The 288,358-nt window shown below is 50.9% G+C and overlaps 9 protein-coding genes and 1 non-coding gene across 13 annotated transcripts in view; 7 read left to right on the forward strand and 3 right to left on the reverse strand.

Moving 5' to 3' along the window:
* Positions 1–50,494: 50,494 nt before the first annotated feature.
* LOC144721145 (uncharacterized) lies at positions 50,495–51,952 on the reverse strand. Its single transcript, XM_078598540.1, has one exon. The coding sequence runs from the start codon at positions 51,950–51,952 to the stop codon at positions 50,495–50,497; it is 1,458 nt and encodes a 485-aa protein (XP_078454666.1).
* Positions 51,953–98,921: 46,969 nt separating this feature from the next.
* LOC144721009 (uncharacterized) lies at positions 98,922–125,890 on the forward strand. 2 transcript variants are annotated; one of them, XM_078598285.1, is made up of 7 exons: positions 98,967–99,007; positions 102,801–102,927; positions 113,197–113,745; positions 116,551–116,831; positions 120,119–120,415; positions 121,601–121,839; positions 122,918–125,890. In XM_078598285.1, the coding sequence occupies exons 3-7, from the start codon at positions 113,598–113,600 to the stop codon at positions 123,987–123,989; spliced, it is 2,037 nt and encodes a 678-aa protein (XP_078454411.1). In that variant the 5' UTR covers positions 98,967–99,007; positions 102,801–102,927; positions 113,197–113,597; the 3' UTR covers positions 123,990–125,890. The 2 variants fall into 2 exon arrangements, with proteins under 2 accessions (XP_078454409.1, XP_078454411.1); XM_078598283.1 differs by lacking the exon at positions 102,801–102,927 and having other exon boundaries at positions 98,922–99,007.
* A 1,466-nt stretch (positions 125,891–127,356) lies between these two features.
* Positions 127,357–137,851, reverse strand: DNAAF19 (dynein axonemal assembly factor 19). The gene is made up of 4 exons (XM_078598286.1): positions 137,660–137,851; positions 131,779–131,932; positions 130,214–130,358; positions 127,357–128,336 (listed from the first exon to the last, which is right to left on the reverse strand). The coding sequence occupies exons 2-4, from the start codon at positions 131,916–131,918 to the stop codon at positions 127,767–127,769; spliced, it is 855 nt and encodes a 284-aa protein (XP_078454412.1). The 5' UTR covers positions 131,919–131,932; positions 137,660–137,851; the 3' UTR covers positions 127,357–127,766.
* Positions 137,852–137,965: 114 nt separating this feature from the next.
* On the forward strand, positions 137,966–199,420 carry LOC144721146 (uncharacterized). The gene is made up of 11 exons (XM_078598541.1): positions 137,966–138,173; positions 138,682–138,727; positions 176,746–176,935; positions 179,532–179,612; positions 180,661–180,771; positions 182,554–182,626; positions 183,218–183,303; positions 184,307–184,393; positions 184,643–193,685; positions 196,706–196,839; positions 197,490–199,420. The coding sequence occupies exons 1-10, from the start codon at positions 138,158–138,160 to the stop codon at positions 196,798–196,800; spliced, it is 9,828 nt and encodes a 3,275-aa protein (XP_078454667.1). The 5' UTR covers positions 137,966–138,157; the 3' UTR covers positions 196,801–196,839; positions 197,490–199,420.
* A 2,965-nt stretch (positions 199,421–202,385) lies between these two features.
* On the reverse strand, positions 202,386–214,297 carry LOC144721011 (solute carrier family 22 member 13-like). Its single transcript, XM_078598287.1, has 10 exons — positions 213,531–214,297; positions 213,010–213,110; positions 211,756–211,910; positions 209,790–209,961; positions 208,444–208,564; positions 205,855–205,949; positions 204,385–204,599; positions 203,913–204,021; positions 203,078–203,290; positions 202,386–202,676 (listed from the first exon to the last, which is right to left on the reverse strand). The coding sequence occupies exons 1-10, from the start codon at positions 214,005–214,007 to the stop codon at positions 202,598–202,600; spliced, it is 1,737 nt and encodes a 578-aa protein (XP_078454413.1). The 5' UTR covers positions 214,008–214,297; the 3' UTR covers positions 202,386–202,597.
* A 4,403-nt stretch (positions 214,298–218,700) lies between these two features.
* On the forward strand, positions 218,701–239,405 carry LOC144721014 (sterol 26-hydroxylase, mitochondrial-like). Of its 2 annotated transcripts, XM_078598293.1 has the most exons (8): positions 218,701–219,441; positions 230,019–230,209; positions 231,043–231,248; positions 233,280–233,477; positions 234,048–234,549; positions 235,625–235,706; positions 236,989–237,255; positions 237,593–239,405. In XM_078598293.1, exons 1-7 carry the CDS (start codon positions 219,112–219,114, stop codon positions 237,031–237,033), a joined length of 1,554 nt encoding a protein of 517 aa, XP_078454419.1. In that variant the 5' UTR covers positions 218,701–219,111; the 3' UTR covers positions 237,034–237,255; positions 237,593–239,405. The 2 variants fall into 2 exon arrangements, with proteins under 2 accessions (XP_078454419.1, XP_078454417.1); XM_078598291.1 differs by having other exon boundaries at positions 235,625–237,255.
* A 1,231-nt stretch (positions 239,406–240,636) lies between these two features.
* Positions 240,637–254,293, forward strand: LOC144721013 (sterol 26-hydroxylase, mitochondrial-like). The gene is made up of 9 exons (XM_078598290.1): positions 240,637–241,278; positions 242,336–242,526; positions 244,005–244,210; positions 247,051–247,248; positions 247,819–247,982; positions 248,155–248,321; positions 248,906–248,987; positions 249,917–250,180; positions 252,453–254,293. Exons 1-9 carry the CDS (start codon positions 240,949–240,951, stop codon positions 252,567–252,569), a joined length of 1,719 nt encoding a protein of 572 aa, XP_078454416.1. The 5' UTR covers positions 240,637–240,948; the 3' UTR covers positions 252,570–254,293.
* A 1,220-nt stretch (positions 254,294–255,513) lies between these two features.
* LOC144721012 (sterol 26-hydroxylase, mitochondrial-like) lies at positions 255,514–266,824 on the forward strand. 2 transcript variants are annotated; one of them, XM_078598288.1, is made up of 9 exons: positions 255,519–256,195; positions 257,248–257,438; positions 258,676–258,881; positions 259,352–259,549; positions 260,119–260,282; positions 260,455–260,621; positions 263,673–263,754; positions 265,236–265,502; positions 265,844–266,824. In XM_078598288.1, the coding sequence occupies exons 1-9, from the start codon at positions 255,869–255,871 to the stop codon at positions 265,958–265,960; spliced, it is 1,719 nt and encodes a 572-aa protein (XP_078454414.1). In that variant the 5' UTR covers positions 255,519–255,868; the 3' UTR covers positions 265,961–266,824. The 2 variants fall into 2 exon arrangements, with proteins under 2 accessions (XP_078454415.1, XP_078454414.1); XM_078598289.1 differs by lacking the exon at positions 263,673–263,754 and having other exon boundaries at positions 255,514–256,195.
* Positions 266,825–282,528: 15,704 nt separating this feature from the next.
* Positions 282,529–282,635, forward strand: LOC144721165 (U6 spliceosomal RNA). The gene has a single exon (XR_013585848.1). It is a non-coding gene; the product is annotated as a U6 spliceosomal RNA (small nuclear RNA).
* A 5,072-nt stretch (positions 282,636–287,707) lies between these two features.
* Positions 287,708–288,358, forward strand: part of LOC144721015 (sterol 26-hydroxylase, mitochondrial-like) — an 8,000-nt gene continuing 7,349 nt past the window's right edge. The window contains exon 1 of the mRNA XM_078598294.1: positions 287,708–288,222. Coding sequence (XP_078454420.1) covers positions 288,054–288,222 — 169 coding nt within the window. The 5' untranslated portion in view covers positions 287,708–288,053. The remainder of the gene's footprint in view (positions 288,223–288,358) is intronic.

Raw genomic sequence — 288,358 nt, forward strand, 5'->3', positions numbered from 1 at the left:
TCAATTTGTAGACTCCAGGATACTGTAAGTCAGGAACGACATCCTTCACAGATGGAATCAGATCAAGGATTTTATGCACTGTACTGAATCGGACTTGGATCTTATGTTTGTTTAGAATTTTGGAGATCTTTTTGGTCACGCCTGCTATGTATGGTAGCGTGATAGTTTTGGTTGGAGTTTCATGTGGCTGTTTCTGTATGGTGGGAGAGACAGCTTGGCGGATAGTACGGTCAGAGTATCCGTTCATCCTGAGGGCCCGATGTACATGTCTTAATTCATCAGTCAGGTGGTGTTGGTCAGAAATGCCATGGGCTCTGTGGTATAGCGTTTTGATGAGAGAATTCTTTTGAGATGGGTGGTGGTGGGAATCCGGTACAGATTCCTACTTGAAACCGGATTCCCACCACCACCCATCTCAAAAGAATTCTCTCATGAAAACGCTATACCACAGAGCCCATGGCATTTCTGACCAACACCACCTGACTGATGAATTAAGACATGTACATCGGGCCCTCAGGATGAACGGATACTCTGACCGTACTATCCGCCAAGCTGTCTCTCCCACCACACAGAAACAACCACATGAAACTCCGACCAAAACTATCACGTTACCATACATAGCAGGCGTGACCAAAAAGATCTCCAAAATTCTAAACAAACATAAGATCCAAGTCCGATTCAGTACAGTGCATAAAATCCGTGATCTGATTCCATCTGTGAAGGATGTCGTTCCTGACTTACAGTATCCTGGAGTCTACAAATTGAGTTGCATTTGTGGTGATTGCTACATTGGAGAAATGAAACGTCATGCTTCTGATCGTGTCCGCGAGCACAAGTCAGATCTGAAACACGGCAGAACTGATTCTTTGGCCGTTGCCGATCATTGCTACAACTCTGTGGGCTCTCATGAAATTGTCTTTTCCGATACCAAGGTTCTCTGCAAACCTACTGGCTACCATCAAAGGTTTGTACACGAAGCCATACAAATATACAAACACAGACATAATTTCAACCGTGATGATGGGTACAAACTTAGTAATCACTGGAAAGATGTTATTAACCACGCAAAAAAGACTTAATTACACTTTTTGGACCATCTTATCTGACAGGCACTATTTTAATTTACTTCACCGAGTGTTAACATCCCCAGTGTTTAACAGTAATCTCTTCATTGTTCTTTGATCACCGCTCACCCTCCGTCCCGACACGTCTCCATTCATTGTGTTTAGCACTACGTGCAGTCTTTGATCACCGCTCACCCTCCGTCCCGACACGTCTCATTCATTGTGTTGAGCACTACGTGATGTCTTTGATCACCGCTCACCCTCCGTCCCGACACGTCTCCATTCATTGTGTTGAGCACTACGTGCAGTCTTTGATCACCGCTCACCCTCCGTCCCGACACGTCTCCATTCATTGTGTTGAACACTACGTGCAGTCTTTGATCACCGCTCCTCCTCCCTCCCGACACGTGTCCATTCATTGTGTTGAGCACTACGTGCAGTCTTTGATCACCGCTCCTCCTCCCTCCCGATACGTTTCCATTCATTGGCTACCACAGTCTGATAAGCTCTCCAAACCCCCCCCCCTCTCCACCTCCCTTCAACTTGCTTATAAGGGATTACATCTTGAATCATTGATTCATTTGATGCAGCTAATTCGGCTGTGACGGTCCCACCTGATGACGGAGACTTGTGTTGCCTCCGAAACGTCGTGATTTTTATTATTATTTTGTTTTATTTTACTTTCATTAATTTTAATGTTTTATCCACGTGACTTTACCGAAAAAACCTAAGAATATGAATCATTGCAGTCACGAAAGCTTCAAATCTAGAATTTGCTTTACAAGTGAGCCAATTGAATTCTCGCTCAAATCAGCGTTGCGGCGTCAGTGCTCAACTTCCGTTTAACAGCACTTAGCCACCGATGGAAATTCGTCACAAAGTGGTAGTAATTTTATCGACCGAACCCATCCAACCAAAGTGGTACGTACGTCATTTTTTCTGGCGCTTCTTTGCTCGCGCTTTACGTTGCCACTGTTTATTCGATTCGCGAGTGTTTCGTTTGGCGACCGTTAAATACCTCGTGTGCTGGTTTGCGCAATACACCTGCAAGACCCTGTGCCCTCTCGTTTCTTTGCAATGTTGATGGGCTTTTCTATTTTGTTTTCTGTTGTTGTGGTTGATGATGATGCTGTACTCACACAGCACCACGGCTCTCCGGTGTAGAATAGCAGGGCAACTGGCTATGCGCGGTAACAAAGAGAAATAAACTAAAACTAAACCAGGATCGAACTCAGGGGGCCGAATGAGAAGTGCAATGCGATAACCACGTCGACACTGTAAGCAAAAAAAGGTCCCCCGTGTAGCCTCAACAGACTGTAAGGGCAAGTGCTGTTTAGCGAGCACCTATGAAGGCTGGCACGGCACACGAGGGGTGGGTGGCCAGTACCACACCCGGCCGCCTTTGTCTCCCCAGTGGCGATGTTTACTACACACCACACCATGCACTCATTTGAGTACTGAGTCAACCTAGCAGGTTTCCACTGCACATTTCGTCATTTGTTTCCACTTTCCTCTCTGTCTTGCGCCAATCTGCTCAAAGCAGTGGCCACGTCTCTCTGGCACCGACCTCTGATGTCGTCCTCAAGCCACTCTCTGCGAGGTCTTCCTCTCTCTCCGGTTCCTTCCATTTCCTCCCCAACAACAACAACACTTTTAATTGTGCTGTTATTGCCCAAACCTACATATGGTGTCCTAACAGTGCCAAGTTTCCTTCCCATTACTGCCTGCATCAGGTCGTCTTCTCATTCTATGCGAAACTATTTTATTTCATCATTACGATTGCGATTAAACGTGAAGAATGTTAGTCCCGAGGAACCAACTGGTGTCTAGCGTTTTACTGCCACGAACGCCTCTATAGCTGGGCATGCAACAGGGCGCAGCGTCACCCGGTGTGGAAAAAAGGGGGGGGAGGGAAACGATCAAAAGGCACTCAGCAGTGGTTCTGTGAAGTCATCTTCCGATGCGTTTCTTCGGCTTAAGGTTAAGGGTGCAAAAGTTCACGAGTCGAATTGTGAATTATTGTTATTTTAAATATTTTTTACGTGATATTGATGCCGACGGCGAAATTTAAAACACGGTCGTGGTGGTTATTGGGGTCGATCACGCGCTCTCGCCACGTGCTCGTGGTGTGCGTGTTTGCTAAAATGACATTGTTTAGTAAAACATAAAACAAGAAACAAAAACACGCAGAGAGAGCGAATCCAAGACTGTCCTGCAGAGGGCGGAGGAGACAAGGTTGATGCGGACACTCAAAACACGTGCTTGAACTCTTGACCACGGAATGTCCCTCCGTCCTACACACACAGTCCCTCCTACACAAAGACAAAGATCCCCCGTATAGCCTTAACAGATTGTAGGGGCAAGTGCTGTTAGCGAGCACCTATGAAGGCCAGAACGGTACAGTGGCGATGTTTACACACCGCACCAGGTACTCATTTGAGGCTGAGTGGACCTAGGGGAGGTGCAGGACCGGTTCAGATAATCGTCACTGGGTGTTGGCAGTGAGCGGGAATCGAACTCGGGTCGCCGGGTTCGTAGCGCAGCGCACTAACCGCTACACTACCGCTCCCCTCCTACACACGCACACACACAGCCCCTCCCTACTACACACACAGCCTCCCTACTACACACACACAGCCCCTCCTACACACACACACAGCCCCTCCCTCCTACTACACACACACAGCCCCTCCTACACACACACACAGCCCCTCCTACACACACACAGCCACTCCTACTACACACACACAGCCACTCCTACTACACACACACAACCCCTCCTACTACACACACATGGCCCCTCCTACTACACACACACAGCCCCTCCTACTACACACACACAGCCACTCCTACTACACACACAGCCCCTCCTACACACACAGCCCCTCCCTACTACACACACACAGCCCCTCCTACTACACACACACAGCCCCTCCTACTACACACACAGCCCCTCCTACTACACACACACAGCCCCTCCTACTACACACACACAGCCCCTCCTACTACACACACACAGCCCCTCCCTACTACACACACACAGCCCCTCCCTACTACACACACACAGCCCCTCCTACACACACACAGCCCCTCCCTACTACACACACACAGCCCCTCCCTACTAAACACACACACAGCCCCTCCTACTACACACACACAGCCACCCCCTCCTACTACACACACACAGCCCCTCCTACTACACACACACAGCCCCTACTACACAAACAGCCCCTCCTACACACACAGCCCCTCCTACTACACACACACAGGCCCTCCTACTACACACACAGCCTCTCCCTACTACACACACACACAGCCCCTCCTACTACACACACACAGCCCCTCCCTACTACGCACACACAGCCCCTCCCTACACACACAGTCTCTCCCTACTATATATACTTGCTGTGATTTGTAAACAACATCAGCACTGGGGAGACAAAGGCGGCCGGGCGTGGTGCTGGCCACCCACACCCCTCGTGGGCCCTCTTGGCCTTCACAGGTGCTTGCTAACAGGACTTGCCCCATGCGTCTTAATGCTACAGAGGGAACCTTTGTCTTTGTGCGGTGTATGTATATATGTGTGTGTGGGTGTGTGAGTATTAAGTTAATTCCTGCACAGCTATTTCACATCAAATTGCCCCTTTTTTATATTTTTTGTTGCTCAAGCCTCCGACCCACCTGTCCGCTCCCCCTCCCCCCGGCTCCCTCCATCCCCCCTCCCCACCATCCCCCCTCCCCTCCATCCCCCCCCCCCACCAACCCCCAATCCCTCCCCAGCTGAGGACGTCCTTGGAATTTCTTGGCTGTCCTCACATCCGTGACTGCTCTCTCCGCCATCGAGGCCCTCCCGCCCGCCTGCCCGTCGCTGCTGCTGCCGCATTCTGGCAGAAAACAATTAAGTTAATTAACGAAGCATCATGAATATTCATAAGTATGCAAATGACAGCCATTACGGCTCGCAGTGGGCACGGGAGCGCTGCACTAGAGGATGGGAGGCGCGGCGCAGGGGGAGGAAGGGAGGGGTGGGGTGGTGGTGGGGGGGTAGTGTGTGTGTGTGGGGGGGGCGAGTGGGCAGGGATTATCACGAATGCAGCAAGCAGGGGGAGGGGGAGGAGTGGGATATTAAAGTAAGACGGGGGGTGGGTGGGGGGTAAATGGGACAGGATACGGGGGGGGGGTATGGATTCATTATGAGGATGTGCGGGGGAGAGGGGGGGGTGAGAGGGCGGGAGGAGGGGGCAGAGAGACGACGTTCCAGGCGACGTGCGTGGAACGTGGTGAAGTTTGTGGGCGGCCCTGGCTCTTCTGCTCGACTCTCCGTCGCCCTCAGAGTAATGGGCCACCGGGGCCGAAAGCCACAGAGGCCGTGCCGTGGCCATCGACAAAGAACGCGGGTGGCGTTGAGGTCGGGCGTGAGGCTGTGGCGTTGCAACCATTTGTGTCAAAGTTCACGGGCACCGCAGTCAAAAACCACGACATTCATGCGCAGTGAAAGACCGAGGCATGGAACCCCCCCAAAGAAATAGCGCGTGGGCTCTTCCTCATCAGAGGGACTCGGACTGGCGGCATCCCGAGTGCCACCACCGCCGCCCTCACTGCTCCATTCAAGCCGGCCGCCGACGTCCGGCCGCACGCGCGGGCACACCCAGCACCAGTCACGGCCAACGCCCTCAAACATTTTTTTTCAATGTAGAGCCACCGCTGGCTAATTGATGTGCCGGGGCTGTTCCGCATCGCCCGCGCGCTGTTCTTTATGCGAGCGTTGCGACGAAATCGACGCAAAAAATACACGAACGAACAAGATGAACGAATCGACGGATGAACGTATGGGGCAATAAATGAGTTGAGAAGTAGGGGAACGAGTGATGGGACACGCACGCGCTCTTAGACGGCGCTCCCCGCACGTGCGCGCGCGCGCGCCGGAACGCGCTACAAACCTCGACCGTGCGCACGAAAAAAAAAAGTACACGCGCACACGTCTCCTTACACGAGCATTGTTAGTTTTGTTGTTGTTTTTTATCAGTGGCGTAGCTACTGGCAGTTGTGCAGGCGGTGCAACTGCGCGTCGTGGGCCACGAGCCGGAGGGGCCCAGGTGCCGGACTGGTAATTAAATTGAGCCTCCCCCCCCCAACCTCGCCACCCCGCCCCCCGCGGTCCAATTCGCTCCTCTTCATAGTCGGGCGCGTGGGCACCTGGGAGCATCTGTGCAGTTGCACGGCCTGCACACTAGATCTAGGGCTACGCCACTGGACGGAAGCGCAGATTTAGATCCGCCCGCGCAACCGCGCCAACTCGTGCCCCCCACCCCAGGGATGGGGTGGGGGGGAGGCTTTGGCCAGGTAGCGCCGTGCGTGTGTTTCTGTGCCAGTACAAACAAATGCTGCTTGACAATATTGGCCTGCGACGCCAATAGGCCGATGGACCGATGCAATGTTTGCTGTGTGTGCACGTGGCAAGACGAACACATACGTCGTGGAGTTGTGCTCGTACGCATTTGCCCGTGCCAGTACAGTGTGGGCGCGTGCGCAGAGACGGCCTCCGATTGCACACAGTTTACCTGTCCCCAGTGCCAGCCTTGAGCAATGCCACAAGGCAGAGGCAGAGAGGGAGGGAGGGTAGATGCAGGAGAGGGAGGGAAGCAGAGAGAGAGAGAGCAGGAAAGAGAGAGGGGGGGAAGAGAGAGAGAGAGATGTTTTTGTTCTCGCCTGTGTTGAGTTTCCGTTGCGTTGCTTTGAAAGTTGTGCTGCTCAGCGCACCGGCACCCCGAGCGTGCTGATGCCATACTGGGCAGACCAGTCGCGTAGGAGAGCCTCGGCGTGTTTGAGCCTCAAGTGAAGTTGCTCTGAGAGACGGGATGAGAGAGAGAGAGAGCGGAGAAAGGGAGAACGAGGATCGCGGGAGATCAAGATAACAAACGCAAATTGCGACATCTTCAATATTGGCTGTTAAGTATCGTTGGTGTTAATGAAGGCTGATGAGATTGATTAAAGTAGTGGATGGGGGGGGCGCGTGGCTGGAAGGGACTATGGGCCCATGGACGAGACTGGTGACGGAATAGCAGCCAAAGAAACGCAGAGAACGCGTCCGGGAGAGAGAGCATGGCCACCATGGAGAGGTAGCGTGGATACCAACTCACGTGCAGCTTCACAGCGCCGGCTTGGGTAGTAGGCCTTCATTCAACAGAGGATAGAGCGTAGCAGATGTCGATGATTAATTGAGTGCAAACGGCCGCTATTGAATGTCAAGATCATTTTAATGATCCCCTTAATTACATCTCTTGCCGCTCGTGCAGTTTGGGTGCAGTGGAAATCCCAGAGTAGGTGTGTGGGTCTGCTACACCCTCGCAGATTAGTAATAATAATATAATTATCATAATGTCAACTTCTAACTTGCCGCAGTGTTCACTCACTCTCGAAGAGAGAGAGAGAGAGATCGACTCACGGGCGCGAGGACGAACGACAGACGAGCAGGAAGGCCACCGCGCCGTGAGTCAAAGCCAACAATTGCCCAACCTCTGCGGGCCTCTATATATCAAGGTGTGATCGGCCAATGAATGAGTGTTTACACATGTGGGAGAAAACCGGAGCGCTCGGAGAAACACTCTATCGCATTCGGACGGAACGAGCTGAGTCCACAGCTTTGCGTGTTACAGCCTTCCCCTGGCGAGCCGTGGAACAAGCTCCTCCTCGACTCCCACGGGAAGGGAGCTCCGCAAAACATGCGTGCCGTGATCCACCAACTCTCGCTGCCGCCTCCACAGCGCTGGCTGATTACCGGCCACGTGACAGCCGAGCCAGCACCGCCCGTCCACTCGAGCAGTCACTGCAGTGAGCGGTAGCGCGCTCTCCTGCCCGCCTGCTGGAGGGGGGTATCGTCGCACTCGGCGGGGAAAAGCGAATGACGAAGGGGGTCTCGACTCCTTGCGAGCGTTTCGCACGGGAGTTAAAGCAATGTGGAAGCTTAGGCTCGGCCCTCTCCCGGCCAGGTTCAAGTTCAAGTTCATTTATTAGGTATAGCCCTGTGAGCCATTCGGCTCTTGAATCGGGTGCAATCGCAACAAACGAAAACAAAAACATGAACAAGAATACATCTTATAGTGACTATGTGCAAACAGAAAATCCAAGAAAAGACAGCAAAATATTGCAGAAAAATCACCGTTACACCAACACTGTGTGCAAAATCCCAGGTGAAAGCAATCAACCGATGTGGGCCCAATTTTGTGGCGGCCCACACTGGGAAGCTGTGGTTTTCGGATTTTGCCGTGAGTAGTTCAAACGCGACTATATTCTAATATTCTAGAATATCTTCTTGGTTCTTTCGGTAAAGTCACGTAGAATAGAAATAATAAGATAATAAAAATAAAACATAATAAAATAATTCTCACGACGTTTCGACCACAATTATTTCCATTCTACGTGACTTTATTATTTCCATTCTACGTGACTTTACCGAAAGAACCAAGAAGATGAATCCCTGCAGTCACGAAAGCTTTAAATCGAAATTCTAGAATATCGGTAGGGGTCGTGTTACTCAGTTATGCCTGTCAAGTACAGAAACACACACTCATGCAGAGGTGGCTATTCAATGTGTCAGCCACTTAGACACTTACCTTTATAAATAGTTTACCAACTAATGAAATGTTAACTTAAAAAGTAACGATATTGTTCAACCTCTTGTCGACCCACCGCCGGACGAAGATCTTCGCACGCCGTGCCAGTCACGAGTGCTTGTTTGACCATACTTCACCACGCCGGTAGGTTCGGGTTGGTGAAGGTGGTTGGGGACCCAGGACCGTGTTCAAGACATCACTCGCATACTGACACGAGCCGTGGTCGGGGAATCGAACTCAGGTTGCCTGGTTCGTAGCGCGGCGTGGCAAACCCCTGTAAGCGAAGTCTTGGACTCGTTCGACTCGTAGAGCCGCGATGGAATTCGAGACAATTTGAGTTCTAGATTTGAAGCTTTTGTGACTGCAAGGATTCATACTCTTTGGTTTTTTCGGTAAAGTCACGTAGGTAAAAATAAATCAATAAAATACATAATAAAAATATGTAAATAATAATAGAAATAAAATAATAAATCACGACGTTTCGGAGGCAACACAAGTCTCCGTCATCAGGTGGGACCGTCACAGCAAAAATTTACTGTGTGTTGCCTCCGAAACGTCGTGATTTATTATTTTATTTTTATTATTATTTATATTATTTATTTTTACCTACGTGATTTTACCGAAAAAACCTAAGAGTACAATTTGAGTTGCCGTTCGCGAATCTGCCCTAACCAGTCGCGTTACAACCAACCTTCATTGGAATGTTTTGTCACTGTTATCCGGGCATAGTAACGTGGAGTTTACTCAATGTACGCTAAGGGTAGGGTGAACGCGTATGTTTTGTTTGAAACGCAATCGTTTGCTCTGAAGAGCCGGGTGTTTGGGTAGCAACGATTTGGAGGCGAGGGTTGGTGGACCACGTAGAGGTTTGTGACACTCTCACACACGATGGGCTGCGACGTGGTGGGCAGATTCATAACGAGCACAGCGGGTGGGATCGTGCGATTCTAAGAATATTACGTGCACCTGGGCAGGGCACATCGCGAGCAGAGAGACGACGCGAGGCGGTCGAGACTACGGACGGAGTGTCGGCAGAATCAGAGTGAACTCGCCCGAAAGGATTCCCAGCAGGGGGAGATGCGAGCGATGGTAACGCATCTCGCAGTGTGCGCGAGCCCGATGGAATCGCTGCGTCGAAGAAGGCTGTATTCAGCAGTGGATATATCGTGGGTGATGGTGGTGGTGGTGATGATGATGATGGTGTGTTTTCTCAGGGTTCTCAGTCGTTAAACAAACATTTTAAACGGCCACACATCCCAATGCAGTGCCCTCCTGAAAACGCGTCTTGAGACTCATGGTGCACGAAACACGCACGCCGCTGCATATGACGTACGCCGCGATTCACGTGTATGCAGCTTCGCCGGTGTACATGCACAGCACTGCACTCGCACGCAACAGCCCCACGCGTAAGATCTACGCACGGCGCGTACACGTGCACAACTACGCGCAGATGAAGTACACGTGGCGCGCCTTTGCACTTGCATGGCAGTGGGCTTGCATGTCTCATCATCATCATTATTATTATTATTAACTACCGCTACTCCGCGCGTGCAATGTGCGTAGCTGGGCACGCACGGGGCCACGCTAACAGCTCCAGCTGCCGCCGTTCGCAGCTGCACGAGGCCCGGTCCCGGAGCGGACCGGGCCCCGGGTTTGGCACCGAGAGCGCGGAGCGAGGAGCCCTCCCGACGGCTGCTAATTCACATCCCCGGGGGCTCGTTAAAGCACGCACCGCATTCACTCACTCACACGCACGCACGCACGGATGCATGCATGCATACAATGCATAACACGTACACGCATCGATATGCATACGGACAATATACATGCACACAAAATACAAAGATCCACACCCACCCACCCATCCACCCATCCACCCATCCACCAACCACCCCGTATGGTCTTCAACAGACCATGTGGAGGGAGGGGAGAGGGGGCAGAGTGCTGTTAGTGAGCACCTGTGAATAGCCAACAAGGCACACGAAAGGTGGTGGTGTGGACAGCACCACGCCCGGCCGTCTTTGTCCCCCCATTGGTGATGTTTGATAAATCACACCAGGTTCTAATTTAAGGCTGAGTCGACCTGGGGGGGGGGAGACGTTTAAACCGGTTCAGATATTTGCCATTGATATTATCCGTGAGCGAGAATTGAACTCGGGTCGCCGGGTTGGTAGTGCAGTGCGCTAACCACTGCTTTACCGCTCCCCACAGACAAAATAAGGCAAATATATAAGCACACATACACGTTTACATACACACACGCACAGCTGCATACATACGAGTACGCGTACACAGACACGTGCAGCTATGCATACAACAGTCGTCATCGCCACTTTTTAGGCTATCACGTGAAGTGTGGAAGATTCGTTAACAGGAGGTCACGGAACAGACCAAGGTGCCATGGGTTGCCTGACTGAGATGACTCGCAGATGCATCACCTGTGCTCCTCACTGTGCCAACTTGCTGCGTTTTATTCGCCCGGCGCTCTGCTCGCTGTTGTGAGCGTCGCTCCCCTGCCCTCCGTTGTTGCTGAAGGGCGACTGCCGCCAATTACCCAGTAGCCTCCTTCACGAGCCTCCCCAACAGAGGCCGATCTTGACACCTTTGGTACTGGTCATCGTCAAGTCCAATGAGCTCCACATCCTCTTGCACCACGTCAACCCATCTCTTCTCAGACACGGACGCAGTCCGAACTAAGATGAGTATGCAACGATTATTCCGCTAACATGAATTGCTATGCTCACGGTCCATCCATAGAATCGCCCGTGCGAGAACGGATTAAACTATGATTTATGCTAATTACGTGTAAATGATAATATTTAAGGCATACGACGACCGAGACAGAGACAGTTTAGGGTATACACAAAACAACGATCGATTATTGCTTCGAATTGTGACCTTGTGGTTCTGACAACGCAACGAACTTCGCGTGGCACCACCGCCCTCACCTGCTCAAGTACATTCGCTCGGCAGTGTCTGCGTCGTTTGTTTCTAGTTCATTTTTTTCTTCCTGCGAATGTGAACATATTACCTGCCATCTGTGTATACCGAGCAGCACGGCTGGCTAGGTACGGTGCGAAAGAAGGTCAACACGCCTGCTATATGTCTATCAGCTGCTATTTATACCTGCTGTGAGTCTGTAACTGCTATGTGTATATTAGCTGCTAAGTGTATATTAGCTGCTAGGGACACCTGCTATGATTATAGTAGCTGCTGTGTATAACTGCTATGTGTATATTCGCTGCTATGTGAACCTATTGTGAGTATATCACGATATTTGTATACAACTGCTATGTGAACATCACCTGCTGTGTGTACATCACCCGCTATGTGTACCTGCTATGTGTGTACATCACCTGCTGTGTGTACCTGCTATGTGTACCTGCTATGTGTACCTGCTATGTGTACATCACCTGCTATGTGTACATCACCTGCTATGTGTACCTGCTATGTGTACCTGCTGTGTGTACATCACCTGCTATGCGTCAGCAGGACGACGCGGCCGCGCTCGCCTGGAAGTGGCGGCGGGGTCGGAAGCCCCTCGCTGGACCGAGAGGCCCCCTCGACGCGTTCGCTCGAGGGGCCCATCTGGGTGGTCCCAGTGGCCGCGACTAACGACGGAGTGAGGAGGCGAGGCGGCCGACGCAGGGGGGGGGGGGGTAACCCCCCCGCTCACCCTCTCACGGGGTCGACGGGGGTCAACTCGCGTCGGAGCAACAAGTCGCGTGGTGAAGGGGTTTCGTTTTTTTCTTTGCGCCGCCGCGAGACCGTGAGAGCCGGCGACGGATTTGGAGGGAGGCCTACATCCAGCAGCGGATATGTCATGGTGATTGGTGGTGTTGGCGAATAAAATTGCCACGACCTCATGGGCCTCTCGCGCTCGCGATTTCTCCCAGCCACTCCGCCGTGATCGTGGCACGTCAAACCCAGGGGGTTATGCGGTTCCCTATTAAATTTGTTCATCGTTTTAATGGAAACGAAGAAGACCCGGGCACGGATATTCCCCCGTCGAACGATCGCACGTGCAGATGCCACCTCGACATTGCGTGTGCACGCGTCTACGCTGCGCGCGCGAGCGCTAAATGGTGGCAGTGTCGCTTTGTAGAGAGAGGAGGTGGGGGGGGTGTTGGGGGAGGCTCGCAATTGTGAGCAGTCGAGTTCAGATCCAGGCCAGGGTCAAGTAATTTCCAGCAGCAGCATCGAACTGTCACCAAATAGAAAGAATATATCCCCCGTATGGCATTGACAGACTGTTGAAGCAAGCGCTGTTCGCGAGCACCTATGAAGGCCGGCACGGCACGCGAGGGGGTGGGTGGCGGGCACCACGGCCGGACGCCTTTGTCTCCCCAGTGGCGATGTTTACTACACACCGCACCAGGTACTCAAGGAGGCCTAGGACCGATCCAGATAATCGTCACTGGTGGTGGCCGTGATCCAGAATCGAACTCGGGTGGCCGGATCTGTAGCGCAGCGTTTTAAACACTACGCCATAGTAATAGTATCGCGTAGTAATAGTATCACAAAGTAATAGTATCACATAGTAATAGTATCACATAGTAATAGTTTCGCATAGTAATAGTATTGCATGGTAATATTATCGCATAGTAATAGTATCGCATAGTAATAAGATTGCATAGTAATAGTATCACATAGTAATAGTATCACATAGTAATAGTATCGCATAGTAATAGTATCACATAGTAATAGTATCACATAGTAATAGGATTGCATGGTAACAGTATCACATAGTAATAGTATCGCATAGTAATAGTATCGCATAGTAATAGTATCACATAGTTATAGTATCGCATAGTAATAGTATCACATAGTAATAGTATCGCATAGTAATAGTATCACATAGTAATAGTATTGCAATAGTATCGCCAACCCCAGGCAATCCCCGCCCGCGTTCCGCAGGAGTCGCGTGGCGGAGCCGAACGAATCGAGGATCCCGTGCGGTGGCGGTGTCGGTGGGGTCGCATCTGTCGAGGTTGTGTTCAATAATCGAGCGCGACCGCCAGCACGGTTGGCACAGGGAGAGGGGGAGGGGGGAGAAGGGGGGAGGGGGGCAGAGGGGGGGGGCAGAGGGGGGGGGGCTTGCTTTGCGTTGGGGCTCTCTTTGGGACCAAAACAAAATTTCACTGGCACGGCCGATCAAGGTTTTTACTTGAGACCTGAATTCTTGAGCTGCTCTGCAAGTAAGTTCACATCTCGGTAGCAAAGCAGCGGCTTTGAGCCTGGGGACGGCGTTCGGATGGGGCGACCATTACGACCGCTGTGCACAACAGGTGTTATAGGCTTGGGAGTCACGTGTTGCGCAATTTAGGACAGTGCAGAACAACAACAACAAATGCATCTATTGTTGTACTTTAATTCTGTGCGCCTGCGTCTTTGTTCCGCGCATTCATCAAGTCCGGGAACCCCCCCCCCACCAACGATCCGCACGGCGTGGGGAGCGGCTCTCATCCAGCAGTGGATTGACAGAAGGGGGTCCGTGCAGGTACGCGAGAGTTCAAGGTGAAGGTCAATCGTTGCCCTCGTTCCAGGCCTTCTGGTCGAGGCTGCTGCAGTCCTTGCGGTGTCGACGGCGGTTACGGCAACGGCGGCTCTCAGCGGCGTCTCATCGCCCGCCGCCATCCCCGGCTCCGAGTTTCTGCCCCACGAGTCGCCCCCCTCCTGCCTGGGTGCCACTGCCCGCCCCCCTCCCCCCCCGGCTTCGCTAACCTCCCTCCATCCTCGTGCACACGCGGACAGCAGCCGTCACATCAACAGCCTCATCCTCCTCCTCTTGCCGGTGACAACTACGCATGCTTCTCTGCACGCGTTTCGGTACGCGTGGTGAAGAATGGTCAAACGGCCCCACCACCCACCCCCCCTGCCCCACACCACCACGATCCGTAGTGTCTAGGTTCAGGGGTCGGCAAACCTGCGTCTCCGGAGCCGCGTGCGGCTCTTTAAGGAACTGCTTCGTGACGTTTGTTTGTGAAGGAGCCACTGTCTCCTCGCATTCACCACCACAGTGCATTGCGGCTCTAGAAATGTCGATTTTATTTGTTTCCAAATTCGACGAAAAATTGTCTCTTCTTGTTATTTTGTTTGCCGAACCCTGGCTTAGGCAGACCTTGAGCCAGCACAAGATGTACGCGTGGCATAATATTATACAGGAGCCGCTTATCGAAGAAACGGATTACCGAGAGCACGCGTCTTACGCCACAATTCTAATGCCCATAGGAAGACTGAACGCGTGCGTTAATGTGTGCAAATTGCGGGATATTGCATAACAGGTAAAGGTTAATTGAGGGTGTTTGAATTATTGCGCTTTACGTTTATAGCCTAAGGTTACCCCCGAGTTGAATCGTATTGTGACACACGTCAATGGCATTATAATAGAGGCTGCGTGCGTGTGAAAGTGATTTCAGTCCATGTTCGTTGTCAATGGCCGTGTTTCTGATCCACGTGTCACAGTCGGTAATTTGGGCTGATTAAATACAAATCAAGCACTTAATTATACAGACATATTGGCATGCACAAGCTGAAGAGTGTTCAAAGAAGCATGGGTAGGTAGGTAGGTGCCTGATAGGAATTACGCTGAGATAAGGCGAGATTAGAGAACACGCGCCAAGTCAGGGACATCGCATTGACGGTTCGGCAGGACGCGTTGTGTCAGCTGTAGCGAGTGATCGGGAGAGATGCCAATGGCGTGTGCCTTCATCCAGCAGTGAATTAATCATGGCTGCTGGTGCATCTGTTGCCACGTGTTGCGTGTGACAACTTGTCTCTACCTCTCACATATGCAGACGAAAGTGAATGAATTAATGATGGGAACTCGAGCGATGTTCTGGAAGGGCTATAAATGCCGAAACTTGGCACAAATATATTCGAGACTATGATTACTTTGCTATGCTGAATGACCCCAATTGTCTCGTTCGATACACACTGTGATTCCAATAATAATAACGGTAACAAGAATAAAAGGGCAATGGCAAAGGCGCAGAACTGCAATTTCTTCTTCTCGCCACTGCTAAGGGAATTGACTCATTTAGATGGAGTCCTACAGAGTCCCTAAATCCTGCACTGGTGGATCAAGCCCTCCTCGGAGGGGAATTCAGATTTGATTATGTACAAAAACGCACATATACTTGAAATATCTGAGCATAGTTTAATCCGTGAACTCTTCCGCCCGTATGGCCAGCCACGGCATTTTCAAGAAGCTTCTGTTTGACCGCATTAAAGGGGCTAAACGGGCACGGCGAGGGATAGAGAATAGATGGGCTAACGTGGTGCAAGAGGATGTGGAGCTCATTGGACTTGACGATGACCGGTACCAAAGGTGTCAAGATCGGCCTCTGTTGGGGAGGCTCGTGAAGGAGGCTAGTGGGTAATTGGAGGCAATCGCCCTTCAGCAACAACGGAGGGCAGGGGAGCGACGCTCACAACAGCGAAGGGAGGGCCGGGCGAATAAAACGCAGCAAGTTGGCACAGTGGGGAGCACAGGTGGTGCATCTGCGAGTCATCTCAGTCAGACAACCCGTAGCACCAGCTGGGTCCGTCCCGTGACCTCCTGCCAGCGGGCGTTCTACACTTCACGGGGCCTTAACGTGCACCTAGCCTGGCACAAGCGCCGTGGTGATGTCACCGCCACTTAGTGGCGAATGCCGGTTGTTGTGTGTATTTGTGCTCGCTAACAGCACTTGCCCCAACAGTCTTTTGAGGCTATAGGGTTGGACCTTTGTCTTTATCTTGCTATGTCTTTGTGCTAGTTTTCAGCCCCTTTGTAAACCCATTTCTGGATGAAGACCTTCCCACGCCTTGTCGGCCACAGGGGTTGTTTGACCATACTTCACCAGGCTGGTCAATGCGGGTTAGTGAAGAATGGAGGAGGTGGGGGGGGGGCAATAACCTGTTGAGGTGTCACTCGCCGCTGATGAACGCGGCCACACCGACGTCGATTCTTTCCCACGGCTGACGTCAGTGGCGAGTGGTACCAGAACGTTTTCCTGGGTCCCTGTGGGCCGACGCAGCCTCCACTGAGTACCGTTGTGTGATGTCAACACCAGCACTGGGGAGACAAAAGCGGCCGGGTGTGGGACTGCTCACGGAACTTAGTGCGCTGTCTTCGTCGCAATCGCTGCTTTCCGCTCACAGCCAACATCGGCCACGGATGTCTGAACCGGTCTTGCGCCTCCCCTAGATCGACTCAGCCTAAAATCAGTACCTCGTGCAGTGTGAAAACATCAGCACTGTGGAGACAAAGGCGACCGGGCGTGGTGCTGGCCACCTTCCCCGTCGTCGTGTGCCATTCCGGCCTTGATAGGTGCTCGCTAACAGCACTTGCCCCAACAGTCTGTTAAGGTTCCACGGGGGGATCTTTGTCTTTGTGTCTCCGTGTACAGCAGCAGCAGCAGCAGCATCAGTCGCAACGGTATCGCAATGAACTCTCTCGCCGTGTCCACGTGCGCGCGTGGCCAGATGCGCTGGCCCGGTCGGGGTCGCCTTGAGCAGGGACGACAGATGCGCGTGTGCGTTGTGTACGTGGGGAGCGGTGGCGCAGCGGTTAGCGCACTGCGCCACGACACCCGGCAACCCGAGTTCGATTCGAATATCGGTGACCAGCATCCGAACGGGTCCCGGGGCGTCCGACTTCAATGAGTACCGCGTGCTTTGTGCAAAACGTCAGCATTGGGGAGACGAAGGCGGTCGGTCGTGGTGCCTTCGGGGCAAGTGCTGTTAGTGAACACCGATGAAAGCCGGGCACGGCACACGAGGGGGTGGGTGGCCAGCACCACGCCCGACCGCCTCTCGTGTCCCCAGTGGCGATGTTAACACACCACACCATGTACTCATTTGAGGCCGAGTCGACCTAGGAGGAGGCCCAGGACCGGTTCGGATAATCATCCCCGGTGTTGGCCGTGAGCAGGGAATCGACCCGGGGTCTAATTTGAGGCCGAGTCGCCGTGCGTGCGCTGGATTCAGCGCCAAGTGCGCGCTGCGTGTCGCGGACCGACGCCGAGCGCTTGGGTCTCGCCGCCGTCGAAGGCGACGCCCGCGGGGCCACGACCTCCCACGTCAATCCGACGGGACCGGTCTCAATGAGAAGAGGGCGAAGGGTACGGGGTTAGAACGAAGTGAACCCCCACGCTGGGAAGTGAGCGAACGCTGCCGAGCGAGCGGCGCACGCGGCGCGAGTTTTCCGCTGTTCCATCCCCACGCTTCGGCCGTTCCGCGTTGGCGACGTGGCGGGGAATTACCGAAGCGCGCGCGCCGCCGTCGTTTTCTATGGGGGGGGGGGGGACGTTAAAGACACCGCGGACGTAAATCCGCACCGTGCGTTGGGGGGGGGGGGGGCAGCGTTGGGTTGCTGGGAAGATTGAGACGAGGGCGGAGGGAGATGGACGTGGTGATTTGAATGGATACGCGCTCTCAGACGTGCGCGTCTTTAGATAAAGCAGCTGAGATGAATGCTATATACATGACAAGACTTATTATATATATAGAGTCGGGTTCTGCTTGGTAATGTTTGGATTCGTATCCATACAGACAAAGGCCGCCCATATAGCCTTGAGCACATTGTTGGGGCAAGTGCCGTTTGCGAACACACTGACAACCAACACGGCGCACGAGTGGGTGCTGTGACTAGCAACACGCCCGGCCGTCTTTGTCTCCCCCAGCGGTAATATTTACTCGCTGTAACCACGGGAGTCCGTCCGCCCCCGCCCCCCCCCCCCCGCATGTCCACCCATCCATCCAGCAGTGGATTGACGTCAAGTGTCGTCCGCGCAACGGCTGATGATGTTCACGTCGACGTGGCGAGGCGCACCCGAGTTGGGACTGATTTTGTTTAACTCCGCTCCGATCTCGGCTCCGTCTCCACGGCGTCCAACCTCGCGCGGCGCCTTCCACGTCGCCCGCAATTTGTCCACCCCCCTCGGCGCGTCTCGCGGCGCACTCGAAGCCCCGACGGTTGCATAGAGGAGTCGTTTCGTTAACGGCATTAAAATCGCGAACTGCTCGGAATATCGCCGTACAAAGAGTGATGTTAATACTCTGAATGTTATGTTCGTGTATGGCGGCGCGCAGAGAAGACTCGTTGGTGCGCTCGCTCGCTCGCTCGTTTATGTATTCATCTGTGTACTTTGGGGTTGAGGCTCGCAGCCAGGGCCGGATAGAGATTTTGGAGGCCCCTGGGCTTCAGGTACTGTGAGCCCTCCCCCCCCCCCCCCCGAGTAATATTTTCAAAAGGAAAACAAAGTTCAAGAAAAATAAAATTGGTATTTTTACAAGGCTACCAACGAATAAAATGCATCATTCGCACAAACGAAAAGCAACTTTTCACTTCATCTCTGGAGGCTCCTCCAGCTGGCCGTGGCCTCTGCACTGCTCCCCTAAAGCCCCTAAAGCCTTAATCCGGCCCTGCTCGCAGCACGCAACGGGGCAGGGGGGGGGGTCCACTCCACACGCCGTATGGATCGGCGGGGGGGGGGGGTTATTTAACCATACTTCACCACGCCTGGTCATCAATGTGCACCGACACGACTCTGTTTGTGTATCCGCGAGCTCATGTCGGCGAAGAGTAGAATTTCAAGATTATATCGTTCATAGCAGCGGCGGCGGCAGCTATTGAGTTGTGGTGCAGGCGGTGCAACTGCGTCGGGCAACCCACACGGGCCGGCTGCCGAGCTATGAAGAGGGGGGGCGGGGTGGTGGATGCATTGTACCAGGGCCCATGCCAAGCACGCGACGCCACCGATTCACAGATTCACAGATGTAGCGGCGGCGCCAGTGTGTGTGAGTCGAACATCTGTGATTCCGTTGTGTCGCTGAATGCTTTTTTTAAGCGCGTGATTCCGGAATACGAGGCTTCTCCTTCTATACTCTTAGGCTTTTTCGGTAAAGTCACGTCGGAAAAAATTAAAATAAAATGAATAGAAGTAATAATAGAAATAAAATAAGAAATCACGACGTTTCGAAGGCAACACAAGTCTCCGTCATCAGGTGGGACCGTCACAGCTAAAATTACTGTATCAAGATTTTTAGCTGTGATGGTCCCACCTGATGACGGAGACTTGTGTTGCCTCCGAAACGTCGTGATTTCTTATTTTATTTCTATTATTACTTATATTAATTTTATATTTTATTTTTTTACCTACGTGACTTTACCGAAAAAACCTAAGAGTATGAATCCTTGCAGTCACGAAAGCTTCAAATCTTCTCCTTCTCTTGAAGATGATAAACAGCACAAGTTATCATTGTTCCGCACAGTATCATGTGCGTGTGTGTACAATATTTACATCACTTTTGGGGAGGGGGGAGCGGTGGCATAGTGGTTAGCGCATCGCGCTACGAACCCGGCGACGCGAGATCCATTCCCGTTCACGGTCAACATCACCGACGAATATCTAAAAAGAGTCCTCTGCTAGGTCGACTAAACCTCAATCGAGTAGCTATACAGCGTGCGAACATCATCGCTGGTGATACAAAGGCGGCCGGGCTTGCCGTATACCGCCTTTCATAGGCGCTCGCCAATAGCACTTGCCCCAACAGGCTGTTCTCAAGGCTACACTGGGAGTCTTTGTCTTTATATGAACATGCATACCGAAGCAAGGCTCGACTGAAAATGAGTCTTGAGACTCGGCGAGTCTCTGTCGCAGTTATTCAACCCGTGCGTCTATTTATCTGGCTGTCTGATTGTTTATTTATTTAATTACCCCGCCCCCCCCCCTCCCCCCCTTTCATCCAACCCTCCTACGCCGCCGCTCCCCTCCCCCCGCCCCCTGAGTGCACCGCTAACAGGTGGCGAGACGCGCGTGGGCGCCCTTCACTCAGCCACTCTCTCTCTCTCTCTCGCGCGCGCGCGTGCCGGAGACAGCCAGCGCGCAAAGACAAAGATCCCCCGTATGGCCTTTGACAGACTGTTGGGGCAAGTGCTGTTAGCGAGCACCCATCAAGGCCGGCAACGGCACACGAGGCGATGGGTGGTGATGTTTGCTCATTGGAGGCTGAGTCGACCTAGGGGTGGCCCATGACCGGTTAAGATAATTGTCACTGATGTTGGCCGTGAGCGGGAATCGGGTTCGTAGCGCAACGCGCTTACTGCTGCACTAAACACGCATACACAAAGACAAAAATACCCTGTATAGTCTTTGCCAGATTGTTGGTGCAAGTGTTGTTAGCGAGCACCTATGAAGGCCGGCAACGGTACACGAGGTAGTGGGTGGCCAGCACCACGCCCGGCCACCTTTGTCTCCCCAGTGGCAACGTTTAACACACCGCACCAGGTGCAGTTCTCATTTGAGGCTGAGTCAATCCAGAGGAGGCCCACAACTAGTTCAGATAATCGTCGCTGGTGCTGACCTGAGTGGGAATCGAACTCGGGTCGTCGGGTTCGTAGCGCAGCACGTGAACTACTAAACTACCAATCCTTGCAAAACAAACAAAAAATATCCCCCGGATAGCCTTAACAGACTGTTGGGGCAAGTGCTGTAAGCGAATAGCACCTATGAAGGCCGGCACGGCACACGAGGGGGTGGGTGGTCAGCCTTACGCCCGGCCGTCTTTGTCTCCCTAGTGGCGATATTTACACACCGCACCAGATACTCATTTGAGGCTGAGTCGACCTAGAGAGACAGCCAGCACACACACACTGACACGCATGATGCGCGATCACATTTGACCAGGTCGCCTACGCAAAAGAGCTCATAGCTCAGTGGGCTTTAGCTGGAAAAATAAAATAGTTTAGTTCCCAACAGCGGACGTTACATCAAATCACAAAATATATGTCCAAGGAAAGGAGAGATATGAACATGAATGCAAATGCCAAATAAGGCGTGCAATGCACACATCCCTATAGAGCCATTACAGAATATAGATACGAGGAGAGAAGCGAGAGAGCAACACAAACAAACGACGAAGCTGTCATCGCGAGCAATAGCAGCATTAATGTCGTGAAATGGAACCAAATGGACCACAATACCTTAGCGATCTCGTCGAGGAGCATGAACCATCACGTGAACTGCGGTCATCCTCGCAGCGGCGTTTGGCTCAGCCATCGAGCAAAGACGGCGGTCACCGCATCGCGTGGCGCTTTCAGATGCGCTTCTGCGGCCGTCTGGAACGCTCTTGCTTTCCGATATCAGGAAGCCACTGGAGCGATGCACTTTTACATCGTCTAGATTTAAATCTCAATTCTTTAGAACTGATTTTTTTCTATTAAGTTTGTCGTCCTTCTCCCGCACCTCCGATTAGCACGGTTAGCTACGTACGGTGCGAAAGAAGTTCAACACACCGTACATATATACGAGAGAGACAGAGTCGTAGAACACGGGTGTAGGAGCTCTGTGCGGATCTCGAGAGCAATGCAATAACGCACAGCACCCCAGGAGACAGCATTGTTCAGGTGAGGAGTAGAAGATGTTCCATGCGCCACGGTCGAATCGGCAACGGCTTCCCTTAATCGCGTGACAACAAAAAAACGTCCCAGATCAGATCCGAATAACTGGATTTGATCAAAGGAGCAAGACCAGCTGTTCGATCAACAATAAGCCCCATTTTGCAAATGTTGAACACAGAAATGAAACACTTCAACCGTGGAATGTTTTGACGAATGACAAACCCATTAACCTGTTATCACGGCTAAATAAGAATTAATGTCGTGTACTTCTTTCAAGATAGCGGCCATGAAGTGTGTATTAGTCAGGCAAGGCTGCTGTAATGTGTCTGGATATATATGTAAAAGATTATCCTCGATGGTGTCGGTTGTGTTGCGCATTATTTAACAATCTGTGGTGAAACGAATAAGAAACGATGCATATTCATGTGCCCCAAATGGCGTTAAGTGCTCCATATAAAATATGGAAGCGAGGAAGGTGTACTTCTCAAGTAGCGACGCAAGTTCTTATGAGTTAATGTGCTCACGGTGGGGGGGGGGGGGGGTAGGAGGTCGACACCGATCGAACCCTGGGCAGCTGCGCGGCTGCAGTCAGGGGTCCAGGGTGCTGGCGTGAGCCGGTGGCTCTGGCAGTTTCACGAGGTCACGGGTGGACGCGCGGGTTATTGGGCGAGCGTGGGTGCGTATATGGGTGTTCTTCAGTGTCCATGGGTGTTCGCGGGTGGTGTTCTTCGGTGTCCATGGGTGTTCGCGGGTGGTGTTCTTCGGTGTCCATGGGTGTTCGCGGGTGGTGTTCTTCGGTATCCATGGGTGTTCGCGGGTGGTGTTCTTCGGTGTCCATGGGTGTTCGCGGGTGGACACGCGTTTTATTGCTTTTACGTGGGTGTTCACGAGTGTGCATGTGTATTATGTGATGTAGATGGGCGTCCTTAAGTGTACATGGGTGTTCATGGGTATTATCGGGTATAACTGCGTAATGTTGGGTGTAAATGGGCGTGCGCAACTGTACATGGGTATTCAACGACGTAGATGGGTGTTATTATTCGCAACGTGGGTTTTCATGAGTGTGCATGTATATTAATGGGTGCACATGGGTTTTATTGGGTGCATATGATACTCACGAGTATACATAGGTGGGTCTTGGGCGTACATGGGTTCACGTGGATGAGCGCAGATCCTTGCAACGGTTGAACAGTGGAACCTGTAGAGCGGTCTTCATCAGAGGGGAGTCACTTTCGCAGATAAGACATCATCAGTGTTGAGGGCCGCCACGCATTTGAAACCATTTTGAGGTTTTGACAGCACAATGGGGGTGTTCTCGCATTTGTGTATTGTTGATGGGCGGGGGGGGGGGGTCGCATCTCAGGGGCCGCACTAAAGGCCCCCAGGGGACGCCAGTTGCCCGCGAGGCCCTTGCAATGAAGAACGCCGCTGTAGAGCGGGCACGCAGAGACGTCCCGAGGGTACGGCGATTCTGGAAGACCGCCCCGGGCCCCGCAATTTGGGGGGTTCCGCGCGTCTACGTCGCGGTGTCAGATGTGATATTCCCGGTGAGGTTTGAAGGCGTCGGGAGGGCCCACACGGTGGGATTTGCCCCAGGCCCTGCACTCCCCCCACTCATCATGGACGGCCGTGCGTGCACCAGTGTTTACAGTCGAGAACGCGGCACGCAGCTGGGACCTGGCGGGGCTCAGATGTATGGGGGCAGCTCTCGGTACAGGCTGATGCGAAAGTTGCACGGTTGTGCGTAGACATCTGAAGGATACCTTCTTCTGAGACACACGCACGCACCTTCACAATTCACCCCCCTTCACTATTCACGACCCTTCACTATTCACTCATCTTCACAATTCACTCACCTCCACAATTCATCCACCTCCACAATTCACCCCCCTTCACTATTCACCCACCTTCACAATTCACTCACCTTCACAATTCACTCACCTCCACAATTCACCCACCTCCACTATTCACCCACCTTCACTATTGATGCACTTTCACTATTCACCCCCTTCACTATTCACGCACCGTGCTAATAGACTTCACATGCACAAGCTGTCGGAGCCAGTGCTGTTATAGCGGACACCGATGAAGGTCGGCACGGTACACGTGGGTGACCAGCATCACGCCCGACCGCCTTTGTTTCCCTTTATGTTGCGGGTGACGATATTCCACACCGCACCGAGTATTCATTTGAGGCCGAGTCGACCATGGGGCGGCCGTGAGCGGGAATCGAACTTGGGTGGCTGGATTTCGCAAGCTAACTGCTGCACCTCCGCTGTCCCAGATACACAACGTATCGATCTCGACACCACACTGTGTATGTGTGTATCGACAAACAAAGGCAAAGTTTCCCGGTATAACTTGAACAGACTGTTGGGGCAAGTGCTCTTAGCGAGCATCGATGAAGGCCGGAACGGCACACGAGGGTGTCGGTTGCCAGCATCACGCCCGGCCGCCTTTGTCTCCCTAGTGGTCAATGTTTCACACCGCACCAGGTACTCATTTGAGGCTGAGTCGACCTAGGGGAGGCGCTGGACCGGTACATATAATCGTCACCGGTGTTGGCGGCTTTGAGCGGGAATCGAACTCGGCTCGCCGGGTTGGTAGCGCAGCGCGCTAACCACTACACCACCGCTCCTCACCATATATATCGACAGACACACACACACACACATAGACACTGCACTGTGGAACTATAGACACACACACACACACGCATGTACCCGTTCCTCACCCCTTGTGCCACAGCCCACACTCGCCAGCGCCATCAATCATTTCCGCCTGTCGGGTCGTCCGCTCGTCTCGTTGTTGGCACGGGGGGATGCTCACGGGTGGCATCGGGTAGGGGAGGCACAGGGGCCGTGATGGTGGCGGGGTCCACGGGGGGTGGTGGGGGGCCACAGACAGGCGGGGTGGGCTGGGGGGGTGAGGTTGATGAGATGGGGGGGGGGGGTGTGAGAGATGCAGACCGCCACGGTTTGAGCGTTCATTTCTGACGCGCCGCGAAACTTCGGCGTCACGAGTTTGTGTGGCGATGGCACAGCCTTGAGGTCAATCCACTGCCGGATGAGAATCCTCGCCAAAGTGGCGGGGGTGGGGGGGTGGGGGGGGCGGTGAACGTTTGGTGAATGTGGTGAGGGTGGACGTTGGTTGCTTAGCGCGGCAATGGCTTTGGGCTGCACTCTCCACGGTTTGATGAACGTCGCCTTGCAGCGGCCGACAGCACGGGCAGTCGAGCCGGTGACCTCACACCGCCACTGGTACGCGTGTCAACACATTGCTCGTCAGAGCCAATTCGCGTAAAGAGAACGCTCGCTCTGGGGGACACGCCTACACTTGGATGTATGCACGTATGTATATAGGGTATGTTGAACTTATTTGGCGCCGTACGTAGCCAAGCGTGCTAATCGGAGGTGCGGGGGAAGGACAACAAACTGAACACAGCAGAAAGCTGTTCTAAAGAAATTCGTTTTCAATTGAGAACATTCATTGTTGTTGGTCACGTTAAGATATTGGGGGGTAAAAAGAGAGTTTTGTCACCGACACGTGATATACCTGGTCTGGGTTCATGGACAATGCGTGAAATATGGGCAGCGTTCCAGTGTTCCAGATGCAAATTCAAGGCTGAGTCGACCAGGAAACTCCAGATACGCACAAGATGTGCTGAGCACACGAACTCGTAGACCTCGCCCTGAAACACCCGTCACAGGCAGAAACACACTGAACAACACAGATACAAGAAAAAAAAACGAAGATCCCATCCCCGTGAGATGTGTGTTGGTGCAAGCCACGGACGTTATCTGTGACCGGGACTCGAAATCAAGCTGTTGGGTTCGTAAACTGGCACCACCACCACTCTCTACCACACGCGCACGCGCAGACGCAGAAACACGCGCAGACACAGAGACACGCGCAGACACAGAGACGAGGACACGCGCAGACACAGAGACGAGGACACGCGCAGACACAAAAACACGCGCAGACACAGAGACACGCGCAGACACAGAGACGAGGACACGCGCAGACACAGAGACACGGTCACGCGCAGACACAGAGACACGCGCAGACACAGAGACGAGGACACGCGCAGACACAGAGACGAGGACACGTGCAGACACAGAGACAAGGACACGCGCAGACATAGAGACACGGACACGCGCACACGCAGACACAGAGACACGCGCAGACACAGAGACGAGGACACGCGCAGACACAGAGACACGGTCACGCGCAGACACAGAGACACGCGCAGACACAGAGACGAGGACACGCGCTGACACAGAGACGAGGACACGCGCTGACACAGAGACGAGGACACGCGCAGACACAGAGACGAGGACACGCGCAGACACAGAGATGAGGACACGCGCAGACACAGAGATGAGGACACGCGCAGACACAGAGACACGCGCACGCGCTGACACAGACACAGAGACGAGGACACGCGCACGCGCAGACACGGACACGCGCTCTTGGCGAACACCGATGGAAGCCGACAAGGTGCACAAGGGTAAGAGTGTGGCCAGCGCCACGCACTATTCACACAAAGACAAAGATCCCCCGTGTAGCCTTCACGGACTGTTAAGGCAAGTGCCGTTAGCACCCATGAAGGCCGCTGCGGCATACGAGCGGGGGGGGGGGGGCAACACGACCCCTTGCCGCCTTTGTCTCCCTAGAGTTAATCTATGCACACCGCGCCAGGTACACATGGAATGCTTAATCGACCTCGGGACGACCGGTTCCAATTCGGGCCACTGTTGGTCGTGAACGGGAATTGAACTCGCCGCTTTGGTAGCGCAGTCCGCCAACCATTGCGCCACCGCTCCCCACAACACCGCACAGACACACATGCACGTGCAAACATACAGAGACAAAGATCCCCCAGAAAGCCTTTGCAGACTGCTGCGGCGAGTGCTGTTAGCGAGCACCTTTTAAAGCCCACACGGCACACGAGGGGGTGGGTGGCCAGCACCACGCCCGACCGCCTTTGTCTCCCTAGTTGCAATGTTTACACACCGCACCAGGTACTCATATGAGGCTGAGTTGACCTAGGGGAGGCCCGGGACCGGTTCAGATAATCGTCACTGGTGTTGGCCGTGAGCGGGAATCGAACTCGTGTCGCCGGGTTCATAGCGCAGCGCGCTAACCGCTACACACAGACACACATACAGACACACACACAGACACGCGCGGCCAGACGCGCACGCGATGCCCACTTTATCCGCCCCTCGCCCATCAGCCAGGCTGGCACGCGCGCCTCCCGCGAGGGCACTTTGGCACGGGCCATTACCGCCGTTCCGTCCGGCTCCTAGGCACACAATGCATCTCACCGAGCAAGAGATCTATTTGTACGGCTTATAGTGGCAACGCACATGCTGCTGCGATCACATACAGTAGTCGTTCGTATACAATTATATACACCCACAGCAATGTCTCTCCTATGCCACCGGTATTCCTATTTGTTCGGGGGGTGGGGGGGGGGTTTGTATCGTAATAATGTGAACGTGAAAGTCCGTTGTTAATCCACTGCTGGATGAAGGTCTACCCTCCACCCGCCCCCTCCCATCCGCGCGCCGTGTCGGTCATGAGAGTTTGTGTTTTGTAAACCATAATTCACCGCGCTGCGCAGTGCGGGCTTGGGTGAAGGGGCGGGGGTGGCCCAGGGATGGGTCAGGTGACATCACTTGCCACTGATGTGAGCCGTGGCCGGGAAATCGAACTCAGGTCGCCGCGTTCATAGTGCTGTGCGCTAATCACTACGCCACCGCTCCTAGGCGTTTCCTAACGCATAGCGCTGTGTATCCTAAATGTGTATGTTGACCTTCTTTCGCACCGTACGTAGGCAATCGTGCTGATCGGAGGTGTGGAATATGAGCTATCAGTTATGAATTATCAGCGGTTAATTCTACCGATTACTTACATCAGGTTATTACGCATCGCATCGCAATGGCGTGCGTTTTAATACAATCATTTTTAAATACATCTGTCTACGCGTGCACATTCTTTCATTGGGTCTTCGAAGTTAATTCCGCAGCTTTGGTCCAATATCCTCGAAAATATTAGTGAAGGGTGTCAAGACTCCACCGTGTAATGATGGGCTAAGCGGTTCAGAATGGTTCTTGCTAAGTGCATGTGGCTTGGCTCTCCAACACACCGGTGTTGCTGTACTAGTGACGAATTGGCATGTTCTGTTTACGTGACAACCCATACGAGTTGGCTGTGTCGGGTGGTGGCGGGTTTAACGACATATTTATATATTTACGCGATCTAACCCAAAAAAAAACCTTTGTTATGGATGATATTGGTCGCGAAAGCCTGCTACGTGTTAAACTAAGTGCATGGTTCAATATATATTATGAAGGTATTTTGCTGCATTCGCTGTAATAGTAGCGCTGGACTTGACCCAGGAGATCCTCACTGAGACTCCACAATCTTCTTGAGGGCCCTGCATTGACCCTAAGGCTCCTGCGTTTGGGACGCAGAGAAAATTTTATTCCAGAGCATCGCGTGGAAAGGGATTTGGCGGTGCCCAGAGAAAACCCCACCACGCGTACGAGGGGGACAACACCAAGTTCGCCACGCAGTTGGATTCAAACCACGTTTCCGTACAACTGCCGTCTCCTTGCCACTTCTCAGCGTGATCCACCAACCCCCATCTCTCCCCAGCCCTCGCCTGCAAAGCGCTGGATCACAGGCGCGCGTCGCCGCGTGAGATGTTTTTAATTTGGAGGCCAATGATATTTTTTTCGTGAATGCATTGCGACATGCACGATCATCACGATAGGTGCCACATTTTTTTTATTTATCAAAACGCCCAGTGCTAATGCATAATAAACTTAATCGGAATGCGTTGGTTGGTGCTCACATTTTTTTGGAAATATATATTTTGTTCTCTCCAGCATGCACAGGTATAAAGGCGCGGTGGTTTATGGGCTATGCGCCAGCGCACGTGTGCCCCACTGGTACACGTGTTTATTTTTGTGTGGTATACGGCCGGTTGAGCTGCCCCCTTCGCACGGAATCGACGTTGTACAACTGCGCCGTGGCTGATGAGTGCGTGGGCTGGCGGTAGAGGCAGGCTTAAGGTGGCATCGTCGGAACAGATGGCAGGGGGTGTGCGTGTATACATCACTGAAATGGCGGAGCTGAAGGCACACAAAGCGAATAAATAAATGGAACAGGCATACACACGCACGTGGGTAACATACGTGCATGATGCACAACGCGTACAGACTTACAAACAAACAAACAAACGTGCGTACGCATTGAGTATATGTAAGGGAGGGGAGGGGGGATATTTACGAAATACCATGGCCATATTGCGGCCGTTGTAGAGAGGAGCGGCGTCTCTTGATGCGTGACAAAACGACACAAAGCGGGTGAAGACGGCGAGATGGCACAGGATGGCACCGCGTGCGGCGTAGCGGCGTCATTAGCCTAATGAGAGCGCGCATGCGGGCACGCGCACGCGCACGCACGCGCGAACTCCGAGTGTGTGCGTGTGTACACGTGTCACCTACCGCGAGCAGTGGTCGTGCACACGTGTAAGCCTTTGTGTGTACGTGTTGACTGCGTGTGCGTTGTGTACACGAGGGGAGCGATAGTGCAGCAGCGGTTGGCGCAATGCGCTACGAACCCGACGACCAATAATAGTGGCGAATATATTAACCGGTCTTGGGCTTCCTCTAGGTCGACTCAGCCTTAAATTGTTATTTTGTGCGGAGTGTAAAAATCAGCGCTGGGGAGACAAAGACGGCCGGACATCGTGCTGGCCACCCACCCCCTCGTGCGCCGTGCCGGCCTTCAAGGGCGCTCGCTAACAGCACCTGCCCCAACAGTCTATCAAAGGCTATGCGGGGGGGGCGGTCGTTGCCTTTGTCTGAGTACACGCGTGAAGCAGTGTGAGTCGTGTACACGTCCACCCACGCGTTACGGAACACCGCATGGCACCAGGCCACCGTCGTGCGCGTCCCATCTCGTCTGATCTCCAAAGGAAGGTAAGCAACGTCGACGCGGCTCAGTTCTTGAATCGGAGGCTGCCGAGTAACACCGGGTGGGCTAGGCTTGAGGCTGGCACGTATCCAGGAGATAGCAGGGTAGCGGTAGATTATTGAATTCATCTGTACGGAGTTTTGAGAGCGTGCGTGTGTGTGCGTGTTACAGCTCCGTATGTGTGAGGGTCTTTCTCCGGGTACGCTGATTTCTGTCCCACAATTGTCACTCATCTCAGCCTTGAAAATTCAATGAGGCTCTCCTAGGTAAATAGAGCAAAATATAAATATTGTTATAACAAACTATAATAATTAACAGCGGTGCGCACGATGCAAAGTGCAGTAATGCTCTAGAAAGGCTCAAAAGAAATGAACATTGGCACGAATATAGTCCAGTCTCGTGTCGTGCATACGGATAGAGACATCCGCATGCTGCAGTATTCCAATTTGTCCCGGAATGTGATCGGCTTTTCACTCGCGGTGCGCGGTCAGCTTGGAAGTTCCCATCGCTCTGCACGCGATGTGCCGACCGTCGGTGGAGGCAGTGATTCGCCTCCCCCGTGGAGTATGACGCTTATAATGCATCCTGCCCGCTGGCCCGGGGGGGAGGAGGAAGAGGAGGGGGGGAGGAAAAGGGGGGGAGGAGGAGGGGGGGGGAAGGAGGAGAGGGGGGAGGGGGGGTCAGAGCACATCGACATCGCGAGTTCAAATCCCGGTCATGATTCAACTCGGACGTTCATGTCCCAGGGTCGATTAACTACGCACCGCTTTGTGCACCGCGGGTTTGTACGCAGGAAGATGGGCACGTGTTGGCGTGTATTTTATATATAGAAAGAGATCTATTAAATAAATATCTCCGTGCATAGCTGGCAGAGTGGAGTGTCAAGGTATCTGTCATCAGCAAGACCCGTGATCTATCCACTGCTGGATGATCGCATCCGAACGCCGTCGCCAGCTCTTTACGTGCGCGCCACGCAACGATCACGGCCCCGACTCCGCAACGGACGTCTTCTCTCGGGCGTCCGTCCTCCGTGCGTGCAAACGCTCCTTGAACTTATATATAAGTGCATAGTTCTTACGTGATAATTCTTTGAAGAGTGTGCCGGAGTATCTTGTGTATGTGTGTACCCAATGGTGGACTTCTTTCGCACCGTACGTAGCCAACCGCGCTAATCGGAGGTGCACACACCTCGCTCTGGCTTCTTGTACTCCGGGTCGGCGGCCTCTGGGTTTCTCAGTAAAATCGTGCATAATCATAATAATAGTCATACTTATTAACAGCTCATTATCAATCCACTTCTGGATGAGCGCGTTCCCACGCTGTGTCCGTGAAGACAATTGTTTGTCCATACTTCACCACGCTGGTCAATGCGGGTTGATACATTCGGAGGGACGAGTTCAACAGTCATTCTCCCCTGACGTGAGCCAAGATTGGGAGTCGAACTCAGGTAGCCGGCCAGGCTTCCGAACTCAGTACACTTACCACAATACTTAATTCCCTAAATTATATATTTAAAAAAATATGTGTACATATATGAGATTGTCTGCTTGTACCACCAGGTCTGTCACGCACACACACACGTATATATGTGTACAAACACGCACACGTACAAAGTGTACAAACCCGAATTGCAATCATGAAGAACAATTCGAAACGTAAAAAGCAACCTTGATATGCAACCCCTCCTTGGCAAACGAGGTCCGATTGTGACCGAGCCCTCGTTTTGTGTAGGGGAGCTTCATCAATGAATGTATCCACTCAGTTGTTCGCGTAGTTCTATAAGAAGGAATGGGAGCCAGCGTTACATAAACGCATTCACAGAATTGTGCGACATTAGACGGACGTTGCAAAGTACAACGGACTGCGATTACACACACGTGCGCGACTACTTACAATGCATCATACGCTACACTCGTGTCAATGAGAGGGCGCTTGCAATTTCACTCGAGTGGCAACGTCTACCATTTTTATTTGCTTCATAAATAATGATATTAAAAGTAATATAGCAATTCAAACTTCACACTAACGACACGCAGGTTTCCGTCACTGCAGCACCGTTGCTGGAAAAGTTTGGCACGTTGCTTCGTAGGACCTGAGTCACGTGTGTCGTAGCACGTGAGTCCCGCGCGCGTGAGCGTTGCGCGTGCGCGTCTCTGTGCATCGCGATGGGCGAGACTGGCGACGGAATGGCAGCCAAAGGGAAACGAGAGAGCGCGGAGTGAGACGGGTTGTGGCATTGCACACCGCGCGAGCGTGGCAAGGATCTTCATCCAGCCGTGGCGAGAGAATGGCTGAGGCTGATAAGGCACAGGACCGGTTCAGATAGTCGTATTCAATGATGGGTTTGCGATGACACAACGCGATCCTGCACAAGTACACACGTGTGTTCAAAGACAAAGACATCCCGTGTAGCCTTGACAGACTGTTGGGGCAAGTGCTGTTTGCGAGCACCTATGAAGGCCGGAACGGTACACGAGGAGGTGGGTGACCAGCACCACGCCCGGCCGCTTTTGTCTCCCTATTGGTCGTTGTTTACACACCGCACCACTTACTGATGTGATGCTGAGCTAACCTAGGGCAGGTCCAGGGACTGCTTCATATACTCGTCACTGGTGTTGGCCGTGAGCGGGAATCAAACTCGGGCCGCCGGGATCGTAGCGCAGCGCGCTAACCGCTACCGACACACACACGTACATACACGTACGTGTGTGTGTGTGTGTTTACATACGTGTCCATATGTGTGTGTGTGTGTAAATGTCCATCTAAGTAAGATGGAGCGACGAGATGAGCACGCGTGCAGGGTCCAATTGTGACATCGCAGAGCACTGCGAGACATGCAGCCAGGGCAGGTCCTCACCCAGCAGTGGATAGAACACGATGCTTGATGACAACGGATGATGACGACGACGACGACACACCATTCCAAATGTCAATAACGCATTTTTAAAACAACAACAACAACAAACCGCCGGTTGAACATCTTGTCGAACACGTTGCAACCGCCCGCACCCCCCCCCCCAAAGAACGCACACGAACGCTGTTGTTGAGAACGTTGCCGGCGAGGGGCCGGGTACAGCCCGCGCGTTCCGAGTGGGACGCAGATCCCTGCGAATCCGCGCCGCGCGCGCCATCACGCGCCGCACGGACTTCTCAGTGCGCAGTCGCGTGCACATCTGATGGAATTGACCCGTGACTGTGCGCACCTGCCACTCCAGACGCGGGGGTGGGGGGAGGGGTAGGGAGAGTTGCAAGGGGGAGGGGGAGGCTGAAGAAAGTGGGGGGGGGGGGGGTGGTGGACGGGGAGACTGCCACCACCACCACAACCACCACAACCACCGTCGTTGTTGCCACACGCACGCGATGCCGTCAGTTGTCTCAACGGGGATTGAAAGAACCCCGTCCGTACCCCTGATACGGTCCAGGGTCGGGGATGAGCCGGAACGCACAGGCGTAGCTGTGTGAGTGGCGTGTCGGCGTGAGTGTGCGCGTGTCCCGCTACCATTTTACGACGACTGTTTTATTATTAAACCAGGTAAGGCCCACTGACCGACACGGGGTTTTTTTTTCTTTCGGAAGCGACCTGGCAACAAATGACAGCTCTACCAAGTGGCTTATCACGTGGATATCTATAGCAGCCAAATTACTCTGAACGCGCTTTGATTCGAAATGTGGAGGGTGGGGGGGGGACGGAGGACCCGGAGAAAAATCCATGCGACCACCGGGAGAACACGCAAACTCCAAATATACAGCAGACGCCAGGGTCGGGTTCAAACCTACGACATCCTGCATACCAGGCGAAGTGGTTAACATCTCCTAGCCACCGCAGAGAATGCCGCGGATTTGCTGATGTGAAGCTTCTCCACCGTGTTGATCGGGTTGTTGTTGTTGTTCGACACGTTCTTCTGGGATCTTCTTCAGAAACTGGATTGCTTACAGAACCTCTAAGCATCCAGAGCGAAACGTCGGACATCGTGCCTAACGCTACAGCAGGAGAGAGCGTGTGTACAATATTGTTAGTGTGTGCAATTGCAATCCGCGCTATGCACCACACAATGCGCATGTTTAATTGTTTACTGAGCGGGGCCGTCAGTCAGAGGTCGAAGAAGAGGGAAGACTTGATCAGGGACAGGGAGTTGACAGCACGGATGGCTGAAGGGGGTGGGGGAGGCAGCACATTGTTGGAGCAGCAGGGGAGAATTAACGTATATGTGTGGCTGTGTGGGCCTCACCTAGGTCAACTCAGCCTCAACATTATTACTTGATGTGCTGTGCAAACATCACCACTCGGGAGACCAAGGCGTCCACGCGTGGCGCTAAAGGCCACTCCACCCCATCGTGTGCCGTTCCGGCCTTCGTGGGCGCTCGCTGACAGCACTTGCCCCAGCAGTCTGTTCAGGATATATGGGGGATCTTCGTCTTTGTTACACCCGTGACCACTCGCAGTGCGATTGTGCCGTCTCTGGAGAAACCCCGAGGGTGGGAGTTCAGTCTCCTGCCTCCAACAAATGGGGTTTCGCCCGGAGACGTCACAGACGCCTGTCCCCCTGGGGCCTCCGGCACAAGCTCGTCGTGATCTTTTAGCCGCGGTTTTGTAATATCCGTAATTACAACCCGTAACCAGCACGGGGGGGGGGGGCTTACCCCCCCCTCCCCCCATTGGTGGCCAAAGCTAGGAGGTGGGGGCCCCTTTGACAACCACCGTGAGATTTGTTTGTTAACACTACCAGGGGCCTCCACCTGACCGATGGATTGCCGCACCCCGTCAGCTGACAATGTCGTCAACTTACGCCTCCGCCACTGCCGCCGCCGCTTTGATTCGTACTCGGTCGAGAACCCATCGAGTGGGCGACGTCTTTGCTTAGGACGCTATGTGAAGTGTACATCGCCTCCTCCTCCTCCTCCGCGTTCGTCTCGCGCGGTTCCTGTGTGAGCCGTGCGCACGCGGAGCGCGGACGTCCGCGGCTCGCGCTCCTCAGCGCCGCTGGGGCCTCGAAGGCGACGGAGCGCGAGTTCGACTCCCGTGCCAGGGGCTCACATCAGCGGCGAATGATATGCCGACCCAACGTTGCGCCCGGCTCCTTTACCAACCGGTCACTGACCAGCGTGGTGAAGTATGGTTAAACAAACCCCCCGCCCCCCCCCCCCCCATCCACCCTACACTGAGACTCTCTTTCGTGTATTGAGAAGCTGTCGAACGTAAATAATCAGTTTAAAACGTAGGCTTTACCTTACTTACGGATAAATAATCTGCACGAAAATGTGCATATATATATGCGAACTATGCGTTCACGTACGGGTCTAACTGTGACCTATTTACCGCGAGAGAACAGGGACCCGAATGTAAATAAAGGAAGCGCACATCTGGTGCTGTTCCCGTGTCCTGTTTTTTTTTTTCCCCGGCGCCGCACGGAAACCGCAGCACTCCCGCCGCGCCAATGGCTCAATTAATCTGGGCGACAAAAAGTGTCCGTTCTCTGCCAGCGCAGTTCATCGCGGGCTCGTGCGCGGTAGCCGAAGCGGCTGCGGCGACTGCGGCACGGAAATCCGGGAGCTGGCGGGCGTCGACTGAACGCCGAGCAGGGGATTGGCACCGTAGAGTGTGTGTGGGTACGTGAGTGTGGGGAGGGGTGGGTGTGTGGGTGTGTGGGGTGGGTTGGAGTGGGTTCGTGAGTGTGTGTGGGGTGGGAGTGTGGGTGCGTGAGTGTGTGTGGGGTGGGTGTGTGGGTGCGTGAGTGTGTGTGGGGTGGGTGTTTGGGTGCGTGAGTGTGTGTGGGGTGGGTGTTTGGGTGCGTGAGTGTGTGTGGGGTGGGTGTGTGGGTGCGTGAGTGTGTGTGGGGTGGGTGTGTGTGGGTACGTTAGTGTGTGTGGGATGGGTGTGTGGGTGTGTGTGGGGTGGGTGTGTGGGTTCGTGAGTGTGTGTGGGGTGGGGTGTGGGTGCGTGAGTGTGTGTGGGGTGGGTGGGTGGGTTCGTGAGTGTGTGTGGGTACGTGAGTGTGTGTGGGGTGGGTGTGTGGGTGCGTGAGTTTGTGTGGGGTGGGAGTGTGGGTGCGTGAGTGTGTGTGGGGTGGGTGTGTGGGTGCGTGAGTGTGGGGGGTGCGTGAGTGTGGGGGGTGCGTGAGTGTGGGGGTGGGGAGCGGTGGTGTAGCGGTTAGTGCGCTGCGCTACGAACCTGGAGTCCCCCGGTTCGATCCCCACTCACGGCGAACACCAGCGACGATTATCCGAACCGGTCCTGGGCCTCCCCTAGGTCGACTCAGCCTCAAATGAGTACCTGGTCCGGTGTGTAAACATCGCCACTAGGGAGGCAAAGGCGGTCGGGCGTGGTGCTGGCCTCCCACCCCCTCGTGTACCGTGCCGGCCTTCATAGGTGCTCACTAACAGCACATGCCCCAACAATCTGTTAAGGCTATACGGAGGATCTTTGTCTGTATTTTTTTTCTGTGTGCCAGGGTTAGCTTGTATTAGACGTGTGCGCACGGAGAGTGTGTGCCTGTACATGTGTGGGTTGTCTGGCCTCCATGGAGGAGGCTCGTGAAGGACGCTACTTTGGCAGTCGGGGGCAGTCGCCCTCCAGCAACAACAGAGGGCGGCGGAGCGACGTTCACAACAACGAGCAGGGCTCCGGGCGGATAAAACAAAGCAAGTTGGCACAGCGAGGAGCGCAGGTGGTGCATCTGCCACTCATCTCGGTCGGTCGTCCCACAACGCAAATGGTCTGTCCCATGACCTCTTGCCGTGCGAGCCGTTGACATTTAACGTGGCCTCAAAGAGAACCTAGCCTGGCACAGGGAACCCTCGTGACGTCACCGCCACTGAGCGGTGAGTGGCGGCTCTTGTTGTTGTTGTTGATGCTGCGTGTTGGACTGGGCTGGCGTCCACACGCGGGATTTACACCACGCGGCTCGCGTCCCTGCGCTGTGTGGTGGAAGTGCTGGGGCGCGCGCATGGGGAGCGGCGGCGCTGCGGTTAGCGCACTCCGCTGTAAACCCGGCCACCCGAGTTCGATTCCCGCTCACGGCCAACACCATTGACGATTATCTGAACCGGTCCTGCGCCTCCCCTAGGTCGACTTAACCACAAAATGAGCACCTGGTGCGTGTGTAAAACGTCGCCACTGGGGAGACAAAGGCGACCGGGTGTGGTGCTCGCCACCCACCCCTCGTGTACCGTGCCGGCGTTCATATCTGCTCGCTACGAGCACTTGCCCCAACAGTCTGTTAAGGATATATGGGGGGGGGGGGGCGGGCGCTCTTTGTCTTAGTCTTTTTGTCTTTGTGCATAGATGCGTGTGTGTGTATTGATTCTGTGTGTGCGTATCTCCTGCGCGCGCGCGCGTGTCTCTGTGTATACACGTGTATGCGTGGGTGCGTGCGTATGTGTGTGCACGTGTATGTGTGTATACGTGTGCACGCGTGCATTTTTATGCAGGTGTGTGTGTGTGTGTGTGCATTTGGACATGCGCCCTGCCAAACACGCGTCTGGCACCATTCACTCGTGCGCATGCATGCGTAGCATCGTGGACCGCAAACCTCACTCCCTCCACGGTTCAATTCCAAGCAGTGGCGATGATCCCTGTTGAGCTGACTCTGCATCGGTCTGGTCACGAGTTCAACGAGTACCTGGTGGAGGTGTGTGATCATCATCATCACCATCAGCGCTGGGTAGACAAATCCGGCCCGGGGTGTTGTGCCCAAAAGTGAAACTCAATAGCCAGACCCACGTTCATGCGCGTGTGTCGGTAGCGAGAGTGTAGTCGTTAAGCGCGCTGCACCACGAACCTGGGGACCAACCGAGGCCTCACTCACGACCAACAACACCGGCGACAATTTGAAGCCGTCGGTGTGTCAACATCAGCAGTGGGGAGACAAAGGCGGTCGGCCGTCGCTGCTAGCCACCCACCCCCTCGTGTGCCGCGTCAGACTTCCGAAGGTGCACGCTAACCAGCACTTGCCCCAACGGTCCGGCGGAGGCTACCCGGTGACCTTTGTGTTTGTGCGCTTGTGCCCCGTGTAGTTGCGGCAGATGGGCAGGAAATGCTCACGCGGGGTGGAGAGGCCGTGGCGCTCCTCCGCGCCGCGGCCTCCAGAGCCGCAAACCGCGTTCAGACGTCGAGCAACCCCACACGCACACACACACAAAAGCAAAGACAAAGATTCCCCGTATAGCCTTTAATAGACTGTCGGGGCAAGTGTTGTTCGCGAGCACCTATGAAGGCCGGCACGGCACACGAGAGGGTGGGTGGTCAACATCACGCCCGGCCACCTCTTGTCCTCCAGTGACGATGTTTACTCATCACACCAGGTACTCATTTGAGGCTGAGTCGACCTAGGGGAGGCCCAGGACCGGTTCAGATTATCGTCACTGGTGTTAGCCGTGAGCGGGAATCGAACCCGGGTGGCCAGGCTCATAGCGCAGCACGCTAACCGCTACACCACCGCTCCCCTCATACATACGTACACACACACACACGCGTATACATATATACACACACACACTCGTGCACACACACATTTACTCTAATCGTCTTTAATAGATGCCCACTCACCAACCAATCAACCAAACGCTGTCCCAACAGTCTACATACACATCCAGACCGAGAGACGCACGCGCGCGCGCTCACTCATTCACTCACTCAAGCCTGGTTGCACCTCGTGCACTGCCAAATCTACACGTGTGACCTCTGACCCAGCGGAGCAGATTTTCTTTTTTTTCCTACTGGGTCCGGTTTTCGCTCGCAGCGCGCAATCTGTCGCGAGCTTTATTTATACTCGCGACGCGAACACGCACCGCACGACACACGGGAACACTTCCTCGCCAAGGCATAGTGCACTCTCGGTTTATTTCGAAGTTTCTGTGAGAGCCATCGTCCAGTGTCCGCGTGTCGGTAAACTTCTTTTACACCCCCGCCCCCCTCCCCCTCGCAGCGCCAACAAAGCCCCTCTTTTAAAATGAACACCATATCAATCCATGTACAACCACCAACATCAGAGCCCACCCCCCTCCCTCACCCCCTCGTCGCACCGTGCAACAGAAATGTACAATTTCAATCATGGAAAAAGGTGCAGAGCCATCCAATCAGTTGTCATCATCGTCATCAGCATCATCATCATATACTTATAGACTTATAGTTAAAATTCATCTATGTATATACACATCGGAAGAAAACAAACGTCCCCAAAAATATGTGCAATTTTTATTTTCTTTTCACCTCCGTGTTGTCTGTGTACGCGCGCGCGCGCGTGCTTGTTACGACGCGGGTGTTTAATTGGTGAACGTCGACGAACGAAAGACAGACGTGAAGATGTTGAGGGTAGAACGCGAGGGGCGATGATTGTTGTTCGACGCGCGCGAGCCGAGCGTGGCCACTGCACACGGAGCGGCCCTGCCCCCATCTTGGGACGCGTGCGGCGGTCACGAGGACATTGATTGTGACGTCATGTTGCGCGATCGTTTAATCTGTAAACTCTCATCTTCGTTACAATTGGAGTAGAATGATCCTTCAGCTTAGTTTTTTTTTTAAGATGACGTTGTTTGGGATAGTATAACGTATGCTCGGAACGCGTGAGTGTTATGATTATTTTTTTTTTTTTATTTTTTTTCGCATTCTAAAATATTACTATTTACAAAACTATACAGCGCAAATACGACGTGTTTACGTAAACTCTACCGAGTGGGGGGGGGGGTTACAAGGGAAATAAGTAAAGGGTTTTTTGACATCTGTGTGCAATTAGACTTTAAGTAACGCATTTCATACAATAATCTGTAAGGCAGTAAGGGAAGGTCGCAGTTATTTTCCACCGCCCACCGAACACAGTTTCCTTATCTACTACGAAGAGTTGTTGGTTTATTTCTAAACTTCGATCTTGTAAGAGGTGTTACCATGGGCTTAATTTCAGCCGAAACAGTCCAGAATGCTGCTATTCCCGTGATTATAATTGCCACTCAGCCACATGCGCACCGGCCCATACATACACACGTTGCCCTCACAATCATTGTGAGCCTACCTGTTGATGCAATTAATGGAAATACGGGCTGCAATAATGTAGGGTTTATATGTGTTTACACTCCTGTGGGCAGTGCCTTAATCAGACAATTCCCACCCGCCGAGCGAGACGTGATAACAGCGTCGAGTGTGAGATAGAGCCCCGTTTATGATGATTAGTATTGTTGTTGTGGTTGTTGTTGTTGTTGTTGTTGTTCTGTGGTGACCGTGACTTTGCACATTATATGTTCCTCCTAACCGCGTCGGAACGCGTCGGTAGAGTTAGGCGCAGGGTTAATTTCGAATGCCCGACGGATGTTCGCACTCGCGGTTGTTGTTGTTGTTGTTGTTTGTTTGTTTATCGAATTTTACCAACGACGAACCGAGCTGAAACTGGCACGCTTCAAATCGTCGCTGTCTGCTGCGGTCACTTTAACGTCAGCAGCTGGATATGTACAGGGAGCCAGCAGAGGTTCACGCGATCGCCACCGTCTACAACCACGAACCGAGACGGCGCAGCGTCTGCAGTCGTTCACCGCACGCAGCACGGACGTGGCGTGCAGGCTACAGTCTGCAGTGTCACTGTAGCCCGCACTATGTAGCTACAGTCTGCAGTATGTAGCTATACTGCACAGTATGTAGCTATACTGTAGCCTGCGCGGTCAACGCAAATTCTTTGTATCGGCGTGACAGCGACGCTCGCTCTGCGTTAGCGCAAGTCAGCAACGCACACCCCGCTCAGCGCGATAAACCCCCCCACCCCACCCCATCCCACCCCGAGCATTCTTACCACGACTAAATTCCGTCAATAAATTATTAAATAGATACATCGACAGGTAAAATCAATAAACAGGTACAGAGTTCCTTATGGATACCTTTTACACACACACACGCGCGCCCGCGCGAATAAACAGCGATTCCGCGCGCACTCTGCCCGTCGCATGTTTGAGTTCATTGCATAGCTTCATCGCTTGTACAAAAACAAACCACAGTGGGAACGATACCGTCGGGAGAAACCGGTGCATATCGCCAAGAACAATAACGACTCCACGCAGGACAACGCTCGGGCATATCGTGCGGGCTATACGGCGGGGGTGCTGCTTATAAACTCGTGGCGCGGGTGTCGCAAGCGCGTGCGTCGTTGCAAGGCGGACCTCCCTCTCTCCGCGGGAAGAGCACATTACGCACATTACGGACCGGCTGTCAGGAGCACGAGATGCTCGAGATGCTCGCTATGTTCGTGCGTGAGAAGCGGCGTTCGCACCGCGCTGAGGATGACGTTCCCTCGCTCGCACGACTGAACGGGCTGGACTTTTGACTTGCCCGTAACCTGGAAGAGCCAAAGGCAATCCGAAGCAATTTTCACCCCCACCCCGATGATAATAGTAGTAATAATGTACCATCAGATAGGCGCGAATGTTCATCTGATTGCTATCGCGAGTGAACGAGTGATGCTAATTGTGTAATGATGTCACAGAAGGGATGATACGAAGGCTGAAATGTGGCGACTCTCACGGCGATACGAAACAGAAAACTGCAACAGAATGTTGGTCTGGCCACGAATTACGGAGGATTTGCGTCACGCTGGACAGGATCGGGCTCGGTATAAAGTTGACATCTTTGCGTGCGTTAATCCGTCAGAGAAAGCCCCCCACTTACGACAACCACCATTAAGTGGACCAGGTAATTCGCCTCTCCCGTAGGGTGCGACGCTAAAGCCGATAAAAAGCGGGCGCATCCCGGGGCAAGCGGCTTCTGCAAGCACGGATCACCGCCTAGAAATATTGAGAGCGAGAGCAAATAGAGTCCACTGTTGGAGCTGCGTAACAACCTCAAACGCTTGCTGAGCGCTCTGCCCCTGATTCGGCAAACATGGACATCGTGTATCGCCCTTAAATAACAACTACACAATACTATGACTTTGTATGTATATATATAAGTGTGTGTGTACGCATAGTGGTGGGATCATGACATTAAATCGTGAACTTGCAGGTTTTACATGAAGAGAGACAAAGGCGCGCGTGCGGGTATGGTTTTTTTGTTTCGTTTAGGCAGCGCAGACAAGGAGCTGACAGCCGCACGCGTCCACACGCGGACCCACGCGCATCGCCTGCTCAAGATGTGCTCAGAATTTCGCAACCACGCACCTCATTGTATCGTATACCGTGTTGTATACTGTACTGTATACTGCATGGCATGTTGACACACGCACATACATTAAGTCTGTAAGTGCAAACGCAAACCGTTCGTCTCGACGCGGTCGATTTGAAATTGTGCTTCACACGATTCGGCTGAGTAATACAATTATCATCATTATTACTACTACGACGGGATTGTTACTCTTGTTATCCGTGCGAAGGTGTTCGCGGTTGTGCTGCTGCACAGCGCTCTCTCTCCCCGGCTGTGTGTGCTCGGGTCGTGCCGCGTGTTCGTTCGCCACTACTGTCCGACGTTTCGCCCCACGCGCCTGTGGCAGTCTCTTCGTGAACTCAATGCCCGCCGCGCCGTGTGATTCTCTCAAAGCTTGGGGAAAAGCGCGAGCGAGCCGTCGGGATTGTCAGGGTCGGCGTGAACGCCGAACAACGCGCGGCGCAAACCTCCAACCCCTCAACACACGGCGAGAGAGAGAGCGAGAGAGAGCGAGAGAGATGCAACTGCGGTTTCGCATCGCAACAGATGGCGCCGCGCAGGGCGAGACGCGGCATCGTTGCGGAGGCGGCGGCGCTCGGCACCTACCACCTGGCAGCGGATGGCGATTTGTCGTCGGCTCGAGATCGTGGCGCCTCGCCCGGGATGAGCGCGCGACGGTCGATGCAGGGGGCGGGCGGGGGGGGGGGTTCGTATGCGGCTGCGTGGAGGAGCGGTGGCGCAATGGTCGGCGCGCTACGCGATAGTGACTTGGGATGAATCGGTCGTGAAGATTTTTATATTTTTTTTAAATCGGTCCTGGGCATCCTTCCCTAGGTCGCCTCGGCCTTAAGTGAGTACACCTCGTGCGGTGTATAAATAAGCAGGCAGACGGACAAAGGCGGCCGCGCGTGGTGTTAGCCACAAACAAAGACAAAGATCCCCCCCGTATAGCCGGATCAGACTGTTGGGGCACGTGCTATGAAGGCCGGCACAGCACACGAGGGGGTGGGTGGCCAGCACCACGCACGGCCGCATTTGTCTACCCAGTGGCGACGATTTACACACCGCACCAGGTATTCATTTGAGACTGAGTCGACCTCGGAGCGGTTCAGATGATTGTCAACGATGTTGGACGCGAGCGGGAACCGAACTCGGGTTCGGAGCGCAGCGCGCAAACCGCTACACCACCGCTCCCCACAGCCCACACGCCGCACCACCTCCCTAGTGCGTCCTCGCTAACAGCGCTTTGCCCCCAACAGCCAGTGGCATCCGATATGCGGGCGATTGCGTGTCTCTGCGCGACCGTGTCGCCTGACAGGCACACATGAGGCCAGGGTTCCTCGGCACGCTTGGCGCAGTCGCACATAACCCCTTCGCGTGAACCTCTTCGATGTTTACAGCAGCAGTAGCAGCAGCATCATTGCGACACTATAGCACTAGCAGTGGTGCACACGCACGCACGCACAACAACAACATTAAACTCAACAACGTAGTCGATAACACTGCCCGAAAGAGTAAATAGCATTTAATTGGCGACGTTTTGGGTAATGGTGCTATGTAAAAAAAGGACCATGTCCCGAAACGTCGCTTGTCTGATAGTTTCCTCTTTCGGACAGCGTTATTGAGGAATGTGCTGAGTTGTTTGGTCTTAAGTGCACACTTTCTCGTCTGACCCACACTTACAAGACGTATAATAATGATCGAAATTACTGATATATATTCTATTAGCACGTCGTTTGTTCTTATGTGATTTAAAGAGAGAAAAAACATGTTTGGCATCTATCGTGTTGTTGGGGCGGAGCGGTGGCGCAGCGATTAGCGTGCTGCGCTATATAAATCCGGCCACCTGCATTCAATTTCCGGCGACGGCTAACATCAGCGGTGGCTGATATGCCAACTCCCCCCATCCCCCCATCCTCCCATCACCAACCGGCACTGACCAGTTTGGTGAAGTATGGTCAAGCAAACCCCACGATCTGCACGGCATGGAAAGAAGCCTTCGTCCGGCGGTGGCTTGACGAAGCTCTGCAGCGTAAACTTGTAACATTACAGTTGCTATATTGCAGATACGTGTTCCTGGATCGCAGATATAATCATAAGGACAACACATTTCGATGGAAAATCGCAATGGACGGTGTGGTCGAATAATGGATATCCTTTATTGCACAAAGTGAAAGCCTCTGCGGGGGTTTCACCGTATCTCATAAGGGAGACCAGGGCCAGTTACAAAGGTTAAATTTGCATATGAGTATAATCATTGTGTAATCTGTTTAACCGAGTAAAGCCTCATCGAGTCTCAAGACTTGCTCAGGTGCGGTCCTGCTACACTCGGAACGTTTAGCCAATTCCACTTTCGATGGTTATTTCGCTACACGTGAGAGCAAAAAAAAACGACGGGAATACCCCGAGAAAAACCCCAGCACGCATACGAGCAACTAACGAGACGGGTTTCATGAACCCACGTACCTGTTGTACTGCCATCTCCAAGCCAACACCTCTGCGCGTTAGCCGCCATACAATTGGCTCCAAATTCGCTCGATTGATTTCACCCACCACACCAGAGACAATTGTAAAGGCTGATTTACGAGCGAGAGGACTTTAAAAAAAAAAACGCCTTTGAGACGCGGACGGTTACGGCGAGAAACGGAAAAGCGTTCAGCCGGCGTCACAAGAAGAATGAGAGATTGCGATGAGGAGTGGCTCCTGGGAGCGGGAATGACTGATAATTATTGGTGAGCTGGGAGGTGGCATGTGCACGCCATAAGAGGGTTTGGGGATTATAGTTTTTGAGATGATTCTGCTAGCGGGAAGTGGAACGAGATGGATAGGTTTGTTTGGGAGACATTGTTGTGAGCGGATGGATGCAAAGGGTGGAAAGCGTCTGTCGTGGGCGTCAAACCTTCAGTGATCATGCTGACACGAGGTTGACTTTTAGATGTGCAACTTGGGTCACGAGACAATGATCTCCGCCAGTGGTTCTTAACCTTCACTGCAGCCCTTTGGCTCTCGATCGTAAAAAAAAAAAATGCAAAATGTTAATAAATAAGTAGGAGGTTTGATGAATCAAAGTAGTTCTACTTACGTGGACGTTCGTAATTTGTGTTTTCGGTTATTTACCTTCCAAAATATTCTGGCTACGTGTCGCACCCCCAGGGCGCAAGTCCACCCCAGGTGAAGAAGAACCACTGCCCTACGCAACGGCGCACAAACTCAACGCAACAATGGAATCGACCGCGTGTCTGGGAGGCTCAACCGGGACACTGCCAATCGCACCGACCCCCCCCCTCCACCACCACCACCCACCACGTCTAGCCTCGCACGCACAGTGAGCGGCCTCGCTTTCTCAACACATTCGTCAACAGCACTGCCTTAACAAAACATCTAGACAATGTGCGACGTTTCGGGTTACGGCCAGAAATGTTTTCGTCGCTGTTTTTTATATGACCTTGACCCCTCCTCCCTCCCCCTCTGCTGACCCCACCCACCACCTCAGGTAGCCTCGCCACTTTTCCCTGATCGCGAGTGAAGCGTTCAGCCAGAACGGTTGGAGCATTTTAAATCGAAGACGCACGCACAAATGTCTTGGGAATTCCCCATGCCAAATCGGGGACATTTGGTGGCTTCACGAACATTTACGGTGCACCTTGGTGTCACGCTGCTCCAGGCTCCAACTCTCAGGCGCGGAAGTTAAATGGGGACGACGCCATTGCCACATTTCAGCGTCAGCCACCGCTCGTGAGCGTGTGTGGTCCTCTGTGCCCGAGCTTTCACGTGGGATCGCAACGACAAGAAAAACACCGGTGAACTTGGAGTGGCCCACGGGGCCTGTGGTCGGGTCGGGGACGTCTCAAGTGTGATTTCTCCACCCCTGCATGTGCACACGTACAAGTACAGAATATAAATGTATGTGTGGGGTGGTGCGACAGTGTAGTGGTTAGCGCTAGGTCGGCTCATCATCAAATGAGTGCCCTGCCTAGTGCGGTGTGTAAACATCGCCACTGGGGAGACAAAGGCGGCCGGGCGTGGTGCTGGCCACCAACCCCCTCGTGTGCCGTTCCGGCCTTCATAGGTTCTCACGAACATAACTTGTCCCCACAGGCTACACGGGAGGTCTTTGGTGGCACAGTGGTTCGCTGGTTCGCTCACTATGAACTCGGCCACCTCAGTTCGATTCCTGGCCTTCCGACGCAAGTATTGACCATACTTCACCATGCGGGTCAGTGCGGGTAGGTGAAGGCTGGTTCCGACATCACTCGCCACGGACGTTAGCTGTGGCCGGGAATCGAACTCAGGTGATAGCTGCCTTCAAAGTGCTCACTGCTGCAGACTACTCCAGTGGGGTAACAAATATTGCGAGGGGCCAACTGTCAATCATTATATTCTTGGTTCTTTCGGTAAAGTCACGTAGATAAAAAATTATAATAATGAGAATGAAAAATAATAATATCATTTTATTATTTCATGAAACTGCTTTTATTATTTTCTATTTATTATTTTTAATATTTAAGTTGTCATTTATTTAATTTTATTATTATTATTTTACTTTCTATCGACTTGACTTTACCGAAAGAACCAAGAATATGAATTCCTGAAGTCACGAAAGTTTGAAGTCAAAATGTCAATCATGAATCATTATCGTCTATTAGCACGGTTGGCTACGTACGGTGCGAAATAAGTTCAACATACATGCATGCTTGAGTCCATACCTGTCACTCCTTAACAGCTTCTATGCGGCGTTAATGCACTCGTGGACATGGGGATTGCTGTAACGAAACGCAACGACGCGTGCCGATCTGGCTCAAGCTGGCTCAAGCTGTGCCGCTGAGTCACCAACCGGATCCCCATGGGAGGTGAGATCGGGGGGGGGGGGTTGGCCCGTCAATCATCGGCCTCAACTCGTGCCAACTCGCCCACCGTAACGTTTCGCCCCAAATAGCGATTCGGTAGCAGAATATATATATGTCACGACCCGGCTTTCTGGATTTCATCCCGGAATCGTTTGTGTTTATTCTTGGTGCATTGGAGCGCCTCTTAGTAGCTGTCGGGGTCACGCGGTATGTAGATTACAGAGGAATATCAAGTAGCCGGTTCCCACGCGTGCGACTGGCAACACGCATCGTGGGCGTATGGGTAGATTGTAATCGATCGATTTATTGATGCAGCGTGACACCACTTTGTATGAGCGCCCCTTTGCTTTACCCAGGAAATAACTTACTGAGTCTCGTGAATATTTTTTGTCGGAGGATCCTGCTAAGTTTTCGTTTTTTTTTTTTCCAGATTGCTATGCGCATTGCAATTGAGCACATTTACGTACCGTGACGCCGGCACACATTGCCCTACTCTTGGTGAATGACGCCACGGGATCATTGAATAACGTCCACTGTGAAACAGACCGGTGCCGTATCCACGAACCGTTCGTAAATCCACCGCGAGCGTAATGACCAGGGCGGGCCGTTGGTTTCGAACTGTGAACGGGTGCCACAAGCGGTGACTGCAGCTACTGGCCGGGCCACGGCGACGGTGCCAGAGACGTTGAACCGACAGCGCTCACGACAAACGCGCGCCCTGACGGCACGGGGGAGCGAGGCCTCCGTACCCAGACAGTGGATTAGCAGGCGGTGCAGCTGCACCGGGGGACTCAGGGGCTGGACGAGCCCAGGGCAATGAAGGGGGGTGGGGGTAGCGGAGAAGGGCGAGAAGGGGTGGGTGGTTGGGTGGGGGCAGATTGGGTGGCAGAGAGGCCCATGTTATTCATGGCGCATCAGGACACGTGCCAACTCCGCTGTGCCACTCACGGCCCGTGAAGTAGCGATTTTCCACTGAACGGTGTTAAACGATGGCGATGAGTGGTGTAACGATGCATCGATTAATAGATTGCATTCGGTTCCTATAGCCCGCGGTTTTTTGCCACGTGTAAAAATCGATGGATTTCAATTTTAATTTCGTGGCGTTCAACGGTGTCCTTCTGCAACCTCCAGATGCCGTTACATTCATAATAAATTAATTACTGTAATGCGTATATCTAACACGTATATTATTTAATGGAATCCCGTTGCCGATATCGTAGTAATTCATCGAATCGCGTCGGAGCAAACTCCACGGGTCGTTTTCGCACTGTTTACAAAAACGTCCAAAAATTTGCCACGTTGGCGGGGTTTGCCAACATTATTTGGTGGTTGGGGGCAAGCGCCAGATGGGGGTTTTTTGCCGCCAAAAATCTCTCGTGGAAAGGGAACATTGACCAACGCGATAACCGGATCTCGAACTCCCACGGGAAGGAATGGTCGCTGTCGAGCCGCGCGAGTATTAAGGAGTTCTTTCCCAAGGGAATTATTTGTCAATAATCGGCGCACGGAGACCCGCGGGCGGTGGCAGGAGATGAGAGCCGCATGGAAGGATCCCTGTGCGGAGGCAATCGGCTGGAAAATCGCGACGCCAGTTCCTCGAGTTGGCAGAAGCGACTCCGGACGCCGATAACACGTTGAGTCATGCAAATTGTTCAAGAATCGATGACCTCTGATGCAATGGTGGTGGTTGTTGTTGTTGTTGTAATCTGCGCCGAGGTTGTTAATTCAGTAGCCGGTAAGTTACGTGGAGGCATGGCGATCACGGCGTGCGGGGTTAAAGTGAAGGCTCACGTGAACGTCAAAGACCTCTTAAGTACCCGAGTGACGTCATCGCTCACGAGAGCGGGTCCGGTGTCGATTGGAGAAACGGCAAACACGAAACCTCGTTTGTGAAAACCAGTGACAACTACGGTCACCCGAGTCGACGTCGCGAAACAACGACAACAGCAACAACATAAATCAAGACGCCCATCTCAGTGTAGCCTCGCCTCGTTAGACAATTCACGAATGAACGTCTCGTCGCTTGGATGATAATTTGAATGCCCACATGTGGGGCGGTGGTAATCGAGGTCCCGTCCTACAGGAGAACAGAGTTCACTCGTTTGTTACACAATTCCACAACCTTGGCATTGCACGGAGGTCGCCTGGAAGAGCCGGCAAATGTCGGGTGAGTTTAATCTCGTTGTCCACTCGTACCCATGGGACTGCCCGCGTGCGTGCGTGTGTGTCCGCGACGGTGTCATTGTGTCTGCGTGACCGTGTGTTCATGGTTACAATAACTGTAGGTGGGGAGTGGTCGCGAAAGCGGTTCGATTCTCGCTCACGGCAAAAACCGGTGAATACTATCTCAACAGGTCATGGGCCTCTCCTAGGTCGACTCAGCCTCAAATGTCTAAGGAGATAAAGGCGGCAGGGCGTGGTGAAGGCCACCGAGCCCCTCGTGTTCCGTGCCGGCCTTCAGAGGTGCTCGTTAACAGCACTCGCCCCTACAGCCTTTGTGTGTCTATGTGCGACTGCGTCTGTCCGTCCGGTACGTTTTCTAGACAGCACTGACGAATTAGTTTTGCCGAAATGTAACGATCCCATGGGAGTGTAACAGCTAACCGGGGTCTATCGGCAAATCCAACTCTGGCACTTGTTGATATAAATAAAGGACGTCCGTAATTCTTACATCAAGCTGAGCGGGATTTGGCCTTTCTCCATCCACTGCTGGATGAAGAGCTCTCAACGAACGGGCGTTGTTTGACCCACGCTTATCCACGCCGCTCTGTGGATGGGATGGGAGGCTGGACGGGTGGGGGCGCGGCTCGACACGGATTTTACTCCACCCCCCCTCCCCCCCATCGCTGGGAATGGAACTCAGGTGGATGGGGTCCCACGTGAGGTGCGCTGACCGCGACTCGACCGCTACTCCGCGATGCTGTCGTCCAAACGGACGGATGGACGCACGGACGGATCAAAGACCCTGGCCGGGTCGTGCGGAATGGGAGGAACGGGAGCTGAGCAAGTTCATAAAGGCCCTGACTGATCAAACCCCACATGCCACTGAACATCTGGTATATTCAGTGCAGCAATTCCTCGACTATATGGCTTCCATACATGACTCCCCCCCCCACAGAATAGTAAAACGTAATCATACAAATACAGTACAAAATTAAACCACGGACGCCTTTGCAATCTTTCACCGCGTACCGGTGAGGAGGAGGGGGTGGTGGGGGAGGGTGCCGTGGGGAAGGGGGGGGGGCAGTGGAGTGGTGGTGGGGTGAGGAATCAGATGAGACCCACAGCTTCGTCTTAAGCCACCGACGGCCGCGAAGCAACGGGGGAGGAAATCGCCATTGAACAAAGGAAACACACCGACGAAACAAACTCGCGCCTCCAATCGAGCACTGAACAGAACGTGGAGCTAGCGACGACCACGGAGCTGGGAGTGCCCTCCACCCCGCGCCGTTGCGCACGCACGCGCGCGTGTGTGCGTCTCAGCCGTGCGGATGGTGATGGTGGTCATACTCCCCGAACATCGCGTGGATGTCTCCGGCCCCGGCACCCACCAGCAGGCGGTCGTGACGCGCTGTCGCCCTCGCACGCACGCCCTCGTAAGCGCAGAAGTGCTCTCCTTGCGGCCCGTACCGCTCATACGCCGCGCCGGGACCCGTGCCCTGGCCCGCCTGCTTACAGCCAGCGGGGCCAACTGCTCCCCCGCCCCCACCGCCCCCACCTCCTGCTGCTCCCCCTCCTCCTCCTCCACCGCCACCGCCGCCGCCGCCGCCGTGCGCCCCCTGGTAGCCGGAGCCCCGAACCCCGAAGTGCCCGTACCCTCCCCGCTCGTAATCCGCCTGCACGGACGCGTGCGCCGCTGCCGCCGCGGCCGCTGCCGCCGCAGCCGCTGCCGTGGCGGCGTCGTGCTTGAAGGCGAAGTTCCCGTTCAGGCCGTAGTGGTGCGGCGGGCTGCCCGGCGCCTCGAAGGGCGGACTCGTGCACTCCGAGACGCCCGTGTCGAAGTACTGGTCTATGGCGCTGCTGAAGTAGGCTTGCGCCTTGCCCGCCTGCAACAGGTACGGGCCCTCGGCCGCCGAACTGTACGGGGGGCTCATGGCGCCCAGTCCCGCGGGAGGGTAGCCGTAGGCGAGCGCGGCGGGCGCGTAGGGCACGTGCGCGAAGTCCACGCTCTGCTCGGGCAGGAAAGTGCGCGGGTTGAGCTGCAGGCAACCCGCCACCAGGTTGGCCGTGGGCTGCGACAAACCTTTGCAGAGGGTCTGCACGAAGCTCAGCAGGTCGGGGCTCTGGTTGGAGCGCAGGATCTCCGAGAGCGCCCAGATGTAGTTCTTGGCGAGGCGCAGCGTCTCGATCTTGGACAGCTTCTGCGTCTTGGAGTAGCAGGGCACCACCTTGCGCAGGTTGTCGAGCGCCGCGTTCAGTCCGTGCATGCGGTTCCGCTCGCGCGCGTTCGCCTTCATCCGGCGCACGCGCACGCGCTCCACGCGCGCCTTGGTCGGCTTCTTCTTGCGCGGGCCGCGCCGCCTCGCCTTGCGCTCAACCTCCTCCTCCTCTTCCATCGTCATCTCCTCCTCCTCCTCCATCTCCTCCTCGTCCTCGATGTCTTCGTCGTCTAGGTCGTCGTCGTCGTTGTCGTCGATTGGACCTTCGCCCGCTCCTGCGCCGCGTCCTGTGGCCTCCACCCCGGCGGCCGCCGCGGCCGCCGCGGCTGCCGCAGCCGCAGCCGCCGCGATGTTTGTGGGCTCGTGGAGGTCCGGCCGCGAGTCGCGCAGCCCCAGCTGCCTATGCGAGGAGGAAGACGAGGAGGTGGTGCAGGAGTGTGGAGGCGCCTCGCCGTCGCTGCTGCCGCAGGCGTCCTCGTCGGCCGTGGCGAGAGCCAGACTCACGGCTCGCAGCTGCTGGCTCATGGCCTCGGCTCCAGCGTAGAGCTTCGTGAACATGGTGGTGGTGGTGGTGGTTTCCTGCGAGCGGTCACGGATGAACGGGTCACGATCGGGTCACGGGCGGGTCACATGTACTTAAGATAATGATGGTGGTGATGATGATGGCAATTGAGACGTGGGGCTGGGTATCCAACCCAGGTGGCCGGACTTGTAGCGCTGTGCACACGCGGACAAAACACACGCATACGCACACACACGCACACGCATATGCCACATACAACACGAATACATAACCACATTAACACGCATGATGAAGACACAGATCCCCCGTATAGCCTTAACATACTTTTGGGCCAAGTGATGTTAGCGAGCACCTATTAAGGCCGGAACGAGACACAGGGAGTGGGGTGGCCAGCACCACGCCCGGCCGCCTGTGTCTTCCCCAGTGGCGATGTTTACACCCACACACACACATACCAACACGCAGACATACACACACACATACCAACACACAGACATACATACAGACATACAGATATACATACAGACATACAGACATACATACATACAGACATACCCAAATTATCAGACGGTTGGTGCAAGTGGTGCTAGTAAGCACCGACCAAGGCGTGCACGGCGTACGAGGCAGTGGTGGGAGCACCGGGTTACTCATTCAAGGCGAGCTCGCAAACGTCCAGGGGCTGGCTCAGATATCACTCGCCACCGCTGTTAGTCGTAGCCGGGAGTGGAACTCAGGCGGGCAGTTTCGTAGAGTAGTGAGGCGTATCACTATTCCACCGCTCCCATGCAAAGACAAATGTCCCCACATAGCCAGAACAGATTTTGGGGGCAAGTGCTATTTTTGAGCGCGTATGAATGCCTGCACGGTACACGAAGGGGTGGGTGGCCAACACCACGCCCGGCCGCCTTTGTATCCCGAGTGGTGATGCTGGCACATCGCACTAGGTACTCATTTGAGGCTGAGTCGACCTCGGGGAGGCCCATGACCGGTTTATAAAATCGTCGCTGGAGTTGGCCGCTCATACACACATACACACATACACACAGACACACACACATACACACAGACACACGCACATACACACAGACAGATACACGAACATACACATAGACACACGCACAGACACACGCACATACACACAGACACTCGTACATACACACAGACACACAGACGCACGCACATACACACAGATACACGCACATACACACAGACACACGCACATACATACAGACACACACAGACACACGCACATAAACACAGACACATACACACAGACACACGCACATACATACAGACACACAAACAGACACACGCACATACACACAGACACACACATACATACAGACACACACACAGACGCACGCACATACACACAGACACACGCACATACACACAGACACACGCACATACATACAGACACACACAGACACACGCACATAAACACAGACACATACACACAGACACACGCACATACATACAGACACACACACAGACACACGCACATACACGACCTTCGTGGAGATGGAACATCAAAACGGGTCGCAGGGACTGATGGGATATGCGCTCGGGAGAAAAAGCGTGGAGAGGTCTTCAAGCAGCTGTGCATGGTGATGATCTTATCGTATTTTCATTATATATAGCATCCCACCTGCTTATTAGAATAGTAATGATAACACGAATAACCACGTCCTGTGTTAATCCAGGAAAGCGTCACTGAGCCTCAAGACTCATTGTTGTTGGTTCGTGTGAACCCAGTGAAAACCCCTAAGAGATCAGCACAGATAGGTTCACGATCCCACGTTTTTTTTATTACCATCGCCTGGCTTACATAGCAGCTCATCTAATGGACACCACGTAGTTTTTTTAGAGTTCTATGAATCTCTGCGTGATCCACCAACCCTTGCCTAACCCAAAAGAAACAGAGACTTGTGTTACTAACTAACGTTCCAGGCAATAGCCCATTTCCAGAGCAGAGAGAGAGAGAAGGGGGGTGGGGTACATTGAATTATTTGGCGGTACCTTGAAAACACCGACTGGCGTGTTTGCGTTATGGTCAAACAATCTGCATGGCCAACACGGCATGAGAAGGCCTTCATACAGCAAGTGGATCAACCAAGGGGCTGGGCATCATATTCGCGTCGCTAATTAAAAGGCGTGCTGGCGACAATTAATTTCTTGACTTGAGCCCTCCTCTGAGTAAGAGGGCCCCCGCCCCCTGTTAACGTGAACGATGCATTGATCCCCACGCACCAAATGTGGAAGTCAAAACGAGTATCTCTTGGTTCTTTCGGTAAAGTCACGTAAAAGGGAAATAATAAAATAAAATAAATAAAAGACATTATAAAATAATTCTCACGACGTTTCGGCCACATTGTCTTTCCGACAGACCTGTTCTTCACCTCAGGACGGCTGCTTGCGTTGTCTTTCCGACAGACCTGTTCTTCACCTGAGGACGGCTGCTTGCGTTGTGGCCGAAACGTCGTGAGAATTATTTTATTATGTTTTTCATTTTATTTCTTTATTTTATATTATCATTTCCCTTCTACGTGACTTTACCAAAAGAACCAAGAAGTTGAATCCCTGCAGTCACGAAAGCTTTAAATCGAAATTCAAAACGAGTATTCGACGCAATAAACAATTAACCGTCGCTAAACTACAACGTGGGGGGGGGGCGGATAATCACGAAAGCCTCGTCCGCGTGTACCAATCAGAGAGTGAAACGCGCGCATTGTTACGAGACGCCGCGGCCTCTATGCCGCACACGAGAGCCGCCGTGTGTGTGTCTCGAGCATGTGGTGCATTATGGGAGTGGTGGTGTCGCAGCGACCTGAGCTCGCGTGACCGACACTGGTGGTTTGAGTGAAACCTGGACCGGTCCCTCCTGCATGCACACGCACTGACCGGCGTGGTGAAGTATGGTCAAAAAAACGTCACGAGCGACACGGAACGGGGGGGGGGAGGCGGCCTTTGCCCAGTAGAGGCTGGCACGATTCATGATCACTGCTGGCCTGGTTGATTCGGAAGCCCGCTTTTCTCCAACAGTTTTAGTTTATTTTCGCGAGTGAATTACAATTCTCTCACGAGCTCCGCGAGAGACGACGCGGGCATTCCGGCGTGGCACACAGAAAAACAAACTTTTGAGCTCGCTCTGTGACAAAGTCAACGTCTCCAGTTGGAGCCACATTTAACACAAACAAAACAAACAACACAACAACAACAACAGGGAGGGCGACACGGCGGCGATAGTGTCCCCCCGCTTTGAACTCAACCCTCGTTTAAGAAAATAAAACATCTGAATATGTTATGTATACCGGAGGAATCCGATGAGCTATGAAGCTCTTTTTTTCCACAGATGTCCAGTAGTTACGCGAAAGCAGATAAGCAGATAAGTTAATTAAAGTGACGCATGGCCTTGACAAGAGAGCGCCTAGACTCTGTATTGTGGTGGCGTGTCGGCTCGTATTCCCTCGCCCAGTAACGCCCTGCGGTCTTTCGCGTCGCCCCTACGCGGTCGCCCATTGACGTCGCTCATTTCGTGATTAACGCAAAGCCGCGATGCAGCAGAGGGGGGGGGGCGCCTGCATTTGGAGACTTGACGAGGGAGCGCGAATGACGCCACGCGCGGGATCGGGTTCTACCGGCGCCCGGTTCAATCGGGGGGGGGGGGGCTTGACCCACGTTGAAGGAAAATAATAAAATAATAAAAATAAAACATAATAAAATACAATTCTCACGACGTTTCGGCCACAACGCAAGCAGCCATCCTCAGGTGAAGAACAGGGCTGTCGGAAAGACAGCGTCTGAAAAGACGCTGTCTTTCCGACAGCCCTGTTCTTCCTTCTATGTGACTTTACCGAAAGAACCAAGAAGATGAATCCCTGCAGAAAGCTGTAAATCGAAATTTGACCCACGGTGTTGTGTTAAGCGCAGCAGCGGGGATGGGGGGCAGAGCAGTGGTTGGTGGTGGCGGTGATTGCGGTGGTGACGGTGGCGGTGATTGTGGTGGTGATGGTGGTGATTCTGGTGGAAGGTGATGGTGAAAATGTAAATTATGGTAATTGTAATTTGCACTTATTAGAATGACGATGTTGATGCTGGTAATGATGGTAGTGGTGATGGTGGTGGTGCGAGTGAGATTGAAGGTAATTAGAATAATTGATGTGATGATAATGGTGAGAGTGGTGGTGTTGGTGAGAATGGAGATGATGGTTATGACAGTGGTGGTGATCGTGGGGATGATGATAATGATGATGAGAGTGGTGGTGGTGGTGGTGGTAGAGAGAGGCATTGCGACTGCGCACTAACACATACCGACTCTGACTCGAAACCCCGATTCGACCGGGCAACGTCTCACGACTCAAGTGCAGGGACATGGATTTAGCGTTCACGATAATAAGACATCATCATCGTCATCCACTCTCATTGGTGTACAGCGTGGTCCAGATGTCTTGTAACCCCGAATAATTTGACACCTGACATATATTCCGTTTTGTTACAAAAAAAACTAACTTGCAAAAATATTAAGTTTTACAGAATTAAACGGGCGTCACAAGACAACTGGACCAACATGCCAATTACCGTGACCGCCACTCACGTGCACGGACACTCATTTGGAGCGCGATTTTTTGCCGGACTCTGACATTGCTTGTACCGCATTGACCCGCGGTTTCTTTTTTAAACCCAAGATACCGGAACACACCGCGACTCCACTGGGCATGTCCACTGCGCCCTGCCAACGGCTCGCTTCGATCAAAACCTCGAGATCGATCGACTCTCGACGTGGAGATGCGGGGGATCGAACCGCCGCTAAGCCGACCGCCCTCCGTGGGGGAAAAAAAATCGCCGCGTAGCTTTGGGCGGCCTTGAAATCAGCGGGCAGCACTTGCACGGCGTGCAACCCTCACTCGACTCTACGCCCCCCCCATCTCTCGTGTTTAAACACCCTGTGGTTGGCGCTGTCCCTTCTCACTCCGAGGGAGCGATCAGTTCGTTCTTTGCCCAGGTAGATTAATATCGACATATTCGAAAACCATTCCTCGACGTGGAATTTCCAATGATACAACGGACGTACGCATACGCGTGTACAAGCATGAAGATCCCCCCCCGTATTTGTTGTTCGCGGGCACCTATAACAGGCCGGTAACGGTGGGTGGTCAGCACCACGCCCAGCCGCCTTTGTCTCCCCAGTGGCGATGTTTACACGCCGCACCGAGTACACATTTGAGGCTGAGTCGACCTTGGCCGGGAAGTGAACTTGTGCCGCCGGGTTCGTAGCGCTGCGCGCAAGCGGCTGCTACGCCGCTGCTCTCCACGTCCACAACGTAGACGCAAAGACAAAGGTCCCCCGTATAGCTTCAAACGGCCATTGGAGCAAAGTGCTGTTAGCGAGCACCTCCGAAGGCAGGCACGGCGGTGGGTGGGCCAACACCACCACGCCCGGCCGCCTTTGTTCGGCCAGTGCTGATGTTTTATTCACACCACGCCGGGGGTCAACCTGAAGACCAAACATTCGCCACTGTCATCGGTCGTGAGCGGGAACCAAACTTGACGTTTGCCGTATCGTAGTGGGCTCACCACGGCAGTACCGCTCCCCACGTGTATATATATACACACACACATAGATCCCCCGTATAGCCTTATCAGATTTTAGGGGCAAGAGCTGGTCGCGAGCACCTATGTCAGCCCGAACTGAACACGTGCGGGTGGGTGGCCAGCACCACGCCCGGCCGCCTTTGTCTCCAGAGATGCGATGTTTACACACGCACCAGGTACTCATTTGAGGCTGGGTCGACCTAGGGTAGACTCAGGACCGGTTCACATAATCGTCAATGGTGTTGGCCGCGAGCGGGAATCGAACTCGGGTCGCAGGAGTTTGGATCGCAGTGTGCTAACAGCTACACCACCGCTCCCCACATATAGAACAAACAAAGACAAAGATCCCCCGTATAGCCTTAGCAGACTGTTGTGGAAAGTGCTGTTTAGCGATTGCATACACAGATTGGCACGGCACACGCCCGGCCGCCTTTGTCTCCCCAGTGGCGATGTTTACACCTCACCAGGTACTAATTTGAGGCTGAGTCGACCCAGGGGAGGCCCAGTACAGGTTCAGATAATCGTCACTGGTGTTGGCCGTGAGCAGGAATCGAACTCGGGTCGCCGGGTTCGTAGCGCAGCGCGCAAACCGCTACACCACCGCTCCCCATATACACACACACGTGTGCACACACACACATATATATAGACACGTATCGCAACGCTTTGGAAAATGTGTCGGGGAACACCACCTCGGCTCTCCGGCATCGGTTCAGCGCGGCGTCAGGCCCTACCTGATGCGCAAGTGGCAGTTGTCATACCCCCCCCCCATCCATCCCCTATCGGAGTCCTGGCTACACTCCCCCCCTCCCCCCCCAACACTCACACCAAAGTACAGCTCTAAATAGCAGCCGCATTAGATTGCGCTTAACAATGTCGTAATTAAATTGCGGAGCGCGCAACAGAATATGTACTCAATTTGCTCTCACCCTAAGGATAGACGACATATTATGCAAATCAAGAGGGGTTATTAAACATTAAAGAGCGCCTCCAATCGCCGCGACGGAGCGCGGCGCAAGTCGCTGGCGGCCGGACCGAGCGCCGGCGACTCAACACTCGCCACTCGAGGAGGAGGAGGAGGCGACGAGGAAGGATTTTGTGACCTTTGTTTGTTTTGTTTGTTAAAACGCGTAAACTAGAGCGTCGTTTTCGCAAGCGTCATCGAGTCCTGAAAATGCGACGCACGGACGCACGCACGGGAGGTTGTACGTCGCGAGGCGACTTTCCCCCAGAGAGACACAGCCGGTCCAGATCACGCAGACCGGTTACATGGCCATGTGTCACACGCGCGCGCGTGCGCACGCCCCACACTCGCCCTATTAACGAGATCCGTACAGGCGAGCGTGATGAATTCTCGCTCTAACGTCAACAACAACAACAACAACACAAACAAACCAAAACCCTCGCCTCGTTCCCTGATCGACACTTACACCGAGAGTACAGCGCGCAGAAATGCTCCTTATTTATTTCAAATAAATCCCACTCCCTACCCAGCCAATAACAACGACAACAACAACATAACATACTCGGACACGAGCACCGACCCCCATGTCCTCTCGTCCGCTGCGGCTCGCGTCCAGCGATGTGGCTGGCGCACGGCCGCTCGGCGTGGATTGGGGTTCTTAATCGCGCCGAGCGTATGCAGAGGCGCGCCCGCTCCCTCTCTCTCTCTCTGCGGGGCACCCGCACGCAAGCGTGCTAATAGCCGGGCATCAGGTGCATATTCATTTCTTCTAATAAAACAGCCAGCGTGGGGAATACCTTGGGCTGCAGGCTGGACCGCAGCCCGGGCGAGAGAGCACCGGGCGGCCGCGGGGGGGGGGGGGGGGCGTGTTTACGGGACTCGTAAAAAAAAATAAGAAGAAGAGGAGGAGGAGGAGGAAGAGGAGGAGGAGCGCGCGAACTCGAATGGTTCCACGAGCGGTTCGCGAACCACGCTTGGTTTAGGCGAAGCGAGGACCAAGGTTCCAACTCAACACACACGGCGTGGCGCGGCGCGTGTGTCGAGTTGGTGCCTTGGTGCTTTGGTGTCAAGAAAACGCTCAGTGCGGGTTGGTTACGTTGTCTGAGTAAGGAAGCGGAGCCGAAACGTCGATACAATTATTGTATTTCTCTCTCTTTCTCTCCGGAATTAAAATAATTATTTTGATATTTTCACTCGCGCTGTTTCATTTTTATTCGCACCGTTTCTTCAGCTTTAAAACTGCGATATCGTAATTGTCTATGTGAATACAACAATTACAGCAGTAACGGTGAAAGTCAAGTACGTGCGATAAGTGACGATACACAACAGAATCCATGTCTGTGACTGCACGATCACATATAATAAAAATAAACATCACGACAACAACAAAAATGCTGAGGATGATCGTGATACCGACCTGATTCTGGTCACGGCGCTTTGATATTTTACGCAGGCAAATTTCACAGCAAGGGGCGTATTTTGTCAACATTTCTCAACATTGGACGTTCACCTCCAACGAGGGGATTTGATATTTGTCGACGAGGCTACGGCGCGTGTTACAAACCACGAATAACCTCCCTCCCTCCTCCCTCCCTCCGTCCCTCGCACCTTCCCCGCGTGACGAACAATTAATTAGTCGACTAATTTGTGCGGAAAGTGTTCGGGTGCGAAAAGAAAAAAAAAACATTATTTGGCAGAACCGCACACGGAATCGCTTATTGAAAAACAAACCTGGATTGGACCCCAATTCTCTGTGCAGACGACGCCACGTTGACGGTCCCGTCTCACGTGAGCCGCCTTGCAGGATGAAGGAAGGCACTTTCAGAACCCTGGACGGGAGAGGAGAGAGACACACGGCGACGCGCGGAGTCACAGTCACGCGTTCAGGGGGGGGGGGTGGTGGGGGCGACGGGTCGCCTGGTCTCCTCGACAAGCAGGGGACACGGGGACTTGGTCGAACGCCCCCGCTGCATTAAGACGCGTCGGCCGCGTTTATGATGAAGAAGAAGACGAAGCCTCGGATCACACACGGATCGCGGGACCGTGCCTTCTCCATTCGTCGAGTTGGGACTGCGCGGCGGAGGTCGCCTTTGAGGTCTAAGACGCCGACGCGCGCCACGCGCCCGAACAATTAGCGCGACGTGCACGTTTTTTACGCACACGCAGTTGCATTGGCGGCGCGTGATGAATTCTACGCGAATGAACGACAGCAGCTCGCGGTGCCCGCATCGGAGCGCGTTGTCCGCGTCCGGGCAGCGGAGCCCCCTTCTTACCCAAGTTGCTTGGCTCAGAGCGCGCTCATACTTTGCTCGGGCCGCGTGTCTCCGCGCGTCTCCGTGTTCCGTCTGCGAATGGCGCCGCCGAACCCGGAGCGGCGCGAGAGCTCGGAGGAGGGAGCTCCCGTGTCAGCTCTTCCCGTACGTGAGCACCGCTCCTCCGCCACCCTTCCTCTCCCTCTCTCTCCCCCTCCTCTTACGCGGCTCCCACTCTCTCCCGCTCCCTCCCACCCTCCAATCCAGCCCTACCCATTCTCCTCCACCCCCATCTCCCCCCCACCCCACAAACTGGCACCAACTACAGCGATGCCAACGCCGCTCATGCCACGGCGCGTGCCATATGGGGCTGACGTCAAGAGCTGACGCGTGCGGGGCACGTGACTGACGCACGAACGCACACGTTTGCGTGTGCCCCCCCCCCTTCTCATTCCGTTCCTCCCTGACCCCCACCCCCCACACCACTCCGCCCCTTTCTCTCTCGCTCCCATTCACATGCACACCTTTACGAGGACCTCCCTCCCATCATCCTCTCAAATTCTTGTCTTCTACACACGTACACACACTTCATCCCATTCTCTCTGTAACACACACGCACACACACGGACATCTATCTGTGCATCTCCATCACTCCCCCCCCCCCCATTCCATGCCACCACACTCGCCCCCCCCCCTCCTCCCCACCCCTCCCCACATGTATATCTCTCCCAATCTACGCACTTGTTTATAATTATTCGTGTCGCGCGCGTGCTCGTGTTCGGATGCGCACACGCGCCCTCTCTCCCTCCCTCCCTCTCTGCCTCTCCCCCGCATCTCCCTCCCTCCCTCGCTCGCTCCCTCTCCCTCTCACGCTCTCGCGCTCGCGATCCCCTGGGCGCGCGCGTGCCCATCTGCCGCTCGCGCCAAAAACTCGCAGACCTGCTTTCTACTCCTCGGACCCGCGGGGGGGGGGGGCGGCGGGGGGGGGGGGGGGGGGTAGGAGGAGGTAGAGGAGGAGGGGCGCGCGCACTGGCAAGCTACCTGCGCGCGCAGCGATCACCATCACGATTATCCCGCACCCCCGACGAGATGTCTCTGCATCCTACAGAGAACACTCGGGCGTTAGGCAACACGCAAGCACCGACGCATGCTCGCGTGCACGCATGCGTGTGCACATATGCACACACACACATGCGTGCGTTTCTTGCACATGAACGCGCGCGCGCACGACAAATGTATTCCACCAGACTAAATTTATGATCGGGATGAGAGGTCCCGGGAGAAGGTGAGCTTTTGCGGGTTATTGTTCACCTGCGCGCGACAAGGCGATGTGCGCGCGCGTGCACGTGAGTGCCGTTTGCCGTGTGCGTACATCGATGACATCTGGGTCTGCCCCGCAACGCTTCCGCCTTTCTGGCACGCTTCTTCAGAGCGCACCTAGCGTGGCACGGGGCGCAGCAGGAGCGACGCCACCGCCACTTAGTGGCCAATCGCGGATGAAGTTGGTGCTTCTGTGTGTCACTACGCGCGCGTGTGTGTGTGTGTATGGTGAGCGGTGGCGCAGTGGTAAGCGCGCTGCGCTATGAGCCCGACGACCCGGGTTAGATTCCTGCTCATGGCCAACACCAGCGACGATTATCTGAACCTGTCCTGGGTTTCCCCTAGGTCGACTCAGCCTTAAAATTAGCATCTAGTGCGAGGTCTACAAATCATCACCGAGGCGACAAAAGCGACCGGGCGTGGTGCTCATGCCACACCGGCGACCCCTGCGCGCGCCGTGGCGGCCTTCATGGGTGCTGCTGCCCCGCTTGCAGCAAATGCCCCATCAGTCTGTTAAAGGCTCTACGGGAGATCGACGTCGTTGTGTGTGTGTGTGTTGTTTGACAAGGCCAGGACTGTGCCTTGGGCTGCTTCATTGGTGGGAGTAAGACGGAGAGTTGGGGATAGAGGGGGGATTGGGGAGCGGGGAGGGAAGGGAGGTGGTGGCGAAGGGAGGGTGAGAGAGATGAACAACACACACACATCTACACACACACACATTTACACACACACACATCTACACACACACATCTACACACACACACATCTACACACACACATCTACACACACCTACACACACATACATCTACACACACATCTACAAACACACACATCTACACACACACACATCTAGACACACACATCTACACACACGATGATACACATGCACACACACTTATAAAAAATATATATATACGGACATGCACACAAGCACAAACATCACCCGTATAGCCTTAACGAATGCTAGTGACAAGTGCTGTTTAGCGATTGCATACACAGATTGGCACGGCACACGCCCGGCCGCCTTTGTCTCCCAAGTGGCGATGTTCACACACCACACCAGGTAAGCATCTGAGGCTAAGTCGAGCAGGACCGGTTGAGATTATCGTCACTGGTTGTCGGCCGTGAGCTGGAATATAACTCGGGTCGCCGGGTTCATAGCGCTCACACACGCACACGCACGCACGCTCACACACACACACACGCACGCACGCTCACACACGCTCACACACGCACACACACACGCTCACTCACACACACACACGCACGCTTACACACGCACACACACGCACACACACACGCTCACTCACACACACACACACGCACGCTTACACACGCACGCTTACACACGCACACACACGCACACGCACGCACGTGTACTTTCTGATAGGGACACAGAGGCCGCTGCTGAAACCTCCCCACGTCCGCGAGGAGTGACGGGAGCGCGCGAGTGACGGGCATTAACGCGCGCCTCTGCCGTGTCGGGAAACAGCGCCAGATGTTCTTGTCAGAGAGAGAGTCGGTCGTGAACGAGCGAGTATTCGAACTCTGCCCTCCGCTCCCATCCGCAGCACAGCCCCCCCCCATCCTCGGGGGCGGGGGGGGCGGGGGGGAGCGCTGGGGGGGGGGTGCAAGAGTCGCGTGCTGCCAATCGCTTCCCCGCTCGTTCCGCGAGGTGTCCGCAGATCGCGTAACGCGCGCGCTGTCGGCCCTGGTGGAGAGGCGAGAAGGGCGCAATGCCTCTTGTTTTGTTTGCGCGCTCTCTCTCTCTCTCACGCCGTCTCGTTTCACAGATTAACCTCGAGACGTAGCGCCGCTGCTGCTGCTGGAGCCGGTGGCGCAGTGGCGGTTTTACTCACTGCGCCGTGAAGTCGGCCCGTCTGGGTTAGATTCCAGGCGGCGGTGGTCAGTTGGCGAGTGATGTCTGAGCCCCGTGCTCTGTCCTCGTTCAGAAACCACGCACTTACCAGCGTGGTGGTTTTGTTAGTTTAATTCTGTTCACTGGGGGTTGGGGCCCATTGAGCTAAATCGCTCCTAAATCCACGGCGACCCCGGTGGTTCCCGTAGCATGCGCCTCTCCGCGATCCACTTATTTGGGGGCACTTTCCATCTCCCGCTCCACTTTGATGCTCGACGTCGCCGCCGCGTCTCGGCCCGAACGTCGCGCGCTGCGGAACGCGCGATGATCGGAAACTTTCTTCGACGCGCAAAGTTGCCGTGCATCTGCTCGATCGGTCTGCGCCACGGGGCGCGCACGATCGACGATGAGAGGCAGCGCGGACGCGACGCGCACGTGAACGTGCGCGCGCGCGTGCGCAGGCCTGAATATTGGGCCGTTTGTTTGTCCCAAGGAGCAACGCGGCCTCGAACATCGGTGCACCGCTTCTAAACTCGGGTGCGCACGTCGATTGCACTGCTATGGTTAGACGCGCGATTATTACGACGCGGATTAGGGCATCAAGGTATGCCGGGGTTCTTAATAGGAGCGCGATTGGGAACGTGAAACCCCACGCTTTATTGATGGGTTTGAATACTTGGTGACCTATTTAGGCGGCATTAAGCACGCCGTGCAATACAATGTGGATTTACATCGCGCTAAATATGACCTCGTTTCATAACTTTTTTTTACAAAACCGTGGACTTTTGATTTCATAGAGATATTGGTCTCAATGTGAGGCTATGGGCCTCTATACGGGTCTCTGTGTAAATATATGGGTCTCGATGTGGGTATGTGGGTCTCTATGTGAGTGTATGTGTCTCGATGTAGGCATATGAGTCTCTATAAAAGTCGTTGGGTCTCTATATCATACAATGTGGGTCTATATGGCATGTCATTGCAACCGCATCTCAAAAAGTCGTACGACATATAACAGGCAACGTTTTGTTCAGTGGCCCTTCTTTATAGCGCAAATAAGATTGCAGTATCAGCAAATGAGTTGTGCGAATGAGTAAAAAAGAACATTGGGTTTATTTATTTCATGGAGAGAAAGAGGCAGCCAGTCATGAGCAGAGGAGGAAAAGAAAAATGCTGGAACTTAATACTAAAACTAAACTATTTTATTGTTTTACTGGGTAAGGCCTACTGAGTTATAGAGCTCTTTTTCAGATGCCACCTGGCCACAAATCATAGCTCAACGAAGTGGCTCATCACGTGGACATTTAAAGCAGCTACATACTTTAAACGCATGGTACTAAATGTAGAGGGAAAAACCGGTGGGCCGGAGAAAAATCCACGCGACAACGGGGAGAACGTGCAAACTCCAAATATACAGCGGGCGTCAGAGTCGGGATATAACTCACGAACCTCCTGCATACCAGGCGACGTAGTTGACATCTCGCCAGCGTGGCGCCCAGGGGCAGGGAGAGGACAACACGGTTGTCTGGGGGGAGATAAGTTGTAGGCACGCACTGGCACGGACATGCAGACACGCGCCACTCACCACGTGCGGACACGCATACATTGTGTTTGAAAATACATCGTGCATATATATGTATGACAAGTTCTACACACACGTATTTAGAGATATGCATATGTACATAATCATACATCCATAATATTACACATACTGTACATATGGAGTGGCACGCGTAATAGCGCACACGTACAATCACATTATGACACATTCACACATAGCGACAACACCTTAAACGCATGCTGACCTCGCGATGTGCACACATGCACGTATACGCAGACCTACATAGGCACGCACAAATCACACGCACATATCTACAGACAGAACACACGCACACGCAGACCAAACATGCATACACATAGACACGTACCCACGTGTACATACGCACACACACTACGCACGCGCGCTTGAGCGTGCGTGCGTACATACGTGCCCACACATGCGCAGATTTTTTTTTGCGTTTTGCCCTCAAACGATTTTACAGGGAGATGGAGGAGAGAGCGAGAGAGAGGGGGGGGGAGAAACGCCAATTAATTTGCTGATGCTGCCAGCTGCGGCGTGGCACCATCTTTTACACTCGCACATATTTTTTAATGAAAGTCATTAGGGCTAGGAAGCAAATGTGGTGAAGAATTTATTAATCTTTCGCCGTGCGCGCGCGCGCGTGTGTGTCTCTCTCTCCTTCCTCTGTCTCGGGGTTTTTGAATGCCCATTCCCTTCTGTTGCGGGAGAGAGGGGTGGCACAATGTGACGCCTTCTTACTTGCCTCTCTCTCTCTCATTCATTTGGTTAACAATAAGAACAGCGACCAAAAAAGTCTTATAAACGAATGTAGTGGGTGCAGGGTGGTGGTGTGGGTAAGAGGGCTGGTGGGGGGGGGCATGATGGGTGGGGGGGGGTTGTAGGGGGGGGGGGTATGGGGGGGGGTGAACGCGCTCATGGAACGCATCCAACTTCGCCGCGGCTCCCAGCAGCAGCACAGGCAGCAGCAGCACTCCGCGTCAGCGAGCAGTTAAATCTGATGAGTCAAACATCACATTTACATATATAATCAACCCGGCTCGCTAATTGCATATGCAAAAATGCAAATGTGCATTAATTAATTACTCTTTTAATTAGTTTTTTTGCTTGTTCCGGCTATAAATCACGCGAGGGAGGACGGGAGCGCGGGATGCTTTTGGCCCATTTACATTTCACACGGAGCGCGTTTTACGCTGCCGTGTCATTAGCGAGCCTTCCCCTCTAGGTGTTTTTCACCAATAAAACGCTCTCCCCCCCCCAGCCCCCCCCCCCCGCAACCCCCCCATATTCTCCATCCCAAACTGCCGTCCCGCGCCTTTGCCCGCAGCCCTCTTCATCGAGATGCGGAGAGGCCTGCGCACCCCGGCACGCCACCCCATCCTTCTCGCCCCCCCAGCAGTGAACCGCTCCCGTGTGCCCCCCTCCTCCCTCCACCACCGCCACACCGTCCGCACCCCCCCCACCCACCCAACACCGCCCCACGCCTCCAGCAGCGCACCCTCGATTCGCTCGCAGCTATAAGTCTACAGATGCATGGCTACACACGCGCACGCGAGCACTTACGCACGCGCACGCGCGCGCGCGCTCGCCGTCGCTGGAGCGATGCGTCGATTAATTCGTCGATTGTTAAAATCGATTATTCGCGTCGCGAGTAAAACGCGACGCCAAAGAAGCGCGCGTCGTCGATTTTCTAGGAGCCGCTAGTGGCCGCTATTGTTCATCGATGTAGAACAAAAATAAATCGATTATCGACCAACGCGTGTTCGTGCATCGTGCCGGTTTATCTGGGAAGTATGGTCGAATGGATACACCACGAATGCTTCGTTATACCCGCAATGCACACGGAGATGCATCGGAACCACACACATAGCATACATACATATAGAGTATATATAGAAATTTTATCATAGGTTTTCCCCCTTTTTTATAGCAACAAAACAGGTGTTAAGATGTTAAAACACAAAACTGAAACATTTTACAAGGAATCATGTCTGCATCAACGACAATACTTGTGCTCAGAATGCATCTTTTTTTATTTAATCAGGTAAGGCCCACTGAGCTAAACAGTTCTTTTTCAGAAGAGACCTGGCTACTACAAATGATAGCTCAACGAAGTGGCTTGTCACGTGGAAATGTATATCAACTAAATACTCTAAACGCGTGTTGATTCTAAATGTGGAGGGGAAAACCGGGAAGACCCGGAGAAAGAGCACGCAAACTCCAAATATACAACAGGCGTCAGGGTTGGGATGAGACTCAGGACCTCCTGTATACCAGGCGAGGTAGTTAACATCTCGACACCATATGCATGCCAGACACCGATACCAGCCACACGCCACTGACGTTGACCGTGGTCGGTTTGGCAGCCCAATGCGTCAATTCACGCGTGTCCCATCGATAGATTCGTCTGAATTTTACTCGGGTGAGTTACTCGACTAAAGCGGCATGTTCGATCCCGGAACGCGGTCTCTTTCCTCCTAAATCCACACGGCAAATGATCCCCGCCAGGAGCCCAGTTGCAGCATGGCATTCGCAGGATGATGATGATGATGATGACGGTGGTGATGATGATAGCAGTGGTGCACCCTGTGCCATGAACTGTGCACACGCACACCCCGTGCCGTGCCACTCCACCGCTGGATGAGCGCCGCGCAAGGCCCAACTATTGGTTATTTGACCATTTTTCACCCCACTGGTCAATTCGGACTGGTGGTCCTGTTACCCCGCCCCTACTCCAACCCCACTCCACCCCTCCCCCTCTACAGCCCACAACGCAAATTACACCAGCGTGCTGTGCTTGGTGGTCACCCATCAAAATAATCTCTCTGCAGGCTCAACCCTGCTGTGCAAATGGACCCAAATAAATGAAAAATGTGTTGAAATTATTTCGCACCATACGTAGCCAACCGCGCTAATCGGATGTGCGAGGGAAGGACAACAAACTAAACGCAAACAAAAACAGTTCTAAAGAAATTCGTTTTCAATCTAGACGATTTAAAGTGCATAGCTCCAGTGACTTCCTAATATCGGAAGCAAGAGCGTTCCAGACGGCCGCAGAAGCGCATCTGAAAGCGCCACGCGATGCGGAGACCGCCGTCTTTGTTCGATGGCCAATCATTCATCGCCATGATTGTTAAATATTATATCACGTGCATCATTTACTTGCCATGTTTAGCAAACCGCTCCTGGTTGATGGCCTCCCTCCCCATTTGTCGTGCTGGGGGGGGGGGGGGGTAGGATATTTTTGACCATACTTCACCATGCTTGGTTCGTGCGGGTTAATGAATCGAAACAAAAAAATATATATAGATCGTAAAAAAATGTTACAAAGAAAAAACGCACCCGGTGAATTACTGTCCATACGCGGGCACCGCGTGTTCTTGAAGTTTGCATTCGGTAATAAATAATTTCGCGTTGATTTTGATCTGCGCGTGAACACGAGGCAGGCTTTTGCTCACTCATTAGTAGAGGATTCCCACTGATTTTAATAATTAACAAGCCTCATTTGCATATGCAAATCAGCTCTCATTTATCCTACGATTGAAAGCTGGCTGTTTATGTTTTTTTATATAGTACACGGCTTTGTGGCACAACGCGCGCACAGATTACAATGGAGTACCCCCCCCCCCCACACACAGCCCCTCCCTTTCACTCCGTATGGCCTACATGAGACACACTTCTGTTAGCGAGCACCTATTTAGGTCGAGCCCGGCCACACAAGAGTGTGGTGTGGTCAAGGTTCACGCATTGTCGTCGTTGTCTTCACAGTGCTGATGTTTGCGTACCGAACCAGATAAAACATTTAAGTCTGAGTCGACCTAGGGGAAGCCCACGACGGGTTATGATAATCCCACTTTACACTGATCTCTTAGCCGTGGCCGAAAATTAACCTGAAGCGTCTGGGTTCGTAACGCAATGAGCTACCCACTGCGCTACACAAAAAGACAAATAGTGTTTTCCCCGTATAGCCTAAACAGACTTTTGGAGCAAGTGCTGTTCGCGAGCGAGCATCTCTCCAAGCCGGCACGGCACACGAGGGGATGAGCGGCCGCCTTTGTCTCCCGACTGGCGATGTTTAAACGCCGCACCAGATATTCATTTGAGGCTGTGTCGACCTAAGGAAGATTGCCCACGAGCGGTGAAAAGTCATCGCTTCTAATCGAAGTCGATTTCACCAATTTCATGGCGCGCGGTGCGCCAACCACTGTGCCACCGCTCCACGGACACGCACACACGCGACAGCCTTCGTCAAACAGGTTTCGTCAGCCAGGCGGCAACGAGTTACTCCAACTTTATCTCATTACAGAGCCACACTTGTAAGATAATAGCCTCGTGCAGTAATTGATTTGATTTTGCGTTAAGGTCGCGTTAGAACTGAAGAACACTCTCTGGTGTGTAAATATACTAAATACGTTCTATTATTATACCCAACATAGAAATGTTTTCATTGCTTTCATTAACCAGTTTTTATCGTTAACCGAAACGGGAATTTCACACGTACCATTGATACCAATCGGGTGGGATAAGAGCAGTAGTTAGCGCGCGCATTGCGTAATGAACAAGGCACATCTGAGTTCGATTCCCTAGCACGGTCACCCCTATTGACCGATTCGGCGCTGGGGGGGTCCCTTTGCCCAGCAGTGGGTGACATATGGCGCTGTGTATTACTATTATTATATCACACGGTGAATCACAATGCAAACTAAATATCAGTCGAAGCCGTTACAAAACATTTCTCGGGCAATCGAACCGATACACGCATTGTCGCCTAAGATTGATGCCTTCATCTCAGTGTTCGTCTTTTTCTTCCGTACGGCTGCTGATGCAGATGCAGAGCAACGACCACGATGTCACGTTCAGGAGCAGCGGAGTGCGTCGTCATCTTCGCCGTGATGATGCCTCCTTCGTATTTGTGGATCGGGGCGTTGCGTCGTTATACGCTGTATGTGCATCAGGTATCCGCATCTACTGCCACGGTGTTTACCATGAGCTGAGTGCAAGATCCAAACCGGGGGGGGTCTCTTCTGCGTTGAGTCTTTCACGGGGTGTTTGTTTTACGAGTTCTTTTTTAAATCCTTTATATTAAGTTCGCGTGCTTGCTTGCTTGCTTAGGACCGTGCAAATCTTTCGGTCGTTTTTTAACCCACTTCCCGTGATCCAATCGAGCTGACATTTTCCACACAGACTCGTTGTGCCAGACAATTATTGTTCCCAAAATTTTACACTTTTTAGGCAAAAAAAAATATTTTACATATATTCAAATAGAACGCATTCATGGCTTTGGCTGAACGTCAGAGTGTAAGAGCCCAGAGCGTAACCCCTCCACAGGCCGTGGCGGAGTAGCGCAGTTGGTAGTGCCCTCGCTTCCCATGCCAAAGGTCGCGGGATCGATCCCCGCGTCCTCCACAGGCGAATATATTTTTAAATCCTTTATATTAAGTTCCCTGCCACGCATATAAAGGATTTATATTGAAAAACTTTGTTTTTACGGGTTATACTTATTTCGAGCTCCATTCTGCTCTCCTGGCTCGATGCTCAGCGTTCAATCGCCCATACGACGGGGCTCGGGACGCCACTCCGCCCGCCAGCCGCGACACAATGGCAATGCCCCCTTCGCCAAGTGCGCGAGGCGAGGGACACGTGTCCTCTCCGTTGTGTGCCACTGTTGGCCTCTGGAGTGGCGAAGACGGGACTCAAGTGGCATCATTACGCACAACAGGCGCTTTTGTCCTGCTGCCGGTGACGCGCAAGAATGGGTGGGGGGTGGGGGGGCGGGGGGTGGGGGGTGGAGTGGACGTCACGCAGGGAGTTAGGGTGCTGCTGCTGCTTCTCGTGGTGGTGGTGGTGGCTGTCGAGACTTTGTTTGGACTCCTCTGCGTGGCGATGGAGCTGGGAATGAGCGGGTTATTTTGAGGGCAGTGGAGGGAAAGTCGTAGTCATAAAAGCCAAGGTGAGTTTCCTGCCCCAAGTGAGCATTGTGGCTCATTTAATGATTGCAGCCCTAAGCTGGAGGAGTTTTAATTCATGCATTCCTAGTTGGCCGACGTTTCGTGTAACGACTCTCATTCTCTGTCCATTTTATTAAAACGTTTTTAAATATACACTGTTCACGTCGAAAGTTGTACATTTTATCTGAGCTGTTTTGGAGGAAATCCAATGGTATACATATTGCAACGACTACCAACACTCGCTCTTTTCATGATAGCACAGAAGATATTCTTTGTTCTTTCGGTAAAGTTTTCTTGCTGTGGATTTCACACCTGATGATGATTGCTTGTGTTGCAGTCAAAACGTCGTTAGAAATTGTATTGTTTTATATTTTTATTATTGTATTATTTCCTTTCTACGTGACTTTACCGAAAAAACCAAGAATATGAATCCCTGCAGTCACGAAAACTTTAAATCAGTACAGAAGATGTTTATATAAACTGTGTGGGTGTGGTACGTGTATAGGGAGCGGTGGCGCAGTGGTTAGCGCGCTGCGCTACGAAACCAGCGACCCGAGTTCAATTCCCGCTCACGGCCAACACACCAGTGACGATTATCTACACCGGTGACGTGCCTCCCCTCAAACGAGTACCCGGTACGGTGTGTAAGACATCGCCACTGGGAGGGGGGGGAGAGACAACGGCGGTCGGGCGTGGTACTGGCCACCTAGCCCCTTCGTGTACCTTGCCGGCCTTAAGGGTGAGCTTTGTGTGTAACTATGCAAGACTCGATCGACACAGGCGCGCGCGCGCGCACGTGGGCTATAGTTTGCGCGCCGCTACGCGCGGTGCCACGCGCGCCCACGCGCGACTCACACCCCCTGGCGCGACAGTGGCATGCTGATGAGTTACGAGCGCCATTGCTGTCAATTAGTCTTGCGCGGAGTTCACGGGTCTCTCCGAATAAATCTGTTGCCTGTCATGGTGGGGAGGCTTCTGGAGTCTCGGGGGAGATCGAGGGGGGGGGCACACATCGACAGCTGGGCCAGTTTCCCTCCCCGCCTCCTGCGAATGTGGTGGTGTGTGGTGGTGGTGGTGGTGTGTGGTAAAACCGACAGCGCCACCGCTACGATCCACCCGCCCACCCACCACCACCGCCACTCTTCCTCCTTTTTCGCTTCCTCACTCGTACAGAACGAACCCGCCAAACCCAGCACTCCCCCCGCCCCCTTCCACTCACTGCCTCCCCTGCCAATTCTACGACCAATATTGCCTGCCCCCGACTACACACATGCACGCGTGTATATGCACACACACACGCGCCAGAATACGAATGCGAGTATAGCCTTATAAGGGCACACGTAAATACACACGTGCATGCGTACGTACCCTAAATACACACATTGGCGCACACGCATGCTTACAAACAAAAAGGCATGCATAAAAACATGTACTTATACACATATAAAGACAAAGACCGTCCGCAAGTGCTGTCAGCGAGCACCTATGAAGGTCGGCACGACACACGAGGAATTTCGAGGCCAGCAAAACGCCCGGCGGCCTTTGTCTCCCAAGTGGAAATGTTTACACATCGCAGCAGGTACTCATTTAAGGCTGAGTCTACCTTGGGGAGGATTAGGACCGGTTCAGATAATCGTCACTGGTGTTGACCGTGAGCCGGAATCGAACTCAATGCCACAGGGTTTGTAGCGCAGCGCGCTAACCGTTGCGCCACCGCTCCCCACGTGTGTGCCCACATCTATGCATACATGCGCGCACACACACACGCCTACAAGTATGCGTGTGAATACACACATATGCACGCACTTACCTCCATAGATGCATCTGTTCCATCTCGTTGCCACACAACCACGGTTTAACCAACCCCGTGGACATATCTCCAACAACAGCAGCAACAGCAGCCAACTATTCAACACTCGGCAACCGTGACGCCCAAACGGCACTAGGTGCCAGGCTAGGTGCACTGTGAGACCACGCGGATTTCTCGCTGCCAGGCCGGAGGAGGTCACGGCTCAGCCACACGCGGTGGTTGGGTTCATTGAGCAGCGAACAGGCCGGCTGGATGACGGAGCCTCGTGAAACTCTCTCTAAGTTTGTAATTTCAATAGTACAAGAAATTAAAATTGCAGGCATAGATCTATCTTTCCATGTTTTTTTGCATACTTTTCATATTGTTGTTCCATTCAATTCGTCATTATTTTAAAAATATGTATTTTATTAATTTCGTAGGCCGATACACTGATTCAAACCCGTTTTCTTTAGCCACGTTGCTCTTCATTGTGAAGTTCATTCATTCGTCAACGTTTTTTCGCTCGATTTACGGAGAGTAAGAATCCAGGAGCACGTGGATTGGAGAGCGTACGCAAAGTTAGAGGCAACGCATTGACCGGTACTGACGAGAGAGCAAGCGGGCTGTCTGCAGGACGCGCTGCTGAAAGGAATTGATTTGCAGTGGTCGAGACTAACGACGGAGTGACAGGCAAAGGAGGGAAACACGCCCGGTGGGGTGGGGGGTCTCCGCCGTTGAGAAGGAGCGACACGACGAGCAAATCGCGTGCAGGAGACGGATTGCCGCATCGGCAACTTCGAGATGCCTTCATCCAGCAGTGGATGTATCGCGGCTGACGACGACGACGATGAAGCAACGGGAAAGATCGCTTCATACGTTCAAGCAACCGGGCACAGGACCAGTGACAGATGTTCCACCTCCACTCCCGCACCGTGCCAGCTCTCTGTGCTTCAGTCGCTCGACGTCTCTCCTCGTAGTTGTCAGCGCTGCACCGCCCCCCCCCCCCCCCCCCCCCCCCCCCCACAAAATCATCAACACCGCCCGCCAACACACGCAGAGACAGGGATATCAACAAAGATGCCCCCCCCCATAGTCATTCAGACTTGCTGGGAGTAAATGCGATTAGTGAGCACCAATTGCCGTCGGAATGTCACGCGATGGGGCGGCGTGGTGAGCAACGCGCCCGACCCCTGCTGCATTCCGAGTAAGCGCTGATGTTTACACACAGTTCCTTACCAGGGCACTCATTTAAGGCTGAGTGGATCTAGGTGAGGCGTGGAGGACGGGGAGTCATTCCCTGGAAATGTCGCTCTGCGGGGTGGCAGGTTCGCCGTAGGGCAGTGCACGACGATCTGAGCCACCGCTTTCTCATTTACGCAGAGACAAAGGTCCATAATAGAGTCTTTTTAGGTTAGGTCGCGTAAATATATAAGTGTGTCGTTAAACCCGCCACCACTCGACACGGCCAACTAGTAAGGGTTGCCACGTTAACAGAACATGCCACTAGTACAGCAACACCGGGTGCGTTAGAGAGCCAAGCCACACCATTTACAATCTGAGTACGACGTTTCGCGTGTAGCCTACGCAGCCTGTCGGGGAAAGTGCTGTGCGCGGCCACATGAAACACAAACTCGCATCGTGGTGCAACCTCCATCCAGCACGGGAGCTTCTGCTCCATCGCTCGACGCGCTGCGTCCGGGCCCCCACGCCTCCCTCAAGGCTCCCGACTCCTCCGCCCGCACGGGGCATCTGTTGCGTGTCCCGCGCCGCGCGACCATCGCCACCTCCACCACCTTCCCCCATTGCTACCACCACCATCATCATCACCGTAATTGCCACCACCGATACCAAAATGCAACGGTCCCCTGTCGTAGCCTTTAGCAGACTGTTGGGGAAAGTGCTGATAGCAAGCGGCTATGAAGGACGGGATAACCCTTACTAATTGTAGCTAGCACCACGCCCGGCCGCCTTTGTCTCCCCACCACGATCACCACCACCAATGCCACAACCACCGTCTTCTCCCCTATCACAACCGTCACCACTACAGTGACACACCAGTACACTTTGAACATTCCCATACGTATTGGGTGGTGCGGTTCGTAGCGCAGCACACTACGAACCCAGCTCACGGGGTATCCCATCCCTGGCCATGGCTACCACCTGGGGCGAGCGATACTACTCCCCACATCACCATCCCGCACTGACTGGCGTGGTGAAGTATGGTCAAATACAACTCCATGGCCAAAAGACGTGGCGAGGCGTTCATCTAGCAGTGGCTTGCCAAGGGGCTGGATTATAAAAAATGTAACTGAGCACGCAACCAACCATTCAAATGAACAATGTAATACTCACCCATCATTCACGCATCCTTCCCACTCACTCTTCACTCATGCATGCATCAACCCACTCATGATTCACGCACCCTTTCCACTCACCCATCGTTCACTCATCCTTCCCACTTATCATTCACGCATTCTTCCCACTTACAAATCGCCCATCGTCGCTTTTTACACGTTTAAAAAAACTTTTTTCAATTCAAGAAACGCAAAACATTCAATAACATTTATTATACCATTTAATGTTGCTGTTTGTCGCTGGCCGCTTGGCGTGTTTTCGCTGTTGTTTCACGATCCCTATTCACGGAACGTGATTTCATACAGGACGTCTATGAAACGACTGGGCATCAGTAAAACTACTGGACATCTGTGAGCTTTACAGCTCATCGGATTCCTCCAGAATTAATACAAATTATGATACGGGAAGGGAGTCAGAGCTAATCAGAGTTTTAGGTACACACCACATCGCAGCCGAGGCGTTGTGCCCAATGTATTGCGTCCTCTGCTGACCACAGAGAATTAAACCACCGCCTCGCCAACGAAGTCCTCGAGGATTGTTGCTGCGATAGATAAACAGAACGGTCCGTTACTTGGCGGTGGCAGAGCGCAATGACGGCGCGAGCCACGCGTCAACCCATCATTTAGCCTCCCATCAAATCACCCCGGGATGGGCCAGACCGTGTCAGACATCGGAAGCTGAGCAAGCTGGAGCCTGGACCAATCGTGGCGTCGTTGACATCGCCCCCCCCCCCTCTCTCTCTCTACATCACTCGCCTCTGGCTCACCCCCCCCCACCCGTTCCTTGAAAGCCTGCCCCCCCCCTCCGAGGCTGTATACCCCGATGCAGTAGCACCGCCTCCACACTCACTCCTCGATAGCTACGCGCCACTGACCTGGGGGGCCGTGGGGGGGTTGTGAGTGCTTTGGGCTGGGCGCCTGCCAGGGAATTGCAGCAGTTGTGGGCTTGCGCCGAGAGGTGGCAAGGCGATGGTAACAATGTACAGCAGCGGATTCTTGAATCCATCTGTGCGGAGCATTGAGCGCGTGTGTGTGTGTGATCTCCTCCTATGCGTGGTTTCGCGCAGGGTTCTCTAGTTTCACCTCACGTGAAGTTGGTGTGGCAAGGGCCCTCTTCAAAATAGTCTGGCTGGTATGCACATTTTCACTATTATCACGTAATGCCTTTTCTATACATGCTGCATGTTCGAGTCCAGAGCGTGAATATCAGCGACGATTTGCATCTATGCCGAGTTTGGACCGTTCCTATAGGGTCACTCGCCCTTCAACATAATGCCGACTTTATCATACAACACAATGGAAAGACACAAGGTGGCTGTGCATGTATGGTAAAAAAAAACAACCAATACATTCATCCGTAGCCTCTCTGGACAAACGAAACAATATAATTTCAGTCCATTGATGACAATGTTATTCAACGGAATGTGTTTGAACAAGCTTAACACGCAGGTTTTAGCGACCAATATCATCCATAATCCAGGTTTTTTTTGGGTTGTATCGCTTAAATACTATTTAATATTATTGAAATATATTATATTAGAATAACATAATAATTAAATATTTTTTTATTTAATTTATATTAAATAATCTTGACTTAAAGCTTTCGTGACTGCAGATATTCATATGATATTTAATTATATTATAATAATATTTACATATTAAAATGTAATATTATTTACGGGATCTATTTAATATCATTTACGCGATCTAACTAAAACCCATATTTTATGTGTTTAAACAAGTCAACTTTGGACCAGCTTCGATTTTCCGGGGCTCATCGGCAGTCACGATGGCTAATAACAACACAAAACTTCTGGATGGCCAAATGTGACGGGCACAAGCCACTCCACTGTCAACGATGGGGCCCCTGTTCAATGCAGAACGAGGTGCTCGACACTGGACGTCTGTGAAAAAGAGCTTCATAGCTCATCTGATTTCCCACAAGGGTCCACAGATTCTGGTACGCGGTAAAGCCAAGCACGCTGCGCCTGCGTGCAGGTCGAGGAACGGCAGAGGGCGGTGGTGCTCTGCGTGTGAGAGAGAGAAATGACGCGCGTTGGCAAACTGGAGGCTCCTCCGTTGCGTCTGAGCACGTAACAAAACCCCGTTTGCCAATCAGCCGCTGTACGAAACCCTCCTGTTTGACCATAACCTCACCACGCCTGGTCAGTCTTTTGTTTTGTTGCTGCTTCACGTGGCAATACGCAGTGTGACCAATTGAGATTCTCAGTGGGAAGTTATTCAGCCAAACAATTGTTGTGGCTGAGAGTTGCTGAACTGCGAATACACTCACACACACACAGACCCGTCCACAAATTCACCCACCCACTCACACTCCCTTCACCTGTGTGTGTGTTTATTTATTTGGGCCCTAGCGCGCGGTTCGATGCTCCGCGGTTTCTTGTTCGTAGCCGCGCGCAGGAGAGCACGAGGGAGCCTTTGATGTGCATCTGACAGTCCGAATCCTTCCTGGGTTGTGCGGATGCGGGTTAACACCGCCCATTGTTTCTGCGGAAGGTGGGTAATGTTGGTGGTGGTGGTGGGCTCACTGATGAGCTGAATTGTGGAAGCTGGGTAATGTTGGTGGTGGTGGGCTCACTGATGGGCTGTATTCTGGAAGCGATAGGTGAACACAGCAACAACAACGACGACGAAATACGAATCCATCGATATTGCAGACAAACGAGTACAGCAGGGGTCCTTAAGGAATGTTGCACAACTAAGAGGCGAGGCATTTTACGGTCGCAAACGAAACGCAGGCGAGTAAAAGAAAGACGCGGTGCACACGGAATGGGCGAGCGAAAGGAGCCGTGACAAAAACGTTCGGTACACGTGGAAGCAATCTCCATATTGTTCGTCTTACAGTCACATAGACACACCACGCGAATCGAACAAGTCGTTGCAAACGTGCGGTGCCACAAAAAAAATCAGGCACAGGTGCAAGTAAGCTCAGTGTCTGAGTTCAATAGACAAATAAAGGTTGAGGAGGCCATCTCGTGCCAGTTCATCCTGAATGAAGTTCTGCATTCATTACAAGGACATCGATTATGAACACACGACGATGAGTGACATATGCTCACAGCTGGGAAACATCAACGATCTTTTAATTGTCCCACCATCGGTATCATCATTATTATTATTATTATACAATGACTTACATTGGGTGTAATCGCGATAATAATAGTAAGCCGGGGCATGTTACCAACCTCTTAATTTGAGTGCGACGGTTGCGAATCGAGGGACTCGTGATGACGATCGGTACGACTCTCGATCCACCCGCTCCACCGTAGCCATCGGCATGAAGTAGGCAGAGCAACTCATCATCGGCACGAGCGGTATAAATCAGGTTGACAGTTACGTACGTGTACATCTGTTGGGTATATGTCCAGCCACCTTCCCCCCCCCCCCCCCCATTTTTATTAATCCACTGCTGGATGGAGCCCACCCAATGCCGTGCGGGTCGTGTGTGGTGTGTGATGTGTGTGTGTTGACCACACTTCACCACGCTGGTCATTGCGGGTTGGTGAATGCGGGGAGCATAGACGCACAGTACAATAGACGATCCTGCATTGATTGCCCTCTTCTGCCCTCCAACGTGTCCCCACGGAAGCCTTCCGAACGCCATGTCCTTTTGCGCGGTGGTCGCACGCACTACTTAGCCAGGACCCCCCCCCCGCTCCTGCTTAGCCTCTGAGATTTGACGAGATTTGTGGTGCCACGGTCACACGCAGTCTCGCCGTGACCTCGCCATTGCCCCTTTGTCGGCCGAGTGAGCGAACGCATGGCGTGGCATGGTGGCATGAACCAACGCGGTCACATTCATGACGAATCGTTGTCGGTGGTGACACAAGTCTCGTCGAAGCGAATGGCTCCGTTCAATCTGCTGCAGAGACGCCTCGTCCGAGTTGTTACACAGACACACAGAGAGAGAGACACTCGGAGAGTGAGTGGCTCGGGACGTGGTATCGCGTGCCGAAGAGGAGGAGGAGGGGGGTCGGTAGGGATGGGCATTGCTGGGAGTGATGTTTAATCGGCTTAATTAACTAAATTACAGTTATTGTTCACAGTGTTGCGCCAAGCGATACGGCCTAATTGCATGACACTTGTGTAAGCGGAGGCTTACACCGCCCACTCATCCACCCACCCTCGGCCCTACCCCCCCGTCGCCTCTCATCCTAGTAGTGTAATGATCACACTCTCTCCTCTGTACCACGCTTACTTGTGTCTCCACCAAACTCCCGCCCGTCACCACCATCAACAACGCTTCTGTCATCGTCGTCATCAGTAGCAGCAGGGGTTAATTCCTCATGTTTGTATAGCGTCATTCATGCAAATAGCATCTTAAATCGCTTAGTGTTTGACCCCCCCCCCCCACACACATTAACTTCATGAAAAACAATACGGGAACACCTCAGATAAATAAAACGCGACTAAGAGCACGGAGGTGAAGAAAGCATCCGCCTTGTGGTGCAAAATTTATTCCGAAACGTTGCTAGGCAGGCTCGGAGTAACGATTAATTATCAGCGTAAGGCACTACCACTAGAGTACATAATACGTCTATCCACAATAACCCTACATTAGTGTACAAGATATTCCTATCATCCCATGAACATGTTCATACAAAAAAATGAGAAACAATTCAAAGCGATATGAATGTGGGGTGCCGAAATAAAAGCGGCTGAAATTGAGCCTTGGAAATAACACAGACACACCGCTTTACCAGTCGCAGTTGCGTCTCTGATCTAGAGCTAACAGCCTGACCTGGTAACACATTCCTGCGGAGGGAGCTAGTAGGAACGTTGGGTTGCTCGGTCAATGGCCAGGGTCAACGGCGGCGTGGTGTATTCCGCAAATATGCCCGACTGTGAGGGCGGGCACAAGCCGGCGTGAGTAGGTTAAACGTTGAGTTTTATAAGGGCACCACGGGGTGACCAGCCCTTACCCACCCAGCCCCACTTCTCCCACCTCCCACCCAGCCCCACCCTCCCCACCCAGCCTCCCCACCCTCCCCACCTAGCCCCTCCCCATCTTCCCCTCCCCACCCAGCCCCACGCTCCCCACCCAGCCCCTCCCCACCCTCCCCTCCCCACCCAGCCCCTCTCTCCCCACCCAGCCCCTCCCCACCCTCACCTCTCCACCCCTCCCATTTTTGGATGCACGACGGACGGACGGACACAATAATCCCCTGTGGGCTGGTGGAACCAGGAGGTTCTTACCAGTAACAATAGTTTAGCAGATAGTTTCGTTTTATGTGAGATAGTGGTCAGGGGATTGGAAGCGTCATCTCCTGGTCCTCTAGCTCAGAGTCACAATCTGTATTTAGGCTGGAGGAATCCGATGAGCTATGAAGCTCTTGCTCTTCCAACAGATTTTCCAGTAGGGTGCGGGTCAGCAAGTTACAACAAACAAACAGTGCAAAGCGAGAAGAAGAAAAAACCCGGATAGGAGTGCAAAATACATAAAAGGCACGTATAATAAATAAAACATAAATAAAGTACAGCGTGGTCCTTATGTCTTGTGACCCCCAATTCATTGACCCCTAACATTTTCTTTCCCCTTTCCATATTCGTTTCTGTTTTAATGAAACATGACTTACAAAAAACATAATGGGGGTGGGGGGGGGTGTCATAAGATCTCTGGACCACCCTGTACACAATAAGTACAGATTGCATAAGTTAATAAATTCCTGCCGATTTGTTCAACACTAAACGCAAGCTTGGGGCAAGGCAGCCAAACAACAACAACAACAAAAAACATTCGCAGACCACACCAAGACAGCGCACAGTAAGTATACTCCAACATGCCAAACACTCCTTCACAGAACTGGCCGCACGACCCAATGTTGTGGACGCTCCGGAAAGAGAGCCAAGAGACTCAATTACGCTTTCCTGGCTGAACATTTGGTAGTAGTAGTAGTATTATTATTACCCACTGGAGGAATGATACGATGGTGGTGGGAGTGGATAATTTACATGTATAGTATTTTAAACTGTATCGCGCGGTGTGGAGCGTTGGCGCAGTGGTTAACAAACTTCAACGTGCTTTTGGTATTAAACCAGGTAAGGCCCACAGAGCTGTATAACTATTTTTCAGCAGTGACCTGGCTATCACAAATGATAGCTCAACGAAGTGGCTTATCACTTATAGCAGCCAAATACTCTAAACGCGTGTTCGTTTCTAAACGTGGAGGGTAAAACCGTAGGACCTGGAGAAAAATCCACACGACCACGAGCAGGGAGACACGCAAACTCCAAATATACAGCAGGCGTCAGGGTCATGATCGAACCGACGACCTCCTGTATAGCAGGCGAGGTAGTTAACATCTCGCCAGCGCGACGACCTGCGCTTGATTTCAGATCACGACTAACGTCAGTGTCAAATTATACTCAAACCTGTCCTGGGCAACCCACGTCATCAACCCCTCGTCTTAACAAGCGTGTTGAGGTATGGCCAAACAAACCTCACGGTTTTTTTTTTTTACAAAGCGTAGACCGAGAAACCGTCATCATGAGCAGCGGATTTGACAAGGGTCATTCAGACGCTGTCTTTCCGACAGACCTGTTCTTCACCTGAGGACGGCTGCTTGCGGTGTGGCCGAAACGTCGTGAGAATTATTTTATTAGGTTTTATTTTTATTATTTTATTATTTACCTGTTCTTCACCTGAGGACGGCTGCTTGCGGTGTGGCCGAAACGTCGTGAGAATTATTTTATTAGGTTTTATTTTTATTATTTTATTATTTACCTGTTCTTCACCTGAGGACGACTGCTTGCGGTGTGGCCGAAACGTCGTGAGAATTGTATTTTATTAGGTTTTATTTTTATTATTTTATTATTTCCCTTCTACGTGACTTTACCGAAAGAACCAAGAAGATGAATCCCTGCAGTCACGAAAGCTTTAAATCGAAATTTAAGGGACAGTAAATTAATCTCACTTTTGTTTATAAACATACGTTTAACAACAACTATTTAAGGCGCGCTCTCAAACACGCGGGTATCACGGGCGTGACTGCGTGAGTGCCTCCGTGGATTATCGAAAGGCCAGGCTGTAAACAAACTCAACAGCGTTTGGCCCAGTGGACTGTTTACAACGTCGCGTATGCATGTGGTCGCCTATAAACTACTCTGCGATGTTAAAATGCCCGATAGGATACACGGCTGTTGAGCGCATAAGAGGGTAGTTTAATTAAAGCAATGTTTATTGCCAGACCATTGCTGCGTGGCTCGAGTAATTTCACTCCAATTGCCTCTGATGTTATGTTTGGTCGTGATGTCATAAAACAGAATCATGATTACGGTAACCTTTTTGTGTTGCTTAAACTTTCGCATTTTTGGTTTAACTGAGTGCTTGTTATGTGGGGGGCACGGGGGTGGGGGGAGGGTGGGGGCTAGCGGGGAGGGGGGGCGCAACGGTTAGAGCACTGAGATATGAACCCGGCGTCCCGATTCCGGAAAACGACTGATGGCATCAGTGGGGAGTGATAACTCAACGTGTCACTGGGCCTACCCCTACTCCATCAACCCGCCGTGTCCGTCGTGGTGAAGTAACGGTCAAACAGCACCCACGGCCGACACGGCGTAGGGAGGCCTTCATCCACCAGTGGCATGATAACGAGTAGTTACTTACAGGCGTTCGGCATGGACGCTCAGATCAGCCTCCGCACACGGCTACGCCGTTATTCTTTGCAACAAGCAATTGTGCTTGTGTCGTAACCTAAATTGCGAACCAAACACTCATCGGATTCGTCAATAACCCGGCCTTAAAAAGGGGGGGGAGGGTAAATATACAATGATTCTCCTTCATAGCTGACATTTATATGTGCCATGCAGAAGGGTCATTGCTCTAAACGTCGCGTGTTTTAAATTTCCATGCGAAGGCCACGGTGTTATTGACGAATGTCTTTGCCGCTCTTGTTATTTGTGCCTTGTACCCAACTGCAAACGCAGTGCCACTGAACAATTGGAAAGCTCCCTGCACACAGTTGCAAAAAATATTAGGAAAATATTAGTGGCGCAATGAATTGGACAGATTCGGGGTCAATCAAAATGCAAATCAGTTTTCTTCTTCTCACTTTGCGGCGAATGTCGGTGAGACATATAGACGTGTACATTGAGACGCACTGATTTACGTAGCCGCCCATAGACTCGCAAAGAGACTCACAAACTCGTATAGACTCACAGAGACCCATACACTCACCAAGATACCCACATTGCAGTCGAGCGGGTGATTATTATTGGATCTGTGTGGAGCTTTGACTCACACATAGACCTTAGCAATACATACATTCCACTGTTTATGTATAGCGCATTAAGGCGCGCACGTATTTAAAAGATATCCGAATCCCACATTTAAAAAGTGCGGTCATTTTTTTAAAAACATGGATTAATTTCTCACTTAAGGTTGTGCGAGTCGCTTGTAGACTGGAGTAAGTGACACGTGACCAGCAGCCACAACCATAGCGAGAGGCATCCTGGATGTGGTTGTGCCCGGTGGTGAAGAGTTATCTCTGTCGCAAGACTCGGGATGAAATAAACAGCAACAAAAATGTGATGCTGCGTTGGCAGCCGCGGCACTAACGCGAATCACACGAATCTTAACACTTCCATCAATAACACTGCCGTAAACGTGATAGAGTATTTATATACGGACGACGTTTCAGCCAATGATCCTTCTTCATACCAGAAGAAAAAAAAACTGCCGTAAGTGGGTGGCCTCCTTGTCGAGCCCGACTCCGGAACGAGACGCGGGGAACGTCGATAAAACTGTCGCAGCTCCTGCGGTCGTCTGGGACTCTCTCCCCCGCCTTCCTCCTCCTCCTGCTACTCTCTCGCTGCGCCACACGCTGGCGCCCGTGTCGTCACTTCTCTCGGCATCTCACAACTTTTACCCTTTCATCGACTCTCCCCGCTCCTTTGATTCAACGCCATTTAAAAGTTACGTTTTGTGCGCGTTGCACTTTTTTTATTTCATTTTTTAAATCAATGAATGAAGAAGGCCCATTGCCCAAAACGTCGCCTGTTAATAGCAATGTATGTGTTTTTCCCTCTTTATGGAGGAATGTGTTTAGAGTTGTTCGCATGCAGCGCTGAGCAATATAAGGGATTAGACTTGTGCTCACTGCACCGTGTTTCCTTCCCCCGAGGGGGGGGGGAGGCAAGCTTTGAAGCGATGGGAACGCCGCGTTGAATAGTAATGACATTATTTGTTGTGAGACTCTAATGGGCTTCAGTAATCCCTTCAATCCAGCGCGCGGCGCATGCAAAACCTTCGTCTGCCAAGTGCCTCCGTCAGTCTCTGCACGTGGTCACACGTCTTGGAAAAGTCGCCTTAACGCCGATCGCGTTTGACGTCTCCCCCGCCCGCCCGCATCCCACCAAAGACCCCCTCCCCCCAATCTATTCTCGCGCATGATGATGGCAGCGATATGGTTCGGGAGTTCAATGCCGATGTCGAGGTCTGCTGGCAAAGACGAGAGAGAGCTTCTGGAGAGTTCAAGTTCAAGTTCATGTATTAGGTATAGCCCTGTGAGCCATTCGGCTCTTGAATCGGGTGCAACTGCAACAAAAAACAAAAACATGAACAAGAAAACATCTTATAGTGACTATGTGCAAACAGAAAATCCAAGAAAAGACAGCAAAATATTGCAGAAAAAGCACCGTACACCAACACTGTGTGCAAAAATCCCAGTGGGATGCAAGTCAAACAACAACAACAACCACAAGACAACTTAGATTAAGGCCATCAGTCTAACTGTGTACTACAACAAACAAACATGGCCAAACCATGAGAGACGGACGGTTTGCGTGAGTTTTGTTTTCTTCGCTCTTCGCCGCCTCTGTAGGAGGAGCGCAGACTCGCAGTGGTTTGACTCGACGGCTGCAGGGTCGTCGTCTGCACGCTCGCTCGCCAGTGGCACTCTTACGGCGCCGAATCGCTAGCAGGCGCCACCAAGCGCGGATTCATTTCAAGCAGATGGGAACGAATTCATGTCCATCATGGGACCTCCTTTGCCAGTACCAAAATATACTAATAGGGTTTTCCCCTTTTTTTTTGTTGGCAACAAAACTGACACCTTTTGCAAGGAATCATGCTCGTGCGCCTTTTGGTGTCATCTGGTCGAACACCAGATGAGACTAGGCTCTAAAGAAAGCTGTCTCTGGTGTGGACCAATCAGTTTCAAAGACAATGCATAAATTATCAGAGTATTGTTTTTTGTTTGCATTTGACTGCAAGTATTGTGGTTAATGTAAACATGATTCCTTGCAAAAGGTGTCCGTTTTGTTGCCAGAAAAAAAAGGGGAAAAACCCTATTAGTGAATTCATGTTCATTGCCTATTTTTTTTGTTTTTTTTAAATATAGGACAAGGACGACCCCCGCTTTAAAGTGAGAACGTTAATTTAATCATGAATACAGTCGCAATATAGTCATGGATACAGTCGCACGCGCATTATTTCTTTGGGAGAGGTGGACTCGTGGCTTACCGCGCGGCACCTTGAACCCAGCGACGGGAGTTCAAATCCAGGCCACGGCCAACATCGGTGGCGAGTGATATCTGAACCGGCCTCGAGGTATATACACTGTCTTGTACGATCATCCATTGAGATCCCATCACCATCGATAGCCTTCGATCTATCGATCTCTCACGTGCTGGCGATGCAACAAAACTGAACGTAGCATTCGGACCGAGGGGTTATTTTATCGCTCCATCTCCTGCGCGGATGTCCTCTCTCTCTCTTTCTCTCAAGCGCATTTCCTCGCATCGCTGTCACGAGCCTCGGCCCTCATCGGTTCCATCCATACGGAGTAGGATCGCGTCACAACGCAGATCCGTGAGAGGTGCTCTTCATCCAGCAGTGGACGTGGTCACCCCTTCTGGTCGTGATGTTAACTAAAGAATAACTCGTTTTAATTTGATTCACCAGGCAAGGAAGGTCCATTGAGCTGCGAAGCACTTTTTTCAGAAGCAACCTCGGCCATAAATGATAGTAGCCGTCCATAAATGACGTCACGCGATTTTGGACGATTTTTGACCCCCCCCCCCTCAAATATGACGTCACAAAGCTCTGCCCCCCCCAAACCATATTTCAATTTAAAAAATAAAACATGCTTCAAATCGCTTTAAACTATTGTCATTGTAATGCGTATTTTATATGGCGCTGCACTCTGATGTTGTAAGAGAAAATTTTATTAAAAAGTCTATTTAATTAAGTAGAACGTGTTTTCTATATTTATTTAAAGTTGCGAATTTTGATGTGACGTCACAATTCTCACCCCCCCCCTCGTCACACATCGCCACAAATGTCTGATTCCCCCCCCCCCTAGATGCGTGACGTCATTTATGGGCGGCCGCTTAGTTGATGAGTGTATCGCCTGTCCAGAAAAGCAAACGGGCTTGGGGCGGAGAGGGGGGGCTTAGTGGTAATACATAATAATTACTGGATTGACTTCGTGGCAGCCAAAAGGAATAGAACGCGGACGTCCATCGCGGAGATGGAGCGATACAAATCAGCTCGTGTGGAGGTGCTGGTTGTGTGGGGAGGGGTCATGATTACATCGCAGCATCATGAGAGATCGCGACGGCTTGGGGGAGGCCTTTATCCAGCAGTGGATTGAACACTGCGGCTGCTGATGATGATGATCATTGCCGACTACGACATGCGGATCCCAAACGTGGACGCGTGTCTGAGCGTCCTGCCAGCGGCGAGCGGAAGGAGCTCACCTCGCCGTCACCCTGGGAGCGCAACAGCTGATCCACATTTGGGATCAAAGGCCGCCTGTCTCCATGGCAACCCACACTCGTACCTCCGAGCAACTCCTGGGCCCTGTACCACATGGGGGCTTCCATGGCAACGGGCTGCTGGGGAAGGCACAGGCGATGAGATGGAGGTGTGTTCACTATCGTGCCGCCAGCGAACAGCTACTCACCATGCAGCGGGTAGGGCCGAGAGCTGCTGGTGATGATAGAGGCGGCGATGGCGATGGTGGTGGTGGTGATTGTGACGATGATGGGTGATTGTGGTGATGGTGGTGATGATGAGTGATGATTGTGGTGATGATGGTGGTGATGATGATGAGTGATGATTGTGGTGATGGTGGTGGTGATAACGGGAGCGATGATGGTGGTGGTAGTGATTGTGACGATGATGGGTGATGATTGTGGTGATGGTGGTGATGATGATGGGTGATGATTGTGGTGATGGTGGTGGTGATAACGGGAGCGATGATGGTGGTGGTAGTGATTGTGACGATGATGGGTGATGATTGTGGTGGTGGTGGTGATGGTGGTAGTGATGATAACGGGAGCGATTATGGTGGTGGTAGTGATTGTGACCATGATGGGTGATGATTGTGGTGATGGTGGTGATGATGGGTGATGGTTGTGGTGATGGTGGTGGTGATAATAACGGGAGCGATGATGGTGGTGGTAGTGATTGTGACGATGATGGGTGATGATTGTGGTGATGGTGGTGATGATGATGGGTGATGATTGTGGTGATGCTGGTGGTGATGATAACGGAAGCGATGATGATGGTGGTAGTGGTTTTGATGATAATGGTGATGATAGTGTTGATGTAGTGATGATGGTGGTAGTGATGATATTAATAGGTTTTACCCTTTCTGATAATGGTAGTTGATAGTGATTATAATACTGATGAGAGTAGTGCCGATGATGATGATGGTAGTAGTGACAGTGATGATTCGTAGGCGTAGGCAGGTTGGTATACATTTTAGTGTGTAGTCCTTCCCCGTACCTCCAATTAGCATGGTTGACTACGTACGGTGCAAAATAAGTTAAATATACATACATACATACTTAGTCCTATTTAAGCAGACATGATCTCTACATACTTCTCTTGTAAGGTAGACGTGGGAGATCTGACACACGCACAGAGGTGAGTTATTCTCAATGGCAGTGGCGGGCCGTGTGTTTTACACCTAGGCCTTCAGTGCTATCTTCCCGCAATTAAAACCGGCGTCGAATAACCTCACCATGACACTATAGGCTATTGTCATTCGACGTAACCACCCCATATACACGGTGACAGTAACCTTTATCGAGTGGAATAAAGTGATTTAACACGAGGCTCAACATCTATGAGAGTTACAATACACGAATTACAGAGATATGAATACATGGTGACGGAAACTATCAAGGATGTACCATTATTAAGCAGTATGACAGGATGCTGCATCACAAATAGACATCGCATAGCCCAAATCAATGTCATTACCAAGGAAACAAGAACAAACTCACAACAACCAGTCACATTTACTCATACGACCACCAAGCAAGCAAAAATGGCGTAAAATACAAATAACACAATCACAATTCAACAGGCTTCCCCACAGAAAAAAAACCCTAAAAATCTAAAGGACTACATCTAAAAATCTAAACGTCACGAAAGGAAGTTTAAGTAAATCTTAGATGATGCTACGTTACGTGCTAGCTAGTTTTACTTCAGTTAGCTAACCGGCACTCCGATCACGCCACACACAAAATGCTAACGTAGGCGGCTAGGCCAGCTAGAAGGCTCCGGCGTGTCAAAGGACACGCCCAACATGGCAAACTCGAAATTTGATTGGTTAAAGAATATGACAATCAACAACATCGTCCCCATTTGCTTCAACAGCAGATGGGATTCACTCAACATTCTGAAGGCCTCAGGGTAGATTTTTCATCCGGAGAGGTTTCAATTTCATTTATTTGCTATAGCCATGTGAGCCATTCGGCTCTTGAATCGGGTGCAACCGCAACAAACAAAAACATGAACAAGAAACATCTTAAAATTACTACGCGCAAACAGAAAAATCCAGGAAAAAACAGCAAAGTCTTCCAGAAAAAGCACCGTATATCAATGCTGTGTGCAAAAATCCCAGTGGGATGCAAGTCAAACAATAACTACCATAAGACAATTTAGATTAATGTTATCAGTCTAACTCTGTACTACAACAAGCAAATATGGCTAAACCAAAACGTTTTCGAAATCAACAAAATAAAGCTATAAAAGCAATGTAACAGTGATCATAGGAACTGTGATTGATTGAGAGGTGGAGACAGCACAGGTGGAAAATCTGATTGGATAAAGCTCTAATATATGAGCTGCACTGGAAACAGCTCAACTGGGGGAGAGAGTACCAATGAAATTACTTTAATAGATTGATGGGAACGAACTTTCTTAAATACATATAGCATTCATGAAAATATATATTAAATTATAAAAAATAAAATTTTCAGATTCTGACAATCTCTAGGCCAGCAGAGAAGGCCTTACAGTAAATAGGGATACCAACTGGCTTACATATATCCTACAAACAATATACAGCGCAACATAAGCAGTTTAAAAATAACTGTGATTTTTTTATTGTTATGGGTGCACTATTATTCCATGGTGGTATGGCAGGAGCATCTTCTCAGGTAAACTACAACAGCAACGGACATTTCGAGCCCAATCCTTGGTCAACCCATGCGTTTAGAGCAGTGGTCCTTAACCTGGGGTTCACGCTCCCCTTGGGGGTGCGAGATGCCCTTTCTGGGGGTGCGAGACATGCCTAGATTCTTTTTTAGAAGGCAAATCATTGAAACACAATTTTTTGCACGGGCACGTAAGTACAACTGCTTTGTTTAATCAAACCTATGTATTTATTGATAATACACATGTTTTTACGATTGAGAACCAACGGGATGCATTGCTGCAGTGAAGGTTAAGAACCACTGGTTTAGAACATTTACCTGCTATACATTTCCACATGATAAGCCACTTCGTCGAGCTATCATTTGTGGCCAGGTCGCTTCTAAAAAAGAGTTCATGGCTCAGTGGGCATTACTTGGTAAATAAAGTAAAAGAGTCCGTCTAGTTTCAGTTCACTTAGCTTCTGAGAGTTGACGAAATCAAACGCATTCGTATTATTCAAAGGAAATGTGGTAATACACATGTTACACATGCCCTGTGTATATTATATGCTGTATATACTCGTCTCACGACTTGCGATCTTGCCAATGGCCCCATAGAAAATAATCAACGGTCCGATTCCCATCTCCATTTCAAAACAGATAATGAAGCTCAATAAGCTCTCGTCTGATTAAAAATAGAAGGAAAGTGTGTGAATCAATGGGCATTAATATGGAATGAATAACATGGCACGCGTGCAGCGTTAGTCACCTTTAAAATATATGATACATTCAATATATACCATATTTAAAATATGAGTTTATGGAACGTTAATATTGAACAATTTTTTTTTCATAAATAATAAAAACAAAACCTCACATGAACCTTAGCCAACACTGAACAGGCTACCTTAGGTGAAATGAATAATTGAAACATTACACCTCATCATGCAAAACATGAATGCACATGCTCTATACAAAGTAAAGCTGTAGCACTGTAATCGTCTGCTCGTGCCGCTGTTGGCAGACGTGTTTCCACTAGAGGGTATTTTGGCCGACTCTTCTACACTGACCAGATGTCTCGGAAGAGGTGGGATTTGTTAAACAGGGTCACCCATTTCGAGAAACACGATATGCTGTCTTCTATTGCCGTGTCAGCACGCACAGCATGGCCATTCAGAATAGCACATGGGAGGGAGCGGTGGGCACAAGTGGAAGGAAAGAGATCAAGAGGAATGCAGCAGAAGAAGAGGTGGGGGGGGGCGATGTGGTGCGATGGGACACGGTGGCCCGAGGAGCGGAAAGAGAGATGGCGCAGGACAGGGCAGCGCGGAGAAGATTGGCAAGGACAGCGGACCCCCTCCCCCGCGTGAGTGGGACAGACGCGTGGAAGAAGAAGGGAGCGGTGGGCACAGTGATGAGCGCGCTGCGCCATGAACCCGTAAACCTGAGTTTCAATTCCTGGCCACAGCTAACACCGGCGGCGAGTGAAATCCGCTGTTTGCGTTTAATTTGTTGTCCTTCTCGCACCTCCGATTACCACGGTTGCCTACGTACGGTACGAAAGAAGTCACACACATATGTACATGTCTGAACCGGTATTGGCGCTTCCTCCCCCAAACCTTCACCAACCCGCACTGACCAGCGTGGTGAAGTATAGTCAAACGAAACTCCACCGCCGAGACCGAGTGGAGGGGCTTCACCCAGCAGCGGACGAACACCTCTCCAAGCCCCCCCCGACCCCCCGAGAGATGGAGCGATGATGCAACGTCACAAATACGCATGGATTCAGGAGCCGTTCATCCAGAAGTGGAATGTGTCTGTGTATATTAGCCAGATGGTGGGGAGCGGTAGTGTCGCGGTTAGCGTGCTGCGCTAAGAACCTGGCGACCCGAGTTCGATTCCCGCTCACGGCCAACACCAGTGGCGATTATCTGAACCGGTCATGGGCCTCCCCTAGGTCGACTCAGTCTCAAATGAGTACCTGGTGCGATGTGTAAACATCGCCACGAGGGAGGTAAAGGCGGCCGAGCGTGGTGCTGTGTCGGCCATCATAGGTGCTCGCTAACAGCACTTGCCTCAAAAGTATGTTACAGGCTATACGGGGGATCTTTGTCTTTGCTTTTTTAAAGCTAGTGCGGGGCCTGTAGCATATGTCATAAAATGGCCCTAAATAAAACATATATTAAAACACAATTTTTTAACTTGCATAGTAAAGTAATTATACTTTTTCATTTGCTATGCAGCCAGATAATACGACAAATCACTAACCTGAAACACCCAGTCGTTCATAAAAGTTTAAGGCAGTATAGTACTATAGTAATAGAACAAGTGCAGAATCACTGAACCGGAATTGATATCTTGAAAGCATTTAGCCCGGGGCCCTTGAAAGTGCGGGGCCCGTAGCATATGCAGCTACTTTTGCTTCTAGCATAATCCGGCACTGATGAAGACGCGTCGCAATGCTGCACTACAACAACAGCGCACAAGAAGGATGGGGTGCCACTCGCACGCGGGAGGGGGGGGTCTGCCCAATCTCGTTCTCATGGAAACCCGAGACTCGGCAACCACGGCGAAGCTGTGAGCTCCACGCCACCCGGGCAATCGGCTCGCTTGACTCGTTCACCGACACTGCAGTGCACGAGGTGAATTTAAAGTCAACGTGATGAGCACAGAGGCGGTGATCGTAGCCTCCTTCCAGTGGTGGAGATTCCACATTCCTATGACCAGTTTTTTTTGCATAGGACGACCGCTAATGTTTGACCAATATTCCACCAAACTGGTCAGTGGGGAGTTTTTTTTTGTGAAGGCGCGGAGCAGAGAAGTAGCGTCTGCTGCCCATCGTGTAGCCACACAGGGACCTATGACAACGATACATGCGTGGTGACATCTGAACCGGTTATGAAGCTCCCCCCCCCCCCTCACTCTATAACCGGTTCAGATGTCACTCGTCAATGGTGTGCGACGTGGCAGGATATCAAATTAAGGTCGCCGAATTATGGATGCAGTGCCCTATACCACCGCGTCACTACTCCATAGAGAATATACATTTTAGTCGTACAGAAATTAGATGCGGATCTTGGAAAGCCTCACCGAGTCATCGTTGAGTAGGGGTGGTACATTGATTCAACGAATACAGTATTATCGATTCTAAGGCTCACGGTGTGTGCATCAATGAATGTGAATTAGAATGTATTTGTTTATGTTTTATACCATGGGGCCATGTCATCACTGCAGCCGCTAGTGGCCCCTGCATTAACCACAAAATAAAAAAAATAACTATGGAAAAATGCAAACCAGTGAGATAATTTTACAGAGAAAATAACAATTAAAAACGGACAATATTTTTTTTTCGATTTAAAGCTTTCGTGACTGCAGGGATTAATCTTTTTGGTTCTTTCGGTAAAGTCACGTAGAAGGGAAAATATATAATAATAAAAATAAAACTTTATAAAATCCATATTTTATTATGCTCTATTTTTATTAAATAAAACATAATAAAATACATATTTTATGATGTTTTATTTTTATTATGTTTTATTTTTATTAAATAAAACATAATAAAATCCATATTTTATAATGTTTTATTTTTATTATTTTATTATTTCCCTTCTACGTGACTTTACCAAAAGAACCAAGAAGATGAATCTTTTTTTTTGTGCATTGCCTTTTTCCAAAATGTTATCACTCTGGGTGTCATGCCTTGAGACGAGTTAGCTACTGCGTGAAGAACTCTCGTACAGCATTGCAATCCTTCATGTAAGAGAACATCCCACAGAAGCGTTACACCACAGAGCTGTCTCTGAGATCCATTTCAAGTGACCTCCGATCGACGCAGTCGGAGGCAGTTCGATACCTTCCCAATCACCCTGCTGCATATGAGCGTAACATCCGTCGCATGACAGTCAAACATTTACAGTCAAGTTTCAAAGCTAAAATTTTGCCAACTTGAGTGCGAAGAGCATATTTAATGTAAACTTTTTTTTTATACTGTGCAGTTTATTGGAGACTGCTTTGGCACTTGAGCACAGGTGGCCGGTTTAATTCAAACCCAAGATCCCAGCAGCGTTGCCAGCTCAGTGATTGACTGCGCAATATTAAATGGAATAACTCGGCGTGTTGATGTCCTTCATGGGGCTTATAAGAGTTCACGTACCGAGTCAATGCCCTTGTGCATTTTAAGAGATCACTCACGCTGGCTGGCGCCTGTGCGCACACGTCGGCATAGGAGGAGAATTTTTATTCACTCCTCATAACTGTTTTACTCATTCATTTGCTCATCTGCCGCACGCTTTTCCACTGCGCTACAGTACCAAGATGCCTGAGATGCTTTGTTCCAATATATAATGCACAGGGAGACCGGTTCACATAGCTTTATTGAGCCGTTTTTCTCTATATATTTCTCCCGCTCACTCACTTGCTCACCCGTTCACTGTCTGACTAATATGTGAATGGTGCTATGGACATCATAAAAACGTGGCCTCCCTGACATTTTATACTCACTCAATAGCCCTCGCCCACCCCCCCCCGCAATGTCCTTCCCCCCTACCCCCACCGATAATGTATATATCTGCAAAAATTCTGCAACCTTCTTGAACCCATTCATGCGCTGCAGATGCTGTGCATGGGTTCAGGACATGCACAATGTCGTTATTTACACGAGGCCAAAGCACCATGGCATGGATCAGAAAGATTGAATCACATGTGAAAAGTGTTTAAAGAAACAGAGAAGTACATGATTGGAATAAGAGAGAATCAGGAATAATAACTTCATGAATCTGGATGTTTGGTATGTGGGGGTGGGAGGGTTAAACTTGCCCGGATGGTGAAGTGTGTGCAACTCTGGTGCAGCGGTTAGCGCGCTGCGCTACGAACCCGTCGTCCCGATTTTGATTGCCGGTCACGGCCAACACCGGTGACGATTATTGGAACCGGTGCTGGGCCTGTCCTAAGTCAACTCAGCCTTAAAATGAGTACCTGGTGCGGTGTATAAACATCGCTACTGGGGCGACAAAGGCGGCCGGGTGTGGTGCTGGACACCCATCCCCTCCTGTATCGTGCTTGCCTTCATAGGTGCTCTCTAACAGCACTTGCCCCAACAGCCTGTGAAAGGCTATACGGGGGATATTTGTCATTGTCTTTTGCAACTTTGCCCCCTGGACACAGATGTCACGGCGTGTGCTTTTTTCGGGCTGTTTTTTGTCTTAAAACTGATTTTGGCAACCCTTCGACCAATTTGGTGAGTATTATTTATATACTGTACAGTATATGGTAAATACCTAAGAGGAACACGACTTTGTCCTAAATTTTCATTCACATTGGAACATATTGACGAGAGTAATCATGCCCCCTCGTTACGGATTGACAGCGATCGTGCATGTGCGCTTTTGACCTTAGCTGGAACACGTAAAAAATGCTTTGAGTGGCTGAGCTCTCACGCGGGGAGGGTGGTCTCGCTCGCCTCCTTCAGAGTGTGAATTGAGAGTCGCAGGAGCCCACCCATGGCCATTGCAATTAATACCGTTGACATGGCCCGGCAGGAATAGGTGGCGGGGTCGGGATGATCAAAGACCTGATTGGCGAAACAATCACCGAGGCTATGGGGCTTTTGTTTCGTTGACCTAAATCGTGCGAAATGCCCCCTTATTGTGCGCGGATCACATTGATAAGCTTAGTTTAACACCGTCATTGTAAGCACAACACATGCGACATTGCTATTAAACCGTTGCACAATGGTCCCACTGTACTTTGATATCAAGTGGGTCACGTGTTTATATAACGTTTGCGTCGGGTTTCTTTAAAGATAGAGTTTGTTATGCAAAGATGCGTGAAGTGTCGCATGCTTGGAATTGGAGAGACGGGAAGAAGAACACGTGGACCAGATAACTTAGACAAATAAGGGAAATCAGCTTCACTGTTGAAAAAAAAGCGTGTTTAGGGAATTGGCAGCCAAAGGAGCGAGCATTACCAAGAGGACCTCTACTGTGGAGATGGAGCGATGAGATCATCTCGTGCGTTTGTTGCAATGGTTTGTTGATGGCGACAGCTTGGGAAGATCGTCATCCAGCAGTGGGTAGATCACGGCTGCCGACGATAATAAGTGATTGCATGAGCAGCACGCGGTAGGCAAACTGCCTTGACAATGGGCACATATGCGCTGGCTGCTGCCTGTTGGCCTATTGCTTATTGACATTGAGAATGTGTTCGTTGATACCTAGAAAAAACACCTGAATTTGTATAGCGTCTAAATGTAATGGACTTCTCAAGTACTCGTTATAAGCGTCTTATATAACAGAGAGTGCTCCTTCGAGCAACTGCAGTTCGTTCACGTATGCCGTCGTGTTTGTTCGTCATCTCTATGGCCTTCCACTTGCTGATGTGTGCACAGAGTTCGATTGCTATCGTGTGCATGATGTACAGTATGTGAACACTGCACTTGGAATAATGAATCATTTTCATCTCTTTTCAATCCATTGCTGTACGAAGGCTTTCCCATGTCGGTGCACAGGCCACTTACTTTTTGTTAAGACAATACATGTGTACGTATATGGCACACACACACTTCTGAATGTCGCTACACAATAACAGAACAGGATGAGAGCAGCCAGACAGAGCGCACGCGACTTTGTTCGAGGCAGTGTGACCGTCCATGCCTCCACAATGACTCCAGAAAGAGCAAAGATCGTACCACGTGTGTGCAATGTACGCACTGAGTTACGTCACTGTATTTAACAAACTCACGATCCTCATGTTCAAGCGAGCGTTAGGTGGAGCTCAAATCAGTTGACGTTACTCCTATTTTTGTAATTTTACCAGGTAAGGCCCACTGAGCCCTGTAGCTCTTGTTCAGAAGCTACTTAGACCAAAAATGATAGCTCAACGAAGTGGCTTATCACGTGGAAAATGTATAGCAGCCAAATACTTGAAACGCACGTTTCTAAATGTGGAGGGAAAGACCGGAGGACCCGGAGAAAAATCCAAGTCATCACGGGGAGAACATGCAAACTCCAAATATGCAGGCGTCAGGGTCGGGATCGAACCAACGACCTCCCGTATGCCATGCGAGGTAGATGTTAACTACAATTCTTACAATTCCACATTGGTATGGAGGTGACAAGTCCATTCGCAGGACGACCACTGTTGAGCTCGTTTAATTGGCATTGGAGGAGTAATGCTGCCGATGGCAGTGATGATGATGACAAAAATGAGGTCACGCTTGTGAAACGTATGCAGCGTGGTGAGTGCACTCTAAACACCCGTACAATGCGGGCGGAAAGTCCCTATACCGCTACTCACACAGATCCATTGGGTACAGAGTGGCAGAGTGGTATAGCGAGTTTTCGCCCTCGCCCACAGCACAAGTGAAGAGGTTCTCCGTTCTAACATTACTCACGAGACACCGTAGGCAGCAATCTGAATACAAACGACTAAATATTAACTTTAAGTCGACATTATTACAGGATAAAAATCCAACAGCACTTGCCGCAACAATCTGTAAAGCTTAAACGGGGGGTGTTTGTCTTTCGGGCCGTCCATAAATGACGTCACGCACCTAGGAGGGGGGGGGGGTCAGACATTTCACATTTGTGACGATGTGTGACGAGGGGGGGAGGTTTGAGAAATGTGACGTCACATCAAAATGCGCAACTTTAAATAAATATAGACAACACGTTCTACTTAATTAAATAGACTTTTAAATACATGTTTTCTCCTACAACATCAGAGTGCAGCGCCACATTAAATACGCACTACAATGACAATAGTTTAAAGCGATTTGAAGCATGTTTTTTTTTTGGGGGGGGGGGCAGAGCTTTGTGACGTCAAATTTGAGGGGGGGGGGTCTGACTTTTTGTGACGTCTGGTGACGAAGGGGGGGTGGGGTAAAAAATCGTACACAATTGCGTGACGTCATTTATGGACGGCCCCAAAGGGGGCCGGGAAGTGGTGCTGCTGGCCAAACAACTCGCTCGTGATCCGTGCCGGTGTAAAGAGGGGCTCGCTAACAGCACTTGCCTCGAGCTTGCGTTGTGTTATTTTATTATTTCTGCATTGCCTTTAAACACGCGCGCACGCACTCACGCACGCGCGGTCAGCTGTACAGGCCGTGACGTAACATAATAATTAAATAAATGCGCAATACCACCCCCCCTACTGCCCCAATTCACATGTCATCGTAGCGAAATCTATCTTTCTAGCTCTCAAACAATGAGCGTCTTTGGGTGGAATACGTATAGTTAACAAAATAGGCCGGCAGACGAGAATATCTTATTCAGATATCTGGCTTCTCCACATCAACAGAATACACAAATTATATATTTTTTGACCCAAACCCATCGGCCCCCACGGCCTTCCGTGGAAGTGGAATTAATTCAGCAGCATTGACTCGGCACAAGCAACACTCTGAACCGGTGTCGACATGCAGTGAGTGTCTCGTGAGTTCAGGGGGCAGATAAATGTTGAGATAGAGTCCCCTTTCATTTTACGTATATACTAAAAATACAGTTTATAACAATCATACACATGTAATAACCGTATATATATGTATTTGGTGACAGCTTAACACGTGGGTTTTCGCAACCAATAATTATCCGTAATAAATGGTGTTTTTTTTAGGTTAGATCGCGTAAATACGTGTCGTTAAACCCGACACGGTCATATTCGTACCAATTATGTGACTACTTCAACACACCCGAGTGTGTTGGGAGAACAATTACTACCCCAGCTTCATCAGGCAATTTGCCTGAATTAGAATAAATCAGAGAGATTTTTTTTTATTTGGTGACGCTCACTCGAGCGGCCAGGAGTGGAGGAGAGGGAGGAGTGAGGAAGAAGAGGAGGAGGGAGGGAGGGGGGGGTGACAGCTCATTGACCAATCACAGACGAGCTTTAGGGAGGGGGGGGGTTCGTTTCGACCTTCCCATTGGCTGCGGTGGTCGCGAGGAGGCGTGGTCACGTCTCCAGGGCGCGCGAGGGGTTCGCGGCAGTCGCGCGGCAGAGCCGAGGAGGAGTCCGGGCGGGGAGGTCGCTACCGGCGAGGCGGTCCGTGTGAGTCTCGCTTATTTTCATCTTTCAGAACGATTATTGTCGCGACTGTTAATGTTTTTTTATGGATAGCCCCGCCACGACTCGCGCCGTGTGTGTATGTTTGTTTGTATGTCGTACTGTTCGACTATTCGGCGGATTTGTGTTGTTCATTGAGGTGCAATTGTTCAGCGGGGACGTGGTTGTTGTTGTTGTAATGGTTGTCTCTTTACTGGCGGCGTTCTGTGCTGCTGTCGTGTCGGTGCGAACGTGTATTTGTGTTGCGTCGGTACACGTCGCCTTGACGTGCACCTAGCCTGGCACGACATCCGCGGTGTACAGAAACCGCCGCCAAAGATGGGCGAATGGCGGCCACGCAGTACGTGGTGGTGGTGTACAATGTGAGTGGTGTACAATGCGGGTGTGTAATGTCTAAGCGGTGTGTTGGTGTCGACAGTGTAAATGTGTACGTGACTGTACAGTGTACTGTATAACAATGCGGGGGAGCGGTGGCGCAGCGGTTAGCGCACTGCGCTTCGAAGCGGGCGGCCCGAATTCGATTCCCAGCTCACGGACCGATCACAACGACGGCGAATTTCCGAGCCGGTCCTGGGCCTCCCGCCACTAGGTAGACTCAGCCTCAGATGGGCAGCTGGTGCGGTTTGTCGTAAACATCGCCGCTAGGGAGACAAAGGCGGCCGGGCGTGGCGCTGGCCACCCTCCCTCTCGTGTGTCGTGCCGCCGGTCTTCATAGGTGCTCGCTAACAGCACTTGCCCCAAACAGTCTGTCAAGGTTATACGGAGGATTTTGTGTCTTTGTTATATATATACAGTACAATACTGTATACAGATTATGATGGCATGCTGTGACTTGGTGACCTCCGTGGTGAAGTATGGTCAAATAACCCCTGTGACAGGCACGGCGTGACGGGGGGGGAGGCTCTCACTCCAGCAGTGGGTCCTGTAATGGTGTGAATTTGTCCTTGTGGTTCGTATTTGCATCAATGTGGTTTGTGCATTTGTGTGTGTGTGCCGTGTACGCGGTAGGACACGTTGTGCCACCCAAGTGCACCTAGCCTGGTGCCGGCATCGCCACTGAGACACACGAACGGCGTCTGCTCTGTGACTGTGAATGGATGTAGGGGGGTGCGTGATGGTGGCCTCTTCATCATCCTACAGCGCTTTGATTAAAGGGCTGTACAGTGCCTGCAAATGCGTATCGGTGTGATTGTGTCGGAATGTATATAGTTTGTGTGTTAAGTGTCAATGTAGCGCATCATATTGCACGGTGTGTGTGTGTTGGAGTCTATTGTTGTGTGTGTGTCTGTGGAAGTTGCCGTGGTCAGATGTTGCACGAAGACCAAGATTAGATGTGAGGACATGCTTCTCTCTGGGAATTGGTATCTTAACCTGGCCTGAGCCTCCCCTAGGTCAACTGAGCCTGAAATCACTATCCGCTGTCATGGGATGCGCTGCATTAACTGGGGAGACAAAGGTAGCCCTGACATGAATGTTTGCATGTCACCCGACCCTTCTCGGGCCTTATTAGGAGCTTGCTAACAGGGCATTTGGGTATATCCCAGTTTGTTTTTACAAAGTGCGTGGATTATATAAGTCCGTGAATTGTTAATTTGATTTTAATCCAGTCCAAACCTTTGCTGTTAGCAATACTGGAGCCCCTTAGCTGACCAAGGGTTTGTCATGCTGCACTGTATTGCTCATTGTTCCTTGCGATAACGCGGCTTAGGCGGTCGAGGGGTGACTAAGGCACAGGCAAGCGTCTTTGTTATATAAAAATATATAGATATATTGCGTGAATTCAATCTCGCGTAGTTTGTTGCTGCTCTATTGTTCATGCGTCATCGTTTTTTTTACAAACTGGCTTGTGCGGTGACGTCATGTTGTTTTTGCGGGTTGCGAAAAAATAACTTGACTTTGAACTTACGGAACAACATTGCTCAGTGTTGCTTGTGTTACGTCTGTTCGACGTGGAGATGTGAAATGGCCACGCCACGTGCGGTTTGTTGTTGAGCTTGTGACACGTTCAGCTCCTTGAAAAAACACACCACTAACAAACAACAAGAAGGAATTTCCGTGGGCTGAAAATGGGATTGAACCTTCTTGTTTGACGCCAACAGATCCCATCAGAAACGGAAGCAGAAGAGGGGGGGTGGGTGGCTTACCGTCAAAACGGTTGCAAGAGAGGACAGAAAAGAGGAGGAAGTCTGGAAAGAAAAGGCGCTTTAATACAAGGGAAATTCCTGCGCGGTTTTTAATTCGCCTTGTCAGACATAAACTCTATTCAATAGCGGGTCAGCTAAACCGTTAAAAACAGCTGTTGCGTGTTTTTGGGAGTGGCGAGGCTTTGTTGAGGAGTTCGCTTTGCCAACTAAAATTGCAAACAATTCGCATAGGTAGTGGCTGCGAGCAGGCCCTATGCTGCCAATGGCAGTAGATTGTATACTGGTGATTGACACTGCATTATGGGTACGTATAAGTCTAAGTCTGCCTTTGTAATAACTGGATGCTATGGAAACGCAGGGATTACATTTTACCATGGGGTGAGGGAAGGCCTTCATAAAGCAGTGGATTGATACGCAGCTTTTCATGTGCACATTTAGGAGAGAAACATGTACAAATAATGAAAGACACTTGAGACTTTCAGGAGGCGGGTCCTGACGTTGGATGTGTGGCTTGTGGGAACAAACCGGCGGAAACCCCCACATACAAGGGGGTAACACTCAAAGCTCTGTACGGATGGATTCAGGAATCCATGGCTCTTCTGTCATTTGGTCAGCTCCCAACTCCAGGTGTCACGAAGCAGTCTCCCATCCAAGTAATAACCAGGTTTAGCCCTACTTTGTTTCTGGTCATTATTTGAGTGATGAAACTTAATGACAATATATATTTGTTATATATGTTTTAAATTGTCATGACGATTGCAGCATCGGCAAATTTGAGATTGTTAATACTTTATTCATGTATGTTTATATCTTTATTTCTTCAATCCCATTTTCAAAAAATATCTTCTAATGTTGATGTAAATAGCCTTGGTGGAAACATATCTCCTGGCCAAACACCTATTTTGATTTGTATATGTTTTACTTCATGCAATTTCAGTGTTGCCATTCCATCTTTGTAATTGAACTACAGGACATTTATGAAATAATTTAACAAAGAAGGCTGCAAAGTAGCGCTACGGATAACACAGTATCCGGTGCAACATTGCTTCATAACGCCTGGAAATAAAATATTGTCTACATCGACGACAATTAGTGAAAGTGGACTTGGATCAAATGTATTCAATTAAGAAGCTAATGAGACCAATGTGGAGTCATTCTCTCGCATTTAATTTGAGAGTGAAAATAAGTGGTACATATTTTCTGCTTTGACGGATTAGAAATATGGATGCTGACAAAAAAGCTGCTGACGAAAGAATAAGGAATACACGGATGAGAGAACAAACACTAGTTAGGCACCATATTGGCTGCTAAAAAAAGTAAGTGGGCTTGCGCAGGGCAAACACCCCTAGAAAGGACGATGGGGTTAAGGACGAGAGCGATGACAGAACAGCAAGCCAAATGAGATACGATGCCTGAGAGAATAACCAATGTGGAGTTGGAGTGATGAAATCGGCCCATGTGCAGGAGCGACGTGGATTGTGGCAGCGCGGGACCGTTCATCCAGATATTGGTTAGATCCTGGCGCCTGCTGCTGATGATGTTACGTTTGACGTAATTTTTCCTCCATCTGTCACGTAACCAAATGTTCTCCATTTTATTGGCCGCCTCATTTGCACTTTTGATTTGTGCCGCAGACATGCGCTTGTGAGCACGCTTCACCTGGTGCGCAACGTACGGTGGGGTCGGTGACACCTTCGAGAAAAGGGAAACTGGTGTGCAGGCTTTTATACCTGCATTTCATTTGGCCGTGGACAACCCAAGGTAGCGGAGAGTGTTTTGTTGATTTTCTGCTCGTAGCGAGCAGAATTTTCCAAAGTGTCCTTGAATTCCGCTCCTTCAATCAGGCTTACAAATGATCGCAATGCAAATAATCTGCTGATTCCCTTTGCTTTAAAATATAGCCACGTATATTTATGCAGGGAATTGTATGTTTAGTAGAAGACGCATGTTGGCTTGGACCAGTTTTCACTTATTTAAATAATGGAATTTATTGTGTGCATTATTCATGTTGTGCATGTGCAAGCATTTATTGATAAACATGTTACCAGCTTTGGGTTTATGATTGCCATTTTTAGAAGCATTTGTTTTGCTTTGGCACTAGATACAAAAATGTAGTGCACATATTAGGAACATCCTTGTTTGTGTTATCTGCTAACGGAGGGCTCCGATCACATGGATGTGATTACATGCACACGTGCGTTATGACTGTGTATCTTGGTGTGTTTATGTTTTTTACTATCTTGGTGTGCATATCAGTTAAGTATATCTTGGTGTGTGTGTGTGTCTTCAAATGCATGTATATATGCGTTTGGGAATATAGTTCATTAATGTGTGGTTGGGGCACGCAAGCTTGCGTCCTGTCGTTGTGGTTTGGACGTTTGGGTTTACAAAAAATATACACAGAGCCAGCTCTCCCATTGCTACTACCAGTATTGTGATTGGTGTCCGTTCAGATAATAAACTTGATTTCTACTCGATTCCAAGCCCACAGAAAGAAAATTTAGTCTGTACGGCTGCAAACCCATTCACCCGTTACGTTAGGAAGGGCGGCGTACTTTTCTTTGAATGCGACAGATTGCGACGTTATTGAGACCTCCGAAGTGTGCTGGGATTCTCAAGACTGAAGTGAATCCTTAGAAAAAAGTCTTCCCGTTTTTGACTGACGTGGAGGACCGGGCATTTTTTCCACGGAGTGCCGATCGCTGTGGACTTTGAGGAGCGCTAATGAGAAATGGTGTTTCGTGAGGACAAAGCCCCCGGGATGCAGTGTGTGGGCCAGAATGGCCGGCCACGTATGCGTCTGTCCCACGGTTTTGCCGGCTTATAGGGTGGTGGTCTTTTGTTGCAGCAGAAGGAGGTGGTGGGGGGCGATGCAGCTGAGTGGACGGCACAGCTTTTTTGGCAGCACCTAAAGTGTCCGTTATTCAAAGATCTCAAAGCGCTTGTTGTTTTCCTAGGATGTGGCAGATAACCGATTCTATCCATCCAGTTACAAATCAACAGCAGCTCATTACCTACCCGGGTTGTGATGAAATGTGGACCCTGCTGTTTGCGTATGTTTTTTTGCCCCCACACCCCTGGCGTTATTGGATCTGGATTGGTTATTATTTTTGCCTGCTTTTAAGAAATCTGTTCTGAGTAGCCCGAGCTACGTTTGTGCATTTATTCAAGCAGTGTTTTTTTAAAGGGTTGAAAAAAATGAATTGGCAGCTTTGTGGTGTTTCACAATAGATCCAAAAATAAATAAGGAGAGGTTGTTTTTGTGAATCTGTGTGCGTGCAAGAGGGAGCATCCCTGTATGGCATATGTCACGTGCCACGTGCAGAGGGGTCGTGTGCAATTTCTGAAGGCAAAATGCGCCTTTATTTGCGCTTGTGATAATTGACATTATTCATTGTGAAAGCAGTGTTGTAGCCGAGGATGAAATTGGAAAACAGATGCTGTTTTATTCAATATCCCTATGCAGGTGTAGTAAAAATACCTTGTAAAAAAAAAGGAAATCAGGCCAGCTATGCTGCTCCCTGTGCTTGTGAGAATATTGTATTGAAGAGAAAGAGATGAAGGGGGGCAGCATATGCGAGTGGGCACCAGGAATTAAAATACAAATTTGATGTGATTTTTTAAATTTTACAATATAATAAGTTCATCAAAACTCCTGAGTCAACCGCATTTAATACGCTCTCTTCTCCATCGGTAGCTTCCTTTCTTTTCTTTCTCTGATCATTGAGGTCGCTTCCTGTAGCGTCCTCTTCCTCGTTAAATCCTCTGCCGTCTGTCCACAAATTGTGGGGACGGATGGCCTGTGCGCGAGTAGCTTTTTCCACACGGATGTAAAAAATCACTAAACGGAATTTGTTGGCCTCCAATCTTTCCAAACCAAGAGCATTGTCAGCATCTTTGTATATTGTTCACAAAAGTCTTCTTCCGGCCTTGCTTTTCATCTAGGGTTTCATTTTGTATGAAATGAGGCTTAATACAGAAAGGAAATGTGTGGGTGCATGGTTGTGTTGGTCAAGGTGTAATCTTGTGGAAACTGCGTGGGTGGGTTGTTGGGAAGCTTTGTGTCTGGTTGATGATATTAGTACATCCCTTTCCTGTTGCTTAGCATTATGCAAATAACTCTTTCCACTGCTCATAAGCACATAATGACGTCATGAAAGAAGTAATTAAATTTTAAATCCCACGCAAAACGGATGCGGAAGCTGACTCGGATGGAAGACTGAAGCTGAATTTGATCAAGAGCTTTAGTGTACGCGAGTATTTGTTTTATGAAGGGTATGAAGTAAAGGATACTTTGAGGACTGGTGCTGACAAGTGCACATGCTGCCATTATTTTTTTCTCGATGCTTTGTTATTTATCTGGGTCCAGTTGTATATTGTTCTATAACCTTGTCTAAACACGCTTCGGTAGGACACACTGACTACCGGTGGCCACTTGTATCATGAGAGTTGCCTGGCAGTCTACTGACCATGTCACCTGGTCGTGTTTTTTTTCTTCCTTTTACTAATCAACTTAGTCAATGGATCCATGGCAGATTTTACACATTTCTCTCACCCCCGTGACTTTTGTGGGTTTTGGTGGGAAGACGGCAGTGGTCATCCGAATTTCACCAAATCCCCATAAATATGTCTGATCTCATTAGATCTCCGAAGCTGCACACGGTTGAGCTTGACGACACGCCTGCTGGGAATACCAGGTGCCGTAGGCTTGGGGCTGCAAGGTGGCCTGGAGATGGCAGCCCAGCAATAGTTGCTTGAATTTATGTGTGCAGATCTTTAAATGTTACCCTATCGTACGCTTGATATTTCTCGAGATACTCCGGCTTCCTCCCACAAGCCACTCATGAACTGAATTGGCCAGCCATTGTAATGCAGCACCCTTCTAAAAAAATACTCTTGAGACTCCGTGGGGCTTTCCTGGATAAATAAACAACATTATTGTTATCTCCAATATGGCAAGGCCATGATGAAATATGTATCAAATGCGCAACGCTATGGGAAAACTCCACGGTATCTTGCAAATCCCCATGGAGAGGGCATATTTACACAGGTGTGGATTCTTTCGTCGCACCTGCCTCCAGTTGAACGGCCGTGGAGGTGGGCACACACAGCGCGGTGCAGAAGGCAGGCGGCGGTGAAAAGCCCGAGACGGGCAACGCAGCCCGAGTGGGAGCAGAGGTGGAACGAGTCAAACGCGCCGTGAACTTGACGATCGCCAGAGGAGTCGTGTACACTTGGCAGCTCGCGACGACTGCTCCGTTAATTTAGTTTCACGGCGCATATGCACGGCATTGCACGTGATTAATTTCGCTCTGATGTTGTGCTGTGTTCGGTTCGCTGGACGGGTGAGAGAGAATATATCTGGAAAATAGGTGAGGATGAGTAACGTTCGTTCGACACTCGTCACTATGGCTATGCCACGTATAATAATAGTGATGGGTACCTTTATGATGTATGTCCATTCGTAATGTATAATTGTTACGTACGAGGTGATTATGCAGCTTATGTACAGGTTTATATATTTGGGCACTCGCCCAGCAGTATAAGTGCACCACAGTTGGTCAATAGACAGGTCACGTATGGTGGGGTAAGTGTGAGTACAAATGTTCCTCTAGATGGGCTCTCCAGCACTCCCTCGAGTGAAGGCCCTTCCGCCAGCAGTGGTGTGAGCAAGCAGTTGCAGGGCTGCACCTTTACCAAGTACAATAAACAGCACAGCGTGTAATTGAGAGGAAGTGAGAAAAGGCTGTGAACCAAAATTCTCGGATAATTTTTGCTTTAGCATGTTTATATATATGTGTGTATATATAGCTACCGTACCTAATGTTTTTGCTACCGTTCATTCCACAACACTGCTGAGACTTCCTCTCCACAATACGACTCTCCGGGGTGGGGGTAATGTTTGAAGATTTAACATTCTTACAGGCGAGGCTGCATTCCACCCAGGAAGAAGTGAACCAGAGACAACGAGCGGGCTAGCTGATAGGGCTGTCTGGTGTCGTAGCTCACCGAGTCTGCGTGCTGACACACGCTGGCGCTCACACCGTTCCTTCGTAATTATAATCGTCGTCTTCGCGTTGGCCCGCCACAGTCGTTTTTTTTCGCCCGTGAAACAACGGCGATAATTGCGGAACGCACCTCGCGTGTGCCGTGACCCGTGTGTGGCAGCGACGGTGTAGAGGAGCGACGTTGGCAGGTGTGGGCTTGCATGCTCCACGCGGCCTCTAGGATTTCTTGTACGTTTCGCAAATGATCTCATGGCACGCGTCTCTTACAAGCAGACAGGATTAAATGGCGTACAGTAACGTCTCACGAATAACGCGTTTCAAATTATTTTAGTGTATCGCCGTTTTGCGTAAATACAGGAAAGATGTGGGCTTATTTTTCTTGCGCATGCAAACTGTTCGCCATGAGATTTTTACATTATTAAGGGATTAGCAACTCCACCTGCGATCATGGACAATGAATAATATAATTAATTTTCATTCATTCCCAAACCTGTCGAAGCTGACGTTTCTCCTTACCAGCCTCGCACACACACACCTCTCCAATTCCCCCCGAGTCATTGTGCAATCAGAGCAAAGAGAGAGAGAGAGAGGGGACCGACAGAAAAGGAACCCTAAAGCACTTTAATCAAAATTCCTGTAAAACGCGCATGCGTGCTATAGTGTGTGTTCTTGCGAGCGAGTGAGCGGGGCGAGCAAGTTATTTATTTATTTGCAAGCGTCATTAAGTCATTCGGCAGCAAGGGCCGCGGCAAAAGCTCGCCAGAGAGGGCACGACCCGCACGGAGCAGACGAAAATTCGCGCCGTGCATTGTGCCGTGCGGTACGCCTCTTGACCCTGCCTCGCCGTGGCGTTTGCGCCGCCCCCCTGCGTCTCCAACTGCCCAGCGATTCCAGGTAAATTCCCCCAGCATTGATCCTTTTGTCATGTATGATCATTAACATAATTGATCACCGCTGCCGAGTACAGTGTTGTAGTGCGTCAATGTTTGAATTTACCTCTTTGGCGAGCGAGCGGGCAAGACTGGTTGGGTATTTAGAGCTTGGGAGGTCTGGTGGGCTGGGGGGTTGGTATGGAGCAAAGGATCAAAAGTCACGAGACATTGGTGGTGAATGTTGTAATTGATAATGTGCAACCTTATTGCTTGCCGCGCGACACTGTCCTTTGCCGCTTTCCTCAGCGGCTTGTCACACGATCCTGGCTCCACACTGAGATTTCTTTTTTAGAGGTCCCTACCCCTCATTAAACTCTCCGTCACCTCCCTCCCTTTCTGGGTTCGCACTCTGATTACCCGATGGAGCGAGCGCGTGTGCGCGAGCGCGCGAGCGCGTGCGTCGCCGGTCGTCGTTATTTAGGTTCTGCTTCCCGGCACCCACATCAGACCCTGTCAATGGTCGTGTCGATTAAAAGAGGATGTGGCCGAATTCCATACGTCTGCTTCCTCTGCGTAAGCAGCGTGCTCAGCGGTTGCCCCTGGTCAATCCGCTGTTCTACGGTGGTATTGAGGTACGGCCATCGGCAGCTTCGGAGACCTCTGTGCATGACGTTCATCGTGCTTGTGTTACGCTTGCACGCAGGACCAAATGTTGCGTTCCTGCCAAAAGCAATACGGTTTTCGCTTTTCCTCGAAAGGTCTCTTGTTGTGGCTGATGGCTGCGTGCCAAGTTCAGAGGTAAAGAAATATTTCTCTTGATAATAAAATTAAATGCCTATACAGTAGCGTCATTTTAGTTGTAGTGATTTTGTTGTTGTTGCACAACGTTTGCACGTAACTTACTGTATTGTTCATTGTTAAAGACGAATTAACTAAATGAATACAAATGCAGTTAATGTTGTACCACCACGGTGAGCAAAGTGACAGGTGAGTGAGGTTAAAGTGACGGTGGTTCATGCTTTGTGACGAATGTCTCAAATATGGAGGCATTTGTCTATTCATGAATACCGGCTGAAAATATGACGATCGTGTTAAACAGGTGGCAATGCCCTATCTATGGTTTGATTTCACTGTGACCGTGGCTATTGTGCCAATCTATCATTACCACTTTTTTGCCAATGAGATATGAGTATTCAGGGTTCAAGCCATATGTGCCAACAGCAATAGATAATAAAACAACATCAAAGGCAGTGCATGTACATGAGCCGCTTTGATGCCTACTAACATGTTCATGTGCGCCTGGGCGGTGATATTGCTTGCGTGGGGCCTGATGGAATGGGCTGCGAGGTGTGCGGACTCCAGATTTCGAGGTGTGGCATTTGTGTTCTTGGTATTCCGGCGCATTTCGTGTCAGTGGAGTTTTGCGGTCGACTACTTCTGTGAAGAGAAAAAGGGCATCAGCTGTTTGGACCAAATGTGAATACTTTTGCAGATTGTTGGTGCATTTTATTACAGTGCAATATTTTCCCACGCAGCAATGTGTGCATACATATTCTGCAGAATATTCCTTACATACAGTATTTGAATTGGAATGACTGCAATTTCCTGCCTATTTTTTCTCAGCTCTGTTTGAAACGGTAGACGCGGTATTTTCAATCTGCACGTAACGACAATGGCAGTAAAACACACAAGGATGACCTCATGACAAGACTCCATAGGTCGAGGCTCGGTTTCTGTTTTTTTTCCGTCACATCATCATTCACAAGTATTGAATCACCGGCGGCTAAGTTTTATTCACTGCTAGACGAAGGGCTTCACATGATCGCCACTCCACACTGTCACTTGATGCCACAGTCCATCTTGCACGTGAGCTAATCGAATAATTCCATCTCCGTGGTGGCTATCCTCAGAGTGCGTTCCTGCCTTTTGCTCCCGCTTCTTCACCGGCCTCATCCATCGCCCCATCAGCCATCATTTATTGGCAGGATATGTCCTGCCCATGCCCAATTACTTAACGGTCCGCTATGATGTCTTAAATTTGTTTGTTTTCTGATCCACGTGTTCTTCTTTCTGTCTCCAACATAAAAATCTCAGCATTCACCCCTCCATGCTGCTTTGTGTGCTTTTCACTTTTAGTTTTTTTGTCAATGTTCATGTTTCTGAGCAGGTAATATGTACTGATCAAAAACCTTTCCATTTTCGTCACATTGGTGATACCGGTTTTCATTCTCATATAAAACATTTCAAACACACTGCAGCCTGCTCTTGTTCGCCTCATTATTTTACATTTTTGATGCCAGTTTGCCTTCAATAACTGCCCTAGGTGTAGTCTAGACACGTTGTTATGTTTCCCAGCTTTGGCCCTTCAATTATTTTCAGTTTTCAGTGAACTTGTATGATTCATATTTTTTGAGTCGCTCATATTTTTGGATTTTCCCCATTATTTGAGCTCCTTTTTCCCATTATTTTAGCCCCTTTTTCCAGTCATTTCTGGCCGGTCACTTCCACTGCATCTTTCCATTTTGACTGTCAAGAAAAACCTTACCTGGTTAAGGTTAACACAGTCTCCATTTATGCCTTGTGCCTTTATTTCTCCAATCAAATTTTCAGAAAATGTCTTCTACTATAACTGTAATGCTGCTCCTCTTGATTGCACCTGATGTAGAAGCCATCTGTGGAAGTACGTCAGTGTCCAATACATTTCTCACCGTGTTTAATACACACTCGTAATCAAGGTAATCGAGCAATTACCCACATGTACACAATTACAGCCTTTTTCAAATTGCACTGCTGGATGAAAGCCTTCTCGTGCCGTTTCACCAGGGAGACGGTTAGACCTTACTTGACCATGCTGGTCAGTGCAGATTGTTGAAGGGTGGGGGTTGGTGCAGTATCTGTTTCCGATATCACCACCACTGGTGTTAGCCTTGCCCCGGCATCAAATGTAAGTCACTGGATTCATAGTGCCCGTGCACTTGACTCCCAAGCCACTGCTGCTCAGAGGTCGCAACCGGGTACCCGATACCCGTACCCTCCCCGATACCTGGCTAGCCGTACTGGTAGCCGTTTATGACCCTGGTGCGGCCGGGTACGGGTAGGCCGTGAGTCACTGGTGAGTAACCGTTTGTCACTCATTTCGGGTAGGGTACGGGTAGGGAACGGATACCCGTACCCGGCCGGGTACGGGTACCCATTTGCGACCCTGGTGCGGCCGGGTACGGGTAAGGAATCAAAACCCGTTTGCGACCTCTGCTGCTGCTCCCGTTTTTATATTTAGAGTACCAGCAGTCCCCGACTTGCAGATAGGTTCCGTTCCTGAGACCCGTTCGCAAATCGAACGGTTCGTAAGTCGGAACACGATAATGTACTGTGTTTAAATGCACTGTTAAAACTGTTAAAACTAATAAATAAGAAAGATTGTACATTCATACGTTTTCCGAACCAAATAGTGCCATGGTTAGGCATGCGAGTGCGAGTCACATTCGCAAGTCGGATGGTTAAAAATAAATATCTTATGGAAGCTCATTTGTAAATGCGGTTGTTTGTAAGTTCGGCATTTTTGTAAGTCTGGGAATGTCTGTACGCGGTATTAGATTGCTTGTACGCAAGTCTTAACGCATTAACATTGTGCAGGCCGATCTGTATAACCTCATCCCCAGAAATAATTTCGCCAATCAAAACCCCATATTTCGGAGCATGAATTTTAATCGGTGTTTATGTGGCGACCCAGATTTTCGTGGTTGAATTCTGTTAACTGTAACCTGGGAATCTGCCTGTAAGCTTCTCCCTCTTTGTTCTAGGGCCGCAGAGACATTTGCCTTTCTTGCCGCTCTGAACAGTGAAATGCAAATTGACGGATAAGGAGCTCGCCTCCAATAGCATTGCGGTGTCACTACAGCGTAGATTTCGCGGTTGTGCCGCTGTACAACTCTGCGATGTCTTTTCGGGATGTACCATGTCTTCGTCTGCATCGTGACCGACGTTTTTACTCCACGTGCCGGGAGTTCCTGTACAAACACAACCCACAAAACACGTAAATCGACTCGTCGTTTTTTGCCCAAGCAGGGGGGGGGGGTTTGGGGGGGGTTTGGGGGGGGTGGCGGTACAGTGTTTCTTCTGAACTTTTTGACCCCCGATTTTCCTAACCGCGAGAGAGCACACGCAAACACACGTGGGCAGATGTCGGCGAGTTTGGCTCGCGTGCGTCGTGCGTAATGTGTGTAAATAAACCCTGAGTGGGGCTGACGGTGAATGGGCGTGACTGGAGCAGCGTGTGACGCTTGCCAGCGCCGCACACTGTACAGTGGCAGTAATCTCGAATTATCGTCCGCAAAGGTGGCTTCTTTTGCGCAGTGTGGCCAGTGGGACATTACCGCTTGGCTCGCTCAAATGCCCCGTGGCTAATCTCTAGGTTTTCAGAGCCGCCCCCTCCTTGGGGGAGGGTTGTGGTTAGTTTGTGGCGGGGAAAACCCCCCCCCCCGCAGAATCAATTCGGCAACTGCTGTCAGGTGACCCGAGCACAAGATGAGCTTTCATTTCAGCACGAGCACTTCCAGCACGCCTTGTTCTATTTATACAACTGTAAGCGTGTTTATTAATTTGTTCCAACTTTTGAGTGATGTTTTGTAAAAAGTGTGGGTTTTTGTTGGTGGACGTCACGGAAACATCTCAAGCCTTTCGTGGTATTTGAAGGTCTGATATTATTAGCGTGTCTTCAGTCATGTAGACGTCTGTGAAAAAAAGCATCATAGCCCATTGGATTCCTCCAGGATAAAGATTAATATTCTGACATTCGTCATGAGATACACAGCTGGAGATTTTTAATAACACGAAATGGCTGCGGATTTTGAAGGATGGGGGAAGAAAAAAAATCTATACGTATCTTTTCAAATCTTTGGCCGACCTGCATTGTACTGCCTGCTATGAAGCTTCATTCTGCAATCGATACTCTCTCGATGGGTTTTTGTTATTTCAGAGGCCTGCCAAGCGCCATGTAATTGTGGTCGCAATAATCCAACGTGTTTGATAGGCCTGTAATTTCGTACCGTGCTTCTCCGCGAGTTGAAAACTCCGCATAATTGTTTAATTTCTGTCTTTGTCACCTCCCGCTTTCCCCCTCCCCCCCTACTCACAATACCTCGCTCACTCAGTGGCCACACATACGAAATCACTCCACAACACAATACCAACACTCGCGTGCCACGTATGACACGACGCAACCGCACAACTCCCATCGCGAAATCTCCTTCTACAACCGGACGCCTCACAACACTCACAAACAATATAACAAACCACGTGGCGGGCCACACCAATACGCAGCAGCAACAACGCGCGACTTCCGCACATCGCACTTGACACCCACCCCACGTACCACCACCACACGTGCCACCCACCCCACGTACAATCATACATACCGCCATCGCACGTACTGCCACAGCACGTACCAACGCCACACGCGTCGCTCACCCCAGGTACGACGCACGTGCCACCACCGCACGTGCTCCCGACCGTGCCACAGCAGGGAGGGAGGGGCGTGCTGAGCATTAGCGAGATGAGCGAGGTGCTGAAGAGGAAGTTTGAGGAGGTGGAGGGCTGCTCGGGGCTCTCATCCCCGAAGGACTGGGACGATGACCTCTCGAGCAGCGACAGCGGGGACAGCGGGGACAGCGTCAACGCCCCGGCTGACGGACTCTTCCCACGTGAGTGTGATACGAACCCCGAGCCTCCCCGCACTCCGACATTCTTGCCCCCACGACTCCCTCCTCCGTACTTGCCCCCACGGCTCCGTACACCACGGGCGGGGGGAACCTATGTCTCGTGACCTCACTTCACATGGTCCATGGCCACACAAGGACCATCGCTTCCAAACAGGCCGCAAACTATGTTTATTTGTGACTGCAAGCATCGTATTTTCACTAATCGAGTACAGGGGGCGGGCGAATATTTTACACCTGGCAACGAAAGTGTGTCTCATACCAAAGCTACAGTGTGAAAACAGGCCACTTTCAGCGACAGAAGTGACTGAGGTGTGTGTGTGTGTGTTTATGTGGGGAGCGGTAGTGTAGCGGTTAGTGCGCTGCGCTATGAACTTGGAGACCCGGGTTCGATTCCCGCTCACAGCCAACACCAGTGACTATTATCTGAACCGGTCCTTGGCCTCCCCTAGGTCGACTCAGCCTGAAATGAGTATCTGGTGCTGTGTGTAAACATCGCCACTGGGAAGACAAAGGCGGTCGGGCATGGTGCTGGCCACCCACCCCCCCCATGTACCGATCCGGCCTTCATAGGTGCTCGCTAACAGCACTTGCCCCTACAGTCTGTTAAGGCTATATGGGGGATCTTTGTCTTTTTTATGTGTGGCCTGCCAAAGATGTTTGAAAGCCCTCTTCTGCCCTCCGTAAAGAAAAAAGTGACCCCTCCCTCCGGTCGATGTCCCCCCCCCCTCGTCCTGCTCGCACCAATGGTAGATTTTTTGCACGTGATTTGTGTAACAGGACGTGCAATGATTAATTTATTCCACGAAAAATGTCCAAGGATGTACTTATAAATATTTACCGTCTTTTCTCAATCCGGTGCTAAATGAAGCCTTCGCCCACGATGAACAGGGCTGTCTGTGTTGTTTGACCGTGTTTGACCACACTGCAGGTTGGTCATTGTGGGCTGGTGAAAGGAGAGGCCCAGGAGCGGATCATATATCACTCGCCACTGATGTTAACTGTGGCTAGGATTTGGAGTGCAGTGTGCAGAACACTGCACCAGCCAGTGCTTCTTCCAAACAGTCGTTTTATCTGTATTTAATACAAAGCGTATGTAAATGAGATACCTGTGTTACATTATGGCTCATGTAGCAAACTGTACAAGCTCGGCAAAACAATCCAGATGGTAAAAATGAGACGAAACAATCGATTCTTCAGTCGAATCGTTATTCCAGCTCAGTAATTCATGGAATTGCCTGTGCGCTGGTGCATTGTTACATGCCTACGTAAAACGTTTCATTATCCGTGCCCTGTATCTGTGTCAACATGCTGGGCTTTTCTTTTTTCCCTATCATCTCTTGTGTTTCTCACTGTCTATATTTTAACAGTGCATTTGGTCCCCACTGTGTTTACCTTCCATTAGGTGTAATGTGAAATTCCACTAAATGGCCTCTCGTCGATACCCACCTCACCACGTAGGGTGAATGTAGTTGTGACTGGCATTTATGCCACGCTAAGGTCACACACAGCTCGACTGCTGCTGTGTGGCTTTATTCTTCCGGGCTGTTGCTTAAATTTCTAAAATCTACTGATCCTCGGATTAAATTATATTACGTTCGCTTGTCAAGATATGCCTGGAACCAAAGTTGGTTGTTGCCTTGTGCGCAGTGCACTTTACTTTTAAGACCACGCGAAGCCCACATGAGTGTCATTTGAAATTGACAGTGCAATTCAGAAACGTCACATTTTCTCACATTTATATAATAGATAAGTGTAGCATGCCTTGAATAAATAGCGTGTGGATATAATACTTGAGTGAGGGGTGGTAAAAATATATATATTTATGAAAAGACTGAAATGAAACGACCTGTGCAATCTACCCCTTTGTTGTTCGTAAGGACAAAGGCATACATTCCAAAAAAATCTGAACGAAAAGGAGCATTCGCTGGCACGGGGAATAATCATGTCCCAGGTTTGAACTGGTTTAAAGCCAATGGTGCAGTCTCCTCTAGGTGAGGTGATACAAGTGTTTGGATATTTGTGGCCCTTTACTCGTAAGAGTCAGGGTTTATTGTAAGCACTCGGGTGTCCCCCGTGCACAATCAAGAATTGGGTGGTGCTGACATTCCATGTTTAAATGGCAGGGAACAGTCTCTCCATAAGACACTATTTCCTGCATACTCACTTTACCATCCCCTCAGTGATGATGATGATGTTGAAAATGAGGCAAGTAATGGTGCATTAATCGAGTCATCAATTAAAATGAATTATTACATGAAGGTTACATGCACATAATTATGCATGTAAGAAATTATTATTTTCAGTTTTGTGCAAATTCTATTCAAACGGTGGAACTGTAGCACAGTGGTTAGCGCACTGCGCTTTGAACTCGGGGACTTGAGTTTGATTGCTGCCTTTGGCTACCAGTCCACATGACCACGGGGAGAACATGCAAACTCCAAATATACAGGCATCGCCAGGGTCAGGATCGAACCCACCACCTCCTGCATACCAGGCGAGGGACTTAACATCTCGCCACTGCACCACCCTGGTGGCAGCCAAGGGAGGGAACATGCCAGGGAGGACGTCCAACACGGATATGGAGCACACAGATCGGCCGGCATTCAGGAGCTCGACTTAACGTTGCATCACTAGACACTGTGAGACGGTGGCAGCTTCATCAGAGTCAGGATCGAACTCACGACCTCCTGCATACCAGGCGAGGGAGTTAACATCTCCTAGCCACTGTGGCGCTCAATCCACCCTCCCCGCACGTTCACTCTCTCCTCTCTCTCTCTCTTCCCCCAGAGTCGTCGTCCTCCTCCTCAACAGCGGCGGGACCCTCGGCGTCGAAGCGCGCGCGCGGCAAGAACGTGCGCTTCGACCAGGTGACGGTGTACTACTTCTTGCGGCGGCAGGGCTTCACCAGCGTGCCCAGCCAGGGCGGCAGCACGCTGGGCATGGCGAGCTGCCACGACCGCGTCGCCGTCTACTCGCTGGGCGAGTTCGCCCAGGAGCGCGAGCGTGCCCACCAGCACATGCTGCGCCAGCACCTCAAGGAGGAGCGGCTCAACGCGCTGCGCCTCCAGGTTCGTTCCACCCCGCGCTCTCGCAAATGCGGCAGGATTGGGGACATGGGAGTCCTCGTTCGCAATAAAGGTTTTACGGGTCGCACACCGGGGTGCTGATCTAGTAACTAATTGGCACGTTTTGTTTACGTGACTAACATTTATTTTTCCGCGATCTAACCCATAAAACCTTTATTATGAATAATATTGGCCGCGAAAGCGTACGTGTTAATCAACATTGTGGTCGTGAGCCTCTGATGAAGGTGTCAGTCCCCCAGCCGTCACGTCTCTCAGTGCTTTGCGATTGCCCGTGCACGCGAGCAGATTTCGTGCTCCATACAGCCACATTTTGCAAACGTGATTTGTAACTTTGATCCTTAACCATGTCTCGATAGTTCATTTTTTATGTGCCACCGATCAAATTTGGTGATGGGGGCTCACGGGACATGGCAGTGCGCGTGATAATGAGTGCAGCACAACCATACATGAGGCCAAGTGGATGGATATGGTTGGGATTAGGAACAAAGTTGTTAGGGCTATCATTTGGCTGCAGAACTATTTTTCAGAGCAGCAGCAATTTCCACGTTGACGTTCTTTTTTAACGCTCCATATAAGCCTCTCCAAAATACAATTTCTAGGGACGTGAAAACTGCTTGTCTTTTCAGGTTGGGAAATAATATGTTCGGTTGAGATATAAAAAAAAAATGTTTCTCGGGGAGGAAAAATACCCCCAATGTGGGAAAACCGCCGCAGAGAGATACAATATTACAGGATCTACAGATTGCGGCTAATTTGAGACACAAACCACCAGAGGTCACGTTAATCTGCGTGACGCTAACAGGGAAAGCCACAACGGAACGCTGTTTATTACCACGACCCTGCCCACCCAAAATACGCTGCGTTTTTTGGCACAGCGTTCCTAGTCCCATGCAGCTTCTGCCAGGGCTGGCAAAGCTAGAGGTCGTGAAGACTCCAAGCCAGCGTACGGAGCCGTGTAATTCTCAGAGCCACAGGCGGTGGAGGGGGGGTGTGGAAGTTAATGCAGAAATTGAAGCAGATGTGGACAGTTGTGCCGGGTGCCAGCTTTTGTCAGGCCGACTCCCGTGGGAGGTGCTCGTGACCTCGTACGTACACACGGGCATACGGGCACGGGACCGACTCGGTTACGCCAGCATGTGTTTTACTGCGCACATTACACGCTGGCGTGGCCCTGCTGGGTTGAGTTGCGTGGTTGTTCCAGTAAGAATTGTAAACATCCCTTGATGCGATGCATTTAACTTAGGTCCCATATCTCCTATAATTGTGCCTCCAGTTGTTGTTTGCGTACTCGGCGATAAAGAGGTTTTTTTATGTTTCGTTTTACCTGTGTGCCTCACCAAATGTGCTGTCTAGGCATCTCATGATGCATCGATTGATGGATCAGAATCGATTTTGCAACTTGCAATACATGCCTCAAATAGCTGCATGGGAGTTTCGACTATGTACATTTTAAACAAAATATATTCAATGATGTTGTTGAATTTAAACTAATGAGGTGAACGATACTCTACAGAATGAGACAAACACAAGCAACAATACAAATACGATGGTGAAAACAAGTCGTAGAATTCATTCTTGAATTACATTTTGACCTCGAATCGTGACAATTCGTACAGTCGTGAATCGTCAGATTTCTCGTGCTTTAGATTTGGAAATGGTAAAAGTACCCTTGGAGGGAGTGTAAATGTTGAGGGCTGGTGTTTAGTTTAGTGAATTGGAAGTGGTTATTAACAGTGATAATCCCTAGAAGGCAAGGCTGGTGCTTAGAGGACACGTTTTTTTGTTACGTACGGTGTGAAAACATACATTCGCAATGTTGGTGTACACTCAAACTTTGCCCGTGGCGGGTTTTCCCATTGCGGATTTGAAAATTCGCGCCGAATCCATCGGTATTCGCCGATCGCGGCCTTGTAGCTCGACCATGCTTGACCACGGGGCACAGCTGTGTGCATCGTGAAGAAGTACTGTACTGTTAGCTGCACTGCTCGCGACGATGCTGCCACGGAAGCGTACACACGCCATCTTGTCTCCATGTTGTCTCCCATGCAGCCCATTGCGGGTCCCAGTTCACGTGTTCTCAGCGTCCGGTGAGGCATTCAGATGTCGCTGTGCCGTTTCTGTTACTCTAGTGTTGCAATACTATACACTACGTTATGTATGTTTTTGATTCCCTCGCCTTTCTTGGTTGGGGTGATGTAGGGTAACATAAAACAAAAGGAGGGGGTGTCGTATTACGACCGGTGTACCATACCCCAGTTTTCGTATTTGAGTTTTAAGTTTTGAGACCACGGATTTTTTCCGCTTGTGGCTATTTTCAAGAACGTCACTCCTGCGATGAGCAAGGTTTTGGTGTACAACCTTGAGGGGTAATGATGCGTCGATTAAAATATTTTCTTAATCTCACAAGACAGTGTAAAATGTTTTTCTGATTCATTTAATTAGTATTAAATGCATGTATTTACAGTACCCCTCCAGCCACTAGAGGCCGCCACCTCTTGAATCAAATCAAGACTCCCAAATTGCAACATGTTTGCGAATTACTAGGGGGTACGAATTGTTACACTCCAACTGACTGTATAACAAAAATGTAACTGCACATGATATAATTATAATAGAAAACAATGTGGTGCCCACTTTGAGCAATGAACTGGGTGGACTAACATACTGGCAACAATAATTCCACAAAAGCATTTGCAGTAATAGATGAAAAACAGACACTGCCACTGTGTGGGTGATGATGCAAGTATCAGTATAAAAGTGGATAGTGGGGTTCATGGACGAAATGATGGATGTCTAATCCAACACTTTTGCAGGCAAGGGTTGGTGGATCACATAAAATATTCTGTACTGCGAGATGGTTAGGAAATGTCGGTGTAGCAAGTGCGTTCATGACACTATCTCTGTGTGTCTATGTGCACCATTCGATGTTATTCCCTTTGCTCAGTCAGCTTGCAGTAGGTACTTGTCTCTGGATCTAGGTCTCGTCCAGACCTTAACACACGTGTGTGCATACTCTTAGTTCTTTCGATAAAGTCACGTAGGTAAAAAATGAAAATTAAAATTTACTAAAATAAAAACAATAAAATCACGACGTTTCGGAGGCAACACAAGTCTCCGTCATCAGGTGGGACCGTCACAGCCAGATTTGCTGCATCAAGTGTGTGCCTTCATCCGCTTTAGTAATCCTGACTGTGCCATCATCATCATTATAATCATTATCAAAATAAAATAAGTATTCTGGTTCTGAATAATTTTCATCATCGTCACAGCTGATGCAGAGCGGCGCTGCCGAGCCTGAGCACACGCACGGCCTAACGGTGGACGACATCCCGGACGAGGAGGTGGACGCTCGCGCCCTGGACGTGGACGACTACTTCTTCCTGCAGCCGCTGCCGACGCGCAAGCGGCGCGCCATGCTGCGCGCGTCGGGCGTGCGGCGCATCGACGGCGACGAGAAGCAGCAGCTGCGTGCCATCCGCGTGTCGCGTGAGGAGTGCGGCTGCGACTGCCGCTCGCACTGCGACCCTGAGACGTGTGGCTGCAGCCAGGCCGGCATCTCCTGCCAGGTGCGTGCGTGCGTGCTTGCGTGCAAACACACGTGGGGAGTGGTGACGTGCTGGTTAGCGCACTATGCTACGGAACCAGCGAATCAAAGTTCGATCCCTGCTCACAGCCAACATCGGTGACAAATATCTAAACCGGTCCTGGGTCCTCCCCTAGGTCTATGCAGCCTAAATTGAGTACTCGGTGCTGTGTGTAAACATCGGAATTGAGGAGACGACAGGCGGCCGGGCGCGGTGTTGGCCAACCACTCCCTCGTGTGCCGTGCCAGCCTTCATAGGTGCTCGCTAGCAACACGAGTCCCAACAGTCGGTTAAAGGCTATACGGGGGGGGCGTCATTCACCGAGCACTAGGTGTTCAGTAGAGGCGGTGGCTGCATTCCACAGGTGCTAAACAATTGTGTTGTTTTTCGGAGGAGTCCAAAGGACCGCAAGCAGGACAGTATATACATGTCAGCACGAGACAAGATTACTTAATTCAACTCCTCCAGTTATGAATTTATAATGCGCATTTAATATACAGGACTATCGCGATGCATTGGCCTACTTTACAAATCAGACATAATTGAAGACGCAGTTTAGCTTTGCCTCATTAGTTCCCAGTGTATTATTTATTCCTAAATTGGACTTGAATAGTGTGCATGTGCCGAGTTTAATAATGAAGTGTGGAGAGAAGCATATTGGGAATTGCACTGAGAGAAAGGAAGAGGAACCTCGTGGATCAGAGAACGAATGCATAATCATGACACAGTTGACGAATAAGAGAATTGGGTTCTGAAAGAACACGTTGCTCGAAGGGACTTTGGCCTGTGGTTGAGACTCACGATGTAACGGCAGGCAAAGGTGGGAACACACCCGAGAGGATATCCAATGAGAAAACGGAGCAATTAAACCGGCTTATTGCGTTCAGATGATGCATGGCGTGTTGCATTTGACGATGACCGTGGTGTTGTAGCTCTTATCGAAGAACGCCTATCGCAGTAATAGTTAGTTTTATTTGTATATTTTTTTAAAGTGTCTTTACCTTTGCTATACTTTACACTCCTATTGCGGTTTTGTATTGTTTGTTGTAACGGTATGATCCGCCCCTTACTGGACATGTGAAAAAAATCTTCATAGCTCACTGGATTCCTCCAATATAGATAAAGATTCTGAATTTGCAATCTGAATGGGCTCTGTGATCCGGCCAGGTGGACCGCCTGTCATTCCCGTGCGGCTGCACGCTGGACGGCTGCGGAAACGCGTCGGGGCGCGTCGAGTTCAATCCGGTGCGCGTGCGAACTCACTTCATCCACACCATCATGCGGCTCGAGCTGGAGAAGAAGGAGGCAGGCGTGCCGTACCTCGGTGGGGGTGACGCTGGGCAACTCGTGCCGCCGCACGCCGACGCCGGAGACTCCTTCTCAGCCGACGCAGCCAACGTCGCCGGGTGTGTGCAGCGGCGTGTGGAGTGGTGTATGTGTGTGTGTGCATGTGCATGAGTGTGGAGCGCGTGTGTGTATGTGTGCGCGAGCCTGGAGCCGTGTGTGTTGACGGTGGAATAGTGCGAGTGCGGAGGGTGTGTCTGTGACCTGTCGCGAGTCTTCGACACCTCACGTGGCCTCAGTGCACCTAGCCCGGCACAAGCGCCGTGGTGACATCACCGCCGCTTAGTGGTGAATGTCGGCTGTTGTTGGTGTGTGGAGCGTGTGCAGCGTGTGTATGTGAGTGTGTGTGTGAGCATGAGAGCCGAGCGGTTGGAACTGTACACTTCCATTACCAGATGTGTGTCGAGTTTGTTAAGCGTTTGGATAAGTGTACATACATGTATGCAACTGTGTGTGTCTAAGTGCGATTGTGTCTTGTGTGGGTGCAAGTGTGCGAATTGGTGCACAAATTTGTGTGCGTGTCGAGTGTATGGAAGTGCGTGCTTGTTCACACACTGCTGTGAACCCAGCGACTCAGTGGTACTTTGCATTTGAACCTGACCTCACCCTCACCTAGGTTTACTCAGACTAAAATGAATACCTTTTGTGACTTGTCACCATAAGTACTGTAGATGGTCTGTACGGAACTGTGCACACCACTTCACGTGGTCTGCGCTAAGCTTAATTGGTGCTCACTCACAGCTTTTGCCTCAGGTTATCCCACTAATAAAATATAATGGCAGCTCTTTGAGTGTATCCTGTACTAGCATGTGTTATTTTACATCCACAGCCTTTTTGTCAATCCACTGATTGGTCGAGGGCCTCCTCAAGCCCCGTGGGCCATGGGGGTTATTCATACTTCCCCCATGCCGGTCTGTGCGGTTTGGTGAAAGTGAGGAACGTAGACTTGTGAGCGTGGTACAGCACGCCAATTGAGTTTGCTGCAGTGCTCTCGACTGCCCACAACTTGGCCCCGTGAGGCTATACATCTAGTTTTTGAGCTGGCCTTCATCCAGTCGTGGATTGATAAAAAAAGGACTGATTATGATCTATAAAGTGGGGGGAACCCTTTGCTGATATGGATCCCGTGCGTGCCCGCAGGCTGAGCTGCGTGATGGCTGCCAGCGGTGCTCACATGGCGCACCCCTTCCTCAGTGACGTGGCCATCGTGCAGGAAGGAGAATTTTTGCCCGCCTGCCCCGCGGCCGTTTCGATGCACGCGGGCGCTAGCGACGGGGAGCTGCCACCGGACGCCCCGGCAGCAGGTGGCTATAGGATCATGCCGTTTTTTCAAGTGCCGGGCGCAGACGCCCAGGTCGAGGTTGCCAGCGACACGCCGCCTCCCCACGCCTTGGACTCCTCCATGTTCAGTCTGCCGCCGTCCGACTGTGCGCCCGTCCGCATCTTCCCCAGCGCGTCCTCCTCCCTGCCGATGGCCGGCCTTTTCTCAAACGGCGACTTTGTGGCGGCGTGCGCGCCGACGTGTTTGCCAAACCAGGGCACCGCTCACGCCGAGCTGCCCTTCATAACGACCACCACCGTCGCCACCACTGTCGCCACCACCACTGTCGCCACCACCACCGCCACCACCACCGCCACCACCACCGTCGCCTTGCAAGAAGTGCCAACGGTGCCGTTTCAGCTCGGCGAAACGCCCTCGCCTCACGAGGAAGGGGAGAATCCCGGCTCGCACGCCGCGCGGGATTTTCCCCTCGCCCTGGTCACGGAAAAGTTCGTTGAGCCGGTACACGAGTCCGCGTCGGCGCCGATGTGCGACGGCGCTGGAGAGGACGTGACGCCACGCGTGACCATAGCGGAAGAATTGGAGGGCTCCCCTCCGGCTCTTCACGTCTGCCAGTTAGATGCGCTCCCGGCGGAGCCCCTCAGCTCGGCCGAGCCGCCGAGCGCGATCGACTCGCGGGAAGGGCTGTCCATTGGCGGAGACGAGCACCGGGGCGAGGGCGAGCCGTCCGCGAGTGCGCCGGAAGGTGGCACGGCGCGCGAACAGCAGCCGCCCGCCACATGGCGAAGGGCAGGAGACGGGCGCGGTCAGGTTTCTCCGCCGCCGGTTGCCAAAGATTTTCGGGATGAAGAGGCGGCGGTGTGCGAAGCGCAGCACGAGCCCGGCCCCAACAAGTTGCCTCTCACCACGAAGCCTAAGGAGGATGTTTAATTGTGAGAAACCCATTCCGAGCCCAACTATGACTGTTGAAGCCGGCACGTCGAGCCAGAGGTATTTATTTCACTCGTGAGCTTTACACGGGGAGTGCAAAGCGATTCTCGCTGCTGCGAACTAAAACGGAGAGCGAGAGATGCGGTAGGCATGACGAATGGGGGCCAGTTAGAAATCCACGGAAGTGCTTATCCGATCGTGGCGTCCACGTGTTTGTTTTCAGAGTAAGACGTGGTCTCTGCGTAGGTTTAATTGTCGTTGTGGAGGTTGTTGGCTCTGGTTAAATCTTGCACATGGTTACATTTTAAACAAATCATTTTGTTCGCTGCTTCTGTGGATTTCTATTGCCTCTAAAGGAGACTGTGTGAGAAATCCACACTCTTGAGCTTATTTTGGAGCCGTCCAATGTTTTCGCAAAATAATGTTACGATTGAAAATAGAATTGTAATAATGAACCACGTGGTGTTCATATATAAAGGAAAAGAATAGAAATATTTACTGGCGTGTGTGGTATGTATAGAGTTTTATCTTGAAATACCTACCGTTGGGAGTGACAGCACACCAGGGGGCGCTTTAAATGGAAAACTTGAAATATTTTAGAAAGTTTCCGAGTGCTGGGTGAGGCGTATTATGATAACGTGCGCTCTTGTTTAGAGATGTTTATGCTGCTCTCATTGAGCATCAACAGGGCCCACTATGTTACGCCTATGCTATTGACACGTGGGTGGTTTCCACGTAAATGATCATGGGGAGGATCCCCCTTTGCTGTTTACAGCCCTGAGATAGTGGTGGCCATTCCATGTTCCTACAATGGGGTGAGGGGCGAATGAATCCATGAGAAAACTGTTTTCAAGATGCTCATAAAATGCACATGTTCATTCCCCTTCAGCTGTGCATACGGGAAATTTTAATTAACTCTTATACGACGCTAAATGGCAATTTTGTGAATTGAACTTTAACCTTGTGAGAGCCATTGAGTTTCATGTGTTATGTTACAATACTGTGCAGTTTGCAGTATAAACGATGATAAATAAACCGGTTTTTTTTTATCCCACTGTGAAATTTTGAGGAAAACATAACACTGGCAGTCAGTGTCTAATGTTTGCCAATCATGAAAAAAGTTATTAATGTCTACTTCACATCGTTATGAGGTGCACTTTAGTCATGACATGAAATCACTGTTTACACCGACTGCTGTTCAGGCGCCTTGTAATTGGTGAAATTGGTCGCGTTGTAAAAAAAAGTATCGAGAAAAAGGATGAATATGCTTTTTTTGGTTTTCTGACAAAAGGAATTGGTGATTAAGCATAATTATTTTAGTGGTGGTATTTAAAAATGCTGTAATGTAAAAAAAAAATACATACCTTTATGCCTCACCCAGTACGTTTGAAAGTGAAACTCTTTTTAATCAGCAACGGTTTATAAATGACTGGTACCTGAACATTTTAATTTTAAATGAAGGAGTGGTAAATGACGATTGAAGCCACGCAGTCAGTGTTTAGATCTAATTTTTAACTATTTAACTGCTTTTATGGAAGTATTTGCAACACCATTTCAGCTGCTGTATGTAAAAAAACGACCCATTTTAGACTCGCTATATATGGCAGTAATATAATGAAAGCGTATTTATTTCATTATAGGGTTTTTCTTTTATATATACCAATTTATGATTTTTTTTATTATTGTTAATTAAGTTTGCTCAAGTGCAACTTGCGTTCGTGTTATTTTTTTTTCCATGGCATGTGAGCGCTTTACGTGTTTGAGCAGAGTACAGTGCAGTCGTTGGGCATATTGTGATAAGTATTGCACTGACTACGTTTTAATATCACTATTGTTGGTGACAGCTGAAACAAGTGATGTCAACTGAAGCTATCATTGTCAATAAAAGCAGTGAAACTAAACCGAACGTTGTAAGTGCACTCTTCTGTTTATTCCAGAAAAGGTGGCAATTAAGCGGTTGTAACGAGTCTTGTCTGTGCACGTTTGCGGGGTTTCCTGTTGCATTCTCTGTCACCGTATTGATAGCGTGATGGGGTGAAATGTCAAGTGTCAAAGCCAGAATACCGCAAAGCAATTGGAATAAGAAGCAAAGCTTGGGAACAGATGCAGTTCATTGCTTTTGTTGGTTCCTGCATCTGCGTTGGTTGCGTAGCAAACCTGCACATTATCAAGCTACTGCTGGATGAAGGCCTTCCACGCCGTGGAGATTTGTTTGGCCATTCCTCACCGTGCTGGTCAGTTCAGGGGAGTGAATGTGGTGGTCGCTCATCCGAGCGCGATCAAGGCCGGACCCTGCCAGCTTCCGAGACCCTGATGAGACCGGGGCGCATTCCAGGTGATTTAGGCAAAGACGCGCTTGTGTGGGCTATGCGGTGTTTTTTTGACACCACACCTATAATACCCGATTGTGTTGAGCGGTGCAATTATAAAGGTTGTGCGATTTGCGTATACAAAAGGGGAAAACAAGCTGGCTAACCAGTACATGAACAGAGCTTAAACTTTTTTTTGTTACAGGATTCAGCCGGCCGTGCTAAGGCTGTGCACACGAAAAGAAGAAAATACAAACATGGCAACTGTGCAAACTACTGCACTAGTCAACGAGCTGACCCATAGCATAAACATTGTAAGCACGTACTCTTTTTAAAAAACTTATTTTATTGCTTAAAAACTACACAGGGCTCAGTAATGGTTTGGCGAGCTGTGTAAGTTTCGGAGTGATCGGTTTATGGGTTTTGTAGTTTTCATGAGAATGTGAAGTATCTTTGGACAAATGGACTCGCTTTATACTTTGCTCATAGCAACGAGTGGCGGCCTATGGGGGCTCCCTTGAGCCAACACTTCTTAAAACCTGCCGTTTGAAAGGTTATATAGGTAAAATGGTAAACAAGGCAGATGTCTTCAATAAAATAGAAGCCCAAAGATATGTCCAGAAGCCTTTGAGGTTCAAGGGAAAGTTGCAAGATTGTTAAGCCTGACTGATGAAAATATCATGTATTCAGATTTGAGTATGGGTGCTCTTATCCACGCAAATATTCCAACTATTGGATATAAACCTGTTGTGATCGCTAAGTGGCATAACTTTGTCAGTGCAGTGAGATTTTGTACCACTTTATTAATGCAGGAAGTAAAACAAATCAATGAAGCTTTCTAATAAAGTACTTGTTGGCCTGCTTTGTTCCTGAGCCAATTTATCCATGCTCCAAGGATCATAATTTTGGTTCTCAGGAATGTTCAATTATTCATCGTACCATCTGCGACCGTGTGCAGCTTCGCATGAATGTCGACATTCATTAAGATTAAACAGAGCTCTGTATGATAAAATATTTAACACGCTAAAGATGGTTACGTCAAATATAACAATGGCAAGTGGAGAAAAAATGGCTTTATTAATCAAACAAAAAACCCTAATTATACTTGACCACAACACAGAACTCTTGAAGACACGGCGCTACAGGGCTGGTTTGTAAGGCACATTAACTACAAAGAGACAATTCAATTAATATATTTTGCTGTCATTACAGACCAATGCATGCAGCATTTATATGCTTGTAGTTAATTTAAAAGTGGTATATCAAAACGTTACAGGGGGACTGGTTATCAACTATTAAATAAAACGGAAAAAAACTGATTAATGAGACAGCAGACGCCTCTTTTTAAACTCCAGTTATTTAATGGCTCGTGTTGAAATGTGGATGACCAGCTGTAGGTGGAGAACAAACGTTTCCATTGGGTGCCTTAATTCCCAACTTTAAAAGCCCCATTGTATCCTTGGCATGCTCACTCAATTCCAAAGGCTTTTCTCAGAGCCTCAACGCTCTCGAAGGTGAGGCAGTCTTCAGGGTTCATCGACTTTGCGGTGAACTCCCGGGCTCCCCCGCCCACTGCCTGCCACCCTTCTACTGGCGCCAACTCTTTCTCAACGCCTCTGCTCTCCGCCTCCCGTCGGCCAGCACCGTCGTTGTTTCTCGGGCCGCTCCCGGGCGCCGTTTCCTCGCCGGGCACGGATCGCTCCGTGGCCCGGCGCTCGCACGCCGACCCCAAGCGCCGGCAGAGGCTCCGGACGGCCTCCAACTCCGCGCCGCCAAGGAGGCGCACGTTGAGTTTGAACCGCGGGGTCTGGACGAGGGCTCCGAGCAGCTCGGCCACGGCGGGGGCGTCCTCGTCACGGAAGCACTGGGCCAGCGCGACGGCCGCCTCGCCCAGCAGCCCAAAGCCAACCTCGGCGCGGAAGAGGTCAAGGCAACACCGCGCGCCCACGCGCAGCAGCAGTGCATAGCGGTCCGGGGACGAGCGGCGGCGCCAGTCGCGGTTGAACTCGAGCGCCGTACACGGCAGCTCCTTTGACGGCTGAGTGCGCGGGGGGGGGTGGGTGGCGGAGATGGAGAGAGTCGCCGGGGGAAATGGAACTTGCGTTTCATGGGCCCGGATTGGCATAAATCTCTTGTCGCTGGCACCCACGGCGGAAACATTTTATTGGTGCCAAATTATTTATAGGACCGATAAAGGTTTGTGATGTGATAACGATTGCATACGAGTAGTTTACGTTCGGAAGCTGTCAGCGCGCTCTGGAGGCAGGGGCTTGATTCCGTGGCCAGCAAGCCGTCAAGTGAATGACTAAGGAGCATGCCGATGGCGGTCTCAGAAAAACATTTCGGGTCAGAGCAACCAGAGTGCTATGAATCATATAAAAATAAACTAGCACTGCAAAGGCTTTGTCACCTTGGTGGTACAAATTTATGCTCTGGTCCTGGGACTCCAATCTGAACCTACACGAGCCCTCTATTACATGGAATAGTATACATATTTAGACTAAGAAACTTAGAAAATACCAGGTTGAGTTGCGTTATAATTTGAAATGTTTTGAGGAATCCCCTTAAACCTGGTTTTACATGAAAAGTTTAAGCAAATCAGATATGCCAAACTAGTTTATAGATTTTTTCTTTTATTTACAAACAGAGGCTGAGTGGAGGATTATACGCCATTTTGACAGGAATCTGATTCAAAAACTCTACGAGATTTGTAAAATCTTTCCTGATGGCCTAGTGCACTGAATGAATGTTGACTTCACAGTGAACCGCATTTCTGTGTACTGTATACATTCGCCATTACTGATGTGTTTAAGTAGCGTGGTTTTCCCTGTGAATATTTGCCAGCAGGAATGTAAACTGTCCGACAGCTGTCTTGAAGACAAACAGGTTACATTAAACTTTAAATATATATAAACTCTGCGGGCAAAGCACTCTAAATAATCAATGTTTAGGGACAGCTTTGTTAAAAAAAATCCTTCTCAATCACATTCTAATTGTGCTATCGGCATCATGTCATGCAATGAACAAATGTCCAGTCTCCAATTTCCAAGGCCGAGAAAGATAACATCACATAACTACTTCTGAGGTCACATCAATAGGCATCATTATCCGCACGAGGATCAGACCTGTTATATACCCTGCAGAAACTATTAAGTGTTAAGAAGTGAAACTTACCCAAATTAGGTGAAAACCCAAATGTAACGCCATGTATGTTTTGTGCAGTTATTAGTGACTGGGCTGAAACCATCAATTCACTCCACTTGGCCACCGATTTTAGTCGTGGGTGTCTGCCCATATTCAAACCTAGAATCCCAGCAGTGCCACCTCAGTACTCTGACCAATAAGCTACCCCGAGAAACTCACATTATACTGGTAGGAACCTCCTGGTTACACCAGCCCACAGGGGATTATTGTGTCCGTCCGTCATGCAGGGAGGGGCTGGGTGGGGAGGGAGGGGCTGGGTGGGGAGGGGAGGGTGGGGCTGGGTGGGGAGGGGAGGGTGGGGAGGGGCTGGGTGGGGAGGGTGGGGGGTGGGAGGGGTGGGGGGTGGGTGGGGCTGGGTGGGGAGGGAGGGGCTGGTCACCCCGTGGTGCCCTTATAAAACTCAACGTTTAACCTACTCACGCCGGCTTGTGCCCGCCCTCACAGTCGGGAATATTTGCGGAATACACCACGCCGCCGTTGACCCTGGCCATTGACCGAGCAACCCAACGTTCCTACCAGCTCCCTCCGCAGGAATGTGTTCAACCCAAAAGAATGTGTTCAACCCAAAAGAAAGTGTTCAACCAAAAAGAATGTGTTCTGCCCAATGGTGCGGTTTTGTTTAGTTCGCTGTCCTTCCCCCGGCACCTCCGATTAGCACGCTTGGCTACGTACGGCGCGAAAAAAGTTCAACACACACACGTACGGACAGACCTGTGGCGTTTCATGTTGCGACTCTTCACTCCCCTCCTCCTTGGTGGTCGCGAACGCGTTCCAGCGCTGCGCGTGAACGTCCCCGCCCAGTCGCACTTTGTCGCACGTCTCCAAGGGCCTCAGGTGCGATGCTAAGACAATGTCCCTGGGCAGCAGGGGTGCAACGACGCATCGATTTGTGCATTAAAACAAATATTCTTAAGCTCGCAAAACATGTTCTTATGCTTGTAATACTTGCACGGAATTGTACGTGTGAGAATCGATAGCTTTGTATGCATTGTGTGTATTTGGTTCACATGTGACCCACCTAGAGGCACTACAAGGCACCGTAATGTGAAAGTAAATGAATGTTTTGGGAATGTAATCGCTACCTCGAGCTGTGTTGCAATTCATAGAATTTTCTGGGGGGAGAATATAAACCCATGATTGTATAGAGATGTAATGTTTACTGGATAGAGATTTAGTGTTTTTGTCAATAAAAAATGGCTATAGACCCATTGCAGACTGTGAACATATATTGTTCACCTGTGTAAAAGGAAGCCTAGTTCGTGTATTTCGTTATAAATCATTTAAATCAAACATAAACGTTACTTACCAAACCATTGCATACTATAGCCCACGTCGAGGCAGTAGTTTATTGTTCCTAAACATTTATATTAATTTAGTTACGCTAAAGTGTGTTCACTTTCAATTAAAATAACAATCATGCATTTTGGGAACATGGTTTTCACTTTTTGCAGCTTTCTTGAATTATTTTGATACCAAACTGGGTGTCAGAATAATTCACACCGAGGATTGCAATGGCTATTGCAGACTCTTACCACACCACCCATGTCAATTAGCACACGTTCATTGCTTAGAGCCATATCGCTGGGAATGTGTTCTATCTCGTAACAAGCTTACATGCAACCGTTACCTTAGGCTTCTGCAAGGCCAGATTGTCAGCAGAGGGCAGTATACAAAAATCCATTATCGTACTGTACTATGCTCCAACGTCTATGCTCCCCACTGCATACCTGTCAACCCCTTATCAGTGCCTACCTCATACAGACCAATATAGACTCTATTGGTCACCCCGTGAGGTTATAAAGCTCAACGTTTCATGCTATGAAGTCCCATCATAAGGGAGAAATACAGACAAATATTTGTTTTTGCCCGTGTTGAAACGGCTGTACGCCGTATGGACCTCAAAACTAAATTTCCCTGCACAAGAATACGGGGTCTAAACCGTATGGGTTGACAGCCATGCCACCGTTACCAACCCACACTGACCAGTGGAGTGAATTCCGGTCAAATAAGCCCTATAACCAACATGGTGTTGGTCAGCCTTCATCCCCCAGTGGATATATCGTGGATGATGATATTAAAATGATATATTAATTGCATCTCAATGGCGACTGGTAGACTCCTCTACAGTGAGAGCAATAACACACACACACACAACAACAAACGTCAGTGCAGGCATTCTAGAGAGTAACTTGCGAAACTTCCAGGACACTCTGCCCCGTGTGATGAGGGAGCATGGCAAAAACAAAGTACACAAAACAGCACCATTTCGCCAGCACCTGAACTCCTCGTAAGAGCCCACTCTCTGCGTGATGGCTCGCAGCTTGGCTTCGTTCTCACGCTGGTATTTGGCATCGGCAGCCACGGCTGCCTGCAACTCCCTCTCCAGGCTCGCCCAGTCCAGCTTCTCATCGTCCATCGCCGTGGCTTCGACTGCAGAGCAACAACAACAACAAACAGGGGAGATGTCATTGTGTTGAAGCGACGCGCTGATGTTGCACCTTTGCAGCTGCGCACGCAGCTTAGAAGTCGCCACCTTTAAACCTGGCTTTGCCGGGACATCCTATTGGTGAGGTGGCTCTCCTGGGAAAAAAGAAATGTCTCCCCGAGACATCTTCTTGGTTCTTTCGGTAAAGTCACGTAGAAGGGAAATAATAAAATAATAAAAATAAAACATAATAAAATACAATTCTCACGACGTTTCGGCCACAACGCAAGCAGCCGTCCTCAGGTGAAGAACAGGACTGTCGGAAAGACAGCGTCTGAATGGACACCACCAAGCTTGGCAGCGTATATTTAAGCTGGGTTAGAGACGTCAAAGATCCCGGTTGTTGTCAGCTGCTCGTCATACATCGCATACGACAATGCATTTACGTGTTTGTATGTGTGTATGTTGAACTCGCCCGGTCCAGTTCATGTTTTTGTTTGTTGCGGTTGCACCCGATTCAAGAGCCGAATGGCTCACAGGGCTATTCCAAATAAATGAAAACTGAAAAAATGAAAGTAAAAACTTCTTTCGACAACCATGCTTATCGGAGGAGCTGGGGAAGGACAAGAAACTAAACACAAAAATCAGTTTTAAAGAAATGAGTTCACTCCTCATCCGGTATTGTGATATATTCGTCTTGCCATGACATTTTGATTTAAAGCTTTCGTGACTGCAGGGATTCATCTTCTTGGTTCTTTCGGTATTTTATTATTTCCCTTCTACGTGACTTTGCCATGACATGTCCTGTTTTTTTTATTTACCTCAGAGGTGGCATGTGGAGATGCCCAACAAACAGACGTCCACATTGTTGACTGCCCTTACGGCAGCTCGAAGGTGGAATGAAAAGGTTGATTGAACTCGATGACGCGACAATCAAGTGGTTGAATTGGATATCGATCCGTGATAGCAAACGGAGTATAAAGCTAAATATATAGGGAGGGCTCTCCAGCCAATCTCTCTCCACCCCTTGCCCCTCTCAGTTCCTGTGATTCGATAAATTATCAGGATTTGGAGGCCACATTTCAATTTAACAATAAGTAAAAAACATTGGTCTAGTTTTGACCGTCACATTTGTCAATAGCCGAAATGTAACTGCATATCCCCTCCTTGTAGTTTGCATCAATGATAAATAATCAATTATTTCACGTTTCATTTGATGGGTGTATCTTGAGCATGGAAATATGTAACTGTATACATCGATGTGTTCGTTGCAAACCTCGCCCTCTGTTTTGGGCTGAGACGACCACCTCGTCGCTCTGTCATGCCTTAGGGCTCTGAGAACATGACACCACTTTTCCAAAATCAATGACAGGAAATGTTTTGGCAGGAGAACCAGGAGACTGAGTTTCATGTAAATTGTACTGTATAGGCAAATTGAGGTTTTATTTCAGTGACATCACAAGGGAAGTTGGCGCTTCATCCAATGATGTGGCATAAAAAAAAATGTGTCCATCACCCTCATGGTCAGCCATCGTCTTTCCACTGCTGGTTGTAGGCCTCCGCAATCCATCGCCATCTCTGGCAGTCCCACGGTGCAGCAATCCAAGGAGCTCTTGCACACAAACGAATTCATTACTCCACCTCCATGTTGCACGCCCTCTTCAGCACGTTCACTCTTTTGGCTTCCACTACGTTGTTAGGTCTCAAGCCCTGGCCATCGTTACTTCTCGTGACGTCTCGTGCCAAAGGACACTTTTATTAACAGCCCAGTGTAAAAAATGCAGTCTCACTTCAGTTTTATAAAACACACTACCAAATTACTCGAATTGGCAGTTAGAGAAAATATACCAAATGCAAAAAAAAAATGTCTGGAATAGAGCCACATTTTTTGTATCTTCTCATGTTACGACATGAGGCCCAGGCTTGTGAATTGAAGTTCCAAGCCATGAATACCTGGCACAGAGTTTCGGTAGCTTTAAGGTTTTTTTAAATCGCTAACAGACCCCTGACAGGGCCCCCAGTTGCCTCTAAAATACTTGCACCGCTGCATCCTTAAAGTGAGCTTCTTCTTTCGTATGGCTGATGTGGATACAGAACAACAACTACAATTTCACATTCAGGTGGTCAAACCAGATGAGCGTGTCAGGAGGAGCAGCGGAGTGTGTCGCTGTGATGTCTCCTTCGTATATTTGTGGATTGGGCATTGCGTCGTTATAGAGATAGCTAATTGGGTGGCGTTTCTGCCACAAACCAAAGGAGCTGCTCATTAGTCACCCAGGAAGGAGATCTTCCCTAGCAACACGTGGGTCCACCAAATCTGAAAAGTGAAGGGTAGGTGGAACCTCAGGAAATGCAGTGTGAGTTTCTGCCATTGCTTATTATTCACGTAGAGGCATCGTTTTAAGAGTTGTATGCAAAAGCATGGGGAGTTTTAAGGCAGCCATGCTTACAGAGACGTCATAACAGTCAAATTATAATATTCACGAGAGAGGTCGATAAAGCCTTTCTATCGAGACTATAACATGGTAAGCTAACCTGACATATATAATTGATGGCTCCGTATACACACTACCCCACAATACGTGCAAGAGCATCATTTACAAAGCAGTGCAGCTGTTAGCGAAGAGGATTCATAGAACTGAGAGCCCAGGCATGCAATCAATTTTTCTCTGGCGCTAAAAAGACTGCGTGGAAATTGGTGGATTGATAGAAATCTCATGGCTGCAAAGTTTCAGTGTCCATTTCCCTAACTTAGCTGGATTCATTTTATGAGCAGCTTGCACCATCCATCACGGAGACGCAACAAACTTGGGTTACCCTGATATTGAACGAACAGCACAACAGAAGCATAACAGTCGAAAGAAAAAAAAGTATGATTAACATACTCGACTTCCCAAAACAAACTAGTAATGTAAATGAAGCTCTGAATAACAACGCGTGTGGTGTTTGTCGTGCATGCCAATGAGCCACCAGTTTTCAAGGAGATGACAATTTTACTCCCGCAAAAGGCCATAGCAGACACCTTGTTTGATGCAAAGTGCACATTAGTCCTGATGATATTATCATCATGATCAGCAGGTCCTTGCTTGTCACAGCTCAAATTTCCTACTTTAATTTGTTACGAAAATTTCATGCCGACTGGCCCTTTTGTAGTTTTTAGAGACAGCTGATAACTCAAATCCTTCTTGCCAACAGCAATAACGAATCTCAATGAGATCTTCCTGTTTCATAAGTAATGGACATTCGTTCACTCGCTCATTCGTTGATTCACCTCATTCATTAAATGAACCAAAGCTGCACAATCAGAGCGAGGACACTGTAGACGTGGACAATGCATGGCAGCCAATAAAGAGAACACGCACGAGAGGAATACTGCAATGGAGATGGATTGTGGCATCGTAGCACCATGAGGGATGGTGGTGCCTTCACTCAGCAGTGGGTTGACAGTGACATGGTGATGAGATGTAAAATGTGAACCTCATCTTCCCTGTTCTCGATTCTGTTGTAAAGTGAAAGTGTTTATCATTCCGTGACTTCCTACAAAACCCTCCGCCTGAATTTGTAACATTCTCTGCACTGGGCCCACTGATGATGATGACCATCTGTGGACTAGCATTGGCCAACACTCAAAACCAAAGTGGTTCCACACTCAAACGAGAATTGACACGCATTACCTCCACAACCGTATGACAGCAGCAAGTCTACCGGACACGACGAGCAATGGTGACACCCAACAAATTGTCACCTATTTGATCGACCTCTGAATATTCAACCCCGATACATTGTCTTAAGCTGTATATATTTTAAAAACCATCTCATTCACTCTCTTTATTAAATGGGGGCACCGTGGAGGTACCCCCATTTAATATCACACAAATGTTACGAAACTCCCTTCCCGTGGGCATCAAGGTGGTGCCAGGAGAACACAGTACAGCAAAAATGTGGCCGGACTCTGTTCCAGCTGTTCGGGATAGAGTGCTGTCCTATCGCTCGCATCGGTTTTCTCTGGGTACTCCGGTTTGCTTCCACACGTATTACGCTCTACATTGCATATCATCCCAGTGGTCGCGTAGATTTATTTTCTCCGGGTCCTCCGGTTTTTCCCTCCAAATTTAGAAACACGAGAATTTCGGCAGCCTACGACCGCCGTGTTCTAGCGAATACGGAGGAGGGCTTCTTGGTGCTTCGCGGCTCCACTGATGTCCTCTTCTTCCAGCCCCCCCCCCCCCCTCATGTGTGCAGATACTAACGGGCTGTACCTTAAAAGTTCATCAGATAAATGTTAAGTTTAGCGCCAAATGTGTCCTCTTGGATTTCCTGAAATTTCGAAGCGTCTGATGCAAAGAGAAATGTAAAAAAAATTCTGTGGAGGTATTTTACACGCGGGTCCTGATGCGCAGGACTTATTTAAAACGAGCAACGCCTGTTCACCAGCAGCCCTGGCCAAACTAAACCGACCAGTCAGACAGAGACATGTCTAAACAGGGTGGGGGGGAGGCAGATATAGGCATATATGCCTACAAAATACATCTGGACTCTATGTCGAGTGTGTAGGCATATTTGCCTACGAAAGAAATGTCATTTAGTTTTTTTTTTGGGGGGGGGGGGGTCGACAATTGTTGTAAACCTCCATAATAGAGGTTTTTGGGTTAGATCGCGTAAATATATAAATGTGTCGTTAAAACCCGCCACCACCCGACACAGCCAACTAGTAAGGGTTGTCACGTAAACAGAACGTGGCCAATTCGTCAATAGTACAGCACTAGTGTAAAGTGTAGAGTAGTGTATAGTGTATAGTAGTGTATAGTGTAGAGTAGTGTAGTGTATAGTGTAGTGTACTAGTACAGCACTAGTGTGTAGTGTATAGTGTATAGTAGTGTATAGTGTAGAGTAGTGTAGTGTATAGTGTAGTGTACTAGTACAGCACTAGTGTGTAGTGTATAGTGTAGAGTAGTGTATAGTGTAGTGTAGAGTAGTGTATAGTGTAGTGTACTAGTACAGCACACCGGTTGTGTTGGAGAGCCAAGCCACAACATTTACAATCTGAGTACGACGTTTCGCCAGTAATTACAACTGGCTTCATCAGGCGACAGCCTCGATTATGGATGATATTTTCTATTACTCTTTGATTCAGACCTTCTGAAAGGCTCTTAATAATTTAGTTAACGGACAAACGGAACGCCGGGATTTTTCTAATAATGAGTTTAGATTATTTATTGAGATTATTTGGCTGCGATACATTTCCACGTGATGATAAGCCACTTCGTTGAGCTGTCATTTGTGATGGTCAGGTCGCTTCTGAAAGATAGCTAAACAGCTACGTGGACTTTACCTGGTTAAATATAAAACAAGTTTTAGCTTAGACTGTCTTCACACTCCCATCGCGCCTGGGTCGTGCTCTCTCTCTCTTAGAGATTGAGCAAATGCGGAGTCGGTACGTTACAGGTACAACAATACTCTCAATAATAATCATCATCATCATCAAGGAAAGTGCGACAAAATAAACGAAAATGTACTGCAGCCTTCGTATCTCGGCTCCGCGAATCGTGGATACGAACGCGCGTTGTCAGACTCGCAAATGATTCACATAAACACTCGTGAAGCGAGTGATTATAAGGGGCGAACCACCACCAACCCCAGGTCATAGTGACGGGGCGATATTGAAGACGATACTTGTTTAGTAACTCTCGTCGTGTCAATGAAATTGGTTCTCGGTTTCATGGCAAACTCACCCCGGCTGCAGCCGCGTGCTCCGTCTCTACGGCAACGGTGGCTTATAAACAGCGGTGGGTCCGATACACTTTAAATTCTACCGCTCTTTTTCTACTCCCGTAAGTTGACTGCAATTACGCGAGTATTGTTGTTTGTGTGTGTTGGTGCAAGTAAATAATATAGCGTTGTTTTTTTTAAAGAAAAAAAATTGTTGTTAAGTTTCGATTCAACTATTTCCGGCGGTCAAAGGTCAACGGTGGGGTTTTAAAAATGGCGCGGCCCAGTGCCGCCCCCACGTGGCCCCGCGCTTCAATTGCCTCGTACGTTTGCGGATTGCTTTTAGGGAGCGGTCGCCAAAGTTCCTTCATTTAGCTTCGGCGAACGAGTGTTGTACAAACAAATAAACCATAATTGTTAAAGTGGTTCTAAAATAAAGAAAATTCTAAATAATTTTGGAATTTTAAGTTGGTACGAGATACTTATCGATTGGTTTTAAAGGAGTCGCTATCAATTCGAAAATGTACCTGAGATTAGGTGGGTTCATGAACGTATTTTTGTTTATTTTCACACAAGTGCTGTACACTATCATCCTGTATATAGAGAATTGCACCCAATATATCGAATGCAACTAGTTTGAGTAATGCATCACTTGGTAATCTTAAGTTAACTTTGTCGGTACTACATTTGGCAATATATACATGTTTTATGGTTTAATTGTAAATACTATGCAAATAGTGAATCCTATACAAGCGTGTTTTAATCACTTTAGAATTGGTTAATTGTAATACAAATAAAATGTATAGGATGTAATTAAAAATGCTATGTATACTGTAATGCTTATGTACACACTGATCAATACTATTTGTGGATGCTTTTTTTGTATCACGTTTGCTGCCCACGCCCAATGGGGGGGGGAACAAAACGCCAATCGGTCGGCAAGGAAGAGCGCTATTCAAGTTGTAAGGGAGAAGATGCGTCACATTGTTGCATGCGGTCAGTGTTCGCAGTGCAAATGAGCAGCGTTCAATTTTTATTTTTCCAGGAAGCGATTTCTCCGCGCGGCGCAGACGAGTCCAGCACGGCGTCAGGTAAAAAGCGTCGCATCGATCACTAAAACGCACGAGGGCACAAGTTGTTTGATGCGATGTGTTGTGTTGCAGTTCCATGTGGCAAGCCCCCCCCCCCCCCCCCCCCGTGTTGTCGGTCGTAACAGTTGTTGGATCATAACTTCGCCACTTTGATCGGTGCCGGTTATATTTACGGTATACGGTTATTTTGGCTCGAATTTTGTCACCTGAAGTTCATTCACTGCTTTTTCATGCCTCCTCTGTAAGCCTGATTGCATCGGTCGGATACGTTTTTTTTAAGGACGTACAATAATGTGTTTCTATCGATTTTGCAAGGTCATTGCCACACCCTATGACCCGTGACATTTTCTTGTAACGAAGTAATTAGGCTGTGAATTACATCTCCACCCAAGTCGATGCTTTTATTATTTTGTAACTTTTCTTTCACAAAGGCACTGCTAATACGCTCCCGTATTGCGTTAAGTGTGAATTTGGGTGTGCATGTGATTCATGTTGGCCATGCCTCCACAGACAAAGAGCCACGTGGAGTGCACGCGACAGTTCCATGCTGGGGTTTAATGTAGAAATACAGTTCTGCTGTGCAAGTCTCTTCTTCTCATTCACTGCGTCCTAAATACATTTAACGTATAATAACAAGGTCATGTCATTACAGTGCAGCATTTGCCTTATTCTTAAATGGTATCTTTTTTTTTAATTATAGTATGCGGTATGTTTTTATCAATCTGTAAGGTTGTTAAACATTTTCACGGTTAAACAACACTTCGTTGTGAGAAAACTAAAACGCCTATGGGAAAATCGGTGATGGTTGCACAAATTGCTCATGGAAAGTTTGCATTGAATGGGTGTGCTTTGCGGTGCACAATTTTCGCATCCCCAATGCACCGTGTGTTTATTTTGTCAATGTTCCAACTCGGTAACCAATGAATGCGAAGTTGGCATGTGTCCACACGTTACACGAAGGCGGGTGGCGTGGGGCCGATTCAAAGAACTCATCCACCTCTAGTTTCTGTATTTTGTCTAAAACATGAAAAACACCGAATCTAATTCATGAATCGTTGATTAACTATCAAAACTGGGAGGGCGATTACATACATGTTAACCCATATGGTTTACCCGTAATTCTTGTATAGGGAAATTGAGTAAAAAATGTTTTTTTGTTTGTGTTTCACCCTTGTGATGGGACTTTGTAGGATGAACGTTGAGATTTATAAGGGCACGGCGGGGTGACCAATAAGTTCTGAATTGGTCTGTAATAAGGTAGGCATTAATAAGGAGCTTGACAGGTTTGCGATGATTTGGGCCAAGATCATTGTAGTGCATACACACACACACTAACTCGGACCCCAAAGTGGTCTGGTTTTTTCACGACCGAAGACTCTCAATGTTAGATGCCCCGCAGCACTCAACAAGTGCACTGTACTGAGGACACACAACTCTCGTGGTTTTCACTCATTTCACCCGCTAATGCCCCCCAAAAACCTGGAATTTCATCACTGACAAAAATGTTTATGGTTACGTTCCCATCATTCATTTCTTTATGACAACTTCACTTGCAGTTGAATTTAACTCGCATCCTTGTCGGTTTACATATTTGTACAACGGTCACCCTATGTCTCGTTAATGTTTCTCTAACTTCATTGCATACCCTATGAGCAGTCTAAAAATAATCTGCCCGAGGCGATTTTTGCTACAGATAATGTATTGCTTAACATAGATTCACGTTTGTGTAATATCTTCGATTTCTCAGCTGACAGTTGTTTTTGCTGCGATTTCTATTTGCTTCATTGATCTACCTTATTTTATTTATTTTGCTTTTAATATTTTTGTGACTTGATGTCATTATTAAAAAATGAAACGATCTCGCTCCCTTGAGTTCTCACCCCAGTGAAACAAATGAACTTGATTTGACTTGTGGTCATATATTTGCATACGACCAAAGTGCCCGCAATGTGCCCAATCTTGTCATGTGTCGGCAACTAAGCTGGCTTGACCCTGAATAGTGTTTGGATGGGTGACTACCATACACAAACAGGTTGTCATAGTATTTTCGGGGCTGTCAGGGGGACATCAAAGGGCACTGGAGCAAAATGTTTTACTGCCAGACATATGCGCCTCCGCCTTCGACAGCCCGCATTGACTGTTGCGGTGAAATATGGTCAAATAACCCCTACGACCCGCACCGCATGGGAATGCGTAATCCAGCAGTGAATTGGTGGATCGACAAAGGGCTATACTTGTACATGTGTTTACCTTTTTAAACGCTCATTTAAGAGGTGGCATCAGACCTCCGTTCGCAGCCGCAGCTTAGAAAGCACCACTGGGAGGGTTGTAAGCGAGTGGCAGAGAGTGGGTATCCTCTAACCACGGCCACACAATCACCTGCCACCCGATCAGGTTATAGCTCCTTGCCTTCATTCGCCTACACTCGTCCACGCGCACACACACACCCACTCGGCTTTAATGGCATCCGTCCACATGAAACCGTGAGTCATGAGTTGGCGGAAACCCTATCCGCTGGGGCCTCGAGCATTCACCGCCTCCTCGTGTGACCTGCACGGGTCACTGGAGCGAGGCCTGTCTCTCTCCGTGCCGTGCTTGATTTGCTGGCCACGTGAACATGGCCCAAGCCATGAGCCTGTAGAAATGGCGACTACATCCGCAAAACCATGGGGGGGGGGGGGGGCTAGAGAAGAAAAAGCATGATAGGGTGACATTTCTTGTTCATGAAAAGGGGAACCGTTACTTGAAATGTCGAACATTGTTACTCATTCTGTTTCAACTTTTAACGGTTTCACGTTGGCTGTCGTGCCCCCCCAAACCCACCCACCCCCCTCCTGAGTTTTTGGTATGCCCCCCTTCAAACAAGGTCAAGCTACAGAGCTGAAACCATGGCTCTTCAGGTTGAATTCTCATTTCACCCTCGGGTTATTGCTGTGATGTAGCGGTCGGCAAACTGGACTTGAACTCCAGAGGTCACCGGTTCGACTGCCTGGCGCGGTGTTTGAAACGATGGGCACGTTTTAGAAAACGCCTCGGCTCGGTCTGCCCAGTAAAATAAATGGATGCACCACAGTCAACCTTGGTGGGATAAAATGTGGGTACTCCTAAAACTTCAATTACATCTGGTCAGCGTTGAAGAGGGCACCATGTTGAACTTTTGCCCCGTACGTAGCCAGCCGCGCTAAACCGAGGTGCGTGGCAAATGACTACCGTACTGTCGACATTGTGTACACTCTCAAGCTGTGAAACCAGACTGGTCAGGTTGCCAGCAACAATAAGTCGTATGCCAAAACGAGAGGTTTGAAAACGGAGATTGTTGATGGTGGTTTCCAAGCTCGAAAAATATATATTTGTTTTAACCTTTATTATGAGCATGGCTTTATGACATGAAATACGTAACCGTGTATACTATATAATAATAGGGCCCTTTGCCTAGGAAAGCCTGAATTGGTGTTGATAATTTTTCAAGAAGAGGATCCTGCATCGGGATGTTTGGCCACTTCTAATAATGAGGAAAACAGAATGCCCAAAGGAATTCCACACACACATCGAAGGATAACCCAAAGCTCTGAACAGACAGCTTCGAGCATCTCTTGCTGTGCTGCCATCTGGCACCCTAGCCGAGGCCGGAGAACGCCTGCAATTTCCAGGCAGCCTCCCATCCAAGTATTAAGCAGGCGGCTCAAACCTGCTTATCTGCTAGGATCTGATTGTATATTGGATGCATTCAGGTCTATTTGGTATTGGGCAACCATTAGCTCAGTGTTCTTCATTAACTTTCAGAGGGCGGTCACTTTTGCCGATAAGCCATCGGTGCGAGGGCCACCACACATGACAAACCATTGGGTTTCACAGTAAGATGATGGGTGTTTTTTCACATTTGTGTATTGTCGGGGACTGCACTAAAGGCCACCAGGGCCGCCAGTGGTCATTGGGCCTTGCAATGAAGCACACTGCATTAGCCTATCGCTGTGGGGTAGTAAGAGCAAAATCATTGCTTGTTATGGTTTACGTCGAAGCCTCTTTGATCGATGATGGCAAAGGTGTTTACTTGGCATTTAATTACTCTTTGATCCCTTACAGGCTACGTGAAGTTTGGCCTGAGGATAAGGAAATGAAACGCACCTGCCACGTGTGTTACTCTGTGTGAATGCGCTGAAGCAAATTCTTGGCCGGGTGGCTCGGATGTCGGAGTGGTCCGAGCTGGCAACCGCTGAGATCCTGGGGTTTGAATTCGGTAAGCCGTTTGCGTTAAACAAAAAAGAAACAGGTTCTCAAGCCCAGCGAGTCGATGGTCTCAGCCTGGTCAAACAGTGTGCTGACTGACATGCGACAAACATTTACAGCCTGTAAAGCTGGTGGGATAGAAAGGTGCTGCCCCCCCCCCCCTACTGTGTGGACTGGAGGGTCACCTGAAGGGCTCTGAGTAGCATTGTATAGTGGTTCTGTGATATCCGCTTCTGCGGGACGTCCTCTAACACAAAGGGTTACTACATGCATGTTGTGCGAGAGTTTTGAATGGATCATTCGTGTCGGGGCGTAATTCTGATTGGCACAATCAGGGTCAAATTTAGGATGAAGACGTAAGAAATCTTAAGCTCCCCCCCCCCCCCCCCAAAGCTTGTGCAGACCTCTGCAGAAACAGACATTACAATCGTGCATTAACTTGATGAAGCTTGTGACTAAGCCACTGCCCCCCGTCGTGACATGAGGACTGGTGCCAGTGGCTGTGTTGGCTCAGTGGTTAATCTGTCCCCGGCTGCACTCATTCTTTGTGCAGGCGGCTTAGCTGAAAATGACCGCGATTCAGGGGCAGTGGCCGATTCTCATCGGCTCTTCTGTAGGGATGAGAATTCCAAAGCGTTGCGATGCGATAACCTTTTCCTGCCGCTTCTGCTGCTGGGTTAGGCCTGCAAGGCTGCGTCACTCGTGTGAATGTCAGCACCGGCGAATTCCGTTAATGTCTTGGCATGAACTTTGCAAGCGGGATGGTCCGGCAAAGGTGTCATCCATTTTACTTAAGGTTTTATAATTATCGGTTTGAGCTCGGTCGCTACAACTACAACCCACTTGGCAGTGCAACGTCAACATTTAATCGTCTCGAGTCTCGTGTCTCTGCACATCCACGCGCCGCCGGTCATGGCGTTGGCGACGCACATCGCTGCCGTGGCGAGATGTTAACTCCCTCGCCAGGTATGCAGGAGGTCGTGGGTTCAAACCCAACCCTGACATCTGTATAGTTGGAGTTGGCGTGTTCTCCCTGTGGTCGCGCGAATATTTCTCCGGGTGCTCCGGTTTTTCCCTCCACATTTAGAAACGTGCGTTTAGAATATTGGGCTGCTGTAAATTTTCATATGATAAGCCACTTCGTTTTAGCTCATTTGTGGCCAGATCGCTTCTGAAAAGAGCTATTTAGCTCGGTGAGCCTGATCTGGTAAAATGCAATGTTTAGGCGTTACTCGAACGCTCAACAAAGACATTTTTTCCATCCCAATGATTGTTTCGTGTAAACATTTTTGCTGTTGTGTTTTACGGCTCTCATTCATTTGCTCGTCCCCGCCCCGCAATGCCCTCCTTGACCGCCGTCACCTGCCGACGGTCTTGGGCCGTCGTCGTCCTTGCAGCAGAGCTGATACAATAACGTCTTGAATCCGAGTGCAGGCGACTGGGACACGTACATCCACAGAACATCCTCTCTCTCTCCGTGTTCCCCCAAAGTGCTACGTAACTTATTGACCCCAGAGGGTCGAGAGAGGCACAGTCCCGACTCCCAGTCCAGAGTTAGAACCTGCGAGTCGGCACGCGATTGTACTTGGCAAGGTCTTATTTTCATCGTCGTCAAAATCAGCCCATGGTCAATCCACTGCTGGATGAAGGCCTCCCCAATTCGTCGCCATCCCTCACGATCCCTGCGGTGTAGTAATTTGCCGACCTATCACCTGCTTACGAGCTGATTTCATCGTTCCATCTCCTTGGTTGTAAATCCTCTCGTGCACGTTCTGTCCCTTTAGCGCAGCCATCGTTAACCCCGTCCCACGCGGTGCCTTGCCCAAGTCCGCTTACTTTTTGTAACGGCTTGAATGATGTCATTAACCGAATTGTTTCTCTCGTCCATGTGTTCCTCTTGCTGTCTCGCGGGGTAATCTCAAGCGTGCACCGATCCGTGCTCGTTTGCGCACTCGTTGGGGTTTTCCATTTCCTTGCTTTGATGATGACGCTTCTGAAAATGGAACAACCAAAAAACTGAGATGTGCACTTGGGTTTTCGTCTCCTCTCGAGTGCCAGATGCTCTCGGGTAAGATGCACGAAAACTGAACACCTCGAGACAAAGAGCGTCACGGCTCTTCGGATTTCTCCAGGATAAGTGAAGATTTTTGCTTCTGAAAATGCGACGTTTACATCCCAAAGTGTCGACTTCCCCAAGTGTAGACTTCCCCCCCCCTCCTTCCCTGCCTCGCCTCCCACCACCACCAGATGATGTCACTGCTTCTGCATCTGGATTCCTCGTTGTTGAATGAATTGAACCGAATGTGTAGAATGTGCTCTGCGGAGGGAGGCGGTTTAATTTACAGAGAACGCTTGTTTGCCTTGAAGCACGACAGGAACGCGTGTGTGTGCACGTGTATGTGCGTGTGTTTGCGCGTGTATCTGCAAAGGTGCTCGCTCACAGCACATTCCCCAACAGTTTATTAAGGCTACATGGGGGGGGGGGGGATCTTTGTGTGCAGTAGCGAAGCAGTTGACACACCGCGCTACGAACCTGTTCATTCCCGCACACGGCTACCAACACCAGTGATGATTATCAGAACCAGTCCAGGGGCCTCCCCTAGGTCGACTCGGCCTCTAAAATGAGTACCTGGTGTGGTGCGTGAGCGTCGTCGGGTGTGGTGCTGGCCACCCCCCCCCACCCCCCCTCGTGTGCCGTGCCGGCCTTCATAGATGCACGCTAACAGCACTTGCCCCAAAAATGTGTTGAGGCTATGGGGGGGGGGTAATCTTTGTCTTTGTAATGCGTTGGGGCACTTCGTGAGTTCGAGGTGCACGCCCCGCTTCTGCGTTGCAGGCAAAACACGTGACCCGTGACAGATTAGCAAAAGCGTGACCCAGCAGAGATGGCGTTCACTACATATTCGCCTCATAAGCACGTTTTGCAATGTACCGGCCCGTTACTGCGCTAGTTATTGCCTTGGTTCAAGTCGTGACGCCCACGTGAATCTCTGCACAACAAGAGTCTGTTGCTTCAGAGTCTGAAAATAAAATGTCACCCTTCGAACCTCCGTGGCTTTTTATATCCACGTGTTTTTTTTTTGCAGCAGTGGAATGAGCATGGCTGCTGCTGCTGCTGCTAATTCATTTGATCCTATGGAATGGTTCCCCCACTGCATTTGAAACAAATTTCAGAATGCTTAAATACAGTAGCGTAAGAACGCTTAGAAGGACGGTTTACTGGATTAACTTTTATGGCCATAAGCAATGCTCTTCCCTGGCCATAAAAGACGCGTGCATATATGTCAGCCCTGTATCCTCACTGACCTCTGAAGTCCATTTTAAGAATCCATACGGCTGCATTTTCAATTAAATATTACCAGCGAAACTGCTGGTGCAGCACACGAGGGGCGGATGGTTCCCAGTACCTGAAACCTCTCGTGGAAACAATAACCCACCAACCCCGCCCCCCCCCCTGGTTCTGTGTAGAGAACGTATGCACGTATGTGTGTTGGACTTCTTTCGCGCCATACGTTGTCAACCGTGCTCACCGGAGGCGCTGGGTAACCCATCCACTGCCATAGTTGTTTCTTTTATGGTTACCAAATGTAAGTCGCCGTCAATGCATTTCAGTAACCGTGGCATTATTAATAATAAAGAATAATTATTAACATTTTGTAAGGTGCCCTTCATCCGTAGATTTCCAATTCCATAGTAAAACCGTGTACCTAAAGATGATAAACTTTGATTAGTGAAATTTTTTTTCTGTCAGTTCGCTTCAGTCGGTCTACTCGTCACCGATCTTTTGGCATCCACGGCCACGTTTCAAATGAGACCATATCCTGGCCTCTTCACTTCTCACCTGGTTAAACAAGACTCCTGAATTAACTCCATGTCGATGGTCTCCCGAAGATGGTGTCGGTGGTTATGGAGGTTGTGTGACCATGCTTCACCACGCTGGTGGGCGCGCGTGTTCGTGAAGTTGAGAGTAGGGTGGGCCAGGAGTCCAGGACCGGTTCCAATATATCACTCAACACAGATGTGTCCGCCTTGCCCCGGAATCGTACTCCGGTTGCCGGCTTCGTAGTGCAGTGTGTGTGAATCACTGCGCCGTGATAAGACAATTGCATCGTGATGAAATAAAATAATCTTCCCCGAGGCTATCATGTCTGTTTTATTCTACCGCACATGGAAAATCGAGTACTGTTCCGTAAAATTCCCAGTGCGCCTTTCCACGAAGACTCCGGTGAAACTCTCCTTGTCTGCATCAAGATAGGCAGTCCCCGGGGGCACTAGCTGATCCTATTATCTGCAAAAATATCTCCTAATGCTGCATCTGAGTGGATATCTGTGGATAAAATAATGAATGTTCCACTGCTTCCATGGGCTTATTTGAACATACATCACCACACTGGTTGGTGAAGGTGGGGGGGACAGATCCGCTTGTGACACCACTAGCCACTGATGTTGCGCATGTATGTTGAACTTCCTTTTCTCCGTACGTAGCCAACTGTGTTGATCGGTGGTGCGGCCGGGAATCGGACCCGGCTTGCCAAGTTCATGGCGCAGCCGCTAGCCGCTTGTGCCCACCGGTCCACCCATATTGTGTTATCCGTGAAATCGGCGCGCAGATGACAGGAATAATCTGGCAGCGGGGTAAGACGCTGTTGCGTTTCAGTTTTTCAGTTTTTTCAGTTTCATTTATTTGGTATAGCCCTGTGAGCCATTCGGCTCTTGAATCGGGTGCAACCGCAACAAACAAAAACATGAACAAGAAACATCTTAAAGTGACTACGCGCAAACAGAAAAATCCAGGAAAAAACAGCAAAGTCTTCCAGAAAAAGCTCCGTATATCAGTGCTGTGTGCAAAAATCCCAGTGGGATGCAAGCCAAACAATAACAACCATAAGACAATTAAGATGATCAATTAGGGCCGCGTCTAAGAGTCGCCGCTGGTAACAGGGCTGCGTTTAAGAACACTTTTGCCGATTTCATCGCGGACTGCGAAGTTTGATCCGGGTGACTCCTCCACAGCAGCGGAAGCAGCTGGCGGCGAGGTGTTTGTCAACCGTGGGGGCACCTTCCGTGAGCGCGTGCGGCGATTAATTTGCAATCTCTGGCTTTGCAGAAGGTACGATGCGCTGCACTGTACTGGCGTCGCCAAACTCACTTGCATCATTTAGTTCCTTCCTCGAGGCCAGAGGCATTTGGTTGAGGCATAAAAAAAAAGTTCCTAATTAATGTGTTCGTTAAACCGGTTTGTAGGGGCTCAGGTGTGGCCGCACGTGCCCTAGCTTCGACTTGTCAAAATCCAAAATCGCAGAGCTCCAACTCTGACCACCTTGCTATCTCGTCAAGGAGTGTAAACCATCATGCGAACTTCGGTAATTCTCACATCAGCAGCTTTTGGCTCGCTATCAAACAAATGGCCACCACATCGCGCGCTTTCAGATGCACGTTTGCGGCCGTCTGGAATGCTCCTCCTTCCAATGTTAGGAAACCACTGGAGCTGTGCACTTTTAAACCTGGATGGAAAACTCACTTCTTCACAACTGATTTTTTCGTATTTAGTTTGTTGTCCTGTCCCCGCACACCGGGCACGGTTGGCGATGCACGGTGAGAAATAAGTTCTACATACGTACATGCACATACCAACCATATTTCACCAACTGCGCGCACCGTGAAAGCGGCTTTAACGCGTGTGGCCTAGCGAGTCCACGGATGACGACGACGACGTTCCCTCCGCTCGCGCTGCTGCTAACGAGAGGCCACGGAACGCCGCGTCGCGCTCGCTGTTTGGGAGGAGGCCACGTCGACAGTCGTGGAAGCTATGAAGGGCTGCGCTCTCGACGCTTCCCTAACAACACGACTGAGCGTGGTGTGGAAATTTACAGGCGTGTGTTTGGATGTTGGCGGGGGGGAGCATGTAACGCTGTTTTTATTTTATTTACTGTGGTTTATGAGCTTGGGTAGAGAACATGAGGTCGGTGCTTAACTGCGAAATAATAAGCGGCCGTCGCAGACGGACACTTTGGGGGGGCTCCCACGGAATTTCCGTGGGAGCCCCCCCAAAGTGTTCGTCGAGTAAAGGTATTGCAGTGAAGCAACTATCAGGGCCATCGTTGGGTGCTTGAGAAAATATAAATTAGACGGAGCCTTGGCGCATTGTTGCTAAAACTAATATTGGATATCGTTATTAACATCCGCGCACTATGGAAACCTTATCTGCTGTTCGTGGCTTGAGTGTTGGCTAGAAGATGTAGTTCTTTCTCGGAGCGTGTTTATTTTTAAAATTAACTGCAAAATGTAAATCAATATAATAATTTATGCATTACTTTTACCATTTAAAACACGTGTGGTGCGGTCTCATTTCGATTTCTTTGACACTTGTGTGGCCGATAATGGCTTTTAAAAACACGGCGCAGGTAATCTGCAAAATACGTGCTTTTCAGAATCTGAATATTTAAACTGGAGGAATCCAATGGACTATAAAGCTCTTTATCACAGATAGACTGCACTGCATTACACACGTCCGCTTGTATTATTAAACCGTTCAAAAAATTCCATAGCATACTGGGTAAAACGCAACGGTAACTTCTTATAACGCCCACATTTTTTAAAGAAATAAATATTGTACCCCCCCCGCATCCCCTGCGGGTGTTAAAGTACGAAATGTTTGCAAGTGCCTGTGTCCCAAGGCTCTGCGGTCTGCGAGTCTGCAACGCGCTGGCCCAACACTGCTGACAAGTGACTCATTTCCTGCCTGCTGCCACCCTCCGATAACCGGGGCGGGTTCGAGCCGCTCCCGCTCCTCGTCGACTTTGCTGCTGCTGCTGCCTCTTGCCCCATGGCGTCCAATGAGAGAGAGAGAGGGCAGCAGCAACAGCAGCAGCATCTCAGCAGGAAGAAGCCGTGGCCACGGTGGGGGAGAAGGGGATGTGTGGTGTGGGGGGAGAGAGAGGAGGGAGGGGGAGGGAGGCGGCCCCGGTGGGTCGGGCTCGCTAGCAGAAGGTGGGTGTGGGGCGTTCCCGGCTGCCCGTGTATTTCTCGTTCAACACGCGGGGGGCCAGTGGCTTTTGAGACGTGACCGTGGTGGCGTGAGCACCTCCGACGCACGCGCTGGCCGACAAAGCAAAGGGAGTGTAAAGGTAAGGGGGCCGGTAGGAGTAAACGAATCATCGTCAACGACCCGTAGAGTATTTGACGGACATCGGCGAGCAATGCGCGGGTGATGACAAGGGAGGAGGGGGGACAGCTGTGCATCCTTCGCTCGCACGCTTTTTGGGACTCTTTTTGTGGGGTTTTCTGTGTATTTTTTTTAAAGAGCCGCTGTTCGTAGATGCAGACTTCCCCGTTTCCCCCCCCCCCCCCTTTTTTTTTCCAGCTCCGAGCAGCGGCAGCAGCAGTTAGCTCATTGAAGCCAGTAAAGCCCCCGGGCATCTGTGTAAAGCTGGACCCGATTAAGCCGACAGGAAGATGTAATTCGCGGAAAAAGGGGGGTGGGTGGTGGTGGTGGAGATTCTTGTTGTGAGCCACCACTCGGAAACATTTGGGGGGGGGGGGGCGACGTCGCTCACTCGGCTCTGTGCAGACTTCCACTTCTCCACACTGCGGGGGGCTTGCAGATTCAACTTTGCATTTCCTCGCCGAGATAAAAGTTACCCCCCCAAACCCGTTTCGTGTGGGGGGGGGGGGTGAAATGTGTCGACGTTCCGATTTGCCATTTCGGAAAAATCTCGTCGTTGGGAAGCGTGCGAAGGATCGTGCGCGTGCGTTATTTGTTCTTTTTCCTTCCCAGCCCCCCCCCCTCACTACGCTTTCGTGTGCCCATTCGCTCATCCGCACGCGGTTTTTGTCGTTCTCGCCGGTCGCTCGCTCGCTCTTGCGGCGCAGCGTAGGAATGTCTCGCCTGCAGCATCTGCCGGGCAGAGCCGACCGGAATGCGGCGTTGAGACCTCGACAGATTTGGCCAGACGTGTGGGGGTTGGTTTTTTTAGTTTGCGCCTGGGAATGAGAGAATTACACCGCTGTCTGCGGCTCGCGTCTCGCGGGTCGGTCTTCTCGTTGCGCGCACGGAACGAGAGAGGATTCCGCAGAAGTGCCCCCCCCGATTTTTTTGCGTGACACCGCAGCCGCCGCTCGTAAATGGGGGGGTCCCACTGTTGGTCACTTGAAAGGGCTCCCCACTGTGGCACGCGTCGCTCGACGATAGAATCACAGCAGCGGCGGCGGTGGCGAGAGGCTCCCTCGCGTAAAAATTATTCTCGTTTTGTCTGCACGCCGTCGTTCCGCGGAACGGGACGCGGTGGTGCGGGATGGGGGGGGGGTGGCCGATTCGCTCGGGGCGCTTTCGCAGCGGGAATCCGCGACCGCTCTGCGGAGTTGAAAATTGCCAGACGGGCTTTTGCGCGTGCACACACATGTCGATATGAACACCGCGGATTTGTGAACGGCAGTGAGGGTGGGTGGGGGGTGGGCCCGGTTGGTTTCTTTTTTGTTGTCGCGCGGCTGAAACCCGAGTGAATTAATGACGTTGTTTTAAAATTGAAAGCCGCAACACGACCGGGTCGTGTTTTTAATGACGTGCGCGGATTTATTTTCCTCCCGTCTTCTCGGAAGGGGAGGGGGGGACTGTTCGACTGCTCGCTCTGTAAGTGGAGCGAGCGGTGGCGGAGTGGTTAACGCGTTGAACCTGGCCGTCTGAGATCGATTCCTGGCCCCGGGTAACATCTGTGGCGAGTGACATCTCCGCCAGCCCACACGGACGAGCGTGGCGAAGTATGGTCAAACAAAACCCCCATGCTCGACACGGCGCAGGGAGACGTACATCCAGCAATTGGGTTGACAACGGGCGGTAGATTATGAATTGTAAGTTGACACCCTTACAATCTTGTTATCCGGGTGTGGTAGTGCTCAGCTGTGCTGGATTGCGCAAATCTTTAGAACTCTCGATTGTAAAGTTCGTGAGTTAACTCCCCGGCAAACAAGCGGTGTGCTGAACTAGTAATTAATTATCACGTTGTTTACCTGACAAACCTTACTAAATGTCTGCGTGGGTTTGTGGCGGGTTTAATGACACATTTATATCTACGCGATCTAATCCCAAAAAAACTAATGGATAACATCGGTCGTGAAAGCCTACGTGTTTAAACTCCTAAAGCCCTGCTGGGCCTGTGCGAGGCATCCTCGAGATGGCTATATATATAGAACAAGTGGATCCCAGCCACCGTTTAGCACTTGCATGCATTGTGTGACCACCGAGGCTTGCCAGGTGCTGTAGGCACGGAGGAGCGAGGTGTGGTCAGGAGATGGCAGCGCTGAGTGTCACCCCCCCCCCTTCGTGTGCAGCGTGGTGATGAGGTTGTTTTTCTCCCGGCTTCTTCCCCAAACTCCCCAAACGCTCAATCCACTCCCCGATGTTAGCAGGGCCCTCCTAGAAAGAACCTCGATATTCTCCTCCGTAGCTTTTCTTCCTGATAAGCAAAGGGCATTGTTATCTTTTATTTTATTAACCTCCAGCCGGCGTGCAGATTGCGCACGAGTATCTACGCGGAGAGCTTCCTCATATCGACGTGGTCATTCATATGCTGATGCGCCCTGTTCTCATGGCAATGGTCTCCGCTCATTGTCGGGGGGAGGCACCTGGTTCCACTTTAAAGAGCAGACCGCACATCCGCCGACAAAGCGCAAATACACCCACTCAGCTCTCCGCGCAGAACGTATTCGCTCGCCCGCTCGCTCTCTCCCCACGCTCTCGCAAGTCGCCCACCCGGCTGGACGTGCAGCCACTTTTGACGCACGAATTCGTCGATTCGAGCCGACTGTGTTAAATGTAGCGGCCTCTAGCGGATGAAGGGAATTGTAGGACGTGCATATTGACGATCGTTTGCAGCATTTCGTCGATCCACCGCTGGATGCGGAGGGCCCTCTCGACCGTACTTCACGCTGGCGACTGAGTTGATGGAAGACGAGGCGCGCTTAGCCTTGGGAGCATAGATGTAGAGTACAATAATATATTTAGCAGCACTGCCCTCCGTCTCTCCTACCCACCAAATGGCTCCGTAGCAGCCTGTAACAACCTGTTTGTGCATGGTGGGTCACCCATCCAAGCACTATCCAGGCTCTACCCTGCTTGGTTTTCGAGATCCGACGAGACTGGGTCCATTCCGGGTGAACTTGTCAGGCAGTCTCGTAATAAATGCGTCAAATTGCGTGTGTGTAAGAACGTATGTTTTCGATTCTTATAGATCTCGCATATAATGGGTTCATATGACCCACTGCAACTGCTAGTGGCCGCTACAGTCGGCGCATTTTGAAAAACAAAGAACCTCAATCGAAACGTGGTCACGAATCATGACAATGTATTGCGTCATCAGGGAGCGGGGTGAATTGCAATGCCCTCCCCCCAAAGCTCTCTCCACAAATATGTATCCATGTTGAACTTCTTTCGCTATAATTGTTACGACTGCGCGGCTCGAGAATGCGACGAGTTTGCGTTTGAAGGTTCGTTGCCCCGTTTGTTTTCGGTTGTGCCAGGCATGGTTTATTTGAGGCTCATGACTGATTATTTAAGTTATTGATTCCCCCTTTGTTTTGTGGCTCATCGTGAGTTTTGACCCCCCTCTTGTCAGCCACGCCGCGTGGCCGTGTGTCACTGTACGGGAAGACACCAACCCCACAAAGCAAACAGCCTTTGTAGATACAACCCTCGGCTGGCTGCCTGTCATGGGAATAGAACAACTCGCATGAACTCTCTCCTGAAGCCCTCTCGCGGCTAAGCAGACATCGGCATTGAGCTCCGCTGGACGTCACGTGGGTTTTAGGGGCGGTTGTTTGACCATACTTCACCACGTAGGTGAGCGCAGGTTTTTGTCGTGTAGGAGAGTCCCCGGGGCAACCGCTTTAAGATTTCGCTCGCACGCAGATGTCAGTCGGGACCGAGAATCGAACTTGGGTGGGCCGGTTCATAGAGCTAACCGCTCGCTGCGAGACTGCCCCCCCCCACCCCGTAATTACAGCACTTTGTTTATTTATATTGTACTTTGTCGTTCCCAACTCTCTTCTGTTTTACACAAATTAATTTTACTTTCCCTGTTGCCTGTTTATATTCTTTAAATTCTTTGACGCTTCATATCTTCGGGTCTACGAAGTCTCGCAAGCTGAAATGTTGTACACAGACCTCTTCGTCTTGCGTGACAATTGAAGATTTAATTTGAAGTGACAAACGAGGTCCTGCCGATCCTGGGCCTCTTCCTGTTTTTTATTAACATTTTTATTGCACTATTTGAAATATATTAGAATTAATCCAGACAATAGTAAACTGTTGATATTGTCTGGATTGAACTCTTGGAATGAATATGTACATGTACACATTATTTTTACAAGATAAACGTTAAAATATATTGCTTAAAAAAACAAGTTTTTCGGTGCGTGCACTTTTAATTTGCACTCAAAAGTAGAACAAATATTATTTTGACCCCAGAATTAATCAAATTTGATGTGCCGCATAAGTGGGTGGCTTGCATGAAGAAAATTTAGCATATCGAAAGGAAACCACCTACTTTAATCAGCACATCGAATTTTATTAATTCCGGGGTTAAATTAATTTATTTTCTAGTTTTGAGTGCAAATTAAAAGTTTGCACGTTGAAAAGCGAGATTTCTTAGGAATTTATTGAGTTCTCCCCCAAGTGATTTTTCTCAATCGACCTTCGACAGTCAGCGTCACGCTCGTTAACACTGCTCGTCAAACTTCATTCCACTTCGCCAACTCTTCTCGCATGTCTCTCCTCAACCGTTAATGTTTAATGTCATTACTTTCTGACTGAGATGTTCTCTTTAAGGAGGGGGGGGGGACATACTTTAACCCAAATAAATTTAAACAAGAATCGGAATCTTTATTTGGACTGGAGATGTCCAGTATGGATGGGTCAGCAAGTTACAACAAATAAACAAAAAGCCGATAGGAGTGCGAAATAGAGAAAATGGTAAGCAAGTCGCTAAATATAAATAAGTTAAATATTAATTAATTATAGTAGTCCGATTTATCAATCTTGGGCAAGGCAACAAAAAAAACCCATCAAAACAGTCCCAGACCACACCAATATAACGCCACGCAGTCGTAGTCCCTCGCTAAAATGGCACATTGACATTGTAAGGAGCAAAGTTACGGATCACATTTGCAAATGTGGCTGTGTCCAGCGCTAACCTTCTACTCATACATTTCCTGAAAGCATCTTTAAAAAAAGAAAAACCTTAAAAAATTAACACCTATTGCAAGACTCGCCTGCAAAGAGCGCAAGGATTCAAGTGGCTTTCCCGGATAAATAATTATTAAATGATTTTATCTTTTCTATTTTTCCCACACACATTTGTCCAATGGCAAACGCGCTGCAAGACAACACATTTATTTAATTTGTGTTGTCTCGTAGCGTGGTTGCATACGATAATCGAAACAGACTGCCGAGCTGGGCTTAATCTCCAATCTCTTTCTGATTATACTACACGCACGCAAATACACAACGATAAGTAAGTGAATCATAAGTCCGTACTTTGTAATACGCAATTTTCCAGTGGAAAAATGTAAACAACTGCGTGTATAAACATTTGCATATAGACAGAACTTATAGGTTTGACAATAAGAGACCACAGCCTCTTCATGGGAGACATTGAATACAGATGAATACAAAAATAAACAAGGAAGGTAAATGATGCATACACATGGCTTCTGCAAAGCTTTTCGGCACGTGTTTGTCCTCTCCGAGGTATTTCTCCGTGATAATAATTTCTAATAATAATTAAATAATTTTCCGGCGATACTTATCATTTTCGATGATAATGACGCTTAAACATTCCAAGCCGCGCAGTGACATCACATCGCACGTCACGTGACGGCGTGAGATGACGTTGCGCGTCATGAACATCGTTTGCCTCGGTGGTCAGAGCCAGACCTTTTAGCGCTGGTTTTTTGCTCGCCATGTTTTTGCCAAAACTTTAATCGATTTGGGCCTATTTTCCCCGGTGTTAGTCTCTAATAGCAACGCAACTTTACACTGAAATATCCTTCACCTTGGATTGATGGTCTTTACGCGCGTTATTGTGCCTCGCCGTCTGTTACAGACGGACAGAGCTAATGCATGAATGCGTTCAATCTTACGTGCAAAGGATTAAAAAGACCATCTCGAGGTAATGCCTGTAGCCCATTAGCCCATAAGCCTCGCGGACAAATGTTTTCCATCGGCGTTTGCTCAAGCGGGGCGAGCTGTGGACGAGTTTCGACTTTCTGAGTGTCATCGGCAGTGTGCAATCAGTTTTGTTTTTAAAACGGTCACGTTAACGACGAAACCCAGGAACGTTTTTGGACGGGTTGGACGGTGCTGCCAAATCCGAGCGTGGTTCTTCCCCTCCCTTCCTCCCTCCCTCCCTTCCCTCTCTCGCCACTCTGCTCAAGATGAGACGCCGCCACTGTAGCGGGTGACGTGCTGTGGAAAGGTGAAATAAATAATGTATGAGCAAGCGGAGAGACTTGACCTGAGCTCCCGTTTTGCTGCAGGCGGATGGCATGGGCCCTCAACGATGCTTGATCGGTTTACAGGCGCTGGCTGTGGGAGGGGGGGGGGCCGGCACTGCGATCGTGTGGTTAGCTTTGCATTCCTTCCTGCACGGAGTGACAACACTCGAGCCGCGAGGAGAGTGCCATTGACCGCGTTTGTCGTTGCGAAACGGTGGAAGGGGAAACGCAATTCTCGGTTCGTCTCTCGTCGTCGTCATCAAGCGGGGGATAATGTATCTCGGCCATCGCAATGCCGCCAGACGGCGTGGGGATGGCCGGTCGGTTGGAAGACCGACGGCGGAGTGGCAGCCGGACGAGGGAATGTGGCCGAGTTGGACGTCCAACCGTGGAGATGGAGCGATGAAATTTGCCCACTTGCTGGCACCAGACGCTGATTGGTGTCGCGTGACCGTGGCGGGGGCTTGGGTTCATGGGGGGTGGCGGGGGAGTGGAGGCCTAATCCAGCAGCGGATAGATCGTGGCTGATGATGATCTCGATACATTTAAACTTACTTGTCGTGAGAACACAACTGTACAAAAGAGACGGAGAAACGCGAGCAATACAAAATTAGAATGGGAAAAACGAGACCAACAAAGTACAATGTTAAATCGAACGGTGACCGTGAATTGTGTCAATTGGTCACCGTCGTCACTGCTTGGGTTGTGCAGTGAATCACTACTTGCCTCTATTTGCCCAGGGAAGCGATCGGGAGTCTCAAAGACGCCTTTCATGGGAGTCCTGCTTTTTGAATATTTTGCCCGTTCCCTTGTTGTCGAGTACTGTTGTGCGTGCGGAGAGGGGGGGGGGGACTTTAGTGCGTGGGAAAAACACAAAGCCACAGCTTGTCAGAAATCTGTTTGTTGTACTGCCTCCCACAGGTGGCAACTTCCTTGTACTACACATGGGTGTCACGTGCATTTGACTGCCCCCTCCCATCTCTGTGTGCTCCACCGACTTCCATCTGGCTCGCTGCGCCGCCACTGCCAATTGGTTATTTGGACGCGGGGGGGGGGGCGTGGAAGGTTCAACTCTTTTCGCCGCCTCGCATTGATGTCTCATCGGGTGGTGCCAAGCTGTCGGCAAAAGGCATCATCTGTCGGTGCCCTGCACCATGACGCTGCGGTGGCGAGATGTTAACTCCCTTGCCTGGTATACAGGAGGTCGTGGGTTCGAATCCGACCCTTGATGCCTGTATATTTGGAGTTGGCATGTCCCTCCCCGTGGTCGCTTGGATTTTTCTCCAGGTCCTCCGTGTTTACGCTCCACATTTTAGAATCCAATAATTATTCGGCTGCTGTGAATTTCCATGTGTTAAGCCACTTTGTTGAGCTATCATTTGTGATGGCCAGGTCGCTTCTGAAAAACACCTGCATAGCTTCGTGGGCCTTACCTGGTAAAATAAAAAAGTAGTTTAGTTGACAGAAATGCAAAGTTGACTTTTTGACCCTTGGTCTTCAGAAAGCAAAGTGACGTGGGACGCTGATGGGTGACTCGCAGTTCGGAGCGGTGAGGCCGGGATCACCGCTGACATTCAATGGGGTTGTGATTTTATTAAAAACCCACTTTGGTTTCCACCCTCTGGTGAGGTGGTGTTGTTGACATTGCCGCCTCCATGTGGATTTTCGGGATGTTAAACAGATGGTAAATCTATCCCATGCCCCGAAACGTACGTGCACGCACGTGCGAGTGCTCGTGTTGTGTGTGAATTTTTTTCGTAGGGAGGTTTGGTGTGTTGGTTAGCACACTGCGCTACGAACCCAGCGACCAGAGTTCGATTTACGCTCACGGCCAACACCAGTGTCATTTATCTGAACCGGTTTTCTTGCCTCCCCTATGTCGACTCAACCTTTAATTAGTCCCTGGTGCAGAGTGAGTAAACATTACCACTGGGTAGACAAAGGAGGCTGGGCGTGGTTCTGGCCCACCAACCCCCCCCATATGTCTGCACGCCCTTCATAAGGGCTCTCTATATATAACAGCACTTGCCCAACAGTCTGTTGATGCCTCTATAAGGGAACTTTGTGAATGTGTTGCACTCTAGAACTTGCTTGCTCTTGAGACGTTTAACTCTGCAATTCAGTTGGTAAAACTCTCGACGCCGCGGGAGCTTCGCTGTTTGCGTGTTTACGCGCAACTCTGGATTTCGTTTGGTGCACTCGCACATATTTACAGGTGCGGTAATTTGTGTTTCTTAAACCAGAGATGCTGGTAGCGCGATGCGCAGTGTTTTATGCTTTACACAGGTATTCCTTGAAGTGGACAACTCTGCTCCCAACATGATCTTCTTACCAGGTCTTCAAGGAGACCTTTTGCTGTGGATGAGTGAGTGGGGCCCATCGGCGGAGATGATGGCGATGTTCAGGGAGCTGCCTCACGAATTGTCAACTTTTACTGAGCCTTCTTAATTAAAAAGCAGGGATGCGAATTCGAACCGAGGTCTGCTGCCAGACTCCTATGGAATTTGGATTTCCAGCCAAATATTTGCAGTAAACGCCACTCAATTTTCCCTTCCCGGCTAGTTGATGGATTGTCAAAGATGCTGGGTCATGATTTCCTTCTAGGATAGTTTTTGTTGTTGCTGTTGCCTCACTTTTTTCCGCCCTCTAGTTTGTATATTTTTTTCTCATTTGGCTTTAGGTATGCACGTATGTTGAGCTTCTTTCGCACCGTACTTAGCCGACCGTGCTTATCGGAGTTGCGGGAGAAGGTACACAAACTAAACACAAAAATCAGTTCTTAAAGAAATTGGCTTTCAATCTAGATTTAAAAGTGCATAGGCCCGAGTGGCTTCCTAATGTCGGAATGAGAAGCGCTGTCCAGACGGCCGCAGAAGCGCATCCGCGGTGGCCATGTTCGTTCGATGGTCGGCCAAAAAAATCCGCTTGTTGGCCGTCACCGGTCGCTGCACCCAAGTACCGTTGCAGCATGGGAATATAATTTCTGAGCAATTTACGGAAAGGCAATTCCGCGAGTCATGTTGCACTCGGCGGAAGCCAAGTGCGCAGGGAGAGTATGCGTGGCCTTCACGTTGGCTGAAAACCGTATCTCTACGCAGTCGTAATTCGGCTTGCCGCAGTCCAGTACGATTTCGTAAAGCGATGATCTAACTTGTTTTCTGCCACAGCCCACGTGCGCTAGTGTGTTTGCGTAATTGCCGCACGTGAATAATTGAGTGTCGCATGCACGATGCCTTGCATGTATGGAGGGATCGATCAGCCGGTGACTTGCCTTAGATGCCGTAGTTGTATGGGCAGCGCCTAGTCATGGGTGTGACGATGCACAAAACTTGTGCTTATTTTGAATATACTGCCATTGCTTTGTGATCCATACAGCCAGAAGAGACCGCTACATTTACCACGATCATATGTGTTTCCTAGTTTTTTTTACTTAAATCTTCATTATTTAATGAAATCACCACCCAAAATCATGACAATTTAATCGCTGCGAGGGATTCATGAACCTTCCCTACAGCCCCGAAATGAAAAGCTGCATTGTATAACGACTGAAATTACTAAATTTATTATTTTGCCGCCTGTTTTAAAACAATGCCCTTTTAAGGTGTGAAGTAATCACAGTTAGCAGCACCTGCGTTCACCACCACCACCGGAGTGGCAAGAGAAATAGTGGGTTGTGGGTTTATTAGAAAAAGTCCACTCGAGGCAATTTGCCTTTCCGACTTCTGCATCCATGCACAAGATTGTGTCGCAGAAACAAAGGGAACCATCCCAAGGTGCTCTTCCTGGGTGGGTGACTGGGTGGGTGCCTGGTTGGCTGGGTTGGCGATTGGTTGGCTGCGTGACTAGTTGGTTGTGTGTGTGACTGAGTGGCTGGGTGCCTGGTTGGCTGGATGGATGACTCCTGTGCAGTGCGTGCGATTGGGCTGGCTTTGTGTCTGGGTGGGTAAGGGAATGGGTATATCTGGGTTGGCTGCATGATTGAACCCTTTGCTGGCTGGTTGAATTGTTAGCCGACTGCTTGGCTGGGTCCCTGGTGGGCTGTGTATGTGGCTGGGTGGTTATCTCGCGAGTTGGTTGGTTGGTTGGCTGGGTTTCTTGAGTGTGGTTGCGTTGGTGGTTGGTTGTTCCATGGTTTAATATTTTGCTCGTTGGTTGATCAGTTAACCAAGCTGGTTCGGATGGGTGCCTTGTTGTTAACTGGGTGGGTAGCTGGGTGGGTGGGTTGATTTGCTGCGTGGTTGATTCCTGTGCTGGCCGGTTTAATAGTTAGCCAGCTAAGCGGATGTCAATGCGACTATAACAGTCAGCAAATTGCCTGCCCCCAACATTGTGTTCACATGATTCAGGTGTCTGGCACACGCCTGCTTGCCTGACTCTTCACTTTAAAATTGACCAGCTACACATTTCGCTCCTCGTGTGCGTCAGCGGCGGTTAAAGTCGGTTGAAATTAGTTCACGATCAATGCCGGCCCACTTGCTGCCCCTGCCCGTGTGTGATATCGCGGAGTCGCGCGCTTATTTTTGAAGTGTGCGTCGCTGCTCTCACCATGAAGCCGGTTTTAAAAATAGACGCGCATTTGTCCGTCCGTCCGTGTCAGCCCGTTAGCCGTGCGCGCGCCTTCGCCGTGAGCGGTGAGCCGTTCAAGTGAAGCGTGTGGCCAAGCCCATCTGGGACACGGCGAATTTACCAGGAAAAACATTTAAGTCTCCGCCGCCCTCCCCCGAACCCCGCTCGGTGCATGTGCGCAATCCTCGTTAATTACCGTAATCCGCTTAAGCAGGAGGAGTCCTCCTGTGGGGCCCTGTGCTCGACGAGGCTACTGTGTACGCCGGGGGAGGGCGCGTGCACGCTGTCCACAACCTGAAACTCCCCTCGGCTGCCGGCGCTTCTCATCATCGCCGCGCGACATGAGCTCGCAGTCGGCCGTGCCGCGAGCGGTCACGGCTTTCGCTGGCCCAGCTGTGCCGCGAGGGGTCACGGCTCACGTGGTTGCGGTTTTGAGCCGAGATTCAAGGCCGCAATGACTTGGTCTCGTTTTTACCATCCCCATTGATTTCTCGTTTTTAGTTTTCGGTCTCGTTTAGTTCACGTTTTGGTTCCCCCTGCCCCAACCGCAGGGTCCTGAATGTGATGTAATGTCAGCGTGCGCGCTCGTGGTGTGGTTTACTGAAATTGTAAATATTCGATTGGTCACACGGCACCGTCCTGGGGGGGGGAGGCGGTGGCAGCGGGGGTGGGGGGCATGCGTCATGAGCGTAATAATAATTGATGCGATGATTTAGTTGATTTTATTCGATGACCACATTCGTCGTGGCACAAGGTGGGGGGGGGGGGATCCAGGGCACTCATTCTGTTCGGCGCTTGCTGTCTCTTTGACGTTGCCTGTCTGGTGCTCCTTGCCCCCCATTTCGCCATGAGGTTTTGTATGCCCCCCCCCCCACTGCTCTTAATTCAAGGTCATGCTGACAGGGCTGCCACCGGTATACAAGTGAGTTGCAGAAAGTCTTGGGGAGGGTGAGAAGAGGATGGTGGGTGGGGTGGGGAGGTATGGAGAGATAAATTGGTTTCGTTTTTTTTAAAGTCACAGTTGCTGAGCACAGGCCCAAAGGGCCGATGTGCCTTCAACGAGCTGTAATAGATAAGGGTCGACTCGTTCCTTGAATTGAGCGAGGTTATTTGAGGAACTTTGGAAAAGGCAGAATGATGCGAGGGAATTCCAGAGTCGAGCAGCGCGACGGAAGGAAGCGGAAAGAGAGAGGTGTTGTGTTGTGACCTCTTGTATGTGTGTTCAATCACCGCAAGCACTGCAGAGTGCTTGCGGTGATCGAACACATAATTGGATGAGACGATTTCGTCGGTGTGATAAACAGTCCTCTCTACACGAGCTGGAGGAATCAATCGGCGAGGCTTGGACGAACGGTAACCATGGTTGTAGCAATGGGAAGAGTGCAGAAGTGCGTCTGTGTGGACTTCAGTGATGGATATTTTCACGTTTGATATCACAGCTGCCCTGCACGCGTACGGGAGCGGGAATACGTTGTGCGTATGTCGCGTTCCAGGCGGGGCCTTGCGGTTCGAAAACAATATTTGCGCACCTTAAGAAAATCACTAGCTACCCGGGACGTCTGCCCGTTGGGAGTGAGAGAGTGGAGAGATACTCTGCGTGTGTGTGTGTGGATTGATGTCACCTTCGTCGTTGTATCACGTGATGCCTCCCATCTTGTAAGCTTTCTTTTTCTTCTCGGTGGAACAAAAAAAAGGTTGTGCCGTCTACATTCATGAAAAGGTTCTTTTGTTTGAAAATTTAGCCAAAACCAAAAAAACCGCCGGCGGAGGCTTGTGCGCGTGTGTGCACGCGCGCATGTGTGTGTGTCCGTGCGTGTGTGCGCTTTTGTTTAAAAGGGCTGACGTGGCTTTCGCGAGCCTCTGATGATGCAGCGCTATGAAAATTAGAAAATTCCTCAGGGTCGCTTGTGCAAAAAAGAAAGTATTTCCAAAGTGGTTTGGATAATGGCCTGTAACACAATACAGCACCCGGGTACATTCATGCGCCAGGTGTAGGCACTTGGGATAATTTTAAACACAAAATAACCAAGAAAATGCAAGGAGTGTAACACAGGCGTTCCCATCATGATCATCATCATCATCATCCATGATCTCTCCACTGCTGGATCAAGGCCATCCCCAAGTCGTTTCCATCCGTCATGATTTCTCAATTTCAACAATCGACGTAGCTCCTTGCACGTGAAACGATTTCGCCGCTCCATCTCTTGCAGAGGAACGTCCCTTGGCGTGTGTTCCCTCCTTCCACTATCGCTTCCATCGCGGATCCCGACCACCATCCGAGCGACGATTCGTTTCGCCCAAGAACACTTCACCTATCTCGAGTCAATGTCTCTCATTTACGGACTTGTTTTTGTTTCTCTCTCCTTAACGGGTGCGCACGTTTTGACGTCCCCCAAAGGGAACGGAACCGAAGCTGGAAAAGTGCGCGCGCACGCATGTACGTTGAACTTCTTTCGCGCCGTGCTTGGCCAACCGTGATTATATAATCGGAGGTGCGGTGGGCAGGACGGCGAACTTAAACGCACGCAAACAAACAAACCAGGAAGCGTTGAGTGAAGCGCGTGCTTGGAATCGCGCTGACAGCCGCTGTTTGCCCCCCCCCACCCCCCCCCCCGTGACGATTGTCGGTAACAGCCGACGTGAGTGGACGCCTTAACTGGTTTTCATGTGCGCGCTGCACACGGTGTGGGACACTTTTTAGATGTCACGTTTGTGTCAAATAAAGGGGTCGTACAGGGGTCTTTTACCTGGCTTGTGAAATACGGGAGCGGGGGGGAGGTAATGATGCCCCCCTCAATTCGTGTGATTTATATCGATTCCTTAGTTCACTATACACACTGAATCGTGCGCGCGTGTGTGTGCAAATCATTGTTTACGCTACAGTGTACGAGTTTGGAGCACGTTACGCTGCAAACCAGGCGACCTCAGTTCGATTCCCGTCCACGGCTAACATCGTGCTTTTACTGTTTCAATCAAACATTGCGTGCAGAACGGGGCCGGGTGACCCGGGCGTGATTTTGAGTGCAGCTGGTGGGGTGGATGTTTGTATAGTAGCTGAGAGGAGGAGGCGGACGGGGGGAGAAGCATTGACACATCGACGCAGTCCGTGTCCTCACTGTAACAACAGGAAGGCAGCCGCAGCAACTCGGAACCTGTCGTGCGGAAATAAGATTGGGTCTCGTGGCCGGTTTTTTAATGTTGCGCAATCTCTCACCCCCTCGCTTTTGCGGTTACCGCAGGGCCCGCAAACGCACCAAGTCGCGCAACCGCTCGGCGCCTACAATAAGTGGCGATGCAGAGCCCGTTGTCGATCCACTGCTGGATGAATACCTCTCCCCATGGTGGTCGTGGTTGTTTTACCCAGACTGCACCACGCTGGTCGGTGCACGTCGGTTAAGGGAAGTATGATCACTCGCCACTGACCTTTTAGCCGTGGCCAGGATTTCAACTCGGGTTGGCAGGTTCCTAGTGCGGCGGGCTAACCACTGTGCCACCGCTCCAATGACAGCATTCTTTATTTGAATACATTTCCTTTTCAAGGCAAGCCTTGGGGACACATTGTTCAAATATATGTGCAAAGGAAGTGGTATAATCCTCTCGTCTTGTACAGCAAACGATGAACTTTAAACGGCATTTAACCAATAATTGTATTTCTAGTAATATGTATTTCATATGTGGAATAGATCACAGTTCAAAAGAAATTACACGCGCTAATTAGAATATGTATTAATACTGGAGGCATCCGATGAGCTATAAAGCTCTTATAATGTCTCAGTAGCAAACAGAATTTGTATTTAAATTCTGACTGGGAAGGAGCGTCATTGTAAAAAAACAAACTAAGAACAATTTCCCAATGTAGCGTTTACTCCAGAGACCTAACACAGGAATGTCGGGGCAAGTGTTGAATCGCGTGGGTGGTTCCGCACGTGACGTTAACAAACCGGGTCGACTTCGCGGGGTTGGAGCCTGAAGGCTGAGCTCACGGCCACGGGGCTTCGGCGCTGCATTGTTCATGACGAGCTGTTTGGACGCGTCCTGGGTAACAACTAAACGCTCGCAGGCTGCAGAGTTGCCCATCTCGCGATGAACGACACGTGCTGCAGGGGCACGATCCATCGCTCGCGCGAGCAGCTTTGGGCGCCCTGTGTCGTCCGTCGCGCTTCGACGGGGTCAGGATGCAAAGCGCCCCCCCCCGTCTGCTTTTGTATTCAGAAGTGAGAGTTTGCCTGCTGCAAACTCTCACTTAGCGATTCGTCGATTTCTTTTTATTGATTCTTAAAGCTCGCGATAAAAAAAATGCAATGATTCGCGTGTGCGAGAATTTTTACTTTTCTACGAATGTGGCCATATCCGTTCAACGTTACTTCGAGGAAAGAAAGGCCGTGGCATTTTCCACAACTTGCCGCCCACCCTCCCCGTACAGGAAGCACGCTTTCGTTACAAGAAAATAAATTATTAATAAGGCCGCCGTTAACCAAACTCCACACTTGTTGAAATCCCAGGTGTGCATAATGACTTTTCACAATTGGGTAATAAAACAAGATGGCAGCACGTGGCGCGTGTAACAGACACCTTCCCGTAAACGCTCGAATCGACCATTGCACCCCCCCTGCCTTCGGAGGCGTTAGGGGCGGCGTGCGATGTGTATGGGGAGGCTCCATGAAAGACCAGCTTGCGGAACAATAGTGCCGTGTTGACGCAAATGGGTGGAGTACTTTTCTTGACTTGTGTTCGTTTCAACGTACGTGTGTGGTGTGTGACCTCAGGTGTGTGACCTCAGGTGTGTGTGTGCGTGCACACGCAGGAACAAAAGATCAACATTCCTAGCTGAAAGCTTAGCTTTTCATTCCCTCGTGTGAACATAACACCTCTCCCCTCTAAGCCGCATAATGTGCACGGCAGCAATTTTCATGCGTTTGATTCTTGCGATATATATATTTTTTACACTAAGTATTTTTCGACTGTCCCATCATCATTGTGGCGCCAGATGGAACAGTGTAGTGAGCAGTGCACCACGCCGTGTCGGAGAATGTCCCCCCCGGCTCCTTCCCGGCGAAGGCCACGTCACAGTGTGCACAGTCGGATGGAATGTCTGTGAACTTCTTTCACACCGTACATAGCCGACCGTGCTAATCGGAGGTGCGGGGGGGTGGGGGCACAACGAACTAAACAAAGAGCAGTTCTAAACGTCCGGATGGCTTTTCCATGCCCCCTGCGAAGAGTGTTCGTCGAATGGCAATTGAACCGAAACCGTTGGCCTCGGAGCTGCGATGACTAGATTTTTTTTTTAAGTGACGATCTAAATTTAACACGAGGGAATTTTGTTTTTATGTATTCACGTTGTCACCGGTTGACTGTGGTGTTGCGAGGCCTCGCTCGCCACGCCGGAGAATTTGGTTGAGTCACGGGCAGCGGAAACACCCAGGGGTCTCCGCGGCGTGGCATGTCGCTCGGTTCCCTGACCCTTCCGAGGTCACGAGGTCACCTCGCGTGGACTCGCGGCACACGACCCCCGGTAGTTTGCGTGCGATTGGCCGAGTGTATTTTGAATGTGTTTTGTTAACTGTAAAGTCCTTCTCTTCCGTTTGTCAAACCTCTCAATCGCTTGTATTTTCCCACACCTTGCTGAAGTACGTTGGGATTTTTTTTTGTCGATCTGTAAAAAGTTGGGAAATCGGGAACGTGGGGGGAATTCCGATTCGCTTGCCTCAATTAAATAACGTAAATACAAGGATAGTTTACTGCACGTGAAAACCTTTGTTTCTTATTCAGTGTTGTTGATTTTCCACCCCACGTGTGCAATCGGAATGGGTAATGAATTAGGCTTGCAATTCTGCACCTTCAGAAGAATGCGGTATTATTATCCAGCAGCTTTGGCTCATATGTAAACTCTCTTTTAAGGCCTGTGTCAACGGCAGAAAAAAATATTGTTAAAACAAATGCCGTTGCCAAAAGCTTGCTTATTTACAAGACGGGCACCATGGTTGAGCATATTCAAGAATGTGTAACACAACGAATGTGTTGTGGAATATCATCACTAATGAGATGGACACATTTCTGTTATATATTTCCATGTAAAAAATGAAATGTGTGTTCGTGCAGCTTATTGGACATTTAGACCACTTATTCATGCAGTGACCACCTCTGAAGGTATAAACATTTTGTTGAAATAAACAGACCCCTGAATCAGTTGTAACATTTAGTCTCGTCAGCAAGTTGGATTGCTCGAAAATGCCGCTGCTTTGCCAGATGTATTGGCATCAGCGCTGATAACGTGACAATCTGATCGGGGTAATGAACAACTTCCTCTCCGGAGAGAGCATGGCGCATGGGAGGCAGCGCAGTGTTCTGCGAGCGCAGTTGGAGGAAGTTGGATGACTGGCGCTGACTGGCGCTGACTGGCGATGACCAGCGGTGACCAGCACTGACTAGCACTGACCAGCAGTGACCAGCACTGACTAGCACTGACCAGCGCTGACTAGCACTGACTAGCACTGACTGGCACTGACTGGCACTGACCGGCAGTGACCGGCACTGACCAGCGCTGACTCGTGTTGCCCAACGGTGACTAGCAGTGACGAGCGCCACCAAAGTGGCTCGGCAGCGAGGTGTGGGGGGTCCATTCCTAACGGATTAACCAGCGGGCCGGATTAAGCCGAGATTGCCGGCACACGCACATTGGACGGTGAGTAATTCTGGTCATTTGAAGGCCACCCAGTGCACCCCGGTAAATGCGGGTTGTTGAGTCGTAACGTCCCCGTCGCTCGGGATAGCGGTTCACCGGGCTATATTTGAGCACTGCCTGTGTCGAATGTTTACTCCCCGGCGACGTTTGGCCTGAGCCCAAGGTGCTTGCCCAACGACTTGCTCTCTTCTTGGAGACGAAACAAATCCGGTGCCCATTCGGCGGCACTTTTCGACACAATGCTCGCGCACGCTTGACCGACCGTTAATATTTAAAGGCCGTGCGGTAATACGACGCTCACTTAGGAGGACCGTCGTGAAATATTAAAATAGAGCGGCTTTTGTCTCATTTGGCTGCGGCAAAGCGCGAGCGGATTGGCCGGAGTGGCCGACGGGAGCTGGCGGTCGGGCTGCCATCGCCAGTCGGGATTGGCGGTTTGGGCAGATGGAGGTATTTTGGAAATGTCCGGGGGCCTCGTGGCTCCGCCTATGGTTGGGGAGGAGGGGGGCATGAGGGGGGGAGGGGGGCATGAGGGGGGGTCGCGGGGGTTGGGGGGGGTCTTCTAGAAATGGCGTTGGTGTTGGATGAGTGCCGGGTGACAGCATCCTAATTCGTGCCGACCGAAATAACCGAGCAGGCTAATCGTCTTAACTTAGACACGGACGCACTCGTTGCTGCTGCTGGCGGGCTCGCGCCTGCGCGCGGCGTGACTCATCCCAGAAGGATAAAACCGGCTGCCGCTCAGACGCTCGCCATCATTTCGTCTGCAAGTTGCTTGTGTGTGCAAGTCCGGAGCCTCAAGCCACCCAGGAATTGGCCTCCCTGTCTTCTCGAACGTCGCGGCATTGAAACGAGAGAAGGAAGTTGAGGCTCCCACAGCTCCTGCTGCTGCTGCTGATTACGACCGTGATCGCTCGAAGACACTGAGAGCCGAAGGGCGATCGGGGAAAAAAGCCTTGAGGTTCAGCGACCAATCGAGGAGAGAGGGCTTCAGACTTTACTGGTAAGAGATTGAGTGCAGGCGTTGAAGTCTGGAGCCGATGTTTTAACTGGGAGTTTTGAGTTTTAAGTTTCATTCTTGTTTCTCTCTGCAATGAGAAGAGAAAATTGGCAAGAGACGGCACTTGTGTGTGTATGGTAAAGTGCTCGGCTAGCAACTGAAGTTGTTTTTATTCATTGACCTGGCTTGCCAAATGTACGGGTGGAATTCATGGATTATGTTTTCTCATTTTCATTTTTCTACTGTATTATCCAAGATTATATGTTGCGGCTTTTAGAAACTTTATGTAGAGCGCTCTATTATTGCCGAAAAGGGTAAAGCCAATACTTTTTTCATTAGAGACTTTATTAATTAAAAAACCTGACTATATTGCTGATATAAATTGTGACGCAGATAATCTTTCACACACAGACACACAGGCCCGCAGGTGCTATTCTTCTTGTCCACATAAATACATACACACACCGCAGCAAAAGAACCACTTGCAGCCTTTTGTTAATCCACTGTTGGACGAAGGCCTCTTCCCTGCTGTATCAGTCAAGTCATGAAGGGGTTGCTTGACCATACTTCACCACGCCGTGAAGTGCGCGCGGGGGGGAGGGTAGGACCGGTTCACTCGCTCTGTGGCCACGCGGAGCACCCCCTCTCCGACGTTCTCTCTCTCTCTGTCCGCCGCGTATCGCGTTTCCGCGGGCGAGTATTTTTGGAGGCTGCTTGCTTGCGGGACGGCGCATGTCGGGACTGCACCCACGGCGGGTTGGGATCGAGGCCGTGTGGCTGAGAGGGCTCCGGGCCTGATTTATGTGGCGGCCCGGCGGTGGAGGGTAGTGGCTGGGGAGGGAGTGGTGGGGGGGGGCTCGCGGAGGCGCGGAAGAGAAGGCCTTGTTTGTGGGCCCCTTCGGCAGCCTGTAAATAGACGATGGTCGGCCGGTTAACGAGTGGCCCCGGGGCAAGACTTACATGGCGACACCTCCTTCGTGAAGACGAGAATAGACCGCCTTTATGGGGCAGTCGTGCCCCGGTGCCGAGGCAAATCTCCTGGTGGCGTCGCTGGTAAAATGTGTGAACCCATTCGTTGAGTCGTTCGTTCGTCTTTCTTCACCGGGTGAAGGGAGCCGTCGAGATCGAAGTTGTATTTTTTTTCCAAGGGAGACCTCGGGGTGAGCGATGAACGTCGGGTGAAGGCGCCTTCCGTGCGTCCGCGAGTGGCTTTTTGTTATCTACAGCTGCTGGGGGGGTGGGAAGGAGTCCCTTATGAATTCAATGAAGGCTCGAAGCCAACATGGAGAAACAACGTGCGTGTACCTTAATTCCCCTGCTCAATGACGCGAATAACGTATCTATTCAGGGATCAATTTGCCGTGCTGATTTGCGAAGGGGTGTTTTGGTTGGGTGGGGGGTCAAATCGTTCAGAGCGCGTCAAGTAACGAACAACAAGTTGATTTGTACAGCCACGAGTAGCGAAGTAACAACAGGTTGATTAAATCTTGACTTAAAGCTTTCGTGACTGCAGGAATTCCTATTCTTTGGGTCTTTCGGTAAAGTCACATAGATAGGTTCAAAGAAACTAACAAAAATAACAAAAACCGACGACGTTTCGATCGCAACACAAGCGGTCGTCATCAGGAAAGGGGGGGGGGGTGACGACCCCTTGTGTTGAGATCGAAACGTCGTAGGTTTTTGTTATTTTCTTTGAACCTATCTACGTGACTTTACCGAAAGATCCAAAGAACAAGTTAATTGTACATCAACGAGTAGCGGCCGACGAGCGTTCAAACGTGCGACACTCAATGCCGACCATCCAGCCAGGAAAGGCCTTCGCTCCCTCGCTCGCTCGCAGGACACCGTTCTCAGGAGCGTGTTGCATGGGGATGATTTGGCCGCTTCCGTTAACGAGCGTTCGATGTGGGAGGAAATCTGAGGAGCTGGCGGTGGTGAACCCGGCACGCGCCTGAGGGGGCGGCGAGCTTGGGGGGGGGGGGTTGCTGCCGCTCGGCACTGCCACCTCCTGTCAACTCTCAGCGCCATCCATGCCTCTGCACCACGCGGAAGTCCCAGTGGTGACCCAACCAAAAGCGAAGCATCGAGGATAGTTTGAAAATGGGCGGAGGTCTTCCCGTTGCGTCGGTGGCGGGTGGTGGTGGTGGTACCCAGGTGAAAAAGGACGTTACAAGCAACTCGTAGAGAGGAACGTGCTCCCTTTTTTAAAACCACCACGTCCGTCGTGATCTTCGTCATCTCCAATGCCGTGTTGCCTTCAGAAAAAGTTGGCTTCAGCTCAATTCCCTAAAAAAAATATCCTATAATAATACACAACCCTTTGTCAATCCACTACTGGGTGGCTGAAGGATGAAGGCCTTCCGGCGCCACATTCATCGTTGGGGGTTGTTGACCCTACTTGACCTCCGCTGGTCCATGCGGTTTTGCGAAGGTGGACACCCGTGACCGGTTCGGGTATCGCTCGCCGACGTGGAGGGTATCCGGGAATCGCACGCGGATCATCCGGGTCCGATGACGGTGCAACGTGCTCACGACCGCACCGCCATCGCCGCTCCATCGCTGCACGTGCACGCGTTTATAGATGCGTATTTAAAATGTAACTTTAGCATTTGCCTTTCAATAGCGGTAAGGCATTTCACTTGGCCCACCTTTTTGACTACCCGTTTCATTATGATCGTATCAACCGATTCGCTTAAACTTTAGCGGGAGTTTAAAGCGCGGCTGAGCGGCGTCACGTGGATTTGCGGTGTTCGCGAGGCCGTTGTGGTAATAATCACCTATTTTATAAAGCGCCTTTCATATTGAAATGTCCCAAAGCGCTGTGCGTCGAAAAAAAAAACTTCACTCGCAAGTATCGAATACAATCTAAGCGACGTAGTAAGCTGATAATAACGATGTCAATGACCCGTGCCCACGTGGGTTTAGTTTCCCCGCCTTGCAAAGACTCGGCACACGAGGAGCCCGCCTCCCAATGGTTAATCCTTCTTCCCGCTGCTGTAAACATTCTCCGCTTTGCATGAAACTGTTCCTGTTTGCCATCCTCCAGACAACTAGCATCTGTGCATTGTGCACTCGATAGGGGGCCCTTCGTCAATCCACTGCCGGGTGAACGCTTTGCCATGCCTTGTCGGTCGTGGGTGTAGTTTGACCCTACTTCCTCACCACCCTGGCCGGTGCAGTGGTTTGTGAAGGTGGGGGAGGGGTGGCGTTCCCCGTTACGTTTTGGATCGATATCGCTGACCATCACTGATGCCAGCCACGCCCGGGAATCGACCTCGAAGCCGGGCAGCGACGCGGCTGGGCCGGTGCGCGAACGGCCGCATCACCACTGCCGCCAGTGAAGGTCTGACGAGCGTAAAGGTGACCTCGTCGAGGACGCGCGATGAATTTCTCAAGGGGAGCGTCCTCTCCCGTCAGGTTCAGCGGTGAAGCCGCCCCGCGGCGCAGGTGACGACTCCACGCGCGCGACTCCAACGCACGCGCGTTTCGTGGGCTTCACGCGACCGCGATTCCTGAGAACCCTGAGAATAGTCTGGACTCGTTGCCCTGTGACCCGACCCCTTCCCACCCCCCCCCATCCCAACCCCGTATACTGACGGATTCCAATGGGGTGACAGATTCATCTTCGCTGGCCGGAGCTGTGACATCGATGTCGTCCGTCGCTCCAACGAGAGCGCCGCGACTCTTCATCGCGGCGCTGACGAGTGTCGTGACATCGATGGGGGGGGGAGGGGTGGGGGTGATGAAGTGGGGGGAGATGCATATTTGACAGCCAGAGTTCGGAAAAGAGCCCAAAGGAAGAAGCAGTCGTCATTCTCATTACAATGCTCTCATACTCCGTGACAACAAGCGCTTTGGCTGGGGCACGTGTTTAAACACGTTTAAAACGATTAAAACGGTTGAGGTTTTGTTCAAGGACTTTTACATTTCAGTTATCCAATTGTGTCCTGCATTTACCCAAACAATATTTGCCGAGTCTCAAGGCACCCTTTTTGCGGGGGTCCTGCCGCACGGAGACATTCGGTCCAAATTCCGTGGCGGTTAACGAGCGTTGGGCGTTTTTTTTTCTTCTTCCACGAGCCTTACTCCTGCACTCCAACCCACTCCTCGCTTCGGCCGGGCGGCATCTACTCGTGAAGTTTTTTGTTTAATGACGCGATCTCGCTCTGATCACTGGAGCGTGTTCACTTGGCGAGGGACGGTAGGAGCGGTGCGGGTTGGACAGCAGTGGGGGGCGGGGGGGGGGAGCAGCGTAACCCGAGCCCCCGGGGGCCTCGCCTGGCACGGCATCTCCTTGCCCCGGGGCTTATTTTTGGGCGCAGCCATGAACGCGCGAGGCGTGGATTTCTGCCCTCCGGGTGGCAGCGGAGGGGAAGCTGAGGGCCATGATGAATGAGCGGGGTGGTGGGGGGTAATGTGAGGGAGAGAGGTGGGGGGGGGGTCTCTCCCGCTTTTGTGTGGCCGTTGGACCCGTGGCACGGCCGTTAGCGCGGCGCTGGGCTGCTGCGGCGGTGACGCAAGCGAGAGAGTAAAAGTGTTCCCCTGCCGCGGCGAGAGAGAGGTGCCAGCGATGAAGTCATAACGCGCGATCATAATGCGTGCGTGCGTGCGGAACGGCGGCACGATCTTGAGCTCTCGCTACGCTACGAACTCGGCGATCCGAGTTTGGTTCCCGGCCACGGCCGGCATCGGTGGCGAATCTCTGAACCCGTCCTGGGGGGCGGGGGGGGTCTGTAAACATAGTGGCCGGGCCGGTGCTAGTCGCATCTTTCCCCCCGTGTGTGTGCCATGCCGGCGTTACTAGGTGCTCGTAAACAGCAAGCGTCTGTAAAACGCGATGTGCATGGCTAAGGCCCCGCTTCTTGTAAAAAAAAAATAATTTTTAACAATGTCCAAAGTGGTAACTTTGTTTATTTTGCTAAATGTGTTATTGGCGGTCGAATTCGCAGTTGGCGCGAGTTGTGCGTTCTTGTGAATGCTATATCAGCATTGTGTCCACAATCGCTACAGAGCTGCACACATGCGAAACTAATTAGATGACGTGGACGCATTTGCAAATCTCGTGATGGTTGGGTCATTCTTTATATATAAAAAAAAATATCAAATAACTAGTTTTGGATAGCATCGATTCAATGCAAATTGTGTCTCGCAACCGCTGATGAACCAAGGACGAGCTGGACGGCTGCCATGCTGCGAGCTGGCGCCAACCATTTGCTCTGCGGTTCTCTATATATTAAGATGTTTTCGGAAAATTAGTGTTTTATACATGTGGAAGAAAACCGGATCACCCGGAGAAAACCAAACACGTGTATGGGAAGGGGGACAACTCTCCATCCCATAGACCAGGGACAGATTGATATCAGTCCACGCTTTGCTGTTACTGAATTCTGCTGGGTGGACCGATGCGGTGGGATTGTGAGATTTTAGAAACTTGCACCGTTGTCTCAATTGCCGCAGCCGGCAGATGGAATTGAACCGGCGGCCTGTGGATTGCAAACCGAGTGAGCTAACCATTCCACCAGAACAGCTAATGTGTGAACGTGTACAATGTGGTACGCTGCTGCTATGTTAACGTAAATCATGCTTTCATAAAAGGTCTATTAATGCATGCACACGTCATGCTTAGCATTGCGTAGCTTGCAAGCTTGGGTATTTCACATGCACCTAATATCACGTGCTCTGTTAACAGATATGCGTGCGTTCATAACTAATTGAAATACTTGGGTTTTCAGCGTGAGAAAGAAAACACAGTTCGCAAAGAAAACTAAATTAATCGCCGACGTCAACCTCGAACTGCCGGCTGCTCACGTGTTGCAGAATTCAAATGTTCAGCTGTCGGTTATTAAAGAACTTATTAATTTTTACTTATTATTTTCAGTAGGCAAATCTAAACCACACGCAGATATTTAATTCGTGGCGACATTAACGGCTGCGTTTATAATACCGAAAATAAGACGCGTGACATCTAAAAGTGAGGGCCATAAAACTGCCAGAAAATTCCACGTGATCGTAATGAGGGCGGGCGGGCGGGCGGGCGAGTGTCTTTATATCCGCTCTGTAAGGGGACACGGTCCGGCAGTGTCGTGCGGCGTGGGTTATTTACGAGGTGTCGCGCTGGAATAACTTAGTGGCAGAGGCGAAATGGCGGCGCGCGACCGTGGGGGCCCTCGGCCGAAAAATCACCGATCCCGCCACCGTAGCCTCCCGCATGCCGGCTACGTGACGGGCAACCGTTATTTCGGGGTGCAATGCAACCTGCCTTATTTTTGGATGTTTTTTTTATATTTAAAAGTAAAGTAGTAAAAACCCTAAGAAAAAAACAACTCGTGACAAAGTACGTTCTCGAAAATTGGCGCGGCAACCACAAAGGTCGAGCGCATTGGAGAATGAGAGAGAGAGAAATGGAAATAGCGCTCTTGCCCAAATGGGTCCCCGTTCAATTTGTTTTTCGCTATTCTAAATCTGCTCTACCGGGCGGCCAGCAGCACGCGTGTTCGGCGATCAAGTTGTTCGTGGGCGAAACGCATTTTTGATCGCAGCAACATTGCCGTGCTCGTGACCCGACGCGTTCGGGCTTCGAGGTCGAAGTTCGGCTAACGTCTGGATACTTTGCGTATGCGGGAATTTTATCCATCTTCTTTGCGCGTGCATTCTCAATAATTGACGAAATGCAAGTCGCGCCCAACTAAACATTTTGACTGTGGCTGTTTTTTTTCGATAAAGACTTTTTATTTTTTGTTATCACTTGTGGTAAAGACCACTGGTGGTGGTGTTCGAGATTACCACATGTTTTCCGACACGACAAATTATTTTTAAAACATCAAGAGGTCATCCGTGTTAAGTTTGTAACTAGCTCGTTTCTCGGTGTCACGGTGTCAAAAGACTATCGGCAACCTTTAAGTGTTTGTGCGATGGTACAATAACAACAACGCCCACCGCATTCTCGGTTGTGAATGAAGATCGCACGAACGCTTTCCGATCGCTTAAAGTTCCGCGCATGGCTGTTGAGTCGAGTGGGCTCTGGTTTCTCTGGTGGCGTCAACTATGGTGGCGACAGACATTCTAATTTGAAGTTAAAGCTATACTAGCTTTAACTTCAAATTTCTATTTTACCAGGTAAGTATATAGCTATGCACCTCTTTTTCAGAAGTGATCTGGCCGCAAATGATAGCTCAACGAAGCGGCTTATCATCGCTTGGACATTTATTGCAGCCAAATACTCAAAACGCATGTGGATTTTACATGTGGCGGGACAATCCAGCAGGACCCAGAGGGGGGAAAAAATATCCACGCGACCACAGGGAGAGACACAAACTCCAAATATCCAGCAGGTGTTGGGGGTCGGGATTGAACCCACGACCTCCTGTAATGCCAGGCGAGGTAGTTAACATCTCCTAGCCACCGTGGAAGTGTCGCACTGTGAGGAAAGCAAACAAAGCATCGGGATTTTCTTCTCCCACTCTTTTGTGGTCTTGTTATCAGTCTTGTTCCAATTTGTTACGAACGGCATCGTGTCAGCGGGATGACACCGTTCGTTCGCAAAGCGTCTCGCAGCGATTTGCGGGGGCGGAACGTCGCGAACGTGACCAATTCCCGCCCCGGGCGCTTCTGCAGATCAGTGCGACCTTGCCGTCGAACACTCCGGAATCGTCCGAATCGGCAGTCGTTTACCCTTTACAGTCGTGTGTGTGTGTTCGTTTCGCACCGTACGTAGCCAACCGTGCTAATCGGAGGTGCACTTTGTTAACGGGATAAGTCGATAGTTTGAAATGTTTCTGATAATGAATGCCTCATCGCCCCAGCCCTGCTTGGATAATCACTGCCCGACTACGAAGCATTACCCACGATTAACCCACGTCTTCCGAGAGGCGTGATGCGTACGGCCGGACCTGGTGGTGGAAAACTGCCCCGCGTGTGCGCGGCGGCTCTCGCTCGCCCCCCCGCCCCCCCCGGAAGTTGAACGGCGCACTCCGTTCTGCCCCCCGCGGTCGCTCCACCCCCACGTTGCTCACCCCCACCTCTCCATTGTCTCCTCACGCGTGCGCCCAACAGACTGCCGGGATTTTTGGAGAGCGACCGGTGCGCCCGCTATCGGCAGAGTCCCGCCACGTGCACCGCACGCCCCGCACGCGCCATGGAGGAGGAGCTGGAGGGCGTCTCGCTGAAGGAGCGCATCGCAGCCTACCAAGCGGCGCTGGCCGACGGCACCGCCACCGCCCGCACCGACACCGCCAGCGGCACGGTGAGGCCTCAACCGTATTTGAGGAGCCCTCCCTTACCGTTGTCTCGACTGACATTGTTAGAGAGTTTTCCAGCTGAGTCGAGGGTCATAGACTATGAAGCTGGCACTGCTTCATAGTTGATCGATTTAACCCACTTTTCCAAGTGGTAGTGTGGTGATGGTCTCAGCCCGGTCACCAATTTGGCTCAACTCAAATTGTGAAAATTCTAAAATATCGGTTTGACTGTCATTTGGTCACGTGGGAGAAGACGTCACTCAATGGGAAGCAGTTTCGTGATGCCACCTCCTCTGGGCCATTCTCTCGCGGATGCACCGCTCGGCAACATTTCCAAATCGATCATCCTTCTCGCGATTTGATAACGATCGCAAAATCACGAAAACGTCGAGGGGGGGGGGGAGGTGAAAACTAAATCCCAACGACAAGGAAAAAAGACGGGTTAAGCCGATTTTATTAACTTTTTGTGGGGCCATATCTGCATTGCCCCCTTCTGAGGGCTGTTTTCCTTTCCCAAAATGAAACCGGCCGGCACCGATGCGTGGGCCGATTTTAAACAATCGTGATATTTTTTTTTATTATCGGTGGGAAATTCCTTCGCGCGTTCATTCTGCGTGCCGGCCTGTTTTAGTCTGCGTCGGGGGGGCGAGTTATATCTGTCGGCCGAGGGGTAACCGGCGGGATTTTTTTTAGGCACTGGCAGACGTGGGTGGTCACAAGGGAACGGCCCCCCGTTTGAATGTTGCCACAGCTGCTGTCGATTTGAAAGACTTCAAAAATACATTGCGAGTTGTCCGAGGCCGTGTTTAGCACCGGTCTCTGTGCGCTGCGGCGATTTTTGCAACAACAGTTTAATCTATTTGCTGTGTGTGAACGGCATCGTTTCTTACGCGTCACTCAAACTTTCTCTCTGCATTGGCGGAGGACCGTTGCCCAAAATGTTGCCAGATTTTTATTTAAAAATATATTGGTAATAATTTTTAGCCGGTTTTGGCCAATTCTGACGTTGGGTACGATATTTTAAGTCTGTGTATTTATACGTGCATCTGTTGTTGATGATGGCGATGAAGAATCAGCTATGAATATTCATGTGTTTTTTCGTCTGAGACGAAGAGTATAAGTGAGCATGCGTGCGCACGCGTGCGTCATTCTTGAGGACGGGACCACAAAGAAGTTGAGAGGGTGTCTAGGTGTGACACGGGTCATTGGTCATTAGTGAAGCTGAGTTTAAAGCCATGGAGTCTTTATTTTTTTCTTTTCATGGCCCTTTCAAAGTGAGGGAGGGGGGCGGGGGGGGGGCGGTGACCTCTCACTCGCTCGCTCGCATTCTCTCCCGCCCTGCTCGTGCGCACGTCCGCTCTGACCCGGGATGGAATTAACCACAGCTCATCGCTTCTTTCCCGCTGCTTTTCCCCTCGTTTGTCCAGTGACGTTTTAACGTACAGGTGTAGACGGCTTAGCGTGCTCGCTGCGCGTGGGCCGGCGGTCGGCACGATTCATCTCGCGCATTAAACCACGAAAACCCGGCGACCTTCCCTTGTTCCATTCCAATGCCGTGTGGCTAACATTGATGGAGAGCGATATCTGAACCGAGTCCACCGACACCTCTCCTCGGTTGGCTCGAACTTAAAGGAGTACCTGGTGCCATGTGTTAATCGTCAGCGCTGGTGCGACAAAGATGGGCGGGGACGTGGTGGTGGGCATTCCACAAATCAATTTAACGGGATGGCCTTAATAGATGCCCGTTAACAGAACTTGCCCTTTTGATCTGCGGGGGGTAACGGGGCATCTTTGTTTTGTCTATTCTTTGCTTCGCGGTGGTAACCCATGCTAGGTCTATCGTATTACAGCGGCGCATGTGGGTTTTCACCCTGCCACGTGGTGGTGGGGTGTGTGTGTACGTGTGTACGCGTCTGCGTGCTTGGGGAGCGCCTCGTGCCGCAGTTAGCGCCGTTGCACTACAAGCCCGTCGAGCCGGGTTGAGTGCTCGCTCAAGACGAACACCAGCTGCGATTATCTGAACTGGTCCTGGACCTCCCCCTAGGTCGACTCGGCCTCAAATGAATAGCTGGTGCGGTGTGTGAACATCGCCAATAGGGACTTTGTAGGTGCTCCTCGCTATAACAGCACTTGCCCCAACATTCTGTTAAGGCTATACGGAGGGGGTGTGGGATCTGTGTCTCTTTCTGCGTATGTGTGTGTGCTTGCATGTGTAATGCGGGCGTAAACGGCTTGGCGGATATGACGTCATGGGGGGAGGAGTCAGGGTCACGTGGGGGGAGATGGTATAGCGGGGAGACAGGAAGACATCTGGGTCAGTCGGGGGAGTGAAGGTTGGAGACTGCGTTGGGTGGTCGCCGTGCCTCAGCCTGGTGGCTGAGGGGCTGCATGTGTGCTTGTACGCATGCACACGCAGACACGTATGTACCTTAATACAGGTTTTTTTGGTTGAATCGCTATATATTTATTACGCGATCTAACCCAAAATACCTGTATGATGGATGATATTGGTCGCGAAAGCCTTACGTGTTCAACTGGCGTATGTACCTCCTTGTGCGAGCCCTCACACTCGTGTCTATCTGTGTTGCTGCCGCTCACCAGGTGAGGGAGGTGAGTGGCGAGGCCACCGACGGGTTTTCCGAAGTCTCCCAGCAGTTCCAGCGTGAGCATCACTCAGTGCAGGTAACTTGGTGATGGACGCCCCGTTCGCGAAACAAATAAACAAGCATCCACCTCTCTGCCTCTTCGCCGCGTTGCGTTGGAGACGTTGAGAAAATGTGACAGATGGCCACACGTTTGGTTCCTTTGAGCCGGTGGGTCTAGATGAAGCCGGAGAGATTTTCGTAACGTGCGATGCGCGACGCCTCCACGCATCGGTACATCTATGATGGGAGGGTTTGCTCTGGGACAGACTGCCCAACAAGGCCACACACTTTTCCTTCGCGTCGAGGTGGATGATGGCGATGGTGGACGATGTTCTCGTGCGGTATGAGAAAGGGTTTTTGATTAACTGTGGGCAACGTTTGAAGGACAAAATATAACTGAAAATACTTCTCGGGGCATATATTATTAGAATCGGAATATTTATTTATATTTATTTATACCGGAAGAATCCGATGAGCTACAACGCTTTTTTTTTCCACGGATAATGCACGTGAGAATACATCACAAACAATTAATGTAAATTACTTTAAAAATATATCCACGCGTGTTTTAGGCTCATGGAGCCGCGAGCTCGTGGGAGGGAGCCTTCAGCCGGTGGGGAAAACACGACCCCAGGGTCGTTGTGCAGACAGACTGCGAATAATAAAATAACTTGACGGACAATATTTATTTCACGTGTATCCGTCCCTCCATATGCAAATAGAAAAAGTATTATATATTTATCCATCACTGCATGCGTGTTGACTGCACTAATCAGGCACTAGATGAGGGGGGGGCGTTTTTTAAATCTGGCAACAACACCGTGTTTAAAAAAAAAGAGAATTAAACGTAAGTTTAGTGTGCGCGGTCGCTCGCTTCTCTTGCCAGGGCCCCCCCTGAACGGCCGGCCGCGACGCTCGTTATTTCTCACGTTACTTCTCTCGTTATTTCTCACGTTATTATTAGACAGCGCCGCGGTTTCCCGCCAGTGTGTGCACCTCCCCCACCCCGAAGGTATTTCGGTTGTTGTTAGGCCCTTGCCGCGGGCGAGTCCGTGACACCCCGCGTCTGCGTTGTCGCCCGGCAGCACGTGACGAGCAGCAGCAGCAGCGAGGTCCACGTCGTCTCCAAGTCGGTGGAGCAGAAGGAGCAGCACGCCTCGAGCATCGCCTCCTCGTCCCAGCTAGAGGAACATTCGGTGAGCGAGCGAGCGGGCGGACAAGCAGGCCAGCGAACGCCTCGACTGCCTCCATCGCGAACCCCCCCCCCCCACCTGCACGGTCACGGTGGTTCAACTCTTCAGCTGCTGATCGGTTGCCCACTGCAGTTGACGGAAGAGGGCCTTGGTTGTGGAATTTCTTCTTCTTCCACTCGTTTGTCCCACTCACGTTGGGGGGGGTCCGCTGTCCTTGCCAACCTTCTCCACACTGCCCTGTCCTGCGCCATCTCTCTTTCCACTCCTCGGGCCACCGTGTCCGATCGCACCACATCATTCCCTCCACCTCTTCTTCTGTTGCCTTCCTCTTGATCTCGTTCATTTCACTTGCATCACTTGCACCTTCTGATCCACATCATGTTTCTGTTGTCTCTCCGCATCACCGAACCACACCAGCCCTTTGACTCTCATCTTCTCTGTGATTTCTACCACCTTGAGTCTTCCTCTCACTTGTTCATTTCTCACCCCCTGTCCCTTCCTTGTTAAACCCAACATCCACCGCAACATCCTCATCTCTGTGACTGCCATAGCTTGGTCCCCCCCTCTTTCTTGTGCCCCAGCACTCGGCCCCATACAACAGCACCGGCCTCACCACCGTCTTGTTCACTATTTCCTTCAACTAAACTGGGGGGGACCCTCTTATCGCACACCGCACCACACGGCCTTGGTTGTGGATGGAATGTGCCAATTTGGTGTAGATGTAGTGTACAAGTGCAGCGCTCTGCCACCTCCTCTTGCCCCCCGCTCCACCCTCGCTCCACCCCCCCCACTCCCCCTCCACCCCCCCCCAACAACCAGCAGTGTTACCCTGCGAAAGGGGAGAACAAATATATGTCTATCTAATCGGCGACAGAATAAGAATCCCCGTATTGGTTTACTGTGTGAAATGCTTTGGTGAATTATCTGGTGACGTTTTTGAAGGCAGCGGTTATTGTAGAAGGTGGGTTTTTTGTGTTTGTGCACCCTACCGAACACACCAAAACAACAAACGAACTCGGCGTCACGTAAATACATTGTTTACACGTCACCGGATAAGTCACCAAGCGTGCCGAACGGCGTAAGCGGTTTACGAACACGCATGCCCGGAACGACTTCCAAATCTGCGCGATGTCCTCCTCCCAGGCAAGTGGCTAGAATTGTCGCTTGTTGCTTTGACGGTTGTTTGTCTGTCGCCGGGCCCAAACCCAGTTAAGTCGCTCAATTGCCAACGCTGGCACGCGTCGAGGAGAGAGGGCTGCTGCCGCCGCCGCTACCAACTCTCGCTGTGCCTCAGCGCCACCTACTGCCGTGCCAGAGGGAATTCACTCGGAGCCACTCGCCGTGTGTGCAAATGCCGGCTCCATTACATGCGCGGCAGCAGCGGATGTTTCCTTCCTTCATTCAACACCCTGTGACCTGCGAGGGCAAGGCGACCAACAGTGAATTTTCTTTAGGAAACGGCGGTTCTGTCGTCATGCTTAACGGAGTCCGAGAGGCTTTTCTTTTGGATGATGCGCAATTGCATGCTTGTGCCGAGGTTAGGTGTAAACGTTGCATGTCCTGGCCGGCGCTACTGACCAGTGGGGGTGGAGTGTGATCAGGCAACCCCCATGACTGACACGGCGTGGGGATGCCTTCATCCAATGCCAACACATGTAGTATTGATGGTTTTAATGGGATGTATTGGTGGAAGTGTTTCTGTGCTTTGTACTATGGGTATTAAATTACACTCTTTGTTACTCGTGTAGTAATATGCAAAATTTGTATCTTTTTTTTTCCTCGAAGGCTTCAAAGTCTGAAGATAATGTTCATACTTCAAGATCAGTTTCCTCTGCTCACAAGGCCAAAGATACCGATTGTGAGTACGGCGCACATACTTTTAATATTTGTTGATGGTGTTAGTTTTTGCAACGCAAATACACTGCAAACTCGATGTGGACTTTTGTAAATGTCTCTTGTAAGATTTATTGTAATATCCGTCTGTACCAAAATGCTGGCACTGATAATATCACAATACTTAATGGAAGCACCATCAAACTAGGGGTGTAATGGTGCATCGATTCATCGATTAACATCAATTATTGTCACTTAAGTCGATGATGCTCACATTGGATTGGTTTGCACGTGGTGTCTGCGCCCACTCTAACGTGGCGCTTTTCCACCCGTGTTATTGTTAAACCAAAATAACCGATTCTCGAATCGATTCGCCACCCTGAATCGAACCGATTTCATTCCGCTCTCTACTGCGAACCTGTCGAACCTTTTTGCTCCATCTTGCCCTTTGCTCGTGAGAGAACTGACCATTTGACACCGCGGCATCGTTCGCGACCCTGGCGAATGGTATGGGCCGTTTCCAATATCACGCGTTGGTGGCCACAACACGTGTTGCAGTTTTTTGTTCGTGTCGTTTTAACGGAGTGTGCGCGTGGTGTTTTTTCCCACCCGATAGCACCCAGTGCCTTTGACCATCAGGCCAAAAAACAGGCCTCCGATGGCGACGCGGTGGATGCATCTAAGGTGAAGCGGTTGCACAAGGTGTGGTTACTAACGGCTTCTGTTTGCACCGATTCTAACATGATCAGCAAGATTCCAGCGCAGCGGAAAGTAGTTGTCATTCAGCGTTGTTGTTTAACGTAACGCTTTAAATCGTACCGTAAGCGTGGGCTTGCCAGGAATTCACGTTTGCATTTCGGAGATACTTTGTTGTCTTGGCTAGGGTCGGGTAATTTATTTTGTGCTTGAACAGGTATTTTTCTTTTAAATATTTAAGATGAAATTGATCAACTGGATTTTGTCACTTGTTATTGAATTTCTTTAAACTTAAAGTGTAAAACAACCGTGGAGTAATTGTGTTTGCCAATATAAGGGGTTTGTGTGTTTTTCAAATTTGATATAGTACAGTATGAAGGTTTTTGGGCCAAAATGATTGTGACGCGTAAAGTTACATGAAAGAAAGTCCATTACATTTTGGTCGATGAGAATTAAAACATCACAAGCAAAACCCCATAAAAGCATCTATCCCTAGCAAGCCTACTCTACAGTGTACGTCCTAACTTAGCGCAGTCACGTTTTAGATGAGCGCTGGTTCTCGTGTTTAGTTTTAACGCTATGACGTCTCGTTGAGTTGCAGTGTGGATTTTTTGCCGTGTGTGTTTGCAGTGTTTTTTTCTCCTTTGCACTGCTTTTTTATTATCCCTACGCTTCCTTTCCTCCTCCTCCGCTGCCTCTTATTGCATTCTCCTTTTACTATTAAGCCCCCAACTCCAAATGGGACTGTAGCGCCAAACGTTCATAAGCCTTGCGCGGCGGAGCGCCAGGCAACCCTGACCGCCCCCCCCCACCCCTTCTCGGAGTTGCGAGCGGATGGGGCCAGAAGAGGAACCCGGTGAGGGGGTGGGGGGGGGGCAAGGAGAGCAAGCATCAAAACCGATGAGCCAATCCCCGTGTGAGGAGCTCGCCGACGCGCCTTCGAGCCACCAAGCGGAGGGGCGGCTGCGGCTCCCCCTCTAGGCCAAGCCGCTGACGAAGTTGCCTCTAGGCCAAGCTGCTGACGAAGTTGCTTTTTGAGTGCGGCGGCGGTGGAAATCGGAGGGCGTGTGCCGTGTGGGTTGCTCCAACAAGCATGGTGTGTGGAGGTTTGTTTATTCGCCATTTTCAAAGTGACAATTGCTCGTTCGTAAAAAAAAGTGACAATAAAGCGGAAATGTAAAATGTGCATGCTGTGCATGAAACGTTTGCAGTGCAGTGAATGGTCGCATAGCGTACACACACGTCCGCGGAGCATGAAAATTTGACGGCATGCCCTGGAATGAAGAAAACATTGCGTGGGTTTTATCCATGATTTAAAGTTCCAATCTGGTTCTCTCCACTTAAGATGGAACACAAAACCGAAGCCAGTGCTTGGAAATCGCACAGTGTCTTGCGCGCAAGCGTGCAAGTCGCCACATCTGCAGGCGCTGCAACATCGGTTTCCAGCCACAACGGAAGCATGGAAACTCTTCCTCCTCCGCCCAGCGACCTCCTTCACGGCTCCCTCGACTTCCTCCCACCTCCGCCGCCACCTCCCCACCAGTCCAGCAAGTCTCAGACTCCTGTGCGGACCTCGACAGCCGCCTCCCCAGAGCCGGGCTTTTTGACGGTGCCCCAGGAGAGAGCGGCAATGGCACCATCGCCCGAGCCTCACGCCCGTGTTGCCTATCAGCAGCAACGCCAGCTGAACGAACTGCGGAGGCTCTACAAGCACATCCACCCGGAGGTGCGCAAGAACCTGGAGCGAGAGTGCCTGCGTGACCTGGTGGGCTCCTCGCAGGGCGGCGGCGCAGCACAGGCAGGCGACCCGCAGCAGGCACGTTGGCTGTACGAGCAGGGCCTGGCGGGGCCGAGCCCGCCGCCCCCACCACAGGGGGACCGCGAGTGTCTGGAGTGGGACGAGATCCTGCGTGGAGAAGTGCGCTCGATGCGCTGGATGTTTGAGACTCAGCCCCTGGACACGATCCGCGAGCCCAGCACGCCCGACCCGAGCGCTGGCGGTGGTGGCGGTGGTAGCGGCGATCCAATTCCATGCGGCGACGTGCGCTACACAGCGTGGAAGTTCGAGACCCAGCCGCTGGACAGCCTCACCGTTCACTCGGCGGACAAGGCGACAAAGATGCCGGAGCTGGCAAAGGGGGACGTGCGCACCGCCACATGGCTCTTTGAGACGCGGGCCCTGGATGCGCTGAGTGGGGCCGAGGCCACCGAAGACGTGAGGAGCACGGTGACGGGCGGGGACGTCAGCATGGGCAGATACATGTTCGAAACTAAACCAATTTCGTCTTTGGCCCGGTGGGAAGAGGAAGAGTCGGACTTGTTGAAGTTGAAGTCCGAGCTGGAGGAGATTTTGGGGGGCGACGTCCGTAGATCCGTGCAGCTGTTCGAGTCGTACCCATTGTGCGCCATTCGAGACAGCCAGGGCCACGTGCACCGCATCACGTCCGTGCGCAGGGAGGAGGTGGAAGAGTGCAGCCTCAGCGTGGAAGGCTCCGTCAAGTCGGCGCGCTGGCTCTTTGAGACGAGCCCGCTGGACAGCATCAACGCGAGCTCCTCGGAGCTGCGGATCGTGCGGGGTATCTCCATGGAGGACGAGCAGAAGGGCGGCGTGGGCAGAGCCCGGTGGCTTTTCGAGAACCAGTCGCTGGACACGATCAAGGAGGACACGGAGGGTGCGGAATATACGAAGGTGCAGAAGGAGGTGATCGAGGGCTCTGATGTGAAGCGACACCGCTGGCTGTTCGAGACCCACCCAATAGACACCCTGAAAGATATTGCCAATGAGGATCGGCAGCAGAAGGAGGAGGTCATCGGGGGAGATGTCAAGTCCTCCCTTTGGCTGTTTGAGACCAGGCCCATGGATTCATTTGGTACTTTAATGGAGGTGGGAAAGTTGAAAACCGTAGAGACCTCGGCGGACGAGAGAGGTGATGTTCGACATGCAAAGTGGGTGTTCGAGTCGAAGCCGCTCGACCTGATACAAGAGGAGAAAAAGGAGATTGTGAAAACGGTGCAGCGCAGCGGTAGCGAGAGGGGGGAGGTGAAGTCTGTTAAAGAGGTGTTTGAGACCGTTCCTTTGGGATCAATCCAGGACACCGAGAAGATCACCGAGTCGGCAGGCATAATAGGAGGGGATGTGAAGACAACAAAATCTCTGTTCGAGTCCGTTCCACTTTATGCCATCCGGGACAGCTCTGGCTATTACCACCAGGTTCAGACCGTGAGGAGGGAGGAGGTTTCAAGCGGAGATGTGAAGAGCTGCCGCTGGATGTTTGAGACCAAACCGTTAGACCAGTTTGACGAAGAGAGCCTTCAGAAAATCCAAATCATCAAGGGCATTTCCAAGGAGGAGCTGCAGGCGGGTGACGTGAAGACAGCCAAGTGGTTATTTGAGACGCACCCCCTGGACACGATAAAAAACGCAGATGAAGAGAGCGTCACCCAGCAGCGCACGGAGGTTCACCGAGGCGACGTCAGGATGTGTCGCTGGCTCTTCGAAACTCGACCCATGGACGCGCTGTATGAAAAGGTAGAAAAGCGAGAGGGCGAGAGTGAAGAGGAGGTTATGAAGGGCGACGTGAAGACGTGCACGTGGCTCTTCGAGAACCAGCCACTGGACACGCTCGTAGCGGACGGCGTCGCACACAAGCTGCAGGTGCGCTCGCTCAGGCAGGAGGACGTGGAGGGCAGTGACGTGCGCACGCGGAGGATCCTCTTCGAGACCGAACGCCTCGACAGCATCCGCGGCGGCTTCGAGGAAGGGCAGGACGTGAGGCGCATCACCAACATCGACGTGCAGTCGGGCGACGTTTCCCGCGTCAAGTGGCGGTTCGAGAACCACCCCCTCGACACCATCGTCGGGGAGTCTACGGGACAGAAGTTGAAGACGGTGCAGGCGGAGGACATCGAGAGAGGTGATGTGAACAAGTACACGTCCTTGTTTGAAACGCAACCAATTGGAGCCATCGGGGAAGATCCGGACGCGGTGAAGCTGAGGAGGACCGTCACCGACGTGCAAGGGGGCAACGTCCACATGTGCTCGTGGCTCTTCGAGAATCGGCCAATGGGGACCATACGCGAGGACCCAGAGGCGGCACAGTTGGTCGGCATGGTCTCCGACGTTGTGGGTGGTGACGTCAAGAGCGGGCGAGTTGTGTTCGAGACTCGGTCTCTTGATCAGATCCGGGGCGACGGGTCGGACGTGTCCGACGCGACGAAGGAGGAAGTCATCGGGGGAGACGTGAAGTCGTTCACCATGCTATTTGAAACGCAGCCCCTCTACGCCATTCAGGACCGTGAGGGTCACTACCACGAAGTGGTGACGGTCAAGAAGGAGGAAGTGATGCGCGCGGACGTGAGCAGCGCGCGCTGGCTATTTGAGACACGGCCGCTGGACTCCATTGGCGCGGGCCAGGAGGTGCACGTGATCCGTGCGGTCACCCAGGAGGACGTTCAGAGTGGGGACGTTCAAACTGCCCGGTGGCGCTTCGAAACCCAGCCGCTCGATACGATCGCCGAGGACGGGAAAGTGTTGATCAGAACGGTGGACGACGTGCAGGGTGGCAATGTGCAGTCAAACACGCAGCTGTTTGAGTCGGATAGCGTCGATCGTCGGAAGTTCGTCAGAACGGTCAGTGTCAGCGATGTGCAGAGAGGGGACGTCCGGACATCTCGCTGGCTTTTTGAAACAAAAAATATCGACGAAATTGGGGAAAGCGCTTCTGAGAAGCTGGACTTCACCAAAGTTATAAGAGAGGATGTGAAAAGTGGCGATTTAAAAAATTCTCTCTGGCTGTTCGAAAATCATCCCCTGGACAAGATAAAGGAACAAGATGAAGAGACGACTGTCCGGGCGGAAGAGATCCAGGGTGGCGATGTGAAAACCACGACCTGGCTGTTTGAGCGCACCCCGTTGCACAGGCTCGGTGACTCGGGCACGCACGTTGAAAGGCCGGAAATAGTCGGCAAGAACATTCGAGAGACCCTGCGGTCGTTGATCAACTGCAACGTGGTGGATTCTTCTCGTGGGATTTTGCTCGAGTCAAGCGATGTGGGCAATGTCAGAATGGCCATGTATAACCTAATGAACCCAGAGGCTCAGCCCCAAATTCAGAAGGATGAAATAATTCGTGGGGATATGCATAGCATTTTGCAGCAGCTGCTCTCCAGGAAGCGAGAGGACCACCAGAGCATTGTGATTGATTCGGAGGAGAGGGGAAATCTTCGGCAAACCTTAGAGAGGCTGATGCACCAGTCCTCTGAAGCCAGCACCGAGCGTGAAGAAGTAATCCGAGGAGACATCCGCCAAGCGATTGATCAACTTTTCAGTCAAAGCGATGCATCTGGATTGAGGAGAGGCATCCTTATTCAAGAGGGCGAAACGGGCAACGTCAAGATGACCATCTATTCCCTGCTGAACAGAGAAGAGGATTCCAGTCGCAGGGAAGAAGACGTCGTGGCCGGAAACGTCAGGGGGGCGATAAACAGCCTCATGACCTCGGCTCAGAGTGACACTTGCCATCAGAAAGTGCAGCAGGACGAGATACAGGGAGGAAACGTTCAGTTCTTCACAACCTGCATTGAAAGCGGAGCATTGGATTACCTGAAGCTCCTGCAGAAGCAAGGCACCGAGGAGGATGACGACGAATCCACTCGCCGAGCGCAGGAGATCGACATTGTTCCTGGAGACGTCCAGAAAACCAAGCACCTGCTGGAGCTGAGCGCCCAACAAGCTGTGGTTGTCGAAAAAGAAGAGGTAACCAGGGGAGATCTTCAGGCAACGCTTCGATCACTCGAGGATGCCGTCAACACCAAGACATCGGTGGTCAGGGAGGATGTGATGAGAGCCGATCTCCGTGCCACGCTACAGTCTCTGCAGGAAGCCATGAACACGAAGGTCGAGGTCGCAAAGGAGGACATCGTCAGAGGAGACCTGAGGGCCACTTTGCAGTCCCTGGAGGAGGCTCTGAATGCAAAGGTGGAGTCTGCGAAGGAGGACGTGGTGAGAGGCGACCTTGGGGGAGCCTTGAGGTCACTGCAGGAAGCCCAGCTGGCGGTGAGGGAAATCAGCAGAGAGGAGGTGGTCAAGGGAGACATCCACGCCACGCTGAAGTCCCTGCAAGAATCCATCGACTCCAAGGAGGAAGTTATTCGTGAAGAGGTGGTCAGAGGCAGCATTCGAGATGCGCTGGCATCGCTGCAGGAGGCGGTGAATTCCAAGACGGAAACGGCAGAGAGGGAGGAGGTGGTTAGGGCAGACCTACGCACGATTGTGCGGTCTTTGGAGGAATCCCTCAACTCACAAGTTCAGCTCGCCAAGGAGGAAGTTGTGAGGGGGGACGTTCACGCCGCCCTCCGTTCGCTGGAAGAGGCGCAAAAGGCGGTGAGGACGACGGTCAGAGAAGACATGGTGCGAGGGGATTTTAAGACTGTGCTGCAGTCGCTGGAACGTGCCGTCAATGCCAAGGTGGAGAGCGTGCGGGAGGAGGTTGTGCGGGGCGATCTTCAGGCTGCAATAAGGTCGCTGGAGGAAGCTCAGAACGCACAGGTCGCCGTCGAAAAGGACGAAGTGGTGAAGGGGGACATTAGGTCCATTTTAAGGTCGCTACAAAATGCCGTCACTGCCAAAAGTGAGATTGCAAGGGAGGAGGCGACAAGAGGAGACATCAAGCAGGCGATCCGCTCACTGGGAGAAACAATTAATGCTAAAATAGAGATGGTAAAAGAGGATGTGGTGAATGGAGATGTCCGGGCTGCCCTGCAGTCACTGGAAGAGGCCAAGAATGTGGTGAGAATGACCGGGAGAGAGGACATAGTGAGGGGCGACCTGAGGAAAGTGCTCCAGTCACTCGAAGATGCCGTGAACGCCAAGGTGGAAATGATTAGAGAAGACGTGGTGCGGGGAGACCTCCGGACGGCGCTGAGGTCTCTGGAGGAATCGCAGCGTTCGCAGAGCGCGGTCGAGAGAGAGGAGGTGGTGAGAGGAGACATCAGGAGTATCCTAAGGTCTCTCAACGAGGCCGTTAACTTGAAAATGGACGTGACACGAGAAAACGTCGTTAGGGGTGACATTCAGATGGCGATCCGGTCCTTAGAGGAAGCGATTAATGCTAGGATAATGATGGTTAGAGAGGATGTTGTAAGAGGGGACCTTCCAGCTGCCCTCCATTCGCTGGAGGAGGCTGTGAACGCAAAGATAGAAGTCGTTCGGGAGGAGGTCATCCGCGGAGACCTTCAAGCCGCACTGAGGTCTTTAAACGAGGCCAAAAATGCAGTTGCAGCCAAGGAAGAAAAAAACATAGTCCGTGCAGATCTCCAGACAACTCTGCGGTCACTGCAAGACTGGCAGAAAGGCAGCTTAAAGGAGAGCGATAGAGAGGACGTTGTCAGAGCTGATCTGCAGGCGACTTTGAGGTCTTTGGAAGAAGCGCAGCAGGCTGTGAAGGTCGCTGAGAAAGAAGAGGCGGTGAGAGGGAACTTGAAAGCAGCATTGCAAGGTTTAGAGGAGTCGAAGAAAGCGGTCCGAGAGACTCAGAGAGAAGAGGTTGTCAGAGCGAACATTAAGGCCGCAAAAAAGAGGCTGATCCAGTCGCAGAAGAAGGACATAAAAAGGCAGGTAGATATGGAGGAAGAAATTCAGAATATCCAAAAGCAGGCTTCGCTTGAGCAGACTGATCAGAGTGACCACGAAATATTTCAAAAGGTCGTTCAGAAAGAACAACCTACTTCCACAATCAATGTAGATCTGACCACCGACACCCGTAACACAAAATTGAGCGAGCAAGTTGAAGAAACGAAGCATATTACAAAAGAAGAGGATGCCCTCGTGAAAGGAGTGAAGCCCAAATCTCACCATTATCACAGCCAAAGTGCATCGCGGAAGTTGGGAAAAACCTACGCAATGATCTCCGCAGAAGAATCTGCTCGTCACACTCAACAGCAAACCACGCACAAGAGAGATGAAATGAGCCGACAGGTAGAAGTGCAAATCAAGAAACAGGAGACGGATCAAACAGACAGAACCGCTGGTAAAATAAAGGCTGAGAAGTCTGTGCTGGGAGATGAAAAGGCCAAAAGCCACCTCGTCGGACATTCTCCATCGCAAAGCAAAGTGCAAGTGATTAAAGTTAAAAAGATCCAACCGTTGGCCACCGACACGAATATTGCAGCAAAGCATAACGCAAAATATGAAGTCGATCAGCGGTCATCCATCCAGGGAATCGCAAGTTCCAGTCAACAGCAAATAATTCGAGAGAGCGTTGTTAAGGAAAGCCGTAGGGTTACGAACGTGTCCGAGGAGAGCACGGTCAATGTGAGCCACAAGGAATCCAAGACATCCCACAAAGACACACACAAGGGGACGGAGGAATGCGCGTCGCAGCAGGTAGTCGGCATGTTGTCCTCCTCCGAGCTTCAGCATAAGAGCAAGGCGAACGTTTTTGGAAAAGATGTGAAACAAAAAACCACTGTGAGCCTGCCATTTGGCTACAAAAAGAAGGCCGTGGAGCTGAGCCTGCTGCCTCCGCCACCCCTTCCTCGGCCGGTACCCTTGGCCGAGGAGGAGCTGCCACTTCCGCCACCACCGCCTCCCATGGAAGTGGATATTGACTGCCCTCTGCCGCTGCCTCCGTCTGCGGCCGAGGCCCTTCCGGACGACTTGCCTCTGCCTCCTCCGCCCCCGGCTTTAGTTCCGCAGGCTGCCCCCGTTACCGCCCAGCTATCCAATACCAAGACGCAGTCGAGTCGTGGAGCTAAGAGTTCATTCAAGGTGAAGACGATGAACCTCTCCACTCCACCGCCCTCCCCGTATGGGCCAATACCGTTCAAGAAGAAGAACTACCCGTCCACTCCTGCGTCTCCCTCGACGAGTGCTGTGATGTCGTCATCGTTGATGTCATCATCGGTTACGATAATTCCCTTGACAACGCAGGTCACTGAGGTAACAAAAGTGAAGATTTCTCCAAAACGTGCCGACGCCAAGATCGACGTGAAGACGGCGACGTCGCTGTCGACTTCGTCGTCGTCCCAGCAACAGAGAAGCTCGACGACGAGCGAGATGCTGGTGCGGACGCGCACGGACACCGAACGGACGCAGAACGAGCACGCACAGGTGACGCAAACGGGGAGCGCACGTGGGGAGTCTAAACAAAAGCAGAGCGTGCAGGTGACGCAAACGGGGAGCGCGCGTGGGGAGTCTAAACAAAAGCAGAGCGCGCAGGTGACGCAAATGGGGAGCGCGCATGGGGAGTCTAAACCAAAGCAGAGCGTGCAGGTGACGCAAATGGGGAGCGCGCATGGGGAGTCTAAACAAAAGCAGAGCGCCCAGGTGACGCAAATGGGGAGCGCGCACGTGGAGTCGACACAGAAGCAGAGCGCGCAGGTGACGCAAATGGGGAGCGCGCACGTGGAGTCGACACAGAAGCAGAGCGTGCAGGTGACGCAAACGGGGAGTGCGCACGCTGGTGCCGTCGCATCGGCGAGTGAAGAGCATTGGGCACGGCCCAGGGTGGCGATTCCGCAGGCCGAACCGAGAAAGCCAAATACTCCCACGCATGGCAGCCTTCCGGTGACCATCGCCATTCCCACGTCTCCCCTGCCGAGACCAAAGAGCGCCAATCGAGGCTTCAAGACGCCTTTAATGATTGCAGAGGAGAACTTCAGGAAGCAGCAGCTAGAGAAGGGAAAGTCCGTGGGCGCCTCCCCTCCAAACTCGTTTGTCGCTGATGCGATGAGCGAGCAACAAGGACAAGTGGTCATCGTCGCACCGCTTGACCAAGACGTGTTGGCCGCTTTCGACGTGTCGTCCGTTTCCAACACGACGGTGAGCAAAGCCACCGTGATGAAGAAAGAGGCGGCGAAGAATATTTCGCAGATACTGAGCCAGCACATGGGCGAACCGAAGGTCGTTTGTGTGACCGAGGACCGGAAACAAAACGTAATTGAGACTCACCCAGTGCCTGAAGTAACTCAAAAACAGGAGCAATCCCACGTTACTTCCACAAGGAAGGTTACTCTGCACAAGAAAGAAGAGGGTCAGCAGAACATTGAGAACAAGCCAAAATCTACGGACAAGCAGGATGAACTTCGCAAGCTTTACCACTTGTCGGAGACCGGGAAACAGCCCCTGCAGCACCAAGTGCAGATCTCCTCGGGCGCGGCTCAACAGCTGCACCAGCAGCAGATGGCGTCGTCATCCCATCGCGTCGTGACAGAACAGCACCACGAGGAGCGTGTCCAAACGTCTCAGCAGTTCTCCAAAACGACGACGCAGACCAAAATCAAACAGCAGCAGCAGACGGAGCACGGCCAGGATGGATTCAAAAACCGAATGACTCCGGAGCAACTTGGCACATTCGAGAAAAAATCTGTCCCTGGCGGGGAGCCTCGAGGTGAGTTCAAAGCCGACAAGCGTGACGCTTCTGCTGGGGGGTTTGCTGGCAAGCGGGAAAAGTTGGAAAATGGGTATAGGGCTGTAAGCGCAGAGATGTTCGGCAAAGCAGAATCGCCGTCTGACGTGATGCTTGAAAGACCCCTAGGGCACAGGATTCGCACCATCAGCATCGGCTCGAGCAAAACGACTCCCGAGCCGCCGGCAAAGACGATCGACTCCAGTTCGATCGCAGAAGAAATGGTAAGTGGCCGACGGTCTGTAGAGGAGAGCGTAGCCTTTCAGCGCCGTGTGACGTCTCCGTCTCCCGTCTTCATCACCATCGAGTCCACGGCTCGAAAGCCGACGGACTTTAGACTGCCATTCCGAACCCCTCCGTCTCCTCCGCCTCGTAAGTTCTTCAGCCCCGTGCCGCCGCCTCCGCCCCTAGCCCTCTCCCCGTCCCAGCTGAGCGCCCGCACCCCGTCGCCTCCGTGTCAGCTGTGGGCCACGTCGCCCTCCAACAAGCGGCGCTCGGACCAGCTGACCAAGCTGCGCGACGCGACAAGCAAACTCTCGCAGGGCGTCCCCTCGAGCCCTCCGCAGCTGAGCCTGGGTCACGTGACCACCAAACGCTCGGAGATAATCCCGTCACCGCCGACGCTCCGGAGGCAACTGAATATAGGCGCGGCCGTGCCGGATCTTCCACCCGCGGTCGGCAGGACGCAGGCACCTGGGGCTAGCGAGGCAGGATCTCCCCTCACGCCGGGCAAAGTGAAAGACATCAAGGGCATGTTCGAAGAGGCAAAAAGAATAGAGGATAATAGAGCATATGTCCGCAAGGAGCCGATAGGTATCTCTGAACGTTTGGCGCCGGAACCAGATTGCACCGGCACGCCCAGTCCAAATCCTCCAATTACTCCTTCTCCACATCCTTCAGCACAAAACGAAATGCCCAGAGTAGACTTTACGGGACTTGTTCACAGATTTGAGAGCCCAGAGCACACCGTTTACACCCGTAAAGACCCCATCGAAATCCCCGAGCGTTTGGGGAGTGACAGCGAGGATGAGTTGATGCAAAAGAAAGGGCAGCTGGAACAAATCCCCACCATTGACATGAAGTCCGTGAGGACCAGGTTTGAAGGCAGCACCCAGAGCAGAGTGCAAGCGTCGGCCTCGTTCCAAAGTAGCTCGCACAGCAGCAGCAGCAGCAGCACGGTGCTTAAGCAGCAGAGGCAGGCGGCGGGACATTTCGAAAGTGACTTCCGAGGGTTCGAAGGCGATGTTAGCGACCTCTCCGACGGCTCCCGTAGCAACACTCCCCAAAAAGGCCCACTGAGCGACCGAGCCCTACACAGCCACCACCAACTGCCACAAGCCCGGCCCACGAGCCAGCAGAAGAACCCGCCGCACGTCGTTGCCGACACGGCCGAGAGGTTGAGCGCTCGCGGCAAGAAAACGTCCGCGGTGGCGGTAGCGGTCGCGGCGACATCGTCGGCGTCGAATCCTCCCGGGCGGCAAAAGCCCCCAAAGTCAGAGACCCCCATGCAACCATTCTCCCCTCCCTGCTATGAGGACGCGGTGACAAGGAGAGCGCGCGACCTCCGTGGAGAAACGGCCGTCTCATCCGCCTCAGAGCAGCTAACCGAGAGTCACACGTCCCTGCTGAGGAGCATGGCAAACGACCTGAGCAGCCTGGAGCAGAGCCTGCAGGAGGCGGAGCGAATGCTGTGGAGCCTGGGTGGTTCCTCGGAGCAGGCGGCTAGCTCCGCCGCCGCCGCCCCCCCTCCCGCAACTGCCAGCCTAGCGGCAAGTCTGTCGGCTGGCCCAAGGCCCGAAGCCAGCTTGGCTTCGTCTCGGATCGCCCCCAAAACCACCGGTAACATAAGACTGTGAGCGGAAGAGCATGAAACCCGTTGGGTGCTGCCTCCCGGGGCTGTCCTCCCCCCTCCTCCCCTCCCCCCAAAAAGGCTGACGGCATGACGAGGATAGGTCTAACGTTCACGGCACCCGGCGATTACTGCTTGCTGAACTTTCTCTTTTATCGAAGCTCCCTATATATATTCTTTTCCTTTTTCGTGCATTGCTTTGCCGTCTTGGCTTGGTCTGCTGCCGCTTGTAGTGAACTGCAGGCGCGGTCCAGTTGTCTTTATATACTGCTTTTGTTACGTTTTGGTTTGACCCAGTAGTTGTAGTCGACTGTGCAATGTGATGGATGGATGTAGTTTGTTGCGGATTTTGTGCGAGTGCATTGTGTTGTCAAATGTAATTTTTGCTGTAACTGCAGTGGTTAAAATGACTGTCTCATTCACACTCCCAGAACGTTTCTGTCATATTTATAAATTTGTAATATTTTAAGTTGGTAGTTTTTGTTCGTTCCATAACTGGGAAATATAACCCTGCAATAAGTTAATGTAAAAAAACGGAACAATTTTTTTGGTTGCATTTTATTCAACACAACTGTAGAATATCATCCAAAAACATGGCAAAGGTTATCCCCTAATATTTAACTTAATATGCTATTTAGACATTCCGTATATATTGTATAAATCGACATGAGAGAGCAGTTGCGCAGTAGGTTTCCGTGCACCGCGCCACAAACCTGGTGAGCCAAATTCGATTCCCGGCCACGGCTAACGTCGGTGGCAAAGTGATGTCTGAATCGGTCCTTTACCGGGGGCCCCCTTTTGTCAACTCTCACCCCTTACCCAAAATGGCTAAGTATGACCAAACAACCCCAGTGACAGGCATTCAACAAATGGCCGCATATGAACTAATTCTAAAATAAACATCCGTGCTTGTGTCGTCTTTAAAATATGTTTTTTACGTTGAAAAAACAAAAGGATAATAACAATGATGATGATAGATGGACTGGTTTAAACAGTCATGTGTTAGCGATTTGAGCGGTGGGAATGAGACTCTGCCACTGCTACCACGTGGCTCCGGTGGCTGTGGTTGGCGCTCGCGCTACCGTGTGTCCCAGCGCCCACGGGGGGGGTGGGTCGCTCTCGTTAACGCTGGCGCGCGACTGATCCCCGGCAGAAGTTCCAGTCTCAACCAAAAGAGGTCTGCACGGGCTGTCAAAAGACAGTCTATCCCATGGACCGGCTGGTGGCCGACACAAGGGTCTACCATAGGCTCTGCTTCCGCTGCTACCACTGTTCAACCTCGTTGAGGTGAGGGGAACCCGCATCGTTTTGCTTTAAACAACCGACAACCACACCAACCACAACAACCACAACAACCACAACAACAACCGCAGCCGCCACTCGCCATTGAAGCCGCAGAGACGTCGCCGCGGCACTTGTGCCAGGCTACGTGAAGGGTCGAAGGGCTTTGCTTGCAAGCGGTCTAAGAACAGGCCATTGGTTTACACAGTTGAGTTAACTGTACACAACTGATGCTCGCACACACACTATTTTGTAAAAAAAAAAAATCCGTATTTTTTTTTTCTAATTGCGTCATTCGCTTCATGCGACAAGACGAGAAATATCCGTTTGGAATCCGTCATACCCCTAGTTGACAAGCACCCACACACACACATTTAATGACATCTCATTTTCAATTACCGTGCTGTTTGTAAGATTAGCCAAATATGGGGGTGGGCTGGGGTGGGGTGGGGAGGAGGGGGAATATTTTCAAACACCCGCCAATTAAATTAACCATCGGGGGACATTGGTGCTATTAAAGCGTGATCATCAGACTGTCCTTTCCTGATGCGCCAGTCTTAATCCATTGTGTCCTGTTCCACTTGTAAGCCAAGGTTTGTGTCGTTCTCTTTACGTGTTACGATCCTCATTGATCACGTCTTTTTCTGCCTTTGCAGCCTCTGTAGCTATGCATCTCTCCATGGAAACGTTTACTGCAAGCCGCATTTTCAACAACTCTTCAAGGCCAAGGGAAATTACGACGAGGGCTTTGGCCGCAAGCCACACAAGGATCTCTGGGCCCAAAAGGAGACCCCCAGCAAATTCGCATCCTCCGATTCGTACTCCGGCGACGCGGCCGACGAGGATGATCCCCCGCACGACGACGACAACAACGACGACATCGACGCTGCTCCCCGCTCGCTGCAGAATTCCCTCGCTGAGCCTACCAAGGAATCGGAGAAACCCCTCCTTCTTGACCTGCCTGCCAGAGCTGACCGGAGCTCGCTCCCCAAAGATTCGACCGAAGACGCGGACGAGCCCGTGCCAGGCAAGGCGTCGCCCGTGCACGCCAGGGAGCGGTCGTTCCAAAACCCCGACGTCTCGCCGAGCTCGGGTGGCCGAGTGGTCGACTCGTCCGGAGAAATTGTGGAAAAGTCCAAATTGAAGACCACTTGGCCACCGGAGAAGACCACCGAGAAGAAAGCTCCCGCCGTGGAGGAGGACATCAAGATCGTCAAGCCCACATGGCCTCCCAAGGGGGAAGCGAGGAAGACGGAGCCTCCGCTGTCGCCCACGCTCACGATGAAGAAGATTGGCGACCTGCCCATTAACAGATACTGCGAGAACACCGAGAGCAACACCAAGAAGGCGGGCCAGGTCAAGTACGAGATCCTGGACGAAGAGATGCCCTCCGGCATCTTCAGCAAGATGGTGGGGAAGCTGAGGGAGATCGCGGAAGACGGGGGTGCCTACAGGGTGCGAGACGGCGCCTCCAATAGCCCCTCCGATCATGGCGCGCAGAAAAAATACGACAAGGCCTCCCCTCTGGGCGCCCGGAATGGAAAGTGCGAGCCCGACGACTGTGAGAACGAGGATCCGGAAATGTCTGCGGGCGAGACGCGGGATGGCGACCCGTCTTCGCCGATCTACGAGTCGGTTGATGGCGTCGAGGCAGTGGAGAATAACGGCTTCGGGGAGGACTAGCATCGTCCTGCGTCGCACCGTCGCCCTGCGTCGCACCGTCGCCCTGCGTCGCACCGCCGACGTCACTTCCAGTGTCTCTACAAGCCTGCACGGTGTTGCTGATCATGTTGTCATCTCAGGGTGGGCACCGCGGGCAGACGTCGCGATTGTTCCCCGCTTGGCTTTTCACGTCGACGGAGCTCGTCGGTGCTTACGAGGTGGATGCTTGCAGTTTATTACAAATGATGATAATGGTAATGTTTTTATGGAAAAAAAATCTTACCGCTTTGTTTTTAATCCGTGATTGCATTGACGGTGAATAGCTTACGAATATTTAGTCACATTCTCAAAATAATTGTCGTAATTATTTTCTTTGTCCCACAAGATGTTGAAAATGCAGCAGGGTCCATATTTAATCTTTTTTTAATGAAAGAATTTTACTTTCACGATGAGGCCTTTGACAGCAATGTTAATTTTTTTTTAACTCTTTTGACCGATCGGCTTCTTCCATGGGAAGGTGCATATGCCATTCGCAGTCGTGCGCCGGGATCCACACGTCCGCGTAAAACGACGCCAGTGAGGACAGCGTCGTCACTCAGCCGTCTATTGTGGGGTTTATACGTACGTAGTTTTAGTTGGGATTTCGTTTGCAATCTTTGCACCTGGAGTGCACTGTCTTTCCCCCTCCCCTCCCCCGACCCCCCCGGCATGAATTGCAACGGTGTGTGTGGATTTTCAGGCTTCTGTCGTTCGATGACGCTCACGCTTGTCGTTTTTAAACCCAGTTTGTAAACGTTGCACAAATTTAGTACCGGGAAGAAAAAAAATCGTAATCTTAACGTTAGCATGTGCAAGATATCTTAGGAACAATGATGACTTTACTTTACAACACGCAGTATTAAATAAACATGTTTCTTTATACACAGCACCGTGATGATCTCTTCCTTCGTATGGTGGGGGATGCGAATGGATCTTAATGGAACGTACAAGTCGTAGCGGAATGCACAGGTATATCCGAATGGGGGTGAAACAAAAAAAAAGGTGGCTAAGTGGCTCGGAGTTTAGAGCCTTGAGCCGCCACTGCTGAGAACTGCTGAGTTCATATCCAGGTGGCAGCCGCCTGTTTCCTAAGCCGAGTTCTCAAGTGGAGCAAGTTGATTGGTCTCGGTCCCAGTCCACCAATGGCTGCACAAACAAAACATGGCGTAAAATTAATTGGTAATGCACTTCATTTCCCATAATCACATCTCTGATATTTAAAATATTGGTTTATCAGAGGTCGCTTTCACGGATCTCCGAGGTCATTCCGTGATGTCCATCGTCAGGTAGTATTTTCTACCATCTTCTTAGTTCTTTCGGTAAAGTCACGTAGAAGGGAAATAATAAAATAATAAAAATAAAACATTATAAAATACAATTCTCACGACGTTTCGGCCACAACGCAAGCAGCCGTCCTCAGGTGAATAGCAGGGCTGTCGGAAAGACAGACGTCTTCAGACGCTGTCTTTACCGAAAGAACCAAGAAGATGAATCCCTGCAGTCACGAAGCTTTAAATCGAAATATTTTCTACTACTGCATTGGGAGGTCCGAATTGGATGCTTGGTCTCGTGACATAACGACGATCGTGAAATGCGGTGAAAGGGGCAAACCCAGTAACATTGGCCCAACGTTGAATGTTTACGAACAATTTCACGGACGTACGTTGAAATTCCTTCGTGCTGTACGTAGCCAACCGTGCTAATCGGAGATGCGACAATACCGCGTTGTCCTGTCTACGCGCGGGCGCTCGTGTACAACCCCCACACACAGGAGGAGTCTGGCTAGGAGCGCACGCGGTGTGCAAGGCCCCCCCCCCCCACACCACTCGCCCGGCTGCTGCAGTGCTCCCAACAAACACAAAAGCCATCAGCCGCGTGCGCGACTGCTCCCTTCCCTCCGAACGATTCGTCTTGACATTCGTACGTGTGATGTTGGACTTGCGACGTAGTCAGCCGCGCTAAATTGAAGGTGCCGAGGGTAGGACGACAAACGACAAAAAGAGCAGTGCTTGAAAGAAGTGAGTTTTCAATTTTTTGATTTCAAAGTGCGTAGCTCCAGTGATATCGGAAGGAAGAGCGTTCCAGACGGCCGCAGAAGCACATCTGAAAGCGCGCAATGCAGGTGCCCTCCTCCCGGGGAAGGACACTTGGGGACAGCGCCCCAACCCCGCCTTTATTTTTGCGTGTGCGCGTGTGTTTGCAATGCGTTCCCGGAATTACAGGTGGCCCGTTAAACCAAAGGGGTGTTTCTCTTCATTAATTAACCTCAACCCAGGGTGGGGGGGGAGGGGGGCGGAGGAATGTCTCTTCATTAACTCCACACAGAGGGGAGTGTCTCGGTGCAGGGTGTAAACACGGGGCAGGCATTGCGGAGATTGGTCCGGCAAGGCTCTTCGGCGGGGCGCTAACTGCCCGGTTAATCATACACGCAACGGCGACACTGGCGAATATTTCTAAGAAAGTCAAACGGAGGGGCGTCCGGCAACGGTTTAAGCACGTGACCTCGATGGGTCATCTGTGCTGCCCCCCCCCCCAACTCTCCTCTCCTTGCTGATAAACTCTTTAAAACTGCCTTTAAAACAATACTTTTTATTAATCACCAGTGGGTGGGAAGCGTCGGTTTGCACAATGCACTCTGTGGACCTGGCAACCCGAGTTCGATTCTTGACCACCGCTTTGCCAACCCGCACTGACCAGCACGGTGAGGTATGGTCACGCAACCTCCGTGATTAACGCAGTGTGGGGGAGGTCCTCATCCAGCAGTGGATTTTAGAACTCTCCACATCGTGACCTACGAACCTCCTCCTCTGTACCCAGGACCAGGATCGCCACTGGGGGGGGGGGGGGGGGGGTGGGGGGACATGGTGCTCAACGCTTCAGGAGTCTCTTGTTGTTTAGTTTGTTTTTAAGGCCTTACAGCTAAGGTTGACCACGTTGATTCCACGTTGACCACGTTGATTCCACGTGGCCGACCACGTTTACTCAACCAAGGTTGACCATGTTTATTCATTAAGCTCTATACTCTTTGGTTCTTTCGGTAAAGTCACGTAGATATAAAATAAAATATACCTACGTGACTTTACCGAAATAACCAAAGAGTATTGATTCCTGCAGTCACGAAAGCCTCAAATAAAAATCATTTTTAAGCTCTGTCTGCCCATCTGTCCGTACATAATTGGGGGGACGGAAGGTGAAAGGGGGCACGGTAACTCTTGTAAGGGTAATCCTGTACGAACAAAGCAGTGGAAGAGTCGTGTTGCTATCAGGGACCTACCCTATTGAAGCCTTACATAATCCATACACGCAGCCAGATTTATCCCCCCCCCCCCCAACTTATTAATGCGTAATGAATGTTCTAACGTGTTTGATGAAACAAGCTGATTCAATGGTTCAGTGGCCGGGCGGCTCAGCGGTCCAAGCCCTGGAGCCAGCAGCGCTGGGCTCGTTGCCCTGAATTTGGTTCCATCCACCCGTGGTCAAAACTGGGTCCGAGGGTGAATTGAGCCAATGGTGTCTCGGCGTGGTCTCCAATTTTTCGCGCGGCAAACAAATGTGTTTAACTGTCGATTTAATTTGGCAAAAAATTACAGATCTGACTGTGTGACGAAACGCGCTCTGCGCAGCGCATGAAAGGGTTCGCCGTCAGCGTGGTTTGTAAGGCCGACTTGAAGTGAATCAGAAGTAGTTCTGTTTCATCATCTTCCACGGCCACATCCTGGCAAGGTGGTGCTCTGCTAGGTGCCGGAATTCCAAATTAAAACGACACTGATGACGTGTTACCAACAGTACGAGAATTGGGCAGAGAAATTAAACCGCGTCGGTAAAACAAAACACGGGGGGAAAAAGATCACTTCTCGATATCAAGCGTAATTTTTATTTTATTTTAAATCTTGAGGTCCGTTGGACAAATTGTTAAAATTGCACATTTTCATAGCAGACGGTGCCAAAGCATTGTTGAGTCTGTAAACATCAACCGACCGACAGTTATGTCCACGTTTTAAAAACAATGGTACCATTGTAGACTTCCACCGCACACCACTTCCTCTCTATCCCCTCGCTCCACTTAGAGTCTCGTCGTGAAAACCTTGAGGCTGCCCTTCGCCGCGCCGTTCTGCGCCACTCCTGCCTTCTTCAGCTTGGCCCTACATGACACCAGACACAGGCACCGCGGTCAAGTGAGCAATATGCACAGATGACTTTATCCATCCAGACAGAGAGCGGACCCCGACTGCCTCCATCACGGCAACATCCAAATTGCTTTCCCAAATCTCGGCAAATATGACCCCGAATGGATAAATGGAATGGCAACTACAATTCAGGTCAAAGACAGAAGTCCTCGAGCTACCCACGGTTAGTTGCTCAGTAGACCAAATGATTGTCCATCAAAAGCACTTTTCAACAAAACCCCGTTGTCACCGACAAGACGTGACAATCGCCCGGTGACACTTTTCCCCGTGACGCACGCCAAACTTGCAAAAGGTGTTAAACCCCCCCACCCCACCCCCCCCCCCCCCCAAAAAAAAAAAATTTGTCGGACACGTACTTGTGCGCCAACTCTGCTTTGGTCGGTAGAACGTCGGGCAGCTTGACGTTCCTGGTCTCCGGCAGCCACAGGCAGAGCAGCGAGCTGACGAGCACGCCGACGCCCACCAACGTGAGCGGGATGACGCGGTGGTAGGCGCCGAGAAGGGACACCATGGGAGCCAGAATTCCACCCAGGCTGCCCGACATTGCCGACATCCCCAGTCCGTTTTGTCTGTCGAGACGACGTCAACGGTCTGGGGCAACTCGGCCGTCGTGTAGGGGCCACGCTCGCGCACTTGCGCGCGGTCGGCATTGCGCGCGCAGAACATTGTCAGTGGAAACGGTGCGTCTGGTGGAGGACACTGCTGTTTATGTGACGCGTACATGAACAGCTCTCGTCAGGCCTCATCCAAATGCTGGATGAGGGCCGTCACCGGTGGGTGAGGGCACGGGCAGCATAAACATGGGAACATAGAAGTACAATACGACAATATGTTTTGCTGCGCTAAATTATTCTACCCACAAAGTCGCTGTGCAGTAACACACTTGGGTCATTTACAGGCAACTGACGCCAACAAACGTGTTCGCTCTGAGCATCCATTGCAACTTGGTACGACAACGGCATAGAGTGACGGTGGTTTTTTTTTATCTATCGTGTTTGATGAACAATGCTTGGTGTACAAGAAAGGGCAGCATCTCATGTGCCCCCACACGTGTTCGTGCTGATCCTCGTGTGGACTCCCGTTCAAAAGCACCAAATAAAGCTGAACCCCGATTATACGACGAGATGGGGCGCGCGAACGTTGTGCTTTGTCCGCGGGGCTGTCTATGGGGATCCCCCCCCCCCTTCCTACCGGTGGGTGGTGGGGAAGAGCTCTGTCGAGTAGACCAAGAGGACGGAGAAAGCGCACGCCATGCACGTCTTCACCAAGACCGCCATCACCGTGGTGACCACTCGCAGGTCTGCCCCAATGCCACCAGCACCGACACAATCACGGCCATCGCCACCACAAGCACGACCACAACAGCACGCGTCCCGGCGGCACAGTTGGTTCCATTGCAGGAGGGGAGCCCCCACCGTTATCCGTGGTGATGTTGTGGGGCAGTCGCTTCCACGCATGAAAGGATAGCGAAGATCGTGTATCGTGTTGCAAATCGCAAAAGGGCTGGGAGTGGCGGGGCAGTGGTTAGCGCATTCTGCAATGTACATGGCAGTTCCTGGGGCCCTAGCCCCCCCCCCCCATCCACCTTCAACAACCAACAACCCACAGTGACCAGTGTGTCGATGCAGTGTGTGGTGGCAACTTGGACAGGGTGGCCTCTCACCATCAGGGATGAGCGCGAGGATGATGCAGGCCAAGCCCCCGACAAACTGGACGGTGAACATGCTTGGCCGGCGACCGAAGCGCTCCAAAAACCACGGCAGGCAAAAGCGGGCCGGCGATTCGGTGACTCCGAAGATCATCTGGGTGAGGTAGATGCTGAGGCCAAATCCCGTGGAGCTGAGGCTCAGTTTGTAGTAGGACATGCTCACCATCAACCTGCAGAGAGGTTCATGCTTCAGCAGACGGACAAAACAATACAGAAATAAACAATTATTTCCATTACGCCAAGAGTCTGTGTGGATGGCAGATTTTCGTTTTCCTTCTTGGTTATTTTGTCTCCCTTCTCTGCTCGTGATGTCCATCATCACCCTCTGCTTCATTTGTTTCACTCCAGTCACCCACCTCCTCATCGCTCTTCTATCGCTACGACCTTTCGCTACCGTTCCCATGTAACCTCACTCATCGATGACTACCGCCACGTTGAACACTCGGTCTACCAGACTGGCTGACTGTATCGTCTCGTCCACGCTGTTCAACCACCACCACCACCACCAGTCGCATTGAAGGTCACAACACTTCTCTCTCTCTGCTTGTTTCCTTTCAATGTCCAACTTTGGAATTGCCTCGCCCATTGTCTCTCACCCCCCTCCCCCCACCCCGGTTCCTATAACTGCTCAAATTGAGGAATGTCTTCACGGTCATATCGCGCCGGTTGCTGATGGGGTCCCTTGCCATGTTAGTCCTTTGGGTCAGTGCACAGCAACCATGATTAATAAAACACACACAATCGTGTTCCCTCTTATTATTGCCTCTAAGCTGTGGGGTGTTTGGCGACTGCCTGCCCCCAACCCCCCCCCCCCCCCCGTATATATGTAATGATTTATTCGGATTTAGATTTAAAGCTTCCGTGACTGCAGGGATTCATATTCTTGGTTCTTTCGGTAAAGTCACGTGACTTTACCGAAAGAACCAATAATGTGATTTATTAGGATGTTATTGTCGCTTGTTCACTTAGGTCACCCTTGCCAGTGCGAAATAAGTTCAACGTCGTACTACGGACATACACGTGACGAAAACAAAACTTAGTTCTGGGAAGGTTTTGCTCAACATGTTAAGATAACTATAATAATTAGAATGTTAACTAACGTGACGATGGGGAGGAATAATGGGTTCAGGTGACCCGTGAGGCCACTTTTCGCAAGGATACAAATAATATATAAAGTTGTTCTTTGATCTTAATCACGACTCTTGACTTGGAACGATTTAGGCATTCTCCAAATTATATGACCCCCCCCCCCCCCCCGTAATTTAAAGCAATAGTCAGAGGTGCGTCTTGTAATCCAGCGCGTCTCGTAGTGCAGCTAATTGAATCGTGGGACGTGGAGGCAGAGGGGAGCCCCGGGGCGGGGGGAGGCTGGGTGGGTGGGGGAGTGAATTTGTTACCCTGCTAATTTTGACTGTGACATCTCACCAGAGGTAGAGGATGGTCAGGGTGAGACGTCGCATGTGGAACGTTCTAAAGAGGTCGAGCGCGGACGTCGAGGACTTCTTCTTCTCCATTGACAACTGGAGCAGGGGGACGCACAAGGACAGTGATCCCCCGTGTCGCCTAAACATACTGTTTTGTTTAACACGTAGGCTTTCGCGACCAAAATTATTCACAATAAAGGTTTTTGGGTTAGATCGCGCAAGTGTAAATGTGTCGTAACCCTCCACCACCCGACAGCCAATTAATAAGGGACTTGTCACGTAAACCAAACGCCAATTAGTAACTAATTCAGCCCACCGGTGTGTTGGAGCGTAAATCCACAACATTTACAATTTGAGTAGTACGACGTTTGAGACTGTTTTGGCAAGTGCTGTTAACCTTTTTTTGACTTAAAACTTTCGTGACTGCAGGAATTCATATTATTGGTTCTTTTTGTAAAGTCACGTAGATAGAAAACAAAAAATCTTAAATAAAATAATAAAATTTAAATTAACAATACAGATGTATTTTTATGTTATTTTCTATTTACGTAACTTTACCGAAAGAACCAAGAATATGCTGTTAACCTATTAGCGAGGCGCACGAGGGGGTGGTGGGGGGGGGGTCAGCACCGCGCCCAGCCGCACACTTTGTTTCCCCAGTAGCGATATTTGCACATTGCACCGGATACTCATTTTTGAGGTCGAGTCGACCTAGGGGGGCCTAGGTCGACTCGACCTCAAAACCGGTGACCAGAGTTCGATTCCCGCTCACGGCTCACCAATGTGGGCCGTGAGCGGGAATCGAACTCTGGTCACCGGTGTTGTAGCGCAGCGCGCTGACCACTACACTACCGCTGCCCACGCATGCAAGCAGCCAAGCAAACAGAAGTCCAATTGTAACTCTAAATCACCAGGGAGTGGGGGGGGGGTGAATACAGTCGTTTATTGTCTAGTTTATTGGAATCTGTAGTGATGAATATTTTTGTACAGCATCTAAAAGCGGCCGCATTTCAAAACGCTCTACAGAAAGAGTTGGAATTCATTTTCGAGGGAGAGGCAGGCAGTGATGGGCAAGAGAACAGAAAGTCTTGAACTTGAACTTGAACAGTGGCAGATAAAAGTGACCTCCCTTTTTGAGCTAATATTAATTGGGGGGCTCCAGCTGCAAGCCCTGTTGCTGGAGAAGGCAGCGCGTGGAGGGGAGTAGATATAGATGACAGGGAAGCGTTAGGACTTTCTGGTTTGGGAGGTTAACTCTTAGTAACGCCGACAGCACGTTGGCTATTCGTTTGTCATTGATACCGATAGTCATGTGAATAGGCACGAGGTCAGCAACTCTGACCAACGGCTTAAAAGTGGAATCTGCTTCCATAGATAAATGCTATTGCCAAGACCAGTGAGAAATACCTTACTCAGAGGGTGCCCTTGCCGGGGTAGTCAAAATGCGACATGATGGGACGGTGGCTTTCTTGAACGATGTGCAAGTGTGTTAATGATTGTCGGGTCGCGTAGATGAGCCGGGCGCTGGAGTAAACCGGTCCAGCCCGGAGAATTTCGGCGCTGTATTAATAAGTTATTGACCCGATAAAGCATTTGTGAGACTCCACCAACAATAGCGAGCAAGGGTGACTATTTATATGCCGCGTGTGTAATCTGCGCGGCCTTTTAATTCGTGAATACTGAGATGGCAAGCTGCAGGTCCTGCAAGGACACCTTCGAAGGATCATTTAGTCGAATGAAAACATGCTGAAACTGCGGGCCTCTTTTCTAACACAAATAGCAAAGGAAAAACACGGGGAAAAGTAAACGTGAAAGAAACGAGGCTGCCTATAATGTAGATAGAAACCGACAGTGCATACAACTATAAGCATATTAGGTAAAGAAATTTACATTCGCAGTGAAATGCTGACATAACAGTTTCCAGGGGACCAACCAAATTTGAATGTTAGACACGGGGATCAAAGTTAAGTCATGGAAATCCTCACTGGAGTTGTATCCATCGATGATACTAAAACTGAGTGACCAGGAGGCTCACGGGAGCTAACACGGGGGGCGGAATGACGAGCGTTGATAGCCTGAGTCCACATCTGGGTCCTAGCCACCCGTGATAATGATAGGTCCTCGTGAGTTGTGAGTGAATTATCTAAACCCAGTTACCAAAGACACCACCAACAAAACCTCGTATTTCAATGTACGTGTTCGTTTAATTTGTCACTTTCCAACTCTGAGTATTAACAATATCGCTTTGGCTGTCATGAGGCAATCGATCTCAAGGCAGTGCGTGTGGGAAATTGCACCCTCTGCTGCGCGTAGGATAAAGCGCCCACTTGAAGAACTTTTTGACAGGAGTCGAGCGAAAGAGAAATCCCACGACCGTTCTCTTGACACAAAAGGAGTGCAACGACTTTGCGAGACTTCCGAGGGAATTATTTACTTGGTGACATTACACCGTTAACACAATCGGGATGCGCCGGGGGGGGGGGCGAAAAAAATTCTACCCCCCAAAAAAAGCAACACGAGAGCTTGCCCCAATCGATACCTGGAACCCGCGGCACGCAGCGAAGAACTCGGGTGGCCAAAACACTCTCACCGTGTCCACCATGTGCGTGGGTAGCCTGACGCCATTCTGCTTGGCCGCTTCCATGATGAGTTTCTTGGCGCGATCGTGGTCCCCCCTCATGTAGAGCCACCGCGCCGACTCGGGAACGATGCTGCCGCGCCACGCGATGTCATCGGCAATGATCGGCGGCATCGTCATTAGTGGCAATGCCCTCGTCAACATCGTTATCGGTAACAGCAGCATCAGCATCATTAAGAACATCATCTTTGCATGTATGCACGTTGAACTTCGTACCGTACGTAACCAACCCTGCTAATCGGAGGTGCAGATTAGTACGGTTGGCGATGTAATAATCTACGCCAGCATAATCAGTCGGAAAATCATTCTCAGCAGTGTCAATATCATCATTATCATAAGCAGCATCAGCAGCAGAATCATCATCATATTCATCAGCACCAGCAGCACTTTCAGCAGTGTCCTCAGCAGCAGCGGCATCAGTATGACCTCCGTCATAGTCACATCGCTGCAAATCCCTTATCGGTGTCTAACTTGTTACAGACCAATTAATACTGGTAGGAATCTCCTGGTTACACCAGCCCACAGGGGATTATTGTGTCCGTCGTGCCGGGAGGGGCTGGGTGGGGAGGGTGGGGCTGGGTGGGGAGGGGAGGGGAGGGAGGGAGGGGAGGGTGGGGAGGGGGAGGGAGGGGCTGGGTGGGGAGGGTAGGGCTGGGTGGGGAGGGGAGGGGAGGGAGGGAGGGGAGGTTGGGGAGGGGGAGGGAGGGGCTGGGTGGGGAGGGTGGGGCTGGGTGGAGGGTGGGGCTGGGTGGGGGGTGGGAGAGGTGGGGCTGGGTGGGGAGGGGCTGGTCACCCCGTGGTGCCCTTATAAAACTCAACGTTTAAGCTACTCACGCTGGCTTGTGCCCGCCCTCACTGTCGGCCATATTTGCGGAATAAACCACGCCGCCGTTGACCCTGGCCATTGACCGAGCAACCCAACGTTCCTACCAGCTCCCACCGCAGGAATGTGTTACCTTACTGGTCACACGTGCCCTTATAAATCTCAAAATTAATCCTACAAAGTCCCATCGCAAGTGAAAAACACGAAGAAATAGACACAAAAAAATCTCCCGCACTAAAACGTCTGTACGCCTTATGGACCTGAAAACTCAATTTCCCTGTACAATACGGGTGAACCGTATGGGTTGACGGCTATGTAGTCGTACTCATGCAGCACCACCATCAATACCAGCATCGGCATTATCAACATTAACATCATGAGCAGCCTGCGCGGCATGGGGAGGCCCTCATCGCGCGGCAGGTCGATGAACCGATGAACCGCGTGCCGTCGCGGTTTGCGAGAGCGTCGCGGTCACCACAAGTAGACGATGAAGGCCACGAAGGGGGGGATGGTGACGACGAGCTGGAACATTCGCCAGTCGCGGATGAAGTAGGCCAGCGTGGCGAGCAGCACCTGCCCCATGCCCCGCGAGGCCTGGGGGACCAGGGCGGCCAGGGTTCTCGTGGACGTGCCGCACCACTCCATGACTGCACGCAGAACGAGAAATGGTTCCCCCGTATAGCATTAGCAGACTGTTGGGGCAAGTGCTGTTAGCGAGTAGGCCCGATGGAGGCCGGTGACAGCACACGAGGGAAGGGGTGGATGGCCGAAACCATGCCCTCGGCTGCCTTTTGTCTCCCCCGTGCTGATCACTGTGTAACAAAGAACAATATTTATTTTGTCTCTGGGTACTAAGTGTTGTTTTTTTTATTGCTTATGCCTCAAAAGTGCAGAAAATGGCGATTATTCCCCACAAACTTTGCTTTTGTGACCAGGACAGTGATATTTTGAAATTTACCTATTTTCAATGAGAAAACATAAAGTCCGGTCACAAAAGCAAAGTTTGTGGGGAACAATAGCCTTTTTCTGCACTTTTGAGGCATAAGCTATTACGAAATAACACGTACTACTCAGGGACAAAACAAATATTCTTCAAATATAAACATAACAAATATAAATAAAAAACACAAATATTAAAACACTATTTTTTTTACTTGCATAGTAGAGTAATTGCATTTTTTTCATTTGCTATAGAGCAAGATAATAGGAAAAATCTCTAACCTTAAAGATCCAGTCGTTCATAAAAGTTGAAGGCAGTATAGTACTATAGTAATAAAGCAAGTGCAGAATCACTGAACCGGAATTGATATCTTGAAAGCATTTCGTGCTGGGCCCTTGAAAGTGCGTGGCCCGTAGCTACTACAGATGTAGCTACTACATACGGAGCTACTTTTGCAACGAGGATAATCCGGCACTGCTGTGACCCAAGGATCAGCAAACCTGCGGCTCCGGAACCGCACGCGACTCTTTGCGGACTGCTTCGTGACGTTGTTGATTAAGGACCCACCGCCGTCTTGGTGTCCGCCACAGTGCATTGCGGCTCTTGAAATATTGAGGAGTTTTTTTGTTTGTTAGCGAATTCTCCCCCCCCCCCCCAAAAAAAAAGTATCCTTGTTATTTTGGTTTCCGATCCCTGCCCGTGTAGGGTTAGGAGGCCCTTTATCCAGCAGTCGATTAACAGAGAGGTCTGAGCGTTGTCCATGCCGCCGGTGTGAGCTCACCTATGGGAACCTAAAGAACTATTTTGCATAGCTCGGGGTAGCCAAGTGCCTTTTATGATTATTATTATTTAAGAGCAGGCAAATGGTGATCAGAGAATGAACCCCCGAGTCAACACGTGCACAGCAGTGTATGAGGCATGCCCCAAATGTTGATTCTGGCTATCTTCTGAACCGAGGAATTCAGCTGCGGTGTTGTGACGTGGAGGGTATCTCTGATCGCTATTGCAGATACCCAATTGACCTTCTGAACAGGACTCTTGAAATAAAGTGCCGTCTCACAACCCCTCCCCCCCGTGCTCAGCTGTTGTCGAGTCGCCCACTTCTCCAGAGGACAGAATACAACGCACCGGTCTACTGCTCGCCTCCGAAATTTATTGTTTTTGTTGTTGTTGTTATTGTTGTCTATTTAGACGACCTGTCTACCCCCTCGAAAGGATTCACGATGGGAGGAGAGTGGACAGAGCGGACCGGCTACATACACATACCTGTAAACCCCACTGCTTATCTCATTACAGACCTTATTGGTCACCCCGTGCCCCTTTATAAATCTCAACGTTCATCCTACAAAGTCCCATCACAAGGGAGAAACACAAACAGATAGACGAAACGTGTTTTTTTTGTACTCAATTTCCCCGTGCAATATAACGGGTAAACCGTTATGGGTCGACGGACAATGCGTAGCAATGAAGCGCCAAACGAGCTCGCGAATGTTAGACTCACTGAGCACGATGGGGTTGCCGAGGATGAACGACATGCCGAGGCCCACTCCGAAGCGGAAGACGATGTAGAGGGCAACGTTCGGGGAGAACGCGCTGCCGAGCCCGCAGATAAAATGCCAGACCATGGCCACGACAATAAGTCCCTTCCGTCCGTACCTGCGAATGGGTGGGACATGCGTGCCGCGTGCCACATCATTCAACTCGCAGCTGGATTAAGTTCAAAGTGGGGTGCGATTTCGCTTTGGTGCCCTCCACGAAAGGGAATCCCTACGAGTCGTACTGGGAAGGGAAACATTTATTGTTTCGGTAACGCACACTCGATAACAGACACAGATCCCCCGTATAGAATTGACAGATTGTTGGGTCGAGTGCTGTTTGCGAGCACCTACGAAGGCCGGCACGGCACACGAGGGGGTGGGTGGCCAGCACCACGCCCGACCGCCTTTGTCTCCCCAGTGGCGATGTTTCCACACTGAAACAGGTACTCAAATTTTTTGACTGAGTCGACCTAGGGGAAGGCCCAGGACTCGCTCATATAATCGTCACCGGTGTTGGCCGTGAGCGAGACTCGAACTCGGCTCGCCGGGTTCGTAGTGCGGCACCACCGCTGCACCACCGCTCCCCACACACTCGGTGACGCACTTCCCTAGGAGGCTGTTACTTGAGCAACTTTTTTTTGTCCGGGAGCCCCGAGCTGCTGACCCACAACCCCCCCACCCACCCCCGTATCTATCCTCTCACTCCCCACCTTCTGGAACTTTCCACAAAATCCCTCCCAGTCACACCTCTTTCTCGTTGTTTCCCCCCCTGACTATACAGTCGAGTATCTTCGTTGGCTTACCTACAGCACCCCCCCCCCCCCGCTTTTCCTTTTTTTCTCGCCCTTGTTACCATCGTGCTCTTTAATTTTTTATCTGTGGTCCTGCGACCCCCCCCCCCCGGCTAACCCTCAGCGTGACCCCACACGACCTTTTATATTAATTCCTTCCCTCGAATGTTTTACCACCACCACCAATGCCCGATACCAATGCTCCCATTTTAAACACATTCCTGCGGAGGAAGCTGGTAGGAACGTTGGGTTGCTCGGTCAATGGCCAGGGTCAACGGCGGAGTGGTGTATTCCGCAAATATGCCCGACTGAGGGCGGGCACAAGCCGGCGTGAGTAGGTTAAACGTTGAGTTTTATAAGGGCACCACGGGGTGACCAGCCCCTGCCCACCCAGCCCCACCCTCCCCTCCGCACCCAGCCCCCCACCTGTCGGAGAGAGGCCCACCAGCCGAGCCGAGCAGAAATCCCAGCATGAACATCGCCTGCGACATCTCGTTCAGCCAGCTCCGCTCGCACACCAGATCAAACTTAGCACACGGACAGACGAATGCACGAGAACAAAGATGGAGAGATCCGTCATTGTCAATCCACAGCTGCTGGATGAAGTCTCACCCGCCATGCTTCACCCCGCTGGATCAAGTGCAGGTTGGTGACGAAGGGGGCTGGGGGGGTCCCTAGGACCCGTTCAGATATCGCTCGCCACTGACGTTACCCGTGGCCTGGAATGTAACATAGACGGGCACTTTCGTACGTAAGCACTTTGCGTTGCGAATTGCGCCACCGCCTCCACCCGATGCATAAACGAAGGCAAAACGTGCACGGATACAAATGAGCCAGGACAGTTACATAGAGAGACATCTATATACAGCGTAGAGAATCAGAATATGTATTCATACTGGAGGAATCCGATGAGCTATAAAGCTCTTTTTCACAATTGTGTGCATCACCTCGGTGACGATGGTCGAAGAATACTGGCTGGTGTCGTACATCCACCCGTTGGTGCAGGGCTCCTGGCTGTAGTTTCCAAAAGCCTCCAGCTCATCATCACCATCAGCAGCGGCGGTGGCGAGGGTGCTCCACGCACCACCGCTCGAGACATTCCCCCCGCCGTGCTCCCACGGGCGGAGGAGACTCGCGTCGAGGACGCGCACGCACGGGTTCACCGGCTCGCCTCCGTGCCCATCACTCGGGGTCACGGACACAGGCTCCGGGGTCGCGTTCGTGGGCCCCGCTGAGCCCGTGACGCCCGCGCTGTCTGGCCGGCAGCTGTGCGGCACGGCGGAGCCCGAGAAGACCTGCACGAAGGAGGGGAAGTCCCCAAAAAGGCACGTGAGGCTCGTCCAGAAGATGAGCCACTTTTGGAACTTGCCGAAGCCGATGGTGGCGATGATGTCCCCAAAGTCGGTGGTGATGGTAGGTTCCATGGGTGATGCGTTGGCGTTCCGTTATTAGCGTGGCTATTGATTGGTGCTCGAGAAGGTAATGCTCTCAGACGCACATTGTTTCGTGTTGTATGCCTGTGTATATATATGTGTGTGCAGGGCTTATGGGGTGTGGTGAAATGCAATTCGGTGTGTGTTGATGTTGAGTTGTGACTTGTCATCTACAAGGCCTGATTCTTGTGCTCAACCATTAACCCGTGCGTGAGCTCAGGTACATTAAAAGGGGACCTCCCCGTAACGCGGCATGTCTCTCTCTGTGTGTGTGTGTGTATATATATACACTCACACCCCCACGGACTTAAAACAGCTTGGCGTGTTTAGTATTATGTATCTTAATCATACACGCAGCAAGATTAATCATTCAAAGACAGAACTACGGTTTATATGCGCGAGTCCTCTCTCAATCTGCTGTGTCCGAAGAAGGGATCCCCTCGCTGTGTCGGTCATGGTTGTTTGACCATACTTCACTACGCCCGTAAATGCGGGTTGTTGAAGTGGTGGTGACCCAGTACCGGTTCAGATATCACTGACCACTGATGTGAGACGTGTGCGGTTTCACAATTCACAAACCCTCGGTGATTCGATTCATTATCGCCTTTCAGGGTCGCGACTTCAATCAAATGATGCATAGTTATTATTTTAACACAACGAAACGTAATGTGCTATTTATTATACTTGCAAATAACGCTTTACCACGCGAAGACTAAAGTTCAATCGTGGGTGAAGCTATTGAATCGCTGTTTGTATAACGCCTCACACACACACACTGCTCCTTCTTAAAAAAAATACTCTACAAGTGTAGGACTCGTACTGATGCGACAGCTTCTTTGTCTTTCCCGGTTCTTTATTAACTCATATAGTTCACATTTCCTCCGTCGGCATCACTCAATGTCCCGCCGTACTCTTCCAGTCACAACTCCCCATCAACATCACTCAATGTCCCTCCGCTCGCTCGCTCCTCTCCGCTGGCTTCGTTCGCTCTCCCTCTGCTCCTCCAGCGATCCTCTTTTTTTTTACGATCAGTGGAAACAAGAAGATGCTTGGTGTATTCGGCACTTTGCTTCGTTCATCATTTCGTATTTTTTGTGTGTAAAATGTTAAACTTGGCTTTATGTAAACCCCCACCTCTCGCTCACTCTCTCTCGTTCTGCACGCAGCCCTTCTCGCAGTCCGACGGCCTACGACGGGTAGCTCATATCAGCATGCAGAGCTCCCCGTCATCTGCCACCGAGCACACGGCCTCCTCCATCGCCCACTGCTCCCTGAAGGCTGGCCCGGCGTGGGTCAGCCGTGCATGGCAGAACTCCAGCCACACCCTGGCTCCGACCAGAGTGCGGAAGATGCCCAGGCTGCTGGCCGGACGTTTCCCCTTCAGGGCCACCTTCCTCGCCCTGTAAATGGCGAGCTTGGCGTAGCTGACGAGCACGTTGACCAGCCCCTGAAGATGTTGGGGTCCGTCGCCCTTTTGGTATCCAAAGATGAGGACCGTCGGGGAGAAGTGGAGGCTGAACTTTAGGAGGATGTTTTTGAGGACCTTGAACAACAAGTCCAGGCTCTTGCACTTGTGGGCGATGCTCCAGCTGAGGTCACCGATGCGGTTGTACGTCGGGCTGGAGTAGAGTTGCCTCCAGCGAGGCCTCTCCGGAGAGATGCAGGGCAGGGCTTTCCTCCAGGCATGGTCCTTGTGGTTCCTCAGGGTGTCCTGTTGGTGAAACTGGACTATGTAGGAGTAGAGCATCTTCCTCTTTACATTTTCAAAGGGCACCTCCGGTAGGTTTTTCAGCCGACACAAGTTGTGATCCGCCTTCGCTTGTCGGCATTGGCGATGCAGTGGCACGACGTCTCTGCTCTCTCTCTCCAGCTCGGTCGCTTTTTGTTCTCTCTGCCGTCTCACTCCGTCGTAGCTCTCTCCACCAAGGTCCGTTACTCCGCTGCTATCCTACACTGTACTCGCTCCATCCACTGCTACTCTATCTGTATTCTCTCTATCCACTGCTACCGTACACTGTATTCTCTCTGTCCACTGCTACCTTATACTATACTCTCTTTATCCACTGCTACCTTATACGATACCCACTCTATCTGCTGCTCCGTCTCCCCATCCGTTCGTCACGCGTCCCAGGCACCAACTCCCGTTTCTCTCCACGCTCTCCTCCTTTATCCCTGATCCAATTCCCCTTAATTAATTGGATCATCCCCCGCTTCGCTACTTGCCCCCAGCCCCCAGTGCCACGTGGCATTGTTGTACACACAGCGGCGCCAATTTCAGACACCCATACCTCTCGTCCAATCACCGGCCTGCGTCCTCAATTACCCCCGGCCACCTGCGGCCCCCCTTAACGACCATGCCACCTTAATTGGTACAACAACAACAGTAAGTCGCTCAGCGCCCTGTGTCCCCGTTTGCCCTCACTGTCCGCCACGTGCAGACATCTCAACCCAACGCGTGACGCGTGTTTCTCAAGTCCTACACAAGTACTGACACACCACAATCCGTGCCATTGCAACCGCCTCGCGTCTGGCGGAGCAATGAGAGACAGCCGTACAGACGACTGTTTGTACGGCTGTCTGTACGGCTGTCTGTCATAGCTTTGCTATCTGTACTGCTGTCTGTACGACTGTTTGTACGACTGTTTGTACGACTGTTTGAACGACTGTTTGAACGACTGTTTGTACGGCTGACTGTCTGTACTGCTGTCGGTCATAGCTTTGCTATCTGTATGGCACGTCTGGCATATCTCCGCGGGCTGGCCATCGCCAATCACGGTAATTGATGTCCGGCGTGTCCACGAAGAGCAGCGGCATCCCGGCAACAGATTTGTGAGTGACGAGACAACTGCAGACGATGCAGGGCTCAATGACTCGTGGGCGGAGTTGGCAGGGGGGCACACAGGGAGGGGGCACCGTTATTAATATATTTTCAGAAGTTAAAATAAAGATCAAAAACATATGAATCTGCGATTCCGAATGTAAGAGACAGAGAGACCCTCCCGCCCCCCCCCCCCCAAATATAGAAGTCAAACTCCGCCGATGCTGAGTGTGCGCTCATTAAATCCATATCGAACACGCGTGTTTGACACGTGTGTGCACTCCGTGTATCCCAGGGCTTAATTTATCACCTCGATATTTTCCGGATCGCTGCTAAGATGGCATGGAGTAGTCATAATCGGCGGACGAGGCTGGGGGTCCGCCATTGCACAATGTTCAAGATGGCAGCACACATCGCGTCCCAGTGAAGCCAGCTGTAATTGTACATTGTGGGACTTTAAGAAGCATTGTCTGTAAGTTCGTTTATGTTCTTGTAATACTGGGAATGCTGTTATGTTAGAACGACCGTTATAATGCTGTAAACGCCTTTATAATGCTGTTAAATTGTTACGATAAATGCGAGGCCTAGTTAACAAAGAAGCCTGTAACTTGCCTTATTGTGAATGTCACTTGTAATTGAATAAGTCGAGTCAAACTTGTACCAAAGTAACTATATTGCGATCTTGAGAGCAAGTGTAATAAAATACTCCGTCAGGCACTGCTGTCTCCGTTTGTCTTTTATTTAGTTTCTTTCTCCGCACCCCGCTGGGTCCTGTTCGCGGACCAGCGTTGTCTCGAGCGCGCCCCGCACGCGCTCCCTCGTCAGCTCCTCCGCTCTTCCTCACACCCCGCTGGTCCTGACAGTGGACCAGCGTCTCCTCGCGCATGCCCCGCATGCGGTCTCCTCGCGATGTGCCCCACACGCACTCTTCCGTCAGTCTCTCCAGCTCCCCCCCGCTCCGTACACCGCTGGCCGACGGTGTGCTGAAGCCCCATCAGCCACGTGGCTGATGGCGCGGCGGCCACCCAACGTGGCCCCGCTTCTTCACGCCAACAACTGACCCCGATCCCTTTCGGGCTCCCACCTATATCTTCTATCCCACGTGACCCTGACTCCTCCCCTTCCGGATCGTCAGATCCGGCCTTCCCATACTGCCCTGCTGGCTCCACCTCCATTCACCTCGCTTCCAATTGGACCCGAGGTGAACGGCGGCACCTCCCACACGCCCCCCATACCGGACTCCGCCCCCAATACCCCGGGCCGTGTGATTGGGCCAGAACCCAGCAGCAACCCCATTTATGCTCGCATTACACAAGGATGTCAAAATGTCTCATTCATAGTGCAGTGTTATATGCAGTGCTGTACATTTGGGGTGCAGTGTGATGATTGCACGATCTGCCTTTGTTTAACACAGTAGCTTGTTCTCTTGTATAGCTGTTCAGTGCTGTTGTGGGTGCCTGGTCCATCCAGGATCTATTGTTGAGAAACATGTTATCTAGGACAATGTTGTGATACTGTAGTGTTCATGCATTGTGTTGATGTTTCCAAGTATTAACAGATGGTGTATCTGTGCTGTGTTTTTCCATCAGTTTTACTTCGTTCAATTCAATAAATTACGTTTGGAGTCTGGTGTTCACCCTGGCTCTGAGGGTTTATTGGATGCGATGTTAACTACTCGGATAGCGGTGCAACGCAGCGCACAGCGAGGCCGAGACAGTGTCTGTGTTCGCTTTCAGGGCTTACAAACCCCATCCATCCGAATTGAACGACAGTGTCGATCACGGCCAACGCCGGACATTTCTCAAGCAACCCACTTGGGATGTACCGCCATCTGCCGGCCACCCCGAAGCCCAACGGGTTATTTGTGGGTCCCACGGCATTCCCTGCGCGATCCCACCTCACGTCCCCCCCCCACAGCGCTGGGGCTTTCACAGAGCGCGATTCGCGTGGCGTCGTATCACAGTCCGGGGTGACCCCTTCAAAGAGTTCACAACATCCAGTGTACATACAGCAACAACAAAGACCTACGCAGCAGTAAAAGGCGCGCCCCCTACAGAGTGCTCGTACCTCGACTTGTGTGTGCGTCCCACCCCCGATACAGCACGATAAGCATCAGACGCGGGGTCAAGCAGAAAGTGTACATGCGCTCTCGAGGTTACAGTGCGGAAACCCAGCGACGCCGAGGCTGAGCTGAGCAAATCTCCCGTCTACATTTGCACGATCAACAACAGAGCCTTCAGCGCTGCAGAGGCAACCCACGAGTTGCTGCTGCTGCTGATGATGATGCTGCTGCTGCTTGCCCCACGTGCTCTCGTGCGTTGGGCAGCCCTGCCCCAGCGCTTGACCTTAACCGTGCCCCGCACGAGGCTGCGCTCGCCGCAAGCCGCCCTCTGCTCCCGCGGTGCCGTCTCGAGGTCGGCCAGCGGCTCCTCCGTGGCAGACGCCACCGCGAGGAGGGGTGCTGATGACGGCAAGCTGGCGGGCAAGTTCGACTCGCCGACCGGGCAGCAGCCTCGGTCCGTGAAGGAGCTGCCCGGTGTGGGGATGCTGTCCTCTCTCTACTGGCTCGTCATCCGCGGCTATTTGAGCGAGTTCCACGAGCTGCAGGTGAGTGACGCATCGTCGATCATCATCAGCTCCGGCTGCTATTCTTTGTCAGCGCAACTTTGTCAGGTGTTTGCCGTGAGACGATGGGGGGGAAGTGAGCTCAAATTAAGTTCTGCTCGAGGTACGTCTGCCGGGGAGATGGAGTGATGAAATGAGCTTGAGCGCGGGTGCTCGGTGGATTGTTGCATCGCAGGATCGTGCGATGGCGACGGACTTGGGGAAGCCTTCGTCCAGCAGTGGCTTGATCATGGCTGGTGAGCAAAAAATTATTGGTCTTTCGTCACCCGCATGAAAAGTTTGACACGTACAGTGAGGGAAAAAAGTATTTGATCCCCTGCTGATTTTGTACATTTGCCCACTGACAAAGAAATGATCATTCATAATCAACGTTTTTGGGTTTAGATCGCGTTATTTATAAATGTGTCGTAACCCTCCACCACCCGACACGGCCAATCAGTAAAAATGTGTCACGTTGACAAAAGACAAATAGTTCACTGCTTTAGCCCACCGGTGTGTTGAAGCCACAACATTTACAATTTGAGTACGACGTTTCGCTGGTAATTGCGGTTTTTAAATTTTATTCAGTATCTCGGCGGTGACAACAAACCGAAAAACAAACCGAATCCCGAGGGGGCGCCCCCTCACTCGCGCCCTAAAGGTCCCGCTCAGTCACCGACCCATCCTCTGGGCCGGGTTCACCCGTGCCACAGCATCGGAGGGGAAGCCTCCCCTTCCAGCCACGCACACCTTCACCCCCCGGATGCCGGCGAGGACCTCCCACCCCCCCCCCCGCCCTAGCCCACCCTGGGCAGCGGCCACTTCCATCGTTCCCTTGCGGCCTCGCGCCCCATTTTCCCTTGGTCCATCTCTACCACCCTTTCCAACAGTCTCCTCGCAGCATAGCATGTCTCCAACGGGGACGTCAGGGACCCCTCCAGCCCCTTCTTTCGCGCTTTCCACAGCGCCTCTTTCGTCGCTCCTATTACAGCCCACACCCGGTCCCTGTCCTCCCTCCCCACCCCCCGCAGCTCTCCCCACATGACGTCCCGTGCCGTCACCCTTGATAGAGCGAAACGGGCCAGCAACGGCTTACTCCTCCTCCAGACTTCCTGGGCGAAAGGGCACGCCACCATCACATGCGCCGCAGTTTCATCCGCGTTGCAGCCCCTCGGGCACTTGGGGGTATGCGCCATTTGGCGGCTGTACAAGAAACCCCGTGTCTCCAACCTGTCTCGGACAGCCAGCCATGACAGGTCCCGCTGCTCCTTCGTGAGCACTGCCGACGCCACATTCCTCCAAATCTTCCCGTGCGTCTCCCTCCTCGCACCGGCCACCTCGTCACAGGCCTCCTCCTTCTCCGCCGCAGCCCGCACCTCCCTGGGGGCCCACCGACCCCCCCACCGGCTCAGGCCGTGCTGCCCGACGTAGCTCCCCACCACGTCGCTAACCCAGCCCCCCGGCCAGTCCAAAGGGGTGCTCCTTCCTGCCTCAGTCATCCCGAGCCCCCGCAACCGCCACGTCAGTCGGTACCTCATATACCACGCTGCCTTGCCCCGCGGCTCCGCAGAGAAGAACAGCCGCAGCGCATTGCAGACAAAGGTCGATTGCAGGGTATACCCCACATTTGGGGCACCCCTCCCCCCATTCTGGACCTGCAGACACACCACGGCCCTCCTCACCCTCTCCATCCCTCCCCCCCAGATAAACCTGAAAATCGCCGTGGTCAAGGCCTTAGCCTCCCTCCCACCTGGCGGGAACACCTGCGCCAAGTAGTTTAGGGGTGGTAATATTTCTGTTTTAACCACCATAATTCTACCGGCCATCGTGAGCCGCCTCCCAGCCCACTTACCTAGGCAGCCCTTTGCCTTCCTCACCCCCTTCTCCCAGTTACCTTCCCCCATCCTATCCCCACAGAAAAACACCCCCAGTATCTTTATCCCCTCTGTTTGTAGACTCAGCTCCGGCGGCCGACCCTCGAAAAGCCTCGGGTCTCCAAAAACCATGAGCTGACTTTTCCCCACACTGACCTTCAATCCGGAGGCCGCGCAGAACCTCCCCATCCCCTCCATTGCCCTCCATACCGATGCCACGTCCCTGCATAGCACGGCCACGTCGTCCATGTACAGGGTCACCTTTCTCTGCTCCTTGCTCCCCGGTATTACCACCCCCCCAATCCTCTGGTCATTCCTTATCATCTGCGCCAGCGGCTCCATGCACATGACAAATAGCACTGGGGACATCGGGCATCCCTGCCGCACCCCCGATCCCACTGGGATGATCCCGGAGCATTCCCCATTTATCAGGAGCCTGGCCCTGAGCCCCCCATAGAGTCGCTTCACCCACTCCACCAGGGGCCCGCACACCCCCATCCTCTCCATCACCGCCAGCATGAATTCATGAGAGAGGCGGTCGAAGGCCTTGTCCAGGTCCAGACTTAGGATCCCCAACGGACACCCCCTCTCTCTCTCGCCTTCAATCGCCTCCCTCAAGACCACCAAAGTGTCCGCGATCCTCCTCCCCGGGACCGCACACGTCTGGTCCGGCCCCACCACCTCACCCACCACCTTCCCCAGTCGCCCTGCCACCACCCTTGCCACGATCTTATAGTCCGCGTTCAGGAGGGTTATTGGCCTCCAACTTCCCAGGTCCCTACGCTCCCCCTTCCCTTTATAAATCAGTGTCACCAGGCCCTCCTGCATGTCGTCCGGTACCTGCCCCTCCTCCAACGTTTCCCTACAAATTTGCACAACATCCTCCTTCAGGAGTTCCCAGAATTTTATGTAAAAGTCCGCCGGGATCCCGTCCGGGCCTGGGGTCCTGTTCTTGTTCAGCCCCTTCACCGCCCCTTCCACTTCCTCCCATTGAATCCTCTCCCCTAGCGCCTCCGGGTTCTCAACCCTCTTCGCCAATGCTCCCAGCAGCTCCTCCCGCCGCCCCCCATCTATCCCTTTCCCTTTATACAACTCCCCATAAAAGTCCTCCGCTACACTAATCATCCCTTCCGTCGTCACCTGTCTACCCCTAGTAGGACTAACCAGCTCCCTCATTTCATTGTCTCCCTCCCTACCCGCCTTAAGGAAAAAACGTGTACACTGCTCCCTATCCTCTGTTGCCCTGACCCTCGCCCTATACACTAATTGCCTAGCCCTCTTTTCCAGGACTGAGGCTACCCTCCCCTTCATCTCCGCTATCCTTTCTCCCACCGGGAACCCTAGCCCTAGCAGCCCATACAGCCTTTCTAACCTAGCGTTCCATTGTCTCAAATCCCTACCCACCCCATTTCTTCTACTGTAACACTGAAAGAACGTTCTGATCCTACACTTTACATGCCCCCACCACTCCACCCTCGTGGGGAAGCACACCTGCAGCGTCCTCCAGCTGGCATACGCTCGCTTGAAATCCTCCACCAACTCCTGCTCCGCCAGCAAGCCCACATTCATCTTCCACACGCCCTTCCCCCTCTTCACCCCCCCCGGGATCACAAGCTCCGCCACCACCATTCTGTGATCCGAGAGGGGAAAAGGTTCCACCCCCGCGCTGCCCACATTTACCTTGTCGGAAACGAAGATAAAGTCAATGCGTGACTGTGCTCCCCCACTCTTGTCCGCCCACGTGAACTCTGGCCACGTGCCGTGCATCCTCCTGAACGTATCCACCATCCCAAAGGTCCCCATCAGCTCCCTCAGTTCCCTGGAAGAGGAATCTAACTTCCTCCTCCCCTTCACCGACACCAGGTCCGCCAGGCCTAACGGGCAATTAAAATCGCCCCCCACGATGATCTGCCTCCTGGTGGCCAGTAGGCCCGCCAGGCTCTCCCACACCTCCTTCCTTTCCATGCACCGTACCGGGGCGTACACGTTTATCAGCCGAAGCTGCACGCCCTGGTAAGTAGCGTCTAGACAGAGAAGCCGACCCGGTATTATTTCCTGGGTCCCTTCTACACTCATTCCCCGTCTTCCTATGAGGGTGACCACACCTGTGCACCTGCTCTCGTTGCTGCCAGACCAAAAGTACTGTCCCTTCCATCCGTCCAGCAGAGCCTCCGACCCTAGGGTGTAGGGGAGGTGACATTCCTGGAGGAAGATTACATCGCTTCTGGTGAGCTGCAGCCACTGCATGATTGCCCCCCTCCTTCCCTTCCCCTTCATCCCTCTCACATTGACCGATGCTGCGGATATGTCCATGCCGGGGCGTGATTTATCCCGTGTCGGACTCCGGCGCGCGCTCCCTCCTCCTGCCTTTGCCCGCCTTCCCCTTAACCGTTTTCCTCCCCTTTGATTTACGGGGCTTTCCCCGGATCAAACGTTCCCCCCCTTCCCCCCACCTCCACCCCGACTCTCCCGAGTCCGGCGCGGATCCTGAAGGGCTCGTGTCTTCCTGGGGACTAGCTCCTATCAGGACTCTGTCCCGCTTCCTTTTCCTCCCCCCCACTTCCTCCCATGCTTCATCCGCCCCTTCCTCCACCCGCTGCCCCACCTCGCCCTCCTCTCCTGTCACCTCCGACCAGTTCCCCAGCGGCGTTCCCGAGTCCTCCATGCTGTCTCCCCTTCCCTCCTCCGCCCCCTCCAGTGGTGGTGGTGCTCCCTCCTCCGCCGATCCCCCTCCCTCACCTTCCTCGGGGGGCCGCGGTTCCTCCACCTCCCCTTTCCCTTCCCCTTCCCGCTCCCGGCCCGCTTCCCATCCGGCAGCCTCCGTCGCCTCCTCCACCTGGCCACTCCGCCATGCCCGCGCCCTGTTAGCGTAGGATTCTGGGCAGGTCCTGTACAAATGCCCTCTGCTGCCGCACAGGTTGCAAAGGGCTGGCTCCCCGCACTCCTCCACCGTGTGGTCCAGCGCCCTGCACCTGTAGCAAACGCGCGCCACGCATGCTGCTGCCAGGTGCCCCCCTCCCCCACACCTCCTGCACAGCTTGGGCTGTCCCGCGTACACCACATAGCCCCTGTTTCCGCCGATGTTCAGAGCACTCGGGACATGCTTCAGTGCCCCCCCCCTCCGTCTTCAGACGCACCCTCCACTGCCTGGCCCCCGTCCATATCCCCGCCGCATCCAGCACCCTCTTGCAGCCCGACAGGACCACACAGTGCTGCCGCAGCCACACCTCCACGTCCTGATCATGCAACGCTTCATTATAAAGGAACACGGTCACTACCTTCGTCTCCAGGTCCGATAGCAACCGCGTCCTCATAGACGCCAGCGGCTTCTTCCCCGCCTTCTCCTCGAAACGGGCAAGGAATTTTTGCAGCAGGATGTTGGTGGTGAAGCTCACGTCGAATGCCCTCCCCCCCGGCAGGGCAATCAGGCAGTACAAGTCCTCCACCTCCACCTGCAGCATTCCCAGCACAACCGACCTCACGAAGGTCGTCCTGTCCAGGGTGACCCCCTCTTCCACATCTTCCTTAAACTCGACCCGCACGCAATTGTGCCTCTTGGCCTGCAACGGGGTCAGGCCCGCCCCAGCTCCACCGCGCCACCTCCCCGCTCCCCCGCCGGGCCTCCCCGCACCCACCGGGCCAACCCCCGCCGTCTTCTCTCTCCGCTGCCCCCCTCCCGGCCCCTGGGCTGCTGGCGCCTATCCTGCCCCTTCCTCCCCCTTCCGATCGGGGGTACTCCCACCCCCTCCTCCCGGCGCTCCCCCTCGTTCTCCTCCCCGCTCCTCCCTCCCCGCGCTCCCCAACCCCTCCACCCCCCCCCCCACTCTCTTCCCTTGTTGCGCCTCACCCGACATCACCCTCGCACCAGACGGGCCCGCCCCGCTCCTACGGTCTCTCGCAGCGCCCCGGGTGTCTTCCTCAGGCTGCGCCGTGCGCCGCGACTCCGTCTCCATCTCCATGTGCTCGCTGCAGCTGGGTCACTCCTCCCACAGCGCCCGCGGCTCCCCCACCCTCCGGCAGCAAGGCCACCCCAGACCACCCGGTCTGGGGCCCTCGCACACCCCGGGGTGGCTGGAGAACCCACGGGACACCGACGAGCCGCAGCAGTGTATCAGGGAGAACCGGTTCAGGAACGCGTTTCGCTGGTAATTGCATCCAGCATCATCGGGCAATTCGCCAGAATGGTGAGGCTCTGCTGTGTCTCCCGTTCTTATATAGAGCAGCAGCAGGGTGACGTCATCATTAACTCATTAACTCATCAGGTGCAAAGATTCAAGGGGGGAGTGATTGTAATTATATACTAGATTAGTAATCAGGCTATTGTTACGATGCGAGTTGTAGATTAGTAATCATTTGGAATGTGTTTTATTGTGATTATGCTACATTAGTAATCAGTTAGTGTTTGTTTCCCTTATAAGGAATTGTAATGTATCTTATTTAATAATACGCTTCCAGGCACATTTATAAATAACGCGATCTAAACCCAAAAACGTTGATTATGAATAACATTGGTCGCGAAAGCCTACGTGTTAAAAAGAAATGATCAGTCTATAATTTCAATGGTAGGTTTATTTGAACAGTGATAGACAGAATAACAACAAAATCCATAAAAACGCATATCAAAAATGTTATAAATTGATTTGCATTTTAATGAGGGAAATAAGTATTTAAACCTTCTCAATCAGAAAGATTTCTGGCTCCCAGGTGTCTTTTATACAGGTAACGAGCTGAGATTAGGAGCAAACTCTTAAAGGGAGTACCTGTATAAAAGACACCTGTTCACAGAAGCAATCAATCAATCAGATTCCAAACTCTCCACCATGGCCAAGACCAAAGAGCTCTCCAAGGATGTCTGGGACAAGATTGTAGACCTACACAAGGCTGGAAGGGGCTACAAGACCATCATCAAACAGCTTGGTGAGAAGGTGACAACAGTTGGTGCGATTATTCGCAAATGGAAGAAACAAAAGAACTGTCAATCTCCCTCGGTCTGGGGCTCCATGCAAGATCTCACCTCGTGGAGTTGCAATGATCATGAGAATGGTGAGGAATCAGCCCAGAACTACACGGGAGGATCTTGTCAATGATCTCAAGGCAGCTGGGACCATAGTCACCAAGAAAACAGTTGGTAACACACTACGCCGTGAAGGACTGAAATCCTGCAGCGCCCGCAAGGTCCCCCTGCTCAAAAAAGCACATATGCATGCCTGTCTAAAGTTTGTCAATGAACATCTGAATGATTCAGAGGACAACTGGGTGAAAATGTTGTGGTCAGATGAGATTAAAATGGAGCTCTTTGGCATCAACTCAACTCTTCATGTTTGGAGGAGGAGGAATGCTGCCGATGACCCCAAGAACACCATCCCTACCGTCAAACATGGAGGTGGAAACATTATGCTTTGGGGGTGTTTTTCTGCTAAGGGGACAGGACAACTTCACCGCATCAAAGGGACGATGGACGGGGCCATGTAACGTCTAATCTTGGGTGAGAACCTCCTTCCCTCAGCCAGGGCATTGAAAATGGGCCGTGGATGGGTATTCCAGCATGACAATGACCCAAAACACACGGCCAAGGCAACAAAGGAGTGGCTCAAAAAGAAGCACATTAAGGTCCTGGAGTGGCCTAGCCAGTCTCCAGACCTTAATCCCATAGAAAATCTGTGGAGAGAGCTGAAGGTTCGAGTTGCCAAACGTCAGCCTCGAAACCTTAATGACTTGGAGAAGATCTGCAAAGAGGAGTGGGACAAAATCCCTCCTGAGATGTGTGCAAACCTGGTGGCCAACTACAAGAAACGTCTGACCTCTGTGATTGCCAACAAGGGTTTTGCCACCAAGTACTAAGTCATGTTTTGCAGAGGGGTTAAATACTTATTTCTCTCATTAAAATGCAAATCAATTCATAACATTTTTTACATACGTTTTCTGGATTTTTTTAATTGTTATTCTGTCTCTCACTGTTCAAATAAACCTACCATTAAAATTATAGACTGATCATTTCTTTGTCAGTGGGCAAACATACAAAATCAGCAGGGGATCAAATACTTTTTTCCCTCACTGTATATTTGCCTGAAAACATTTTTGCTGTGAACTTACAAGGTTAGACGGCACTTTACAACGTAGAAGGAAGCTATGTAAATACAGCATTATGTTGTAGAAACAGGTGGACTTCTCCACAACTCTGGCTGTCGCCTGATGAATCTGGTTGTAATTACTGGCGAAACGTTGTACTCAGATTGTAAATGTTGTGGCTTGGCTCTCCAACACACCGATGTGCTGTACTAGTGACGAATTGCATGTTCTGTTTACGTAACAAACCTTAAATTTCGATTTAAAGCTTTCGTGACGGCAGGAATTGATCTTCTTGGTTCTTTCGGTAAAGTCACGTAGAAGGGAAATAATAAAGTCATAAAAATAAAACATAATAAAATACAATTCACACGACGTTTCGGCCACAACGCAAGCAGCCGTCCTCAGGTGAAGAACAGGGCTGTCGGAAAGACAGCGTCCGAATGAACACCACCAAGCTTGGCAGCGTATATTTAAGCAGGGGTTTGAGGAGGAGAGCGCCAACGTTTTCATGGAGAAATTTGAGACTGACGCCATCCAGACTGCCACTCTACGCCCGACCTTATGGAAGAGGTACGTGGATGACACTTTTGTCATTTGGCCACATGGCCGGCCTGCTCTAGACCAATTCCTCGACCACATCAATTCCATACACCCAACCATCAGATTCACCATGGAAGTCGAAAAAGATGGCAAGCTACCCTTTTTGGATATCCTAATTAAAAGGAGACCTGATGGTTCAATGAGCCACTCTGTCTACAGGAAAGCTACCCATACGGATGCTTACCTAAAACCGGATTCCCACCACCATTCATCCCAGAATAATTCCATCATCAAGACTCTACACCATAGAGCCCAATGCATCTCCGACCAGGAACACATTGCCAGTGAACTCAAGCACGTACACCAAGCTCTCAAGGCTAATGGTTACTCCGACTACAAAATCCGCAAAGCCATCACTCCAACCATCAAGAAGAATCATCTTGAGGAGCCACTCAAATCCATCACCTTACCCTACATTGCGGGGGTCACAAAAAAGATATCCAAAATCCTGAATAAACACAATATCCAGGTTCGATTCAACACAGTACATACAATCCGTGATCTGGTCCCATCTGTAAAAAATGTGGTTCCAGACATACAGTACCCTGGCGTCTACAAACTAAGTTGCCTCTGTGGTAGCAGTTGCATTGGAGAAACCAAACGACATGTCTCGGACCGCATCCGTGAACATAAATCAGACCTGAAACACGGTAGGACAAACACCTCAGCCGTGGCAGATCATTGTTATAATTCAGTGGGCTCACATGACATTGACTGCTCCAAGACAGAGGTTCTCTGCAAGCCATCTGGCTACCATGAGAGATTCGTTCATGAAGCGATCCACATATACAAACACAGAGACAATTTCAACCGAGAAGATGGATTCTGGCTCAGCAATCATTGGAAGGACGTGATAAACCATTTCGGGTCTTAACCGATTGTGTTCACGTTTACGGTGACTTTCAGACCGCAGTCCACTCGCTGGCATTGACTATATATCTTTTGTATTCTCCTCAGGGAATGGAGTCTTTGCTCCGCTGCAAGTCTCCTTTCACCACTCTTCCATTGACATATTTCGTTGCTTCCTCTTAGTACCTTTCACGCGACGGTCAATGGTATAGTGTATAGCAGATTGTATAATAATAATAAATAGTATAAAAGTGTAATGTTTAATATAATGTATAAGGTAACATATAGTAACGTATTTGTATAGTGAATATACAGCAGTGTGGTATACAGTAGGGTGTGTAGAATAATACATAGTGTAATATTACAATGTATAGTCTAAGGTATAGGGTGGTGTATAGTAACGCAGTGTATAATTTAATGTTGGGTTTGTCTATGGCAGTGTATAGTACGGGGTATATCCGTGTGATGTAAGAAAAAAGTTTAGCTGGAGGCATATTATATTTTTTTGCGACATAGAAGTGTAATGTATGACTTACTGTTAGTAGCTCAGCTTATTGGAGAGTATATTGAGTATATTGATATTTTAGTTTTTTACGTGGTGGTTTGGCTGCTGCAGCTCCTTACTATTAAAATTTCCCTCCCTTTATTACTGCTAATCCTACTTCCTCCCTTTATTACTGCTAATCCTACATAATACACGAGCATAATATGACTTTGAAACACCCCCCCCCACCACCTACACATTCCACAAGTAGTGACTAATCCCATATCTACATTTTCCATAAATATGCTAAATTCCCCTGTTGATATGTAAATTCATTTGTCAAGGCGCTCTCCTCCTCTAACTCCTGCTTAAATATACGCTGCCAAGCTTGGTGGTGTTCATTCGGACGCTGTCTTTCCAAAAGCCCTGTTCTTCACCTGAGGACGGCTGCTTGCGTTGTGGCCGAAACGTCATGAGAATTGTATTTATTATGTTTAATTTTTATTATTTTATTATTTCCCTTCTACGTGACTTTACCGAAAGAACCAAGAAGATGTAACAAACCTTCCTAGTTGGCCGTGTTGGGTGGTGGCGGGTTTAACGACACATTTATATATTTCTTGGTGTTTCGAAAATCGTTTTATACTTTGAGCGACGCACACTAATACCAAGTAATCAATGACGAGGGATGTTTGACCCAACAGATTATACATCACAAGCGCTTCGGGAACATGTGGACTACATACATGGGCCCGGAGCTGTTCGTCTGCCTTGTCGACCCAGACCTTATCGAACAGCTGATGAGACAGGAGGGACCTTACCCTGTGCGCATGACCTTGCCCGCCTGGGATGATTATCATTTGATGCGGGGTCATTCCAAAGGCCTGCTAACCCAGTGAGTCCACCATGATGCCAGTGAAGTTTTTTCTTTTTTTGTGTACAGCGCATTGGGTTTTCCAGTTTCGGGTGGATTCATTCATTAACTGAATTGTGCTGCCAATGGCTTCATCGTCATTATTAGAGACCCGTAGACCCATAGAGAGACTGATAGACTTACATGCAGACCCATTGAGAAAAGAAAATGCTCTGACTTCATCATCTGCTCTCTTCCACCATATTGCCACTGGTTTGGTGAAAGTGCAGCACTTGTCATCATCATCACCACCACCACTAAATATTGCCTTGGTGTTCGAAATGATGAATGAATCCACCAGCACTCTGTATCACTTGAAGCTGGAAAACCCGAATTGGACTATATTGTCTCCTCAACGTGGGGCCAAAAAACTGCCACTGCTGTACACATGCACGGTGTACTGCAACCACAATACAGTGCACATACATGCCAGGTACGTGACCTAGACAAAAGCAAAATTTCCCCTTATAATATTTACAGACTTTTTGGAGCAAGTAACTATGAAGGCTGGCACAGTACACGAGGGGCTGGATGGCCAGCACCACGCTCTGCGACTCTTGTTTCCCCAGCAGGGATGTTCGCACACTGCACTGGGTACTCATTTGAGGCTGAGTCAACCTAGGGGAGGCCCAGGACTGGTTCAGATAATTGTCATTGGTGTTGGCCGTGAGCGGGAATCAAACTGGGGTCACCGGGTTTACAGTGCAGCGTCCGCACCTTTGCCTGCACCTCCGGATGAATGCAAACACACACACACACATGGCCGATTACCGGAGCTGCTAGCCCCCCCCCCCTTCCCATCTCCACACCTGCAGGACGGGCACCGACTGGAAACGCATGCGCGAAGTTCTCAACCAGCGCATGCTCAAGCCCAGGGAGGTGATGCAGTTTGCGGACCCCCTCAACGCCGTCGTCACAGAGCTGATGGGGCACGTGCGGGCGAGGCGCGGGCACGGCGCCGCTGCCGCCGTTTTCCCGCTGCCGGACGTCGCTCAGCTGCTCTACCGATTCGCCTTTGAAGGTGCGCTCGCTCAGCCGAGCCCGAAAGCGGCACAGCTGCAATTTTGATGTCGCAATAAAGAATAACAAATTTTGACTTAGAACTTTCGTGACTGCAGGAATTCATATTCTATGGTTCTTTCGGTAAAGTCACGTAGATTGAAAAAATAACCATAAAATAAAGTGAATAAAAATATCACGGCGTTTCGATCGCAACAGGAACAGCGAGCTGTTCATAAAGGTTTAGAGATGGGCGGGGCAGCTAATGTTAATGTGGGAGAGGTCTCCGACACCGGTAGTAGGTCTACACCAATCAAAGCATTGCACCTCGCTCCATAAACCCACACTGCAGACGGTGGAGGTTGGCAAGAAAACACAAATCAAGTCATGACCCAAAGTGGTTGATGACATCTTTCCAATGATTGCTGAGTCTATAACCTTCCCCTCGGTTGAAATTGTCTCTGTCAATATATGGATGGGTTCATGAACAAATCTTTGTTGATAGCCAGTAGGCTTGCAAAGTACCATCGTCTTAGAGAAATCAATTTCGTGTGAGCCAGCCGCGTTAAAATGATGATCAGCCACGGCAGAAGTATTGGTCCTACCATATTTCAAATCTGCCTTAAGTTCACGAACATGGTACGAGACATGTCGCTTAGTTTTCCCAATGTAACAAGTACAGTAAAAGCTTGGATTGCGAGTAACTTGGTCTGCGAGTGTTTTGCAAGACGAGCACATTTTTTAAATAAATATTAATTTGATAAACGAGCGAGGTCTTGCAATACGAGTACTGTAGTACGTACAGTATACGCTTTTTCTGCCGAGCGTCACGTGATCACAACTGAGCCGATGGTTCTTCTCTCTCTCGCTGTTGGATTGTGGGTAATCATCTCCCATGCTCGGTCTCAGTCGATGTGCCTCACTCGTATCGTCAACATTCGTGCGAGCGTATACTGTTTACTATAGTGTTGTGACCACGAGTGTGTGCGTAAAGCATTTTTTTATTTTGTGTCCAAGTGTAGTGACTGTTCTTTAGTAACTGTACTGCAAGTAAAAGTCGTCCTACACAATAACCCTCCTCTCCTCTCTCTCGTCTCCCTCACACCAGCCACGATTCAACTTAATGAATTAAATTGATCACTTTATATTACATTTTAATAATTAAAATATATTAATCATTTTGATATGAATACAGTATTTTTGGTTGTGGAACGAATCATACTCTTTTGTTTTTTCGGTAAATCAACGTAGGTAAAAATAAATAAATAAATCTACTAAATTTTATCACGACGTTTCGGAGGCAACACAAGCTTCCGTCTTCAGGTGGAACCGTTACAGCCAAAGTCACTGTAATAAGTGAAGCTAATCACTGTAATAACGGTTCCACCTGAAGACGGAAGCTTGTGTTGCCCCTGAAACGTCGTGATTTTTTATATATTTTTTACCTACGTGACTTTACCGAAAAAACCAAAGGGTATGAATCCTTGCAGTCACGAAAACTTCAAATTTGTGGAACGAATCATCCGAGTTTCCATAATTTCTTATGGGGAAATTCGCTTTGATATACAAGTTCTTTGGATTACGAACACGTTTCCGGATCGAGTTATGCTCGCAATCCAAGGTATTACTGTATTCATTTATGACAGTAGCTTGGATTATTTAATATTGTGCAAAACGATAGTCTGTAACTATCACAATTTTTCAGTTTTTTTAATGAGAAAACGGCCTTGAAGTTGACCGAATTCAGATAAATCAAGAGCGATGAGTCACTCTTCTGGTTGAACTCGTGACATCGCAACTGGCTCAAAGGGTGGTCCAGGTAGAAACGTGCCACTCCCTATCCAAGCTACGCAGCCTTGGGTGGGCGTTCACTTCGCCTGGTGAGACTACTGTGGGAATCTGGGCTGAGCCGATGGTACACGAATCGTGAACGGGGCCGGCCTTCTTTCCAGCGGTCATGGTAACCCGGGCACAAAATAAACCAGATCATCTTTAAAACCACTAGTTTTCTTTCAACAAAACGCCTCTTGTGCTCATCAATTGTTCGTGGTAGGCGTTACAACCGTTCTGTTTGAGACTCGAATGGGCTCGCTCGAGGATGCCGTCCCCAAGGAGACCCAGGACTTCATTCGCGCCATCGAGAGCATGATGTCCACCACGGTGCACGTGACGGTCCTACCTCGGTGGACGCGGCCACTCCTGCCTTTCTGGGGCCGCTTCGTCCAGGCGTGGGACGTCATCATCAACACCGGTGCAGTGTGTTGGCTTAGGTCAACCGTCATTATCCCCGACTGCGCTCACACGTACCACCGCGACAAAAGTAGATGCTCAAGGCCTTGACTCACCACCCGAGCATTTCTCACTGGTAATACTTCACCAGATAAAGCATTTAAATGAAGTAACTATGGCGAATTGGTACCGCATAGCGGCGCAGGTCTGTCTAGCGAATGTAAAGAGTGTTAAAAAGTGGGTTTGATGAACAATGGTTGGTTTATAGAATACACAACCTCTGGCAGTCGTGTGACCTCTGTGATCTGATTGTAAGTTGCTATTCCAGTTTCCCACTCGGGGCAGCTGCAATCAGATTTTGTTCACATTTGAGCAACTCAATTTTTTACAACAGTAGAAATTGCGACCGGCACTCGTGCCTGTAACGATCAGCCCAGAATTGCCTCATTATGTTACGGCCTTCGGGAAAACATGAAAAGCTCAACACCTGTCGAACGGATTTTTTTGTCTGAACGGCACGACAATATTTAAAACGTTTCCCTCATTTTCTACCCGCTGTCCTTGCGCCGATGTGGTGGCTCCGGCACCGCAGCGACGCGACTGATAAACGTCAAGCTGGCGGAGGTGAAGGATTGCATCTCCCGGGGGCAGGAGGTGCGCGGCGAGTACCTGACCCACTTGCTGGCGAGTGGTCGCCTCTCGTTGCCCGAAATCTACAGCAACACCACCGAGGTCCTGCTGGCTGGCGTGGACACCGTACGTTCGACTCCCATAGGCGGACGGCTACAGCCAGAGGCTGACACGGTCGGCAGTTGGCCGCGATCTTGCTGCCAGTCTGTCGGCGTCACCGTGCGTGAAGTGCGATCGCCCCCCCCCTCACCGCCGCCCTTGTTTTATCATTGTTTGTTGACTGTTGGTCACTCACAGACGTCGAACACGCTCTCGTGGAGCCTCTACCACCTGGCTCGGATGCCCGCCTTGCAGGAGGCCCTGTGCCGTGAGGTGAATGCAGTCGTGCCTGGTATAGCCGTGCCGGGCATTGACGAGGTGGCCCGGATGCCACTCCTCAAGGCCGTCATCAAGGAGACGCTGCGGTGAGGTGTTCGGGGGCACTGGCAGAGCCAGTGGGGGGGTGGGGTGGCACGTGCCCCCCCAATGATCCGATCGCAATCCCTAATTTCGATCGGATCATTGGGGTTTATTAGTAATAAATTGGCATTTTGCGACCATGAGATGAGAGGACAATAGTCTGAGTCCATAATTGGCAATAAGTAACGGCAAAGCAGTTATAAGTGACTCATAGAATTGTGCGCAGTTGCGTATACAGTACACGACTTCCCTGAAGGCAAACACCTTCAGCGAGCGCGATGCCGATCACACACGGTTCGAATTCGACCCTCGATCGATGGCTGCACCATCGCCGTGCACGCGTTGAATAAAAAGCAAGGGACAAGTCCTCACTAACAACTCCTATCATTTTTCATTGCTAAAGGGGTTGCCCCCCCTACCTGAAAATCCTGTCTCCGCCATTGTTCGGAGGGCAGCAAGGTGCGACCGCATACGTGGTTGCTGCTGTGTCCGCTATGCAAGCTGTATGTATGCACATTAAACTTCTTTTGCACTCTACATAGCCAACCGTGCTAGTGTGTGGTGTTAGCCGTTCGCGATGCCCGTCGGCTCTGCGCCGCTTACTTTGTCAGTCGGCTTCTTATGTTTCGGTTTGATTGAAAGCTAGGTTGTTTACTTCAACATTTTCTGTAGGTTACATTTTGTTGTTGTGTTCATACGTTCGTTCGTGCTCTACCTTGGGCTGAACGCTGTTCATAAATTATACGATGGGAGGTCACTTTATCACCTCTGCCAATTTTACGGTCCAGATGATGTTCTGAGCGCCGTCACCAATGGCTGCACAGTAACCCATCAAGTAAAAATGTTGTTTTGTACTTTATTTGGCTAAATTCTACGTCTGAGAATTAACAATCGGTTTCACTGCTATTTGAGTAAAATTACTCTCAGTGGCGGAATGGGAGGAAAAGTGAGCAAAGATGAAAGGGCCACTTGAAGCAATTTCCAGTAATTATGTTGAGATTCCCTTGTAAGGCCCATCTCGGACACATGGATTCACGCAGGTTTCTAAGTTCTAAATGTATTTGCTGTTTATGTCCGCAGGTTATACCCGGTGGTCTTCCAGAATGGGAGATGCATCATGGATGATGGCGTGGTAGTCGGCGGGTACTCCTTACCAAAAGGGGTAAACCGTGCTCGCGTTGAGCTCACTGCATACGTCACGTGGAAATTTCCCCCACATTCATTGGGTGTCGATTCAGCTGTAGAAATAAGTTCGGAATTTTTTTTTTTTAAAAATAAATCATTTCTGTCAGTTGTAACTTTGACCATTTTCTAAATGGCATCGTTTCTCTAATCACCGCTGCCGCTTTTGTCAAGTGTGGTGATTTACATGTTGTTTTTACTGTAGTGACTCGATTATAACGATCTGTGATTGGTCGAAATTCATCAGGCGTTGCCATTTGTAAAAATGACACTTAAATAACAGACCAAGATTAAATAATAGACCTTCGTCATACACTGTTGGATGAAGAACTTACCAAACCGTGGCAGTTATGGATGTTGTTTGACCGTACTTGTTTATTAATGCAAGTTGATGAAATGGACAGCACAGAATCAAACTCACGTTACCGTGCTCGTAGAAAAGTGTGTGAACTGCACCACAAATGGCCTTTGTGCGTGTACAGCACAGCCCTTTTTGTCAACCCACTTCTGGATGGAGGACCTCTCCATGCCACGTGGGTCATGAAGGTTGTTTACATACTTCACGCCGGTCAGGGTGGGTTGGTGAAATCGAGAAACAAAAATGTGGAAGCATAGAGTCACAGTATAATAATTAATTGTTCCGCACTGCGCTTTGCAACGTAAATCTGCAAATGCCTATGACAACCTGGCGTGTACCTGGTGGTCAAGGGCCATCCAGGTTCAACACTGTTCAGCTTCCAAGGTCTGATGAGATAGGGCACGTTTCAATGTGAATGGCACTTCTCAAATAAGTTGATTGGCCCATCCGTTGTTTTTTTTATAATGGCTCTAAGGCCCAAAATGCCAAGCGGTCACCAACAAAAAATAACTACGTTACATGTACCAGATAAGATGTAAGGCTTTGATTGAGTTGATAAAGCTTTTTTTGGACGTGGGCAAAGAGAGAAAAATGGGGGAGGGCTTTTCCAAGTTGAGCAGCGCCAAGAAAGAAGGAGAAAGAGAAAGGTTCTGACCGGCAGTAATCGTGGTGGTTGAACGCAGTGTGGATGAGATTAATCATGTCATTCCGGTAGACCCGAGTCCTCCACATCAGTGGAGATATCAACGAATGGAATTTATGAAAAACCGTTACCATGGCAGCAGCCGCGAGAAAATAGTGATGATGAGACAACTGACTGGTGGCCGGTGAGCGAGCGGAGTGAATCGGTGAATGTTTGATGGTCAGCCAACGTGATCGTTGCCCCCCGTCGCTGGCGCCGCAGACCCACCTGTCACTGTGCAACTACCTGCTCTCCATGGACGGATAAATCTTCCCGAATCCGCGGGAGTTCCGGCCCCAGCGCTGGCTGCGGGGCAAGGACCGTGCCGCATGGCGGCACGGCAGTGGCGGGGAAGAGGAGGAAGAGGCTGCTGCTGCTGCCACCTCGGAGAGAACGCATCCCTTCGCCTACATCCCATTTGGCTTTGGGCTGCGTGGGTGCGTGGGACGCCGTATCGCCGAGCTCGAGATGCACCTCTGCCTGGCCAGGGTCGGTATCCCCAGACGAAGGTTTTATTGGTTTAACATGTAGCAGGCTTTCGCGACCAATATACATAATACAGGTTTTTTGGGTTATATCGCATACATACATAAATTTGTCATTAAACATGCCACCACCCGACACAGCCAATTAGTAAGGTTTGTCACGTAAACAGAACATGCCAATTCGTTACAAGCCACAACATTTACAATCTGAGTACAAGCTAGTTGTGCAAAAGGCCGAAAACCCCTGGCCGTATCGTCACGCGAGATCGTGACGTTATTTGGTTTCTCCCTGAATCTCAGCGATCGTTCTCTGTCACCGCGTGTGCTGCTTGCTCCCACAGTTTGTGAAGACGTTCGAGATGATGCCCGAGCCCGGCGCGAAACAAGTTCTGCCAAAAACACGGGGCCTCCTCGTTCCCTCTGCCCCCATCAACCTCTTGCTGCGTGAGAGACTCTGAGGAGAAGAAACTAAAGAAGAAGAACGACACGGAGAGAAGGCCATAATATATATTTTTTTGGGTTAGATCGCGAAAATATATAAATGTGTCATTAAACCCGCCACCACCCAACACAGCCAACTAGTAAGGTTTGTCACGTAAACAGAACATGCCAATTTGTTACTAGTACAGCACACCGGTGTGTTGGAGAGCAATTCCACAACATGTACAATCTAAGTACGACGTTTCGCCAGTTATTACAACTAGCTTCATCAGGCGACAGCCAGATTTGGGAGTGACGAGACAACTGCAGACGATGCAGGGCTCAATGACTCGTGGCCGGAGTTGGCAGGGGGGCACACAGGGAGGAGGCAATGCCCCCTCCCAAACTGGGCACCTTTATTAATATATTTTCAGAAGTTTACACTTAAGATCAAGTCAAACTCCGCGTATGCTTAGTGTGCGCTCATTAAATCCATATCGAACACGCGTGTTCGACACGCGTGTGCACTCCGTGTATCCCAGGGCTTAATTTATCACCTCTATATTTTCCGGATCGCTGCTAAGATGGCATGGAGTAGTCATAATTGGCGCAATGCACCGCCACTACTACTTACTACTCCTCGAGTACAATATACGCTTATCCATAATAATCCTAAATGGCTGTACCATGTTATTCCGGGGCTATTCCTAAGGCACCGCTCGCACACGTTCGTCGTGCTCGTCACAGCCGCAGCCAAAGTCATCACGAGGGCAAAACGAGGCGGGCGAGATGGATGTGGCGTGGCGCTGTCATTCCCGAACTGTTCCGGCTGATGTGAAGAATGACTGCGCTCACGAGTGTGCGAGCTCGCTGGTCGTGAGTGATGTCACATCCCTGTCAACCCATCCCGTATTCCTGTACAGGGAAATTGAGTTAGGTCCATACGGTGCATAGCCGTATCAACACGGGCAATGCATGTGGTTTGTCTGTGTTTCTCCCTCGCGATGGGACTTTGTAGGATGAACGTTGAGATTTTTAATGGCACAGAGTGACCAATAAGGTCTGGATTGGTCTTGAATAAGGTAGGCACTGGTAAGGGGTTGACAGGTATGTTATGTTCTACAAGGGCGAGAACACTTAAATGTGGCACACCATCCATCTCCAGCCTCACGAATTGTGTCTACGCTGGTTAGCATTTGGAGGTGCTCACGAACAGCAACAGTCCATCAAGGCTTATGTACGATGGATGGATCTGTGTCTGTTCTGCCTCACGGCAGGTGTTTTGCTCCGTGGGAGTGGGGGCGTGTGTACACAGGAATTTCCTGATGTTGAGTTTGGTCACGTGACCAGGAAGTTCCAATTTGACAGCCTTTCAGCCACGAGGCTGGGGGTCCGCCATAATACAGAGTTCAAGATGGCGGCACACATCGCGTCCCAGTGAAGCCAGCTGTAATTGTACATTGTGGGAATTTAATAATTATTGTCTGTAAGTTCGTTTATGTTCTTGTAATACTGGGAATGCTGTTATAATGTTAGAACGACCGTTATAATGCTGTAAATGCCTTTATAATGCTGTTAAATTGTTACGATAAATACGAGGCCTAGTTAACAAAGAAGCCTGTAACTTGCCTTATTGTGAATGTCACTTGTAATTGAATAAGTCGAGTCAAACTTGTACCCAAGTAACTATATTGCGATCTTGAGAGCAAGTGTAATAAAAGACTCCGTCAGGCACTGCTGTCTCTGTTGGTCTTTTATTTAGTTTCTTTCTCCGCACCCCGCTGGGTCCGGTCCGCGGACCAGCGTCGTCTCGCGCGCACCCCGCACGCGCTCCCTCGTCAGCTCCTCCGCTCTACCTCACACCCCGCTGGTTCTGACAGTGGACCAGCGTCTCCTCGCGCATGCCCCGCACACGCTCTCCTCGCGACGTGCCCCGCACGCGCTCTTCCGTCAGTCTCTCCAGCTCCCCCGCTCCGCACACCGCTGGCCGACAGTGTGCCGAAGCCCCATCAGCCACGTGGCTGATGGCGCGGCGGCCACCCAATGTGGTCCCGCTTCACTCCACAACTGACACCGATCCCTTCTGGGCTCCCACCTATATCTTCTATCCCACGTGACCCTGACTCCTCCCCTTCCGGATCGTCAGATCCGGCCTTCCCATACTGCCCTGCTGGCTCCACCTCCATTCACCTCGCTTCCAATTGGACCCGAGGTGAACGGCGGCCCCTCCCACACGCCCCCCATACTGGGCTCCCCCCCAATACACCGGGCCGTGTGATTGGGCCAGAGCCCAGGAGCAACCCTATTTACGCTCGCATTACACAAATGTCTCATTCATAGTGCAGTGCTATATGCAGTGCTGTACATTTGGGGTACAGTGTGATGATTGCACGATGTGCCTTTGTTTAACACAGTAGCTTGTTCTCTTGTATAGCTGTTCAGTACTGTTGTGGGTGCCTGGTCCATCCAGGATCTATTGTTGAGAAACATGTTATCTAGGACAATGTTGTGATGCTGTATTGTTCATGCATTGTGTTGATGTTTCCAAGTATTAACAGATGGTGTATCTATGCTGTGTTCTTCCATCAGTTTTACTTCGTTCAATTCAATAAATTACGTTTGGAGTCTGGTGTTCACCCTGGCTCTGAGGGTTTATTGGATGCGAGGTTAACTATTCGGATAGCGGTGCAACGCAGCGCACAGCGAGGCCGAGACAGTGTCTGTGTTCGCTTTCAGAGCTTACAAACCCCATCCATCCGAATTGAACGACTGTCGATCACGGCCAACGCCGGACAGTTCTCAAGCAACCCACTTGGGCTGTACCGCCATCTGCCGGCCACCCCGAAGCCCAACGGGTTATTTGGGGGTCCCACGGCATTCCCTGCGCGATCCCACCTCACGTCCCCCACAGTGCTGGGGCTTTCACAGAGCGCGATTCGCGTGGCGTCATCACAGTCCGGGGTGACCCCTTCAAAGAGTTCACAACAACCAGTGTACATACAGCAACAACAAAGACCTACGCAGCAGTAAAAGGCGCGCCCCCTACAGAGTGCTCGTACCTCGACTTGTGTGTGCGTCCCACCCCCACCACCACCCCCGATACGGCACGATGAGCATCAGCCGCGGGGTCAAGCAGAAAGTGTACACGCACCTTTCGAGGTTACAGTGCGGAAACACAGCGACGCCGAGGCTGAGCTGAGCAAATCACGATCAACAACAGAGCCATCGGCGCTGCAGAGGCAACCTGAGCGAATTTCGCCACGAGTTGCTGCTGCTGATGATGATGATGCTGCTGCTTGCCCCACGTGCTCTCGTGCGTTGGGCAGCCCTGCCCCAGCGCTTGCCCTTAACCGTGCCCCGCACGGGGCTGCGCTCGTCGCAAGCCGCCCTCTGCTCCCGCGGTGCTGTCTCGAGGTCGGCCAGCAGCTCCTCCGTGGCAGACGCCACCGCGAGGAGGGGTGCTGATGACGGCAAGCTGGCGGGCAAGTTGGACTCGCCGACCGGGCAGCAGCCTCGGTCCGTGAAGGAGCTGCCCGGTGTGGGGATGTTGTCCTCTCTCTACTGGCTCGTCATCCGCGGCTATTTGAGCGAGTTCCACGAGCTGCAGGTGAGTGACGCATCCTCGATCATCGTCGATCATCATCAGCTCCGGCTGCTATTCTTTGTCAGCGCAACTTCGTCAGGTGTTTGCCGTGAGACGATGGTGGGGGGGGGGGGGTCGCTCAAATTAAGTTCTGCTCGAGGTACGTCTGCCGGGGAGATGGAGTGATGAAATGAGCTCGAGCGCGGGTGCTCGGTGGATTGTTGCATCGCAGGATCGTGCGATGGCGACGGACTTGGGGAAGCCTTCGTCCAGCAGTGGATTGATCATGGCTGGTGAGCAAAAAATGATTGGTCTTTCGTCACCCGCATGAAAAGTGGCCAACTACAAGAAACGTCTGACCTCTGTGTTTGCCAACAAGGGTTTTGCCACCAAGTACTAAGTCATGTTTTGCAGAGGGGTTAAATACTTATTTCTCTCATTAAAATGCAAATCAATTCATAACATTTTTTACATGCGTTTTCTGGATTTTTTTATTGTTATTCTGTCTCTCACTGTTCAAATAAACCTACCATGAAAATTATAGACTGACCATTTCTTTGTCAGTGGGCAAACGTACAAAATCAGCAGGGGATCAAATACTTTTTTCCCTCACTGTATAGTTGGCTGCAAACATTTTTGCTGTGAACTTATAATGTTAGACGGCACTTTACAACGTAGAAGGAAGCTATGCAAATACAGGATTATGTTGTAGAAATAGGTGGACTTCTCCACAACTTTGGCTGTCGCCTGATGAAGCTGGTTGTAATTACTGGTGAAACGTCGTACTCAGAATGTAAATGTTGTGGCTTGGCTCTCCAACACACCGGTGTGCTGTACTAGTACACTATACTATACACTACACTACTCTACACTATACACTACACACTAGTGCTGTACTAGTGACGAATTGCATGTTCTGTTTACGTGACAACCCTTACTAGTTTCCCGTGTCGGGTGGTGGCGGGTTTAACGACACATTGAAATATTTCTTGATTCTGTTGGTGTTTCGAAAATCTTTTATACTTTGAGCGACGCACACTAATACCAAGTAATCAATGACGAGGGATGTTTGACCCAACAGATTATACATCACAAGCGCTTCGGGAACATGTGGACTACATACGTGGGCCCGGAGCTGTCCGTCTGCCTTGCCGACCCAGACCTTATTGAAGAGCTGATGAGACAGGAGGGACCTTACCCTGAGCGCTCGAGCATACCCGCCTGGGATGATTATCATTTGATGCGGGGTCATACCAAAGGCCTGATAACCCAGTGAGTCCACCATGATGCCAGTGGTGTCTTGTTTTTTGAATGTGTTCTCAGTGTCTACAAAGAGCGCATTGGGTTTTCCAGTTTCACGTGATAATGAGTGCGGGTGGATTCATTCATGAACTGAATTGTGCTGGAAATGGCTTCATCGTCATTATTAGAGACCCCTAGACCCACAGAGAGACTGATAGACTTACATGTAGAGCCATTGATAAAAGGGAATGTTCTGATTTCATCATCTGCGCTCTTCCACCATATGGCCACTGGTTTGGTGAAAGTGCAGCACTTGCCATGATCATCATCATCACCACCACCAAATATTGCCTTGAGGCTGAGTCAACCTAGGGGAGGCCCAGGACTGGTTCAGATAATTGTCATTGGTGTTGGCCGTGAGCAGGAATCGAACTGGAGTCACAGCGTCCGCATCTTTGCCCGCACCTCCGGATGAATGCAAGCACACACATGTGGTGGTGATGTTGGAACGCGCGCACACCGAACCCGGCTGAATCACAGTACTTACCGGTGCTGGGTGGTTGTGTTATCCCTGACCGGGGCCCCTCCTGAGGGGAGGGGGCTGTGGAGTGTGTGTGATCCCACAGAACCCCGCCCCTCGGTGGGAAATGATACAAACCGGTGCAGGGCAGTTGTGTTATCCATGACCAGGGCCCTCCTGAGGGGAGGGGGCTGTGGGGTGTGTGTGATCCCACAGAAACATATGCGTGGCGGCTAGAGCCCTCTCGTCATCTCGCTTGAGATGGCTGCCACCTATGGGTCAGATGATTGCCTGCCACCATTAAGCAATTGGTAATTAAATATAATTTATTTTTTCCTAAAAAGTGTAAAATTTTGGAGAAAAAAATTTCTCAAAAATAAATTGTCACGCACATCAAGTCTGTGTGCAAAATGTCAGCTCGATTGGATCACGGGAAGTGGGTTAAAAACGACCGAAAGATTTGCACGGTCGTAAGCGCGCAAGCAAGCAAGCAAGTGAACTTAATATAAAGGATTTAAAAAGACGGGACTCTGAGAGCAGAGAGGCAGTTCGATCAAGCCAAGCTGAAGAACCAGCTGAAGACTGAAGTCCAGCTAGCTCGACCCTCGGACTCCTCTGACCTGCTGTCCTTCTAAGGGCCCGCAGAGCAAGCCAGTGGTGCGACCTCAGAGCCACGAAGTCCGTGTCCTTTTCAGTGCTGGATTCGTGTGGCTGGTGGTCGAGACCTGTGCCGAAGCTGGGCCAGGTTAGTCTCCTTGAGAGGAGGATCGTAGAATAGAGGGAAGTAGAGGAGTTAACTTGGGGTGTTAACTGGGGAACTACTTCCCTCGTTAGAACGGGTGAAGAGGCCGTTACCTCTTCAAGTGTGAGCTGTCGAGTTGAGAATAATAAATACGTGTTGCCTCAAGTTCTAACCGTCTCTGTCGTCATACAAGACCACCACACACACATAGCCCCCCCCCCCCCCTTCCCATATCCACACCTGCAGGACGGGCGCCGACTGGAAACGCATGCGCGAAGTTCTCAACCAGCGCATGCTCAAGCCCAGGGAGGTGATGCAGTTTGCGGACCCCCTCAACGCCGTCGTCACAGAGCTGATGGGGCACGTGCGGGCGAGGCGCGGGCACGGTGCCGCTGCTGCCGTTTTCCCGCTGCCAGACGTCGCTCAGCTGCTCTACCGATTTGCCTTTGAAGGTGCGCTCGCTCAGCCCGGTCCGCGGACCCGTGAATGCGACGGCTGGGCCAAAAGCGGCACAACCGCACTTTTGATGTCGCGATAAAGTATAAAAAGTGTTCATTTATGCCAGTAGCTTGGATTATTTAATGTTGTCCAAAACGATAGTCTGTAACTTTAGCAATTTTGTATTTTTAATGAGAAAACGGCCTTGAAGTTGACCCAATTCAGATAAATCAAGAGCGATGAGTCACTCTTCCGCCTTAAACTCGTGACATCGCAACTGGCTCAAAGGGTGGTCCAAGTAGAAACGTGCCACTCCCTATCCAAGTTACGCAGCCTTGGGTTGGTGTTCACTTCGCCTGGTGAGACTACTGTGGGAATCTGGGCTGAGCCGATGGTACACGAATCATGAACGGGGCTGGCTTTCTTTGCAGCGGTCATGGTAACCCGGGCATAAAATAAACCAAATAATCTTCTTGGTTCTTTTGGTAAAGTCACGTAGAAGGGAAATAATAAATTAATCAAAATGAAACGTCATAAAATACAATTCTCATGACGTTTCGGCCACAACGCGAGCAGCCGTCCTCAAGTTAAGAACAGGGCTGTCGGAAAGACAGCGTCTAAATGAACACCACCAAGCTTGGCAGCATATATTTAAGCTGGGTTAGAGGAGGAGGGCGCCTTGACAAAGGAATTTGCATATCAACAAAGGATTCTAGATTTGAAGCTTTCGTGACTGCAAGGATTCATATTCTTAGGTTTTTTCGGTAAAGTCACGTAGGTAAAACATTACAATTAATAAAAATAAAATAAAAAATCACGACGTTTCGGAGGCAACACAAGTCTCCGTCATCAGGTGGGACCGTCACAGCCAGATTTGCTGCATCAAGTGAGGCAATGATTCAAGATGTAATCCTTTAAATGCAAGTTGAGGGGGGAGGAGAGGGGGGGGGGAGCTCATCAGAATGTGGTAGCCAATGAATGGAACGTATCGGGAGGGAGGGGGGCGGGGCTCAAAGAAGGCACGAAGTGCTACGTAGAACGTATCGGGAGGGGGAGGGGGGCGGGGCCAAAAGGATGGGCGACGTGGTACACGAGAGTCGGCGGCGTGGACGTGGTTGTGCGCAAGCAACTACTGCTGCACACGCCAACGCATTGGACAGAGAAGGGGAGGGGAGGCCAAAAGAGAGTGTGGGGTGCAAGTGTACGTGGACATGTGTGTGTACAAGCACCTGTTGATACACATGATAGAAAAGAACGAAAATGCCCATGTTTATACCAGTGCTGGCTGAACAATAAAGAGAGTACTGTTAAACACTGGGGATGTTAACACTCGGTAAAGTAAAGTAAAATAGTGCCTGTCAGATAAGATGGTCCAAAAATGTGTAATTAAGTCTTTTTTGCGTGGTTGATAACATCTTTCCAATGATTACTAAGTTTGTACCCATCATCACGGTTGAAATTATGTCTGTGGTTGTATATTTGTATGGCTTCGTGTACATACCTTTGATGGTAGCCAGGAGGTTTGCAGAGAACCTTGGTCTCGGAAAAGACAATTTCATGAGAGCCCACCGAGTTGTAGCAATGATCGGCAACGGCCAAAGAATCAGTTCTGCCGTGTTTCAGATCTGACTTGTGCTCGCGGACACGATCAGAAACATGACGTTTCGTTTCTCCAATGTAGAAATCACCACAAATGCAACTCAATTTGTAGACTCCAGGATACTGTAAGTCAGGAACGACATCCTTCACAGATGAAATCAGATCACGGATTTTATGCACTGTACTGAATCGGACTTGGATCTTATGTTTGTTTAGAATTTTGGAGATCTTTTTGGTCACGCCTGCTATGTATGGTAACGTGATAGTTTTGGTCGGAGTTTCATGTGGCTGTTTCTGTGTGGTGGGAGAAACAGCTTGGCGGATAGTGCGGTCAGAGTATCCGTTCATCCTGAGGGCCCGATGTACATGTCTTAATTCACCGGTCAGGTGGTGTTGGTCAGAAATGCCATGGGCTCTGTGGTATAGCGTTTTGATGAGATAATTCTTTTGAGATGGGTGGTGGTGGGAATCCGGTTTCAAGTAGGAATCTGTGTGGGTGGCTTTCCTGTAGACAGAATGTCCCAAGGATCCGTCAGGCCTCCTCTCAAACATTCTCTCTGTCCAATGCGTTGGCGTGTGCAGCAGTGGTTGCTTGCTTCGTTCCTTCTTTGAGCCCCGCCCCCCTCCCTCCCGATACGTTCCATTCATTGGCTACCACATTCTGATGAGCTCCCCCCCCCCTCTCCTCCCCCCTCAACTTACATTTAAGGGATTACATCTTGAATCATTGCCTCACTTGATGCAGCAAATCTGGCTGTCACGGTCCCACCTGATGACGGAGACTTGTGTTGCCTCCGAAACGTCGTGATTTTTATTTTATTTTACTTTTATTAATTTTAATGTTTTACCTACGTGACTTTACCGAAAAAACCTAAGAATATCAACAAAGGAATTTAGCATATTTATGGAAAATGCAGATATGGGATTAGGCACTATTTGTGGAATGTGTAGGTGGTCATATTATACTCATGTATTATGTAGGATTAACAGTAATAAAGGGAGGAAGTAGGATTAGCAGTAATAAAGGGAAGGAATTTTAATAGCAAGGAGCTGCCAAACCATCACGTAAAAAACTAAAATATAAACTACATCAATATCATCAATATACTCAATATATTAAGTATATTGATCCTTTGTCAAGGCACATCCCTGCAGTCACGAAATCTTTAAATCGAAATTTAAACCAAATCATCTTTAAAACCACTGCTTTTTTTCCAACGAAACGCCTCTTGTGCTGATCAATTGTTCGTGGTAGGCGTTACAACCGTTCTGTTTGAGACTCGAATGGGCTCGCTTGAGGAGACCGTCCCCAAGGAGACCCAGGACTTCATTCACGCCATCCAGAGCATGCTGTCCACCACGATGTACGTGCTGGCCCTACCTCGGTGGACTCGGCCACTCCTGCCCTTCTGGGGCCGCTTCGTCCAGGCGTGGGACGTCATCATCAACACCGGTGCGGTGTGTTGGCTTAAGTCAACCGTCATTATCTACGACTGCGCTCACACGTACCACCGCGACAAAAGTAGATGCTCAAGGCCTTGACTCACCACCCGAGCATTTGTCACTGGTAATACGTCACCAGATAAAGCATTTAAATGAAGCAACTATAGCAACTTGGTACCGCATAGCGGCGCAGGTCTGTCTAGCGAATGTAAAGAGTGTTAAAAAGTGGGTTTGATGAACAATGGTTGGTTTATAGAATACACAACCTCTGGCAGTCGTGTGACCTCTGTGATCTGATTGGAAGTTGCTATTCCAGTTGCCCACTCGGGGCAGCTGCAATCAGATTTTGTCCACATTTGAGCAACTCAATTTTTTACAACAGTAGAAAATCCGACCGGCACTCGTTCCTGTAACAATCGGCCCAGAATCGCTTAGTTACGTTATGGCCTTCGGGAAAAGATGAAAAGTTCAACACCTGTCGAACGGCTTTTTTCGTCTGAACGGCACGACAATATTTTAAATGTTTTCCTCATTTTCTACCCGCTGCCCTTGCGCCGATGTGGTGGCTCCGGCACCGCAGCGACGCGACTGATAAACGTCAAGCTGGCGGAGGTGAAGGATTGCATCTCCCGGGGGCAGGAGATGCGCGGCGAGTACCTGACCTACTTGCTGGCGAGTGGTCGCCTCTCGCTGCCCGAAATCTACAGCAACACCACCGAGATCCTGCTGGCTGGCGTGGACACCGTACGTTCGACTCCCATAGGCGGACGGCTACAGCCAGAGGCTGACGCGGTCGGCAGTTGGCCGCGATCTTGTTGCCAGTCTGTCAGCGTCACCGTGCGTGAAGTGCGATCGCTCCCCCCCCCACTGCCGCCCTTGTTTTTATCGTTGTTTGTTGACTGTTGGTCACTCACAGACGTCGAACACGCTCTCGTGGAGCCTCTACCACCTGGCTCAGATGCCCGCCTTGCAGGAGGCCCTGTGCCGTGAGGTCAATGCAGTCGTGCCTGGTGACGCCGTACCAGGCATTGACGAGGTGGCCCGGATGCCACTCCTCAAGGCCGTCATCAAGGAGACGCTGAGGTGAGGTGTTCGGGGGGCAGCGAGGTGCGACCGCATGCGTGGTTGCTGCTGTGTCCACTCTGCGAGCTGTATGTATGTAAAGATGAAAGGGCCACTTGAAGCATTTTTCAGTAGTTCTGTTGAGATTCCCTCGTGAGGCCCATCTCGGACACATGGATTCGCGCCGCTCTTTAAGATTTCCGAATGGATTATTTTCTTCACGGCTTGACACCAATAGCACAGCGGGCGCCTCCATAGCGAGATGTTAACTACCCCGCCTGGTACACAGGAGGTTGGGGGTTCGATCCCGACCCTGATGCCTGCTATATATTTGGAGTCTGCGTGTTCTTCTCGTGGTTGTGTCGATTTTTTTTTATAGATCCTCCGGTTTTTCCCTCCACATTTGGCTGTGAGAAGTTTCCACATGATACGCCACTTCACGGAGCTATCATTTGTGGCTAGGTCACTTCTGAAAAAGAGCTGTATATCTCAGTGGGCCTTATCTGGTAAAATAAAGAATAGTTTACAGTTTAAAACACGATTTAGCACCGTTAACAATTTGCAGGTTTCTAAGCTCTAAATGTTTTTGCTGTTTATGTCCGCAGGTTGTACCCAGTGGCCTTCCAGAATGCGAGATGCATCATGGATGATGGCGTGGTAGTCGGCGGGTACTCCTTGCCGAAAGGGGTAAACCGTGCTCGCGTTGAGCTCACTGCATACGTCACGTGGCAATTTCCCCCACATTCATTGGGTGTCGATTCAGCTGTAGAATTAAGTTCGGGACTTTTTTATTTCAACATAAATTATTTCTGTAAGTTGTAACTTTGACCGTTTTCTAAATGGCATCGTTTCTCTAGTCACCGCTACCGCTTTTGTCAAATGTGGTGATTTACATGTTGTTTTTACTGTAGTGGCTCGATTATAACGATCTGTGATTGGTCGAAATGCATCAAGCGTAGCCATTTGTAAAAATGACACATAAATAACAGACCTTCATCATCCACTGTTAGATTAAAAACTTACCAAACCGTGTCAGTTATGGGGGTTGTTTGACCATACTTGTTTATTAATGCAAGTTGGTGAAATGGACAGCACAGAATCAAACTCACGTTGTCGTGCTCGTAGAAAAGTGTGCGAACGGCACCACAAATGGCCGTTGTGCGTGTACAGCACAGCCCTTTTTGTCAACCCACTTCTGGATGGAGGACCTCTCCATCCCACGTGGGTCATGACGGTTGTTTAATACTTCATGCCGGTCAGGGTGGGTTGGTGAAATCTAGAAACATCGATGTGGAAGCATAAATGGGGGAAGGGCTTTCCCAAGTTGAGCAGTGCCAAGAAAGAAGGAGAAAGAGAAAGGTTCTGACCGGCAGTAATCGTGGTGGTTGAACACAGTGTGGATGAGATTAAACATTTTATTCCAGTAGACCCGAGTCCTCCACATCGTTGGAGATTTCAACGAAAGGAATTTAGGAAAAACCGTTACCATGGCAGCAGCCGCGAGAAAATAGTGATGAGGAGGCAACTGACTGGCGGCCGGTGAGCGAGCGGAGTGAATCGGTGAATGTATGACGGTCAGCCAAAGTGATCGTTGCCCCCCGTCGCTTACGCCGCAGACCCACCTGTTGCTGTGCCACTACGTGCTCTCCATGGACGGAGAAATCTTCCCGAATCCGCGGGAGTTCCGGCCCCAGCGCTGGCTGCGGGGCAAGGACCGTGCCGCATGGCGGCACGGCAGTGGCGGGGAAGAGGAGAAAGAGGCTGCTGCTGCTATCTCGGAGAGAACGCATCCCTTCGCCTACATCCCATTTGGCTTTGGGATGCGTGGGTGCGTGGGACGCCGCATCGCCGAGCTCGAGATGCACCTCTGCCTGGCCAGGGTTGGTATCCCCAGACGAAGGTTTTATTGGTTTAACACGTCGCAGGCTTTCGCGAGCAATATCATACATAATACAGGTATTTTTGGGTTATATCGCATACATATATAAATTTGTCATTAAACATGCCACCACCCGACACAGCCAATTAGTAAGGTTTGTCACGTAAACAGAACATGCCAATTCGTTACAAGCCACAACATTTACAATCTGAGTACAAGCTAGTTGTAATTACTGGGTCCTCCAGTTTTTCCCTCCACATTTAGAAACATGCGTTGAAAATATTTGCCCGCTATCAATTTCTATGTGATAAACCACTTCGTTACACTCTCATTTGTGGCCAGGTTGCTTCTGAAAAGAAGATATATAGCTCAGTGAGCCTCACCTGATCAAATAAAAAAAATGTTTCAGTAGTTTCAAAATTGCAATCCAGAGGTTACCTCCGATTTGCGTGGTTGGCTACATATGGTCCAAAAAAAGTTAAACATACAAGGTGGTCTTCTGGCACGGTAGTTCAAACAATGGTGCTAGTTTATTGAATCCCCTCCACCGCGTCTCTGTCCACTCAGCAGTATAAATTAGTAGACCACAGTCAATCGGCAGGTTGTGTGTGGTGCAGTATTGTGTGGAGGAGGATATGGATGAGGGCCTCCATGTGCTGTGCGGGCTCGTGCGGGATATTTGTGCTGATCGGATTGGATGGAACGTGTAGATAAGTGTGGGTAATGATATTAATTTGCCGCGTCTTTCAGTTTACACCTCTTTGTAGTATTATGCATGCCAAGGTGCAGCTCACCAATCGATTTTGGGAGTTGACAATAAGAAGTAGAACTGGGATGTTTAGTCTATTAATTTGATTCGTCAACTAAAAATTGCAATCGTCAACTTGAGCAGTCGATTACCTGTGCTGCTCTAAAAATATTGCACTTCCAGGCTCCCGAAAGTGGGAAACCACCAACAAAGCCCAGCGCGACGAGGCTGATGATGTCGGTGACAGTCACCAAACCTCACACATCACCTCCCGTCCAGTGGCACAACATGTGGGCGAGACATTTTTTTTCCGACAATTCCCCAACAACCTCTTCCGTGTTATTCGATTCTCTGATTAATCGAACCGCCAATCGGTAGAGTAACCGACTACTTAGTAACCCCATTGGAGCCTCCTTTGCCAGTAGCAAAATATGATAAAACATTTTTTACCCTTTAATCTGGCAACAAAACTGACACCTTTTTTTACAAGGAGTCCTGTTGGCATTGACCACAATACCTGCTGTCGGAATGCAAACAAAAAACACAACTCTGATAATGTATGCACTGTCCTTGAAATTGATTGGTCCACACCCGAGATAGCTTTTCTTAGAGCCTAGTCTCACATGGTGTTGGACCAGATGACGCCAAAAGGCGCACAACTCAAAGACAAGCACCATCAGAGTATGAGAGCTCGGGGTAAGCATTTACACCATTGGAACCCCCTTGGCCAGTAGCAAAATATGATAATTGTTTTTTTACCCTTTTATCTGGCAACAAAACTGACACCTTTTTTACAAAGAGTCATGTTTGCATTGACCACAATACCTGCGGTCGGAATGCAACCAAAAACACAACTTAATGTATGCACTGTCCTTGAAATTGATTGGTCCACACCCGAGACAGCTTTTCTTAAAGCCTAGTCTCACATGGTGTTGGACCAGATGACGCCAAAAGGCGCACAACTCAAAGACAAGCACCATCAGAGTATGAGAGCTCGGGGTAAGCATTTACACCATTGGAACCCCCTTGGCCAGTAGCAAAATATGATAATTGTTTTTTTACCCTTTTATCTGGCAACAAAACTGACACCTTTTTTACAAAGAGTCATGTTTGCATTGACCACAATACCTGCGGTCGGAATGCAACCAAAAACACAACTTAATGTATGCACTGTCCTTGAAATTGATTGGTCCACACCCGAGACAGCTTTTCTTAAAGCCTAGTCTCACATGGTGTTGGACCAAATGACGCCAAAAGGTGCACAACGTGTATTTCATTTTAGTCATTTCATTTTAGTCACGTATTAATTTTAGTCAATGTAACGGTCAGATTGCATTTTTATTAAACAGCTTAATGCACTCTAATGTGGCGGGGGGGGGGAGAAGAGGACTGTGGAATCGACGTTTGCGCAAAAGGCCGAACACCCCTGGCCGTATCGTCACGCGAGATGGCGACGTTATTTGGTTTCTCCCCGAATCTCAGCAATCGTTCTTTCTGTCACCGCGCGTGCTGCTTGCTCCCACAGTTTGTGAAGACGTTCGAGATGATGCCCGAGCCCGGCGCGGAACAAGTTCTGCCAAAAACGCGGACCCTCCTCGTTCCCTCCGCCCCCATCAACCTCTTGCTGCGTGAGAGACTCTGAGGAGAAGAAACTAAAGAAGAAGAACGACACTGAGAGAAGGCCATAATATAATTTGTTTTGGGTTAGATCGCGAAAATATATAAATGTGTCATTTAACCCGCCACCACCCAAAAAAACAGCCAACTAGTAAGGTTTGTCACGTAAACAGAACATGCCAATTTGTTACTAGTACAGCACACCGGTGTGTTGGAGAGCAATTCCACAACATGTACAATCTAAGTACGACGTTTCGCCAGTTATTACAACTAGCTTCATCAGGCGACAGCCAGATTTGGGAGTGACGAGACAACTGCAGACGATGCAGGGCTCAATGACTCGTGGCCGGAGTTGGCAGGGGGGCACACAGGGAGGAGGCAATGCCCCCTCCCAAACTGGGCACCTTTATTAATATATTTTCAGAAGTTTACATTTAAGATCAAAAACATAATATGAATCTGCGATTCCGAATGTGAGGAACAAAGCGACCCCCCCCCCAAATATAGAAGTCAAACTCCGCCTATGCTTAGTGTGCGCTCATTAAATCCATATTGAACACGCATGTTTTACACGCGTGTGCACTCCGTGTATCCCAGGGCTTAATTTATCACCTCGATATTTTCCGGATCGCTGCTAAGATGGCATGTAGTCATAATCGGCACTTACTACTCCTCGAGTACAATGTACGCTTATCCATAATAATCCTAAATGGCTGTACCATGTTATTCCGGGGCTATTCCTAAGGCACCGTTCGCACACGTTCGTCGTGCTCGTCACAGCCGCAGCCAAAGTCATCACGAGGGCAAAACGAGGCGGGCGAGATGGATGTGGCGTGGCGCTGTCATTTCCGAACTGTTCCGGCTGATGTGAAGAATAACTGCGCTCGCGAGTGTGCGAGCTCGCTGGTCGTGAGTGATGTCACATCCCTGTCAACCCATCCCATATTCCTGTACAGGGAAATTGAGTTGTTAGGTCCATACGGCACACAGCCCTTTCAACACGGGAAATGCATGTGGTTTGTCTGTTTCTCCCTCGCAATGGGACTTTGTAGGATGAACGTTGAGATTTTTAATGGCACGGGGTGACCAATAAAGTCTGGATTGGTCTTGAATAAGGTAGGCACTGGTAAGGGGTTGACACGTATGTGATGTTCTACAAGGGGCGAGAACACTTAAATGTGGCACACCATCCATTTCCGACCTCACGAATTGTGTCTACGCTGGTTATCATTTGGAGATGCTCACGAACAGCAACAGTCCGTCAAGGCTTATGTACGATGGATGGATCTGTGTCTGCTCTGTCTCACGGCAGGTGTTTTGCTCCGTGGGAGTGGGGGCGTGTGTACACAGGAATTTCCTGATGTTGAGTTTGGTCACATGACCAGGAAGTTCCGATTTGACAGCCTTTCAGCCACGAGGCTGGGGGTCCGCCATTACACAGAGTTCAAGATGGCGGCACACATCGCGTCCCAGTGAAGCCAGCTGTAATTGTACATTGTGGGACTTTAAGAAGCATTGTCTGTAAGTTCGTTTATGTTCTTGTAATACTGGGAATGCTGTTATAATGTTAGAATGACCGTTATAATGCTGTTAAATTGTTACGATAAATACGAGGCCTAGTTAACAAAGAAGCCTGTAACTTGCCTTATTGTGAATGTCACTTGTAATTGAATAAGTCGAGTCAAACTTGTACCCAAGTAACTATATTGCGATCTTGAGAGCAAGTGTAATAAAAGACTCCATCAGGCACTGCTGTCTCCGTTGGTCTTTTATTTAGTTTCTTTCTCCGCACCCTGCTGGGTCCTGTTCGCGGACCAGCGTCGTCTCGCGCACGCCTCGCACGCGCTCCCTCGTCAGCTCCTCCGCTCTTCCTCACACCCCGCTGGTCCTGACAGTGGACCAGCGTCTCCTCGCACATGCCCCGCACGTGCTCTCCTCACGACGTGCCCCGCACGCGCTCTTCCGTCAGTCTCTCCTGCTCCCCCCCGCTCCGCACACCGCTGGCCGACGGTGTGCCGAAGCCCCATCAGCCACGTGGCTGATGGCGCGGCGGCCACCCAACGTGGTCCAGCTTTTTCACGCCAACAACTGACCCCGATCCCTTCCGGGCTCCCACCTATATCTTCTTTCCCACGTGACCCTGACTCCTCCCCTTCCGGATCGTCAGATCCGGCCTTCCCATACTGCCCTGCTGGCTCCACCTCCATTCACCTCGCTTCCAATTGGACCCGAGGTGAACGGCGGCACCTCCCACACGCCCCCCATACCGGGCTCCGCCCCCCAATACCCCGGGCCGTGTGATTGGGCCAGAGCCCAGCAGCAACCCCATTTACGCTCGCATTACACAAGGATGTCGAAATGTCTCATTCATAGTGCAGTGTTATATGCAGTGCTGTACATTTGGGGTACAGTGTGATGATTGCACGATGTGCCTTTGTTTAACACAGTAGCTTGTTCTCTTGTATAGCTGTTCAGTACTGTTGTGGGTGCCTGGTCCATCCAGGATCTATTGTTGAGAAACATGTTATCTAGGACAATGTTGTGACACTGTAGTGTTCATGCATTGTGTTGATGTTTCCAATTATTAACAGATGGTGTATCTGTGCTATGTTTTTCCATCAGTTTTACCTCGTTCAATTCAATAAATTACGTTTGGAGTCGAGTGTTCACCCTGAATCTGAGGGTTTATTGGATGCGAGGTTAACTATTCGGATAGCGGTGCAACGCAGCACACAGCGAGGCCGAGACAGTGTCTGTGTTCGCTTTCAGGGCTTACAAACCCCATCCATCCGAATTGAACGACAGCGTCGATCACGGCCAACGCCGGACAGTTCTCAAGCAACCCACTTGGGCTGTACCGCCATCTGCCGGCCACCCCGAAGCCCAACGGGTTATTTGTGGGTCCCACGGCATTCCCTGCGCGACCCCACCTCACGTCCCCCCCCCCCACAGCGCTGGGGCTTTCACAGAGCGCGATTCGCGTGGCGTCGTCACAGTCCGGGGTGACCCCTTCAATGAGTTCACAACATCCAGTGGACATACAGCAACAACAAAGACCTACGCAGCAGTAAAAGGCGCGCCCCCTACAGAGTGCTCGTACCTCGACTTGTGTGTGCGTCCCACCCCCACCACCACCCCCCCGATACGGCACGATGAGCATCAGACGCGGGGTCAAGCAGAAAGTGTACACGCGCTCTCGAGGTTACAGTGCGGAAACACAGCGACGCCGAGGCTGCGCTGAGCAAATCTCCCGTCTACATTTGCACGATCAACAACAGAGCCATCAGCGCTGCAGAGGCAACCCACGAGTTGCTGCTGCTGCTGATGATGATGCTGCTGCTTGCCCCACGTGCTCTCGTGCGTTGGGCAGCCCTGCCCCAGCGCTTGCCCTTAACCGTGCCCCGCACGGGGCTGCGCTCGTCGCAAGCCGCCCTCTGCTCCCGCGGTGCCGTCTCGAGGTCGGCCAGCGGCTCCTCCGTGGCAGACGCCACCGCGAGGAGGGGTGCTGATGACGGCAAGCTGGCGGGCAAGTTCGACTCGCCGATCGGGCAGCAGCCTCGGTCCGTGAAGGAGCTGCCCGGTGTGGCGATGCTGTCCTCTCTCTACTGGCTCGTCATCCGCGGCTATTTGAGCGAGTTCCACGAGCTGCAGGTGAGTGACGCATCCTCGATCATCGTCGATCATCATCAGCTCCGGCTGCTATTCTTTGTCAGCGCAACTTCGTCAGGTGTTTGCCGTGAGACGATGGGGGGAGGTGAGCTCAAATTAAGTTCTGCTTGAGGAACGTCTGCCGGGGAGATGGAGTGATGAAATGAGCTTGAGCGCGGGTGCTCGGTGGATTGTTGCATCGCAGGATCGTGCGATGGCGACGGACTTGGGGAAGCCTTCGTCCAGCAGTGGATTGATCATGGCTGGTGAGCAAAAAATGATTGGTCTTTCGTCACCCGCATGAAAAGTGGCCAACTAAAAGAAACGTCTGACCTCTATGATTGCCAACAAGGGTTTTGCCACCAAGTACTAAGTCATGTTTTGCAGAGGGGTCAAATACTTATTTCCCTCATTAAAATGCAAATCAATTTATAACATTTTTTACATGCGTTTTTCTGGATATTTTTTGTTGTTATTCTGTCTCTCACTGTTCAAATAAACCTACCATGAAAATTATAGACTGACCATTTTTTTGTCAGTGGGCAAACATACAAAATCAGCAGGGGATCAAATACTTTTTTCCCTCACTGTATATTTGGCTGCGAACATTTTTGCTGTGAACTTACAACGTTAGACGGCACTTTACAATGTAGAAGGAAGCTATGCAAAGACAGCATTATATTGTAGAAGCAGGTGGACTTCTCCTCAAATCTGGCTGTCGCCTGATGAAGCTGGTTGTAATTACTGGCGAAACGTCGTACTCAGAATGTAAATGTTGTGGCTTGGCTCTCCAACACACCTGTGTGCTGTACTAATACACTACACTATACACTACACTATACATTACACTACTCTACACTATACACTACACACTAGTGCTGTACTAGTGACGAATTGCATGTTCTGTTTACTTGACAACCCTTACTAGTTTGCCGTGTCGGGTGGTGGCGGGTTTAACGACACATGATTCTGTTGGTGTTTCGAAAATCGTTTTTACTTTGAGCGACGCACACTAATACCAAGTAATCAATGACGAGGGATGTTTGACCCAACAGATTATACATCACAAGCGCTTCGGTAACATGTGGACTACATACATGGGCCCGGAGCTGTTCGTCTGCCTTGCCGACCCAGACCTTATCGAACAGCTGATGAGACAGGAGGGACCTTACCCTGTGCGCTCAAGCATACCCGCCTGGGATGATTATCATATGATGCGGGGTCATTCCAAGGGCCTGCTAACCCAGTGAGTCCACCATGATGCCAGTGGTGTCTTGTTTTTTGATTGTGTACTCAGTGTCTACAAACAGCGCATTGGGTTTTCCAGTTTCACGTGATAATGAGTGCGGGTGGATTCATTCATGAACTGAATTGTGCTGGAAATGGCTTCATCGTCATTATTAGAGACCCCTAGACCCACAGAGAGACTGATAGACTTACATGGAGAGCCATTGAGAAAAGGAAATGTTCTGATTTCATCATCTGCGCTCTTCCACCATATGGCCACTGGTTTGGTGAAAGTGCAGCACTTGTCATCATCATCATCACCACCACCACCACCAAATATTGCCTTGAGGTTGAGTCAACCTAGGGGAGGCCCAGGACTGGTTTATATAATTGTCATTGGTGTTGGCCGTGAGTGGGAATCGAACTGGAGTCACCGGGTTTACAGTGCAGCGTCCGCATCTTTGCCCACACCTCCGGATGAATGCAAACACACACACATGTGGTGGTGATGTTGGAACGCGCGCACACCGAACCCGGGTGAATCACAGTACTTACCAGTGCGGGGTCGTTGTGTTATCCCTGACCGGGGCCCCTCCTGAGGGGAGGGGGCTGTGGGGTGTGTGTGATCCTACAGAACCCCGCCCCTCGGTGGGAAATGATACAAACCGGTGCAGGGCAGTTGTGTTATCCATGACCAGGGCCCTCCTGAGGGGAGGGGGCTGTGGGGTGTGTGTGATCCCACGGAAACCCGCCCCTCGGTGGGGAATTGTATAAAAGACGGGACTCTGAGAGCAGAAGGGCAGTTCGATCAAGCCAAGCCGAAGAACCAGCTGAAGACTGAAGTCCAGCTAGCTAGACCCTGGGACTCCGCTGACGAAGGGCCGGGCAGAGCAAGCCAGTGGTGCGACCCCAGAGCCACGATGGCCAATGTCCTTTTCAGGGCCGGATTCGTGTGGCTGGTGGTCGAGACCTGTGCCGAAGCTGGGCCAGGTCAGTTAGTCTCCATGAGAGGAGGATCGTAGAATAGAGGGAAATAGAGGAGTTAACTTGGGGTATTAACTGGGGAATTACTTCCCTCGTTAGAACGGGTGAAGAGGCCGTTACCTCTTCAGGTGTGAGCTGTCGAGTTGAGAATAATAAATAAGTGTTGCCTCAAGTTCAACCGTCTCTGTCGTCATACAAGGCCACCACACACACATGGCCGATTACCGGAGCTGCTAGCCCCCCCCCCCCCCTTCCCATCTCCACACCTGCAGGATGGGCGCCGACTGGAAACGCATGCGTGAAGTTCTCAACCAGCGCATGCTCAAGCCCAGGGAGGTGATGCAGTTTGCGGACCCCCTCAACGCCGTCGTCACAGAGCTGATGGGGCACGTGCGGGCGAGGCGCGGGCACGGCGCCGCTGCCGCCGTTTTCCCGCTGCCGGACGTCGCTAAGCTGCTCTACCGATTCGCCTTTGAAGGTGCGCTCGCTCAGCCCGGCTCGCGGACCCGTGAATGCGGCGGCTGGGCCCGAAAACGGCACAGCCACACTTTTGATGTAGCGATAAAGAATAACAAGTGTTCATTTATGACAGTAGCTTGGATTATTGAATGTTGTCCAGAACGATAGTCTGTAACTTTTGCAATTTTTCAGTTTTATTAAGCGACGAGTCACTCTGAACTCGTGACATCGCATCTGGCTCAAAGGGTGGTCCAGGTAGAAACGTGCCACTCCCTATCCAAGCTACACACCCTTGGGTTGGTGTTCACTTCGCCTGGTGAGACTACTGTGGGAATTCGGGCTGAGCCGATGGTACATGAATCGTGAACGGGGCTGGCTTTCTTTCCAGCGGTCATGGTAACCCAGGCACAAAATAAACCAAATCATCTTTAAAACCACTAGTTTTCTTTCAACTAAACGCCTCTTGTGCTCATCATTTGTTCGTGGTAGGCGTTACAACCGTTCTGTTTGAGACTCGAATGGGCTCGCTCGAGGAGACCGTCCCCAAGGAGACCCAGGACTTCATTCACGCCATTGAGAGCATGCTGTCCACCACGATGTACGTGCTGGCCCTACCTCGGTGGACGCGGCCACTCCTGCCCTTCTGGGGCCGCTTCGTCCAGGCGTGGGACGTCATCATCAACACCGGTGCGGTGTGTTGGCTTAGGTCAACTGTCATTATCCCCGACTGCGCTCACACGTACCACCGCGACAAAAGTAGATGTTCAAGGCCTTGACTCACCACCCGAGCATTTGTCACTGGTAATACTTCACCAGATAAAGCAGTTAAATGAAGCAACTATGGCGACTTGGTGCCGCATAGCGGCGCAGTTCTGTCTAGCGAATGTAAAGAGTATTAAAATGTGGGTTTGATAAACAATGGTTGGTTTATAGAATACACAACCTCTGGCAGTCATTTGACCTCTGTGATCTGATTGGAAGTTGCTATTCCAGTTGCCCACTCGGGGCAGCTGCAATCACATTTTGTCCACATTTGAGCAACTCAATTTTTTACAAAAGTAGAAAATGCGACCGGCACTCGTGCCTGTAACGATCGGCCCAGAATTGCCTCGTTACGCTACGGCCTTCAGGAAAGGATGAAAAGTTCAACACCTGTTGAACGGATTTTTTGTCTGTAAGGCACGACAATATTTAAAATGTTTCCCTCATTTTCTACCCGCTGCCCTTGCGCCGATGTGGTGGCTCCGGCACCTCAGCGACGCGACTGATAAACGTCAAGCTGGCGGAGGTGAAGGATTGCATCTCCCGGGGGCAGGAGATGCGCGGCGAGTACCTGACCTACTTGCTGGCGAGTGGTCGCCTCTCGCTGCCCGAAATCTACAGCAACACCACCGAGATCCTACTGGCTGGCGTGGACACCGTACGTTCGACTCCCATAGGCGGACGGCTACAGCCAGAGGCTGACGCGGGCGGCAGTTGGCCGCGATCTTGCTGCCAGTCTGTCGGCGTCACCGAGCGTGTAGTGTGATCGCCCCCCCCCCCCCTGCTACCCTTGTTTTTATCGTTGTTTGTTGACTGTTGGTCACTCACAGACGTCGAACACGCTCTCGTGGAGCCTCTACCACCTGGCTCGGATGCCCGCCTTGCAGGAGGCCCTGTGCCGTGAGGTCAATGCAGTTGTGCCCGGTGACGCCGTGCCGGGCATTGACGAGGTGGCCCGGATGCCACTCCTCAAGGCCGTCATCAAGGAGACGCTGCGGTGAGGTGTTCGGGGACACTGGCGGAGCCCGTGGGGGGGGGAGGGGTGGGGTGGCATGTGCCCCCCTAATGATCCGATCGAAATCCCTAATTTAGTTCGGATCATTGGGGTGTATTAGTAATAAATCGGCAGTTTGCGACCCCCACTGCCACTATGTAGCATATTGTTACGTGCCAGGGACTCTATGAGATAAGAGGACAATGGTCTGAGTCCATAATTGGCAATAAGTAACGGCAAAGCAGTTATAAGTAACAAACAGAATTGTGCGCAGTTACGTATACAGTACACGACTTCCCTGAAGGCATACCTTCAGCGAGCGCGATGTCGATCACACACGGTTCGAATTCGACCCTCGATCGATGTCTGCGCCATCGCCGCGCACGCGTCGAATAAAAAGCAAGGGACAAGTCCTTATGTGGTGGTGGTGGTATTGATGCACACACACGCCAAACCGGTGCGTGTGATCGTGTCATCTCTGGCCAGGCATTCCTGAAGGGAGGGGGCTGTGGGACACGTGCGATCCCACAGAGCCCCACCCCTCTGTGGGAAGCGGTACAAACCTGTTCTGGGCGGTTGTGTGATGTACGCCCAGGGCCTCCTGAGGGGAGGGGGCTGGGGGGCCTGTGTGATCCCACAGAAACCCGCCCCTCGGTGGGAAATCGTATAAAAGGTGGGACCCGGAAAGCAGAGGGGCAGTTCGACCAAGCCAAGACGAATAACCAGTGAAGACTGAAGACCAGCTAGCTAGACCCTGGGACTCCTCTGACCCGCTGCCCTTTTGAGGGCCGGGCAGAGCAAGCCAGTGGTGCGACCCCAGAACTTGAGGGCCGATGTCCTTCTCAGGGCCGGACTCGTGTGGCTGGTGGTCGGAACGTGTGCCGAAGCTGGGCCAGGTTAGCTAGCCTCCTCAGGAGGGAGGGAGGTCTAGAGTGGGGGAAGTAGGGAGTTAACGTGGGGCGTTAGCTGGGGAACACTTCCCCCGATAGAACGGGTGAAGAGGCCGTTACCTCTTCGAGTGTCAGGGTCGCTTCTTTGCTGTAATTGAAGTTACCTGTAATAAATACGTGTTGCCTCCATCAACCTTCTCCGTCGTCATATAAGGCCACTACACTTATTAATAACTCTATAATTTTTCATTGCTGAAGGGGTTGCCCCCCCTACCTGAAAATCCTGGCTCTGCCATTGTTCGGGGGGCCGGCGAGGTGCGACCGCATACGTGGTTGCTGCTGTGTCCACTCTGCGAGCTGTATGTATGTACATTAAACTTCTTTCGCACTCTACATAGCCAACCGTGCTAATCAAAGCTGTGTGGTGTTTGCCGTTCGCGATGCCCGTCGGCTCTGCGCCGCTTACCCTGTCAGTCGGCTTCTTATGTTTCGGTTTATTTGATTGAAAGCTAGGTTGTTTACTTCAACATTTCCTGTAGGTTACATTTTTGTTGTTGTGTTCATACGTTCGTTCTTGGGCTGAACGCTGTTTATAATTTATACGATGGGCGGTAATTTTGTCACCTCTGCCAATTATACGGTCCGGATGATGTTCTAAGCCCCGTCACCAATGGCTGCACAGTAACCCATCAAGTAAAAATGTTGTTTTGTACTTTATTTGGCTAAATTCTATGTCTGAGAATTAACAATCGGTTTCGCTGCTATTTGAGTAAAATTACTCTCAGTGGTGGAATGGGTGGAAAAGTGAGCAAAGATGTGTAATGCAGAGGTGGGACAAAGTCATTGTTATGCAAGTCCAAGTCGAGTCGCAAGTCATCAAATTCATGACTCGAGTCTGACTCGAGTCCAAGTCACATGACTCGAGTCCACATCTCATAGGTGGGACAAAGTCATTGTTATGCAAGTCCAAGTCGAGTCGCAAGTCATCAAATTCATGACTCGAGTCTGACTCGAGTCCAAGTCACATGACTCGAGTCCACACCTCTGGTGTAATGGGTTCAATTTAGGCGCACACACTTCTTGGGAAGCAACACTCAGTTATTAGAACAGTAAGTATATAACACTGTACATTACACATAGGGTGGTGACCACCGACCTACTCTAGCTAACACACACTTCTCTAACTCTCAGCTACTCAAGCGTGACCCAGCCAGGTGGGCTACTGGCAGGTCGGCTGACTGGAGGCTTGACTCTTCTTGGCATCTTCACAATGCATCTTCATTCTTGGCACGGGCAGCCTCGAACCTCGTGAGGAGGCTGCTTATAGGAGGCTCGGCGTGCCCGGGCGCCACCCCGGCCACGCCTCCCTTCGAGAACCCTCTCGAAGCCCCCCCCCCTGCTGTCCACGTGCCCCCCGAGGTGCCCCCTGGGCCCCCGGCCCCCACTGGGATCCGGTCACGTGTCCAGCTGGGGTCACAGAGAGTGCCACGACCTCACACCACCTCCGTGGCCTCCCGAGTCCAGAACCGGCCCCGACGTCATTCCCGCCTCCAGCCGGGATGACGTCATGTGTGTGTGTAGACCCACGTGGTAGTGACGCTCACCCGCATAGTGACGTCACACGTGTGCGTGTGCACACAGTAGTGATGCTACAATCACTACAGATGAAAGGGCCACTTGAAGCATTTTCCAGTAGTTCTGTTGAGATTCCCTTGTGAGGCCCATCTCGGACACATGGATTCGTGCCGCTCTTTAAGATTTACAAATGGAATATTTTCTTCACGGCTTGACACCAATAGCACAGCGGGCGCCTCTATGGCGAGATGTTAACTACCCCGCCTGGTACACAGGAGGTCGGGGGTTCGATCCCAACCCTGATGCCTGCTATATATTTTGAGTTGTCATGTTCTTCTCGTGGTTGTGTCGATTTTTGTATGGGTCCTCCGGTTTTTCCCTCCACATTTGGCTGGGAGAAGTTTCCACATGATAAGCCACTTCACGGAGCTATCATTTGTGGCTAGGTCACTTCTGAAAAAGAGCTGTATATCTCAGTGGGCCTTATCTGGTAAAATAAATAAAAGTTTATAGTTTAAAACACGATTTAGCACCTTTAACAATTCGCAGGATTCTAAGCTCTAAATGTTTTTGCTGTTTATGTCCGCAGGTTATACCCAGTGGTCTTCCAGAATGGGAGATACATCATGGATGATGGCGTGGTAGTCGGCGGGTACTCCTTGCCGAAAGGGGTAAACCGTGCTCGCGTTGAGCTCACTGCATACGTCACGTGGCAATTTCCCCCACATTCATTGGGTGTCGATTCAGCTGTAGAATTTAGTTCGGGACTTTTTTTTTCCAAAATAAATTATTTCTTGTCAGTTGTGAATTTGACCGTTTTCCAAATGGCATCGTTTCTCTAATCACCGCTGCCGCTTTTGTCAAGTGTGGTGATTTACATGTTGTTTTTACTGTAGTGACTCGATTATAACGATCTGTGATTGGTCGAAATGCATCAGGCGTAGCCGTTTGTAAAAATGACACTTAAATAACAGACCTTCGTCATACACTGTTGGATGAAGAACTTACCAAACCGTGTCAGTTATGGGGGTTGTTTGACCATACTTGTTTATTAATGCAAGTTGGTGAAATGGACAGCACAGAATCAAACTCACGTTGTCGTGCTCGTAGAAAAGTGTGTGAACTGCACCACAAATGGCCGTTGTGCGTGTACAGCATAGCCCTTTTTGTCAACTCACTTCTGGATGGAGGACCTCTCCATGCCACGTGGGTCATGACGGTTGTTTACATACTTCACGCCGGTCAGGGTGGGTTGGTGAAATCGAGAAACATCGATGTGGAAGCAGAGTCACAGTACAACAATGAATTCTTCCGCACTGCACTTTGCAGCCTCCAACGTAGGCTCGCAAATGCCTATAACAACCTGGCGCATACCTGGTGGTCAAGGGCCATCCAGGTTCAACACTGTTCAGCTTTTAAGGTCTGATGAGATAGGGCACGTTTCAATGTGAATGGCACTTCTCAAATAAGTTGATTGGCCAATCCGTTTTTTTTATCATGGCTCAAAGGCCCAAAACGCCAAGCGGTTCGCAACAAAAAATAACTACGTTACATGTAACAGATGAGATGTTATACTTTCATTGAGTAGAGAAAGCTTTTTTTGGACTTGGGAAAAAAGAGGAAAATGGGGAGAGGGCTTTCCCAAGTTGAGCAGCGCCAAGAAAGAAGTAGAAAGAGAAAGGTTCTGACCGGTAGTAATCGTGGTGGTTGAACGCAGTGTGGAACAGGACCCTGCGGGGTGGGCTGGTAGGAACGAATAACCAAAGAATAGAAACATAATGTATTATTACACTTGTTTAGCCAGGAAAGCCCCACTGAGTCTAAAGGTTTTGCTAGGGACCTGCCAAGTGTTTGCAGTAGGGGGCGATGTTGCTACACGGACGGACGGACGGACGATATAATCTATTGTAGGCTGGTTCACTTCGTTCCTACCAGTATGAGATTAAACATATTATTCCAGTAGACCCGAGTCCTCCACATCGGTGGAGATTTCAACAAAAGGAATTTAGGAAAAACCGTTACCATGGCAGCAGCCGCGAGAAAATAGTGATGAGGAGACAACTGACTGGCGGCCGGTGAGCGAGCGGAGTGAATCGGTGAATGTTGGATGGTCAGCCAACGTGATCGTTGCCCCCCGTCGCTGGTGCCGCAGACCCACCTGTCGCTGTGCCACTACGTGCTCTCCATGGACGGAGAAATCTTCCCGAATCCGCGGGAGTTCCGGCCCCAGCGCTGGCTGCGGGGCAAGGACCGTGCCGCATGGCGGCACGGCAGTGGCGGGGAAGAGGAGGAAGAGGCTGCTGCTGCTGCCACCTCGGAGAGAACGCATCCCTTCGCCTACATCCCATTTGGCTTTGGGCTGCGTGGGTGCGTGGGACGCCGTATCGCCGAGCTCGAGATGCACCTCTGCCTGGCCAGGGTCGGTATCCCCAGACGAAGGTTTTATTGGTTTAACACGTAGCAGGCTTTCGCGACCAATATCATACATAATACAGGTATTTTTGGGTTATATCGCATACATACATAAATTTGTCATTAAACATGCCACCACCCGACACAGCCAATTAGTAAGGTTTGTCACGTAAACAGAACATGACAATTCGTTACAAGCCACAACATTTACAATCTGAGTACAAGCTAGTTGTGCAAAAGGCCGAACACCCCTGGCCGTATCGTCACGCGAGATCGTGACGTTATTTGGTTTCTCCCTGAATCTCAGCGATCGTTCTCTGTCACCGCGTGTGCTGCTTGCTCCCGCAGTTTGTGAAGACGTTCGAGATGATGCCCGAGCCCGGCGCGAAACAAGTTCTGCCAAAAACACGGGGCCTCCTCGTTCCCTCTGCCCCCATCAACCTCTTGCTGCGTGAGAGACTCTGAGGAGAAGAAACTAAAGAAGAAGAACGACACGGAGAGAAGGCCATAATATATATTTTTTTGGGTTAGATCGCGAAAATATATAAATGTGTCATTAAACCCGCCACCACCCAACACAGCCAACTAGTAAGGTTTGTCACGTAAACAGAACATGCCAATTTGTTACTAGTACAGCAGACCGGTGTGTTGGAGAGCAATTCCACAACATGTACAATCTAAGTACGACGTTTCGCCAGTTATTACAACTAGCTTCATCAAGCGACAGCCAGATTTGGGAGTGACGAGACAACTGCAGACGATGCAGGGCTCAATGACTTGTGGGCGGAGTTGGCAGGGGGGCACACAGGGAGGAGGCAATGCCCCCTCCCAAACTGGGCACCTTTATTAATATATTTTCAGAAGTTTACACTTAAGATCAAGTCAAACTCCGCGTATGCTTAGTGTGCGCTCATTAAATCCATATTGAACACGCGTGTTCGACACGCGTGTGCACTCCGTGTATCCCAGGGCTTAATTTATCACCTCTATATTTTCCGGATCGCTGCTAAGATGGCATGGAGTAGTCATAATCGGCGCAATGCACCGCCACTACTACTTACTACTCCTCGAGTACAATATACGCTTATCCATAATAATCCTAAATGGCTGTACCAGAGGTGGGACAAAGTCATTGTTATGCAAGTCACAAGTAAGTCTCAAGTCTTTGCTCTCGAGTCCCGAGTCAAGTCGAGTCAAAGATGAGGCAAGTCCCAAGTTGAGTCAGAAGTCAAAGCCTGCAAGTCTCAAGTCGAGTCCAAAGTCCTACCATTTTAGTTTCGAGTCATTTCAAGTCCTCTTACCACAGAAATAAAATTTATACAAATCATGTATGTCTGTAAGATTTGTATTTATTTAAACCTCTTTATATACAATGACATTAATCAAACACAGTAAAAAACTGAAAATTTAATTTTCACAAAAAATGCTCTTATTTCAACAGCATATTGCACTAGAACAATGCACAGCAGCTTCAGTCCTGTATTGCATTGACCTCATATTGCAAAACAGTTTAACTTTCAAATAGACATGGGTTCTTTTAGCCTAAACTTTTTTAAACATGTCATCAATAAAATCCTCACTCCTCAAAATTATCACTTCTGAAAAACTGGACCAACCTGATAATATAATTGGAATGCCTCCATAGAGACTGGTGTGTATGAGAGAGAGAGCTGTGTGGACAGGTGATGAGCAGAGAGTGAGTGTGTGTGCGCATGCGTGCTGTGGACAGGTGGAGGGAGGCCCCTACACTGCATTGCATTTGCAAAAGATCAAATTGGCCAAAAGTCTGTCAGTCATTTGTGCACGATGGGGACGCAGAATGATGCCACCATGGCTGAAAACTCGCTCCACTGGAGCACTAGAAGCAGGCACTGCCAAGACTCGGATGGCTACTTGAAAGAGTGAAGGAAGAGTCTTACTGTTCAGTGCCCAGAACAAAAGGGCATTCTGTCCTTCTGCCATGTCAATGTAGTGACTTAGCTGTACTGCTGGTGGGGTCCCAACATCCCTTTTCTGCCTCTTATGGTATGCAGCAAACAGCCCTTCTCCTTCCATGTCCTCTAGTTCTTCTTCAGCAGGCACCGGCACAGGCACAGGTTGCTCCGTCTCTGCAGCATCTTTCAGGATCAATTCTAAAAAAACGTGTCACAACAGCAGAAACAAAAGAGCTCTTATTACCATTACTGATGTTGATGATACTGTGCAAGACTGAAAATTGTTATTATTGTTAAAGTCAGATTAATATCACATTAGATCCTAGATCAGATTAAGATCAAATTATTTTACGTTGCATTTAAGTTGCATTGCAAGTCAATAAGATTTACCTTTAACTCGTTGTGCCACCTCTGCCTTGATGTCACGGTTGACCAGCACATGGGGCTCAATCCACAGCAGACAAAAGGCTGGATCCAAGGCAGCTGCTTTCAGGTAGACTGTTTCTGAAAAGGGGGCAATGATCCCTTCTTGAGACTGGGCCATTTTCACATTAATGAAGATCCCAAGAAATCTTTTTTCCAGGGATGCTTGCAGACCTCTGACCAGGCCGCTCAGGAAACGAACTTGAGGCTTCAGCTTCTCAAGATGGTGATTGAGGGACAAGACGGATGGAACTACTGCACTGATTGTAATGACTTTCTCCCCCTGTGTCAAATCAGTTGCTTCTCCGAACGGTTTCAAGATGTCCACCAACTCCTTCAGCAGATTCCACTCTCGTAGTGTGAATGACAGTTCTTTATGCCCGGCCTTCTCAAGAACTGCGCAGAGCTTTTGCTGATCACAATGAAGGACTGCTTTCACCTGCCGCAGTGTAGAATTCCACCTCGTGCTCACTGCAGCAGGGATGCCTCTGTGCTCCCCAAATTCACCATCGAATATGTCTTTAAACGTTGTGCTTGTGTGGAGCAGGGAGCTAAGTTTTGATAACTTGGAGAGAGAAGGACATGCCGCTTTTGTTTCTTTCAAACCGTCTCCCACCACCAGCTGCAATGTGTGTGCAAAACACTGCAGGCGCTGTTTCTTTGCCATAGCAGCATCGACGGTTTGCTGGTCTTCTAGGGTTAAGTCATGCCATAGCTCAGGATCATCAAGATTATCTCCAGCATCATCATCTTCCTCCTGTTCGCTGGGGAAGCAGACCGTAAATGCCTTGCGCATGTTAGCAGCATTGTCACTAATGATATAGTCCAATTTAGCTTTGATGTTGTATTCATCACATATTGCCTCAAATTGGTCACAGATGCGCTCCGCTGTGTGAGAGCCTTTGAAGCGGTTGCAGGCCAAGAGATTTGTCTTTAGCTGTACCCTCTCTGCATCTCTCTCCATCCAGTGCACAGTGACACCAAGGAATCCCCTCATCTTTCGATCAGACCAAATGTCCACAGTGACTGAAACATGGTCAGTGTTGCTCAATTGAGTTTTTAACTTTGAACGTCTCTCCTCAGCAAGGCTCTGTTTTTGTGGTCAGCGTTCGGCGACAGACTGGGGTATACTTGCTGTCCAGCACAGCCAGAAAGTGACGAAAGCTCTTATTTTCCACAATAGATAGAGGAAAATTGCAATCAATAATCAAGTCAGACAGTATCGCATTGGAGATGGCCTTCTGCTGTGGGTGGCTCATGCTGTAACGCCCTACACGAGTGTCCAGGAATTGTGAGATTGAAGGCTGTTGTGGTTCATCTACGATGCTTTTGTTCATCTGGTATTCTTCATACCTGTGTAGTGGTGATACGCGCTGGGGTAGCGATCAGGTGCCAGCGCGTTGTGATTGGTTGTGTGAGTGGTGACACGCGCTGACGGTGAGGGATCAGGGGTCAGCGCGGGATCGTGGGTTGGGTGGTGTTGATTGGCTGGGTGCCGGTGACGTGCTGGTGTGGGAGTGAGCAAGTGGCAGCGCGGCGTGATTGGGTGGTGAGTGAAAACACGCGTTGGGGAGAAAGGATCGTAGAGATAGCGCGTTGTGATTGGTTCACCAACAAGCGATGCTCGCATCGAGGTCCGCATCCGCTCCGTCTCCCGGGAGGAACGACTATATAAGGGGATGCGCACAGGCGCACAGGGAGAGTGTAACCAGCGAAGACAGAAGACGGGAAGAAGAGCCAGGGCCCTGCGGTACCTAGTCCCGCTGTCCTGCGAGGACCGGGACTCTGTGTAACCCAGAGGCGGGGGTAGTGTGAGCATGCAGTGTCAGCATGCCGAGTGTGTAGCCAGAGGCATAGGGTCTACACGAGAAGAGTCTACACGAGACGAGTGATGTGTGTGTAGCCAGAGGCATAGGGTCTACACGAGGCGAGTCTACACGAGACGAGTGAGGCGTGTGTAGCGAGAGGCTTGGAGTCTACACGAGTTCAGTACGGTGTGTTATAAGAAGAGAAGAGGTTACGAGTTGTACCGGTGTCTGGTGACCGTACGCGGAAGAATAGAGACTACACGTTGTATCGAGATAAGTGAAGATTTAATAAAAGAAGTGTGTTACCCGTCAAGGAGTTTCCTGCCGTCATTTCCAATACTTCAACTGGCGTCAGAAGTGAAACTGTCTTCCAAGCATGGATACGAGGAAGACCGTTCGGACCCACGGGAGTGACCGCGAGGACAACCTTGACGACCCGGGCCAGCTGCCGTCGGGGGGTGAGGACGAAGAATGGCCCACGCTGCAGGATCCGCCGGCGGCGCCGGAGGAGCGGCGGGGGACCGAGGCCGTGCTCCGGGAGGCGCACTCTCGTCTGGCGGAGCTGCTGCTCGCCGCCGCGTCCATCCTGGCGGAGATCAGCTCGTCGGCTGGAGCGGAGACGGCAGCGGACATTCTACAGGGTCGCCCTGCAGATTCCCGCCAAAATGACTTGGCGATTCCCGCCATTTCATCGGCGGCAACTTTTGGCGGGAACGGCGACCGCCACGTGGGTGCGGGTCTCCAAGCGCGCCATCTTACGTCATCGACGCGCGCTGCGGACCGCCATCAGGCGTCCGCCATTGGAGCCGCCATCTTACACACCGACGGCGCGGCGGGAAGGAACCACGACGCGGACGACGACTTCATTTTTCAACAGCGCCTCCCCGCATTGTCAGCCTTCAAGGCGGAAGGCGGGGACTGGGGCCAGTTTCAGCTCAGATTTTTGGCGCATCAGGAGATGTCGGCCTGGTCCGATGCTACGGCGCTGCGGGCATTGCCTGCCATGTTGGACGACAACGCGCTCGCGGCCTTCATGTCAGCTCGGAGGTCGGACCGATCCACACTTAAGGCAGCGCTGGGTCTCATGGCCAGGGTCTACGGACCTCCCTCGGCGTGCTGCCATCATTTTTATGCGAGGCGGAAGGCGGACACGGAGACCGTGCTCGCCTATCGCACGGCGTTGCTGGCTCTCGCCGATGCTGCATTTCCTCGGATGGACGAGGAGGGCCAGGATGCGATGGTTTTGGAGCAGCTGCTTAAGTTGGCACAGGACCTGGGGGTCCCCATCAACACGGCCGACGAGATCGACATTTCTTCCTTACGGGTCGCTACGAGTATACAAGCGCACGAGGCCCTTCAACGCAAACAGGGGGTCGTCTGCAACGCTGCTGTGGCCTCAACTCCGGGTCCGGTGATCACCGAACTACAAGTCGTCAGTCCGCGAGAGGAGGCGTTCACCGTGGGACGACCGGGGGACTGGAGGTCGGGGGGTCGGTCGCCCCTGCGATCGACCCGCAAGCTGGAGCAACCGAGATCACCGACGACCCTCATCACGTGCTACAACTGTGGCCTCCGGGGCCACGTGGCGTCCGGTTGCCGCGCTCCCCGTCAGCACGCCATGGGATCTCGGCTGGACGACGACCAAGGCCCCAAGGCATCCCTACAAACCCCGGCAAGTCGCGACACCTCACATGCTCGGCCCACACACTCGACACGCATGGGCCGTCGCGGAGCGACGGAAGAGGGCCGGTTAGGGTTCGGGGATTCGGTACGGCGAGGGGGTTTCGGCCAGGACCGGAGAGACATTGAGTGGTCGGAGTTGGGACATAGAATTGTGGCTGCTTCAGCAGGTTCATCCGTCGTTGCGGGTTCTATTGATGGGGTAGAGGTCAGGGTATTGGTGAACACGGGGGCGTCGGCGACGATTATATCTGACCTCATTTATAACATTCTCCCCGTCCAGTGCCGTCCACTGCTCCCAGTGGATGTGCCGTTTTTCGCCGCAAATGGGGGATCGTTGGGCATTATCGGTCAGATTAGGGCGTCCATTTGCATTGGAGATATCAAATTGTCGGGACCCGTTTTTGTTTCGTCTTCTTTGGAGGTTCCTTGTCTATTGGGCACTGATTTTTTGGCTAAGATGCCCATTAAATTTCTAATTGATCAGCGTTGCATTGAACTACCTTCGGGTCGCCGCATTTCATTTTTGTCGAGCCCTACTGAGATTCGGACGGCGTGCGCCACGATACAAGCATTGGCGACGCAGACCGTGCACGTGCCCCCGGGTTCACAGATGTTAATTCCCCTCCGGTTAAGGAAACCATGGGTAGAGGGGACTTCGGAACAAGGCATGCTTTTGGGTCCTTCTAACAAGGCTGTAGGAGGGGTCGATTTGTCGGTGGCTCACACTTTGGTTCGGGCGGACAAGGATCCGTTTGTGATGGTTTTAAACGCTGGATCGCGGCCAGCCGTCATTCAGCAGGGTACCGTGCTGGCTCACGCGGCGCGGGTTCCTGCGGAGGAACGGCTGGTTGCGCATGTTGATCCGAGCCCCACACAGAATATTGAACCGAAAGAGGACCTTGAATGGGTCCATTCACTGTGCGCGGGCGCGGACGATTTGTCAAGGGTGCAGTTGGGTGCGCTGCGCGAGTTACTAATGGAATTTTCTGATGTGTTCAGCAAGCATAAATATGACATTGGGTGTACGGATTTGGTACGCCACCACATTGACACGGGCGATGCGGCACCGGTCAGGTTAAATCCCTTCCGGCTGAGTCCTGCCGAAAAGGAACATGTTCAGTCGGCCGTTAACGATATGCTTGAAGCCGACATTATTTCGCCTTCCTCCAGTCCGTGGGGAGCACCTATTGTGCTGGTTAAGAAGCAAGACGGCTCCTTGCGATTTTGTGTAGATTTCCGTCGCCTGAATAAGATCTCTGTGGCTGACGCGTATCCGCTCCCCAGGATGGATGAGTCCCTCGATGCATTGTCTGGTGCACGATATTTTTCGACTCTTGATTTGTTATCGGGATTCTGGCAGTTGCCGCTCGACGAAGAGTCTAAACCTAAGACAGCATTTCGGACTCCAGGGGGCCTGTTCCAGTTTAACCGGTTGCCCATGGGACTTCACTCCTCTCCAGCGACGTTTCAGCGCCTTATGGAGTTGGTTTTGTCAGGCTTGCAATGGGAGACGTGCTTGATTTACCTTGACGATGTCATTGTTTTCAGTAAAACATTTCAGGAACACCTCCAGCGATTGAGAGGGGTGTTCTTGCGAATGCGATCGGCTAAATTGAAATTTAAACCGGCCAAATGCCACCTTTTTCGTAAGTCCGTTAGATACTTGGGTCACATTGTCGACTCTTCGGGGATCTCTACCGATCCCGCGAAGACGGACTGTGTCGGTTCATGGCCGACGCCCACGTCGGTTGCAGACGTACGCAGTTTCATTGGGTTTGCTTCGTATTATCGCCGATTCGTTGAGCACTTCGCCACTATTGCAAAACCCTTGCACGCTCTCACGGCAAAGGGTGTGAAGTTCAAATGGGGACCGGAAGAGGAGGCCGCATTCTGTGCCCTTCGGAACGCCTTGGTGGGCGCCCCACCCTTGCGTTATCCGGATTTTGCGAGTCCCTTCTTGCTAGACACGGATGCTAGCAACACGGGCATTGGGGCGGTACTGTCCCAGGTCGTTGGGGGAGTCGAAAGGGTGGTCGCTTATGGTAGCAGGGTGTTGTCTCCGGCTGAGCAGCGCTACTGCGTCACCCGTCGTGAACTGCTCGCCATTGTTTTTTTTGTACAACAGTTCAGACCGTATCTTTATGGGCGTCACTTTACGGTCCGGACGGACCACGCGGCGCTACAGTATTCATTGAGGGTCGCCCAACCCTCGGGCCAATTGTCGCGGTGGTTGGAAGTCCTCCAAGACTATCAGTTCACGACCACATACCGGAAGGGGTTGCGACACACAAATGCCGATGCCCTGTCGCGATTGTTGCCGTGTCAGAAATGTGCGTGTCTATCGGGATCGGCGCGCTGTAAACCGCCGGTTGTGGAAGATAAGGGGACATTGGCTGCGACAGCGGGCACGCCAGTCGGGGAGGTCCCCGCTACTTGTCAGGAGCGGGACTCGCTGCTCTCATTGTCGCTGGGCGAGTGGGGCCGCCTCCAAATGGCGGATAGCTCCCTGCTAGCATTGCGCCGCAGGGTGGGTGGTCCTAAAGAGGACCAGGAGCGAACTGGCTCCTATGTACTTAAACAGGGCATGTTGATGAGATGGGACAGTTTGTCCCGGCGGCACGCGCTGGTGGTGCCTTCCGCTGTAAGGGGAAAAATTGTTTTGGCCGCACACGAACGCCTCTTGCATTTGGGAGTAAACAAAACTCTTGCCCTGCTTCAGCGTGACTATTATTGGCCGGGAATGGGGAGTGACGTGGTAAATATTCTGAAGGGGTGCGTTGAGTGCACCAGATGGAAACCACCACCCGTGCTAGCTAATCCACCGCTGCAATCGATTCAGGTCTCGCGCACTAACGAGCTCGTTGCACTCGATATTTTGGGGCCTTTTCCAGTCACGCCTAGAGGGAATAGATACTTGTTGTTGGGGGTCGAATATTTCACCCGGTGGCCTATGGCGTGGCCTCTCGCCAACCAGTCGGCAGCGGCTGTGACGGACGCCTTTGTCCAGGGCTATGTCCTGGACAAGGGGGCTCCCGAACGCTTGCTGACCGACCAAGGTAAAAAAATTTCGAGTAAATTGTTGCAAGAGGTGTGCGATTTACTGGGTACTAAAAAGGTGCGTACCTCCCCGTACCACCCGCAGACAGACGGGATGGTGGAAAGACTTCACAAGACTTTGACTTCTATGCTGTGCCAGCAGGTGTGTGAGGCACATGTAGATTGGGACCTGCAGGTCCCGGGGGTCCTTGCCGCGTACAGAATGGCCCCCCATGCAGCGACAGGGTTTTCCCCATTCTATTTGATGTACGGTCGGGAAGCCGACCCGCCCATGGAAACGCAGCTTGGCCTGTCCGCTCCACGAACCAATTCTAAATTGGCGGAACATATTAAATTCAATATTCACAAACTAACAGAGGCAAGGGAGGCCGCACGGCTTAATTCGCGGGCTCGCCAAATTGCTAACGAACGGCTGCGGGCACGGAGGGTGTCCGTGCACGAATGGAAACCGGGTGACAGGGCCTGGCTGCATTGCCCTCAGGCGCCCTTGGCTACGTCGCCTAAATTGTTGAGGCCATGGCGGGGGCCCGTGGAGATCGTGCGCGTGGCACGGCCCCAGTGCGTTCAGATAAAATGGGGAAAACGACGGTGGTACGTCCACCCCTCCCGACTGAAACCGTTCTCGCCTCCATATGGCCTCCCATTGTGTCGTGAGGGCCGAGCATGTGACGTGACCGACGACCCAGAGGGGGAAATGTCTCTGCCTGATCCTCACATGTCTCCGCCTGATCTGCTCCCAGGTGTCTCGGAACTGACAGCTGCCGACCACCGGCGGCCGGATCTTCGCGGCGGGGCCGGGCCTTTCAGGCCCGTTCCATGCCGTCTAGAGCAGCCGGAGCCGCCTGACGGTCGTCAGTGTCCCGTCCCGTATGACGGACCAGCCAGACGGACTCGCGCCAGGTCGCGCTACTTTGTTTGACCTGCCACGTGAGGAGTCGAGGCAGTGGGAGCGCCTCGTCACTTCGTTAGTTGCAGAGACGCGGAGCGCGTTCGTTTTCTAGAAATTGCTTTTATTACGTTGTTCGTCGGGCTGTATATAGTTTTTTTTATATATATAAGGTGTTGTGTGTGGTATTGTTAACTTTTCTTGCGTTTATTGTCAAATTGTACATAGGTTGCTGTTGTGTTGTTGTTGTGTTACGGGGCACACTGGGGGGGGGGGGGGGGGGGTTTGTTGTGTTAACAATGTGGGAGGTTGGTGGTTAGCAGCCGGGACGGCTGCAAGCTATGTGGGGGGGGGTGATGTAGTGGTGATACGCGCTGGGGTAGCGATCAGGTGCCAGCGCATTGTGATTGGTTGTGTGAGTGGTGACGCGCGCTGACGGTGAGGGATCAGGGGTCAGCGCGGGATCGTGGGTTGGGTGGTGTTGATTGGCTGGGTGCCGGTGACGTGCTGGTGTGGGAGTGAGCAAGTGGCAGCGCGGCGTGATTGGGTGGTGAGTGAAAACACGCGTTGGGGAGAAAGGATCGTAGAGATAGCGCGTTGTGATTGGTTCACCAACAAGCGATGCTCGCATCGAGGTCCGCATCCGCTCCGTCTCCCGGGAGGAACGACTATATAAGGGGATGCGCACAGGCGCACAGGGAGAGTGTAACCAGCGAAGACAGAAGACGGGAAGAAGAGCCAGGGCCCTGCGGTACCTAGTCCCGCTGTCCTGCGAGGACCGGGACTCTGTGTAACCCAGAGGCGGGGGTAGTGTGAGCATGCAGTGTCAGCATGCCGAGTGTGTAGCCAGAGGCATAGGGTCTACACGAGAAGAGTCTACACGAGACGAGTGATGTGTGTGTAGCCAGAGGCATAGGGTCTACACGAGGCGAGTCTACACGAGACGAGTGAGGCGTGTGTAGCGAGAGGCTTGGAGTCTACACGAGTTCAGTACGGTGTGTTATAAGAAGAGAAGAGGTTACGAGTTGTACCGGTGTCTGGTGACCGTACGCGGAAGAATAGAGACTACACGTTGTATCGAGATAAGTGAAGATTTAATAAAAGAAGTGTGTTACCCGTCAAGGAGTTTCCTGCCGTCATTTCCAATACTTCACCTGTAACAGAAAAGAATATGAAACAGATGTCAGAAAATCCCTTATAGCCACACATGTTGTATTTGAAACTACTCTTTACTCATATCAATGTTGTTGTGTTAATATGCATTGTCTATTGTACACTACGGTATACGATAATACATTTCAGTTTCAGTGTATGCAATATTAAGAATATTTTCACTGCTTCAAAAGTCATAAGAAAGCCCTTTCCCTCGAGAAACTGAAGTCATATGCTTTATAGCAGTGGTTTTCAAAGTGGGGACGGGGACCCCTGGGTGCCGCGAGGGGGTGCTAGGGGGGCCATGGCAAGTTGGCATGAAAAGTATAGCAAAACAAAATAATTGAATAAATTAAATAGGGTAAAATAAACCAAATTAAACCAAAAATAAGCTAAACAATATCCCCATTATTTAAGAACTGCACTATAATAATGTATTGCATCTCTGAACATTACTACTATAATCGTTATTATTTTATTATATACTGTATATATCCCAGTGGTGCGCTGCCTCACAGACCTAGACTACGGTAGCACGCTATGTCCATGCGCTGCCTGCTGTTTGGGCATGATATGAAAAGGGAAGGCTAATGGTGGATCTTCTGTGACTGTGTCATCATTTTCCTCTTTACAGTGTATATGTCTTACTATGTTTCCTGTTGTACTTGGATGGGTTTAGGGATGCACCAACTCCATCGAGTTGTGAAAGGAGGTGCACAGAAAAAAGAGTGTGGCACGGCCCATGTCAGGGGGGCCTTGGCTGGAATCTACTGGTATATGGGGGGCCTTGTCATGGTAAAGTTTGGGAACCCCTGTTTTATAGTTCACTCTCTCCTGCACACCAGATTCCATGGTGCCTTGCTGCATCACACAGCAATTGCAGGTCTACTGCTGCCTCATTCATTGTTTAATTGTGATAGTTTATGTCTTCAGCGACAGTTCAGCTTAGTTGTGATTAACCAAAATTACATAAACGACCTCAATGAGGCAGCACACCAGCCACTCTGAAACTGAACGATTGAAAGAGTAAAACTGGAAGGCCTGTTTTTGTCTCATGTGTGTTGGAGAGACTGAGATATACATTTGTGTTTATCCGTCTAGCAGCAAGGTAGAAATGACAGAGGTGGGACAAAGTCATTGTTATGCAAGTCACAAGTAAGTCTCAAGTCTTTGCTCTCGAGTCCCGAGTCAAGTCGAGTCAAAGATGAGGCAAGTCCAAGTCGAGTCTGAAGTCATCAAAATCATGACTCGAGTCTAACTCGAGTCCAAGTCGCATGACTCGAGTCCACACCTCTGAGGTGGGACAAAGTCATTGTTGTGCAAGTCACAAGTAAGTCTCAAGTCTTTGCTCTCGAGTCCCGAGTCAAGTCGAGTCAAAGATGAGGCAAGTCCAAGTCGAGTCTGAAGTCATCAAAATCATGACTCGAGTCTGACTCGAGTCCAAGTCGCATGACTCGAGTCCACACCTCTGAGAAATGATACTTTAAAACGGACGTTGACATGATGTTGAAGAGGTTTTCCATCTGAGTGTGTTACACTCATGTACCCCATATAATCGGGGTTCAAAAATCCCTATTTTTGTAAGCATTAACCAGCAAGGGAGACGTGCGTTTACTGTCTCGTTGATACAGTAAATATGCAGCAGCTAGTAAGTTACGGTACATCCGATAAGGTGCTTAGCATTCGTTCAAAACTTACCTTTCTTTGTGCAACTTCAGGTGTCGAACAAAGTTAGACGTTGTGGCAGCACCGTCTGTAATCTTCGACCCGCATGTTTTGCAAATTGCAACTCGTTTTTTGTCGACTACATCGTAATTTTTATAGCCAAACGAAACTATCTTCGGTATCATTTTGCCAACTGGCGCGTTGTTGCTTGTTGCGCTTCATTGGTTGTCTTGCAATGTGCCTGCTTAGATGCTGTCCAATCAAAACAACGTGGGACTACAGTGATTGGATGTCGTGCAGGCAGCGCGCGTGCTCTCTGCATGCATACAGGTGGTGCACATTTCTTTCACAGATGCAGATAAACTGAGAGCGGCGCGGCCGTGTGAACATTTTTTTCCCCCAGTTTTCATGGGAAGTAGCAAGTCTTCTCGAGTCAAAAGGCGCAAGTCCAAGTGAAGTCACGAGTCATTGATGTTAAAGTCCAAGTCGAGTTGCAAGTCTTTGTACATTTTGTCGAGTCGAGTCTGAAGTCATCAAATTCATGACTCGAGTCTGACTCGAGTCCAAGTCACATGACTCGAGTCCACACCTCTGGCCGCTGTACCATGTTATTCTGGGGCTATTCCTAAGGCACCGCTCGCACACGTTCGTCGTGCTCGTCACAGCCGCAGCCAAAGTCATCACGAGGGCAAAACGAGGCGGGCGAGATGGATGTGGCGTGGCGCTGTCATTCCCGAACTGTTCCGACTGATGTGAAGAATGACTGCGCTCGCGAGTGTGCGAGCTCGCTGGTCGTGAGTGATGTCACATCCCTGTCAACCCATCCCGTATTCCTGTACAGGGAAATTGAGTTAGGTCCATACGGTGCATAGCCGTTTCAACACGGGCAATGCATGTGGTTTGTCTGTGTTTCTCCCTCGCGATGGGACTTTGTAGGATGAACGTTGAGATTTTTAATGGCACAGAGTGACCAATAAGGTCTGGATTGGTCTTGAATAAGGTAGGCACTGGTAAGGGGTTGACAGGTATGTGATGTTCTACAAGGGCGAGAACACTTAAATGTGGCACACCATCCATCTCCAGCCTCACGAATTGTGTCTACGCTGGTTAGCATTTGGAGGTGCTCACGGACAGCAACAGTCCGTCAAGGCTTATGTACGATGGATGGATCTGTGTCTGTTCTGCCTCACGGCAGGTGTTTTGCTCCGTGGGAGTGGTGGCGTGTGTACACAGGAATTTCCTGATGTTGAGTTTGGTCACGTGACCAGGAAGTTCCAATTTGACAGCCTTTCAGCCACGAGGCTGGGGGTCCGCCATTACACAGAGTTCAAGATGGCGGCACACATCGCGTCCCAGTGAAGCCAGCTGTAATTGTACATTGTGGGAATTTAAGAATTATTGTCTGTAAGTTCGTTTATGTTCTTGTAATACTGGGAATGCTGTTATAATGTTAGAACGACCGTTATAATGCTGTAAATGCCTTTATAATGCTGTTAAATTGTTACGATAAATACGAGGCCTAGTTAACAAAGAAGCCTGTAACTTGCCTTATTGTGAATGTCACTTGTAATTGAATAAGTCGAGTCAAACTTGTACCCAAGTAACTATATTGCGATCTTGAGAGCAAGTGTAATAAAAGACTCCGTCAGGCACTGCTGTCTCCGTTGGTCTTTTATTTAGTTTCTTTCTCCGCACCCCGCTGGGTCCGGTCCGCGGACCAGCGTCGTCTCGCGCGCACCCCGCACGCGCTCCCTCGTCAGCTCCTCCGCTCTACCTCACACCCCGCTGGTTCTGACAGTGGACCAGCGTCTCCTCGCGCATGCCCCGCACGCGCTCTCCTCGCGATGTGCCCCGCACGCGCTCTCCTCGCGATGTGCCCCGCACGCGCTCTTCCGTCAGTCTCTCCAGCTCCCCCGCTCCGCACACCGCTGGCCGACAGTGTGCCAAAGCCCCATCAGCCACGTGGCTGATGGCGCGGCGGCCACCCAATGTGGTCCCGCTTCACTCCACAACTGACACCGATCCCTTCTGGGCTCCCACCTATATCTTCTATCCCACGTGACCCTGACTCCTCCCCTTTCGGATCGTCATATCCGGCCTTCCCATACTGCCCTGCTGGCTCCACCTCCATTCACCTCGCTTCCAATTGGACCCGAGGTGAACGGCGGCCCCTCCCACACGCCCCCCATACTGGGCTCCGCCCCCCAATACCCCGGGCCGTGTGATTGGGCCAGAGCCCAGCAGCAACCCCATTTACGCTCGCATTACACAAGGATGTCGAAATGTCTCATTCATAGTGCAGTGTTATATGCAGTGCTGTACATTTGGGGTGCAGTGTGATGATTGCACGATGTGCCTTTGTTTAACACAGTAGCTTGTTCTCTTGTATAGCTGTTCAGTACTGTTGTGGGTGCCTGGTCCATCCAGGATCTATTGTTGAGAAACATGTTATACTGGTAGGAACGAAGTGGACCAGACCACCAATAGATTATATCGTCCGTCCGTCCGTCCGACAAGATGGCCGCCCGCTCCCCCTGCGATCTGTGAATTAAACAAGATGGCCGTCGCTTCCGGCGCCTCACGGCGAAACTTTTTGATCGACTGACTATGGGCGAACTCATTTATTCTGGTGGGTGAACAGTGGCGGGGAGGGGTGGAGGAGGAATTGATGATAAAAACAAACTTGCACCATCGTTACAGCTGCCGCGACGAGAGATGTGGGAGGAGAAGCGGCGACCGCTGCCTTGCAGGTGAGAGGTGCGTGTGTGTATGTGCGCGTGTGTGCGCGTGCGTGCGTGTGTGTATGTGTGTGCGTGTGTGTGTGCGTGTGTATGCGCGTGTGTGTGCGTGTGTGTTTGCGTGCGTGTGTGCGTGTGTATGCGCGTGTGTGTGTGTGCGTGTCTGTGTGTGCGTGTGTGCGTGCATGTGTGTATATGTGTGACTGTGTGCGTGTGTGTGCGTGCGTGTGTGTATATGTGTGACTGTGTGCGTGTGTGTGCGTGCGTGCGTGTGTGCGTGTCCGACCCACTCGAGCGGCGTGATGAATGGGCGCTATTGGGCTTCGGATCGTTATTCACGGTCAACTGGAAGCGTAGCAACACAACTTCATTACGTGTGCGTGCGTGCATGTGTGTGTACGTGGTGACGTCACCGCCACTTAGTGGCGAATGGCGGTTGTTGTTGTTGTGTGTGTACGTGTGTGTGTGTGTGCGTGCGGTGTGTGTGCGTGTGTGTGTGTGTGCGTGTGTACGTGTATGTGCGTGTGTGCGCGTATGTGTGTGCGTGTGTGTGTGCGGTCGATATCCTTGTACCGGTATTAGTATTATTCCTACCAGCCCACCCCGCAGGGTCCTGTTCTAGGACAATGTTGTGATGCTGTATTGTTCATGCATTGTGTTGATGTTTCCAAGTATTAACAGATGGTGTATCTGTGCTGTGTTTTTCCATCAGTTTTACTTCGTTCAATTCAATAAATTACGTTTGGAGTCGGGTGTTCACCCTGGCTCTGAGGGTTTATTGGATGCGAGGTTAACTACTCGGATAGCGGTGCAACGCAGCGCACAGCAAGGCCGAGACAGTGTCTGTGTTCGCTTTCAGGGCTTACAAACCCCATCCATCCGAATTGAACGACAGTGTCGATCACGGCCAACGCCGGACATTTCTCAAGCAACCCACTTGGGCTGTACCGCCATCTGCCGGCCACCCCGAAGCCCAACGGGTTATTTGTGGGTCCCACGGCATTCCCTGCGCGACCCCACCTCACGTCCCCCCCCCCACAGCGCTGGGGCTTTCACAGAGCGCGATTCGCGTGGCGTCGTCACAGTCAGGGGTGACCCCTTCAAAGAGTTCACAACATCCAGTGTACATACAGCAACAACAAAGACCTACGCAGCAGTAAAAGGCGCGCCCCCTACAGAGTGCTCGTACCTCGACTTGTGTGTGCGTCCCACCCCCACCACCACCCCCGATACGGCACGATGAGCATCAGCCGCGGGGTCAAGCAGAAAGTGTACACGCGCTCTCGAGGTTGCAGTGCGGAAACCCAGCGACGCCGAGGCTGAGCTGAGAAAATCTCCCGTCTCCATTTGCACGATCAACAACAGAGCCATCAGCGCTGCAGAGGCAACCCACGAGTTGCTGCTGCTGCTGATGATAATGCTGCTGCTTGCCCCACGTGCTCTCGTGCGTTGGGCAGCCCAGCCCCAGCGCTTGCCCTTAACCGTGCCCCGCACGGGGCTGCGCTCGTCGCAAGCCGCCCTCTGCTCCCGCGGTGCCGTCTCGAGGTCGGCCAGCGGCTCCTCCGTGGCAGACGCCACCGCGAGGAGGGGTGCTGATAACGGCAAGCTGGCGGGCAAGTTCGACTCGCCGACCGGGCAGCAGCCTCGGTCCGTGAAGGAGCTGCCCGGTGTGGGGATGCTGTCCTCTCTACTTGCTCCGGCAGTACATATACTAAAATTGGAACGATACAGAGAAGATTAGCATGGCCCCTGCGCAAGGATGACACGCAAATTCGTGAAGCGTTCTACTGGCTCGTCATCCGCGGCTATTTGAGCGAGTTCCACGAGCTGCAGGTGAGTGACGCATCCTCGATCATCGTCGATCATCATCAGCTCCGGCTGCTATTCTTTGTCAGCGCAACTTCGTCAGGTGTTTGCCGTGAGACGATGGGGGGAGGTGAGCTCAAATTAAGTTCTGCTTGAGGAACGTCTGCCGGGGAGATGGAGTGATGAAATGAGCTTGAGCGCGGGTGCTCGGTGGATTGTTGCATCGCAGGATCGTGCGATGGCGACGGACTTGGGGAAGCCTTCGTCCAGCAGTGGATTGATCATGGCTGGTGAGCAAAAAATGATTGGTCTTTCGTCACCCGCATGAAAAGTGGCCAACTACAAGAAACGTCTGACCTCTGTGATTGCCAACAAGGGTTTTGCCACCAAGTACTAAGTCATGTTTTGCAGAGGGGTCAAATACTTATTTCCCTCATTAAAATGCAAATCAATTTATAACATTTTTTACATGCGTTTTTCTGGATATTTTTTGTTGTTATTCTGTCTCTCACTGTTCAAATAAACCTACCATGAAAATTATAGACTGACCATTTTTTTGTCAGTGGGCAAACGTACAAAATCAGCAGGGGATCAAATACTTTTTTCCCTCACTGTATATTTGGCTGCAAACATTTTTGCTGTGAACTTACAACGTTAGATGGCACTTTACAATGTAGAAGGAAGCTATGCAAAGACAGCATTATATTGTAGAAGCAGGTGGACTTCTCCTCAACTCTGGCTGTCGCCTGATGAAGCTGGTTGTAATTACTGGCGAAACGTCGTACTCAGAATGTAAATGTTGTGGCTTGGCTCTCCAACACACCTGTGTGCTGTACTAATACACTACACTATACACTACACTATACATTACACTACTCTACACTATACACTACACACTAGTGCTGTACTAGTGACGAATTGCATGTTCTGTTTACTTGACAACCCTTACTAGTTTACCGTGTCGGGTGGTGGCGGGTTTAACGACACATGATTCTGTTGGTGTTTCGAAAATCGTTTTTACTTTGAGCGACGCACACTAATACCAAGTAATCAATGACGAGGGATGTTTGACCCAACAGATTATACATCACAAGCGCTTCGGTAACATGTGGACTACATACATGGGCCCGGAGCTGTTCGTCTGCCTTGCCGACCCAGACCTTATCGAACAGCTGATGAGACAGGAGGGACCTTACCCTGTGTAATAATTCTCCGGAGACGGATTCGGAATCTGTCTTCTTTATTTTCACTTCACGGTACACTTGTTCCCACACGCTCCGTTGCTGGCAGACAACGGAGAGCGGCAGACTCCCACAACTCCCACCGCGCACGTGGCACCCGGAGCCCCGTTCGCGCGTGGCTCTCACCCCGTTCAGTTCCCCGTCTCCCTCCCGATCATCCCTCTCTCCTCCCTCTTAATCCCTTCGTCACGTGGTCCCCCCAGCCAATCCTCCATGGGCAATCTCGACCGTTCTCGATGGTTCCCTGTCACTCCCGGGACCACGCCTCTTATCCGGATCCCCATTAGCTGGGGCCCCAATGGCTGGGCCAATCACCCCTGATGACATGCCGTGATCACGCCGGCCCCACGCTCCCTATCTCGACCCTTATTGGCTACAAGCAGGACCGGCAAGTCAATCCCCCACGTGAACCCACTATAGCTGTTATTACACCTGTGCGCTCAAGCATACCCGCCTGGGATGATTATCATATGATGCGGGGTCATTCCAAGGGCCTGCTAACCCAGTGAGTCCACCATGATGCCAGTGGTGTCTTGTTTTTTGATTGTGTACTCAGTGTCTACAAACAGCGCATTGGGTTTTCCAGTTTCACGTGATAATGAGTGCGGGTGGATTCATTCATGAACTGAATTGTGCTGGAAATGGCTTCATCGTCATTATTAGAGACCCCTAGACCCACAGAGAGACTGATAGACTTACATGGAGAGCCATTGAGAAAAGGAAATGTTCTGATTTCATCATCTGCGCTCTTCCACCATATGGCCACTGGTTTGGTGAAAGTGCAGCACTTGTCATCATCATCATCACCACCACCACCACCACCACCAAATATTGCCTTGAGGTTGAGTCAACCTAGGGGAGGCCCAGGACTGGTTTAGATAATTGTCATTGGTGTTGGCCGTGAGTGGGAATCGAACTGGAGTCACCGGGTTTACAGTGCAGCGTCCGCATCTTTGCCCACACCTCCGGATGAATGCAAACACACACACATGTGGTGGTGATGTTGGAACGCGCGCACACCGAACCCGGGTGAATCACAGTACTTACCAGTGCGGGGTCGTTGTGTTATCCCTGACCGGGGCCCCTCCTGAGGGGAGGGGGCTGTGGGGTGTGTGTGATCCTACAGAACCCCGCCCCTCGGTGGGAAATGGTACAAACCGGTGCAGGACAGTTGTGTTATCCATGACCAGGGCCCTCCTGAGGGGAGGGGGTTGTGGGATGTGTGTGATCCCACAGAAACCCGCCCCTCGGTGGGGAATTGTATAAAAGACGGGACTCTGAGAGCAGAAGGGCAGTTCGATCAAGCCAAGCCGAAGAACCAGCTGAAGACTGAAGTCCAGCTAGCTAGACCCTGGGACTCCTCTGACCCGCTGTCCTTCTAAGGGCCGGGCAGAGCAAGCCAGTGGTGCGACCCCAGAGCCACGAAGGCCGATGTCCTTTTCAGTGCCGGATTCGTGTGGCTGGTGGTCGAGACCTGTGCCGAAGCTGGGCCAGGTCAGTTAGTCTCCTTGAGAGGAGGATCGTAGAATAGAGGGAAGTAGAGGAGTTAACTTGGGGTATTAACTGGAGAATTACTTCCCTCGTTAGAACGGGTGAAGAGGCCGTTACCTCTTCAGGTGTGAGCTGTCGAGTTGAGAATAATAAATACGTGTTGCCTCAAGTTCAACCATCTCTGTCGTCATACAAGGCCACCACACACACATGGCCGATTACCGGAGCTGCTAGCCCCCCCCCCCTTTCCATCTCCACACCTGCAGGACGGGCGCCGACTGGAAACGTATGCGCGAAGTTCTCAACCAGCGCATGCTCAAGCCCAGGGAGGTGATGCAGTTTGCGGACCCCCTCAACGCCGTCGTCACAGAGCTGATGGGGCACGTGCGGGCGAGGCGCGGGCACGGCGCCGCTGCCGCCGTTTTCCCACTGCCGGACGTCGCTCAGCTGTTCTACCGATTCGCCTTTGAAGGTGCGCTCGCTCAGCCCGGCCCGCGGACCCGTGAATGCGGCGGCTGGGCCCGAAAGCGGCACAGCCACACTTTTGATGTCGTGATAAAGAATAACAAGTGTTCATTTATGACAGTAGCTTGGATTATTTAATGTTGTCCAGAACGATAGTCTGTAACTTTTGCAGTTTTTCTGTTTTTTTAATGAGAAAACGGCCTTGAAGTTGACCTAATTCAGATAAATCAAGAGCGATGAGTCACTCTTCCGCGTTGAACTCGTGACATCGCAACTGGCTCAAAGGGTGGTCCAAGTAGAAACGTGCCACTCCCTATCCAAGTTACGCAGCCTTGGTTGGTGTTCACTTCGCCTGGTGAGGCTACTGTGGGAATCCGGGCTGAGCCGATGGTACACGAATCGTGAACGGGGCTGACTTTCTTTGCAGCGGTCATGGTAACCCGGGCATAAAATAAACCAAATCATCTTCTTGGTTCTTTCGGTAAAGTCACGTAGAAGGGAAATAATAAAATATTAAAAATAAAACATAATAAAATACAATTCTCACGACGTTTCGGCCACAATGCAAGTAGCCGTTCTCAGGTGAAGAACAGGGCTGTCGGAAAGACTGCGTCTGAATGAACACCACCAAGCTTGGCAGCGTATATTTAAGCTGGGTTAGAGGAGGAGGGCGCCTTGACAAAGGAATATGCATATCAACAAAGGAATTTAGCATATTTATAGCAAATGCAAATATGGGATTAGTCACTACTTGTGGATTGTGTAGGTGCTAATATTATGCTCGTGTATTATGTAGGATTAGCAGTAATAAAAGGAAGGAATTTTAATAGTAAGGAGCTACAGCAGCCAAACCACCACGTAAAAAACTAAAATATAAACTACATCAATATCATCAATATACTCAATATATAAACTACATCAATATCATCAATATACTCAATATATTGAGTATATTGATGATATTGATGTAGTTTCTATTTTAGTTTTTTACGTGGTGGTTTGGCTGCTGCAGCTCCTTACTATTGTAATAAAAGACTCCGTCAGGCACTGCTGGTCTCCGCTTGTCTTTTATTCTGGTTCTTTCTACGCACCCCGCTGGTCTCCTCCGCGGACCAGCGTCGTTTCGCGCGCGCCCCCGCACGCAGTTCCTCCTCAGCTCCTCCACTTGTCCTCACACCCCGCTGGTCCTGACAAGGGACCAGCGTCTCCTCTCGCGTGCCACGCACGCTCCTCTCGCGTGCCCCGCACGCTCCTCTCGCGTGCCGCGCACGCTCCTCTCGCGTGCCCCGCACGCTCCTCCGTCACCTCCTTCTCCCGCTCCGCACACCGCTGGCCGACGGGGTGCCGAAGCCCCATCAGCCACGTGGCTGATGGCGCGGCGGCCACCCAACGTGGTCCCGCTTCTTCACTCCATCAACTGGCCTCGATCTCTTCCGGGCTCCCCTCTATATCGTCTCTCCCACGTGACCCTGACTCCTCCCGTTCCGGATCATCAGATCCGGCCTTCCCATACTGCCCTGCTGGCTCCACCTCCATTCACCTCGCTTCCCATTGGAGCCGAGGTGAACGGCGGCCCCTCCCACACGCCCCCCATACCAGGCTCCGCCCCCAATACCCCGGGCCGTGTGATTGGGCCAGAGCCCAGCAGCTACCCCATTTACGCTCGCATTACACTATTAAAATTCCTTCCCTTTATTACTGCTAATCCTACTTCCTCCCTTTATTACTGCTAATCCTACATAATACACGAGCATAATATGACCACCTACACATTCCACAAGTAGTGACTAATCCCATATCTGCATTTCCCATAAATATGCTAAATTCCTCTGTTCATATGCAAATTCCTTTGTCAAGGCGCCCTCATCCTCTAACCCAGCTTAAATATACGCTGCCAAGCTTGGTGGTGTTCATTCAGACGTTGTCTTTCCGACAGCCCTGTTCTTCACCTGAGGACGGCTGCTTGCGTTGTGGCCGAAACGTCGTGAGAATTGTATTTTATTATGTTTTATTTTTATTATTGTATTATTTCCCTTCTACGTGACTTTACCGAAAGAACCAAGAATATGAATCCCTGCAGTCACGAAAGCTTTAAATTGAAATTTAAACCAAATCATCTTTAAAACCACTACTTTTTTTCCAACGAAACGCCTCTTGTGCTCATCAATTGTTCGTGGTAGGCGTTACAACCGTTCTGTTTGAGACTCGAATGGGCTCGCTCGAGGAGACCGTCCCCAAGGAGACCCAGGACTTCATTCGTGCCATCGAGAGCATGCTGTCCACCACGATGTATGTGACGGCCCTACCTCGGTGGACTCGGCCACTCCTGCCCTTCTGGGGCCGCTTCGTCCAGGCGTGGGATGTCATCATCAACACCGGTGCGGTGTGTTGGCTTAGGTCAACTGTCATTATCCCCGACTGCGCTCACACGTTCCACCGCGACAAAAGTAGATGCTCAAGGCCTTGACTCACCACCCGAGCATTTGTCACTGGTAATACGTCACCAGATGAAGC

This window comes from Lampetra planeri, chromosome 10 (assembly GCF_965212315.1).
Source record: "Lampetra planeri chromosome 10, kcLamPlan1.2.h2, whole genome shotgun sequence".
Taxonomy (NCBI): Eukaryota; Metazoa; Chordata; class Hyperoartia; order Petromyzontiformes; family Petromyzontidae; genus Lampetra; species Lampetra planeri.

What these genes read in the sequence shown, in the direction of transcription:
- LOC144721014 (XM_078598291.1), top strand. Translation starts at nt 219,112, where the DNA reads ATGATGATGCTGCTGCTGCTTGCCCCACGTGCTCTCGTGCGTTGGGCA. An exon ending in TCCAAAGGCCTGCTAACCCA is followed by an intron (nt 230,210 to 231,042) that starts GTGAGTCCACCA and finishes CCACACCTGCAG; the next exon opens with GACGGGCACCGACTGGAAAC. An exon ending in GTCATCAAGGAGACGCTGCG is followed by an intron (nt 234,550 to 235,624) that starts GTGAGGTGTTCG and finishes TTATGTCCGCAG; the next exon opens with GTTATACCCGGTGGTCTTCC.
- LOC144721145 (XM_078598540.1), bottom strand. Translation starts at nt 51,952, where the DNA reads ATGTTCACGAAGCTCTACGCTGGAGCCGAGGCCATGAGCCAGCAGCTG.
- DNAAF19 (XM_078598286.1), bottom strand. Translation starts at nt 131,918, where the DNA reads ATGGACGATGAGAAGCTGGACTGGGCGAGCCTGGAGAGGGAGTTGCAG. An exon ending in GGCTCTTACGAGGAGTTCAG is followed by an intron (nt 130,359 to 131,778) that starts GTGCTGGCGAAA and finishes CCTGCTGCCCAG; the next exon opens with GGACATTGTCTTAGCATCGC. An exon ending in CGCAACATGAAACGCCACAG is followed by an intron (nt 128,337 to 130,213) that starts GTCTGTCCGTAC and finishes CCGCGCACTCAG; the next exon opens with CCGTCAAAGGAGCTGCCGTG.
- LOC144721146 (XM_078598541.1), top strand. An exon ending in CCCAGCTAGAGGAACATTCG is followed by an intron (nt 180,772 to 182,553) that starts GTGAGCGAGCGA and finishes TTTTCCTCGAAG; the next exon opens with GCTTCAAAGTCTGAAGATAA. An exon ending in GGGTTGCTCCAACAAGCATG is followed by an intron (nt 184,394 to 184,642) that starts GTGTGTGGAGGT and finishes TCTCCACTTAAG; the next exon opens with ATGGAACACAAAACCGAAGC.
- LOC144721013 (XM_078598290.1), top strand. Translation starts at nt 240,949, where the DNA reads ATGATGATGATGCTGCTGCTTGCCCCACGTGCTCTCGTGCGTTGGGCA. An exon ending in TGCTGGCTGGCGTGGACACC is followed by an intron (nt 247,983 to 248,154) that starts GTACGTTCGACT and finishes GGTCACTCACAG; the next exon opens with ACGTCGAACACGCTCTCGTG. An exon ending in GGTACTCCTTGCCGAAAGGG is followed by an intron (nt 248,988 to 249,916) that starts GTAAACCGTGCT and finishes CTTACGCCGCAG; the next exon opens with ACCCACCTGTTGCTGTGCCA.
- LOC144721011 (XM_078598287.1), bottom strand. Translation starts at nt 214,007, where the DNA reads ATGGAACCTACCATCACCACCGACTTTGGGGACATCATCGCCACCATC. An exon ending in CTTCGACCATCGTCACCGAG is followed by an intron (nt 213,111 to 213,530) that starts GTGATGCACACA and finishes CCGTGTGCTAAG; the next exon opens with TTTGATCTGGTGTGCGAGCG. An exon ending in CGGCAACCCCATCGTGCTCA is followed by an intron (nt 209,962 to 211,755) that starts GTGAGTCTAACA and finishes TTCTGCGTGCAG; the next exon opens with TCATGGAGTGGTGCGGCACG.
- LOC144721009 (XM_078598283.1), top strand. Translation starts at nt 113,598, where the DNA reads ATGAGCGAGGTGCTGAAGAGGAAGTTTGAGGAGGTGGAGGGCTGCTCG. An exon ending in GGCTGACGGACTCTTCCCAC is followed by an intron (nt 113,746 to 116,550) that starts GTGAGTGTGATA and finishes CTCTTCCCCCAG; the next exon opens with AGTCGTCGTCCTCCTCCTCA. An exon ending in GACGCAGCCAACGTCGCCGG is followed by an intron (nt 121,840 to 122,917) that starts GTGTGTGCAGCG and finishes GCGTGCCCGCAG; the next exon opens with GCTGAGCTGCGTGATGGCTG.
- LOC144721012 (XM_078598288.1), top strand. Translation starts at nt 255,869, where the DNA reads ATGATGATGCTGCTGCTTGCCCCACGTGCTCTCGTGCGTTGGGCAGCC. An exon ending in GGACGTCATCATCAACACCG is followed by an intron (nt 259,550 to 260,118) that starts GTGCGGTGTGTT and finishes CCGGCACCTCAG; the next exon opens with CGACGCGACTGATAAACGTC. An exon ending in GGTACTCCTTGCCGAAAGGG is followed by an intron (nt 263,755 to 265,235) that starts GTAAACCGTGCT and finishes CTGGTGCCGCAG; the next exon opens with ACCCACCTGTCGCTGTGCCA.